The 288,358-nt window shown below is 39.2% G+C and overlaps 6 protein-coding genes across 14 annotated transcripts; 1 reads left to right on the top strand and 5 right to left on the bottom strand.

Moving 5' to 3' along the window:
* Positions 1–26,764: 26,764 nt before the first annotated feature.
* Positions 26,765–68,560, top strand: pitx1 (paired-like homeodomain 1). 2 transcript variants are annotated; one of them, XM_052014041.1, is made up of 5 exons: positions 26,765–26,918; positions 30,277–30,340; positions 64,400–64,549; positions 65,298–65,503; positions 67,277–68,560. In XM_052014041.1, exons 1-5 carry the CDS (start codon positions 26,916–26,918, stop codon positions 67,823–67,825), a joined length of 972 nt encoding a protein of 323 aa, XP_051870001.1. In that variant the 5' UTR covers positions 26,765–26,915; the 3' UTR covers positions 67,826–68,560. The 2 variants fall into 2 exon arrangements, with proteins under 2 accessions (XP_051870001.1, XP_051870000.1); XM_052014040.1 differs by having other exon boundaries at positions 30,274–30,340.
* Positions 68,561–94,245: 25,685 nt separating this feature from the next.
* On the bottom strand, positions 94,246–128,714 carry LOC127569178 (cation channel sperm-associated protein 3-like). Its single transcript, XM_052013568.1, is given in 10 exon segments — positions 94,246–94,363; positions 102,750–102,907; positions 104,413–104,532; positions 104,615–104,755; positions 107,930–107,982; positions 107,985–108,111; positions 108,272–108,502; positions 112,766–112,849; positions 127,031–127,167; positions 128,663–128,714. Coding segments are annotated over 10 exon segments (1,221 nt in total).
* Positions 128,715–130,554: 1,840 nt separating this feature from the next.
* On the bottom strand, positions 130,555–169,661 carry LOC127569902 (pterin-4-alpha-carbinolamine dehydratase 2-like). 3 transcript variants are annotated; one of them, XM_052014945.1, is made up of 5 exons: positions 169,634–169,661; positions 169,261–169,453; positions 153,704–153,835; positions 134,324–134,404; positions 130,555–131,253 (listed from the first exon to the last, which is right to left on the bottom strand). In XM_052014945.1, the coding sequence occupies exons 2-5, from the start codon at positions 169,360–169,362 to the stop codon at positions 131,155–131,157; spliced, it is 414 nt and encodes a 137-aa protein (XP_051870905.1). In that variant the 5' UTR covers positions 169,363–169,453; positions 169,634–169,661; the 3' UTR covers positions 130,555–131,154. The 3 variants fall into 3 exon arrangements, with proteins under 3 accessions (XP_051870905.1, XP_051870906.1, XP_051870907.1); XM_052014946.1 differs by lacking the exon at positions 169,634–169,661 and adding an exon at positions 150,776–150,836 and having other exon boundaries at positions 169,261–169,401; XM_052014947.1 differs by lacking the exon at positions 153,704–153,835.
* Positions 169,662–174,273: 4,612 nt separating this feature from the next.
* Positions 174,274–191,341, bottom strand: txndc15 (thioredoxin domain containing 15). The gene is made up of 5 exons (XM_052014944.1): positions 191,082–191,341; positions 187,281–187,795; positions 178,879–179,042; positions 175,389–175,519; positions 174,274–174,646 (listed from the first exon to the last, which is right to left on the bottom strand). The coding sequence occupies exons 1-5, from the start codon at positions 191,149–191,151 to the stop codon at positions 174,450–174,452; spliced, it is 1,077 nt and encodes a 358-aa protein (XP_051870904.1). The 5' UTR covers positions 191,152–191,341; the 3' UTR covers positions 174,274–174,449.
* An 11,162-nt stretch (positions 191,342–202,503) lies between these two features.
* LOC127569417 (UPF0461 protein C5orf24 homolog) lies at positions 202,504–224,909 on the bottom strand. Of its 2 annotated transcripts, XM_052014037.1 has the most exons (5): positions 224,535–224,909; positions 223,202–223,360; positions 212,246–212,285; positions 207,574–207,999; positions 202,504–205,547 (listed from the first exon to the last, which is right to left on the bottom strand). In XM_052014037.1, the coding sequence occupies exons 3-5, from the start codon at positions 212,256–212,258 to the stop codon at positions 205,495–205,497; spliced, it is 492 nt and encodes a 163-aa protein (XP_051869997.1). In that variant the 5' UTR covers positions 212,259–212,285; positions 223,202–223,360; positions 224,535–224,909; the 3' UTR covers positions 202,504–205,494. The 2 variants fall into 2 exon arrangements, with proteins under 2 accessions (XP_051869997.1, XP_051869996.1); XM_052014036.1 differs by lacking the exon at positions 223,202–223,360 and having other exon boundaries at positions 202,505–205,547.
* Positions 224,910–243,911: 19,002 nt separating this feature from the next.
* Positions 243,912–286,476, bottom strand: ddx46 (DEAD (Asp-Glu-Ala-Asp) box polypeptide 46). Of its 5 annotated transcripts, none has more exons than XM_052014717.1 (24): positions 286,346–286,476; positions 283,613–283,804; positions 281,658–281,696; positions 280,648–280,776; positions 274,098–274,185; positions 272,703–272,868; positions 271,184–271,332; positions 266,722–266,835; positions 266,415–266,580; positions 262,447–262,567; positions 262,146–262,321; positions 260,188–260,309; positions 259,431–259,509; positions 257,126–257,208; positions 255,230–255,394; positions 252,166–252,328; positions 251,153–251,346; positions 250,917–251,054; positions 250,604–250,753; positions 250,231–250,413; positions 249,109–249,327; positions 248,109–248,253; positions 246,074–246,147; positions 243,912–244,294 (listed from the first exon to the last, which is right to left on the bottom strand). In XM_052014717.1, the coding sequence occupies exons 1-24, from the start codon at positions 286,360–286,362 to the stop codon at positions 244,247–244,249; spliced, it is 3,120 nt and encodes a 1,039-aa protein (XP_051870677.1). In that variant the 5' UTR covers positions 286,363–286,476; the 3' UTR covers positions 243,912–244,246. The 5 variants fall into 5 exon arrangements, with proteins under 5 accessions (XP_051870677.1, XP_051870680.1, XP_051870678.1 ...); XM_052014720.1 differs by having other exon boundaries at positions 250,240–250,413; XM_052014718.1 differs by having other exon boundaries at positions 266,722–266,832.
* Between the last annotated feature and the right edge of the window lie 1,882 nt (positions 286,477–288,358).

Below are 288,358 nucleotides of genomic sequence, written 5' to 3'. Positions count from 1 at the left end.
GCACATTGATCTAATGATCTTAATTCAGAAGTGTAATGGTAAAATCTAGTATCAGGGAATGCAATCTACAATAAAGGTACAATCTTACTAATAGGCCAGATATTAGGTACTTCAACAGGGTGGGCTGCCTTTTTTTCCTGAGCTATTGGTTGGCAGCTCATATCAAAATGATACCTGGAAGTTAAAATCATGCAGGCAACATCTGGGGGTTTATTGTTTTGCTAATGGAACCTCCCATTCTGAGTTTAGTTTTTTCAAATAAAATTGCATGAATTAGAAACTCTAAACAATATTATCAGAATAGAAAAATCTCCCTTCAGGATAATTAAGTTCAGTAAAATACTCTTTACTATAGTAAAGGAATGCAAAAGCACCCAATGGACAATCACTCCCTTATGGCAATTAAATCTGCCAACTCTTGGACTCAGTGGACATTTAAGCTGTGAAGTCAGAGGTTCACATTAGCCTGGTATAAACAGCTTTATTTGAATCCCTCACTAGATTTAGCTTAGGAAAACTGTCAGCACATGTGTCAGACAAGTATTTTATTACCTTCTGGTGTATGAGCTGATTTGGGAGCAATGTTAATAAAAACCATCAGAATTCCTGACCCAAAGTGAAGGCTGGAAATATAAACAGGGGGCAGGTAGAGATGTTAATACAGCACAGCAAATAACATGGTTTCTTTAAAACACTCAGACTGCCTGTTCTTGAAACCACCCATTAACATTTGCTTTTCATCTTTTTAAAGTATGCTTGTGCTTTTTATTAATTTTATTTTTCCTGAGCAATGGGATATATTAATAAAGAACCAAAGACCCATAAACCATTACAACACAGTTTGTGCTAGCTGTTTGCTGGAGTAATCCAAAATTAATTGCATTGCCCCATTTCCTCCCCATAGCCCAATATGTTCTTCTGTTTCAAAATGTTAATTCATCCTTAGGTTAAAAAGATTCAAGCATTTCTATTTTAACAAAATATGTTATCAAAAGAATCTGAATCTGGATTACTTGGCTGTTACAGATTATGTAACACGAGTAAAGAGGTCTAACTGCAAATATATAGGGACCCTGTTGATAGTATTGGAGTATTGTGCACAGTTTTTGTTCACTTATCTATAAAAGGATATGCTTGGAACAGAGGGAATGCAAGGAAAATCTGCCAGACTGGTTCCTAGGATAGTGGGTTTGCCCTGTGAATAGAGATTGAAGAGGCTGGGCCTGTATTCTCTGGAGTTCAGGAAAATGAGAGGTGATCTCATTGAAACTCAGAAACTTGTTATATGAGTCGATAGGATGGACACAAGGAAAACGATTTCCCTGGACAAGGAGTCTGAAACCAGTGGTCTCCACCTCAGAATAAGGAGTGGTCCATTTAGGACAGAGATAAGAACAGAGGGCAGAGAACATTAGGACAGAGTCTTCACTCAGTGGGAATCACTTTGGAATTCTCCACCCTGGTGGCATTGGAGGCTCAATCAAAACAAATATTGATAGATTTCTGGATTTTAATGTAATCAAGAGAAGATGGGGATAGTGCTGGAAAATAAAGGTAGAAGTTCTGCTATAACCTTGATAATGGCAGAGCAGATTCAAAGGACCTACTCCAAGAGTCATAGAGGCATACAGCACGGAAACAGGCCCTTCCGCCCAACTGGTCCATGCTGACCTAGATCCCTATCCAAGCTAGTCCTGTTTGCCCCCATTTGGCCAATATCCTTCGGAACCTTTCCTATCCATGTACCTGTCCAACTGTCTTTTAAAAGTTGTTATTGTACCTGCCTCAACCACTTCCTCTGGCAGCTCATTCCATATACTATCACCTTAAACCTATGACCACTAGCTCTTGATTCCCCAACCCCGGGAAAAACACTGAGTGTGTTCACCCTATCTTTGCCCTTCATGAATTTATGCACCTCTGTAAGATCACCCCTCAGTCTCCTACGCTCTAAAGTCTTAGCCTGTCCAATATCTCCCGATAACTCAGTCCCTCGAGTCCTGGCAATATCCTTTTCACTCTTTTCTGCACTCTTTCTGTCTTTCCTATAGCACAGTGATGAAAATTGAACACAATACTCCAAGTGTGGCCTCACCAGCATGTTGTACAACCTTCCAACTTGCATACTCAATGCCCTGACCGATGAAGGCCAGCATGCCAAAAGCCTTCTTCACCACCCCGTCTACCTGTGACTCCACTTTCAGGGGACCATGTATCTGAACTCCAAGGTCGCTCTGTTTTACAGTACTCCCCAGGGCCCTACCGTTTACTGTGAATGCAACACTTCACATTCATCTGAATTAAACTCCATTTGCCATTCCTCGGTCCACTTACCCAGCTGATCAAGATCCCACTGTAATTTTTGATAACCTTCTTCACTGTCTACGATGCCACCTATTTTCACTCCTGCTATTAATTCTTATGTTTTTATATTCTTATGTCTCCACTGTTTATTTACTTCACGACTCTTGATTTAAATTGGGACCTACTATTCAGAGTCATATGTGCTTCAGCAAAAGGCCAAAACTACTTTACCTGATCCCTTAATTTCAGCTCTGGGATGCTGAAATCCACGTGATGCAACAACGAGTGCGGGGAAATAGGGTTTCAAATTGCTGGAGGCCATTTCCAGGAATTGGAGAGAACAAATGTGGTCCCGCTGAGCTATTGGGAAAAGGAGAAGCTGGACCAAAGAGGTGCAAAAGTCAAAGACAACGAAAACAGGCCCTATAGCCCACCAAGTCTGTGCCAACCATCACCCCACCATTTACATTAATCCTACACTAATCCCATTTTACTCTCATCACATTCTTATCAACTCCCCTCAGAGTCTGTACCAATACCTGTACATCTACATGCCAAAGGCAATTTGCAGTGGCCAATTAACCTACCAACCCAAGTGGGAGGGAAGTGGAATACCTGGAGGAAACCAATACAGTCACAGGGAGCACAAGCACAGATGGCACCAGAGGTCAGGAACAAAACCTAGATCTCTGGAGCTGTGAGGCAGACCTCTACTAACTGCACCACTGTGAAGGTGCACTCCTGCATCAGAGTAGATTCTCCCCGCAGTTCTGTGGAAGGACATGGGGTAACTCTATGACCGTCTGATGATCTAACCTTAGATCCTCTTCCTCTTCCACATGCAGCAGCTTGGAGGATTCCAATTTTCATACTCAACACCATCAAGAAAGAGAACTGAGGACAAAGTGGAATAAGAAACAACGGCTCAATAATTTTAAGTATTGACAGGAGGGAAAATAAACAAATAACGAAACAAAAAGGCCTCACTTGGTTTTAAAATGTTTAGGTATTAAATCTTCTGTCCTTGAAATGATCTCCAGTTTTGGACACCATCCCAGGGTGCCTCCAGATAATAAATGAAGTGGTGGTATTACACTTACCTCGTTTAATGTTTAAAAAGAGCTCCTTTCCACTGTAAAGAGAAAATTCACCTCAGATTCAACCAAAAAATCAGTTCTGCCTGATTTTCACACATTTCAAAATCACAGTGATATTTTCTTCTTTTGTTATTTGCTACAAATGAATGGAGTATGAGCAGTACATTTACCCTGAAAATCAGGATGAGGATTCTAAAACTAACACAGGACAAATGTTATTGTATTTAAGCTGAAAGAGGCAAGTGTACTGCTCTTTTATATCAGCCAATATAAAATTCCATCAAGCAGATCTGGGCTGTCAGTGGACCAGCCAGGATCTTCAAACCCAGTCCTGCACTGATGCTTGCTCACTGTTCACAAAATAAACAGCTGAACTGTTGAAAATAACCCTAATTAAAACCTGGAAACACTCTGAATTGTTTTCATGAACATAGATTGGATCTATTACTGTTTTGTCAAACTATCATTCAGTGACACCCTGACAACAGCCTTTTCCTAAGGTGGGTTCTTTTTTTCATAAACTAAAGAAAGAAGCAATTTCCATTTGTATAACACCTTTTATGTGTGTTTTCTCCATGCCATTATGTCCCAAACTACATTACAGCCTTTGAAATATTTTGTGTGTTTTCTCCATGCCATTATGTCCCAAACTACATTACAGCCTTTGAAATATTTTTGACATGTGGTCAGTTATGTAATTAAAGGGCATTTGACAACCAATTTATGCATAGTAAACTCTCAGAAACAGCAAGGTAATAATAACTGTTCTAGTGATGCTGGTTGGAAACATCGACTTGTGCACTGAAGAGAAGTCCAGTGCTCCTTGAAATAATGTTGTAAATTTCTTTTTATATTTAACCAAGACAGAAGACTGGGCCCCATTTTAACATCTTATTTAAAAGGGAGCACCTCTCTCAATACTGGACTTTGATGGTAGAATACATAGTCTCTGGAGTGTGACTTGAAGACACAGCCTTCTGACTCTGAGGCAAGAGTGTTACCATGGCTGACAACATAAAATTACACTCTAAATGGGTACTATTTATGACAAAAACATCACTTTACTATTTAGGTTAGTAACAATGTTGAATCCAATGTCTAGCCATTCCACATCATAATTACACAGTAATTTGATAATGAAGTTGTGCATGCCACTTAAATGCCACCTGATAACTTTAGCACATGCTGAAAATGATCTTCTAGTAAAGAAACAGCATTGGTGGTAAAAGGTTAAGCTCTGTTCTGGGGTGCGAACAGACACACAGAGATGAGGATCTGATTATGCAAGTGTGTTAATACAACTTTTGTATTTTACACTCAAACAGGTTTTTTGCAGCTAATTTTAACAGAAACCCTTTTACTGCAAATGATTAGAAGAGCAAGAACCCAACAAATATAAAAAGCTGATAATGTGAGAAGGAACCATAATATTTTATATTTGCACACATATGTTGATGAAATTGTATCTCTTGCATGTAATGATGCACATAATCAAATTTAATTTCTTAAGGGATGATTATCATCTGTCAATCATTTTATTAATTTACTGATTCATTTGTTCAAAATTCAGACTGGTTAATATAAACTATCATCAGCAGTGTTATAAAACCCAACAATCCTGCATTCAGAATTCCACAGTACAACAGAAAACACAGTTTACTTTAAAAAACAAATTCATGAATGTGTCACTTGGAGTGAAGTTTAAAACAGTGGCATATCCCTATTATTAAATTATATTGATAAAAATTCTTTTACCATCAGAATACCTATCCTAATTTCCAGAATCCATTACCACTTCACAACACACACTAACCTAGAAGCCATTAGTTATATAGCAAAGTGCATGCTAAATATTTTTTTCAAAAAGTCATTAATGAAAAGAATGGAAGAGCTTGCTAGAAAACTCAAATATTTAAATAGATTCTCTTGTTTTGGGTAATGCTCATAATTTTTCCTCCTCTGACTGCTCTAAGAAAATGATCATGGGCTTTCTCCAAGTGTACTTCAGCCAAACCTATACGGGGTTAGAATACTAGAGTTTTCAGCCTGCATCAACAAAGGAACATTGATATTTACACAAGAAGCTGTGTAACATGGAAGAGAACATATAGGTGCTGACATTCAGTTAACCTTATTGTTCTTGGCCCCCTTGGTGGTGCAGGACCATGTGCATTTGACAAAGGAAGGTTTCAACAATGCAACTTGAAGCTTTACTCACTGAAGGCAATGTATGCCAATGGTTGCTGGGCTTAATATCAAGTTTATCCTGGATATAGTTTCTTAAACGTTTCTATTGATGTTCTTAAATGAATATTCCATCAAACTCCTGGCCTGAGGATTGTAACAGTGGACAGGATTTGAGGGAGCATATAGTAAGCCACAGTGCAACCTCTACCACTAATCTGTATGAATTCCAACTGCCCGATTCATTTTAACCCTTCATGAAATTTTATTTCCTGTTCAATATTTGGTTACAAATTTGAGCCATGTATCACCAATGTTCTGTGCCTCTGCAAGAAGTAATTTTCATTGCTGTGCACATTTTTAGCATGACTTGCAGTACTCTGCACATTGGATACCACAATAGGACATGCAACATGTAACATACAAGTTAATCAGAATGCAGGGTATGCAGTGTGGCCTGGAAATATGACTGTATCACAAAACACCATTGCAATAATGAAGATCGCATTAATGCAGAGTGATGCAATTTTTGTGCATGTTTCTGATTTTCCAGGGTCAAATTCACCCAAATGATATCAACAGTAGGGCAACGCCAAATATTCATCACCATGTTGATCTAAGTAGTGACAGTTGCTATTAACGCAGCAAAGAAATAACTAATTACTAATTGTTACTAATGTTGAAGGTAACTCCATCTACAAGTTTGCAGATGATACCACCGTTGTAGGCCGTATCTCAAACAGCCATGAGTCGGAGTACTGGAAGGAGATAGGGAGCTTAGTGGAATGGTGTCATGACAACAACCTTGCCCTCAATGTCAACAAAATTAAAGAGCTGGTCATTGACTTCAGGTGTAATGAATTGACCTGTATGATCAGTTTGTAAGACAAGCTTTTCACTGTACCTCGGTACAAGTGACAATAATAAACCAATACCAATACCAATACCAAAAGTGTTCTTTAGGAGGTCAATCACAAAGACCTGCCTTCGTGCACAACACTCTCCACACTCACTGGCTACTCTGCACACTGCTCACCATGAGAACTGACACTCCCTTGCATCTTCAATCACTTTACTACAACCAAATTGACTTGCAATGCCCATGTGTCTAGCTCTAACACTCCTTTTCATGAATGGCATGGGCGTGCAAGACACCTCCCAGGCTTCACTAGGTGTAGAGAGACAGAGAAACCAAAATGCAGAAATGATTAGAGGATTATGAGATGTGATTTATGTCATTCAAGGCAGCCTTGAGGGTACCAATGCCATATATATTAAGCACTACTGGGAACTTGCCTGACATTGGTACTGAAGTCCTGACTATGTTACATCAGTCTTCATTTCATGCTATCACAGTTCAATAAAATAATTCCAAAAGTAAAATAAAGTGTCCTTGGGTCATATGAAAGTGGAATAATTTCGTGGCACATGAGCACTGCTGGCATTTTATTGTCCATTTCTAATTGTTGTTGAACATAATAGCATGTCATTTTACAGTATGTTTAAGAGTCAACAACATTGCCATGAGTTTAGAGGCACATGTAGCCCAAATGGTAATGATAGTAGATCTCTTTCACTCCAGGATATTAGTGAACAACATGAGTTTTTATGACAATCTAGTCGCCATTACAAACATTTTAATTCAGACTATTTAATTAATAAATAATTAAACGCGTTCATATCCCATTTTACTGGACGATTAGCCTATACCTTTAGTTTACTAGTCTAGTAACAGAATTACAGCATTGCTGAACCACTCTCTGATTGTCCTGGATGGAAATGGTCTCTTGCTAAGAGCCCATCTCACTCTCCTGCTCTTCTTTCTTCCAGCAAGTGTTACTGCTCTGCCTAACCTCATATCCTCCTCCAATCTGACCTGCAAGAAAGGAGAGAATGCTAGAAAGATGCATATTACTAATCATCCTCTTTCTCCTGGTGACTCCTATAAGATGTTGAATAAGGTAGCAAAACACGCACTTTTTTTATGTGAAGCAGTGAGATAATATCTCGGAAAAATATTGATAAGGTGTCGGTGAAAACTTGATAAAATACCAGGAAATCTCAACAGTCTTTTTCAAGTGTATGTAATCTATTGATTACAATCATCAATCGAACATTGAATGTTGACTTTCAAATAACACTTAAAATGCTCAACAACATCTCTACTTTCTTAGGAGGTTAAGGAGGTTCAGCTTGTCACCGAACACTCTAACAAACTTCTACAGCTGTACTGTTGAAAATATCCTGATTGGTTGCATCATGGTCTGATACGGCAATTCGAATGCACAGGAACATAGGAAGCTGCAGAGAATCGTGGACTCTGCCCAATACATCACAGGCACATCCCTCCCCACCATCGGTATTATCTACAGAAGGCACTGCCTCAAGAAGGCAACACCTATAATCAAAGATCCCCACCATCCATGCCATCTTTTCACAGCTACCATCGAGTAGGAGGTACAGAAGCCTGAAGTCCCACACCACCATGATCAAGAACAGCTACTTCCCTTCAACCATTCGGTTCTTGAACCAGCTGTCAAAATCCTAATCACTAGAGTTTAGCAACACTATGACCACTTTGACAACTTTGCATTAAAATGGACTTTTTTTTGTTCTAATAGTGTTCTTTCTTGTAAAAATTGTGATTAATTTATGTTTATGTTATTCTTATGAATGCTGCTTATACGATGCTATGTGCCTGTGATGCCACTGCAAGTGGGTTTTTCATTGCACTTGTGCATAGATATACTTGTGCAGATGACAATAAACTCGACTTTGACTTTAACAACAAACTTGTTTACTGCTGTTCAGCAAGTCTCCATTAGAGAGGTCATTAAATGAACTGTTATCCAGCACTGCTATTCCATGCACTAGAGAAGAACTCATTATTAAGACCTAACCCAAAAACAACACAAGAGACAGATATGACACATGAGAGGTGTAGATGAAAACAAAACAAACATAATATCTACCCCACCAGCACTGCAGGTTTATTGAATATGCTAGTCTCCATGCATTTTGCAATATTCCAATCTGGAAAAAATAATGGGTCAGTTAATAGAAGATGATGTAAAAAAGTGACACCACAAACAGTTCTTAACTGATGCAAATTGGCAATACAGAGAGTTGACTATAATTACAGGTTTTTATAAATCTGCTTCAGTGTCCCAACCCTCACTTGCCTCTGTTCCCTTCCTGACCCTGCTGCTCGGTGGATATTTCTTTCCCCACGTCTTATTCTGAGTTCTTCCAGGGATCACTAAAAAAAACTTGGTATGAGGTGTGGGGTGCCTATGGGATTAGTCCCATGTTCAATAAATTAAAGATTTCCAATAACCTTTTAAATGAAAATGTTACTCTCACCCAAACCCTTCAGTTATTGTGATGACCCTCAAACTTTGAGGCTACGTTAATGTAACTTTCCTTATTAGCTGGCTCCTACATGTGGATAGGCTTCCTACCTGAACTATCCATGAACGCATTATCACCCCAGACACTGAAAGCTAAGCCCCGGTAGGATCAGGAAAACTTAAGCCTTCTCTCCCTACCATTTCAGATCTCATTAGTTTAAACTCACACCTTGAGCTCAATGTAATTTTCATGCCAATTTGATCTAGGAGGAGTGTATGCTCTCACACAGTCATTATTTCCTGTTCATAAATGGATCCCAATACCGCATGAACAAAAGAACCATCCTTCCCACAGAATACATAAAACTATTTGAAAATCAAAAAACTGCAAATGCTGGAACATTTACACTGTGCTATTGAATTTTAACTACACAATCCTTTCTGCAGTTCTACCAGTGTCAGTAGTTTTCACACTGACTGAGCAAAATGACTGTTCATTTCTCTCTCCCATGTCTCTGCCCAGACAGTCTTTAATATTCTTCTTCCTAAAAGCAGAGAAGCACACACAGTTTTAAATTTGCTATGCGATCCAGAGACATTCCTATCTAATCCATTGTATTTTCCACTGAAAAAAAGCACATACATGTTAATGCTCTTCATTACTACAATAGTTGGGAAACAAATCTTACATGCTGTCTTCCAGCCTTGACAGTGTAACATTTCCTTTCTCCATTAATATGCAGACACACTTGCCTGCTTTTGACAAATCTTTTATGCCACATGTTTGGTTAACACTTTGATTACATCTAACACTGGGTGAAAGTATCCTTAGCATTCCAGTCCAGTATAACCATCACACATCAGTATGATATTTAATATGGTAACAGTGAAAATAATCCCATTTTCTACTCTCAAGTAAAATTCCTTACATGCAAGTCATTTGACTTCTACTAAACAGTAATGGAAGTATATCTGAACTCATCATTACAGTAAAATGTGGTGATTATAATGCTTAATACTTACACAATTATATTTATTCTAGATCACCTTTATATCTGTATACTAGAAATCACATTAATTTTCCTTCTTTTTAAGAATCTGACATCAATATTAGCACAATGTATGTATTTTTTGAGTTCCACTAAACTATATTGCACAAGTTAGAAACTGGCATGTCTAATTAACATTCTTATTCATAAAGATTCCACCATCAAGCTGGTCAAGTTATTTGCTATATTTGTTTCTAGCGATTCACAGACTTTTGTAAATCACAAACAGCTGTAACTTCTCTCACCAATCAGAAAAAGAAAATATTCCTTAGTTATAGTTGTCAGTTTAACTGGATCAACTAAAAGGCATTCCTACATTTCTAGATGTTATATACCTTAGATTATGGTGGACTAGAGAATAAAAAGCTTTGCATTTTTACAGAACCTCGAAACAAATTCACAAGGGAACTAAACTTGCTTTCTGTTGCAATGTTATAAAGGCCCCAACAATTGCTGCAACTATATGGGACTCTGGTGAGATCACATCTGGAATATTATATACAGGTCTGATCTTTCTACCTGCAGGAGGATATACTCATGAAAGACGATGTGCAAAGAAAATCCACCAAGTTGTTTCCTAGGATGAGGTGTTTGTCCGATGAGGAGAGGCCAAAGAGCCTGGGCTTATACTCTTTTCGATTGGAAAGAATAGGAGGTGATTTCATCAAAGCACACAAAACTTTTACACAACTTGACAGGATTAATGGTTCTACTTCCTGGAGTGTCCAGAATTAGAGATCACAATCTCAAAATAAACGGTTCGGCCATTCAGAGCAAAGATGAGAAGAAATTTCTTCAGCCAATGTGTTGTGAACTTTTGGAATTCTCTATCCAAGAGAGCTGTGAAAGCAGAAAAATGGTGACATAGTGAAAGATCAATTGTGATTTTATTGAATGGCAGAGCACGCACAAGGGATCAAATGGTTTATTCCTTTCTTATGTAAAATTAACATAAAAAGGCAGGACATCAGATTCAAAAGACATACGGCAGAAAACATTATAAACACTATGCTCAAAATTAGCGTACTGGGGAAATGCTTACATTGATTTTTATAGCTATTTTTCAAGTAATTATTGCAGTTTTCCTCCGTGATAATTAGCTTTACATATTCCAGAAACTTTCATTGTTTTGAAGATATGTGTCTAAACTCTTCAGTGGTTTTGATTATATTTTCTCATTGTGATCAGCTTTGATAATACAAATAACAGGTTCATGCATGGTTATCTAAACGTTTATAGGCTCCTATAACCTTGCTGATTTGTAACAGATTCTTCAGAAGTTTGTTGGTGAACTGTGATTTAAACTATATTTATCATCAATTACTTTTAGTGAACTTTATGTTCATCCTGATGAGAAATGTTAGAGGTGGGAGACGTTACCTTTTTTTATAGTCCCAGTATTGTGCAGTCCCAGGTCAAGTATTGTCCTATAAAGTAAACCTTCCTCAATATGGCCTAGCCCCAACCAAATACCAAACAGGATTTCCATTTTTCATAATACTGTTCACCCGATTTCTTTGAATTTGTGCTAAATATTCAGTACTCTTTTCTTTGAGCATTCAAAATACACTTTCCAGAGGATCTTTATGACCAAGACACCAAAAATAGTTTCAAAAGTCAACCTGGATTTGATTCAAATTAAGGCTCCTAAAGTAAAACAGGATTCCAACTCCCTGCATCCTCCAATCCTTGAGTGATAGAATGTTAAGATATCTTGCTTTGTCCTAATTACATCAAACATAGCTCAATAATTGATCAGCTTTGTTAAAAATTACTCCACTGACTAGTTGACTATCACATTCAAATCTTGTTGATTTTTCAACTTTCATCAGCATTCTGATTTTCTGTTTAATTTCAGATCTCCAGTATCTATAGTTTTTTGATTACCAATGTACTGGGGATGACAGGCTAATTGAGGAAGTCCTCCACTTGTACTATGACTATCAGTTTTCATCATTCCAAGTTCAAATCAATCTTCATCCGATACTGCTGTGACACAGATGATGAGTTAATGCTGCCAATGAGGATCATAAGAGCATAACAACATGAGATAGAGGAGCAGGGGTAAGCCACCTGGCCCTTTGATCACCACTCATCAAGACCATGGCTGAACTTCTACCTCAATCCACTTTCTTGCATTAAAGACATGTCCTTTGATTCCCTTAATTTCCAGAAATCTATCAATCACATTTTAAATGAATTCAACAACTGAGCCTCATGGACCTCCAAAGTGAAGAATTCCAAAGATTCACCACCATCTGACTGAAGAAATCTCCCCCCATCAATGTTCTAAGCAACCTATCCCTTATCCTGAGACGGTGACCTCTGGTCCTAGTATCCTCCTCAGACATCCTTCTTGCATCCAGCCTGACAAGCCCTGTAAGAATTTTGTAAGTTTCAATGAGAGCTCCACTCATTCTTCTAAACTCCAGAGAATGCAGGCCTAGTCAATTCAATATCTCCTCATCCAACAAACCCATCTCTGGATCAGTTTTCACTGCATTTCCTCTATCATAAGTACATCCTTTCATAAAATAGGAGATGAAAACTGCACAAAACTGTACAGTCTCATCAAGGCCCTATATAATTGCATTAAGACTCCCTAACACATTCAAATTATCTCATAATAAAAGCTAACATAGCACTTATATTCCTACTGCTTCAGTAAAAATTGTGGGAGGACTTTAGAAAATCATTCTGCAATGCTTCATGTAACTGATATACCACTAGGCCCAATTTCTTGCCACTCAGTAACTGGTAGAGACACTGCTTGATGCTAATATTAAAGGTCATTTGTTCATTGTTTTAATCTACCTCCAATCCTATTACTCAAATAGGATTTGCCACCAATGCTCTTTAAACATTTAAATTTGATTCAGAAACTCTGCAAATAAGCAATAGAACATAAGAAACAGAACCAAGAGGAGGCCAATCATTCCCTCATGCCTGCTCTGTTAAGCAATAAGATCTTTGCTGATCTTTTATCTCAGCACCACTTTTCTGCATTAACTCCATATTCCTTAATTGCCTTGAAATTCAAAAATCTATCAATCGCTGTCTTGAATACATCAGCAACTGAGTATTCATGGCCCTCTTGGATACATCCCAAAGATTCACCGCCTTCAAGGTAAATCATCTAATCTCAGTTCTGAATGGCCAGACCCATTATTCTGAGACTATGTCATCTGGTTCTAGACACTCAGTCAGGGGAAATGCCATCCCTGCATCTACCCTGTCAAGACCCGTAAAAACTTTGTATTTTGTAATGATATCACCTTTCACTCTTCTCAAGTCAAGGGTGTTTAGGCCCCACGTCTGCTTAATTTCTCCCCGTGCAACAAAGCTGCCATTCCAACAATCAACCTTCCTTTTATCACAAGTATATCCTTACATAGACAGGGATACTAAGTCTATAAGTAATATTCCAGGTCCATTTTCACCAGGCCTTTTTAATTCCAGTAAGAATTTTTTTACACATAATCAAATCCTCTTGTAATAAACATACCATTTAACTTCTTAATTGCTTGGTGTAACTACACAGTCACTTTGAGTGGTGCATGTACAAGCATGCCCAAGTCCCACTGAGCACCAACACCTCTACACCTCTCATATGGGAAAAATGTTCCACTTTTCTGGTTTTTCTACCCACATTTTGCCATATTATATTCCATCTAACAGGTCCCTTCACTGAGCATATGTTCCCCAAAGTGACTCTGCATTCTCCTCAACTACACTATCAATGCACTGGAATTCAAGTAGCATAAACAGTGAACTGTTTTACAATAACCTATGTTAAAATATTAATAACTGAATTAAAGATGTAGTTTCAGCAAAGTTACAGAAGATCTCCATTACGATGCTTGGAAATCTTGTTTTGAAAGAAGTTAATAGTCCAAGTTTAATTATTATTTTAATGTCCTTGACTGAAATGAAAACCTACAGATTACAAGGTGGAAGCATACAGATATTTTTCTGTTGATTCCTTGCTCACTTTGCATTCTTTGATTTTTGTTTTGTCACTTACACATTTTCAGCCAGCTGCTCAGGTTAAGAAATCCAGATGCACTGCATCTGTACGCAGTTCACAGTGTACCGGACTCTCTTGACATAACAGATTGTTCCTTCATAAGAAAGATTCAGTCAAATATTTAGAAGAAAAAGCAAAATTTGGTGGAAAATCTCAAAAGATTCATTAGCACCCCAAAAAATTGACTTAGGTTTTTCATTTTTCTTTCTAAGATTTTTCCTGTGATAGGAGCACTCAGGGTGTTTGGCTTCCTGATAATTAACATTAGCTTCACATACATTTCAAATAAATTTTCATAAATAAATTTGAAGTCTAAATTCCAGAACATAAACAGTGGTTTAACAAGATACTGCAGCTCAACAAATCTAGATGTACAGGGAGTAGAAGATATCGACATAACTCTGAAAAGGTAGAAAACTAGTCTAATGATGTATGATAAAGAAAGAATTGACAGAAACATTTCTTTACAATAATGCAAAGACTTCAGAGGATGGGAAGATGTTGTGTGAATGCATATTCATTCCTAATGTATGTCAACAATAATTCATGTTTAATCAGGGACTAAGCAAGAATTTGGATGATTTACAAGCAGGTACTTGTAAATGGGAATGTTTTACTCACTTTTGGCATATGGGCATTACTGGCAAGGCCACCATTTACTGATCATTCCCATTAGCCCTGAGAAAGTCATCTTAGTCGACTGTTGCAGTCCTTCTGGTGAAGGTATTCCCATAATACTGTTTGTTAGGAAGTTCCAGCATCCTACACCCAGAGACAATGAAGGAACACTGAAATATTCCCAAGTCAAGATGACGTTTGACTTCGTATTTGGATTTTGGAATTTATAGATGATACACTGAAGCTATGGTGCACAAAAAGTGGATGGAGTGAATGTTTAGGGTGGTGAATGGACTGTTATCACTGCTTTGACATGAACATGCTGCTCATTCTCTCAGCTGTAAATTAATAAATTAGTTTAAAGTAGTTTTATGTAGTTGAATGTGCAATGACACATACTGGAGAATTCCTATGGAGTGGGTGTCACAGCAGTCCACACATTCTTCAAAGATTGCTCGAATTATTGTCCCTTTAGAATGCAACAGGAATCTGCTGTCCTTCAAGAAGAAAGCACTTGTCTTCCCCCCCATCCTCCACCATTCCCCTTGTGTTATCTGTTGCCCAGCCAAACAACTAACTGTGCTGTTCTTCATACTGGGATGGTGCAGTCTGAACCCAGGGCTTTTAGCCCATGAGCTGCTCGTCACCCTCTTAAACCATCTGCAGTCTCCTCTACTGAGTCAGAAACCTTCCAGCAGCCTTGTTGCAGCCACCAGAGAGAGCACTCACTAACCCACAAGCAGAGCCACGCAGCCAGGTACAAAGGGAAAGCCTAAGGTTAATTATTTGGCTGTTGCTTGGAATATGGCTGAAATCTATTGATAAATAGATTTCCATTGATATATTGATAAAGGGCAGGCACAGTAGTGTAGCAGTTAGCGTAATGCTATTACAGCGCTGGTGAGCCGGGTTCAATTCTCACCACTGTCTGTAAGGAGTTTGTACGTTCTCCCCGTGACTGCGTGGGTTTCCTCTGGGTGCTCCGGTTTCCTCCCATGTTCCAAAGATGTACGGGTTAGGAGCTTTGGGCATACTATGTTGGCACCGGAAGCATGGCGACACTTGCAGGCTGCCTCCAAAACATTCTATGCAAAGATGCATTTCACTGTGTATTTCGATGTACATGCAACTAATAAAGAAATCTTACATCTTAGTTTGCAATGGTCATATTATGGTGGCTTTGGTTTCTGCATTGTCGAAAGCCCAAACATAAAACATCTGTCAAAGAACCTTCCAGTATTGAATTCCACCTCCAACTTCCCCTCAGCATGCTCCCTCTGCTCATATGTTGGTTGTGTTGATCACAGACAGCGAAATTAAAAAGAGGTTGTATGGGTTTCCTTTCTTCCCTTTCTCTTCCTCCTTCTTGTTTCCTCTTCCTCTCCTCGATCTCTTTTCCTGCACAGCTGCTCACAGTATATCTGCTGGCCAAGGATCTGCTCTCATAGTTCCTTGTTGAGATTCAGGGAGAATTACGTAGCAGACGTCCTGGGTGGATGTGGTATTCTGCTGAGAGTTTTTTTTCACCATCCTCATTCCTCGGGCAGCTTGTGCTCTCTCGGTGCCCTCTGCTCATTCTCCCAGTTACACTGTACTACATATGGGATGCCTACTAAAGCAAGCACACCTGTAAGAAATTGCTTTATGCAGAAACCTTGGTCAGCATTTTCCAACATCACTTCCTGCAAATTTCTGCAACTTGAAACAACCATACAAAACATACTTCTGGGATCATAGCAACAGCCAAGAGAAATAATCAGCTAACAGCTAACATGTAAAGTTGGCCATTGAAACAATTCTGAAAGAGGATTCTTCCTTCTTGTGCAAATAAAATGACTGCAGAAGAAATCAACAAGTAATTGTCCTGTAAGTAGCTGAAGTGCCTTTTCAGTTACACTGGTTACAGCTCTGTCCTGCTTCTGAACATCATTCAATTGTGTGAAGAGACTGTTTTAGTCGAACCATTGAACACTGAAATAGGAGGCTTATGTCAAAAGAGCAATGCATATTCATTGACATCATGATCTCCTGACTCTGCATTCTTCACACCCACACTCACATCAAGGTGGTGTCTGTGTAATCTTCCGCCCATAATCGTGGATGTTTTGCAGGTCCATGTTCACCCACAGTTCAAAAAGGGCACTCCCAATCAGAATTTCGCATGAACAAAATCTTCAGATGCAGTGAAAACATGTGTAAGTGCAAAGTGCTCTCCACTGTGACTAAGCTGCCCTGAAGCATTCATCGTATGGAAGGGGCTATCGACTGGAGCAATACAGAGGTGATTCAACTCTGAGCAACAGGGGAGTGCCCAGTTAAACCTCTGCAAGATTATTTGAAAACAGGTATATCCTTCTTACATCCTGAAGGACAATGGTGCCCTTTCTTGATTGAAATACCTTTCACTTGAATCTGGCATGGTTCCCTCCTTAACCTTTCACAAAGATGTATTTGTACATATTGCATTATTTGAGATTTTCAAAAGTTACAAATATTTTTATCTCTGAACATATCATTCAATTTGGAAAGTTAATGCTTTTCTTCGTCATCACTCGATCAAAATCTTGGAACTCTCTACCAACACGTTGCAGAAGTCCTTAAACACAGAACTGCGGCAATTCAAGTATGTAACTTATTGCCACCTTCGCAAGTGCAATTAGGATTGGGCAATACATGCGACACATCCTGTGAATCAGCAAAAAAATCAAGGATTTAAATAGTGATTACACTTTCCAGTCTCTTTAAGTAAGCACACATTTCAAATGATCCATGAAAACTCCAGGATTTCGAGCCAAATAAATGTTTACTTTCACATTACACGCTTTTGCTTTGTCTTGACAAAATGGTCTACATGAGTAAGGGTGCATGTGATAGCCTGCTTCTTACTCAGAAAATTGCCCAGATAAATCACACTTGTATGTGGATGCATTTTGTGATCTAAATAGTAGATTTCATAAGAAAGGATGATTCTGAGGGCCTGAATAATTCTGCTAAGGTCCTCTGTTTGTAATCAATCAGAGACATCCAATAGTCTGGCAAAGGTAAATGATTTCAGTGAAGTTGGTGGAAGAATCACCATAGTTGCCTCAATATCACTGGATTGTAAAGAATAGTAATGAGGACTACATGTTTGCAGCTTGGATAACATGGAGGGAAATACGTGTGTGTGGACATGTACAAAGGCAAGCAGATTATTGACAGTCACGATCAAATCGAACACCTGAATAATGATGATTTGGTTTAGACGCTCATTATTCTGCAGAATAGGTGCTAATAAGCACATAATTGAGAGGTGATAATGGGAGAAAATAATCATAGGAGTTAAAATACCAGCACAATGAATTTACTTCCATTTGTAGCTTAAAATTATGTTCATTATACCTGGACATTTACATAATTTTATTAATCATTGCCAAAACATTTGTAATCAATCAGAGACATCCAATAGTCTCTGGATGTTTATCTCCATGTGTGCCAGGCATGAGGTTTTCAGAGCTGCCATATTTGTCACCAATCTGCTTCGTTCACAAGAGAGCAACAGAGAATAAAGGTGTCCTGATGTAATGAAGGTATGTCAATATGACTACGTTTGTTTCTTTTCATGGACAAAACACCACAGTTCACAAAATATTAGCAGCCCTTGGGTTTCTTAAAGTAAAAACTTAAGGACATTCTTCCAGAGAGATACTTCACTGAACAATGTGGGAGAAACTTAATGTGTATTGAACCTCGTTACAGTCAGTTTAGTTATGTTTGATCCTGCCAGCATTGGAATCCTCCTGTGTGCATGCAATTTCACATCCTAAAAAAATAATCTTCCGTTCATTAATCCAAATTGCCTTTCGTGAATCATACTTGTTTTTTGATATTATCCAGGTAATAGTTGTTATAACAACCTTTAGTATTCCAAATGCCACTTTTATCTGATTAAGAAACCCATAATATCCATCATCAGAATTTATCTTATTTTTTAACTTGAGATCTATTTAACTAACTTTTACTCATTGCTCGGCCATCCTCACATCAGATGAAGGATAAATTAATTTTTTAAATACATAGTAATTTTATTCCAACCCCATGCCAACCCGCCATATCTATTTTGGAAGTAGACAGTTTGCTAATAATTAATTGTGAATTATTGGTAATGAATTACTTGGTCAGGTCGAGCCAAACTCCTCCTCCCCTCATTCCACATATGGACATTAATAGCCTTTAGTTCCTGTACATGTGCAAACTGATAAGGACAATAGAAAATAAAAGTGTTTAATTGAAGGGGTTTGTTATGTCCTTGTTATTTCAGGGTGACTATAATTAGTTTAAATACTGATCAATAAATTTACTGAAGTTTCCCATTTAGAAAATGGGGGATAGGTTGCAGTGATCCATCCAAAGTAATTAAGAGCTCAAAAAGAATTGGGATGATATCTAAAACCAGATGTTTTTAATATTTCACTCAAAAATGACACAGACATGACCTTGGATATTTTAAGCTACTTAGACAGCCATCAGGAGCAATAAAAAATTACAGATTACTTGAGGTGCATTACCTATATATCTGAGCCAAAGGAAATATGATTCATGAGACATATTATGTATTTATGAGCAGATGATTGCAATTTACCAATTTAGTAGATTCTTCTGTCGATATCAAAATATTAATAGACAAGAGCATTGCAGTAAATGCTACGCAAAGGCACCTGACAAAATAGCTCTGATTGTAGAGAGCTGAGGGATCACAGTACCAGTGAACAGAAGAGTGACCCAACAAAAGGGAAGCAAAATTATACATGGACACCAACGGAGTTGTAGTGAAACAGTAGGATTCCCCAGATACTGCTCAGAATCTGCACAAGTGACCTTGATGAGATCAGAGACAGAATTACAATGTTTGCCTTTGACACAAGTATGCATGGGAGGGGGAAACATGTAGCAGAAGCAGATATTAGTTCAGCAGTATCTGGAGAGCCTCAGCAGTTGTACTAATGAATGGCAACTGGCATTTAAAGAGGGAGTCTAACCATTCAGATCGCTTTTAAAAAAAGGTTACAAAGGAACTGTGATTCATGTTAACATCCTTCAGTTTGTTTCTATCTATTTCTGTTTGTTTCTGAAAAATCTGTTTAAATTGTCTGCATGGAATTATGGTTGAGGGAACTAACTGGAAACAATTATTCAGTCCACCAGTGTAACATGTTGCATTACCACACAGATTAAATGGGACAATAAGTGAAACACTTGGAGTTAATGATTGTATCCCTGCTGATATTACTTCTACTCCCCTAAATACTGATAGTTCCTTCAGGCCAGATCCACCAGTAAAGTCTTTACTATTCTGTGCATGAACAGAAATATTTAACAGAGGCAGGTAGAAAGAAGCAAAAAAAAAGACATAAAGTTAATTAGAATTCTCTGTAAATATTGCTAGTTAAAAGGAGTGCTGACGGTATGTATGCCTCTTTTAAAGGGGTGTCAACTTGATAGAAAAGTGTCTGGCAAGCATTCATTTGTTTACATATGTACAATGCACTGGCATAAATCTTTGGTGAAAATGTGTCACCATGTAACTCATATAATGTCACTATGATGGAAATGATAGAGAGTAGTTCTCCCTTCGAAATAAAAAGTTAACCTAGTCGACAAGTCACAAGCACAACATATTTACTTAAATGTTCAACATCTGCTCAAGCCCTAAAAAATTTGATGTTTTACAAAATACACAATTGTATTTCAATAGACTGGTTATAATTTGAGAAGCTCACTGACCTCAAGCAGGAAGAGAAAGGCATCTTTTTCTTAAACTAATACATGGCACAATGAAGAAACCAAATCAGCAGATGATGGAATTTAAGACACATTTTATGTTTACAAACCTCACTTTAGCAAATCTTTATTGAAATGATGGCTCAACGCAAATGTGATTCTTTACAAGAAATTTTCCTTTAACCATTATTTCCACTTAAATGATGAAAATCGCATCTCAGCAAAATCATTCGATGGAAAAGGAGAAAATCCAGATTTATTCATGAGGTTCTGCCTTGCCAGAAATAGTCTGCCACAGACACAGAAAACCTTCATTGAAAATGAATAGCAGCACAGGTGATTTTAAAACAAATCTATTAATTTATTAATTTAAATGGTACAGGTCGCACATTAACATATTTTAAAAATAATTACAGATATCTTCAAAAGTACGTAAATCCACAAATGTATCATAGTAGCTGTGCAAATTGTTTCAATAATTAACTTTCATATAAGGTTAAGTCAATGAGCCATGTCTAAAACTGCAAAAAAAGACATAACATTAATTAAGCAATCAAACAAAACAAATGCAGATTTGTAACTCAGACCCATGTATATGTTTCCATTAATTTGTTATGATTTTAAAATCAAATTATATTATTATTAATTATCTTAATGCAGGATTTATTGCATTTTCACTTCCTACTTTGCAATTGGAGCTTGTGCTTTGACAAGATGGACATCGATCCCAAGTACAGTCATAGTGTCTGTTGCAGCTCACACAGGAAGACCATTTGCCGCTTAGCATTAAAAGGAGCAGCATTGTCTATATTTCTCAATCATATAATTGTGAATAATTAGTTCACTTTTCTATCACTATTAATGGTGAGCTGCTGCCTCGTAAGAGATAATCTCTCAATGGATTTTCTAATCCATAGGCCAAGATCTCTGGCCAGTCACCTAACCAAAGCAGAAGGAACCACTCACATTTCAAAGTGCAGTGCAGCCTGTTCCCTGAACTGTTACAGCACATGAGGCAAAAATTCAAGAGCAATTAAGTATTCACTGTGCTGATATAGCTAAATATGTCCTTATTTGTATGCAGTAAACTTCTGTGAATATTTTAAATATTATTGATTAATGCATTTTGATGAATGTGAAATTTGAACTAGCCAACAAACCTTGTGTGACACATACATGCACACTGCAGATACTTTATCACACACTATCATTATATTGGACATATGCCAGGCACAAAACTTTTAATTATATAGATAGGATAGTGAAAGTAATTTTATTTAATTTATACATAATTTGTTGATGGATTTTCAGTGCTAATGTATTAATACTTATATTGCTGTAAGATTAAATCTCAAATTTTGCTGATGTGAAATGAGAGAATTGCATTGTTCATGTGATTAGCTTGTCACCGTGATTCATTTGGTACCATTCATATCTCTTCGTCTGAATTTTGCAGTTTCATGTCCTACTTCAGTGAGACAAAAAAATAGAATCACAAAATACTAGGCTGACACTTCAATGCAATACCAAGTTAGCACTACAAAATTGGATGTGATGCTTTTGAGATGAGATACTAAATCATGGTTCTATATGCTTTTTAGTGGAAGGACCCATGGATCCATTTCAAAAAAAATTAGGGGAGTATTCCAAGATCAATGACCAATATTTATCCCTCACTCAACATTACTTAAAAATTAGTTTATCTGGTCATGATCACAGTGCTATTTATGGGGAGGTGGAGGTTTCCTTCATGTACAACAGTAACTACACTTTGAAATAGTATGTCATTGACTATAAACACTTTGACGTATACTGAAAGAGACAATTATATGAAAGGAGATAAATGCAAGTCTTTATTAGAATATTGTTGGACATCATTTGTTAGGCAGTGTGTCATGGCAATAAATTGACATCATGTTGATTACTTTTGTTATATTCTAATCAGTTTAATTAAAAGTTACACAGTTTAAGTTTATATTTTTCAAGATAAGCTATTAAGATTAAAGGGTTTGATTATATTTCTCGTAAATGAATGTGCCAAACATGGATATGTTTGGCATGTTTTATTTATTTATTTTAAAATTATATGATATGGAATAATTTCATCTTTAATTATAATGATGGAATAATAATTGTGCAGAGACAGTTTTATTATGTATTCAACTCACCATGTGTTTGCTCAGGGAGTAGTTTAGAAAATGATTTAAGGAAACTTTGCTCTGCATCATACCTATAGCTTGCCTCACTTGAATCTAAATTGTCTCTCTCTTAACCTGGATCCTGTCACTTGACAAGGAAATGAAAAAAATTTGAATTTTGCAGATTGTGTTAATTTTTTGTACATATAATTCTTGCAAACGTTTTAAATTCAAAATGTGGATTCCCTTATCGCTTTGATTCAGTTCTAATCAGTTACGTCTCTTCCACCCTCACAAGACATTTCGTATGACTGTGTCAGTGGAGCCCTCTACCTCTTTAGTCATCTCAACCTGCCTGTGCAGTTAACCATTTCCTCCAACCCCACTAACCCTATTGTCCATCTGGGTGAGGCTGCCCAAACCTATTCCACTCACATCAGTCTGGATGGAGCACCATCTGTAATTCTTCACTTTCTTGTTTTTGCACAAATGACTGCTAGAGTTGCCCAAAGACTTATTCTGCACATCACCAGTCCCACAGCACCCAATGGAGCCTTCTATTTCTCATCTATAGGGATCCCTAGTAATACCATCCAAAAACTGTATGGGTTCCACGTTTATAGCTCTATCTCTACACCACCTCTTCTGGCCCTACCATGGTCTCTGATTTGTTGTGCTCTTTATATAACTTCTAGCAACAGGTCAGCTGACATTTTCTCCTAAGCACTGGAAAAATAAAAGCCATTGCCTTTGGTTCATGCAATAAATTCCTTTCCCTCCTGATGAATCTATTCCTGTTGAAGATGGCTCCTCCAAAACTGTGATGCCCATATCCCAATGCAGGTCCCGTTCACTGGTTCACATCATATTCAAAATCTAGCCTGTCAATGTGTCAGTTTTAAAATGCTCATCCAAATCCCTCTGTGTTGACAATTTCTGATTCCTCCTCCAATTCAACAATCCTCAGAAACCCACCAATGTTGGCTTCTTGTACATTTTGAGAGACCATGGAGTACAAGTAAATAGTCCCCTGATAGTGGCAAATACAGATAGACAAGATGGTAAAGAATGTGTATGGCATGCTTGCCTTCATTGGATGGGCACTGTGTACAAAAATTGGAACGTCATGTCACAGCTGTACAAGATATTGGTGAGACCACACGTGGAATATTGTGTGCTGTTCTGGTCACAATACTATAGGAAGGATGAGATTAAGCCAGGGAAGGTGCTGAAAAGATTCACAAGGATGTTGCCAGACTGGTGAGCTTGAGTTATAAGAGGAAACTTTACAGGTAGGGACTCTTTTACCTGGAGCAAAGGTGGCTGAGGGGGTGATCTTATGAAGGTTTATAAAATCAGGAGGGACACAGATAAAGTGGATGGTCACAATTTTTTTCCCGGGGTACAATAGTCTAAACAAGAGGGCATTGGTTTAAGGTGAGAGGGGGAAAATTTAAAAGGGATCTTAGGGGCAACTTTTTCGCACAGAGGGTGGTGAGTGTGTGGAATGATCTGCCTAGGGAAGGGGCAGAAGTGGGTAAAATTGCAATATCTGAATGAAATTTGGACAGGTTCATGGATAGGAAAGGTTCAGAGGGATACAGGCCCTATGCAGGCAAATGGGACCAGCTCAGGAAGGCACATTGATCAGCAGGGACGAGTTGGGCTGAAAGGCCTGTTTCTATGCTGTCCAACTCCATAACTCTATTTTAATTCCTTCATCTTGTTAATGGAAAATAGTAAGAAAAGGGTTTTCATTCATGAAGTGCTCTTCATTATTTCAAAGGGTCGTCAATTACTTTAAACCAGTGAAATACTTCTGAGGTAGAGTCATTGTTGTAATGTTGCAATCAAATTCTCATAAACATCAGGGGCAAAAAAAAATTTGCATGGTATTCTTACCTCAATCCTGCTAGCATAAAACAGTAAAGCATTAATCATAAGTTCTTTGGTTCTGTTGTTGTCTGATTCATTATAGAGTGCGGGTCGACTTTTACGGTGGTTTACCAGGATTGTGCCTGGATTAGAGGGTATGAGCTATAAGCAGAGGTTGGACAAACTTGGGTTGTTTTCTCTGGAACGTTGAAGGCTGTGGGGAGACCTGATAGAAGTTTATAAAATTATGAGAGCATAGATGGTGTAGACAGTCAAAATCTTTTTCCCAGTGTAGAAATGTCAAATACAAGAGGACATGCATTTAAGGTGAAAGGGGGAACGTTTAAAGGAGATGTGTGGGGCAAGTTTTTATACACAGAGAGTGATAGGTGCCTGGAACAGGTTGCCAGGGGTGATAGTGGAAGCAGATATGATAGTAGCATTTAAGAGGTGTTAGATGGACATATTCATATGCAATGAATAGAGGGATGTGAATCATGTACAGGCAGAAGAGATTTAGTTTAATTTGGCATCATGTTCAGCGCAGACATTGTGGGCCAAAGGGCCTGTTCCTGTGCTGTACTGTTCTATGTTCTTACTTCAAAGATTGGCCATACAAAGAAATCTATCCTACTCTTCTTTGAACCTTTTTCATTCTCCTAACCAAGCAGACAAGACCAGGCTCTAATGTCTTATTTGAAAGGTCACACCTCTTCTCAATGCAGCACTCCCCGTGTACTATACTTAAATGTTAGCCTGGATTATGGGCTCTTATTTCTTATTCAAAGAGGCAAATGAGCCAAAGATGACAACTTTCTAATTCTAAACATCACATATGTTATCTATTTTCATATATTTACATGTATAATAGAAATTAAATAATGTGCTATAATTAATTGAAACGTCGACAAACCTATGGTTAATTTGCAATTTCCTTTTGAGGATATTTGTACGTATAAAGTTCAGCCGGCAGTATGAGTTACGCAGCGTGTGAAAAATTACCCTCCGACCATCTGGAGAGTGTGAAGAAGCTCTGTGTAATTTTTCAAATGTGTACAGTGCTCCGGTCTCTGCTCATGCGTTTTTGTTAAGGGCCTAAGCAGAAACGTTAACTTCACAAAAAGGAACGTTAAGTTCTGTAAGAATACAGAAGGTTCGGGGAAATAACTGGGGAGATTTAAAACATACTGGACATAGCACTGGAATTTTACTTCATACAGCACTGAGCTCAAACCTTGCTGCTGGAGTCTCCTACTACTTGGCTTCTATACGTTTACAATGGAATTAGTATCTGATGCTGGAGTTATGCAGTCACTGTGGCAAGTGAAAACAGTGTGCCCAGAAGTGGCAGCTGAACACACGCGAAACCTCTTCAATGGTCAATGAGATAAATTTATGAAATAGTGTTTATTATCAACCAAATGTATTCAGCAAATATGTAGAAGATTAAAGCAATGACATCATGGTTGCAGTTTGTGTCTGTTATATAAATATTTCTCAGTTCAGTCTCTATCATATATCAATCACAACAATGTTCTTCAAGAAGACCGACAGTGAATCATTGCAGAACCAAAATAAAAATCCCAGGATTTGGGGGATGGAATTTACATTTACAATTCGTCCCCTTCGCCTGAATCCTCATTCCAATGGCATTGCTTTATCTCGGGTAGAAGAGAAAGGTCATCTCGCTGGCTACCTTTTACCTCTCTACGACTCAATTGAATCCATAAGGGCAAAAAAAAAGTTTCCAGTGTCTTCAGGTTGTGTGCGACAGATCTGGGAGAGGCTCATAGCTGAAATGAGTGAAGGGAGCGTTCCCTTCCTGAAACATTATAAAGTAAAATGTTCTTCAAACTTACCATGCAGTGACTGAGACTGCACCGAAGCGCATCATCTGGACACATATGAACACATGCAATAAAAATAGGTTTGACCTTTTCATGAAGCTGCCTTATCCGTTTGTGTAGCCCCAGTTTTATAAAATGTTATCAAGGTAACATTTCAATTTAGGTTTAAACAAGGCGAACAAAAACAGATGAAAGATGTTCGTGACTTTCACAGGATTAAAATAGTTAAGGATATCACTGCAATAGTTCTCATGAAGGATGTGGGCGGAGTGTGGAAATTTTCATTAAACCTAGTTTGTATCCAACCCACGGACGGTGGTCGGCTCTGAAGAAGTGTTTACCAAACGCTTGAATTGTACTGATACTCTCTCGGTTATAACCGAGCAATCCTGCCCCTTACCAAAAAAAAATGGCATCCAGCTTTCCTTGCAAAACGTGTGCTAACTGGGAACCGAGTCATGTCCCATGGGTGGGGAGGGCTGACGTCATATGTCAGACAGGGAGACAGCTGCCGACCCTGAGCAGCCGAACGAACCTCCGATTGAATCCCGATTCAGCACTAAACCCAACCTGGTGCAATAACAACGGTTATGTTTTTTGATGTTATTTTAACTAATGTGGAACAGTGCTCTTCAAGGATACCAACGCTTCAACAGACTCATATGAATGGTGAGTCCAGAGCTTATTCCTGATCATGTAAACGAGGACATGAACCATGTGCGTTTGTACTGGTGTTGCAAATCTCTTGGATTTAAGGTGAATCAACGCGTGATCACTGCAGGAAAAAAACACATTTCAAAATAGTGTCATACAAAACCTTGTATTTCAATGTCCAGCGTTTGGGGATGTAAGGAGGGCAAGGATTCCGAGCTCAGATCCATTCACTGGTTGTTATTTTCTTCTGTCCCTTTATGGTTTTTTTAAGATGTTGTTCTTCGCAGAAGTATTTTGTTTGCTGTCAATTGAAATAGTTATTAGGAAGAGATTAGTTTCTTGGCCGTGGCTCTGCAGCTAGCCTGGTTATTGCTATATTCTGAGACTCCGGCTCATTTCGCACCGTGCATAAATCACACAGAAACTCGCTGGTTTGTCTGCGCTGCCACAGACAAAAAGTTCGCAAACTCTATTCCAGAGGGGTTAACATCATAGAGAAGCAAACACGACTCTGATAAGCAAATAAGGAGAGTAAATCATTTCTTGCGTCGTTTTATCGATTTTTTTAAAAGAGTTAAACTTGGTTACTTCCTGTTTTGCGTTATTTGTTACAGACCGGGATCAAACCTGACCAAGATTAAATCAGATCTGTAGAGCTGATATCATTCTGTAAGAGATAGCTAGATTTCCCCAAGAATCAACATTCCACATTCTCAGATTATAGATATTCAGTGCATACCTCGGCTCAACCTGTGAAGCTTGGCGTGGTTCGCCATGTGGTCACACTGATAAAGTAAGAAATGCAAACAAGATAAAATAGCATGTTTGAAATAAAATGCAGAATACCAATACAGATGATTAAAACAGATTGGAAGCAATGAGAGATTCGCGCAGAAAAACAAAACAAGAAGTAATTATAACCCGAGACAGATCTAACTAAGAACGAGTTATTTTTAGGCGACTGAAATTAAGGTCAGTCGCGTCCTAGACTGCTCCAGGAGTTGGTTCTATCAAAACAGGAGGCAGGTCCTAATTATTTCTGAAACTAACCAAAACAATTCCTCGGTATTGAGATAAAGGGAACTTCATTTGGTTCTCTATTAATGCAGCCCGGGTGGATGTGCGAATCGGCCGTTCAGAGAAAAGCTTTCTAATTGATTTCTCGTTGACGCATTTATTTTGCACATTTACGCTAAAATGCATGTTCGGTTATTTTCTATTTCGCTGAAATCGAATGCCATAGAATTGACATAGGAAAATCGTTATTTTAATTTCAATATGTTTAATAGAAAGCATAATTTATCCACGTAAGACATGCGTTGCTATGTTATACAGCAACGCTCTTAAAACATTGCGAATCTGTAACTTGCCAGGTCCCAACTCTGAAGTAGAAAAGTTAATGATAATGGACGATATTCCTCATAAAGTAATTCAAATTTTGCCTTCTGAAATACGTAATATACAATTAACGGGTTCTTATTTCTAATTAACGTGTTGCCAGAAGGACTCATTTATTACCTTTGGCTTTAATGAATTGTCATTTATATTTTACACTATTAATCTATTACAGGTAATTTAAATATTTTGTTTAAAGAAGTGAAGGTCTTATTATTCTTCATTTTGTGCCTCCGATTAAAGGGAAGCTGGTTTTAAAATACTCTGATTAATTGTTTAGGAAGAGTATAAAGGATTCCGAGGAGGTATAAATTTAAACCTACAACGAAGTACGTGACAACTTTCATAAAATTGTTTTATTTTTACAGTATTTTGAAATAACAACGTAATTGTATACATTGAAGGTACGCATTCCTAAAATCCAGCAATAAACGACAATGCAATTTAATTAGAGTTTGTGTAAAGTGCACAGCGCTGGTGGAGCACCGAAAGCAAGGCGCACAAGTACAAGATCGCATATTGTGTTCAAAGGACTGCATTTTTACAGCACAAGGCAAAAAACAATACTGCATAAAGTATTATTTTTAAGCCATAAGACAACGGACAGTTACAATAGATGTTTTATTTAAATCTGATTAATAGCATTTAAGAATTGAAATTTTAAAATACTTGGACAGAATTGAGCATATTTCGATTAGGTACAATTTCAGAAACTTCAGTATCATTGTAAATTTTGTTTGCAAATTGCGCTGAACACATAACTTTATTTTTTCAGATTTTGCTAAATGAGAGGAGTCCTTAGTACATTTCTAAACGATCGAACTCGTTACATAGGTTCTTTGATGTCAAATGTTGGACACATGATCATGTAATACAAGTCTTCATGGAACATTTTCTCAAAAATGTGTGTGTACTGCATCGTAATATACAATGCAATGATAGCTGAAAATGATCTGGTGGTGTCTGTCAGCATTCGGATATCGTTTCTCGACACCAATTTTGGAATGAAAAGGGTGTAAAAATGATTGGTTATCAGAAAAGTATTGAAATCTGATGGCCAGGTTTTTGCAGGGAGTTTGGTTGGACCGATTTGTATTTGGAGTTAATGACAGGGTGGATGAATTGTTAACTTCCTCGTGTGGTGTCACCAAAACAGATGAAACATGCTGGTGCTTTTTCTGCCGTTTCTGCTTGGAACATGGGCGACGCAAACTGGGATCTGTGCAACCAATTAATATATGTAATCGGCTGAAGAAAATGGTTTGTTATGCACGTGGGCGGTAAAATTCGTTTGGATTATTGCTGCCATTTCCTTATTGTTCGAACTCTCCTTACATGGGAACTAGGGGGCAACAACATACGAATCTAACGAGTTGACTGCTCCGTTGTTCAACCATCAATCTTAATTTTAGGGAGGGAACAGTTATGATTCTGTTTTAAGTGTTTGTTGCCTAGAACTTTCATCTCGGGAGAGAAAAGAGCTTGTAACCTTTTGAGCGGAGAAAAATCAGGAAACGAAAATACATTTACGAAATCGCGACGAAACGAATAAAAAAAAAGGACCCATGGGCAATATTCAATGATTGAAGCTGAGAATCCGACGAAATACCCGCAGATCCTTTTCCCGATAATGGGCAGTTCTGTTGAAAACTCATTTCACTTCTCTAAACTAAAAGAGATTTACTTCCACCTAAAAACGTTTGCTACACACACACACACATATCGTCCCTGCATATATCTCGTCCTAGTTAAAATATATCATTTGATATAAAAGTGACTGCAGCAACGACATACAAGAGGAATTTACTGAATAAGTGCTAAAAATCGAACCTTTGATTTTTAAAATCGAACAGCAACTTAGTTCATTTCTACCTGCGAAATGAGCTCACTGGAAACACGAGTTGATGCTACAGAATATTTCATGGTATTTCACATTTATGTTTGAACCAAGTGCTGACCATTTTTATTGTTTTAGCAGAGACCCAAATTCCGGTCGAATCCGAAACATCACTGGAAAATTCGGGCCTTTTACGCAGATTCAGGTAAGGCAAACTGTGTCTCTGGGATGCTTATGCGTCGGGAGGAGGTTCTTTATCGGGTTGCTTTAGAGTAGATATTAAATAGAATCTTGACTGACCTTGATTTTAAAGGGAAAACGTGAAATAGTATTCGGGAATAAAGTGAGGTGAATCGATTTCTTTAGTAAAAAAAAGTCCAAAAAGGGGTTTGTTTGCAGCTCGTCTTTCCGATTCACGGCGATAGTTAATTGACTTCAGGTTTACTTGTTAATTTTTGTAATCAGTGTTATTTGTTAATCTTAATTTGTTCAAATTCGCGATGTATTCCTTCGCTGTTTGCGCCGAGTATTTCTTTAGAATATTTTAAATCAGACCCACAAACAGGCAGACAAGTTATCCCAATTTTATTTGGGAGTGGAAAGTTCACACGGGAGATTCGGGAGATCAGTCGTTAGGTCCTCTTCTGCTTGTGCCATTTCTCTTGAAGGTGAACGTAATTTATTTAAGCTTCTTATATGTTTTCGATATGAAATGAAGATTTGGGATATCACATATGAGAGTGGATGATTAACTGCCGTCTTCATTGAATAAAAATTAACATTACATCTGACGAGACACTATTTTATAATCCCTGCCGGTCGAAGTATAAAGACCAAATCAGATATCAAATCGTTTGTATGAATCGAATTGTAACTTATCAATAATCATTCCTGAATAAATCCTGAGATTGGATTCTGGCAATATTATTTTACTGCTACTCAGACCTATCCATGTTATTAATTACTTTAAAAAATCAGATGACTTTCATTCTGATTTGAATAGTACAAATAATTAATGCTTTCTCTGGTTATGGTAGTGTACAGAATGACTGAGGTTACACATATCTGCCTCTGTACAATGAAGGATGTAGACAACCATAAACATCAGCTTGAAAAGAGAAGTAGATGAAAGATTGATACAGCAATTATATTTTAAAAAGAGAGAATCCAGTCTTTATATTTTCAATTATTGCAGCCATACCAAGTAATGTAGTTTACTTCATACATGTGGCCTCTGATGTCTTATGTGTTCTAAAGTTTTCAAACAATAAATTGCATTCTTGGGTTCACTAGTGATCACCCTCACCATGCACTTGTCATAATGGTCACAGCTGTAAAAGTGCTTGAGGATCAAAGAAACCAAGCCAAACTAAATATTTGGAGGAATATAGCTTCCAACTCATAAACAAGGAATTTCAATAAAATTTCAATAAGCAAAATTAAATTTCTCACTACAATTTACATCTCAATTAAAATGCCTGTCACGTTCAATTGACTGAAATTGTCTAACCAGTGTTAAGCTAGAATGATATAAACATTAAAAAATAGTTGGAATTGAATATTTCCCTAGCAGCTGTGAAATACGTTCATAATATTTGCAGATGCACATGTATTTCTCCTGTACATGTCTTTCATACATTAGCCATAAATGACAGACATCTTTTCTATACTGTATCAGAGTTCTGCTTCTTTTCATTCAATTGCACTTTATTTCAAAGGCAAGATTATTTCAGACATTGTAAGAAAACTTTCAATTTGGAACATTAGATTAAGTGTTATAAGTCAAAATGGCATTTGTGCATATTTTAGTTTAGTTTCACTTGCATTCAGCACTTCCAATGAAAATTAAATGAACAAAGAAAGTGATAAAAGTGCTCAGAAAAAAAAGATTACCCAATTCAACAGATGGTGTCTTCGAGCTTTGTGCTCCCTTGGTCTCTTCCTTTACTGTTAAAGATGTTTATGCATTGCAGCTTCTTAGATGCAACTGGCAACAGCTCACTACCAATCTTGTATGGCAAAGTTTATGTGAAACCGGTCAGTCATTAAAGTTTTTGATGAAATTGGGAAAGCGATACTGTCTCCTAATCAGCCTAGTCGTCCGGAGAGCGAGTTATGTCATCAGTTCCTCTTTCAAAAATACAACATCCATTTTGTTTTTCAGGTTGTCAACTTGTTTTAATAACTTTACTTAAGATGGAAGGGAGAAAAGGATGGGAGGAGTTACTGGGCTTAGCAGTGTAAGATAGCTGAATGATTATCAGGAGATACTGTTCACTTGTTAACTCAAGAGTTCTTCAGTTATGACATCATTCTGCATCTGTGCATTAATTTATCTCCTTCACACTGCCAGTTGCAGGATCTCCTCCAATGCAATTGACACATATAATCCCCCTTCTTTATTTTCGGCCAAAGTGAGATATCAGTGTGTTTATTGATATCTTTCAGTCACCCTTGCTAACAAGACTTAAATCTTTGAAACTGATGGTTTTAAGAAGTCTAGAAGCTGGCATCTGCAATAGAACACCATCAATGTGGTCTAACCCTGATATTTTACTCTGATAATGAGTAAAAACTCTGGAGAGATTTTTTATTCAATACTTGAAGAGTAAAAACTTTTAAGCAATTTTAAGTAACCTCTATACAAAATTACCCACAGGTAATAATCAAAAGCATAAAACATGGAAAGGGGGACTAAATCATGTACATTTAGATTGTCACTTTGATAAATATGATCTTGGGTGGGCACCAGTGAAAAATAGTAATATAAAAGCAGCCTTAGTCAGTGTTTAGAAGACTGCCAAATCTCCTGAAGCCCTAAGGTGTGAGATCCCCAACAGGCTATCTTAAACCATTTGGAGTTCCCAAGGAGCGCAATACAAATTCAGTCTGAGAGGCACCACCCTGAGTGTGTACATTTTATAGCATTTACAAGAGTTTTAAAGTTTTGGTTCTTCAACTCAATTTAGTTCATTGTGACATATGACTTTTCTTTCTTTGTCTTCCTTGTGTTTTTATCATATATAAATACTATAGCACTGACAGAATTGAAATAAGGTACCTATTTAAGATTAAACAGAGTTCAGGAAAGACTGTCATAGATTAAAGATGTTGCATTTTCAATCCCCATTCCTACTGCACACTCTAAAATCATGAAACAGGGCAAGTAAATGACTAAGTAGGTCCATTGGCTACCTAATACCAAATATAGTTGTGTCAGTTTAATTAATGTTGTGATTGGCACAGTCTCAATGTGCGCTGAGTTGGAAAATCACCAGATATTACAAGGTATAGTAGTTTCATGGCTACTTGATAAAGCAAGGGTCATATTATCATAACTCAATACAAGATGCAAACAAGATACAACCCAGAAGCTAGAACAAGAGATGTGGAATTAACATGCAGTGTTTTTTGCTCTGACTCCTGATCCATTCTGGACAACAGTTTTATTTCTATCTAAAACTATCTATATATTTTAAGACTCGTAATTAAATGAGTTAGGGCATGATTCGATCCAGTTCCTAGTGAATATATACAACACTGACCGCCCAAAATTTGGCTGAAATTCCATTAAATTGAAAAGTTCAATCACAGAGCTGGTTAATGCAGGAAATAAAAATGTTATACATGTTCAGCAAAGGACTGCTCCCCTAAAATTGGGTTTAAGGCACACCAAAGTTATAATTGCTCTCGTTCTAATGTGTGCAAACCTTGTAAAGGCTTTTTCAATGCATTTGCATAGTCAGTACATGTGGTAACTATTTCCATGGTGATTGTTGGAATTTTGTACATGACTGTACAATACTTAATCTGGGTGCACTTGGACCTCCATGTAAGTGTATATGTTTTTAATTTGGTGGCTTACATACCTTATATAAGTATCTTTACTGTTCTAACTTAAGATCTTCGGTTTATTTTCATCTATCACTATATTGACAAAATATTTTTTTGTTCTCATTCCCTGCACCATATCCTGGTCGAAAGCACAGGTCAGCTGCTGAAGATCCAGTAGTATCCACAGCATTCAATGTGCTGAGTAATAGTTCATTCTCCCATGTGTTGATAGTATCAGGGGAAAGGCCACGGAAGGCCTTCAGAACAAATATTGAACCTTAATACTGAAGCATGTGCAGACTTAAAGCCAATGTAAGTCAGGACGTACAGGGGTGATAGTGACCATTCCAAAACTTCTGTAAATATACTGTGATTAACAAAATCTATCTGCATTAATACAGTTGATGCTTTACATGAAAATCTCCCATGGGGTATCTCTCTTTTAACAAATAATACCTGAAAATATACATATTTTTGCATTCAAAATGTCAACATCTTTCACAATATTATAACTTAATTTCTTGCTAATTTTTACAATATTGGATTAGAATGGAAATGCTTTAATATTATCTTCAAATTTGTTTTGTTGAAAAGTAGTTACTGAAAAATGAATCATTCTTAGATTGTGAAAATGATTTCACCCTGGAGGAAATGCTTACCTTACTCCTGTTTTACATGTGTAACATCTAAGCAGCCTTCGTTATTCAAGTATTTTTTACATTTCTTCATGAGCAACAATGCAGCTTGAGTTTTTCATAATGCTTAATAATTCAGCTGGGTGTGCTTTTCTGTCTAATGTATTACTTGATAATGTTCAATAGAGCTAAGAATAAAGGTAATAGCCCAGAATATCCACCCAAGTAGTAAGCCACATGACCTACTTAGTAAATGCATCCTCATTGTCAACTTGCTAGTAAGCGCCAGTCTGATTATTGGTTAGTAAAATCTTGTATATGAGCAGAGCCTTGTGCACAACAAGCCCTGCTGATAAAACCTTGACAGTTGGCTGAGCTAGTTGACGAATCTTTAAAAAGTTTCCTTACCTCTTCTGTTAGGTTCAAATTTCACCTCTCCCAGCTAATCCTTGTGTTACTCGCTTGCCTTCATCACTGTCTTTCAACCAGCACCACAATCTCTTATGTCATTTGATCTCTCCTGGTCTCTACACCATCACGGACCTTCCCCATTCCTCTCTCTGCAACTTAAAACTTGGTTTATTTTTAACTTTTCCTAGGTCTTATGGAAGGTCATCAATCTGAAATATTAGCTTCATTTTTTTACACCACAGATGCTGCCCGGCCTATTAAACATATTCTGTTCTTATTTCAGCTTTCATTTTTCTGTAGTATTTTGCTATTGGAAAAAGCTATTAGTGTCGTAGAGTCATAGAGACATACAGCACAGAAAACTGGCTTTTCAGCCCACCATATCCATGCTGGACTTCAAGTGCCCATCTATACAGTCCTATTTACCAGCATTTCCTTAGATCCCGTCTAATCATTATACTCCTCACCTTAAAGCAATGCCTCTGGATTTAATTTCACCATCTGGTCACTAACACTGAAAAACTATTAAAGTCACACCATCAAATATATTTCAATGTGTAAAATCAAACATAAACTAACACACTTAAGAAAAGTTAATTACACTTAAAAACATTGGAATAAATTCAACAAACATACATGGATGTAAAAACATATAAATTATCTTACACTCATTCCTCTCTACTGAAAGGAATGATAATATTGTTACGTCAGGTGCAACACAGAGTAGAGTCATAGAGGAGTACAGCACATAAACAGGTCCTTCGGCCCATCTAGTCCACGTTGACCTGATCTTCTGCCTAGTCCCATCTATCTGCACCCAGACCATATCCATCCAAACCCCTCCCATCCATGTACCTATCCAAACTGCTCTTAAATATTACAATTGAACCCACATCTACCACTTCTGCTGGCAGCTCATTCCACACTCACACCACTCTCTGAGTGGAGAAGTTTCCCCTCAGATTCCCCTTACATATTTCACTTTCACCCTACACCCATGTCCTCCAGTTCTAGTCTTACCCTATCTATACCCCTCATAATTTTGTATACCTCAATAAGATCTCCTCTCATTCTCCTGCGCTCCAGGGAATAAAGTCCTAACCTGTTCTGGGACCCCTGCTCTTTGCAATTTTTATGAATGACTTGGATGAGGATGTGTAAGGGTGGGTTAGTAAGTTTGCAGATGACACTAAGGTTGGTGGTGGTGTGGATGGTGTAGAAGGTGGCTCAAGGTTACAACAGACCTTGATAGGATGCAGAGCTGGGCTAAGAAGTGCCAAATGGAGTTCAACCCGGAAAAGTATGAAGTCATACACTTTGGAAGATCAAATTTGAAGGCAGAATACAAGGTTAATGACAGGACTCTTAGCAGTGTGGAGGAACAGAGGGATCTTGGGGTCCATGTCCATAGATCCCTCAAGGTTGCCATGCAGGTTGATAGGGTTGTTAAGAAGGCGTATGGTGTGTTGGCTTTCATTAGTTGGGGTATTGAGCTCAAGAGCTGTGAATTAATGTTGCAGCTCTATAAAACTCTGGTTAGACTCTGTGTTCAGTTCCGGTTGCCTCATTATAGGAAGGATGTGGAAGCTTTAGAGAGGGTGCAGAGGAGATTTACAAGGATGCTGCCTGGATTGGAGAGCATGTCTTATGAGGATAGGTTGAGTGAGCTAGGGCTTTTCTCTTCGGAGAGAAGGAGGATGAGAGGTGACTTGATAGAGGTGTACAAGATGATAAGAGGCATAGATTGAGTAGACAGTCAGAGACTTTTTTCCAGGGCGAAAATGGCTAAAATGAGGGGGCATAATTTTAACGTGATTGGAGAAGGGTATAGGGGGGGATGTCAGAGGAAAGTTTTTTTACACAGAGAGTGGTGGGTGCATGGAACGCACTGGAGGCAGAGGTGGTGGAGGCAGATACATTAGGGACATTTAAGAGACTCTCAGATAGGCACATGAATGATAGAGAAATGGAGGGCTATGTGGGAGGGAAGGGTTAGATAGATCATAGAGCAGGATAAAATGTCAGCACAACATTGTGGGCTGAAGGGCCTGTACTGTGCTGTAATGTTCTATGTTCTATTCAACCTTTCCATATAACTCAGGTCCTCAAGTCCTGGCAAAATCCTTGTAAACTTTCTCTGCACCCCTTCAAGCACATGGTACCTAATTAGTACATAATTTCTGGGCAGGTTCTCCAGTGTACACGCTGGGAAACTGCTACAATTCCACTCTCCAGCACTGTATTCCAGCATTAGTGTCCAGTCGGGAAATAGCTACGAAGAGCAGTGAGCAAGTTTGGATGTCATTTGCAAACACAGTGATGCAACAATGAAGCAGATAGTTAAGCATGTGAGAGAGCATAAGTTAGAGGAAAGTAAGTGGGGGGAATGGGCTGAAGGGCTGGCATGGACTTGATGGGACAAGTAGTCTCTTTCTATGTTGTGAGAAATGTTAGAAATAAGTGGAAGTCCAGAACATGGTGGCAATTACATGGAGAAATGCCAAGAGTTCCATGCAGAACTGCAGCATTTCCCCTCAAATTGTAGTAAAGGTATAAAGAAATAGCATACCAAACAACTGTGCCAGAAGATAATATGGTCATACTTATAACAGTGAGAGCTTACAATGTGTCACCAGTATTAGCCTTGTTGGCAATAAGGCGCCACAGAAATGACATATAAATTACCCCAGATTTCTTCTCTTACATACTTTTGCACACAATGTAGAAACCACTGCCAAATACCTGGAAGCAATTGATCATCAGCCTAACTTCTCAAAGTATAACATTGTGAGGGATTCAAAAACTAGGCTTCAATAGGTACTAATAAATCTAGCAGGCATACAGGGGGAATTGTTCTTCACAGAGAATTGTTAGAATGTCAAACATGGTGCCTGAAGAACTGGTTCTGGTAAATAGCTAAGATGTTTCTTAAATGTAACTAGAGAGCACATGAGAAAAAATAAGAGTATAAAGATACACTGTGTGACAGAAGAAATGGGCACAGAATCATGCAGAGTATAAGCTTCAACATAGACTAGTTGGATAGGATATTAAATGTATAACTTGACAATATGTAAAATATGGGAAATATATTAAGATTAAATATTTCTGTTCAACATTATTTGACTTCTACAATTCCCTATTACTAAATGGGTAAGATCTCATGCTCAATTAAGCATTGCACTTTGCTGAGCAACAGTACAGTCAAGCCAATGCACTAATAATCAATGCATTCATTTTCAGTACATTCTCTTTGCTTTCAATTTGTTCCATATCAACAGTTACAACTGTTTGAAAGCCATATAAGCCATTTGAGGGGATAGTCACTCAACTGTTCAATCCAAACAGCACAGCAGGCAAAGTAAATGGTCACTGGCATTTACTCTAGCGACAGCTGACATCCTAGCGCCCAAGGGACACCAACGTGAAAGCAAGCTTTCAATTTCCTTACAGTATAATATTGCACAAGGACTCCACAGCTCTCAACTGCTGCTGGTGGTGCAGTCATACCAAGCCCTGCCACACATTTTAAAGATCAACTGAATAACAGTTGTGCTAAAGTTAATTAATAATCAAAATTTTCCCAATATATGACTTCATAACAGACAGATAAGTTGTTTTTCCTGATTGCTACTTCAATAAATATGTTCTACTTTGCTGTCAAATATTTGTGTATCTTAAAATTATGCACAAAAGTGAGCCTTGTGTATCTGCTGATCCTTGTACATCTATTATTTAAGTACACCTTATCGTGTTGTGCGCTCAAAGTAAAACTTTTAAAATGCAAAGACTCTAGAAAATTGAAAATTCATCAGTGGAAATATTCATTTGCCAAAAAAGTGCCTCTTAATAAAGTGCGCAAATATGATCCTGTAATGCTAAAGATCGGGTTACTGAATGTACATTATTAAATAGGTTTTCTATTAAATGCATTTAAAGATATTTGCACATACAGAAATGTGTACTCAGTATGATTTAAATATATTTCAAGGTAACTCAGCACACCAGCTGGTTAGATGTGTTTTGGGCCAAGTTTTGTTTTCATATTGCAGCTTGCTTGAATTAGTCAGCATTCAGAAAATGTACCAACTTCGGACAGGTGCATGCTGAGCAAAATTAAGGCCCCTGACTGAGTAATTGGTTGGAAGACTCTTGGCTGAACACCCATTTGGCTTGATTAATCAGAATTGTGGTTTCAGTTCTGCTAGCATTTAGGAGGTAGTTCATCAAGTTCTTGGAGTTAAACGGAATGGGGAAAGTTTCCACTTTGGCCAAATGGAATGGGGAAAGTTTCCACTTCCAATTATCTGGATGGAAACTGACCTACATTGCACTAGTTTTGAGAAGTGTTTAAAAACAATTGAAATGGCTTTAAAAAATATAGAACCTTTTCCTGATTGGATCAGCATATAACAGCCATTGTATTAACAACATAATATTGTTCATTCATAAACTTTGAAAGCCTACCTTTATGTGTTTTCCATCAAAGAATCAGTTTAATTTTTAGAGCCTTCTTAAAGGCCTGTAAATGAGTATCATTAGTGAAGGTTTCCAAGGATGATTAAATCAATCTGGAGACATGGTCAGATTTTTCGACTGTGACTACTTTTTTCCTAATAACTTTTTAAACTAATGCTGTTATGCTGTTTTGATTGAAGAGTTGAGTAAATATCCCCAAATGGCCTAGAAGACCATAGAAACCTAATTTTTGCTGGGCATTATATTTTGTGCTAGCTTCATTGTTTCCAGTTAAATTGCACAGAAAAAGCAGGCCATGACCATATTCTCACTTGAAAGGAATTACACATCTTCACTGCAAAAAATCTTCAAATTTGCCTTTTCTCAATTGCCTTTGTCCTTCTTCTTAAGGGACTGTGGGTGAAGTAGAAATCCCCTGAGGACTTCTTTGCCAATGGCATTTTGTTACCATGACCCTTTTAAAAAATCAATATAATCACCACTACTATTTATAATGTACCATAGGTGCAGACTTGTGGGCAAGCTTAACCTTGAAGAGTATTAGAATTCCACAAGTGTTTGTCCTGGGTGTACAATTTTCATATCATTTAAAGCTTCTTAGAGGATACAATGTTTGATGATTCGAGAAACATGAGAATGTTAAGCACACTATTGATGGGCAACCATATCTGTAAATGAAAGAAATGGGAAAAAGTTAGAAAATATTGCAGATATCTAACCAATGTCCAAACTGCTAGCAAAGGCTAATTGTGTGTTCAGATGTATTTTGATTCTTGTATACCTTTTGACGCATATATATGAAATTCTTATTTACATTTGAGTTTCTACCTTTATAATCAGATTGATGCAGTAGATTAGGTTTTGAGATTTTGATTTTCACTTTTTAGTAATGATTTAAGGGACCAAAAATATTGAAAGGATGCTAACCAAATTAATTTCTTTATATTGAAGAAAAGCACATTAGACCAGCACATCATCTGGGCTTCATGGTGCTGAAAGACATAAATGAAGTAAATGCATGATGGTTACTCAACTTAACATAAATTCATGGATTTAGCAATCACAAGTGTGAAATTAAAACTAAACTGAAACAGGAAACTGAAGGTTTTTTCCTTGTCTGTAGATTTGTAGCAACTTATCAGATGTGGTCTTACAATACCTAATGCTTTCTTTTGAAAAAACACCCTAGTTAAATATTTGATTAAAATGGGCTGATAATAACAAATGCAATGAACAGTTGTCAATTATTCCTTGGAATACCATGATTATTTATTGTTGGGAGTGCAAAAATGTCACATGTGAAGCACAACTGCTCTGGGTCGCAAAATATAGACTCTAAGGTGGGAGTAATATCCTGGAGTTTCCCTGAGAATCTTCATAACTCCTTACTCAGAGGTTTCACATTTTGATTAATAATGTACTTTTGCTTGATTTCTTTTAAGCATCAGAAACTTATTACTGTAAACAGATCCTTCTCATCCTAAAGGTTAATTATGATTGATTGGCTAAGATAGCATATTTTTCTTGTTCCATATTTCTTCAAATGTTATTGGAAGGTGAGGTCAATAGGTCTTCCTTGTCCAATTCTCTTTCATGGTATTGAATGACATAATAGTAGCAAGAAGCATTGTCTAGAAATTGGACCTTGCACATTCTTGATGTCACAAGTTGGTGCTGTATTTAGCTTTAATGCCGAAACATAAGTCACAAAGTACCACAGAAGTCACAAAATACTACAAAATTGGGATATCACACATAAGGAAATGCTCTCCTTTTAAAATTGTTTAAAGCCAGCCTACACATTGCACAGTCAATAAAGGCTGCCATGAAGATTAGAAAGAAAGGGGTGCTCATTCCAGAAGAACGGTCTCAAATAGAAACGTCAAACTGTCCATTTCTCTCCACCAAATGCTATGTGATCTGCTGAGTTCCTCCAACAGTTTTTTGCTTCATAAAGTTTGCAGTGGAATCAGGAACTGGGGGTGTAAAGATTCATTGGTTTCCTGGGGAGATATCCCTTACCATGAAAAGGGGTGGATGGTGCTCTATGATTGCAGGTGGCCTGAAACCCAAGTGATCAGAGCAGCCATCATGTCCACAGCTCAAGGGACCTGTGAACTACACCAACCAGTCCACAGAAGCTTTAATCTTTACAGAAGCCAATCAACACCAATTATTCATAAAAAAAATTCATCGGCGAGGTTCTTGAACATAAAAATAATATCTTCTGAAGGAATATTTTAAATCACAGATAGCTCACTGCTTCCAGAGAAATATATTCCAGGCTTTATTATGAGTTAATTATGAAGATCATGACCTTCTCATCCAATTTCTGTCACTAAATAATGAAAACAAGCTTGCTCACATTGATGACATCATCATGTCCAGGATACAGACAAATGAAACCTGTGTTAGAGTGGGTGTACTCTGAATTGCCCAGTTCAGTATCCAGATAGGTGGGACTTCTGCCAGAAGTGGGCACAAATATTTCAAAACAGTTGAATTTTGCTTTTTATGTGTAATTAATGCACAAAAAAGAATATTTGTGTCAAAGTTTTAGGCACATATTGAGGCACCATGCTGATTAAAGCATCTTTTGTGCCTTCATTAAAAGAAAAACAGCGGAGCCTCACTATTAAGGGCTTGGAATACACTCACTTCCAGCAGAAGTCCCAACCAGCAGGGTACTGGACTGTGTGTTTCGGAGCACATCCACCACCACACTGGCATCATAAGCAAAATAGGTAAAATGAATTTAACCAATACTCTCCTATTAAAGCACAGATATACAATCAAAGGATGTTTTGGCATGTTCAGGATATTAAGTTTTGTTCAGCATGCCAGACAATGATAATCTTGTGCCATGCCATTGAAAGTCTTGCTGATCGGGAAAGATTTACTTACACAGTGGGATATTTTTTCTCTATTTAATCACTTTCAGATCTGGCAATCACTGACAAGGCCAGAATTTATTGCCCATTCCTAATTGCCCTACCACATTGAGAGTCTGGAGTCACATACAGGACCAGACCTGATAAAGATGGAAGATTTCCTCCAGAGAGGTATTAGTGATTTTTTGAGGTAGATTATTAGAGGTATTACGGGTTTTATGTCAACAAGGTAGTACTCTGGTCCTCCTCACTAATGACTTCTGATTGTAAATTCTAGGTTATTAATTGATTCACATTCTATAACTGCCTTGGTGAGATTTAGACTCCAATTTCTAGATTGTTAGTCCAGGCCTCTGGATTATTAGGCCAGCAAGTTATCCACTCACCACCACCACTGCATACCCCATATGTTTACACCTTAATTACCATTTCTCCTCGCTTTGTCTGTGACTGGTTCATATGTACACCTACCATAACAACTGTAGTGTGTGCTGGAGGGTACAACAATGGTGCGTGTCTTCACCCAGTCAGGAATAGTTCTAAGGGAGCCAGAGAAAAGTAAACGATGCTGTGAGATTTTAAAATGATAGAAAAATAACACCTTCAAAAGTAGGGTTATTTTGACAACAGCAATACAGAAGATGTAATGCTGGAAGCCTCACTTTAGGAATAAAATTCTGGACCCACTCTGCTGCCCAGGACACACTGCCTGCAATCCCTGCCCTCCCACACTTGCATTATTGGACATAGGGAGTTGAATGATCTGTGATGCCTCACCTGCTGGGTGTCCAGTGAAGTGGACTGGCTCAAGCAGCTAGTTGATCTCAGGCAGTACATTCACATTCTCTACCAATGGAGCATCCCAATGGCACTCACCAGCTGTCAAGGCTGTAGCAGGATTTGTAATAGTTTTCAAATGGATCTGTTAGTCAGAGACATTTAAGAAAAAAACAAAGTAGATTTAAATAATTAAAACAATAAATACTTCTTCAGAAAAATTTAAAAATAACAGTATGTAAATGCAATCAAAAATACATTAGAATAATAAGTAATTAAACATAGTGACATATCAAAATGAAGCAAAATAAAGTGAAATAAGTAACCCACTTATCTTCCCTTAGCTACCTCCATGGGGTCCCCAACCACTTCAAATGAATGGGTGGCTGTTTGTACAAAAGCCCTCCCTGGTACAAAACTGAGGGCCTGATCTGAACTACATCTGTAGCCCCTCTTCAGTGAGTCACTGACCCAACTTTGGTGGGTCCAGCGATGGAGCAGACAGCCAGATGTGCGATCACCAGTCCTTCAGCACGTCTCAGACCTCTGCTTTCAGTTGTGCATGCACGGAGGTTCAAGATTTCCTGTGGCATGAGTGGCTGATGGTCAGCAGTGTCCTTTGAAATGAAAATAGATATGCTTCTTTTCTGTTTGACTACCAGGAGGCCCATGGTAGAGTTCAGAGCTGACTCCTCCTGTTGGGACTTGCCTAGCCATGTCCTATACCTTCCTACAGATGTGCAGCCAAAGCAGTGACAACAAATCAGGAGCTGAATATTTACCCAACTTCTTTCCAAGACATAGTATATTTTTGCTTCAACATAATACACTATCTCCCATGATCTCTTAAAAAGCTAATATCTACAAAGAAGCAAATAACAAGGTTTGTTCTTTTTTTCAATTGAAAATAGTTATTTTTTCCACAGGTATTTTGTGTAAATATAAATGCAGATAACATAATTAACATAATAAATTGAATAAAATGAACCCAATAGCATAAGGGAACTAATTGCCCAAGTAGTGATATAGTCATAAACCCCGTGACGGTGTTTTAACTGGCCTTAATGTGATCTTAGTAACCTTTACGACCCCATTCACTTGAAAGTATCATTGGTAATTTTATTTAAACAAAAGCATCCAAAGACTTTTAAAATTATTTTTTAATTGGCTATATCTAGTGCAATGTTTTCAAGCTAATTTTCTAATGTTATAAACTGCTTTGGTTTATTACTGAAATTTAATCTTTGCAAGCATTTTTATAATTTAATCCAATAAAAATCATGCCATAAGGTTGACATAAAATTGTTTTAGGTATAAGATAAAAATATGACATCAAAAGTGCATTAAACACTTGCTATCACAGAACATATCAAACAACAGGTAAAAGCACACATTAACTCATAAAATATGAAATAAGAAAAAACCATCAGGCCTCGCCATTTTACAGCTGTGCATGAACACTGCCATTTCTACCACATTAGATTCAGTGAAAGGTTTTGTAATATTTCATTATAGTACCCTAAAATAGCGAAATAAATTCTGCAATAGGTTAGACAGCTAACCTCCATTTGCACAGTGCCAGTAATTACAGTTCTATGCAGAGATCCTGATCACTCTCTGCATATCTCTCTGCACTTCAGTCACAACCATTCACTTCAATCACACTATAACCAAACATTTAGAAAGTGGATATGCATTTTTGGAAAGGTAGTAGGCTTAATCACAACTGGAATATAATTATAAACATTGTGAAGTTTAACCCAGCTGTCTTTTGGAAAAAGAGAAAATTACAGCATTTCCCTTGATTAACCAACATGAGCAGAACTTATGACAATAACATGCTTGTTAGCTTCACCAAAACTTCAGAGACATTGACTTGTGCTTTAAAGATATTCATGGACACTTTCATTAGTTACAGTTTACATTCTAAAATTTTACTTCTCTTGTGTGATTTCTCACATTGCCCTCTTCCCTCATCCCCAAATTTCTACTGGTATCAGGTCTCAACAGATGCTGGCTGACCTGCTGAGTGCTTCCAGCATTACCTTCACCAAAACAGAAAAAGGCAGCTATCTCTTTCAGCAAATACAACTCTCAGATTAAATTATTTTACCTATTTCCTAATTAGTCACATTATTACTTGCATCTAATACTGTGATAACAATACTGTAAGGCTATTTCTTCCTAAACTATTGGCCAGATCTTTCTAACTGATAGCCAGCAATTCCAAAATGAATTGTTGGCCATCAGCCACGTGCATTGCAGGAAGTCTCCAAGTTCTACACAGGCATAGAAAGGTGTGAAGTTCAAGGTGTCCTAAAGGTCAGATTCAGATGCAGCTGACTGTCCACTCCTTCACTGGGCTCACTATTGAGACCGGTGGTGGAGCAGTGGCTCACAAAAATGAGGATTTGGATACACTCTGGATCTGGCCCTTTGCTTTAAATCTGAGAGGACTGGCACATGAATGGTGACCCATGAATGGGGTCATGACCTCCTGGGAAAAGTAAGTGAAAGTAAGCTCATTCATTGTTTTACTTTATTTTACTGTTTTAATTGTTTTGTTTTATTTTGCCATTTTAATTATTTGTTAGTGTTTAAAATTGCTTTAATTATAATTATTTGTTTTTTGGGGTTTTTTTAATGTTTAATTCTATTTAAATGTTTTTTTTTAAAGACTTGGCTTTCTGGTACTATTAGAAATTTGTCAGAAAGACTTATGCAGCCTATGAACTGAGTGGGCATTCCAGAAGCAGGGCCTTAAAGAGTGCTGCCTGTGCCTTGTTCATGCTCAGAGGCTCCTCCACCTTGCCAGGCACAGTCAGGCAGTCAACCACACCTGGAAAAGATGAGAAAGGGCAGAGATGGTAAACAACAAGATAAAGCAGTGGACTAGGTCCAGTACAATCCTGCCCAGATTCCCAGATTTGACCTCTTACAATTAACATTTACATTAACACATTATAAGTAATGTCCTCAGTCAAATTACAATCAACTTATTATCCACTTCCTAGAGTTCTACGTTCTTATTTAAAATTCACCAGTGACTTTCCTTCATGAAAACAATGCAGCTGCAACTCATCTGAAATACATGGAATCTTAAACAGGAGAACAAGTTTTCTTCGTAAATTGATAAATTGGTTTATGTGTACTGAGGTACAATGAAAAACTTTGATTTGCATGCCATCCATACAGATCATTTCATCACATTAGTACAACGAGGTACTATAAGGGAAAAGTAATAACAGAATGCAGAAGATACTCTTACGGTTACAGAGAAAGTATAGTGCAGGCAGACAGTAAGGTGCAAGGCCATGATGGTTGTGAGATCAAGAGTCCTTCTTAATGTACAAGAGGTCCATTTAACAGTCTTATAATAGCAGAATAGAAGCTATCCTTGAGCCTGGTAGCATGTGTTTTCAGGCTTTTGTATCTTCTGCCCAATGGGAGGAGGGAGAAGAGGGAATGTCCAGGGTGTATGGGGTCTTTGATTATGCTAGCTGCTTTACCGAGGCAGCGAGAAGTACAGACCCTGGAGGGGAGGCTGGTTTTCATGATGTACTGAGCTGTGTCCACAACTCTCTTCAGTTTCTTGCTGGCTTGGGCAGAGCAATTGCCATACCAAGCCGTGATTCATCTGGATAGGATGCTTTCTGTGGTGCATCGATAAAAATTGGTGAGGGTGAGCATTTGTCTTTAACCCAGTTAAAAATGAAGGGTCTTAGAATAACTTCTGTGCGGCATTATCAACACATGAGAACAGACCAAGCAGGGCATTACAAATTTACTGAAGTTGGTCATTTATTTCAATCACCCTAGTGTTTGTAGATGCCAATATTGCACTAATACAATGAAACAATATCACAAGATCACAAGACAAGGGAGCAGAAGTAGGCTATTCGGCCCATTGAGTCTGCTCCAAAGAAAAGTGGAAAAAGAAAAAAGAAATGAGAAATGTGTGGGGGGGGGGGGGGGTGGATGTCTGCTCCATGAGAAAAAAAACTATTCTAACCCCAATTTCTGGCCTCATCCCCATATCCCTTGATACCTTGACTAATTAGATATCTATCTATCTCCTCCTTAAACGCATCCAATGATCTGGCCTCCACTGCCGTACGTGGCAAGGAATTCCATAAATTCACAACCCTCTGGCTAAAGAAATTTCTCCTCATCTCTGTTTTAAACCTGCACCCTCTAATTCTGAGATTGTGCCCTCTGGACCTGGACTCACCCACCAAGAGAAACAGCTTGGCCACATCTACTCTGTCCAGTCCTTTCAACATTTTAAATGTTTCAAAGAGGTCCCCTCTCATTCTTCTGTACTCCAGTGAGTACAGTCCAAAAGCCGACAAACGCTCATCATATGTAAGCCCTTTCATTCCAGGAATCATCCTCGTAAATCTCCTCTGAACTGTCTCCAACATCAGCACATCCTTCCTAAGATATGGGGCCCAAAACTGTACACAGTATTCCAAATGAGGCCTCACTAGTGCCCCGTAGAGCCTCATCAACACTTCTTTACTTTTATACACTATACCTCTCGAAATGAATGCCAACATAGCATTCACTTTCCTTACCGCCAATCCGACCTGGTGGTTAACCTTTAGGGTATCCTGCACGAGTACCTCCAAGTCCCTTTGTACTTCTGTACTTTGAATTTTCTCTCCTTCTATATAATAATCTGCCCGTTTATTTCTGTTTCCAAAGTGTACAACTGCACATTTCTCAACTTTGAATCTCATCTGCCATTTCCTTGCCCATTCTCCTAAACTATCTAGGTCTCTCTGCAACCTTCCTGTCTCCTCAATACTCTCTACTCCTTCACCTTACTTGGTGTCATCCGCAAACTTAGCCACAAAACCATTCACTCCATCATCCAAATCGTTAATGTACAAGATAAAAAGAGGCGGCCCCAACACCGACCCCTGTGGAACACCACTAGTAACCGGTAGCCAACCAGAACAGGATCCTTTTATTCCCACCCTTTGCTTTCTGCCTACCAGCCAATGCTCCACCCATTCTGTTATCCTACCTGTAATTCCATGACCTCTCATCTTATTAATCAGTCTCTTGTGCGGTACCTTGTCAAAAGTCTAAATACACAATACCTGCGGCTCTCCCTTATCCACCCTACCTGAGATTTCTTCAAAAAACTCCAATAGGTTGGTCAGGCAGGATCTTCCCTTCACGAAACCATGTTGGCTTGGACCTATCCTGCCTTGCACCTCTAGGTATTCCATAACCTCATCCTTGAGGATCGATTCTAAGAACTTTCCCACCACCGACGTCAGACTAATAGGTCTGTAATTTCCTTTATGCTGCCTCCCACCTTTCTTATACAGCAAAACTACACTTGTGACCCTCCAGTCCTCCGGAACCATGCCGGAGTCTATCGATTCCTGGAAAATTATCACCAATGCCTCCACTATCTCTAAAGCCACCTCCTTCAGAACCCGGGGATGCACCTCATCCAGTCCGCGAGACTTATCAGTCTTTAGTCCATTTAGCTTTCCTAGCACCTTCTTTCTAGTAATCTTAACTGAACTCAGTTCCATTCCTTGAGACCGCTGACTATCCGATATATTGCTGATGTCCTCCACAGTGAAGACCGATGCAAAATAATCATTTAGTTCCTCTGCCATCTCTTTATCATCCATTGTAATCTCTCCCACACTGTTATTGATTGGCCCTATATCAACCTATACCTCTCTTTTACTCCTCATATATTTAAAAAAACTCTTAGTATCCTTTTGAATGTTACCTGCCAACTTCCTTTCATAATTCATCTTTTCTTTCCTCATGACCTTCTTAGTTTCTTTCTGCCGGTTTTTAAAAGTTTCCCAGTCTTCTGTTTTCCCACTAATTTTTGCTTCCTTATATGCCCTCCCTTTTGTTTTTATTTTAGCCTTCACCTCTCTCGTTATCCACATTCGTGCCTTTTTTCCATTCAAAACCTTCTTTTCTCTTGGAATATATCTATCCTGCATTTTCCTTATTTCTTGTAGAAATTCTATCCATTTCTGCTCCGCCGTCCCTCCAGCTAGTTTACTCTTCCAATCAATTTGGGCCAGCTCCTCTCTCGTGCCACTGTAATTTCCTTTGTTCCACTGAAATATCGATACACCAGCTATCAGCTTCTCCTTCTCAAATCTGAAACTGAACTCAATCATATTGTGATCACTAGTTCCTAATGGTTCCTTTACCTTTAGTTCCCTAATCACCTCCAGTTTGTTACACAGCACCCAATCCAAAACAGCTGATCCCCTGGTGGGCTCATCAACAAGTTGCTCCAAAAATCCGTCCCGTAGACATTCCACAAACTCACTCTCCTGAGATCTACTGCCTTGCTGGATTTCCCAGTCCACCTTCATGTTAAAATCCCCCATAATTATCTTAATGTTGTCACTCTGACATGCTTTTTCTATTTCTAACTGCAACTTATAGTCCACTTCCTGACTGCTATTAGGGGACCTATATATAACTATTACTACTATTGTCCTTTTACCCTTGCTATTTCTTAGCTCCACCCATAAGGATTCCACCTCTTCTGACCCAATGTCCTTCCTTTCTATTGCTTTTATATCATTACTAACCATCATGGCCACAACACCCCCTCTGCCTACCCGCCTATCCTTCCTATACACTGTGTACCCCTGGATATTTAGTTCCCAATCACATCCGTCATAAAGCCATGACTCGGTGATTGCCACGATGTTGTATTTATTAATCTGTAGTTGTGCCACTAGGTCATCTACTTTATTCCTAATGCTACGTGCATTTAAATATAGTACAGTTAGTCCAGTATCTGGTATTGATTTTGTTGTACTTCTATTGTTCTGCAAATTATCCTGACTTTTCACCTGCCTGTCCTTCTTACCATCCTCACTGCACACTGTCTTGGATTTGTTTCTATAAACCTCCTCCCTTACCCTAACATCTTGTATCCTAACATCCTGGTTTCCATCCCCCTGCCAGGTTAGTTTAAACCCTCCCCAACAGCTAAATTAAACATTCCCACCAGGATATTGGACCCTTTGGAGTTTAGGTGTAACCCATCCTTAGTGAATAGGTCATGCCTCCCCCAAAAAAGGTCCCAGTGATCCAGAAATCTGAAGCTCTGCCCCCTGCACCAGTCACTCAGCCACACATTCATCTGCCAGATTTCTATTCTTACTACCGTTAGCATGTGGCACAGGTAGTAATCCTGAAATTACCACCTTAGAGGTCCTACTTCTCAACTTCCTTCCTAACTCCTTGTATTCCTCTTTCAGGACCTCTTCTCTTTTTCTACCTATGTCATTGGTACCTACATGTACCAAGACTTCTGGCTGATCACCCTCTCCCCTCAGAAGAATTCTGGACCCGGTCCATGACATTCCATACCCTGGCACCAGGGAGGCAACACACCATCTGGGATTCATTGTTGGTTTCGCAGAATCTGTTATCTGTTCCCCTCACTATAGAATCCCCAATAACCACTGCATTACTCTTTCCCCGCTGGACCACAGTACCAGGCATGGTGCCACGGTCCCAGTTGCCGTGGTCTTCCTCTGTCAGGTTCATCCTCTCCAAACTGAATCTAAAATGATGATACCAGTTTCTGAGGGGGACCACCACAGAGGTACTCTCTACAAACTCTTTATAACTTCTGTCTATCTCCTGCTCGCTCTCCCCTGATCAGCTGAAGGTCACCGAGCAGCTGCTCCAGACCCTCAACACGTTCCTTGAGGAGCCGCATCTCGATGCACTTTGTGCAGATGTAGTTATCGGGGAGGCTGGTAGTCTCCCAGGGTCCCCACATCTGGCACTCCAAACATAAGACCAACCCCAGATGCATACTGCTATAGCAGTAATATGAACCTGCAGATTTATAAAAGAATCTAATCTATAGCTTTCAGGTGACAGAATGATCAATTGCATTTTTTTTATAAAAAGTCCTAGCCAGAAGTGCACTTGCAAGAATTAATCAACAACTTAATGTGTTCTCAGGTACCCTGTCCTAAAATGTTGAAATGGAAACATTGTATTTCTTTTGTTATAATTCATAGGACCACATTTTCTGTAAAGTTGCTGAGGCCTACGTCAATGTTAATAGAGAACACTTAGTGACTCATTTTCTTGTGTTGTTAATGTCCTGTGCTAAGAATGAATGTATCATGTCCAGTTAAGAAATCACATTTTTATTTATATTGACTGTTACCTCAATGTTAAAAATTAACAAGCTGGATTAGTTCCAAGTAGCAATTAGGCCAGTTTCTCCAGTTACTAAATCTCTCTCTCTCTCTCTTTCTCTCATTATATTGTCAATTTACTGTTAAAGTTATATTAAAATAAATTTGCAGTTATAAGAACCCAATAAACCAATTGCTTTTCTAAAATCCCTATAGCATTTTTCAATTGGGACATCAAAAAACAGAGTTCTTCTGAGAAGACGTGCCATTATATACAAAGATAGAGAAAGTGACTAAATATTGATGTCATGTTTTCAGTAGAGTCATTGTAAGTCATGCTGTGCAAAGAATCTTAGCCCTTTGAAAGCAGCCAACATTATCCCTAATCTGAACAGCCGGATCAGAGTGTCGAACTGAAGGAAGATCAATATATACATTTGGCACACTCAATTATATTAACTTTGGGGCAAAAGGAGACAAAGTACTTCTCCTACCCCCCCTCCCACACCATACCAATTTTGAGGAGTGCATCCAAATATGTGAAAAAAACATGCACACCCAGATATATAATATGTTAATTTCCTCAATCCTTTTATCAGCCTGTCTTTTTTGGGGGATATTTTGAATTATTAGGAACAAGCTTTTACCTGGACAGTATTTAAATATTGCATTGTGGCATATATGTGTATCACAGAACAATAGAACAATAGCTCTGTCACCAGGTGTGGCTACTGGGTAACCTGTTCAGACAACATCCAGTGCGGCATATCCATCACCAATAAATTCATCAACAGAGTCTGCCTCATGGTGTAAGATGTAAAGAGTCTGTGGGGACAACACATTTATATATGAATGAGGCTAACAAGTAGGAAAGGATGATGTGTACAGGAATGGCAACTTTCTATCTCACTGTATTTGTTGTCACCCTTCAATAGGATAAAGATAATTAACAACTAGAGATAAATTACAAAGTTTTATTTGTGACATTCTTTCTAGCTGTAATAACATGCAGGAGTAAAGACATAGATGAGCAAAAATGTGAACACAAAGAATTTTTAATCCCTAGATTGGTACCAAAAGTTACATTACAAACTTTTGTTATACTGAAATAATTTAAATCTTTTTAATAGATCCCAAAGCCTCTGGGTCTTTTCTTGCTAAAACTAAGAAAATTAAGCAATTATTCCTAATGATATCTGTGCTTAAGATCATTCTTGATATAAATAATGAGATTAAGAAGTGAAATGGGATTAATATTTGTGAGGGACATATTTGAGACTGGTTGCATACTACTTTGTTAGTGCTACAGGTAAAGGATGTCAAGGATGTTTTGTTTTCTATGAAACTCAGGTATGTCATGCTGAAAATAGTTGAATGCCCTTTCCCTACATCTTTTCTGTTTCTATAACCTTAGAGTCTAACAAATGATAAACTATTCAGCAGATTCTTTTTTCTAAATTTGATAGAAGAAAACATACAGCAAAGTTTCTAACCACAGAGCAATATCTATTTGAAAAACATAGCAAAAATCCTGCATTCACAAAGGACTGGTCTGTTCTGTGCATGTTCATTGTGCCCATACATGGACCATTGTGCTGAGAGCCATGCTAAAAGAATGCAATAATGTTATTACCCCAGGATATTACCTTAAAGTTAATCACCAAATCCCACTTGCTTACCTCTTGTACACAAAGAAAATAAGTGGGATTGTAATATTTACTTAAGTCTTTGTGCAGTTCCTACAGCACTGAGATCATTAGTACTCTCAAGAAAGTGAGAGATAGAATTAAATTCTACAAGTAAGGATGTACTGGAATTGAAAATATGTTTTAAAAGTAAAAGTTCAAAGAAAGCAAATGGCTCAAATTATTGCCATTTCATGAATTCTTCATCTTTTTCTTTATTGAGAAACAGATGGGAACAATTTGTCCTGGTGATATTAAATAAGATTATTTTATTTAACTTACTATACTTGCCATTGCTCTGTATCCCTCAGTACTGTTCATTAATAAAAATCCATTAGTCTCAGAATTAAAGTTAAAAACTGATCCAGTGCCAACCATCATTTGAGGCAAAAGTTTCCAAATATGGTAATCACTCTTAAAAGATCTGATGATAATTTTTAAATTATGCCCCCCTAGTCTGAGAAACCCCATTCGGCTGAAGCAATTCCAGTCTGTTCTGTCAGTTTCCTTTAATAGCTTGTAAACTTCAATCAGTTCTATTTTCTGATTCCCAATGAATATGTCCTTCATTTGTGTAATGTCTTCTTGTAATTAATATCTTGGACTTCAGGGGTCATTTTGATAAACCTACACTCCACAACCCAATGCCATTTTAAGTGTCAGGCCCATTATTCACAGTGTTCTAAGTATGATCTAACCATTGCTTTATATCTGTAGTTACATTACTTTGCACTCTAGTCTTTTTGATAAAAAGGCCAGGAATTCCATCATCTTTGTGATTTTTTTACCTAATTTATCATTGATATTTCAATAGAACCCAAAGTCTCTTTGATATTATTTTTCTAACTTTTCACTATTCAGAAACTACAATTTTCTGTTGTCTTTAGATCACATTTGCCCACACTTAAATCTGCTTGCCACAATTTTGACCGTTTGTTCCATCTGTTAATATCTTCTTGTATTGTTTTGCTTCTATCCCCACTAATAATGCAAACTATTTCTGCATGAAGGGAAAAGTGGAAATGTTATTATTAAATGCAGTGAACCTTAGATCCTCCAAAAATATTCTTGCTGGGAACTTAACAGGTTCTACCAACAAGACTACCTGCCCATTATCCCAAATCACTATATCTGACCATTCAGACAATCTCCTTACTTGCTTTCAATTCCATAAACTAAATGAAATGGACATTAATTTACTTCAATGAAACCTGAAACTGTCACCTATCTAAGGCAAATGTAACTTACAGACTATTTAACATGAAAACAAATTAAAAGTAACCAAAATGTTTGCAAACTAAGCAATTACTAAGTGCCTTGGATTTGATTAGATTCTCCACTGCAGGGTAAAAATATCAGTTACAAATAACTACAGTATATGGATTTCCCATGAGGATCAGAAACAGTTGCCCTGGAATGTAAGGGGATGATGAAATATAAGCTCTTCTTGTTGTCTTGCACTATCCCCATTTTATAGATTTACAGATCTGAATCCAAGAAGATCAATCAGGTTAAGGTTCAAACTGTGTAAGTGATGCACCAAAATGAACGTGTTTAAATGAAATATTGTACACACTATACAATAACAATTTATATTTATATATTGGTTTTAACACCGTGAAGACAAGGCGCACCACAGGAGGGTTGTCGATCAACGGTTAAATCGGGCCACAGACGAGGTTCGAGACAAATAACCAAAATCTTTGACAAAGCGGCAGGTTTAAGAAGCAGCTTAAAGACAGGGGGAGAGAATAGCTCTTGGGAGGAAAATTCCGAGTTTAGAGTCTAACCAGCTGAATGCACAGAGGTGTCAACGGGTTAAGTGGAGACCAATCTCCAGGTTGATCACGATGATCTCAATTGTAGTTTGAACAGAGTAGCATCCGAGTGGTGGTGCTCGAAGCGGAATTAAGCTTTGAAATTCTGCCGGGTTCTTCCAGTCTATCAAGTGTAATATTCCATAGTACGCCGCTTCTTAATAACTGAAGCGAGAATAATTGGTATAGTCCCTAATAATTTTGTACTGATTCCGACACATCAATTGAAACTTCCCCAAAAGTTGACCTGACATGAACTTACCATTTGTACCGTTTGCTTGGCTGGTAATAACGGGCTTCGTGTTTCCCGATATTGCACCATTACATGTGAACCGACTCAACAGCAGCACGAAAATGAAAGTTTTGCTTTTGGCCAGCCCGTACAGATATTGCAAACAAACATAACTTTCACTCGATGACTACATTTGATCCTCATTGTAATGGTAATGCTGCGTCGCTTTACTGAGCCCTAACCACTCTTACACCAGGATACAATGGGGGAAAAAAGATCCTAATCGGGATTTTGGTTTGTAAAATGGGTATCAGATTTCCCAACAGTCAGGCGGCAAGGCCCTCGCTCCCTTCGCTTTATATCCTTGTAATGATAGCAAACAGTTGAGCTGTAATTAAAGTGCAGTAAATGAGAGCCGCGAGCATACGGCCCTGTTTATCGCGATCGCCGCAAGATCGAAGAAAATAGCAGGAAAACAGTCTCTCCACAACTCTGACAAGAAAATTACTACATAATTTACTCATTTGCTTATTTCGCCGTTTGAGACCCAATTTAGGGATTTAGACTAATTTGACTCGCTGCTTTTCCAAGCCGAAGGGTCAAATATCATCGTAAAACTGTGGGTTTGCAAAATGCGTGTTGTGTTCTGCGGATAGCCCAACAAACGTGTGCTGACTATTAATTAAACTGCTTTGATTCTTAAAAAAAATGGATATCTATTCCCCTTTTTCAAACCAGATTATCTATAAAATTCCATTTTTTAAGGTGTGTTGTAGCACCTCCTGGCCCTTTTCTCCGCCAGACCCCCGCCGAGCCGCCTATGTTGGAGGTTGGCCCATAGCTATCAACCGGTCAGCAGTGGAAAAGGCATCAACTTTATGTTTAAAGGGCATGTGTTGTGATTCCATTAGTGAATTCAGGGGGAGGATTCGGGATAATTAGATTTATCTTTCAAAACGCCGCATTAAGGAGAAAAGGGTAAATAAAAGCAAAACAAAAAGGCAGAGTAAAATACCTGTGGGAGCCCTATCTTCTAAATAGATCGGGTAGATAAATTACATGATCACCCCCCTGGGACCCTAACTTCCAATCCAGGTGCATTGCATTCAATTAATTCCCAATAATGTAAATTTTAAATCCCGATCCTTTTAATCTAGGCGGAATTATCAATTACCCGTGTTGAACTTTCATCTCCGCCTTGACTTTATGTTTGGAGACACCAATCAATGTTGGACCTCTCGCTGACAAACTTTTAGGTTTTGTTAAAAATCTCCGATATCGTCTGAACGGCGGATAAAACTAGAGTGGTGCAAGAATAGTGTTACCTTAAATTCCTGTGTACCTTTATCCCAGCGTAATCCCAATTTATGCACAACCTTCGCGACTGAGTAAAAATTTGTTGAGCATTTTGAAATTTTATTAAAGTAAATACAAAATCTGGTACAAGCAATAGTGCCTGTTTCTTTGAAGTTTATTACATAGAAAACTGAAGGGCTAACGTCAACGTATTTTCTTAAAGAGGCAATTTCTTTCATAACAGTGAAGGGCATACATTAGAAAAATACCAAGAGATTACGGAATCTTTTGTTGGCAAAAACGCATCCTTAATAGAGTTCACTGTTTTACATTTAAAATTTCTGCAACTGTTTGAAGCACGGTTTCCAGTTCAATAGGGAAAACATGTCACCATTTTCTGCAGAACCTTACACGATTCAGATTCTAAACATTGTATGCGATTGCCTTTCAGATTTCAAAACACAGATTTTTTAATAACAATTGTGATTTCTTGATTTGCATTGCTTTGTACACCGAGTTTGAGTTCTTCATGCTTTTCAGTAACGCACTGCAGTCCTTCCCCTCCAACCCCCAGCCCCTGTTTTCAACTACAAATTTTCAACTTCTATTTGATTAAAAAAGTACTGCCGTTTCCTTGCAGCGTGGGAGAGTGGAACGTGCACAGTAAGATTTTGAGGGTAGTCACGTGACCACAGGCAGGCACCTGGGATCAACAGTTATAGATTAAAAACCATCTGGGTCTGAAGCTGTTTTATGACAAATACCAAAATATATCTAAAAGTAAGAACCTTGAATTAATCAAAACCAGCACAAAAACGAGAAAGCAACCATTATTTTTCAGCTCTGTTTAGCTCAATATAACAATTTTATTGTTTGTTTTATAACGTTCATTGGTTGATATACTATTGCGTAAATTTAAGTTACTTTGGAACGATTTAATATGTCCAAACAGTAGGGATCAGATTCCCTAAATCATGTACATCGAAATGAATGTATAACGTTACCAGTCCGGAGATTCGTGCAGTAAATGTCTTACATGCTAGGACCCTGAGCCGTGGATACCAAGAAGATCCCAAGTCTCCTGATCTGTCCAAAACGCAATGACCTCAGCTAGAATGATGCTGGGTCACGGCCTTAATGTCATTGAACAGGGGAGATCTGACCAACGTGGCTGGCTTCTCGTGGAAGTTTAGAATAGCTTTGAGTAAAAGGCTAACTCCTTTGGTTTAGGAGTCGGTGATATGTGTCAATTATTTTCTTTTCATTTATTTGTTCCCAATATATAGGTAACAATGGAAAGACTGCATTCAGTACTCACACTTACCAACCTGAATAGATAATTGTGGGCCATCTCCCACAGTTACTCAGAACGAGGAGACATATTAAATGATACTCCTTTACGCAATAGTAGCTTGAACGTGGAATGACTTGCTGCCGAATAGCAGAGACAAAATCATTGTATCTTTAACGGGAAAGTCGGATACATGTTTGAAGCAAAATATAGCAAACAATGAAATGAATGCGATATGTCACATGGGTTTAGATTCTTTCATCAAACAACCTATACAGACAAATAGCTTCACCTATGCACTAAACTGTATGTTTTTTTTAGCATTATTTGTTGATCTCTGCCTAGGGATTAATTAAATCATCGGTTAAATCGTTATTATTGACTAGGCTCACTTTGGTGAGATAGTGGAACAACGTTTTTGCCTTTGAGGCTGTACTCTAGCATGAACTGCCACCATGAAGATATGATGTGGAACATTTGTGGGAAGGTAGTAAATCCGTTTCAAATGTTTCACTCCCTTGGTAATGTAATGAATGTAACGATCATTTTAATGAGAAAGTGTGCAATAATTCCTGCGTTCTGTAAAACTAAATTGAGCTCAGCCATTTAAAGAAAGTAAATGCAACAGTTGCATTATTAATAATCATCCTACAGTACAGTAGTTTGCATTTTGTTAATAAGTATAGATATAGTTAATTATATTTATTAGGGAAAGGAACAAACATAAATTAATGTGACATTATCACAATTGGATTCATTGTGAGTTTTTGAACAATATTGTTTTACTTCCAGAATCTGAGTTTCACTCCAGAGTGGTGAAAGAATCTCTTCGTCATTTATAAGTCTGTGTACATAAAGGATGACTCATTGTCTTTTAATACTGCATAGAATTTGATCTAATTAAATTTAAATAACACAATTCATATCCTTGTGGCCATAAATCTATTGCACAAGACTATGTATAATCTTGTAATTATTGCAAAACCTCTCAGGAAATCCATAAGGACAATCTATTTTAGAAAAAAAAATTGTAGTTTTGAATAGTGTGGGAAAGGATGATAAAAGGAGGTTCGAGCATTATAGTTATTTGCGAGGCTATAAATAGAATTTGACAAGGAACCACATCAAGCAAAATTAGTGCAGTTCACCAAAACGTTGGTCAAAGAGATAGCTTTCAGGAGAATCTTCAAGGAGGAAAGAGAAGTAAAAGTATTTCAGAGTTTAGGGCTTTGGTAGCTGAAGATGTAGCCATTTGTGGTGTAGTGATTAAATTCAGGATTAAACAAGATGTTAGATATTTTCAAGGCCATAAAATGTTTTTCTGGAATAAATGTCCTTATTGTACTGTATGTAGATAAAAGTTTTATTTAAAACATTCATACCATTATGAATATGAAAAGGTCTTTATTCCATTCTGCTGCTTTATTATCTTTCTCCTTGATGAGTGAAGTTCTTTTTAAAACACTCTTAATCTTGTCTCTGCTTAATTTGCCACAGCTTTCATTTAGTTAAATACCCTTTGTATATCAGTTTTGTTTGTATTATTTCCATGGGATGTTGATAGTATAAAATATCATCAGGCAGTATTGGGGTTATTAGTGATGATATTTCTATTCAGTCCCTTAGATATTTCATACCACAGAATATAATTTTACAAAATATAAAAATTATTTGATTTTTTCTTACTAATCAACTTTTCAATTATTTTGCATTCATTGGATAAGTAAACTCGCAGTCACTATGAATATTTGATGCTTGAATTGTTGCATCAAAAAACTAATAGAAAGGAGCAAATTATGAGATTTAATTAAAGTGAACAAATGGATTATTAAAGGCCTTACATGGTTTGTGAATGTAATTTTAATAATGATTAATTACAGGCTGAAAATCACACCTTGCTATCTGTCATTTATTTTTCTAAGGGATTCTACTCAGTTCTTCATGTTGTTATGTTAATAGCCCTTTCTTAAATCAATTTGTCTTAAGGACCATTTATGTAATCCCTTGTGGGTCAAGTGGTGTGACATTGCAAATATCCAGTTAACTAATACATTAACTGATGTTTGTCATGTCCTTAGTGTCAATTTATAGAAGAAAGAATTGCTATAGATTTGTGAAAGAGTTTGCAACTGGTGTACTTGAAATCTTGCAGCTCCAACTGATATGCTAAAGCAAAACAATTTGAATATTTAATCATAACTATCTAATAATTCACATTACAATGTATTTTTATAACATGATATTAACATTATCCATGATAGAAGTAATGGATGGACTCTGTAGTAATATCAGTTAATTTCATGTGTAATTAATGGCTCGCCAGTGCTATCGCTTAATTTGTGTTACATGTGATTTTAAAAATAACGATGTCCAACATACATATTGAATTAATATTGATAAATGGCCAATTATTTTCATTAAATTGTTGTTAATCTTTTCATTACTTTTGATATAAAGTAGAAATCTATGTGTAAAATCACCTTTTCATACAATACATACAATATGCAGTGACTACAATTTGTTCAAGGTCATAATATTACTACTATAGTTTTAGTGTTGTCCATTTCTACTTATTAAAATTAACTTCTGAAAATCATTATTTAATCTGAAAGCCCTGAGCGTTCTGATTCCATGTTACTACTGTGCCTTCACTGTCAATCAATCATTCTCATTCTGTGCAGTGCCAGATGAGAGTGCAATATGATTCATTCAGCTAGATTAATTTTCCCTAAGTGTTTTAATGTTTGTTAGATTTGCTTGTACAATTTACAACACTCTGGTACAATCTTCTTCTCAAGTTATATTTCTAATGCCAATTAAAATCCATTTGAGTATTGTACATGGAATGCTTTCATTGTTGATCCCCAACAGATGGCTCATAGAATTCCAATTTCTTGTGCAGATCTCATCTTCTACAGGGCATGTATCCATTTCCTCACAGAATTTTTTATTTGATACTTGATTTATCCAAAGCATTTTTATTTATAATTATAATAAAAGTATCTCCATCTGTAGTAAATCAACAACCTGCACTTACCTGTAAGTAGAAAAACAAGCTATAGCACTTCACAGGAGCACTACCAAATAGAATTTAAGAATAAACCACACTGAGAGTTAGTGCAGTTGAATTGGTCAAAGAGATGGGTTTTCAGGAGATGCTTAAAGGAGGAAAGAGAAATTTTTTAAAAAAACAGAGTTTGGGGCTTTGGCAGCAGAAGACACAGTGGCTAATGTTATAGAAACTACATTCAGGATTAAACGAGAAATCAGAATTAGAGGAATGCAGATAGTTCAGAATAGGACTAGAGGATGAAGTGTTAGTGAGAGACAAGCCCATGGAGTGATTTTTACAGGTGAAGATGCAGTTTAAAAACAAGGACATGTTTAATTAGGAGTCACTGGAAGTCAGCAAATACTTGGGTGATGGGTAAACAGGATGGTGCAAGTTATGATACAGGAAGAAGAATTTATAATTAGCTGACAACCTTCAATTCTTCTTTACTCAGGCTGCATCAAAGTATAATATAATTACTCAGAAAGAAGGAACTTGTGTATATTTATCAACTTTTATCGTCTGACAACTCTTCAAACTGTTTTAAAACTGATGGAGTAAAAAAAAAGTAAAATATTGGCCAATTTAATATCAGAGGTTGTTTGTCGAGGGATAAAGTTTGCTCAGGAAATCATGGAAAATTCCCTAATCTTTTTCAAAAGGAGTTTTGGGATCTCTTACACCCAAATGAGAAGGCATACAAGACCTTGGTTCAACATCTCATCTGAAAGACATTATCTCCAGCAATCCACAGCCCATTTTGAATTAGTTATTTGAATTCTAGAGTGGGATTTAACACAGAGCTGAGCTCTTTAACTACAACTGAGCCAAACGTGACACAAGCAAATTTGAGTAAGGCACTTATTCCCAAATATATATTTGTTCAAATTTTAATTTTGTATTCAACATTAACAAATGGATAGAAATATTTTTACACTAATGAAGTAATCTGATCTTTCTACACTGATCACGTATTATTTATGATGGCATTATCTTAGTGAAGATGCACTGACAATCTTCACCACTCTTGTGCATATCAATGAAATTGATAATCAATGCTAAAATACAAGTCACTCATGTATGAAGACAATGAAGCATATTATATTCATCCACTGCAAAAGAACCCCATAAAATAATCTATGGATTATGATATATGATCCTTAAAAATTCAATAATGCCACAGAATGTTGTGTAATTTCAGAACTAAATAACAGAAGTTACTTACTGATAAATAAGTAGAATTCATATTCTTGAATTCAATTTAATGAAATCCTAATTGTAGTTATCCAGAGAAGGACCATGGTATATAAAGTTTTGCAAAATTATGTTAACTGCAGTAATATTATTAATCATAACTCCAGAATTAAACATACTGCGAATGGGGTTACGTTTATGAAACTGTTGAAATGGCCCACTCTTTAAAGAAATAAATGCCACCAAGGAAGCAGCCACTGAATCCAAGCTACGATTCCAAATATCCAACACCCAGACAGCTCCTCATTGGTTTGTTCCTGAATTACCCGCTGACTGATATTCTAAGCAATGGCAGCGATAGTGATCATATCTCGTACAGCCAGGTAGCTAAGTAAAATAAATGCATACTCACTCAATCAAACTGTCAGTTCAGAAAATTCCTTAGAAATGCTGAACATATGAAAATTAAATATTCAATTTAAAATTGTGTTGGCACCGTGAGGTTAGGTGATTAGTTGCTCAATCAGATATTACTGTATTGTAACGATGAAATGTTCTGACAGGTCCCGTTTTACATTGCACTTCGGCGATACAACTTATGTGAACGCAATGAAAACAAATGAAAGAATGATTTCAAAGCTGTTGCACCATACTCTTACAGCATGGTTGCAAAACAAAACATGAAATTTAAACAGTCCCAAGACTACAAATGGCTTGCGCGACAGATGTAGAAAAATGTAATGCTTTTGGTTGCAATACAACACTAAGTTCAAATGACTTTACAGTCGGCGCTCCTGCTTTGTTCGTGCGGTTCATGGTGCCATTTGAACCATTTGTGAAATACTTTCAGTATCAGTTGTTAATTGCAGGATTCCAACCACTTTCTGACACTTCTCTCGTCTTCTCCCAAATCCCCGTTCACTGGATCCCTCTCGCAAAGGAACTAACTAGAACTATCCAAAATAAATACATTTAAACCATGAGAAACCATCCTTTCTCGGCTGAATAAATTGTACCCATATCACTATCATTATAGCTGCCTATTTAAATCACGCTGATTCTAGTACAGTGCACTGTGGCTAAACCACTTCTTCATCCCACAAGAGGCAATAATTTAGTAAAATAATTTAGTTTAATAAGTAAAATAAAAGCCTACAATGGAAGCATTTTGAATATATTTGTCTAATAGACGCAGAGGAAAAATATGATAATGAATACGTTATGCCCTGCCTGGAGTCTTTATGTGCCTATATAACACATGTGGTCCCGAAGTTTGTGGGAATGTAAATCATATTTTCACACATATGAAGTCATAAGTATATTCAGCTGCAGAGCAGGGATTACTTTTTGGCTAATCCCTCTGTCTCGGTAACTAGAATTTGGTCCGCACTGCCAACTCCCTTTTGCGGCAGACGCTACCGTGTATCCTGTCCCTGTCCAAACTCACCTTGCAGCACTTTGACTTACTCTGTAGCCACCCAGCGCATTTAGATTTGCTTTAGATGCCTGAGTTCATCAGCGCCCATAAAGGGGAAATTAAACGAATTTAACAATAGAAAGATGATAAGATTGCGTAATTTTATTGAACCACGGTTGATTCATTATATTGAGCCAGGAATCTTGTTCTACTGCCTCTGCAAACGGTTACTGAAATATAAGCCCAGCGAATTTAATGCATTTGGGAGGTTTTGATGTAACCATTGTTTCAGAAGGGCAGCGAGGAAGATGCCATATAACAACGGTGAGCGATGAAGTGAACAAAATGCTGAAGATAATCCCCACTCAATTCCTATCAAATCCATGTTGATTTTGTTCAGTATTTGAAATTTGTTTTGCAAACAGATTAAAAGGTCATCGACTGTCCGAAGGCTGGATATTCCTTGACTGAAATTCTAGAATGATATATTTTATTATATTTCACGGTGCAATAATTTTGAGTGCAGTATATAATTGCAAACAAAATGAGCCGAAAGATTTCATACTCTGAGTATTTATTACATACTCTCTAAATTTTAACTACAATTATTGACAACCCAGCGTTCCACTAAATTTGGAAAACGAATTATTAATCACTGCTTTACAACCGGATTTTAGTTAACGGACCCTATTGAGATGAATCTTGTGATTTGGCGCAGGCTGCGATCTTGTTTCCCCAGATTAGTTCAGTCCTGTTCTGATGTTTTGTGGGTGGTGACTCATAAGCAAAAACTAGGAGGAATCTTCTGGCAGTGGGAGGAGTTCTATAACAGCTCCTCCACTTTATTCAGGCGGGTCATTCCTGCCCTCGGCACAGTTTACAAATCCAGCTGCTGCCTCTCCAACAATCCACCAGGCTTGAAATTTTAGGTTGGAACACCCAGCCTGACTGTTAGAAGGGCATCATGTTTCAGTGAAGGAAACATATATACTTCTTTGAACTGAACTTTCGGGTCTCATCCTGTGGATTTAAATTCTCAATGATTTGAATCAGACTAAAAGAACGGTGAACTATTTTTAAAGGTGCGATGAATGTGGAGCGACTCGCTGAAAGCGGAAGACCACAAGCTCATTGTGACATGGCTGCTTCCACTTTCCCGTTGCTGAGGGCGGCTGAAAGCAGAGAACGACTAGAAAACACGGCGAGCGACTCCTCTGACGCCGAAGCTGCAGGTAATGGGTGAATCAAGTTGTTTCCGCTGATATAACGAGTGCTCCGAAAGGAGAAACTAACCTACCAGCAGTCTCTGCTGTCTAGTTTTCGAAATAATGTCTGGTGATAACTAGTGCAAGAGTAAGTGTAAACGTAAAGACCCGATTGAACTGAAGGTGCTTTCTCTTGCCTCGTTCTGTTCATTGCATTATGAAGCGAGATAAAGGCATCGTTGAAGGATAAAGGCTGTCATTATTAAATCCCAAATTGTTCTGTTAAATGTTAATGTTTAACCCAATTCATTAGCAGACTGACAGAATGAAACAGGTTTCCGTGTTGCACATCTGACTGCCCTTTCCGAGCTATTTGTGAATGGCTTCTTGTTGATCAGGGTGTTTGTCAATAATAATTGTATGACAAAGTGAACTAAAGCAACGTTTTGTGCTGTATGCACTCAGCATACAAATTGACATTAACTATTTATTAACTTTACACGACCTATTTTCCTCCCGACCATAGTTCACGCCTGTTGCAACAATCGCAAGCGTAATATTGACATTTAATCAATGTAAAGATTTTTCTTTTGCCCTTCATTCGTTGTTATTACTCGCCTTGCACATGTGCCGTTCTCGTGTGTTTGGTTCAATTTGATCACCAATAACGCATTGTCCTTAAAAATGCAGTGCGACCGTCTTTTTTTGTAGTAAGATTTTGCTGGCTGGTTTGGTGTACTGTGAAAATGTTAGATATTTTGTTGGTATTTCACAGATAAAGACAGATTGGTGCAAAACAAAACAGAAGATTGTGGCGCCGATGACCCATCCAAGAAGAAAAGACAGCGGCGTCAGAGAACACACTTCACCAGTCAGCAACTGCAAGAGCTGGAAGCGACCTTCCAACGGAACCGTTATCCTGACATGTCAATGAGGGAGGAAATCGCGGTTTGGACGAATCTTACCGAGGCCAGGGTTAGAGTGAGTACTCTTAATTTCTTGATCAGTTCCATTTACATATATATAAAAAGAAACTTACTAGATAAACTGGAAGTAGCACAGACTAATTTCTGTGACTATGACACCAGATTTCACTGTAACCATCTCGCGTGTTATTTGTCACCCTACATTTGTCGTGTAGCTAAACAGTTTAACAGGCGTCGTGATGTGCGAAACTGCGCATAATTGCCTTATTTCTTGAGAACTGGCGTTAGATACTTGATGGAATTGATGTCCCTGAAGTATAATCAAGGCAAACTGAGTTTTCAAACCTTCTCTTGGGAATGCAGTTCGATGGGGACGAATATTATAATCCACATTGGATAATTACATCATGCACCTCGCCTTTAAATGAACCTGTGTGTTTGCCCCTGAGAACTCTGTTGACTGGGAACCAGACGAGTTGTAATACGTCGCAAAAGATTGCCATGTCAGCTGTACAGATGGAAGAACTCGCTGTCAGGGAATGTGTGTGTATTCCTACTATCCACACTGAGCTCATGGTGGTTACAGCGATTGCCAGGGAAGCAAACCATATGTGTTAGTAAGCGAGTAATGAGCACCTCTGCATTTCTCAGTGTTTTCACGTGCAAGACTGACAATAACCCCATTGTCTGGCATTTTTCAGACTGTAAAATTAGACACTAGTGCTTTGTAAATTTTGCTAACCCTGCTATTACAAATATTATAGAATTCCCTAAAGCAAATACTTACTAGTTAATCTGAATGTCGAATTGTATTAATTTTACAACAAGAATAGTATAACTGTCGTAGCTTTAAAAATCGTGCCTGATTATGCAATAATTGGTTTATTTTCTCCATTAATGCAACTTACAAGAAGAGCCATGAGAAACGCTAGTACTGAACATTATTCATGAAAATGATTGCTTTGCCAACCTCACGTGTATACAAAGAAAATACGACTATAGTTGAAGAAATCGGGTGGGTGCTCTTAACAACCATGTTTCCTCCTGCCAAGCAATCATTATTAAGAATTAATTATTTTCACTGGGGAAGATTGATTCTTGTTCAACTTTCATCCAGGAAGTAAAATGTGTTCTATCAGTTTGGCAATGAATTTAAACAATTGTCGCTGGAAGGGAGTTATGAACGATAAACCTTTCAATATCCTTTCAGAGAAATCAAGATATTTTTAAATTGTATTCAAGGCAGATTTCAGATCAGGGCATTGGCTTCTTCCTGAAAGGGGTGAATACATTTCCGCGAAACTCCCCCCTTGCTGTCTTTTTCTGCACGCCCGTAGTTCAATGAAATTCAGAATCAATCATTTTGAAGCTTCTCATATTTAGTGCTCTCTATAAAGAGATATGATCACAGGCAGAAAATCAAACCTCTTTTGAAAGAAAATCTTCTGAAGAAACGGAAACATGATATGAGCGGGTGGCAGTTTAGATTTTTTAGTCGCTTGAAAATTGTTTAAAATTAAACTGCAATTTATCGACTTCTATTTACACCTGAAGGTTTCAGATTGATTAGCTTCTTGTGGATATTTATATTATTTTATGTTCATACATGGGTTGCGGTCTCATCCTGATCCAGAAGCATTAAACGTCAGAGGGACAGTGTGGTCCTTAAGATTTTTTGAACTAACAAGCTCGTTGTTTCTGCCATTTAGATTGTTTAAATAGAAGAAGCAGTTTCCCGTTTCTTGTTACTCCAGGTCTGCGTACAGCATGTATGAATGCAAAATATTCGTACTATTTGTTTCTATCTATTCACTGTCTTCCTTTACAGGTTTGGTTCAAGAACCGCAGAGCAAAGTGGAGGAAAAGGGAACGGAATCAGCAGGTGGATTTGTGTAAAAATGGATTTATGCCGCAGTTCAACGGCCTGATGCAGCCCTACGACGATATGTACACCGGTTACAGCTATAACAACTGGGCGGCGAAGAGCCTGGCCCCAGGCCCGTTGTCCTCCAAAAGCTTCCCATTTCTCAGCTCGATGAACCCACTGTCTTCTCAATCTATGTTCTCTGCTCCAAGCACCATCTCCTCCATGACAATGCAATCCACCATGGTGCATTCGGCTGTACCAGGGATGCCGGGCTCCAGCCTCAGTAACATTAATAATCTCAACAGTTCCTCTCTCAATTCAGCCATGTCCTCGGCTGCCTGTCCTTACGCACCACCTACTCCTCCTTATGTTTACCGGGACACTTGTAACCCTGGCCTTGCTAGTCTCAGACTGAAACCGAAACAGCACAGCGGCTTCGGATACAGCAGTTTGCAAAATCCAGGGTCAAGCCTTAATGCATGCCAATATGCAGTTGATAGGCCCGTGTAACATGCAAAGTAACTGGATATTTGATGTAGACTCACGACAGATGAAAAAAAGATTCAGTAAAATAGGATTTTATTGCAACCTTTAAATGGTGTGCGCGGGTTGCCACTCTCCTGGATTTCAATCACCATTCTGTTCAATTCCCAGTGAAAGAAAAATATTTAATTGCAAGAAATTGATGCGTTTTTAAATCAATTGGGTACTGCAGTCTGGTATCCGTGAAAGTTTTTTTAAGCTTGAGTTTACTATTAATATTGAACATTTGAAAGTGGATTTGTGTATATATAGAAATTGATTCTATTATTGTTACATGTTGCAATACATTGATAAATATAATTTTTAAAAATGTTTAAACAAAAATTTGCATGTTTATTGCTGTAATCCAGATGAAGGAATGTTTTAAATTACGTCCATTCCTAACTCCACAGCAAAGTAAACCTACCTCTAGTCTGGGATTATTTCACCCAAAAAGAAAGTAGCTCCATTTTTTAAGCATGCCATGAAAATGACTGTGCTTTTCATAGACTTGCTTTAAACTGAATAGATTTTTAAACAACAAAACCCAACGGAGAGTATAAATTTTATCTACGTAAGTTTTTAAAGCTGAACTATCTTTGCTATTTCTCCACTTTCGGTCAATTTCAAAGACGACGACCGATTTCTCTTCCAGGCGGCATTTCGGAAGCAGGGTTGTACAGTGTAGATTGCTGTAATAAAATCTGAAAACATTCAACAGAACATTATCTGGATTAATTGATTTCTCTTCACCCCCAGCCTTCAGAAACAAACCCCTCGCAGTGAAATCTATTGCAGTAGCACGTCTAGGTTGAAGGCGCAGTTCATCATAATCGTGGCTGCACTCCTCTTGGCTCTGATTAAGTAAGGCCTACGGTCTTTGATGCCACCACAATATCAGGCTGTTTCCACTCTGTGGTGAACAATGTACACAGTTTGCTTTTGTATAATTATATTCCATTTATGCATTTCATGGCCAGCTGTAACTTTGTACCACATTTTATCAGCAGAAGGCTTTGAAATATTTCTTTCACCTCACGCCTTGGAAAATGATATCATTTTGCAAATGTGTAAAGATATAGCCGTGACCGAGTAACAGCGAATCCAATCACAAAAATATGTAATGCTTCGAAAACTCCACTAGTCCTTTAACCACAGTCAAAACTACCTACCCGCCCAAAAAAGCCCGGAAAAAAGGGAATTAAAACAGCCACTTGCTATATTGTTCTAGTAATTAATACGTAAATTGGAATTGTATCGAGGATGGGAAAAATGCACCCAGGTGCACTGGAGTTCTTTTGTTGAAAAAGGTGTTAAATTATTAAGTAAAGTTTAGAATGGAATATGTAAAGCACAACTCGCTCACAACTTGACGGTGTAAATAATAAAGAAACGCCGTATACAATCTAATTTTAACGGCGATCTCTATTTAAAAAAAGGTATGGCTTATGAGTCGTGTTGGTGCAGAGAAATGATTTGTTCCACCTCATATATCCGTGTCAAATTTTACCGTGTGTAAAGTCTACATTTAAACGGTTCACACCATCCACTCCCCCACCCCTCGGCACCCACCATCCCCATCACCGCCTCCTCCCCCGCCCAGCCCCCACCCACCACCATTTTTCCCCTATTGAATTTTGTTAATTAGTTTTGGAGCATAGAAAGTGCAATAACCACGTTCTTTTTATTACCGTGATTATTAAACCACGCAGAGGTCGGGTGTTGGGTTGCTTGCCATTTTCTAAACCATATGTAAAATCGTATCACCATTATTCAATACCAAAAAAAGTATTGGCAAAACTGTCCCATTCTCTCTCCTTTCTCCTAATCAGAGGCAAAACTGCCCAGAATATTATTAGTTACAAAATTGTGATTATTTATGAAAGGAAATTTGCAGCAAATATGTGTTCAAAACCTCGAGCTTTAAGCAAAACCAATATAGTTTCATGTGTTATTTATAATATTGGCGTTGACTAGTATATGTATTAGACTTTTGTGTTTTTTTTTATATATCCAGGTCCGGATAAAGATTCGCTGGTGCACAGCTCTTAACCTATAGCCTGACTGTAAGAGTGACTCAAGGTTTGTTCAGATTGTTGCTTGGACTAGTTACAGACTGTCGCAGAATCCATTTACAATTAACATGGCTAGGAGGTAAAGTGACATCAGATTATTACCAGTAGCTTCAAGCTTTAAAATGGCCAAACCAAAAGAAAAGTATGGTGAGGGGAAGGAGAGGCGAGATGAGTGACACAAATCCCAAGCTCCCCACGGCCAGACACCTGATTTTTTTTTAGAGATTGGATTTCAGCTTGCATTATTAAAAGGAAAACGTTTAAGAAATTAAGTTTAGGGTTGTAGTGAAGTGGTGGCAGTGGGGAAAGGTTGGGGGTGGGGTAGGGGGCAGCGGGTTAGTCGTGAAGAGAGACTACAAACCAGCTGTGAAGGATTACTGGCTGTCGGCGCCAGTTCGAAATTTTTCTGTTAAAATAGTGTTCGAGCGGTGTCGGCCTTCAGAAGAAGCGAACCAAAGGATCGTTACCTCAACTTGCACACCGGGTGAGTGAACTTCTTTACAGTGCTCTCTATCTCCCCCCACCCTCACATACAAGAGTGTGGCGTAATATTACGTTTTAAAATCGGAGTTTCATTTTCCATTTACTTTACATTTTAATTATTTACGTACAGCTTTACAAAAGCTGACCGAGTTCTCTCCTCGCATCTTTTCCACTTGTTTACATAGCAATGTTATTTCATAGAGCAGCGACATCAATGCGCTTCCATTTCAAAGTCGCTATCACGGCCTTCTTACTCAAATCCCGACTCCCCGTAACGTTAGATCGACACACAGATGTGTTAAATCTCGATTACAGACAGTGAAAGAGGGATATTTTTCAAAGCGTTAAACTGGCTGCAATGAAGTTTGGGAGTGAATCGTTGAGAATCAAACTGCTCAGTTCGGTGTCAAAGTTATTTTCAAAGGAAAAATGTTTCCAGAAAAATGAATACCTAATGTGTGTTCCTGGCAGTTTGCTGGAATTCTTCGAATTGTTCACAATGACAGGTTGCCTGAAGGACAAAACAGCCAGGCTTCCAATATGAGCCGAAGCCTCCTTTGTGTTGACAAGGCCGAGTGGTTTTCCCAAGTACCCTATAAATTATGAATTTATAACAGCATCGTAGTTTGATTCTTTCGATTGAGATTATTGTTGTAAAACTCGGCGGCAATATCTGCTAGAAGTAACTGCGTCGTAACATGAATCAGACCCCACTGTATATATATTAATTGTGCCCCATTTCGACAGCCTCTTGAAAGGGAAGGATTTATAGCACGACTATTTTCAATTGTTTTATAAGCTTTGAATAAAACTCGCATGCAAGAGTTTTTAAAGAGATGGATTCGGAAGCCAATCGTATTTCAATAATTTCGTACTTGTGATTTAATCCTGATTGTTAAATAGCTTGTACCAAATTGCTGTTGATTAAATGCGATACTTGAATGCTGCGCCCTTTTGGAATACCGTATTATGATTGTATTGGCCTTTTAACTTAGAAGATGGCAGAATAGAATTCAAGTTGGGTGTTGTCACTGTGCGTGGCTGCTTTTTCATACTCTACGCTGCAGTATTTTCCTAACATAACAATCAAAATTAAACATTCCGTAACATTTTGGGACTCTGGCGTTAGTTACGAAGAAGGAGAGTTGTTTATAAACATAGATAAACTTCAAGAGATGTGAATTAAAGCAGTGTTGACTATATGAGGCAACCTTTCTCTCGCCCTCCGCCGCCGCCCTCCCCCGCCCCCCCCCCCCCCCCCATTAATTATAAGCACGTTCCATCTACCCTGTGCATTTAAGACTGGGTTAAAAGTGAGGATTTCAGTAAACCAATTACTGTTTTTAAAACGCTATTGGAAGTTACTGGAAATAACTACAGACAGTTGCAGAGTTGCAGTGCAGAGATGTGTCTTCCGCTGTGTTCGCCATTTAAATGTGAGCCAGGGATATAAACGTCAGACGTAGATAATGTTATTAGTAACATTTTGAAATGCGCTGGACACGCTTCCAAATTTGGCCAGTACAAAAGACAAAACAAAACCTGCGTAAACGCGAGGGGGAGGGTAAATTAAAGGATGCAAGTAAATTTAAAAAGACCCAAATCAAAGAGGCCCCTGAGGAATATCTGCTTGTTTTCAAATTAAGGTTATTTATTTTCCTTGTTTTGAAATCCTTTAAGTTGTGTTCAGTTACAATCTCAACCGTACTCGACATTCCAAATACTGGAAATATTTTTGAAACAGCCTCATTCATCAGCTGGTATGTGAAAGATTGAATTATGAAAGGAGTCCACAAATGGATCATGGTGTTTCTGGACTGTATTTATTCCTGGTTAGTCGGGGGGTTTTTTTGCATTATCTGTTATATGGCAGCAGCATTTTTTAAATTATTTGACTTTGTTTAATTAGAAGAACCGAATCACAACCGACTGGGATTGAATTATTAATCTAATGTATCCAAAATTGGCGTATTAAAGGGTGGGGGAAGGAAGTAGTAATACCCACGGACTTCCCGACGGTTATACCTTGCTGCGGGAATAGGAGAAATTCTTTAGAATCCTAAATGTGCAGAGGATGGGTCATTTTGCAGTTTCTCCTCAACTTATATAACTCTTGCCATCATTGATTGGTTCGAGAATGACACTCTGAATTTTTATTTCGTGCAATTGATCTTTGTTGTACTCCAGTCATATAATATTAATCATCGATGTGGTTACCGCTCATAACAGAGTCGATCATGTACCTTCGTATTTTTCGCAAGTAGTCAATATACTGAAATATTTGGTAACATTTAAATATTTGGCTTTTCCTCTTCAGTCCACCAGCAATAGATCACCATACCAAATTAGACGGCTACAACTGTAACTCGCTTTTTATCGAGATAATTGAATTCATATTATTAAGAGCCCAATGTTTTAAAAGTCTTTAAAAGGATCACGATTGTTGAAATTGCAAAAGATGTTCCATGCATTCCGTTTCGTCTTTTGCATTGAATGCAAAAATTGGATGTGCACCTGCCGAAATCATTTTATTTCTTAACATGATTTAATGTATTAAATATCCCGCAAAATATTCAAGAACTATAAATATTCAAGAATTATAATAAATTGCGGACATCAAACAGACCATAATCGATTTGATGATGTAATTAAAGCTTGAACTATTTTATATTTGCACATTTAATTAAATGTCCCTTGCATTCCCTTAAAATTCAGTAGGAAAAATCTGAACTGACGGATCTATCGTAGTTGTTTCAAGTTCGCCAAGTAGTTCCTCAAACACACAAACATTTTCTTGCTTACCTTTGACGCAGCATCTTGAATGTACTGACCACGCCGGCTACATGTGGCTGCTAATACATTTCTCTTTGGCGCGTTATGTGGAGACGTGTTCGGGATGGGAGCTGATGGAGTTTATTATCAGACAGGGTGCAAGGTTTCGACCCGAAACGTCGACAATTCCTTCCCCTACCCCTGCAGGTGCTGCTTGGCCCACTGAGTTCCGCCAGCACCGTTATTATCAGCACCGTTCGTTGTGTCCTCAGTTCTAAATTGTAAGGATATCATTTTAGTATTTCAGGTGTATAAAATGCTATCTAGTTTCAACACCATAATATATGAATCCAAATAATCTAGTTAGAACTGGTGAAATATAACATTTTCTGTTCCCTGGCTTTGCTGTATAATGTAGCAATTCTGTTTCCTTCAAAACCGAAGCATAACAACAACTTGAATTTATATAGTAATGTTAATGAAGCCAAACGCCCCAAGGCATTTCACGGAAATAAAATCTGGCAAAAGTAACTGCAAGTAATCACAAACGGTCGAGCTAGTGAAATAAAGAGCAAGATTACTATTTTCAAACTATTTTCCCTGCTAAAACAATGTCGCGTTTGAATTCCTGAAGTTTGCAGGTGGGTTTTGAAATAAGATTATTTTTCCACCAGTTCCCCTTGAAACAATCGACTAAAAATAATCCTAGCATTACATTCCCTTCTCGGGGATGATGGCAGTTACTCTATGTACATATTTATCTTTGTTGTGGATCTATGATGTAATAATTTGAGAACTGGAGTGCGGTATTTCCCAGATACACCGAAGGAACCGATCACTGCGTTCTGTTTAATATTGAACCTTATTTACTATCATGAAGTACTTAATAGCGTCTGCAAGGAATAATGAAGAACTAATAATGAAGCAGCATGTGGAAATGTAATCACAAGGCCCCGTCACTTCTGCTCAAATGTTATTATTTCTAATTATGGGCCATTTTAAATAATGAATTAAATAATATTTTTAGCACAGCTGTCATATCATTTCAGAAGAATGGAATAATAACTTTCGGAACATAAAAGGAAAATAATTATGGCTGATAAACCTACGCAATTAACTGAGACCAGGAAGAAAGATGGCGTAGCAATAAAGATGAAAGCAAACGATGTTGCAACTGATTGAAGTAAATCAATTACCGGTGTATCTGGAGCTCAAGCTGTAAACACATCAGGGCGCTGTATTATTCAGTCCTGCAATACTCACACACATCTTGCTTGATAGGTGCATCTGAACCTCGGAAGGGCTTGGTAAATAGGTTTTTACTGATGTATTAACTATACGTATAATTAAAGACACAACATAACTTCAAACCAACACACACGCCACAAAATGCAGCAAGCAAATATTAGCAATGCATCTCAGAATAAGTAAACCTCACGTTTTCTATATACCCAATCCATCCCAAAATAATTGATTTCCATTCTGATAAATTTCTGGTCTAAAATAATACATGTCCGAGCATGACTCTTTTTTGCGTATAAAATCCTTCCATTGCAGTTTTGTAAAAACAGCTCTGATTACGGAAACCGGCGAATAATTTGGTAACATTCACTTTAGGGCTCCCGTTATGCTCGCACTTTTGCGATACAAACCAATTCTTCGTATGCAAGGACATGAGAGCGGTTGTGTAACTTGGGATTCCCAAGTGCACTGAAGCCAGATGGCGTGAGATCATGTTCAGTAGGTAGTCTAAAGAGCTTGGGCTTTGTTCAAGATATGGAACAACTTCAGCCATCTTTTAAAATTGTTTCTTTACAGTCGGTTGAATCTTCTGGGAACTTTCTGAATTTAGCACGGACTTTTATTGGCCGTTACACAAGAACACAAGAAGATATGAGCCGGTGTAGACTACTAGATCCCTTCAATATAATCATGGCAAAATATACTAAAGGAACCAATCACTGCCTTCTCGACTCCTCTTCTGTGTTAGTTCCCCAAAGCCCTCAATTCCCCGACCTTTCAAATACTTGTCCATCTCCACCTTAAATATTTCTAACGATCCGGCCTCCACCACCCCAGAGGGGAGAGAATTCCAGAGATTCACTACCCCGAGAGAAGAAGTTTCTAGGCACCTCAGTTTTAAATGACGGGCCCCTTATTTTGTAGCGTTGTCCCCTTGTCCATGACTCTCTCACTAGTGGAAACATCTCATCATTTACCTTGCCAGCCCTCTTTAGAATCTTATATATTTGAATAAGATCGCCTTTCATTCTTGTAAAATCCCAGGAATGCTGAGTCAAACTGCCTAGCCTCTCTTGATAAGACAACCCTTTCATGGAATTAGCCCGACGAATCTCCTTTGCACTGCCTCCAATGTTACTTTATCCTTTTTTTAGGTAAGAAGATCAAAGCCATGCAAAGTACTCCAGGTGTGGACTCACTAACACCCTGTACAACTCTAACAAAACCTCTCTATCTTAAACTCCAATCCCTTCGCAATAAAGGCTGGAGCAACATTTTTTTCCATCGGGGAGCCTAGATTGCTCGGGGGACTCGAAACGATTGTCACTGGATATGTAAACTTAACATGTTACATAGTGTGCGTCTCCTTGTGGCGTTAAAAGCCAGTCGTGCAGGGAAAATATGCATGCATCCATACATGGAACTCCTGATCTCAATGGCAGGTTCATCCAGCAGTACAACTCCGGGTTAGGAACTGAAAATCGCCCAAGAAATGTTGGTGTCAAAAACATCTGTAGTAAAATTAAATAGGAAATTCCATGAATAAGACCATTCCATATCTGCATCCAATACCACTCTGCACATAATAGCATATGCCTAGCAATGGGATACTTTGCGCAACATTTATCCTCCGCCATCATTGTTTGATTAGATACCTAGCAACATCATCGTAATCCTTTAAAAACGCTGTACGTCTTCGGTGCCGCTCCACAAAGTGCGAAGATGCAGCAACCAGGCTCCATGAAGTTGTGTTAACACGACATCCATGGTTGCCAAATGAAAAACACTATGATGTTGGAGGAACTCAGCAGGCCAGGCAGCATCCATGGAGAAAAAAAACAGGCGGTCAACGGGTCAGGACTTTTCTTTAGCCATGGTTGCCAAACCCCACGGTGACAGGATGAGTATGAGAATGCCACTGTATTCGTTCAGAAGATCTCGGCCAATAGTTTTGGGAGCTCAAAGGTCCCCATCCTTAATGTTTCAACCACGGCGAAGGTAGACGAGCGCATGCCACGTGTATCGGCTGGAAGAGGCAAAGACGTCGCATTTTGTGACGAGTGAACTCATTTTCTTGTCTTCTGGGAATTTCAATTCTGGTGATCCGACAGCTGCTGAGATGGGAAAGGAGGTGGTGAAAGTAGATCCGATCACAAGGTTATTCGGTTGCTTATTGAGAATATTGTTTTAAAAAATATACGGAAAGAGATTAAAGAGTGAACGAGTGATATACTATAACACGCAAAATAATATGTTACAGGAAGAGTAAACCGGTGCAAGTCAATCAACGGCTCCTGCTGATGTGTGTGCCCCACGATCTTGTGATTTTATTAGGATTCGCGACTGGATGTCTTCCTTCTAATTCTGAAAAATATTCCATTTTTTTCAAAAGATTTCCTGTGAATGTTTTTCTTTCATTTTGTGACAATTTTGCTTTTGACTTTTACTTCTAATTCACATAAGCAGTTCACAGTACTGCAAATTCATGTTATTGGATTCATTCGCGGGAGATGTGAATGCACTGCTCCATCCCGATTTCCCCTTTAAAAGACTGAAGAGCTGCAGAGCATTGAGGGTGTTTCTAAGATGCCTGAAGCAGGGAGTTGCAGAATTTTGTCACAGCTGTCAGGAAGGAAGGATAATGAGCATGATCTGCGGCTAGGAGGAGAACTTGGTGCCGGTTATGTTCCAGCAACTACAGTCCTTGTCCTTCTATGTGGTAGCATTGCAGTTGGGGGGTTGGTATGGAAGAAACCTCAGTGATTTGAAGCAGGGTATCCCGTGAAAAACGGACACAGCAACCATATTGTGCCGCTGACTGGGCTGGTGGAGGGAGTGCAGATCAAGCGGGCTGCTTTGTCCTGTTTGATTCTGAGCTTTTTAAATGTTGGTGGAACTGCACCAATCCAGGCAAGTGGGGAGAATTCCACTGCACAAACTTTGAGGATGGTGTGAAGGCTTTGAAAACCAGGAAGTGAGTCATTCACTATGGAATACCCAGCTTCTGACATGTCCTTGTCATCATAATCTTTATGTGGTTATTCCAGTTATGTTTCAGGTCAATGGCATCTTTCTCTGTTATATTGATGGTGGGGAATTTGGTGAAGGTTAAACTCTTAAGAGTCAGGAGGATGTAGTTAGACTGTTGTTGGAGATGAGTATTGCCTGATGCTTGTGAAACACAAATGTTACTTGTTCCTTATCAGCACGAGCATGAGTACAGTTCAGATTCTGCTTCATGATCTGAGGAGCTGTAACTGGAGCTTCAGACCTTTTCTAGGAGGGAGGATCATTGACGATGCAGCCAAATAAGACTGAGCCCCATAACTGTTCTGAGGAACTCCTGTTAAAATGCCTTGAAACTGAGATGAATGGCTGCCGCTAACCATGACGATCTTCCTGCAGATTATTGTGGCTTCAACTGCACTAAGCCTCCTTAGTGTAACAAGCAGTTAAATGCTGCCTTGATGTCAAAGCTGATCACTCTTATCTTACCTCTGGAAATAATTTATCTTGTTGATACTTGAGTAAAAGCTCCAATGACATCTGGAGCAGAAACCACATTAAACATCTGTGAATAGGTCATTGGTGAGAATCTACAGCTTGATGGCATTGTGTTCAACCTTTCTATCTGACTCATTTGCTGATGGTTAAGAGTAGGATGCTCAGCAAGACATCGATAGGCAAGACATAGCCATGTAGTTTTCCATTTTGTCAGGTGGAGGTCAGTGTTATAGTTGAACTGTACCAACTTGGCTAAGGCCTGATCAGTTATTTCATGATGATTTCATTGTCGCAGTCAGGATATTGTTAGAATCAAGACAGATCTGTCACTTAGCACTCTGGCTGAAGGTATTTGCAAACACTTCAGTCTTATCATTTGCACTCACATTCTGCATTATGCCATTATTGAGGAGGGTTATCTCAGAGCTTCCTCCCTCTGTCCATTATCTATATGTCTACTATCATTCAGAACTACAAGGACCACAGAGCTTTGATCTGATTGTCTTGTTAAATAATTACTTAGCTCTATCTGAGGCACTCCACTTCTAATAGTTAACACAGATGAGGCAAAATGATATACCTTCAGCAAGTTGGAGCCTCATTGTTAGATACACCAGGTGCTGTTCTGTTATGTTCTTATACACTTCTCATTGAACTAGATTTGATCCCTGACTTGAAAATAATGAGAAACAGATGAATGTATCAGACCATGAGGCTATAGCTTTGGTGGAACCCAACTCTGTTGATGCTAATAGTCCACAGAACTTCAGCTGTTGTACTTGTTCTGAATCTATGCCATGTATCTCCATGCTGGACAGAATTATGTGTCCACAAGGATTCACAGAAAGATACATCACAGAAGCAGGCCCTTCAGACTACCAAGTCTTCACTGACCATCAGATAGGCTGGTGAGATTTATCCCATGTTGATTCTTTCACCAGCCACTACAGCCCAGTCTGGGAGTTACCTCATTCAGAACTAGTCATCTCAAGTCAATGGTAGCACTACCCCAAGCCAGTCTTGTTGATGGAGTTTTGTCTCCAACACAGAGTAAATCCACTGCCCTTGCTAACCTCAGTGCATTTCATGAATGGCATTCAAACACAGGAATATTGATTCTTTAGATGAGAGTGGAGAGTAGTAGCAGATAATCAGAAGGTTCAACCTGATGCCATAAGATTTCATGATGGCTCTTGACAATAATGCCATGAGCATTCACTCCCAACTGAATATAACTGTGTCAGTGCCTCCAATCTATTAAAATTAAGACATGCTGAGATATTTTAGAGAGATGGTAAGCACAGGTTAAATGTGTGTTTTTACAGGTTTTTAATTTTCACAATGATTCATTTATTCTATTTTATGTCTTTTTGGAGTTAGAATTATGACCATAAGTTACATGGTTAAATTTATTTTATTGTTTATAATGATTCTGTTCCATTCTTCCTCAACAGTCTCTGCCTACAACATATTGATTCCATACCAATAATCTGATGGTTCTACTAATTAAACAGTAGAATGTCAGAACCAAGAGAAAAATGTTTGCTTTCAGTTAAGAAATTCAATAAACAGTGGCTGAATCCAAAACCAAGGCATACAGACAGAGAGTATTGCTGAGGCAGTGAAGTTTTCTTGGTTGCTACAAATGACTGACAGCTCCTGCTGCTTTCTGTGAGTTCTGTGTGGTCTGCCTCAAATCTATGCCTTAAAGCATAATTTAATCAAGGGTGTTAACGAAGTAGAATGGAGAAGGTACAAAAAAAATACATGGAGGGCAAATTTCTTGGCTGAGTAAAGCCCCCAGGGATAGTTTCAGATTATTGTATTGATCATGGACCTTAACTACTATACAAGTACTTCATGAAATTCAGAAAGAAGCATTTTCATTAGAAAATATGCAATGTAATCTGATGATATAACAGCTCCAATTAAACTGGTAGTTATGATCTTATTAATACAGACAGGTGAGCTGTCTTTTACTTATAGATCATAACACAAACATTATAGTATAAGCTTGTCAGATCTTTCAAATACCTTTAATTACAGTCTTTTACATCCAAATAAAATGAATACATGCATTCCCCAAGTAATTTCTTTTTCTTTAGTATCTTTCTGTCACTTCATATTCCCTTTTTCTCTCACTGATGAGTTGTTTAAGTGAATAAAAACATTCCACAAGTAATTTCTTTTCCTTCAGTACCTTTCTGCCAGTTAATTCTCTCTCTTTCTCTCACTGACAACTTACCTTGATTGTAGTTCCATGAATGCCAATTTTCCTTTGGTACTTTCCCAAGGTGTTAATCCTAAAAGGAACCAGCATAGGGTAAGTCAGAGGGCTCCAACAATTTAGCTTGGAAACACTTGCAACCATATCCACAGTTATTCTCACCCTTTGTACAAGTAAGTCAATCTCTAGCAACCCTTGCTGTATATAATGCAGAACTAAAAGCCTTAAGAAATTGATTTGCAATTTTTGTATTTACTTACCTTCAATCATGTATGAACAGGTCGGCAGAGCAAACATATATTACCCAGCTTCCCAATTAGCTGATTGTGATACTAATAGGCAAAAAATAAACAGAAAATTTGTAAAACAAAACTCATACATTTCAACTTCAGAACAAGCTTTGAAAAAGTAATTAAGCAAGCTTGCTTGAACAGAATTTGCTTTTTTGTTCACATAGAATGCAGTCCTGATTTTAAAAACAGTAACTACAAAATAGCAAACTTACATTTATTTAATGCCTTTGATATCTAAAATAGCCCAAGGTGCTTCACAGAAGCATTATCAGCTAAAGTTTGGCATCAACCCACATGAGAAGGTATTAGAGAAGATATTAGAGCTTGGTCAGATAGGTAGGTTTCAAAGAAAATCTTAAAGGAGGAAAGAAAGGCGTGGATTTGGAGCAGATTAGGGTGGGAATTTCAGAGCTTGCAGCCTTGGCAATCAAAAACATGGTCATCCATAACAGAACCATTAAATTCCAGGATTCTTTTGCTAATTACCACACATCTAGGCTGGAGGTAGTTTACAGTAGCCATTGAACTTACCAGCACATTTATGGAATGCGAGAGGAAAACAGAGCACTCGGGAGAAGTCAACTTGATCACAGAAAGAATGTGCAAGCTCCTCACAGACAGCACCAGAAGCTTGGGATCTAAGCTAAGCCACTGGAACTTTGAGGCAGCAGCACTAATTGCTGCATCACCATGTTGCCTCTAGGTAAGGGTCCACATTTGTACACAATACTTTAGCTTTGGAAATAATACATTTGTTCTCCTCAACCAAATTGTCAATCTGGATTGTGAAATCTTGGGATGCATGCACCAATCCCTGCCAACCTCACAAGTTACAGCCTGCCAACCTGAAAAGGACTCGTTTATTTCTGAAAAACAAAAGATTGTAGATGCTGGAAATAAATCAATGACAGAGCGGGCTTGAAGAACTACAGTATATGGCTACTTCTGCTTCTATTTCCCATGTTCTTGTGATTTACCAGTTTTCAACTAATTAATTACACCTAGCATTTTTAATAATAATAATTTATTTTATTTCCTCATTTGAACTGGAGCCTTCGTTCTCCATTATTTCTAAGACGTTTTTGTGTCTTCTTCTGCAGAGACAAAGTAACTGTCTAATACATCTGACATTTCCTTATTTCCTATTACAAATTCTTCTATCTCTGTCTACAAAGGATCAAGATTTGCCCTCACTTGCCTTTTCCTTTTCCTTTTTACTTACCTGCAGGCATTTTTACAGTCTGTTTTTGTTTTTCACAGCAGTTTACTCTCACATATCACCATCTTGGTCATCCTTGCTGAAGTCTAAAACATTTTCAACCTTCTATCAACTTTAGAAGCTTCTTCTTTAGATTTAATACTACCCTCAATTCCTCCTGTAATCCATGTTTGGACCATTTTTCCTGTGGTGTTTTGAAGCCTTAAAGGAATGGAATTTAACTCAAGCAAGTGTGAAGTGATGCATTTTGGAAAGTTAAACCAGGCCAGGACATACACAGTGAATGGCAAAGTGCTGGGGAGTGTTGTAGAGCAGAGAGACCTGGGGGCTACAGGTATAAAGTTCCCTGAAAGTGGCCACACAGTTAGACAGGGTGGTGAAGAAGGTGTATGGCATGCTTGCCTTCATCGGTCGGGACAATGAGTACAAGAGCTGGGGCATCATGTTACAACTTGACAAACGCTGGTGAGACCACTCTAGGAGTATTGTGTGCAGTTCTGCTTGCCATTCTATAGGAAGGATTTGATTAAACTAGAGAGGGTGCAGAAAAGATTCACAAGGATGTTGCCAGGACTGGAGGCCTTGAGTTCTAGGGAGAGACTAGCTAGGCTTGGACTGTTTTCCCTTGAGCGAAGGAGGGGTGACCTTATAGATGTATATAAAATCATGAGGGGCATTGATAAGGTTGATGGTCATAGTCATTTTCCCAAGGCAGGGAAGTCTAAAACTAGAGGGTATTGGTTCAAGGTGAGAGGGGGGAAATTTAAAGAGGTCCTGAGGGGCAACTTTTTCACACAGAGGGAGGTAGGTATATGGAATGAGCTACCAGAGGAAGTGGTAGAAGCAGGTACAATTACAACATTTAAAAGACATTTGGACAGGTACATGGATTGGGGAGGTTTAGAGGGATATGGACCAAATGTAGGCAAATGGCTCTAGATCAGAAAGGAGCCTTGCTCTGCATGGATGAGTTGGGCAAAAGGGCCTATTTCCATGTTGAAAAATAAAAAAATATATATTTGTTTTAAACCATATATTATTTCTGCAAATGTTAGCTTTTGCCTGTCCACTGCAAAACTTTTTAATGTAGTTGGGTCTACGACAACCAACCTACCTTTATGCTTTCATAATGTCTTTTGCTCAGGTTGAAACCGCAAGTTTCAGATTTCAAACTTAATTTAAAATTTTATCACATTATGGATACTCTTTCCTAGATGCCACTTTACAACAAGATTATTAATTCACCCTTTCTCATTGCATGGTACCAGATCTAAAATACCTCTTTTCGAGACAGTTTCTTAACTAGAAATCCATCTCATATGTATTTCAGGAGATGATCCTATATTAACATTAATGGTATGTCCAGTCTGTGCATAGATCAAAGTTCCCCATGATTGCTGTTCTGTCCCTGTTATATGGACCCATAATTTCCTCATTAATACTGTGCCCTGCTTCACAGTCATTAGTTGGTGGCTATAAACAACTCCCACCACTATTTTCTGCCCCTGTTGTTTCAAAGCTCCAGCCAAAGCGATTCTAAGTCTATACCACAATCTGATAAGATAAGATCCTTTCTAACCTGTTGCCACATTTCTGCAAAGACAATTAGATTCCCACTTGCTACTTTCTGGCATTAATTCTTCCACACTGTTATGGATGCAGCATGCACCGAGAAATTGTGCCTTTAAACTTGGCTGTTTAACATTTTGCTCTACCTGTCTTTGCTTTTGCTTTTTCCATGGCATTTTCTTTCTTTATCCCTGTAACCACCCTTAAACTTTGAGATACCAACAGTCTTCACACTCTGGTATCTTGATCATTGTCAAACTTAATCATTTCACCATTGGGGTCCATACATTCAACTGCCAAGGCCATGGGCTCTGAAATGCCCTCTCTAAATCTGTCTGCCTCACTTTTACCCTTTAGGATAGATTGACTCCTGAAAACTCAGCTAAGCTCATCTATTTTTCTTAATATCTTGATATTCAATTTTATTTGATGACATCTTTGTGGAGCTCCTTGGGATGTTATGCTATGTCTATGGTACATATAAATGAAAGTACATAAGGTTCAAAAATGCTCCACAAAGATGTTTACTGTAAATAAATAAAAACTTGTTGCTGATATCTTCAGAAAACATAGTGCTAGGTCACACATGTACATTGATGGGACCCAGCTTCACTTCATCTCTCAACACCTCCATTCTCAATTGCTTATACTGGATGAACAGAAATTTACTCCAACTAAATATTGAGAAGGCTAAAGTCACTATCCTTGACCCCTGCCACAAATGCTCTTCCTTGGCCACTGATTCTATCCTTCGTATTGAAGAAGATTGTTTCTCTATACTTGACATACATGAACTGGATTTGGGTTGTCAACACACATATTTGTTCCATCACTAAGGATACCCATTTCCATTTCCAAAGCATTGTCCTGCCTCAGCTCATTTGCTGCAGAAACCCCCACCTGTGAGCTGTAAACCTGTGAGGTCACCTGTAAACTTAAATCTTTAGCACTCCAAAACACTCCTGGAGAATTGTTTTCTGTACTGAAGCAGCATTGGCGCAGTCAATAATGAAACATTGATTCAGATAATCTATTAAGCGTGGTAATGCTTGACCAGGCTTCTGAGCTTGTACTACTAAATTTTAAAAATGATAATATACTCTTTAAAAATTAAAACGAAAGCTTTTCCTGACTTTCAGAACTAATACTATCCAAGTATTGATTTCATAAAGCAAAAGGAACGTATGTCAAAGTCAATACAGTAAATACTTTTGTTTACTATGCCTTGCACAGAACAGTTTCAGCATTACAGAAGTATAAAAGTGCATTATAACTATCACCAAATAATCATTGGCATCCATTTTAGAATGAAAAACAACTTGCGGTGACAATCTTCTGGATGGAATCTAAGACTTCCAAGCGGAGAAGTTCATCTGAAATAAACAATGTTGTGAAAATGAAAATCTCGTTAGTTTGGAGTAAAGGAATTTAGATCACACCTCTGTGTGCTTTAGTGTAGTAAATATCATTACATATTTATTTTTTTGATAAGGATTTAATATTTGCTCGTGCTGTTTTTGCTCTGTCAAACTTGCCCAGCAGTTCATTGCCCCAAAATTGTTATCAACAAGATTTTTTTACCACATTCCCAGGGTAGAAGTGTCAAATATTGGAGTGCATATCTTTCAGCTGAGAGAGGGAAAGTTTGAAGGGGATGTGCAAGGCGAGTTTTTTTACACAAAGAGTGGTAGGTGCCTGGAATAGACTGCCAGGGGAGGTGGTGGAAGCAGATACGACAGAAACATTTAAGAGGTATTTTTACAGACATGTGAGCAGGCAGGGAATGGAGGGATATGGACTACATGCAGGCAGGTAGGATTAGTTTAAATTGGCATCATGGTTGGCACAAACATGTTGGGCCGAAGGTCCTGTTCCTGTGCTGTTCTTTTTAACAGTTACATACAACAAGACTAAACGTAAAATTTAAAATTCCTCAAAAAAATCTTCTACAAGAGTTTTACAGTCTTAATATTTGCACAACTCCTTATCAATGATTTTTTTTTGTCATTCCCAATGTTACGGACTCAGTGAAAGTCCCTTTAAGATAGAGAGTGTGTGTGTTTGTGTGTGTGGGGCGTGCTTACGTCAATAGAAGATAAAGGACGTAATGACGTTGTTGAAGAAGTTAGAAGAAGAAGGAGAGGGAGAGAGAGAAGGGAGAGAGACACCAGCCTGCTTGTTTTCTCTATCAATGGATGAGAAACAATAACTGTGTTTGCTACTGAAATCCATGTATGGAAGTTGGAAGTAATCCGGTGGAGTTCACTTTGTTGCTGACCTGTAGAAGGAAACAGGTATTTGTGTGTGGACGACCACGATTCGGATGCTTTTCGGGGTGAGGAAGTCACTACTCACTAAACACTGAAGTGTCGCTGGGGTTCCATCGTGGAACATTTGGATTTCATATTTACTCTCTCTATGTTCTCTACATCTACGTCTTATCTTCAGACAACGGTGGTGTTTAAAGAAGCCCTTGCTCATGTTTCACCTTATGGCTTGCGGAACTGAACTTTAAGAACCATTCCGGAACTTGGAGTTTTGGACTTTGCCACACACACACACACGAAGAGTTTAGTTTTGGGGTTAACGTTCGAGGTTTAACATTTTTGAATTCTAACATACTAACATTTTTACTTTTATTTTACGTATTATCATAAGTAGTGATTAATAAAATAGTTTTTAACACTGAATCATGCTCAGTGTGTTTCTTTTGTTGCTGGTTCGTGACACCAACATTGTCCAAATTAAATTTATATTGTGCAGGATTCCACACTTAAAACATATTTCATTAATTTGGATATATTTATGTATTTGACCCAATTTGTATTAAGTTTTGTTATCTGCATTGAAACTAAAGTTAAGTCACAGATTTTAGTGCACATGCTGTGACTTACTGATATACTTGTCAATTTACTCTCCCTCAGGACTATACATAAAGCCCAGTTCTGTCTGGATCGCAGCTTAACGTGAGGGAATTGTTATTCAGATCCAGAACTTAATGCAGGATCTGAGGCATCCCCCCTTCCCTTTCTGACTTGACTCACTATGCAACTATTGAATCATTATTGAACAGGAACCTGGTGCCATCATTTGAAAGAGCATAGAAAGCAAGGAATGGGACAACTTGGCTGTTGATATCTATCTGAATTTTGCATTCTACCCTTTTTCTATCTTGCTGCTTTATTTACTTTCCCTTTCCATCTTTGGCCTTTTAACATGTTTAATACATTGAATTACAGGAAATCCATATGAAATTGGAGATTCCAGAATGAGTCGGGTTTAGTTTGCCATGGACCTGACAACCTCCTACAATTTGTTTTGCAAACCAGCGGGAAAATCAGATTTTCTTTCCACAGACATTCAGCAGCTAAGAAACCACCCAACAGCAGATACTGAAGAAAAAGATTGAATGACTGAATCAGCTGCACTTTCATGCCTGCCAAACCCTTTAAACAGGTGTTTCAGTGGGTTCTGTGTTTCTAAAGTGATTGAGTAGCAATGGGACCTTCGACACAATGTGTTCATTGCTCTGTAATTGATGTGATGGGAAATACTGATGTGATGTGTTTGCCCCTTATTTGGCAGAAATTCAATACAAGTGTGTATTTGTTCTTGCCAATTTTCTCCTCTCCCTGCCTGAAGGCTATTACCTAGATTCAAATGCAAGTCCTGACATCAATTGCTGGCAGCCCATTTAATCATTGGAGTGCCATTGCTCAGCCCAAGCTTGTTCTTGTTTAAAACGCAGACACATCCACTCTCAGTTGATAGTATTGGAAAGCAATCAGAAGTAGAAATGCTGCCAACATTCTCCTCCCTAACCCAGGGGTGCTGGAACAGGTTGTACTTCAAAAACCTCCCCAGCTAAGATCAACCAACTCATCACAAACTATCAATTCATCTTGGAACCTTCCTGATCTGCACAGCTCTGTTCCTCACCAGATTAATTTATTGAACAATAAGGAAGATTGTTTTAAATAAAAGCAAGACAAAGGATATCAATTTGAAAAGTGCGGAGGCAGATTGCAATAATGCTTGCGTGTTTGCAATTGAATCTTCATCAAATTCCATTTTTTTTATTTCAAAGAGGCTGCAAGAACGGAGAGATCTTAGGATGTTGATGGACAAACCTTTGATGATGGTAGAACAGGTTAATAAAGCAGTTAATAAGGCAATTAGGATCATCAGCTCTAAAAACTGATGTATAGGCCAGAAAGCAATGCCCAAACTGCTAATAACATCAGATAAAGTGTTTAATTATGGGTGCCACACTTAGGAAAAAAATGAATTTTTGGAGGCAACAGTGAGGCATTGCCATGATATGCATAGGCTGGAGAGGCTCAGGTTTTTCTCAGAGCAGAGACCTCGAGGAGATTTGATGGAGGTGTTCAACACGATGATGGTAGGTGATGATATGTGAAAAAGAAACAGTTCCTGAGTTTGCAATAAATAGAGAATACTGAGTTCAGGACAAGAACCAACAGAAACTGAGAAAGATTGGAAATGAAGTTACCAGCATATGAGAGCAGTGGTATGCTCAAAGACATTTTTAAAGACAAAAGATGTAAATTGCAGAGGAGGGAACAGAGGGCTTCTGAGATTGAAGTACATTATCTGGTCAAGTGATGTTGTAAAGTTCTGCAATGGGTAAGGAACACAATCACTGAGGAGCAGTTGGTGAAGCAGAAATGTTGACCAGCAAGAGAAAACATTCATAGGATGGGGTGAGTCCATGAATATGAATTATGTCTTGAATTATTTTTTTCACAGGAATGAGGTAGAAAAGAGTTGAAAGAAAGCTCTATCAAGAACATTTGGGGATGAACTTGAAGTTAAAGACAAACAGCTGTGTTCTGCAGCAAGGGTATCAGATGAGGATAAGCACATCACACCTGCAACACATGCAATAACAACTTCCTACCTCTCATATGCAAGTCTCCCTTTTATAGATGCTTCTCATCTACAATTAAAAAAAAGATCTACTGTCAAGGAGGACACAATCCAATATTCTAAACATGTATTTACATTTTATTTTTAATTGGTTTATAAGAAAGCTCAACGGGAAATAGGTTAGGGAATGGAACTACATGAAAAAGCTATCAGTGGGAGAGTATTTTAGTGGTAGTTGCCAAAATTCACTAGGATCCAGCAAAGCTGTAAAACGGTCCCAGATAAACCAGAGGTAAAACTTTATAATTATAATAAGATCGATATTCCTTGACAGTAGATCTTTTTTTAATTGTAGATGAGAAGCATCTATAAAAGGGAGACTTGCATATGAGAGGTAGGAAGTTGTTATTGCATGTGTTGCAGGTGTGATGTGCTTATCCTCATCTGATACCCTTGCTGCAGAACACAGCTGTTTGTCTTTAAGTTCAAGTTCATCCCCAAATGTTCTTGATAGAGCTTTCTTTCAACTCTTTTCTACCTCATTCCTGTGAAAAAAATAATTTGGCAAAGATAGACTGAAAGCTATAAGGTAAATGGTGTTAGGGCAAAGGGATTGTGCAAGGAGGAGACTGTAATCAAGTAAGTCCCACTAAGGGTAAAAGATGGGACTCCTAAATCTATACCCCCTTGGATGTCAAGAAACATACAGGGAAACTTGTGCCAGACACCAAGAGCTCAATTCTGCAGAAAACCTAGAGGATTACAGAAAACACAGGAGTGTAATCATACAGTTGGGAAGGTAAAGGGAATGCGTCAAAACTAATGGCAAGTAAAATCAAGAAAAAAACTCTAACGTGGACAAGAGGGTACAAAAAGAAAGCGTAAGACCAATTAGAAACAAAGATATTAACCCGAGTATGGAAAAGGGGTCATGAGAGGCAGTGAAAAGAGAGAACATTAGAAGAACATTAGAACACTAAGGCTCTGAATGAATGGGGCCTTTCTTCATAGAAAGACATAGTGATGGGACATTGTAGATATGGAGGAAGAATGCAAAATATTAATGATCTTTGAAAGCTGATAGGCCCAAATAAAATGTATCCCGGACTGCTGATACAATGGAGGAAATGACAGATATTCTGACTATCATTTTTCAGTCTTCTCTGACAGGAGGGTGAGATTTTGGAGGGTCACATTAAACAGATGCATTTTATACATATGCATGCAAACATGCGTGCCATAATGTACTTTATGATGATCAGAGGGACCTATATCCCTGCTGCTCACCACCATTACTATGTTCCCTGTCTCTAACTGCACGTCCTTAAGATCACTGCTACAGGCATGATTCTGGAGGATTGAAACTTTATAAACGTAACATGATTTTTTTAAAAGAAAGGGAGACTCAGTAATTACTGTCCAGTAAATCTAACATCACTAGAAAGCAAATTACTGGAAATAATTATGAAAATAAGTTTAAATCATAATTCAGAAAGACAGATTAATCAGCATGGAATTGTCAAAGGCAGGTTGTGTCTGACTAATTTGATTGAATACCTTTGAAGAGGTAACATGGAAGTTTGATGAAGGTAATATTCTTGTTGCCACAATTCCCCATTTATAGAAAACATAGATAAAAGAATAATCATGTGTTACTTTGCATGCCAAGATAGTCTACAGGGTAATACTTGTACCTGCACATCAAATGCACATAATGGCTTGCTCACAACACAGAAGTAAAATTCTAGTCTGCCATGTATTACAGTTAGACTGTTCATAGCATTCTTCAGGGGTCATAAAACAAAACATTTACTTTATGTATATAAACATCTACCTTTAATTTTTAACAAGCCAAGTCTTGCATTTATTTAGCATTTCTCACAACCACACCATGACGCAAAATGCTTTATGGCCAACAAAGTTTTTTTTTGGTGTACATGTTATTGTAATGTGCAACCTGCTGACTTCGGACAGCACTGGGTGGGCAGCTGAAGTTTTCATAACGCTTGGATGAATAGCCCAGGGGGTGCTATTGCTTGGCTCCAGGCATTGGGTGGCATGGATGCTGGGCCAGAGGGACGACAACCAGCAGTCTGGAACTTGTGAGCAGTGGTGCTTGGAGGGGTAGGGTTGTAGTGGGCACTGTGGGAGAGACTCACTTTGGGAGAGAGCAAGTATCCGGTGGCTGAAGTCTGGGGTATTGGGTGAAGAGGGATAGGTACAGTACGTAGATAAAACCAGGGGTCTTGGAAGGAGAGGAAGACTGGGAGACAGGGGAAAAGGGAGAACAGAAGAACCAGGAACAGGAGTAGGCCATTCAGCCCCTTGCGTATGATCTGCCATTCAAAAGATCTTTTACCTTAGCACCATTGTTCTGCTCTAATCTCATATCCCTTAATATCTAAAAATCTATCAATCTCTATATTGAATGTACTTGGCAACTGACCGTCTTGGGTAAAAACATTCCTTCTCATCTCTTTCTTCAATGGCTAGCCCCATATATTGATACTGTAAGTAGTTCTAGAGACATCAGTCAGAGGAACATCAACTCCTCCTGCCACTCCCACTCCGACCTCTCTGCCTGTGGCCTCCCGCATTGTTCCAATGATACCCAGTATAAGAACATAGAAGACAGAATGGTACAGCACAGGAACAGGCCCTTCGGCCCATGATGCCTGTGCCGAACATGATGCCAAGTTAAATTAATTGCTTCTGCCTGCACATGATCCATATCCCTCCATTCCCTGCATATTCATGTGCCTATCTAAAAGCCTCTTCAATGCCACTAACATATCTGCTTCCACCACCACCCCTGGCAGTGCATTCCAGGCACCTACCACTGTCTATGTGAAAGAATTGCCCCACACATCCCTTTAAACTTTCTCCCCTCACCTTAAATGCATTTCCTCTAGTATTTGACATTTCTACCCTGGGAAAAAGATTCTGACTGTCTACCCTATCTATGTTTCTCATAACCTTGTAAACTTCTATCAGGTCTCCCCTCAGCCTCTGATGCTCCAGAGAAAACAACTCAAGTTTGTCCAACGTCTCCTTATAGCTCATATCCTCTAATCCAGGCAGCATCCTGGTAACCTCTTTGCTGCCTTTCCAAAGCCTCCACATCTTTCCTGTAATGGGACAACCAGAATTGCACACGATACTCCAAGTGCGGCCTAACCAAAGTTTTATATGGCTGCAACGTTACTTCCTTACTCTTATACTCAATGCCCCGAGCAATGAAGGCAAGCATGCCATATGCCTTCATTATTACTCTATCTACTTGTGTGGCCACTTTCAGGATTATGAGGGAAACAAATTCTATATATGCACTACTTCTTTAGGTCAGAATGGATTGCAATCATGCCTACAGATTTCCTTGAGATGGAAGAGACTGGTAAGATGGTACAGAAGACAATTGTTGATCTTAAACACATAACTGAAATTTTAAAAACAGGGGATCAGCTAAGGGTGTTGCAAGCCTCCCAAACCATGACAAGGTGTCCTGTGTTCAGAGGTGAAGTTCAATGCATGTGCTGAATTGCATAAAACATTTGTGTATCACACTAATAGTCCTCTTCTCAATCAGACAACACTGCTATTTTAAAATGTGACTGTATTACTTCTGCTCAATCAGAAATCAAGCTTAATCACATCGGATCTGCAAGAAACCAGTGTATGAGTTTATTGTATAACTGCTTACCTTCTATATTTTGGTATCCAAGTAATAAAGCTGATTCTGACAACAGCCTTGAGTCAGAACCATGAGGAATTACTTGATTAAGTTTAAAGAGAATTCCTTACACATTGGCATCCCTGGGTGGTCCTGACGTAAAGGATTGAAAGTTACTGTGGTGGTATTACTAGATATGGTTCTTGCAGGAGGATACAATTTGCAACTACAGGCCATCCCTGGATTATGAACACCTAACTGACAGACACCCCTACATATGAAGGAACTCCTATGATATTATTAAATTCAAAAGTCTGACACGTACATATGTTTGTTCCTATGAACGGCAGAACTTTCTCACTCTACTTTTAGTAATTGTTCTTTCTTATCAGTCTTATGTGCTTTTGATGCCATTGAACACAATACAGTGCAGATATGGTCACCATTTTGAGTGATTTTCTGACTAAATTGGCTACATGAGTGCAGTCCATGTGCCACAAAAGCCTTCACTTTGGGGAACACTGCAATGGTAGCAAATCCCATGCCTGCAGCTGAAGGGGATGTCAGAGGAAGTGGTGAGTGAAGGGGGGGAGCTGAGAGGGAGAGCAGAGAGGGAGAGCAGATAGAGAGAGAAGCAAGGAGCAAGATCACAAGACTAGGGAGCAAAAGTAGGCCATTCAGCCCACCTGCTGGAGTGATGTACTTCGCTGCTGCTGCTGCAAAAATCTAATTTTTACAGCATTTCTGCCCGGTGCATGTAAACCTATAACAATAAATTTGAACTTAAACTTGACTGAGGGAGACAGTCAGGGTAGAGGACTGGAGGAGGGAAGAAATTAGGGTGGGAGTTGAGGGATAGGGTAAAGAAGAGGGTCTGTACATTAGTATAAATGTGTGTGCCTGCAAGAGCGAGAGTCAATGTACATGATTATGCTAAGTCTGTGCAGCAGAGCCTGGTCTCCTAGTGGTAGCTGGTTTGCAACAGCCACCCCACATTAAAAGAATGTTTGCACAGACATCCTCCACTTCTCAGAACTGATCCTCAGGGAGTGCCTAAGATATAAAGAGTTTTACTTTCACTAGTTTAGGTCACTCATTGCCTATTGTTCAGTGGGTGAATTAATCACATTTGGGAGTTTGCTAATCGGCTTTGACTAAGGTATGAATACACTTTTAATACCACCGCCCTTTCATTACTACCACTTCTGAGGCATCACACAAGTGAGCTACTGACTGGAAAAAGAACTTCATTATCAAGGTGTTCATTGATATTCACTTTGGAAAAATATTTTATAGCTAGAAGGGGTTTTGTGGCTAGTCATTGTGTAGGTGTGACCCAGAGACCAATTTTAATGTGTGGAGTACAGATAGATGTGGAGCAGGCAGTTGGGCTCAGGCTGGAGGGCCTGCAATAAAGTTTGTAACCTGCTAGCATTTGTGCTCCACCTTGTGCTTTATATGTATGACTCCTTGCCCAAGTCCTCACGGTGATTTGATTTTGTTGCGAACACCAAGGTTTTGGGTGCAGTCCTTAATGAGTTGTTAAGTTCCTTTAGTGTTAAGTTAGTATGACGGACCAGATAGACAGGTTCTTCCATAAAGGCGCAGTCTTTGTGTATCATAGAAATACCTCTGACTTCAGAGATCTGACTGTTATAGACTCTTTATAAAACCTGCCTAAATCTTTACTGCATTGTTGTGTTGTTGTTGTTGTTGTCCCAAGAGCACCCTGTGTTTTCCAGCTGTTGATGTACCACCCTGAAGACAAATGTTAAGGATTTGACTGGATCGTTTTTGACTCATCCTCACATTGAGTTCACCTCCTTGGCAGTTTCTTGGCCAAATTCACCTTTTGTATTAATTACAACTGAGCAAAGACTTTCTGCCTCATTGGCCAGAGAGGTTGACCTTGAAGCAGGCAATATATTTGACCCAAATTCATAATAATTGTAGAAATTATCAATAATTAGAATACATCCCTATTTGATGACAGCATAGGTAAAATTCACTGTAGTAGATAAAAATGTTGAGAATTGTGTAGTTTTAGCATTTGAAATGAACTCACCATATAGAATAGGAAGTTCTATTACTCATATCAGTATAGGTGAGAAAAGAAGTGATATTTGTTGGAATTAGGATGGTGGGCATCTTTCAGTGAACTTGAAAATGGTGGCACTCCGATGTGCCTGCTGCCTTTATACTATGTGAGAGGTTTCCCACTCATGGTCTGCATACCCATGGGAGCATACAGGGCATCTTTATTGGTAGGGGAACCAAAGTGGAAGAGCTTCATTTTGTAGAGGTTAGAAAGAGAGTAAATTACAGGGCTGGAGTGTTACCCAGATAAAGTTAACAAATATCCATTAAGAGACAATTACAGAAAATCTCATCAACTTGACATTTCTGGGCTTTTATCAGTCTACTTGACTTCAGATTGAATACTGCAACAATAAATGATTTGGTTTCAGTTCATTTCCAATGGAGGTATATTTGCTTCTGAGTCCTTCTTTTCAGTTTGTTGACGTTCAGCTTCCAACATGTTGCCCAGAACATATGATATTTCAAAGTAAAGTTGTTGTAATCTAGAGAGTGGAGAGCATAAAGAAAATATTGTAGATCTTTAAAGAAAACGTAATAGCTTAGAAATACAGTTGCATAGCATATCATTGAACTGTTGCCAAAGATTGATTGCACTGCAGCACACATAGAGCACAATGCAACTCTCTATTGCACAATTCCATTGCATAATACATCTATGCGCAAAGCATAGTACGCAGGGCGGACACTGCTTCTTGTGTAATGCTCACTTGTCCCTCACCACCTTCTCTGTGCAATTGATTCATGTATTTGCAATTAATATTCAGTGAAGTCTCTCCCAGACACTGGAATCACAGGGACCAGCTCTGCAAACACATAACTTAAAGGGATCATTAACTTGTGGGATTGTTAAGAAGTAATCTAAACCTCAGCCCTTTGAGCTTGCTCCACCATTCAACACAATCATGACTGACCCTCTATCTCAATACCATAGTTCTGCTCCTTCCTCAATCTATCTTCTAAGTATATTTAGCCATCTGCTTATAATCATCTTTGTCTCATGGGTTTGCTTCACTTTCACTAATACTTCTCTCTAGAACTGCAGCTTCTAAGATATTGAAGAATGCTCTGCTTCATTCACAAAAAGCAGCCTGTTGCATTGGCAATCCCATGAACCTAACCTTTCACTGCACTCCGACATTGCAATCAAGTCTGCAATATGGGTCATTTTCCAACTGGATGGCAGAACCTTCCTTCCCACTGTCATTCACCCAGAGTGGAATCTTTGCCATCTGGCATTGAATAGATTGTTGGATTATTGTGTCACTCTTCAGCACTGTCGGATACTGGTAACTGCAACTGTGATGACAGTAATCTAAGATTGCAGCTGTTTGAACTTTCACCACAACATCCAGTTATCGGACAGCTCCGGGATGTGCAGCAGTGGACCGTCAAACACTTCTTGACAGTTGTGTCTTTAGGTGTGCTATTGAAATTGTGAAGCTGAGGGGGGGGGGGGTGGAGGGGAGGATATCTCCAAGCTCTTCATAACCCTGTGCAAGGTTGGTGTTGGACTCCTCCATGCTCCTTTATATTGTAAATAGGCCTTATGACAGGCTTGCCAATGGACCAAGCATTTTATTTTTGCATACAGTTCACCCTTCTCCACCCTGCTCCATGCGAGCCCTAATTTGAATTCAATGCAGCTGAACTTATATGTAACTCCGACCTCTTTAGCCTCCTACACTGTTACAAAAAGACCCAACTCAAGCTCAAGGAACAACATCTCATCTTCCATCTGGACCTGTTGCCATCCAGACTTAACATCAAATTCTCTAACTTTGGGTAACATGCTCTTTCTTCCTGTTGTGTAAGAACCATTTCCACATGACATTCTGTTTTCTTTCCTCTCTTTGTATAGTCTGGCCTGCTGAATGTGTCTCAGTCTGCCAGAACCACATCAACTACGAATTGCTCAACCACTGTACCTTATCCCATCTGTCACATGTCTTCACTCTCAGAGAAATCCCCTGGATTTTACCCACATTTCACGGCTACTCAGACTAACTCGTTTCACTCTTTCTCAGAGAGGGACTGGGAGGCCTTGCAGGAAAAAAAGCAGATGGCTTTAAAACCTTCCTAATGGGGATGGAGGTGTATAAAGACTGGACATCCATAATGAAGATACAGTGGTGGCAACCAGGGAATTGGAAATTGTCAGAATGGTAAAGGACATATGAGGTGTCCCAGATGTAGGTGGGAAGGGAGTGGACAAAGGGAGACAGGATATGGTCAAGGTATGAGGAGATAAGTTCAGTGGGGCAAGAGCAGGCAGAAACAATGGGCCTACCAGGACAGTCCTGTTTTTTGGATCTTAAGTAAGAGATAAAAGTGGGAAGTGTGGGATTGGGGCACTACTAGGTTGGAGGCAGCGGAGGGGACATCTCCTGGTGTGAAGAGATCTGTGACAGTGCAGGAGGTGATGGCCTGGTGTTTGTTTGTAGGGTCATGTTCCAGGGATTGGTACAAGGAGGTCTCACTCCTTCCCCAAGTCTGATGAAGTGTCCCTCATCTGAATCATTAGCTGTTTCTATTTCGACAGATATAATCTGACCTGCTTAGTTTTTCCAGCATTTCCCATTTTCTGTTTTTTCTCCATTAATAACTCATTACACAGGCCTATCAGCTTAATGCGCTGATAACTGTCTCCAGTAAGCCATTTAAATCTACCTTATCGTACATTCCCTTAGTTCTACACAGCCTTGCCTCATCTCCCCTCCTACTGAAAACCTACTAGTGGTTAGCGTAACACTATTACAGCACCAGCAACCCGGGTTCAATTCTGGCCGCTGTCTGTAAGGAGTTTGTACGTTCTCCCCGTGTCTGGGTGGGTTTCCTCTGGGTGCTCCGGTTTCCTCCCACATTCCAAAGATGTATGGTTTAGGAAATTGTGGGCATGCTATGTTGGCGTCGGAAGCATGGCGGTACTTGCGGGCTGCCCCCAGCACAGTCTACGCAAAGATGCATTTCACTGTGTTTCAAGTTACATGTGACTAATAAAGATATCTTATCTTGCTTGTATTTCTCTCTCTTTCCCAGTTCTGATGAAGACCTGATGCATTGACTGTTTCTCTTTTCACAGATGCTGCCTGACTGGTTGAGTTTTTCCAGCATTTTTTGTTTTCGTTTCGAGTTTCCACATCTGCAGTTGTTTTTTTTTGGCTTTCATTAAATGTAACCCTGTCCTCTGACATGCTGGCACCTATATCATCCTTTCCCCTTATCCTGGCTGTAGGTCACTCACACCCATTACGTTACCATGTGCAAATCCCACTTCAATGCTAACCTCTAAATTACAGAGATTGCAAGTGCCTGAGCTGCTGGCTGTCTTTCTTCTTAGGAAGCCCTTTGAGATTGAGGTTGACTTGTTTCCACTCCAGTTTATGGATCCGAGGGTGACTGTTGAGGGCAACATGGGAACTGCTGACTCTTCCACAGATAGGTCGTTTGTGCGGAGGTGCATTCCTTCTGTCATTTACATTGGGTTTCTGATGCACGGAGTCAAAGCTCTCAGTACTATCCCATGTGAATTGAAGTATGCAATGTGGTATCTGCAAACACGAAATCAAGTGATGATCACAAGATCACAAGATCACAAGATAAGGGAGCAGAAGCAGGCCATTCGGCCCATCGAGTCTGCTCCAAGGAAAAGGGAAAAAGAAATGGGGTGGGAAAAAAAAAAGAAGAGAAAAAAAAACTATTCTAATCCCATTTGCCAGCCTTATCCCCATATCCCTTGATACCCTGACTATTTAGATATCTGTCTATCTCCTCCTTGAATACCCCCACTGATCTGGCCTCCACTGCTGTGCGTGGCAAGGAGTTCCACAATTTCAACCACCCTCTGGTAAAGAAACTTCTCCTCATCTCTGTCTTGAAACTGTACCCTCTAATTCTAAGATTGTGCCCTCTGGTCCTGGACACGCCCACCAAGGGAAACAGCCTAGCCACATCTACTCTATCCTTACCTGTCAACATTTTAAATGTCGCTACGAGGTCCCCTCTCATCCTTCTGTACTCCAGCGAGTACAGTCCAAGAGCCGACAAACGCTCATCATACTTAAGCCCTTTCATTCCTGGAATCATTCTCGTAAATCTCCTCTGAAACCCTCTCCAACGTCAGCACATCCTTCCTAAGATGTGGGGGCCCAAAACTGCGCACAGTATTCCAAATGAGGCCTCACTAGCGCCCCGTAGAGCCTCATCAACACTTCTTTACTTTTATACACTATACCTCTCGAGATGAATGCCAACATAGCATTCGCTTTCTTAACCACCGATCCAACCTGGTGGTTAACTTTTAAGGTATCTTGTATGAGTACCCCCAAGTCCCTTTGTACTACCGCACTATCAATCTTCTCTCCTTCTAGATAATAATCTACCCGCTTATTTCTACTTCCAAAGTGTACAACTGCACATTTCTCAACATTGAATCTCATCTGCCATTTCCTTGCCCATTCTCCTAAACTGTCTAGGTCCCTCTGCATTCTTTCTATTTCCTCTATGCTCCCCTAACTCCTCCACTTATCTTGGTGTCATCCGCAAACTTAGCCACACAACCATTTATTCCATCATCCAATCATTGATGTACAAGGTAAAAAGGAGAGGCCCCAACACCGACCCCTGCGGCACACCACTAGTACCGGTAACCAACCAGAACGAGATCCTTTTATTTCCACCCTTTGCTTCCTGCCAACCAGCCAATTCTCCACCCATTTTGCTACCCTGCCCATAATTCCATGACCTCTCATCTTATTAATCAGTCTCTTGTGAGGCACCTTATCGAAGGCCTTTTGAAAGTCTAAATACACAAAGTCTACCGCCTCTCCCTTATCCACCCTACCTGTGATTTCTTCAAAAAACTCCAATAGGTTGGTCAGACAGGACCTCCCCTTCACAAAACCATGTTGACTAGGTCCTATCTTGCCTTGCGCCTCTAGGTATTCGGTAACCTCCTCCTTGAGGATAGACGCCAATAATTTTCCCACCACTGACGTCAGACTAATAGGTCTGTAATTGCCTTTGTGCTGCCTCCCACCTTTCTTATACAACGGAACTACATTCGCTACCCTCCAGTCCTCCGGAAACCATGCCAGAATCTATCGATTCCTGAAAAATAATCGCCAATGCCTCCGCTATCTCCACAGCCACCTCCTTCAGAACCCGGGGATGCACCTCATCCGGTCCGGGAGACTTATCAGCCTTAAGCCCCTTTAGTTTTCCAAGCACCTTCTCCCTATTAATCTCAATTGAACTCAGCTCCAATTCGTGAGACTCCTGACTAACGGGCACATTGCTTATGTCCTCCACGGTGAAGACCGATGCAAAATATTCATTCAATTCCCTTGCCATCTCACTATCATCCATTATAATACCTCCTGCACCGTTATCAATTGGTCCTATGTCAACCCGTGTCTCTCTTTTATTCCTTATGTATTTAAAAAAACTCTTAGAATCCTTCCGAATGTTGTCCGCCAGCTTCCTTTCGTAACTCATCTTTGCTTTCCTAATGACCTTCTTAGTTTCTCTCTGCAGATTTTTAAAATCGTTCCAATCTTCTGTTTTCCCACTAATTTTTGCTACTTTGTACGCCGCCCCTTTTGCTTTTATTTTATCCTTCACCTCCCTCGTTATCCACATCTGTGCCTTTTTTCCATTCAAAACCTTCTTTTTTCTTGGAATATATCTGTCCTGCATTGTCCTTATTTCCTGTAGAAATTTCTTCCATTTTTCCTCTGCTGTCCCTCCAGCTAACTTACTCCTCCAATCAATTTGGGCCAATTCATCTCTCATCTCTCATGAATAAAGAGACCGCAGATGCTGGAATCTGGAGCAAAAACAGAACACTGGAAGAACTCAGCAGGTCAAGCAGCACCTGAGCATCCTGATGCAGGATCTTGACTCCAAATGTCGACTTACATCCTTTGCCTCCACAGCTGCTGTTTGACCCACTGAGTTCTTTCAGTGTTCTGCTTTTGATCGAGTCAAGTGAAGTTGTGTCTTCACCCACCATCTCTCCTAATTCTTCAGTCATTAACCTGTTACGGACTCAGTGAAAGTCCCTTTAAGATAGAGAGTGTGTGTGTATGTGTGTGTGGGGCGTGCTTACATCAATAGAAGATAAAGGACGTAATGACGTTGTTGAAGAAGTAAGAAGAAGGAGAGAGAGAGAGAGAAGGGAGAGAGACACCAGCCTGCTTGTTTTCTCTATCGATGGATGAGAAACAATAACTGTGTTTGCTACTGAAATCCATGTATAGAAGTTGGAAGTAATCCGGTGGAGTTCACTTTGTTGCTGACCTGTAGAAGGAAACAGGTATTTGTGTGTGGACGACCACGATTCGGATGCTTTTGGGGGTGAGGAAGTCACTACCGAGTAAACGCTGAAGTGTCGTTTGGGGTTCCATCGTGGAACATTTGGATTTCGTATTTACTCTCCCTATGTTCTCTACATCTACGTCTTATCTTCTGACAACGGTGGTTGTTGAAGAAGCCCTTGCTCATGTTTCACCTTATGGCTTGCGGAACTGAACTTTAAGAACCATTCCGGAACTTGGAGTTTGGGACTTTGTCACACACACACACACACACACACACACACACAGAGTTTAGTTTTGGGGTTAACGTTCGAGGTTTAACATTTTTGAATTCTAACATACTAACATTTTTACTTTTATTTTACGTATTATCATAAGTAGTAATTAATAAATAGTTTTTAACACTGAATCATGCTCAGTGTGTTTCTTTTGTTGCTGGTTCGTGACAAACTGGCCAGGTTGAAGTTATTGGCTCAAGGATGAGGTTGTGGTAATACAAGGAAGGGAAGCAAAAGACACCTACTTGCATGTGTAAATCAGAGAAGGTTCTGTGATGATGGGGAAAGTGGGTGTGAGGAGGAGGAATACATCTTCTATAGTTTCTGTCCTGCTGGCTGGGTTTTCTGCAAATGGTTCTTGCTTTAACTGGTTTCAGCCACTGATGAAATTGGGTCCTGCCTGCTGATATCCCACCATCAGTCCCTGACACTGCTCAATTCACCACATTTCCATACTCACTTCCAATAATCTCAGACAGTCAGAAGAGCTCATTGACTCAAAGTTGAATCAATTATGAAAACCAAGCAAGTGGAAATCTGTGTGCTGGCTGCACCAGGTGTAGCGGGCACAGATAAATCTCATGTCCTGATCCCCTTGTCCATTTTCAGGAGCTAACTAATTCATCCCAGTCAGCATCCATTGCATTTCATCCTTACGTAATTGTAAACACCTCTGTCAATATGTTAATTGACCATATGAAGTATAGAGGAAAATCTGACTGTTTTCAAATTGATCTGATTCCCCCCCACCTCCCAAGTCTCATGTTATGTTTTTAGTAAGTTAAAAATTACTAATGTAGGAGAGTATAACTATTTATCCACCTTATGCTCCCAATATCATCATGCTTTCAAGTAAGAGGTAGTAATAGCTGCTGGCAGGATAAATCTTATTTTACTTTGACCCAATATTCCTTGCCACAACCTCATTTGCACATTTTTTTCTTTTTCCTAAACTGTTTAGCCTGTGGCCTAGTAATCAATGCTGAGAAGGAGACCGAAGAGACTGCAGATGCTGGAATCTGGAGCAGCAATCTGCTGGAGGAACTCAACGGGTCGAGGAATATCTGTGGAAGAAAGGAATGCTTTCTTCCTGCATCAGGACTGAGAGCAGGTCCTCCCATTTTTGACCCCTTTCCCTTGAAGCACTCCACCGTTAGCCCCCCACCCTTCTACGCACACAGTTCACACCACCCACCCCTCCCCAATCTGGTTCTGTTTCCATCTGCCATTCACCTCTCCCCTCATGGTTCCCTTTATCACCTTCTTTACTTATCAGCACCCAGCACAGGTAGCTCTTTGTGTTCCTGCTTATCTCCCTCCAGCAGCTGTCTTCAACCTTCACACTCCCCTCCCCCCACCTTTCAATGTGTTTTTTCCCCCCTCTCTCTCTGCCTGCCTCCATCTCTCATTCACCTGCCACCATCTCCCAACTCCACCCCCCCCCCCCCGTCTCCCCCCTACTTGGCACAACCTGCCTGTCATCTTACACCCCTCCTCAGCCCTCAGTGCACCAATCACCTCGGGCTCCTTTCTCACCACTCCCCTTCTCTTTATACTGGTCACCTTGCCTCTCCACTCTCAATACTGATGCAAAGTTTCGACCCAAAGCATCGGCAATTCCTTTCCTGCCTCAAACGTTGAGGAGGAGTTTGGTGCTATACCTTACAGAACTGAATTGAGATCACTCAGAATGGATCAACCCTAGTTCTAATCTGTCATTTCCATTAAAAATGTAAACATTGTATCAAATTGTACTTCAGCCTATGTAAAAACTATTGTTGATAACTTTTCAGTTCTACCTCTTATGGAAAAAAAACAAGATATGGTCCTTGCCAATATTCAGTCAGTATGATCATTTTTTGTTCATTTGCTTCTACCTTGTCTTTTATCTACTTTCTCCCACCATTTCCTCTTTCCCCAAATTAATTTCTGTATATTGTTTCCAGAAAGTAAGCACACCCTTCCCTATACAGTCAGCGCAATGCCAATGGTAGAGGTCGTGAGCAAAGAGCCATACATTACCACAAAGGGAGAGGAACAAGTGAACTATAACTAACTACAGGAGCTTTCTATATCTGTGTGGTATAAGCAAAATCCAAAGACCAAGTCGCTGGGTGGCTTGGCCTGAGAAAGTGAAGAGTAGAAGGACATTAGTCTGAGCCAATTTTTGTATATACCTATCTCTCTGTGAAAATGAAGCACCTGTATATGCAGTTTTATGCACACATGCTGTACCTCAGCTGATACCTTCTTACATGAAGTCTCTTCTTACTCACTTGTACAACGTATTGTCCTGTTCATCAAGGCTTGAGAGGTAAATATCTATGAATGACAGGCTTGAACATATATCATCCAACATAACAAAATCATCATGACGTAGGGTCTGTCTGAACTTCTCAATCATTTCACTGAAGCTTTCAAATTGACTAGTTTTCTGGAATGGAGAAAACAGGCACAAATTCATTTAATCTCACTGCTGTATGTTCTGAGTATATTTCCTCCTTTTCTTCTGGGTCATAATAATCCCAAGTGAAAGAGTCATTGCTCTTCTTAATTTGATCTAAGGTTGCATCCAAGTGACTGTCAGAGTGACTTGACTGACAGCATCCACATCAGTTCTTAACTGGGGAGGATGTCTCCCCTGATTGAGCAGTCTATAATTCAGTCTCAAAGGTTCCAATGTTCAGGATCAGAAATGTCTAAATATTCTGTCTCAACCTTCAATAGTTATCTAAGGTCTCGGGGTCAAGTTGGAAATATTGTAGCTATATACAGTAAAACTTGGTTAGGCTGCACTTGACTATTATGTGCAATTCTGATCATCCCATTACAAGGAGGATGTGGAAGCTTTATAAAGGGTACAGAAGACGTTTACCAGGATGCTGCCTGGATTAGAAGGTATGAGCTGTAAGGAAAGGTTGGACAAACTGGGGCTGTTTTCTCTGGAGTATCAGAAGCTGAGGGGGAGACCTGATAGAAGTTTATAAAATTATGAGAGGCATAGTTAGGGTAGGCAGTCAGAATCTTTTCCCCAGGGTAGAAATAGCAAATATTAGAGAACATGCATTTAAGGTGAGAGGGGGAAAAGTTTAAGGGAGATGTGCGGGGCAAGCTTTTTTTTTTACACAAGGAGTGGTAGGTACCTGGAATGCACTGCCAGGGCTGGTGGTGGAAGCAGATACAATAGTGGCCCTTAGGAGGCTTTTAGACAGATACATGAATATGCAGTGAATGGAGGGATGTGGATCATGTGCAGGCAGAGAGATTTAGTTTAATTTGGCATCATGTTCGGCACAGACATCATGGGCCAAGGAGCCTGCTCCTGTGTTGTACTGTTCTATCTTCTATTATTACATAGCTTAAGAGGAGTTCCTTATGGAAGCCTTATATCAGCTTCTTGGGCTATTTGTTTTTGCTGGTATAGTAAATGTTCTATCCTATTGTCAGCTCTGTAATTTTATAGGATAATATAATGAGGCAGAAATCTGCCAGATGGTTCTCCAGCCATATTCTCTATTTTCTTACATTGATAAGCCTAATTACATTTCAACCTTGTTCTCAATGAGAAAGGTATGAAGAAAAATCTGGTTAATAGCTGCCAGGAGAATGAAGAAAACTTGATGTGAATGTAAACCTTTTCCTTGCGAGTCCACATCAGGAACACAGCAACAGCAGTAGACCCATAAGCGGATTCCGCCATGCAATGCAATTGTGCCTGAACTATGATGCAAATCCATGCAACTGTTTTAAAATTGACTAAGTGTTAACTTCCATTTGCAGAGAAGATTTCCAAAATTTCACCTTTTGTATGTTTTTTAACTTCACACTGAAAGGCCTGGCTCCAATTTTAAGAAAGGAATTTCAAGGCCTGCAGCCTCCCACAAGGGTCAAAATATCTTAAACCTGAAGGCTTCAGTTGAATCAAAATGAACTTGATACCTGTTTCTCCATTATCTCCGTGATATGAGTTTGCTGCCTTTGTAATATAGCTTGTTTCTTTTCCATCAAAGTTGTTTCTCTTTCAGCTTGGATCCCTTTATTAAACTCTCTAGTCGTTTCCTAGGAATAAATATATAATTTATTTTAATACTCTTATCGAACAGCCTTTAATAAGGAATGATGAAAACAAGTGCATACCTACACGAATATTTATAATGATAACTCCAATGAAGAGGTTGAAGAAGAGAAAGCATCCCAGCAAAATGAAACCCATGATGAAAAGTCGACTAGACTGGAAACCAAATTGATCCGTTTCAGCCTGAAGATCAGTCCAGCCATCCAACTGCAAGGTAACAGGAGACAGTTAAACAATTCTTTACATAAAAGCTTTACAAAAATTGCTATTTTTTCCCCACATACCAAATCATTATCTTTTGCAACCAAAATGATTTTGTATTATTTTTCAAACAATATTGAATCTTTTATCTTCTCTGTACGGTGGTACAGAAGGAATCTTTTACTGATCAGTGATAATAGACGCAGGGACCCCTGGAATATGCAGCGGACCTAGTTTTACAAAAAATACTGGAGAAGGTCAAAGGCAACCCCTCTGAAACTTCCAAATTGACGCATGTCACTGGTAAGTTCCTCTGCCACAAGGAGCACATCAGGAGTGCCCGTCATACAAACAACGCTGAAAATTCCAAATGAGGTGATCAGGAGAGTTACTGTGAGGACTTCGGAAATCTTTCCGCTTTGGCCAAATGCTTTTTTTTCCCCCTTCACAGATCCACAACTCAAATTAAATCAGAACCCCTGAAATTGTTCCACAGGTGCCAGTTACTGGGGAAGCATGGCATGTCTGACCAAGTGTCATTCAGTCGTTAGGGCAGTACTGTCAGCCCCCTTGTGTTGATGACTGTATTTGGGAAGAGCAAAACACCTGCCCCCAACAAGCAAACTCAACACTTCATTGGACAGCCGGCATCTGGTATCATTGGTTTTCCAATCTTGTTACATTTTGAATGACACCTCGAATGTTTCCATCAGTAGGATACAGGAGCAGCCAAAGAGCTATGGGCCTAGAAGGGCAATGAAATCCCAAATAATATCACAGGCCTAGCACCTACCATTTGTCTGTCCATCTTACTAAAATGAAGCTGGAAGCTCCACATCATACGCTGTCCTGCCTTCATTCCAGCGGGAAGGAGGTTAAAACACAAAGCTTACACCCAGGACAATGCCAAAAAAAGTTCAATGACCTTAATAGAATGATCAAGATAAGAATGTTACTTCTTGGCACACATATTGCCCTCTCACCAGCAGCCAATTATTCTCTTCTCCCCTTCAGTCTTCTATGATTACTGCATCACACTGCAGTCCACCCTGTTTGCTCACTTTTCACAACCTATAATGTTGTTCTTTAGGAAAGAGATGCAAGTGTTCCTCATAACACAGTTTAGATGTTCTCAGAGGTCATTGAAGTTATTTCACACATCACGATGAACTTACAGCCACAGATATTACAGGCAGCTCTGAATGTGATCTGGTTTGAGACTCCAATTTTAGGAAGTCAGATGATGAGACAGATCAATTACACAAAAGGATTTTGTAGTGAGCACTGGGCTCTTATTTAGAGACTCTAATGGGAGTTTTTATTATCATTGGAACATGCCCCAGGTTGCTGCAGAGATAACAGATCCAATATAACTTGCTTGTATTTCCAAAAACAGAGAGAGCACACACACACAATATCCACCATATTTACATCAGTGAAATAGGCACAGTATGATCCAAATTCTATATTGTTATGTCTAACAATAAAGTGTTTATCTTTGTGGGGGAAAATATATTTCTAATCTATTTTGCATCTAAGTTAACAATAACATCTCTCAGTGGGACTCCAAATGAATTCACCAATTACATAAGGACAGCTAAAATATTTAAGGGATTATCTTTCAACAACAAAAAAACTCTCTGAAGAATTTGTCACATAAAGCTTACAGGTTAAAATAATTATTTCCTTTAATGCTTATTAACAGGCAAAGATTGCTAAGAATTTTGATAATTCAAATTTTGGGCAGTATTTTGTGAACAGCTGCAACAAAAAAGACATGTACCCAACCCACTGCAGGGCCCTCATTCATATTGTTTAATTAATAAGTCAGTTCATGATTTGCAAACAAAATCCTTTGGCTTTCACTGTAGCCTTGTGGGTGATTGATTCTGAGCCAAAAATACCAGGAAAATCACAGGATCAGTTGATGGTCTGTGCTTGGTTACTGGTGTTACAATCAGATTTCCTGTGAACAAATAACCTCTGCTTGGATCACTATTACCTCTTGAAACTGAGAAGGCCAGTTTCCTCAACTACGCATGCTTACTTCATGCTGCAAAGCAGACCAATAAGATTCAGGAGCCCATTAAGTGGTTCCTGCCCCCTTTTTTATTCTCCAGATATTTCTCAATGATTCCCCTATGGAGTCAGGGAATTGGAACAGCTATGCCAAAATCAGGTTTGAGCAAAGTAATTCTATATGAGCAAAGTCAGAGACTTCTAAAGAGCAATGTAGAACCTGACAAATAAGGACCCTTCTTAGTAATAGCTGGAGGCCTTCTGATTGTGATATTTGGGTCACAGCCAAAAAGCTTTAAATTTGGTATCTAGTATCTGTCAGAGAGCCATCGACAGCTAGAATTCCATATTTAGGTTCAAATACAAAGGGATACTTCACGGGAAGAAAGAAAGAAAAAAATAGTCACATAACATCTTTCATAACCTGAGTTCATCTAAGGTAATGTGAAGTATAATCTCTGTTATAATGTAGAGAAAATTAGTGTCTAATTCACATTCAGCAAGGCCCCATGAAAAGCAACTAAGTATTATAAGCTGGTTATCTGTTTTACTGATGGAGAAGTAAAAGGAAGCCAGAAAACCGGGAGAACCTGGAGAAGCTTAGCGAGTCAGGCAGCATCTATGGAGGGAAACGGACAGTCGATGTTTTGGGTCGATGCCCTTCAACTGGACACAAATGAAGGATCTCAACCCAAAGAGTCGACGGTCCATTTCCCTCCATAGATGCTGCCTGACCTGCCAAGTTCCTCTCACATCTTGTGTGTTGCTCCAAATTCCAGCATTTGCAATCTCTTGTATTTCCAACTTGGAGAACCTCTCTGCTCATCTTCAAAGTCTGCAATGGAATCTTTTACATCCATCTAGAAGGTATTCCAGTCTTTGCTCAGACAACCATGCGACCCTCCCTTAGTGCAGTTGGGGAGTATCAGCCTAGGGATTGTGTTCATCTCTGGAGAAGAGCTAGAACCCACAATCTTTCGGCGCAGAAAAAAGTCTGTTACCATGTCCTCAACATATATCGAAAATAATAGATGATACTTAATCCAAGACAATAAATCAGTCTTTTTAGAAAATCAATTATTTAGATTTATGAACGTTGAAAGAACTAATTGTTAATTTGATTGTGCTCTTTCAATTAATCAAAGCTGAATACTCCATTACCGTCACTAAACTGAAGAGTGTGAAGTATGCAGATTTAAGGCTACCCCAGTTTTAAAATCACCATTTTTTGAATCTCCATAGAAATTATATCCAATTAGTGCAAACACAGTCATCAGCAGGAAGAGGAGGAACAGGACAAAAACGACACTTTTAAGCGTCCTCACCAAGGCACCAAACAGAACCTAGAAAACAGGAAGATAAAAGCATAATTTTAGCAAAAAACGGCTGTGAATAGTTTCAAAGAATGAGTGTAATTTTATTTACATCATCAGGACTGACTTCAACTTCTAAATCTGCTCAAACTATAGCATTGTTCTTCATAAAGCACCCAATATAATTTACCTGCAAGCCACGGATAAGCGAGATCGCCCTGAGTATTCTAAGGGGCCGCACTACATGAAACCAGGGCATAAAGTGCATATTTTTAAGAATGAAGATGCGCTGAATATAAGATAACAGCAGCACAATGAAGTCCAATACATTGAAAGCAGTCTTCCAGTATCTGATTGGGTCGACATAAATCTTTGCTATGAACTCCACAGTGTAAATTGCTAAGAACAGTTGTTCAGCCACCTAACCAAAAGAAAATAAATCAACTAAGATTAAAAATTTAATTATAAAGTTCTATCAAAAAAACTTACTCCATCTAATACTTGAGCCACCCAAGACAAATATTTTCTATTGTGGGAGTACCCTATCCCCTTTCATAATTGTGTATTTTTCTTTCTTCATTTAAGTGTATCATCATGAATGCAGTTGCAATAATCCCAGTACAACATGACAACTTTTCATCACTACAGCGGAAGTTAATGTAATTTTTGACATAAACTACTTCTAGACAAGGCCAAGTAAAGTCAACATTGCTGTTCTGATGATATTTAAAATTTAGTCAATGATCACAGGGTTCAAGTTACATTTAAATGAATAAGATGATTAGAAGTAAAAAATAATAAATTAATCAGTCAAAAAATTGGCACTGAGCCAAAGATGGTGAAATGTAAGAATGACACTTAAAAGCAGGTTCTTGAAAACGTGGAGATGTTTAGGATGTGAATTCTGCAACTTAGAGCCTATGTGGCTGAAGGTTCAGATATCTATGGCAAGGTGATGGGTGTGGGAAATGCACAAGAGGTCAGAAGTGAAGAATTGTAGAAGAATGTTTCAGAGATAGGTTATGATGGGGAGGGATGAAGCATCTGAACGTGAGGACAAGAATTCTGAAATCACAGTGCCTCTTTATTGAAGGGTTGTTGCAGTAGATTCTGGAGAAGTAATGGCTTGGTTTATCTAATGCTAATTCAAATGTCACTTGTATTTCATTCCCTCTACATGAGAACACACAAGAAGATAAGAGCAGTAGGAAGCCATCTGGTCCTTCAAACCTGTCCTACAATTCAATATATTCCCTACTGATCTGCCCAGAACACAATTCTTAATCTGTGCCAGGTCCACATAGCCCTCATTCCTTAGTTTCTCATTAATTTCATTGACTTCAGGAAAGGGGGCAGTGTACATGCACCTGTCTACATCAATGACGTTGAGGTCAAGAGGGTTGAGAGCTTCAAGTTCCTGGGAGTGAACATCACCAACAACCTGTCCTGGTCAAATCACGTAGAAGCCATGGCCAAGAAAGCTCACCAGAGCCTCTACTTCCTCAGGAGGCTAAAGAAATTTGGTTTGTCCCCTTTGACTCTCACCAACTTTTACAGATGCACCATTAAAAGCATCCTATCTGGATGCATCATGGCTTGGTACGGCAACTGCTCTGCCCAGGACCGCAAGAAACTGCAGAGAGTTGTGGACACAGCCCAGCGCATTACGGACACCAGCCTCCCCTCCTTGGACTCTGTCTTTACCTCTCGCCGTCTTGGTGAAGCAGCCAGCATAATCAAAGACCCCACCCACCCGGGACATTCTCTCTTCTCTCCTCTTCCATCGGGTAGAAGATACAGGAGCCTGAAGGCACGTACCACCAGACTTAAGGACAGCTTCTACCCCACTGTGATAAGACTATTGAACAGTTCCCTTATACAATGAGATGGACTATGACCTCACGATCTACCTTGTTGTGACCTTGCACCTTATTTCACTGCACTTTCTCTGTAGCTGTGACACTTTACTCTGTACTGTTATTGTTTTTACCTGTACTACATCAATGCACTCTATACTGACTCAATATAACTGCACTTTGTAATGAATTGACCTGTATGATCGGTTTGTAAGACAAGCTTTTCACTGTACCTCAGTACAAGTGACAATAATAAACCAATACCAATACTAAAACCAATTTATCTACCTCCCCTTTGAATACTTCCAGCCATCTATCTCCACAACCCTCTGCGAGAAGAAATTTCTATGGAGCTCAGTTTTAAATGACTGCACCGCCCCCTCATTCAAGTTTTTCCCTCTGGTGAAAACTTCTCAATATCTACCTTATCATGTGCCTTTAGGATCTTAAATATTTCAGTAAGACCACCCTTCATTCTTCTAAACTTCAAAGAATACAGATTTTTTTTTAAAGTCATTCAAGATAGGACAACTGTCTCTTCCCAGGTATTAGCCTAATGAATTTCTTCTGTACTGCCTCTGTTTCTGGTATATCCTTAAATAGAGGACCAAAACTAAACACTGTACTACAGATGAGGCCTCACCGATGTTCTGTACATTGTAACAATACTTATCTATTTCTAAACTCCATCACCTCAACCCCCCTGACCCCTGCAATAAAGGCCAATATGGCATTTGCCTTCCAAACTACTTGTTTCACCTGCATGCTGACTTCATGTATATTTAATGCACAAAGACACCATGATCTCTATTTACTCCAGTCATTTGGAAACTCTCACCATTTGATAATAATCTGTTTTTTGATCCCTCCTACCAAAGTGTATGAACTCACACTTTCCTAATCCAATTCCATTTACCAAGTTTTTGCTCACACACTCAACTATATACAATGTGAAAACTATATGCAATTATCCAGGATATCCCCAAAACATCCTCATTTCTAGCTCACCCCAGAATTATAGGGGCTGAAAGGGGTGTATATGGGCAGCATTTTGAAAGAAATGAGAAGTTCTGAATTTTCTGCTATTAGGCCTCACTTGTGTTGTCCCACAGTTAATGAGAATGGATCAATTTATTACCAGATAGGTTTTTAAATGTGGAATGTAGTTATCTGCAGTCAAGCATTTTTAACTGGTTCAGGGTGATGTTAGCAGCACTATGGAAATCAATAACTAACTCAGGCTTTCAACAGGTGATCACCTACAGAAATCCCTGGCTCAAATCATTAAAACTATAGAATATTCAACTGTGTAAACATGGTTTTCAAAATATTATGTTTTTCTTACATTAAAGAAAACAAAAAACTTGTAGTCCATTTTGTAATCAGTCTCGAATGCCAGGAAAAGGGAATTTGTTACAATTGCGGTGAAGATGCACCATTTGAAAATCCAAGTCTTCAAAAGTCTTTTAACATAATTATGAAACACAAAGTCTCTCCTAGCAAAAGAAAATCAGACAAGATGTAAGAATAGGCTCTTTCCACTATGGAAGTAAAGCTATGAACCTTGCATTTACTTACCGCCTTTTTCTGGAATGACCATGTTCGAATATTTTATTAACAGGGAGACCCATCACTGAGGCATGGATTTGGGTGCCTAAAGCCATTGCTTAGATAATGGTGTGTTTTCTTGCTCAGAAACTTGTAATTATGTTTAACTAATTCTTCCTTTTATTTATTGATGGGTTTCAATCCAAAATTTCTTAAAGTTTATGGTTTGTCTGCAAAATTAAGTTTCGCTTGTAAATAAAAGATCATTCAGTATTACAAAAAAATGCAATTATTTTTAAGACTGTTATAGAATATGACATATATGTCATAGAACATTAGATAGAGAAACCATTAAATCAATTATGATGCACAGGCATTCCAGAATAGATAGACAAAGGGGATTAGGAACATGTTGGAACAATATAGTGCACGCCAAATATCCCCAACAATTAATAATATTCTCAATTTTGATTTCACAGAACAGATGGGACCTATACAAGCCAGACAATATGCATTACATGAATTTCTCAGACATAGCATAGTGGTTATGTTACTGGACAAGAAATTCAGTTAATTACATATTCTAGAATTTTAAGAATTCTAGTGTCCATGAAACTAAAGCTGACCATGAAACTACCAGATTGTAATAAAAACCCATCTGGCTCACTAATGTCCTTCTGGGAGGAAAACCAGTCTGGCCTTGTGCTACCACAAATTGCATGGTAAAGCAGTTAATTTAATTGTTCTCCAAAATAACCCAGTGAGCCATTCAGTTGTACCAAACCACTACCACAAAATGCAAAGGACTTCATTATTCTGACTGTAAACAGCTGTAAACACTAGACTTCTACTGTCAATTTGTCAGTTTGCTCCATGGGGAGTTCAGCAGCCAAAGGGATTTCCCAGCAGTACCCGGTCTGCCCTGGAGAATTCACCACTCAATCCTAACCTGTCAGAATGAATGCCGCATCTAAGACCCCACTGATTTTAACAGGGATTGTAGATCCATGCATGACAAGGCTAACAAGGGATGAACTTTTAAAAACCTTTGCTTTAGTTTATTGTTTTTAATTTTAAGGGTTAAATGTATTTTTAATTATTATACACTTTTGAAAAGTAAAAGTTAATGTTTGTTTGTTTCTTTAAACCTTAATATCATTAAATGTCTCTGTACGTTAAAAACAAAGACAGCTTTCACAGCTGGCAAACGGCCAGCCCAGCTTTGTTGTTGTCAAAGGTTGTCAGAGGTGGTTGGGAAGGGGGTGGTGGTTTCTACTCACTGCGACTCCTGAAGTTCGGTTCACGCCAGTAGGCTCTGGGATGTACAGTTCTGGTGCAGCAGTGGGTGATGGTACATTGTCTGCCTGATGCCAGGATAAAAGATATCACACATCACAGAACATCCCGAAGAGGTAGGGTGAACAGCCTGTAGTTGTGGTCCGAATCAATACCAATGACTTAACAAGAAAGAGATGAGATATCTTTATTAGTCACATGTACATCGAAACACACAGTGAAATGCATCTTCTGTATAGAGTGTTCTGGGGGCAGCCCGCAAGTGTTGCCACACTTCCGGTGCCAACTTAGCATGCCCACAACTTCCTAATCTGTACGTCTTTGGAAAGTGGGAGGAAACCGGAGCACCCGGAGAAAACCCACGCAGACATGGGGAAAACATACAAACTCCTTACAGACAGCAGCCGGAATTGAACCCGGGTCACTGGCGCTGCAAAGCGTTATGTTAATCGCTACACTACCAGACTACAGGGAAAAGGGGGGTGAAATTTAAAAAGAAAGAGGACCATGAAGTTAATAATCTCCAGATTTCAACTCATGCCATGCACCAGTGAGATCTGATATAGGAGGAATGTATAAATGAATACATGTCTGAAGAGCTGTCATGGGAGGGAAGACTTTAGAACCCAGGTATTGAGATTGATCTGAGTGAGATAGGCATTCACCAGGGTCAGGACCACGTCCTGTGAGGAGGTTTGCTGCTACCATTGGAGGGGGTGTAAACGAGGTTGACTATTTCAGAAGGAAGAGAGGGGTAATGTGTTATGAGCCAGGTTGCTACTTGGTGAGTGTCCCTTTAAGGCACCTGGACAGTGGTGTAGGTGTGTGTGTGTGTGTGTGTGTGTGTGTGTGTGTGTGTGTGTGTGTGTGTGTGTGTGTGTGTGTGTGTGTGTGTGTGTGTATATGTGTGTATGTGTGTATGTGTGTATGTGGTGTTATCTGAAAACTGCAAGACTATAACTGGAGCGTACTGGCTGTTGCACAGAGAGATGGGGAGGGAGGGAGAGGGGGAGAGGGAGAGGGAGGAAGGGAGAGGGGGAAAGGGGCGGACTGACTGCTGATCTCTGCATCTTTGGATCAAGAACAATAGCTGTGACTGTCACCATACAATCCATGTATGGCTTTTTGGAGCAATCTGTGGAATCCACTTTGTCGTTAACCTGTACTGGAAAGCAGGTATGTCTGTGGGTGGCCAAGAATTGAGTGCCCTTGGTGTGACAGATACTTAGGAATAAAGCAATGGAGATCATCTGTGATTGAGGTGTCGTATGGGTTTCATCATGGAACTTGTGGATTTCGTAAATTTTCTCTCTACATTCTCTCTACAATTTACTGTGGTTTTCAGAAGCCTTTGCTCATCGTCCTACCTTATGACTTGTTGAACTGAATTTTGAGAACTATTCCTAGTCCTGGGGTTTGGGAATTTGCCACACACACATACTTTGAGGTTTTTTTTTGGGGGGTGGGGGTCAATGTTTAATATCTAACGTTCTTATTTCTCTTATTATTACAGTAGTTATTAATAAATAGATTCTAACACTTATATATGGCTCTCTGTGTTCCTATTGTTGCTGGTACGTAACAAATGAAAGAATTTGAAAGGACTGGGAAACAAAGGCTGGAAAAAATACTTTGTAATACACAAAAGGTGCTGGAGAAATTCAGCAGGCCAGGCAGCATCTATGGAGGGAAATAGTCAACATTTCAGATCGAGATACTTCATCTAGACTGGAAGGAAAGAGTAGAGATAGGTAGTATAAAAAGGTGGAGGGAAAGGATGAAGCAAGGGCTGGCAGATGATGGATCCAGGTGAGGGGGGTGATAGGCAGATAAGGGAGGGAGGAGAGTGGGAATGATGGAAGAAGCTGGGAGGCGATAGAGTGGTAATGTTTATATGTGAATGCAAGGGGACTAGGAAAGAAAGACAAATGAACCGAAATCAGAGAAAGGAATGTGGGAGTTTAATATTGCAGCCATTAATGAAACGTGGCTTAGGAATGTGGGGCAGGAATGGCACCTTTCTGTTCCTGGTACAGGGTTCTCAATGAGATTTGGAGAGGGTTCAAATATAGGGCTATAAAACTACAAGGAAACAAATACAGTCATGAGAACGGATGATGAGATAAAAAGATCAGCAAGTGAGGACAAATGGGGTTGAACTGAGGAACAAGGAAGAAGCAATCACATTGCTGAGAATGTACTATTGCCCCAAGCTGTCTGAATTGAGATAGAAGAGACAATGTCCAGACAAGTTTCTAAGTAGTGCAAAAGTAACAAGGCAGCAACAGTATGAAGTTTTCACTGTCATCACATTAACAAGGACAGTAGCAGGTTAAATAATACAGAATTCTTGAAATGAATTGAATAGATCTTTGTAATCGGCAAGTTCAAAAAGTGAGGACATGGTACAGGATGTTGTTTTAGAGCTAGAACCTGGGTAAATGATAAAGAACATAAGAAACAAAAGAAGGAGCCAATCAGCCTCTCTGACTTGCTCTGCCATTCAGTAAGATTATGCCAATTCTTTTAGCCCTGCACCACTTTCTTGTAGCTATACCAGTTAGCTTAATACTATTACAGCGCCAACGATCTGGGTTCAATTCCGGCCACTGTCTGTAAGGAGTTGTCCCCGTGTCTGCATGGATTTCCTCCAGGTGCTCCAGTTTCCTCCCACATTCCAAAGACGTACAGGTTAGGAAGTTGTGGGCATGCTATGTTGGCGCCGGGAGTGTGGCGACACTTGTGGGCTGCCCCCAGAACACTCTACACAAAAGATATATTTCACTGTGTGTTTCGATGTACATGTGACTAATAAAGATGTCTTATCTTAAATTCCTTGATTCCTTTGATCTAAAAATCTGTTGATCTTTGTCTCGAATATACTCAGAGATTGAGATCAGAGAATTCAAAAGAAATTAATTAACTCCTGGCTAATGATATTTCTTCTCATCTGCATCCTTAATAGCCAACTTCATATTTTGAGACTGTGACCCTAAGTCTAGACAACTCAGCTAGGGGAAACATCGATCCCACATCTATCCTATCAAACCCTATAAGAATTCAATACATTTCAATGAGATCACCTTTCATTCTTCTAAGCTCAGGAAGAAGAACGTCCAGTAGAGTCCAGTCTACTTAACTTTTTATCCCATGACTACTGCTATCCCAGAAATCTATCTGGTGAACATTTGATGCATTCCCCGTTACAATTATATCCAAACTAAGTTGGCAGATCAGACCTCCACATAACATTACAGATGTGATCACACCAGCATGGTATATAATCAGAACAAGAGGTCTTTATTCTTTAACTCAAATCCTCTTGCTATTAAGGGCAACATACAAGTTGCATTTCTAACTGCTGGCTCTACCTGCATGCTGACTTTCAGTGATTTGAATATCAACATCTTCCAAACACTCATTACTTATAAACACCCCATTTAATACTTTTTCTATCAAAGCAATTTCAGAGTTTTCAGTAATATATTCCATCTGCCATGTCCTTGCCCATTCAGAACCCATCTTTATACTCCTGAGACCTTTCTGCATCCTCCTCTCAGATCACACTGCCACCTAACTTTGTATGATCATTAAACCTGATATTTTACACTAAATAACTGATCCCCATGGCATTCCACTAACCACAGCCTCTCAAACCCAAAATGATTTGTTTAACAAACCCTTGCGGAAGACTTTATCAAAGGCCTTCTACGTGGCACTGGAGGAACCTTTTGGAAATAGCAGTTGTAATTCAGTCAGACTTGGCAAAAAATTGGAAAAAGGAAATAATAGACAATAAAGTTTATAAAATGAGAGATGGCCAAATCCTTTAGGCTAAGGCAGAATTTGTCAAAAGTGGACTTGAAATAGCTAATCACAAGTAAATCAGTGATAGAGCTATAAGGGGGATGCAAAGCAGAGATAGTGAGGGTGCAGACCATATATATTCCCATTAAAAGAAATAGGGAAATCAAAAATCTAGATCCCAATGGATGCAAGGAACAAACAAAACAGATATAGATAAATAAGTCTAAAAGTTAAGGTTATGAAAAACACCAAGAGTTTAATAAAACTGGAAGCCTAGGGGAAGGAAAAAGGTGTAGGAGTGAAATTCACAAAAACAGAAAGGTGAAGAGGGGCCATGAAGAAATTTCAGCAGGCAAGGTCAAAAGCCCTAAGTTGTCTTATAACTCAGTGAAGGGAAGGAGGATAACAAAGGAAAGAGCAGGTCTGACAAGACAGTGAAATGGTAACTTGACCATGGATATGGAAAATAATGTATAATTCTAAATAAATACTTTACATTTGTCTGCAAGGGAAAGAGTGATGGTATGAAAAGCACTATTAAGGAGAATGAATATCAAGTAGTAAAAATAATAAACATAGAGAAGGAGAACATATAAATGAGTCAAGTAACTTTAATAAAGGATGTTACTTGCTCTTAAAAGAAGCAAGGAAACAAATAGTATACACTTCGGCTATCAATTCCCAATCTGGTTTCACTACAGGCATGGAGTTGGAGGTCCAAGAGTATGTGAATGTGGTACTGTTGTTTAAAAAAAGAAAGCAAGAGATTTTGTAACTACAGGCCATTCAGCCTAACAACAAAAGATGGGCAAATTCTTGGGAAAATAAATTCTGAAGGACAGCAGCTAGGGAAGTAAGATTTAAGAATGCATTTGTTAAAGGAACATTGTATGTGACTAACAATTGCATCACTAAGGAGGCAGCAAGGAGAGTCAATAAGAGTAATAAATTCAATGTAGTCAACACTGTGCTTGACAAAGTCTCATGTGGCAAATTAATTAGTAAAGTAAAAATCAGAAAATGTAAGCCGGTTAAAGCAGAAAATTACAAGCTGGATTAAACTTGGATCAGTGGGAGAAAATAGAAAATATGGCAAGTAGGAGTTTCATTGAGCAGAGAACAGTATGCATCGGTGGCCCATGGGTCTCAGTACTACGCTCCTCACTTTTTAAAGATATAGGAGCCACAATTTAAGTTTGCCAGTGACACCAAAACTGCAATAATGGGGAAGAAAGTTATAGCTACAAGAATTCAACGAAGCACTGGTTGGGTTGGCACAAACATAGCAAATGGAATTCTATCCAGCAAAGTGCTAGGAAATGCACTTAAGGAAGGAGAACAAAGCAAGGAAAAAAATATGATAAATGAAAAGATTCTAATAAGTGTAGAACAAGAGGGATCTTGGAATCCATGTCAATAAGTCCTTGAAGTTAGTATGACAACTAACATTTTGGTCAAGGCACAGACTAAGAGCAGGTGATGCTAATTAGACTACATAACGTGTGCACTATACAGTTTTGGATGATAAGTTCCTTGAATGTTGCTTCCAGTCAGTAGGAGATTGCAGTATACAGTTCAGGTCACCACACCTTCAGAAGGATGTGTTAGCATGAGAGGAGCTGCAGAGGAGAATTACTATATGGTACCAGACTTGGGTAGAGTAGAAACTGATCAGTCTAAGGTTGCTTTCCTTGGAAGAAAGGAGATAGAGCAGAGATTTAATTAAGGTTCATGAAAGGCCAGGACTAGGTTTGGGGCGGGGTGGGGGGGGGCACGGGTTTGAGCAGAGGGGGACAAGGAGGACTTATTTTCTTGAACAGCAAATGTTAATAAGAAGGGGGACACAGGTTTGATAGTTGGTAGAGGGATTATAGAAGTGTTGAGGGGAAAAAATCATCCAAAGAGATGTGGGGGCCTAAAACTCACACCTTGAAAGGGTGAAGGCAGAAACCCTCAACATGTTTAATAAGAATCTGGATAAATATTTGAAGAGTTGTAACATACGTGATTGCAAACCAAGGTCTAGGAAATGGAAGTAGCATGTACATAATAGAGAATGGTTTCCCTGCTGAAATTTTCTTTGATTTTATTCTGCCAGCAAGACCCACAACACCATGGTATACACTTGATGAGGAGTGATCCTGGGAGCCCCTTATCAGTTCTACTCCTCATCAAGTGTCATGGTATCAGGTCAAACATAGGAAGAAAACCTCCTACTGACTGCAAGGAACAAAAAGCTTAACATCAACCAGGACAAAGCAACCCAACTGAGTGACCTGCAATCCACCACCCTGAAGATTTAGTCCTGGAGCCGGTACCATGCATCTCCAGTTTGTGTGGTCTTCAAGAAATATTTTGGAAACTTATAAAGGCTTCTTTGACAGCACCTCTACTACAATAAGGGCAGCAGGGGCAAAAAATGCCATCGTTTCTGCTCCAAGTCATGTGCCAGCTTGATGCGGAAATGTATCGCCGTCATTATTCCTGGATAAAAACCCTGAAGCTCACTAACAAACATTATCCTTGGGACTACATTAGTTCAAGGCAGCAACTTGTCACCACTGCCTCAAGGACAATTGGGGATTTGCAGTTAATTCTGAGCTTTCTAACAAATCCCATATCCCAAGGAAGAATATATTTTTGTAAAATTACCTAGTGACTGAATCCTAAAGTTATGATTGCATAGACTTAAACTACTTTCTTGCCTTGTCTGAGCGCTGGTGGTGATCTTTGCAGGCTATTTTGTTCCAGGTCACTTGAGCCACAGCAAATTCTGCCTCCTAACCCTGCAAATACTTCATTTCTAGATAATTATTTATTACTGTAGGATGTGTAAATGAATGTAACATTGGCACATGATGTACTTGATCATGTGCATTTGTGCACATGTACACACACAAATGAATTGGACCTCTAGTTCTGTATGTTTCTTGCACATTATTCTGCACATTCTGCATGCTTCTCCACTGGAGACTAAGAAACCTTAGGGGAATCTTCATGAGATGGAAAAAAATTGAAGCTGCCTGAAATAACCAAGTCACCAAATACATTGAGCGACTGTATATTCATGGTGGTAGGATAACTTCAGCATGCAGACAGGAAATAAGGGCACTTGAGATAAGAGTTGAGGACAGGAGAAATAAAGGTTTGTACATACCTATCATTGTTTTAAGCAGGTACAGTGCAGGATAGCAACTCAGATCCAATCTGACCATAATAGGAACCATGGCATTTATGATGAAGTATCCAAGTCCTACAGTTGTTATTGGAATGGCTGGAGATGTTCTTCAAAGCAAACAAGATTGTTGAAATTGTTCGACATGAAGCCATTTGTAACTGAAAGGAAGCAATCTTGATTGACTTAGGCTCATATACGTAGGGTATTTTAGCAGACCTGGTAGTGCCAGTAAGGCAAGAGGTTCTGCATGGAGAAATTGCAGAATCACCTCAATCCAACACCATTGAAGATTGCAGAAAGTCTCAGATTTGGAACCAGAAGATAGGTTCAGCCAATACCATCACTGCTTATATAACTGTGTTGAAGAATCTGCCTTGATACTATAATTTTGACACACTCCTGAATGAGGCGCTGAGGGACAAGTTTGTACTGAGTTTAACAGATGAATAAGTTTCACATTAATTATTAAGTTTACAAGATTTAAACTTTAAATTTGCAAGGATGCTATCCTTTTCTCTCAATTTCTCCACCTCCGCTGCATCTGTTTCCATGATGAGGCTTTCCGCTCCAGGACAGAGATGTCCAACTTCTTCACTAACCATGGCTTCCCTCCTACTGTGGTCAAGAGAGAGCTCGCACCCACATTTCTGCTATGTCCCTCACCTCTGCTCTCACCCTCACCCCTCCCAGACTCGACAGGGATAGGGTCCCCCTTGTCCCTACATTTCATCCCACCAACCTATGTATCCAACACATCATTCACCTCCAACGGGACCCCACCACCAAGCATATCTTTCCCTCCCCACCCCTTTCTGCCTTTCGTACAGACCGCCCTTTCTGCGACTCCCTAGTTCACTCCTCCCTCCCCACCCACTCCGCTCCCACCCCAGGGACTTTCCACTGCCCCCGGCATAAGTGTAATACCTTCCCCTACACTAACTCCATCCAGGGACCTAAACAGTCCTTCCAGGTGAGACAGAGATTTACATGCACCTCCCTTAATATCGTCTACTGCATTCAGTGCTCCAAGTGTGGTCTCCTCTACACTGGCGAGACCAAACGCAGACTAGGTGACCATTTCATAGAATGCCTACACTCTGTCCGTAACTGCGATCTGCATCTCCCCGTTGCCAGTCACTCCAATTCCCCCTCCCACACTATCACTGATATGTTAGTCCTCTGCAGACTGGAGGAACGCCTCATTTTCCATCCTGGGACCTTACAGCCTAATGGGTTGAACATCAAATTCTCCCACTTTGTAAGCCAAACTCCCCCCCCCCCCCCACCACCCTGCCTCTTCTTTTCCTCCCTTTCCTAGCCTCTCTTTTTTTCTCCTTGCCATTTTTTTTCCTATCTCTCCTTTTCCTCTCCTCCCCCATGGGGTACCTGCCTCTATACCTTTTACCCATCCCCAGTGGATCTGCTCTCCCCTCCTCCCCCGCACCTGCCTATCACCATCTCCTACCTGCATCTACCTATCACCATCTTGTGCCCACCCCGCCTCCCCTCTTTTGTTCACCTAGCACTGCTCTGCTTTTCCCTCCCAAATATTGGGCTTCCCCTTTTCCTATCTTCAGTCCTGAAGAAGGGTCCTGACCCGAAACGTTGACTGCCTGCTTTTCTCCACGGATGCTGCCTGGCCTGCTGAGTTCCTCCAGCATCTTGTTGTTTTTTCCATCTAGATTCCAGCATCTGCAGTCCTCTGTTTCTCTTAAACTTTATATATGTAAAATTGCCACATTGATATCAAACAATAGTGTTAGCTGAGTAGTTTCTTAGTAAGGGCAATATATAACAGAAAGTCATAAAAGAGTGGTGTGGGGCTGCAGGAGAAGCTTGAACAGAAGTGGTTATTTTAAATTCATTTTTAGTACAGTAGAGCATTCTAGGATCGAGATGGAGTGACTGCTACTGCATAGATAGACCTAGGAGGGGGAGCAGTTCACCTGAAGTTGGAGAATTTAATGTTCATGCTGTCAGGTTGTTAACTACCCAGGTAGAATACAAGACGCTGTTCCTCTAATTTACATTTAGCCTCACCCTGGCAGTAGAGGAGGCCAAGGATAGACAGCTTGGTGTGGGAACGGGGAGGGGAATTAAAATGGCTAGCAACCAGGAACTCCAGAAGGTAAAGGCAGACAGAGCACAGGTGCTCAGCAAAGCAGTCACCTACTCTGCATTTGGTCTCACCAACATAGAGAGAAAAAAATGTGGGCTGGGCAGTAATTTTACAGAACTAGTTTCTTAACACTCCTGGACCCTCATCTTGAGAATAACATGCAGCATTTAAATCCTAAAATAATGCTTCTTAAAATGAAATCAGACAGTTAGTCAGGCACCAGCAGACTGGAAATGTAAATGGCCACTGTCCTGGATCTAGCTATAAGGAGGGGCAGGAATTACCACAAGAAACAACCAGACCACTTGTGAGAGTAAAATTCCACAAGAAAACCTTATTAGATATCTGCAGAAGATGCAAATTCAAATCATTTGTATATTTATATTGCAGCTGTTATTAATAAGACCCACAACAAAAATGATAGTGACACCTTCTATAATAAAAACAGAAAATGCTCAAAGTACTCAGCAGGTCAAGTGGCAGCAGTAGAGAGAGGTACAGAGTTAATATTTCAGGTTGATGTGACTTTTCTCATCATGGCTTATTGATCCGTTTTCGAAGTGGATTGGAGACAGTGATTCACAAATACCCACACATTCGGGGAGATCTGTTTCAATGGGTCATACTGCCAAACAGAAGTGGCAATAAATATGTTCTGCTGGATCATGATGAGTTCTAAATCAACCAATAGATATGACAACCCTCTAGGACAATGGCTTAATAGAACTGGAGGAGGAATGAAAGCCAGGAAAACTGATGCAAAAGAAAATGAAAAGCAACTAAATCTATGACATACAACTCGTTACAATTCTTAAAACACTTCATCTCCACGTGTATTAAAAGTCATACAGACTCTTACCTGTCTATCAAACCTTCTTTATTCTCAGAAAAGGGATAACTGTTTAATTATAGGTAAGAAGCTAATCTGACAATTACAATTGAATAACTACAAATCGTAGAGTCATAAGAGTTATGCAGCATAGTAGGACAAAGTAAAAAGGTACACTAAATACAAAGCATTATCATAAAAGAAGGAATGACATCAGAAATATCCCATTTACCCGAAACAAGATTAAATTGTCTATTTTTAAAAAGGTAAAGTATCCTGGGGTTAAGTTGAATAGCTCCTGTAATAGTCACGGAGATCACAATGTACAATTAACACGTCGTTTGTTACTTTCAATACAGGCAGCTCAATGGCATGATTGTTGTGATTAGCCAGCACAAATTGCACTGTTCATTGGCTTATTGCCCCAGCAGGGGACCAATTTTGTGAGTTGCTAACATATTTAAAACAACCCTGCATTACTGAAATCCAGCCTGCGCCATTTCAAGGGGAAGTAGATTTTAGCAAGTGTTCTGAAGTTCAGTCTGACCGCTCCTCATGGGAGAGATTGGTCTCTGTTTTTTACTAACACGTTGGAGATTTTTGGGGGTGGGGAGGAAATAAAAAAAAAATGGAAAGATGTGCTATTTCCAGGGGAAGACAGAGACTCTCGAGCCTCACACTGTGAAAGCAGGAAGAATATAGCTGTGGCAATCAACGTCAGGAGTGAGACCACAAGGACCTGCTTGCAATACAACGAGCAGTTCTTTGACTTCATGATTTTCCAATTCATCCATGTTTTTAGGATCTACCATCACCCTGATCTCCTCCTTCTTCTTGATCTGCTGCATCCCCACCTCCCTAAAGACAACTAATTTGTGATATCACCTCTGCTTGCCAATGCTATTGCTCTTGCTTGCCAGTTAGCCTGCCTACATTGCAGCTGTCCATTCAAGAAACAATCCAAAGCCTTTATACAGCCAAAACTGCTTGGAGGTCCCTCTATCTGCTGCCTCCTCCACTGAACTTCACAGCCTTCCACGATGTGTGCTATAGCCATTGGGATAGCACTGCACGGACACTCCATGGCAGGTAGAGGCACATTCAAAACAGCACTAAGGAAATGCAGAAGGGCTACGAATTGTTGTTCACTTTGTGTTGGCTTTCAGTTTTCTATTGTGTCCCAGCACTAGGTCAGCAACAGAAGGACAGCAAGGTTTGGAGCTTATGGACTTCTGGTATTCTGGTCACTGGTGCGGAATCAGGATAAGTTGGTCACACACAGCCCGACCAAAACAAAACTGTCCATATTAACTCCTCCCTGTTGCACCAAAGCTACTTGTAGTATAGGTTGTGACAAGGTGGAGCCCTCATGATGACGAGGTCATGCTGCACATGGCAGACCATCACTAATCTTCAAACCCAGTCTACAACGTATTCCGGAGCTCTCCCAGAATGGTTCCAGTACTGGGATTGTTTCAACACACCACTTGTCTGCTCTGTCACATTTCAGGTGAGAGCACAGCACCAGTGGGATGCATGTTGCCCAAGAGTGCACATGGCAAGAGAAAATTAAATCTCATTAGCTTTCTTTGAAAAGACAATATCGGTGACTTTCCTTATGCAATAATAGACTTCAGACTACTAGATATTGCAAATATCTCAGGCTCCAGCTTAGAAGCCTGACCCATGATAGTTCATTGCCACAGTGAGCTTGAAAGCCACTCACAACGTAGTCCATATCCTAACAGCATGAACATTGAATTCTCCCACTTTAAGTAATCCCCACACCCACCCGTGCCTTTTGTTTTCTTCCTTTTCCTGGCGTCTCTTTTTTCTGGCCTCTCCCTTTTTTCCTTCTTACCTTTGACCCATCCCCCCCGATGGATCTGCTCTGCCCTCCTCCCCCGCACCTGCCTATCACCATCTCTTACCTACATCCACCTATCACCACCCTGTGCCCACCCCACCTCCCCTCTTTTGTCCACCTATCACTGCTCTGCTTTTCCCTCCTATATATTGGGCTTCCCCTTTTCCTATCTTCAGACCTGAAGAAGGGTCCTGACCCGAAACTTCGACCACCTGCTTTTCTCCATGGATGCTGCCTGGCCTGCTAAGTTCCTCCAGCATTATAGTGTTTTTCATCTAGTTTCCAGCATCTGCAGTCCTTTGTTTCTCTAGTAGTCCATATCCTTCTCTATAACTGCAGTTAAGACCACAGCAGATAATATACTTCAATGAGGACAACCTTACTGAGTTTAGAATTTTTCCACAGCTTTCTGCAGTGTGGTTGTGGAAGGAGAGTTACTTCACTGGAAATGGATTCCTGCTGAAATTTCTCCTCTTCTCATGCCTTCTTATTCTCCAACTATGCTGTAGTCCAAAGGAGTGTCTACCCATGCACCAGTCCCTGGGAGCAACTAATTTGTACTTAAACCATGACGTCAATACAAATTGCTCAAGTTATGACCTTGAGTAAGAAACAAGGCCCTAAAGTCTGGACCACATACATCTACAAGATGTGAGCTATGGGAAGAAAATTAGTGCAGGCTAAGTTTATATATTTGGATGCAAATATCAACATCCTATTTTGTTAAAAAAAAACTGTGGTAAAACTGAAAATTATATATGTTTAGTAACTCTAATAGGGATAATATTTGTACTTGCTCTAAAGGACATACTTAAGATGTACCTATACATTGTCATGTGGAGTGAAATAAACAGTAACTGGAAAAAAACTACTTGAAGAAAGCTCACTTCATAATTTTATATTTCACACATTCTGGAGTACTTAAAAAAACTACTTTAATGTGCAGGTAGTTAAATGTCAGGAATGCAGATTCATACAAAATATGATCAAAATAAAAAGACTGAACTACTTCAAGTGCACCAAAGTAGATTGCTACATCTGAAATTACAAAATCCCTTTCATTTGAGTGCAATGAAAATCAGTTACTAACGAGATCTAAAATACAAACAAGTCAATATTACTGGCCTACTGGTGTGCCACATGAATAGAACATAGAACAGTAGAACTCAAGAACAGGCCCACCATGTCTGTACTGACCATGATGCCAAATTAATCTAACCTCATTTGCCTGTACATGATCCATATCCCTCTATGTTCATGTGTCAGTCTATATACCTCTCAAACATCAGTATCACATCAGCTTCCACCACCCCCTGGCAGTATGTTCCAGGCACCTACCACTCTGTGAAAAAGAAAAAAAAATTGATTCACACATTTCCATTAAACTTTACCCCATGTCACCTTACTGCTGTGCCCTCTAGTGACATTTCTGCCCTGGGAAAAAGAGTTTGACTACCTACCCTATCTGTGCCTCTCATAATTCTATCAGGTTGAGCCTCAGCCTCCAATGCTCCAGAGAAAACAATCCCAGATTGTCCAACCTCTCCTCATAGCTCATAGCTGCCAATGCAGGCAACATCCGAGTGAAGCTCTTCTGCACCATCTCCAAAGCTTCCACATCCTTCCTGTAATGCAGTGACCAGAAATTCACACAATACTCCAAATGTGACTTAACCAAAGGTTTATACATCTACAATGTGACTTGCTGACTTTTATACTCGGGACCCTGACCGATGAAGGCAAGCATACCATACAGCTTCTTTAGCACCCCATCTACTTGTGTTGCCACTTTTAGGGAGCCATGGACGTACCCAAAGATCCCTCTGTACATCAATGTTTTGAAGGGTTCTGCCATTTACTGTGTAGTTTCCCCTTACATTTGCCCTCCCAAAGTGCAACACCTCACATTTGTTATAATTACATAATCAAAGAGAACAACACTTAGCAGTTCAAGAGCACGTCTCATTATTTTTATTCACGGAATAACTGAACTTGCTCAAGAAAGTCCACAGGCAAACCGACACAAAAATGCATCAACTTGGATGTATTCCATCTACTTTTTCACGTTCAAAGCACCTTGAAGATGATAATTATGTTGATAATTTCATTAAAGAAATTAGCTACACAACATTGCAGAACAACTGGGTTACAATAGTGGCAAACATGAAAATAAAATCTTAAAACAGGTCAGCAGGTTAACGATTACAGAATGTGGGATAATGATGTAGGATGTTTAGCACCTTGTGCCTGACATTCAAGGGCACAGATGATTTCTAACCTAATTCTACACACTTGGCTTTTCCCCACAGCTTTCAGGTATGACCATTAGTTGCAATCCTTCACCAGAACGATCCACTTCTTATGCAAGGTCAGGAAAAGATTAATCTATACTGCTATTCATAGAGATCGTCCCCAGCTCATCAATGCCCAACGTACAGCCCGTGCATACAGATAAGCCTTTGGGAGACTGATGGAATGGATCTGCTGGCTGCTGTGGGGCTGCAGGCATCTTCTGCCATGTGGGATCGCAGATCGTGGCCGCATTTCTGGATTGTGAACAAAATCCTGCCATAAACTGGGGATGACCTGTATTCAGAATACAATTTCAGTTCAAATTTTCTTTTTACCTCTTCACAAAGAGCTTCAGGAAATGGAATATTTTAAAAAGCTCCAGCAATAAATGTGTAATTACGTGGAGAATTTTATGGAGCTTTAAGTAAACATTAGCACAAAAAATTCACATAGACAGGTTAAAAAAAATTGGGAGTTAAAATTAACTGATCAATTGAGAAATCATACACACTAATGAGAGCTGCATTTCAAATGTTATCACAGTAAACAAGGTCAGCTTATTAAAGCTACACTTCCCTGATATTTGCAAAAACAGTCTTTCAGCATTGACTTACGTTTTTTTTTAAAGGGCACATTCCTTAAACCACTATATAGAAAAGGCAGTATGTGAGGTAGTCTAGTCCCTGACTGTAGCATCGGCATAAATAATCCCTGCATTTTGGTTACCATGTTCACAAGTAAATTCCATTTAAATTTTCAGATGAACCAGTGCCACCCACAGCTCAGCAGGATTAAGTCAATATTACAATACAGCAGAATACACAAAGGCAGCAGAAATTCCTGCTATTCAATAACCAAATGTAAAATGGTTACTGGGCCTTTTAAGGATGTCATTAAATGATGAATACCTCCTTTTGTGTCAACCGTTAACTGAAAAAAAAACACAGCATGCAAACAAAACGCTCTAAAATTAAATGAAACAAAAAGGTTTGGATTATTTGTTTAAAAAGTAATAATGGGAGTAGATTTAGGTCAGGCTTTCAAACCTGCCAGAGATATATAAATAAATATTGAGCTTTGTTCTTCTGGTTCAGGACATCAGCTAAAGCTTTCAACCCCATCAGAATATTTATTTTTGTACTTTTGTACTTTCTATTTAAATCAACAGAACCCGCGGGTAAATTCCATCCTTTTGGTTTACTCAATGGGCCTGAAGGGGCTTGATTCAGCCCAGCGCCTGGACTTAATGCTCTTCGCCCCTGCCTGCCCACACTTAACTGGGCCAGATGCAGAGGGCTGATCGAGCTAACTCACTGCACCTAGGCACCAGGCAGCAAGGTGGTGAGGTCTCAGCGGCAGGAAATCTTCAGGCAATGTAACAGTGAGACCCACCCCGAGAATATCCTGACAGCTATTGACAGGTGTTTCAGCTCAGCAAAGCTGTCAAGCTTTGTAACACTCAGAAGAATTTACAAATTATTAAGATTGCTTTAAATGATTAAGTTACTTAAAAACTTTTAAAAATTAAAAATACATTACAATACCAAATAATTGAAGATACCAAAATAAGTAAAAACTTACTTTGTCCTACTAATCTCCAGCCTCAGAAACCTCAAACAATATAATGGGAACAATATTCCAATCCGAGGAAATATCGGCACAAATGAGCCCCACTTGTTGGACTTCATTGTGAAGACTAGGGGAAGAGCCAAGTGATTTATTTGCCATGCCCATCATTGTGCACGTCTCAGACCTGCAGCCAGTGATTATCATCCTGGGACTTCCTTACCTGGAAGCAGCTGAACACTGAAAGTTCCCTCCAGATCCTTGGCAACAGCCATCACAATTCACCACAGCAAGTCAACACATTATTCCCCTCCTACCAGCTTCTTCCTTTATCTAATTTCTATCTTAACTTCATTGGGTTTTTTTTTGCTTTGCTACATAGACATAGCTCAAAACTTACTAGGAAACTGCTGGCAGATCAGTGGCAAACTGCCAGCATTTACCCACAACAAATACTATTGAGTTTTGAACTCCTCACAAATATGGAAGTCCTGAAGCTGCCAGCCAAGTTCCATCACCAATTTCCTTGCTGGGACATACAAAATATTTTTAAAAACTCAAGAATTTTGACTAACAGCAAAGCTAAGGCCATCTTTCCATAGTTCAATTGTTTTGTTTGTGGGACTTAATCTAGTTATATGAGGAACCAGAACATGTTACTAAAACCCTGCCATTATCCAGGCCTTTACCAAATAGATTTTATCTACTTTCATCCTGCAAGTTCAGCCTTCCAAGTACCATTGGGCAAATGCAAACATCAGCAGCAGGGTGCTTTCAATGGCTCTGCAACTGATGCATGCTAGGAGTTTTCAATTTTGTTTTTTTATTTTAAGAAGAATTTTGGTCATAATGTGGTTTAAGAAGTGAGTCTTCTTATCTGGTTACAAAATAGGAGGATAAAATATCCACCAATATTTTCTTCAATTAAAATATTTTGTAGCATCTGTAAATTGATAATGAGAGGAAATTGGGGGTTCCTTGAAATGGAGGCAGAATCAGTTTGCTGCTCTGTTGTGGCATCTTCCAAGCTCCCCTAACCTACTGGGCAAATTGATTTAATACTTTAATTCATCTTTCACAGTGCTGCACAAAAGGTGTCAAGAACAGATGGTGACAGGAGACAACACTGCAATTCAGTTCCCATTTTACAGTTAGGCAGAACAAGGACCAAATTGTAATTGTTAATAAAAGTGATAATTTGGGAAGTAAAAAAATAGAATTAAAGCATAAAACTGCCTCTGCAGTACAGGTTAAAGACTCTGGAGTTGCAAAATGGATGCAGTAAAATGTGGATACATTGAGTTTTTTCATTTAATATTAAACAGTGATCAGAAGGATTTGTACATGAAACACAGTTAACAGACAAGTACAGCAGGTAATCAGGAAGGCAAATTGCATTTAGGCTTTTATTACAAATGGCTGGCATACAAGGTAGGCTCACTGAAACTATAGAAGGCTTTGTTGAGACCACAGCTGGAGAACAGAGTGCAGTTTTGATCTCTGTATCCAAGGATACACTTGCATTGGAGACATTCCAATGAAAATTTAGTTCTGCACAGAGATTTATAGGAATTAGTATATGCCTATAATCATTGGAGCTTAAAACAATGAGAAGCAATTTTATTAAACATAAGACCGAGGGGGCTTGGAAGGACAGACGCTGAAAGACTGTTTGCCAAAAGTGGAAAATCTAGAACTTGGGCAAAGTCCCATGGGGTCAGCTAGTTAGGACTGAGAAGAGAAGAAATTTCATCACTTGGGAGATCCTCGTTGCTTTCCCCCTCCATGTGGGTATGATGCATTGAGTCTATACTGTATATTTAAGATGATATAGATGGAATCCTGAGAACCCAATGATAACATGTCCAGGCAGCAAAGCAAACACAAGTTCAGGAATTACCCATGATTTAATTGAATGGAGGAGCAGGCTCAGGGACCAAATGATCTTCTCCTGTCCCCTGATGCTATCTAAAGCACTGAGTGAAATCTGAATGATACAAGTTTTAGTTATATAGGGATATGGTACAGCAACATTGTGATAAATGCAAGAAAATGTACAGACTTGCAGTTCTTAACATCTTACTTATATTGAAGGAAATGCACCCAACATCAACAGATATTCTATTTGGTCTTTATTATTCCCAGTATTGTACAAACCAAACCCAATGGATATAACACATGAGTAAACAAAACAAAATCAATAAAAAACAGCAGATTCTGGAAATCTGAAATGAAAACACAAAATGTGGAAAACATGCAGCAGGTCGGACTGCATCTGTGAAAAGAGAAACAAAGTTGGATGAAGCATCCCTGACCTGAAACATTGACTCGGTTTCTCTTTCTTCAGATGCTGCCTAATCTGCTGAGTGTTTCCAGCATTTAATGTTTTTATAACATGCGAGTACTTCCTCAGCAACATTCCAGGTACAAGTCTAATCATTTTACGCTGCTGCATTCAAATTGTAGATTTATTAAAAGTAATGTTCGTGATCTGAGGGGTTCAGAGTTCTAAAATAACTTACTCTTCACTACATTTCTCCTTTTAGCAATCATGACCTTAATTTTTGAAGAAATAGTCGATTTGAAGTAGGGATCACACATTCCATTATTGGCCTCATTCTGAATGTTTAATATCTTCACCATGAGCTTAAACGCATTACATTTTATGCAAACCCATTTTCTCCCCCAAAAGAAAAAAGGCATTTAAAAAAATAACTAATTTAGTGAAGCAGCTGCTTGTTCGATGAACTTTGCCAGTTTGACATCTTTTTTGGAGAGACCACCACAGTCATGTGTTAGAAGAGTGATCTGAACCTGGAGGAGAAAGGGGAAAAAAAAGCAAGATTGAGTCACCATTCCACTTTAATTAAAGAAGCAGGCAAACTAATTTCAGAATCTCCTTTCTGGCCCCGACTCACTTGTTTTTACCGAACTGGAGCAGATGCTTTGTATAATCCCACGCAAGATTTTGCAATTATTAGATCAGAAGATAAAACAGAAGGCTGGTGAAATGTTATTGAGGTTTTTACTACAAGCAGAGACTAGAAGGCTCTCTTCCAAAAAAAAATGACGGGAATTTCTACAGTGGAGAAATGTATTCATTCTTTTCCTAATGAATACATATACAGTTAAGCAAGGGCTGCTGTGAAAATATGACAATTTTCTCCAGAAATAAAGGAACAACCGTAATGTTCAATCAACATTTATAATAAAAAGATTGTTTCTTTATTCTAAATACACCAATTTGTGATTACAGTTTTTTTTTGGCTCCAATATGCATCCACAAATATCTATAGTCCAAATCAAAAGGTTATGCGTTTAAGTCCCAATTCAAAACTTGAACAAATGTTCTGAACTGATTTCAGTGCAGTTTTGATGAAGTGCCATATTGTCAGAGGTACCAATTTCTGGCAGAGCACTTGGCTGCTTGTTCAGGCAAATGTAAAAAAAAACTCAGTGGGACGAGTAAAAGAGCAAGGAATTTCTCCCAGTGTTCTTGACAAGATTTGTTCTTTAGTCAACAAAACAAACCAGCTTTTACTATTGCTTTCCCCCTCTCCCATTCCAACCTTTCCTGACAGTTCAACCCTTGCCCAGTTTTGAGCTTCCCTCGTTTCTGTCCATATCTCCCAAGTTCATTTTACACCCAATTCCTATCTAGCTCACTTTCCTGACTGACATGGAAATGGTTACAAATTGTTGTGCAAGATGCCTCTTTCTAGCAATATTTGTGAACACAGATATAATTTATTTTCTTTTCATTAGACAATATAATTTTATTTGAAAAACTTCCCTTGCATCAGATTACTTAATGTCACACAGCCTTCAAGAAAATTACTCTGAATTCCTCTCAGGACCATGCATGCATCATTGGTTCTCTCTCCATGGTTCCAAAATCCTGATTAAGATTCAAAACTGGGCATAGGGAAACATAATAATTGGTACAAAGTTGCATCCTATCACAGCATTTATGAGCAAAAGCATAGATCCAAATCAAAACTGATGTTTGCTTTTACTGCTAGTTAGATGCAAGGTATTTTCATTTGAGATATACAACAATTTCAAAATGTCAAGAGGGACAGCCACAACACACCTCTCCACTGTTAGTATTTTCAATTTACCGTTTTCTTTAGGTCTAGAGGTATACATTTTGTATTGAATTCTCCCCTCATGTCCTGCTCCACCTGAAGACAGCAGCATTTCTGATTTGTTTCACAGGGCAACACTTCATAATGTCCCAGCCATAAGTTCTTCAAAACCATTCCCCCCAGATTGTAGCAAGGAACAAAAGGATTGCAGAACGAGTATACATAAATATTGTTAGGATAATTCAATTGAACATAATTCTATGACATCACATAAATCTCCCATGGTTGAAGACAGTGGTATGACTCAACCATATTGTCAAGGTGATTCAGTGACAAAAAAACTGAGTCCTCAAAGTTCAAGTACTTCGAACCCCAAGCACAAGATCTAGGTGGACATTTCATGGGAGTAGTGAAGGAGTAGTTGCTTGTTTGATGGATTGCTGCTCTGTTGGATAAGACAATAAACCAATGCTACCTCTGCCTCAGCTAGATGTATAAAATTATGTGCCATCATCTCCAAGAGCAGGGAGTTGATACCAAGTTTCTAGGGTGCTATTTGTCCTTCAACCAGCATAATTCCTCCAGATTATCTGGTCAATATCACATTGTCATTTGTAAATATGCAGAAATTGGTTGATGTGCTCTCTAGGAAAACCACTGCAACCGCAAATGAAAATATAAACAAACATCAGATACTGGAAATCCAAAACAAAGAGCAGAAAATGCTGGCAACACTAAGTATCTGTGGATAAGGGAAACAAAATTAACATTTCACGTTTGAGACCCGCTGTTACTTTGTAACGACAATATACTTCATTGGTTTCAAGATATCTTAGGATGCCCCCAAGCTCATGAATGATGCTAAACAAACGCAAGATCTTCCCTTTCTTCTGCCTTTTACTATTAATTTCTCATATTTTGTTTTACTCCTCTTGCTACTCTCATTTCTCCTTCACAATTTCAAAGCATAACTTTTCTCTGCATTTCTCCCCACTCTATTTTACCTGTTGCTTTTCATTTGCTGTTCATCTGCAATATGTTCCAGCTATGAAGGGCTATGCTCGATGACATAACATTTTTCTTTCTTTCTACATGCTGCCTGACCTTGCACGTTTCAGCTGTTTTGTTTCTGTTGCAGAATTCCTTACATCTTGTACTCAGAATAAGAACAATGCTAGATCTATTGAGTTAACACGCTAGATAACAAAACAAAACACTGGGGAAACTAATTACATGACAACCTGTACCAGCCAGTAAAGGATTGAAGAAGCACAATGTTATCTCTGTGATGGTAGTTGGAGACAGGGGAGGAGAAGAGGAAATTCTGAGGGATGAGTGTTGGTGGGGGAAGGTTACAGTTTGTTGTGGTGTAACAACTACAGCATTTGCTCTGGTCTCAATTTAAATTGACAATGGTCTGGTTGAGCTGAAAACAGCATTAAACTCACAAAATGCTGTTGCTTACAGTGCTACTAATGGTTAAGTCTCTTTGATGTCTGTTACATAGAACGGCACAAGAGGATCAAAGGAAAGATCCAGAGCCAACTAGCTGTAACACATTAACAAAACAACAATGTCTGAGTATACACTAGTAAGGACTTGTAGTACCTTACAAGTTTAATACCCAAATGTACAGATAATGATCACACTTCTTTGGTGTGCTGAGGAAACATGGTGTGCTTGCACAAGCATCACTAGAGATTCGTAATTGGCTTAGAAAATAGTGAGTTATATGTTGCTGCAGGTTGAATGAATGTTCTACATCTTACTGTGAAACTCACCATTATTCACATTACCTTATGGTATACATTGAACCATTCAGGGTGATGATTCATTTTCTCTGCTTGTAAAGCCACACGTGTCATAAACCCAAAGGCCTGGAATGAAATTTAGTTTAGACAAAGTTAACAACTTCAAAACAAAAACCACCATTCTACAAACTATCAAAGGTTAAATATAAAGCTCGTTTTAATAAATCTTAATGGGTAATAGTAAAAAACTGTGTCTGACTTTTACCCTCCTAAATAAATAAAAGGACCATTTTATCATTGAAAATGAATGCTTTGAGTCAAGATTCAAGCACGTCCACCCTTCATGGTTTCTGCAGTAATTCTTGCGTTAAACCCTTGATTAAGCATTTGTGCATCTCGTTTAGTCTCAATAAAAAAGGAATCAATGATTTTTTTCTTACAATATTTATTAATTCCACATAGAAAATACAGAGTACATGAATCAGAAAAAAGACAAAATACATTGTGTAAAATCATACTTGAAATCGCAATACCCCGTATTGATAAACAAAAATGATAGGTAATTAATTATAATAAAATTATTCCAATTTAGTTGTTATGATTTTTGATGCAGTGAATTGTGCAAACTAATACAGTTCTTAATAATGTGAAAACCTAGTGCATTTTGAAAAAAACTACCTCGCATGGTTCTTTTAGAGGTCATATAGAACTGTCACAGAATATGGACTACGCCAAAATACATACATTGAAAGTAAAAAAAAAGCTAAATGCCTTTCATTCTGTGACCCTTAATTTGACTGCAAGGGAAGATTAGTTTAGACAGTAAACCTCGCTGTATAATTTAGCATAACAATCCATTGACTGAAATCAACAATTCCGGCTGCTCTCATCCCTGCAACTAATCTGTCCAACACTACAGCTACAGACTCCCTAGAACAAACCATATAACCAATGTGATGCAAGAACATTTTTAGCTGTTGCAGAATACAGTCATCTCATCAGTGATCTGGGTCTAAGCACATTTTAGACAGATAAGGAAAAAGGCTATTTTCTCCCAGCTGGTGGTTAAACAACTCCAAATTAACAAGAGGTCCGATATTCCTAGCAGATCCAAATGCGTTGACTATGACTGTGTAGGTTTCCCCCAAGTGCTTCAGTTTCCTCTCACGTTCCAAAGATGTACCGATCGTTAGGTTAATTGGTCACTGTAAATCACTCCAAGCATGGATGGCTAGACAGATATTTGGGGATAGGGCAGCAGTAGGCTTGTGTGAGAGAGTAGGTTACACAGAAATATGTGGTGGAATGGGATTGCTCTGAGAGCTGGCATGTATATGATGGACCAAATGGTCACCAGTGTTGAAAGGAAATAATATAAATATCAAACTGAAATCCACTCTATTACTATTGTTTTAAATCAGCAGAATACAGTTGAAATTGATGTAACCAGTACAGCAGATTAAAAACTACTGGTAAAGTCAAATATTTATTGCAAAATACTCCACCATGTAGATTTTGTAGTCAGCGATAATACAAATGATTTTGCAAAGAACTCAAAAAAAAACACTCTAATGGAATTTGCACTCAGATTACTAGTTGCAGTCAAAGCAGGAAATATATGCAAGCTTTCTTTCCCAGCTACAAAGGTGAATTAATTCCGTCTTGGCATTTCAGACTGATTCATCATATTGACTATTTGAATAAATATGTTCACAGCTGCAAAAATGCTGTTTGACAGTTTCAGAGTATTATGGAGCAAAGGAAGAAGCCATTGTGTCTTTGAAAGAGCTGTCCAATAAGCCTACTTGGAGATCAGCCACTAACTTGTCCTTCTGCAGGAATGCACCCCTTGTACTCCACACGGCACCATTCTATGGATATGCTATCACTGCTACTATTGAATTAGTTAATTATGATTCAATGCAAATTTCCTCCCTTTAGAAAAGCAGTTTAAATATGAAACAAGCAATAAAGAAACTCAGAAAGCAAAGAGTAAAAGTTGTAGCTTGAAGGGTAGTTACAGCAGCATTTATTTACTCCATGCCACCTGTGTGACCTCAAAAGGATTACCACAAGGTTCTGCAAACATGTTATACTGAAAATGGGCCTGGAAGGCAGGCATATTTTACACAGAAGTTTTAAGAAAACTGACAAGTGATTTTTGTTTGATGTGCACTTTGTTTGTTTTTAATTATAAAATGGACAACAGCTAAAGTTCCATTTACATATGCGAAACAAAATATATATCATTATCAAAAAGAAATTCATAGTAGTAAAGCACTTTCTGAAGACTGGTTTGAATTGTGCTGGTTGCAATTTCAAAGAGAAACACTGGCATTCTGGTGCTTCCCCATGGATCCCAGATTTATGCAGACCTGGTCCAGCCTCAGGACATACTGCAGAATAAATGTCATTGCATCTCTCACATCGCTCTGTCACAGCCCTGTCAGGCTGGAATTCCCTACGATTATGCTGGGAAATCCAACGCCAGTATAAGATTAAAAGAATAGGATCAATGTCTCTATTCTTCTATCAGTGGGTATGGTAGAGGGCCGTATTGACTGGAGGTCTGTGATCTGTGGTGTTCTGCAAGGGTCAATGCTGGGACCTCCGTTGTTTGTAATATATGTTAATGATTTTGATGAAAATGTAGGTAGTCTGATTCGTAAGTTTGCAGATGACATGAAACTTGGTGGAATTGGGGATAGCGAGGAAGGTTGTCAAAGGATACAACAAGGAGAAATTTGGGCTGAGAAATGGCAAATGGAGATTAACTCTGACAAGTCTGAGGTGTTGCATTTTGGGAGGTCAAATGCAAGAGGAAACTACACAGTAAATGGCGATATCCTTAGGAGCGTTAATGTATAGAGGGATCTTGGCGTGCAAATCTATAGTTCTCTGAAATTGGCGACACAAGTTGATAGGGTAGTAAAGAATGCATACAGCATACCTGTCTTCATCAGTTGGAACATTGAGTATAAATGTTGGGAAGTAATGTTACAGCTGTATAAAACTTTGGTGAGGCCACACTTGGACTACTGTGTGCAGTTCTGGCTACCACACAAGAGGAAGAATGTGGAGGCTTTGGAGAAGGTACAGAAGAGGTTCACCAAGCTATTGCCTGGATTAAAGAGTATTAGCTATAAGAGGTGGTTGGAAAATCTTGGACTGATTACTCTGGAACATCAAAGGCTGGGGGACGGCCTGATAGAAGTATAAAAATATAAAAGGCAGAGACAAGGGTAGATAGGGTCTTTTCCCCAGGGTGGAAATTCCAAAAACTAGTGGGGATAGGTCTAAGGCAAGAGAGGGAAATTTAAAAGGAGATTTACGAGGCACTTTCTTCAAAAACAAAACCGCAGAGGGTAGTATTGCTGTTGGTATTGGTTTATTATTGTCACTTGTACCGAGGTACAGTGAAAAACTTGTCTTTCATACTGTTCATACAGATCAATTCATCACTCAGTGCAATTGAGGTAGTACAGGGTAAAAACAATAACAGTACAGAGTAAAGTGTCACAGCTACAGAGAAAGTGCAGTGCAGGTAGACAATAAGGTGCAAGGTTACAAGGCAGATCGTGAGGTCATAGTCCATCTCATCATATAAGGGAACTGTTCAATAGTCTTATCACTGTGGCATAGAAGCTGTCCTTGAGCCTGGTGGTACGTGCCCTCAGGATCCTGTATCTTCTGCCTGATGGGAGAGGGGAGAAGAAAGAATGACCCGGGTGGGTGGGGTCTTTGACTATGCTGGCTGCTTCACCAGGGCAGTGAGAGGTATAGACAGAATCCATGGAGGGGAGGCTGGTTTCCATGATGTGCCTGGAATGCATTGCTATGCCAGGTGGCAGAAGCAGATTGGAAAGCAACAGTTAAGAGATATTTAGACAGGCACATGAACAGGCAGAGAATCAGAGGATACACGCCACATGCAGGCAGATGGGATTAGTTTAGTTTGGCACCTTGTTCAGTGCAGACATGGTGGGCTGAAGGGCCTGTTGCTGTGCTGTACTGTTCGATGTTTCATTTGGAAGGAGATACCCAGCCAGGAGATTAGGAAAAGAGAATTCTCCCCCCCCCCCCCCCCCCCCCATTTTTTGTTTTAATATTTTATTTTTTTCTTAGTCTTGATGTGTCATAATGTGTGTGTTTCAAAGTATTCAATGTCAGAGCAGCACTGCTCCCAAACACATCACCTGTTAAGGGCTGTCGGTATGCCACTGAGGCCTCACTAGATGTTCCCACATATGGAGGGTCAGTATAATCAATCAGTCACCTGCATCCAGCCTAGGTAAGCTGATACATTCAGGGACCACAGGCAGCAGGTCAGATCCAGCAGGGATTCCACCCTCCAATATAGTCAAGCTCACACAATGTCCAGGCATTCTTTGAGAGATGCTAGTTTCAATTCAGAATTTCTTTAAACTGGTTCCAGTGTACTTAACCTAGCCTTTTTGTTCATGAACGCTTAAGCCAATATTATTAGACTTCAGTATTTAAAAACTGCTGTTATATTTTTATAAAATGCACATGTTGTGATACAAGTGATTAGTAACATATACTGCTATTGTGTCTGTTCAGCCACTTCTGTGTCACTCTAATAATCATTGAAATGATCACAAACAGAAAGAAAAATGTCTTCAAAGAGAGTTCTTTCAGTAACAAAATGACTACATATTAATAGACGCCTTTCTGTCTTTATTCCAACCCCTCAATCTAGCTGCTGACAAACTTTGCAGTGATTGCTCTGCAATTACTGAGCAAGGAAACTTCTAGCAATTATGCACTGATATGCAGGCATACCTCATTCAAATGTTTCATGGAACCAATTTCCATTCTACAGCACAAACTATTCTCTGTTCCCTATGAGAGTTTCCTTTTATAATATTTAGATCAATTTCAAACCATTGGGTAGCCATTGGACAGAAAATCCAGCCCATTAATTGTCTCCATTTGTACTAAATAACCCTTTGAGATGATAGAGGTAGTTAATTCCCAAGCTCTTTTTATAGCAATCCAATTTACTAAAAATTCACTTTCACACACTTCCCTTTTCAAAACCACTTTCCACTCCATGATTATCACAAGTTTAAGCTCTTCCTCAGATAGTCCTCTTGGTTGGTAATTGGTGTCACTTCCCTGAGGAACACAAGCATCTTACTTCCCAAGACCTACCTATAGTATAGCAATATTCAGGAGCCTAGTAATCAGGATTCTAGAGATCAGAATTAAATATTGTATCCCTCACTTCATACATGTCACCTGAGATTGTGTCTATTACATTCCCCCACATGGCACACAAGGGGTTTTCTATCAAAATTAATACACACCGGTTAAAATTGATGTCAATGATTTCTAATGAATCATGCTGCCCTTAAGAATTTCTAACTTCAAGACTACAGAGCCAAAATTTTTTTTAAGTTTCTGGTCCTTGACCAAAAACATGCACGGACCTCAGTTAAAACTCCTAAAATGAACCCTAATCCATCCCTATTTCCCCACCCCCTGCCCCTTACACACCATCCAATCATCCAGCATTTTCTACTCGTTAGTTTCTGCTGCCAGGAACTGGAACAAGCACCTATATCACTTGAAATGGCAGTGATTTGCCAGGCCCCCTCTCCACTGGACCAACAATCCACTCTCACAGAACAGAGCACAGACAGTTCTCTATGCTCATAACAGAAACGTCCTCACAATCAGGTGCTGCTTCCTGCAACAAATTTTAAAAATGGTTTCACAAATTCCTGTCACCTTAAGTATCAAGCAAGGCAAAACCCTTGCCTCATTTCTGCATCAGGCAGAGCCCCAAACTGCCGACATCTGACAGTTCACATTCTTCACTGGCCTGCTTGCCAGTCTCCCCTTTTAAACTGATCATATTCACTTAATTTTAAACAAATATAAAATCTCACCTTGATTACAACAGTAATTATATTTTGCAAATGCAACATCCATATTCAAAAAAAGGATGGAAACAGAAAGCAGATGATTAAAGGCCAATACCTTAATATGTCTCATTGGGGAATGCTGGAATCTTTAGAACATAGAACAGTATAGTACAGGAACAGGAAGTAACAAGGTTTTAAGAGAAATCATAATACAATTAATCAGAGTCAATACTCTTTTACTAAAAGGCAATTGTGGTTTACAATTTATCAAGAGTTCTTTGCAGATGTAAACAGCAGGGTCGATAAAGGGGAACCAGTAGAAGTGGCGTAGTTATATTTCCAAAAGGCATTCAGTAAGATGCTACACAAGTCAAAAACTCGCGACACCAGGTGTGTTAGCATAGATAGAAGATAAGCTAAATAATAGAGAATAGAATCAGGATAAATGGATAATTTTTACTGGTGGGGCCTCAACTATACACAGTGACTTAGATGAAGAGACAGCAGGTATTATAGCCAAATTTGCTGACAGTACAAAGATAGTTGGGAGGAAAACACAGAGTCTGCCAAAGAGATATGGATAGGTTAAGTGAGTGGGCAAAAATTTGGTTGATGGAATACCATATTGGGAAATATTTGTTATTTTTTGGTAGGAGAATGAAAAGCAAGCTACTGTTTAAATGGAGAGATTCTATGGGATTCTGCTATACAGGTGGTATCTAGACATCCTCATTCAGGCACGGTAGTGTAGCGGTTAGCATAACACTATTACAGGGCCAGTGACCTGGGTTCAATTCCTGCCGCTGTCTGTAAGGAGTTTGTACGTTCTCCCCGTGTCTGCGTGGGCTTCCTCCGGGTGCTCCGCTTTCCTCCCACATTCCAAAGACGTACGAGTTAAGAAGTTGTGGGCATGCTATGTTGGCGCCTGAAGCATGGCGACCCTTGCAGACTGCCCCCAGAACACTCTACGCAAAAAAAAATACATTTCATTGTGTTTCAATGTACATGTGACTGATAAAGATGTCTTATCTTATGATGTATGAAACGGAAAGTTGACATGCAATTACAGCAAGTAATTAATGCAGCAAATGGAATCATGGAATTTATTGCAAGGAGGACAGAGTATAAAAGTAGGGAAGTTTTTCTGCACTATATAGAGTGTTGGTGAGACCATACCTAGAGTACTGCATGCAGTTTTGGTGTCCTTATCCAAAGAGATATACTTGCACAAGATGCAGTCCTGAGCAGATTCATTAGATTGATCCCTGAGACAAATGGGTTGTATTAAGAGAAGAAAATTGGCTTGTACGTGTTGCAGTTTAGAAGAATGAGGGGATGATCTTATGGAAACACACGAGATACTGAGGTGGCTTTACAGGGTGGATGTTGAGAGAATGTTTCACCTGGCGTGGGAATCTAGAACAAGGGAATAGAGCCTCAGAAAAAAATGGGTTGCTCATTTTAGGCAAAGGTGGGAAAGAATTTCCTCTCTCAAAGGACTGTGAATCTTGAAATTATCTACCCTAGTGAGCTGTGGAGATCAAGTCAATGCAGAAATGGAGAGATTTTTGGACTATTGGGAACTATAGGGCTATGGGGAATAGGCAGGAAAATGGAGCAAAGCCAAGATCAGATCTTATTAAAATGGCAGAAAAGCCTCAAGGGGCCATATATCCTTCTCCTGCTCCTGTCCCTAATGTCTTAAACACTGGTGCAAAGCAAAATTAGCTTCAGATTCACAATTCAATAATCAAGGCTTGGAAAAAAACAGAAAAGCACGAATCTTTATAAATATCAATTTTATAACACAAAGTCTAAAACCATTAGAATGTCCTTTATGGCAAGTTCTCTAAAGATCAAACCTTTTAATGAAGTGAGAGTTCAGGTAAATATACCCATCCAGACACTCCTTCACCTCCTCTCCATATACGAAGACCTACTGTCTATAGAAATCTGAACTGAATGTACCTCAACATCCAGAAGTGAGAAATTGTACTATGCATCATCCAGGCTCCTCAAATTTGGATTTACTTTATTTTTGTTTACATTTGAATTCATTGGAAGAAGTCTGTCAAAAAAAAACTCCCACCAAGAAAATGAGCACTGGCAATTTAAAGACTAATTTTCCAAATCAATTCTTGTGGCAATCTTAATTAATTCATGTCTAATATGCCTCAAGAAGGGTCTTTTTTGAACCAGTGGGCTCTAGAAAATTCCAACGCTAATCAGGTAAATTAGAACTCTATTATTTAAGTGGTGTCTTATTATCCTTTAAATATTTGCAGTGTACAAGCATACCAACTTCATTGAGCTTAGCTGCCTATAAAAAGGAAAGAAGTTCGGATACAGTCCTGTATTTGGGTTTCATACTTAATGATGTTTGACATTTTTCACATCTCATCATGTGATCTATCATTAAGTGTAATTACTTTGCATGGTATCTGTCTTGAGACCCAATTAAAGTAATTGTAGGATTCCGGCAACAAAACCTTCCTTAATTTGGCTAGAATCTGTACTTCTTCAACTTTGATTAAATGAAAATTTAAGAAGCTGCAAAAAGTTTTATTACATGCTCTGTCATGATGCATCATTACTCATCTGTACTATATCTAAGGATCATATTTCAAATCATGAAGAGCCAAAATTTGGCTACCAGTTGCTTAAAGATTTGTGATCAAAACACCAGACAAGCAAAAAAAAATGCTGATGCAGCCTTTCACATATAATTGAATCTTTCTGGATATAATTGAAGCAATTTGGGTGTTTTAATCAAACACAATAACCCAATGTTATAGAAACAGAACCATAATCAAAAAATTGCAAGGGGGAAATCAGTTCAAGCCAGATGTATTTTACTTTAGCTTTTCTATGACACTGTGAGACTTTTTAAATAATAGAATCGGGTATCCCACAGTGATATTCTAACATAGGACATCCTTAAGTGTTGGGATATGGATTTCAAGTCCATGATTGTTCATAGAAAGTAGGCTGTGCTGTCAGTATTACAATAGACACTACACAGCAGGAGTGGGAGTAGTGGGGAAGAAAGAAAAACAGAAGGATGAAAAGAAATAATGAAGGTACAGACTCTGACAATTTTTTCTTATTTTAAAATGCCTCCTTAAAATCCCATGCGCAACAGCACCAGGAGGAGTAATCAAGAAACAAAAAGCTGCATATTACAGATGCTGGAAATCTGAGGGGGGGGGGGGGTTAAAGAATGCTGGAATTACTCAGCGGATCAGGCAGCATCTGTGGGCAGACGGCAGGGTTAATGTTTCATGTTAATGACTTTTCATTAGAAGGCCATAGGCCTGAAAGTCAACTCTTGGTTCATTCTCCATAGATGCTGCTGGCCTACTAAGTATTTCTCATACTTTGTTTTCATTTCAAAAAAAACTTCTCCCTGGCAAGACTAAATAGAATGAAAAGACCTGAAAAAGGGAAAATAATGTAAAAGATGCAGTGCAATAATATTGCTTGTGCAGTGTACTGTCGGTCTGATGAGATATAATAAGTGTTCTAACACACCATTTTATTTGCTTTCAGACTTCTGCAGGCAGTATTAGAACATACAAAAGCAGATGCAAGAATGAAGGAGAGTGACACTGAATTCCCTTCAAAACATTCCACCTGCCAAACTTCCATATCTATGAACACTCATCTACATTCCAGAGCCTGGGCCATATCTTAGCAAGCATCAGCTCTGATTACACCTGGCATCGATACCCTAATGTTTAGGATGGGATAGCTTGTAAGGATCCCTGAATGCCATCCAGATAATGTTGCTCTTCAAAATCCAATACCTCACCAGCATTTCACAACTGTGCTGAGACAAAGGCAGAATGAGAAACTTGTTGACAGCTATGAATTTATGTTAACCTCTATTCTAATTAGGTCGGTTGTTTAAAATACTATAAGGTTGAAATAAAAATAGAAATACTTTTATTATTCATTCCCTTAAAGACTGGAAACAAATCTTTCTGTATCTAACTTAAGTGGCTAGCATGTATCTTGACAGTAAGTGCCAGCAGGCCAATTGCCCACATAGTGCAGCTGAGCCTATATTGTGCCCAGGCAGATATATTTTTAATAGAAAATTCAGAGAAACAATCAGCAGCAGGTGCAATGCCATTGACGTTAGTTGTGCCGCTGCCACCTGATAGACTATCATTGGCTGCTCAGCATCAACTGGTGATTGAACTGGGGAACCTAGGATTCTCATAGCTCAGTACTACATTGGGCTTAGCTGGTGTCTATTGGACCAATATGAGGATAACGATGCATGTGAAGTTGAATGTAATCTTTCGAGTTCACTCCACTTAAAAGCTCAGGAAAGACCAAAAATCCTTTCTATTCAAACCACTCTTAACACTGTTTATTGAAACAAATGTGCAAAGATTTTTAGTAAAGATCCTTCCCTCTCAGGAAGTATCCTGAAAAGGATATCTCCTTCAATAACAGAAACCTATATATATTTTCACCTCCAGATATTTGTGATGCTTAGGCTCATTGACCTTGAGTGACTCCACTAAAAGGCCAAATTTAACCACTGTGCTACTATACAGTAAATGGAGGTGGGTTGCAGCCAAGGCTCCAGCCCAATTCAGGGTTATTTCCATAAAATGATCCTACTGTTACATTGCTCGCTCTGTATGAACCCCGTGCCTTGAGCAGTAGTTTTGGGTTGCAAGGAGAGTTCTAAATAATTCACAAGCAATACTTTGCCAAGTTACTGCAGGAATATTAGCTAAAGATAAAAAATGAAGAACCACCAAAACTCCAACCCTAGGTTTTCTGCTCTATTGAAAATAAATGGTTTGCTGGGAAAGGTTACATCTCCTCACTTTTTACATGCCTCATCTGAAGGTTTGCCTTTACAAAAGGGATCAGCTCTATGTGGCCACTGTTGATCTACAACTGTTAGAGGCTGGTCCATTGTTAACTCAACTTGGTCCTACTAAAGAACTTCCAATATAGGCATTACAAGGAACTAGTCAGCAATTAAACTTGTAGGCATTCCCATTAAATAGAGAAAAATAAAATCTGGAATAATTTTGCACACAGAAATTACCAGAGCACAGCTTGTTCAAATCTTAATCCAAATGTCTTCCTCCTAGGAGTTATAATAGTTCAGTGGAGATTTACTTTTTAAAGAAAAACATCATTACTATATAGATCGGAGAATAAAATATTAACTTTGCCATTTGTGAAACAATTCACTGGTGATAGAGTGAGATAGTTGGTTTCCAAACTGCTTTAGCAGATAAAACAACATTGGATAAGATTCTACTTTAAAACCAGCTGTAACTTAATTTAATACAGCACTCCATGTGGAAAATGCATTATAATGTGCATATGGCACATAGGGACAAGTAACATCTCAAGTTACCCCTGGAATGCATTTAATAACTTAATACTGTAGCTGGATATTGTTTTACTGGAACCCCATGTTTTAAATCTCAATGTATTGGAAACGCAACAGATTTTACTCTCTGCCCTGAAGATATCTTCAAATTTAATAAATAACTTATATTGCTGATTTAAAAGAAACAAAAATAAAATTCAATTCAATCTCATTCCTTTTCTATCAATAAAGCTTCAAAGCCTGCAGCTGGTCTTCAGCTGGAATCTTATCCAATGTTGCTTTACCTGTTAAAGCAGTTTGGAAAGCTACCTATCTCACTATTACCAGTGAATTGTTTCATAAATGGTGAGACAATACATATAGGAGCTCTGTAAGGTTTAGTTTGCCCAAACATTTGTCTAATGATATATCTGAACCATGAGCTGCATTTACCTTCCAGTTAAACATAGCAATTGCAGCAAACTGACAGGGGGCATGTTGGTGTCAGTACTCCATCTTAAACCAAGTCGCCCATCAACCTACATCTAACTGAGAGGACTAGTCACAGATAACACTTGGATTTTTTTTTTGAAAAAGGACATCTTTGTATCCCAACTTCATTCTTTAAAAAAAATTAGATTTGATCAAAAGCAATTGGACCAATCCAGCATGAACTTTAGCCTGTCTCTGCAGGTTGGATCCACTCTCTGCTTTATTTACAAATATAATGTTCAGTACTGAATATCTTCTTCCTAGCATGGCCCTCTTTCAATCAGAATACTACATTAGCTGGATTTCAATATTTCTATGTTCCTTTCCATCTCTTGGCCTCAAACCCATTAACTCACAGGGTGTGAATCAGTTGCACCAACACAGTAGGCACTAATTTCAGAAAAGGCACTTCAGCTGCAAGAACTGTGGAAACATGACAATTGGTTTCACTATCTCCTGGAGAAACTAAAGGCTAAACAAAGGCAAAAAGGCTGCTCAACTGCTTAGTGATTAACCCCAAAATGAATACTGCAATATAAAATATAGAAGAGCTGCAACACGAGGCATGTACAGATAGGACAGGTTAAGACTAATGCACTCTTTATCAGAACCAAAGTTAAAAGTGAGAGTACTCTCCTAGGGCTGCAAAAACCTGAAGCAATAGAAATGTAAGTGGCAGGGTTGGCAGAGGATAGCCTGTACAGCAATCAGTGGCCTGCGTGTGTCTTTGGGGGTGTGGGCAGTAGATAACCTCCAAAGTACTTATCAGAAAATAAAAAAATTGTTGTAAAAATTTCAAAGGTGATATTGTAATAAGTTTAAACAAATGTGCATGAATAGTGAAGCAATGCTTAGAGATCCACACCAATTAGAGAGAAAAAGAAATAAAGCAGAAGAATACAGGCAATCGATGTAGCAGATATGAAATTAAAACAGAAAATCCTAGTGATGCGCCATGGATCACTAGACACATGATAAACAGATCTCCATTAGCGTTGGAAATTCTTTACCAAAACAAGGCACTAATCGTCAACCTGATCCCCTTCCTGTATAAAATTCAGAAGCATGGAACAATAGGACACAGATTTGTCCCCAGATTTTGTGTGTGCAAGCTCAAGACAATTATCTCCCATATAGTAACATGTACAGCTACTTTCTTTGTTGGTGCAAGCTAAAGAAACAATCATGTAATTATGAATTTCACATAAAAAGGGCTATGAACAGCATTACAGTATAACAGTATGCAAGTGGTTAATACAAATTTTAGATAAGCAGATTACACATTTTCTGAGTATTTTTCTTAATACTGCAAACTGTTCAACTCAGATGAAACTATCTATGGACGTGATAGCTAGCTTCAAACTTAAACTTTGGGAATATAACGTTGCTTTCCTTAATTAACATAAACAAATAAAGTATAAAAAAGCACTTCCATTCTACTTGGCCCATGAGCTTCTACAAGTAAATCGGCCAAGAAACATCGCAACAGTCATTGAAATATCATCGCTCTTATTTACATAATGCACTGAAAATATCTATGCAGGCAAAGTGACTAAGTGAAAAGGTTAAAAGAGGATTACAACTTCAAAAAGAATGCTAACTGTAAACAAGCATATGCTAAGTCCCAGACACATCTTGTAATACTCTGTCAGCAAGGACATTTACAAACAACTTCAAGGTTTCATTTTATTAAAATAGCAAATCTTTTTGAGTAGAACCAAGCACAGATAAAAGACTTTCTGTGCACGATGCCTTGCATATATAGTTTATCAGACTTCTGTTAGTCTGCATAATTTAACCAAACCTAATTAAAACTTCTGAATTTATTTAGTTTACCGCGAGAGGTCAAATACCATTTGTATGGGTTACACCTGCAACCAATCAGCACCCAGCCTTTGATAATTAGCAAAAGATTCACTTGCCAAGACCAAATTTGTCAAAAATGAAAGCCTCATGGCCTGGTTTCCTATTGTAGTCATGCCAGTCCTTTTGAGCTATGAAAGAGATAGGAAACTTTCCAATAAAAAAGGCTTTGGTAATGATGTCTCTCTTTCATCCTTACTACTCTGTAGTTAGTTATTCAACATGCATAAATAGCCTCTGGTATCTCACACAGGCAGCTGTTCAACTGAATGATGGACAGCAGAAAAGTCACTGAAGCATGGGTAGATTAATTTTAAGCACAAATTACTAAGTAGCAATCACAGGAAAGCTCACTAGTATTGCTAGAGGCAATAATGCAGCATCCTTCTTCCAGGTAATTCAACAGAAGCCAAGGACCAAACTTCACACTTCCAATTCTATATGGTTTAGCACCAAACAACATTAGCTGTTGTCCAATGGATGAAGTCAACCTATGGGTGGCTTTGTTGGGGTAAAATTAGTAATGATCACCACTTGATATTCAGGTTGGGGTAGCAGTAGGCAAACTTTTTCCAAATCCATACATTTACTTCTGTACGGGGTGCTTGGCCTTACTAAGCAATCAAGAGTTGTTAGCTTTGAAAAGTTATACACTGTACAATTCTCTCATCACCAACACAGATGCTATTCCTTTTTTGGGAGGGAAGCAAACCTAGACTGCATCTGCCTCAACTTCCTACGTCAGTAAGTATGCTTAAACAGCATGCAGGGAGTGCCATTCTAGAACTAATACTGTGCTGGGGTCCTTACAAATGTTATGCCATGAGTACCAATGTAACTATAACCATGGTTTAAGTATAATTAGTGGGATGTGAAATATCATTGGATTCTTTGCCCGAGGGCCGTGTATGGTCAGTCATCAAGTTCATTTAGATTTTCGGGGCAATGGGACTGGGTGGGATTGGCAGTGATCTTACTGAACACTGGAGCAGGCACAAAAAAGAAAAGCACACCTACTTTTTACATTCTTATAATAAGGCAGTATACAAATGAATGTCTTTTTTCTTGCCACGTGTCCAGCTAGAGATTAAAAAAAAACAAACTAAATCAAGTTTTCACATTGCTAGAAACCAATGAATTCCACAGATGTGCAACTTTGCCTTTTATTCACTGACACCGTCAATTTACTGCAAGCTTTCTACTATGGTGGCTGAAAGTATATTTATGATATTCTGCAAGCTTAAGGTATTTATTTCCCATCACTCAAACCTGAAACAATTTGCCACGGGGAATAAAAATCCAAGAACATTAATCCTTCTGAAAGTTCAGACTTGCAAAATAGCTGACTCTCTCTCCTTCGACGATGGTTCTAGTATAGGGAGCAACAGGTAAAACTTTATCCTATTGCCCGATTGGATAGCTCCCTTGTGCCAGTGCACATTGATCATTGTGACACTGACCTGATAGAGTTTTACCTATTGCTCCCCTTTCCAGAACCATTGACAAAGAAGGAGAGTGAGTCAGCTATTTTGCAAGCATGAACTTCCACAAGGATTAATGTTCTTGCATTTTTATACCCAATGGCAAATTGTTTTAGATTTTAATGATGGGAAATAAATATCATAAGAGAAATTTTTAAACAATAATTGGTATTTTGGAAGCTTGCAACCTTTAGAAATTGACAGAGTAGGCTCTTAGCTTATTTTTTTTTAATTCAGTGCATCTTGAATCTCAAAGACTCATAATAGATTTTAATTAAGATTGAGTAGTAGAATGCAATTATAATCAGGCACATCAATGTACAGATTCTCAACAGCAGACCATCACAGTCACATTATAGTTTGCATAATATGAGCCTGCATAAAGTATTTGTTTCCAGTGCATTGATCCCTGAATAGCAGTATATGCATGAATGTACACCACGTTCCACTCCCAACGACAAGCACCATCTTAAGAATATTGGGATTCCCAGGTGGCTGCAAAAATGTCACACGTTCCAAAGAACAGAGGGGTGACAAATGTACAAATCCCAACCAAAATAAAAACGTTTCACCCCCTTCTGCCTTCTCCTTGTCCTTCAAGTTTTTGAAAGACAAGGAGGAGGCAGAAGGGAATGAAAAGTTGATGGAATTAACTTACTGGAATGTGTACATCTGTGCAATCCAATTCATCTGATCCAGCAATTCAATTCCAACATATTTTCATGGACCATTCATGACTATAAAGTCTTGACTTCATTTTTCAGTTTCGACCACCTTTTGTTTAGTGCTAGGCCATGCCCAAAATCCTGAATTTACACACTATATTAGTATCAATCTTCAAGTGAACACAATTTACAATTTTCATTTTACTTTGCAAAGCTGCAAAATTAAATAATCATAAACACTTAGAAGAAAGTGAAATGATACATTTACATGGACTGTACACTAGCTGATACACCACTTTAGTGCAATGTAATTACAAGTAGAAATTTAAATGAACTTTTGTTAATTTGTACTTAATTTTCATTTCACATAAAAGGGTATATTTACCTGATCAGCTTCTTTTTTCTTCTTTGCATTAAATGTACTTCCACGATCCCCAAAATATAACACCAACGAATGCCATTACTAGTCAACTGTTACATTTGTTTTGTCACCATAGTGAAGTATAAAATACAACGCCCGCTCTATGGTACTGCCAGTGTTCTAATCCCCCACCTTCCTCCACAGTCCCTGTAAATGTTTATGGTTACACACGCAGGAGATACAGAATGTTGAGGTGATACTAGAAAGGGGATTTCTTTCTTGTAATATCCTTGGAAGTTTGTATTAATTGCAAGACTTTTAAAAAAAATAGCGCAGCTCCAGTTGTCCAGAACTGACAGTCACATCATGTCTTTCTGTAATGTTATAAAGTGCATACCTTGTAATGGAGTTGCTTATCTTTAGTCAATTGATTTGTGCTACTTTGCACTGTCTTGAGCCTAGAATCAAAAAAAACAGCTTTCTGCAGAATGGATGTTAGCAAACTTGACCCCACCATTTGAGAAGGATGAGAGAGAGAGAAAAAACAGGGAACGACTGACCTGTTAACATAACATCAGTGGTAAGGATGATTGAAGTCACGGTCAAAACGTCATACAGCACAGAAACAGACCCTTCGGCCCGCCACGCCCATGCCGCCTTTGTACCTGCCGACACTAATCGTAGGGCGAACCAGGAGCAGAGATGGACAGAACGAAGGGACAACCGACCCAGGAATGCGCAACAGGAATCGGCCGCAGGGTGAAGCAGGGAGAGTAGGGCCATTAAAAGCAGACCACGAAATGTAAGGAGGTGCCAGGTGATGAACTGGCGCACCAGGTAGGGTGAAGCATGAACAGTCTGCGAAAGCAGAGCGAACCATATGGAGGGCACGGAGGTGGCGGGCGGCAGAGAGCAGCTCAGAGGCAGCGGGATGGTCTGCAGTGGAAAAGGCAAACTGGGTGCGGACTCGGCAGGGTGAAGCTGAAACGGACGTGGAAGGGTGACGGCAGAGCGGACCTGAGAGGAATACGGCAGGGCGGAGCTCAAGCGGACGTGGAAGGGTGAGGGTAGAGCGGACCTGAAAGGAATACGGTCAGGTGGAGCTCGAGCGGACATGAAAGGGAGAGGGCCGAGCGGACTGTGTAGGGTGAACCAGGAGCGGGGTTGAACAGAGTGGATGGGCTACTAAACAAGAAATACACAACAGTAATCAGCCGATGATGGAATTTATTAAGAAAGATGTAACAAAAGATTATCTCAAAAAGAGTAATGGGATTGAGCAGAGTCAGCATGGATTAATTAAATGGAAAACATGTTGACTAATGCACAGGAGTTCTTCAAGGATGTGATTAGTAAAGTAGACAAGGGGGTGAACCAGTGGATTTGTATTTTCATAAGGTTTTCATTAAGGTTCGACGCAGGAGAATAGTCAATAAGTTTAGAGTACATGGAAGTGGAGGCAATGTACAAAGTGGTATTGATTGCAAACTGAAAGCAAAGAGTAGGAATAAACAGTTCTTTCTCAGGTTGGCAGGCTGTGACCAATGGGGTACCACAGGGATCAGTTCTTGGGCCCCAGCTATTTACAAACTGTATTACTGATTTAGCTGAAAAGTGTCTAAGCGTCATATTCCCAAGTATGCTGATGATACAAATCCAGGTGGGATTATGAGTGAAGAAGAGGATATAAAAGAGGAAAGAAGGAGCTACAGACAAGTCGAGTAAGTAGGCAACAATGTGCACAAAGCAGAAAAGCAGATTATTTTTAAATAGTGAAAGACTGGAAAACATTGATGTTCAAAGGTACCTAGGTGAGCTTGTATACAAGTCACTGAAAGTAAACATGTGGTTGCAGCATCCAGTCACAAAGACAAATCGTATGTTGGCTTTTACTACAAGAGAATTTGACCATAGGAGTAAAACTGTCTTATTCCACTAACATAGAGGCTCGTTAAGACCACCCTTAAAGCATTGTGTACAGTTTCAGTCCCCTAACCTAAAAGAGGATTATAAAATGATTCACCAGATTGGTTCCTAGGATGGCAGGGAAGAGGAAGTGAGTAGAAAAGGCCTGTATTCTCCATCATTGAGAAGCGATCTCATTGAAACTTACAATGTTTGTTTTTGTTTAGAAACAGGGCTTGAAAGGGTGGATGCTGGGAGAATGTTTCCCCTGGCTGAGTCAAGAACAGTCCTCATGGTCTTAGAATAAGGGGTGACCACATAAGACTGAAATGAAGAGGTTAATCTTTGGGATTGTCTCAAATTTTGGGATTGGCTCAATTCACCATGTTCATTCAAAACAGAAATTAGCAGATTTCTTGCTGTTGATGGAATCAAGGGACACGGAGATATTGCAGGAAAATGGAGTTGAGATAGAAGATAAGCCACGATTTTGATGAATGATGTCACAGGCTCAAGGGGCCAAATGGCCTTTGCCCACTCCTAATTCTTCAAGTGATTGATATCAATCTGTAGCACAATGTTAACAGAGATAACTTGGGAACAATTTTATCTCCTATGCCACATAATTGCTAGCTAAGACTTCCTTAAATCAATTTCAAGATTGTTTCCAACTAGAAGAAAGGATTTTATAAAATGAAGCTTCCTATTTCACCTGAAGGGTACTAATAATACATACAGGGTTACAGTCCTACAGGCGAGAACAGCCCTCTAATATTTTGCCCACTTATTATGTGGGAATTTAAAACAATCAAATAAATGCCAATGCCATAGAATTATTATATTCAAGTTTAATCCTCAAATATCCATCTTTACACTGTGAAGCACAAATCAGGTGCAGGAGTCTGCAGTTATTCCTTGTCCAGCATAACAAACATTGTGGATAATAAAACACTAGTTGAGATCAACTAACACAGAAATATCCAAGTATTATACTTGGGCATTATTAGTTTCTATGGCTCAGATCCAAAGAGCCCACAGGAAACACAATGGAGATTTTCATTCCAACAGACTGCTAATTAAATATGGACACAAAAAAAGGTGAATGAACATGGCTCCAACCAACTATGGCACTCCATCCCTCTCCAGTAGAAAATATTTTCTATTTGTTTTCACTCACTTTTTCCATGAAATCAACAGGAGTAATTTCAGCCCCACATCCATGCAACACAAGGCTTTATTTGTTTTAAACCAATTATCATTTAACATCCCACTACCCAAGTTGTGCATATGGCTTTTTTTTTAAAAGCACCTCAACAAGCCCAGTTTATATGTGCTTTACACTAAGGAAAGAACACAAAATGTTTGTTGGAATGATTACTGCAAGTTCTGGTAACTATTATTTGAATACAAAATAATGTACCTGGTTAAAGTTCTTGAATGAAAATTCTTTAAAAAGTGCATCTCTGTCTTCAACATCTTCCCACCCTGCTGCTTTTAATTCTGGGAGAAGTTGTTCCCTTTCTTCTGGAGTTAACCACTGGCTCTGTGAAGCCTAGAAGAATACAAGGCATAAGACTGTCATGGAGTTAGGAAGGGTGCATCAATAAGTTCTGAAATATTTTCCATCCTGGGAAAAAGACCCTGACCATCTACCCTATCTATGCCCCTCATAATTTTATATACTTCTATCAAGTCATCCCCTCAGCCTCCGACACACAAGAGAAAGCAATTCAAGTTTGTGCAACCTCTCCTTGTAGTTTATAGTCAGCCAATCCAGGCAACATCCTGGTGAACCTCTTGTGCACTCTCTCCAAAGCCTCCACATCTCTCCTATTGTGTGGAGACCAGAACTGTGAAATGTGTAACAGTTCCACCGACTTAAGGGAATCACAGAGAATCTTGAGTTCCTTTGGACGGAGCACAGAGGCCCAGCATAAGCGGCGGGAGGAGCGCATCACCCCCCACAAGCCTGCCCTGTCAAGCACCTCCTGCCCCACCCATGGCAGGGTCTATAGGCCCTACCTTGGCCTCATCAACCACTTCAGAACCCACATAAATGGAGCTGAAGCAGGTCATCTTCTACCACATGGCACCACCCAAGAAGAAGGAAATGGGCAATCTTTGTGATAAAGGATATGTCAAATCACACACCCTCATTACAAACTGCCTGAACTGGCCTAACAGTCACCATTCAACATATGTATCTTCTGGAGTTGCTAATGGAAGCCAAGGGCAATAGCTCAATTCTCCCCATGTTTAACTGCAAAAAAATTCTAACAAAAAAAACTGGGACAAGTAATCTAACATATAGAGACAACTGAGAGTCAAATGTCAATGTGGAGCTGTGTTTGTGAAAACTGGTTGTTCTCATTAGACAATGGTACTAAGATACTGTCTGCATCTGTGTTGGTTGGGGGGGGGGTGAGGGGGAGAGAGGATAGTTAAACAAAAAGATCCTTGATTGACGCAAGTGATTAAGCAGGTGCAGGGGTAAAAAGCCTTTGTTAGAGAGGCTCAGTCTATCATTGGATAGGCAAGAACAGAACCACACAGACACTGGAGAAAGATATAATAACGCACCACTATTATACAGTTACAGGAGATAATAATGAGATAAACAATCACACAATTAATGAGAAGAGATAAACAATTACTGAGAATATCAATTAATTTGGGTAATTTCTGTGCTCTGACAGGAATATCTGGGATATTTAAACAAGCTTTAGTAGGAAAGTAGGGAACAAACTTGGGAGACAGCAACATACTCCAGGCTTTTTAAATGTAAAAGTGGAGAAGGGGAATTGGTTTACAACGGTAGCAGATAGTGTTCAAGAAAGAACTACTTACAATAAAATGTTTCAGGTAGTCCACATTCTACCAAGAGAACATGCAAATGCATGCACAGTTTAACAGTAAAAGTTACAAATTTTATTTGCGCTTTACGTCATCAAAGGTTTGATCAATTCTGAAATGCTCCAGCAGCAAAAGCCTTTCTTCTTACAATTTCTTAAATTCACCACAAGATGGCAAATCATTTCAAACCAGAATTCAACCACCTTAAGTTTAGTTAATTTTTTTAAAATTTTACTTACAGCACGGTAACAGGCCCTTCCGGCCTAATGAGTCCGCGCTGCCCATTTTAAACCCAAATTAACCTACCCATACGTCTTTGCAATGTGGGAGGAAACCGGAGCACCCAGAGGAAACCCACGCAGACATGGGAGAACGTACAAACTCCTTACAGACAGCAACGGGAATTGAACCCCAATCGCTGGCGAAAAAGAAAACAATCTTCATATCTATTGCCTTAGCTTTGGAATAACATCTTTGTATTATTGAAACTGTCAAATAGATTCAAAATAAAATTTCTTTTAAGATTACCTGCTAATACCATTATTTTTTCTATAACAGCCGGGCTTTTGAAAAGTTCACTACGTGCACGTTTGTGGAATCGTGAGCCTGCAGTGATAGGCAATCACATCATCCAGAAGAGCATATTAAGTAGATCTTAGAGTAAATGCAGAGAACTAGATTATACTCATGATATGTTATAATGCCACTGTGCTGTGACATCGAATTCTGTAAGAACAAAGGATATATCAACCTCAATGAAATGGTGAAAATAAATTGGAAAAAATATTTAAGCTTGAAGATGGAATTTAATGCATACAAGCATAAAGTGTTTGACTCTCAGAGACCTATTGTAATGCTCAGCCACTCCAAGTACTTTTATTGATACAAGGACATACTGCACATTTGCAGCAATTAAGACCTAGCCAGAATGCCCTTTGAAAAGGTCATTAGCAGGGGTCAGAAGCAAGTAGAAAGGACTGTACTTTAACATTTCTGAGTCAAGGCAAGTTAATCTGGATCATGCATGTGAGAGGATTTACTTCCTTTGCATTCAGCAAAAAAAAATGCATGCATCGTTTAGAAAATAGTTCTTATACATGCTTTTCAGACATACTTTCCCTCTGAAATTGATCACTCAACTGCACTCATGTATAGTACCAATATTTAAACTTTAGATTACCTTCAATGATGGAGTTCCCTCAACCTTTTTCAACTATCAAACTTCCACCGTTTAGAATAACTCTAGCCATTATTACACTAACTCTTGTTGCTCTAATGATAATACTAATGATTTGGATGAGAATGCAGGTAGCATGATTTGTAAGTTTGCAGAACACCAAAATTGGTGGTCTAGTGGATAGTGGGGAAGGCTCTCTAAGGTCACAACAGAATCTAGATCAACTGGGAAAGTGGGCAAAGGAACGGCAGATGGAATTTGTGAAGTGATGCATTTGGGAAGTTAAAACAGGCCAGGACGTGGCAGGGCGCTGAGGAATGTTATTGAACAACAAGCCCCTGGGGGTACAAGTACATAGTTCCCTGAGAGTGGTGACACAGGAATCAGTTGGGATATTGGTTACGTGAGATTGGTTGTCATATTGCAGCAGTACAAGACATTGGTGAGATTGCATTTTGAGTATTGTCTGCAGTTCCAGTCACCTAGCTACAGAAGGATACGATTGAGCTACAGAGGGCGCAGCAAAGATTCACAAGGATGTTGGGCCCAGTTACAAGGAGAGATTGGATAGGTTGGGACTGTTTTCCCTGGAACGGAGAAGGTTGAGGGGCAATCTTATAGAAGTTTGTAAAATCATGAGGAGCATAGATAGGATAGTCAAGTCTTTTCCCCAGGTAAGGGGAGTTTAAAACTAGAGGTGAGAGAGGAAACATTTAAAGGGGATCCGAGGGGCAAGTCTTCACACAGAGCGTGGTGGGTATATGTAACGAGCTGCCAAAGGAAGTGGTAGCGGCAGGTACAATTACAATGTTTAAAAGACATTGGAACAGATACATGGATAGGAAAGGTTTAGAAATGACATGGGCCAAATGCAACTAGTTTAGGCAGGCACCTTGATTGGCATGGACGAGTTGGGCTGAAGGGCTTGTTTCTGTGCTGTATAACTCTACGACCCTCAAGTGAAAGCAAATGAAAATGTTGCATTTTATTCAAATGTTTGCCTTTGTAAATTTATTTAAAAGCACAGATTTCATTTTGATTACTTTTATGCTCATGTAAAGCATTCAATTAATCCTTTCTAATCCCCAATCCAGCCCTTTTGTCAACTGACAATACCTTGAGGGCATTCAACTACAGTGTTGTTAGGAAGTGTCAAATGATCCAACACATACCTCAAGTTAATATGAGCAGCACTACTACAATCTGGTTACAACAGATGATGACATACGAGTTTACAATTTGTTCCAAGGAGTGGAATTCCAGGGTGTAATTAGAGTAGGAATGATTTACTTCGAAACTGACAAACTAGCAGACTTTGCCAGCTTGCAAGTCCTCATTCTGCTTTAGTACATAGAACATTACAACACAGTACAGGCCCTTCAGCCCTCATTTTCAGCCCATGATGTTGTGCCGACATTTTATCCTGCTCTAAGATCTATCTAACCCTTCCCTCCCACATAAGCCCTCCTTTTTTTTTAATCATTCATTTGCCTAAGAGTCCCTTAGAGCATGTCCCTAATGTATCTGCCCCCACTATCTCTGCTGGCAGTGCGTTCCATGCACCCACCAATCTGTGTGTAAAAAAACTTACCTCTGACATCCCCCATATACTTTCCTCCAGTCACCTTTAAATTATGCCCTGTCATGTTAGCCATTTTCACCCTGGGAAAAAGTCTCTGACTGTCCACTCAATCTATGCCCCTTATCATCTTGAACAATCAAGTCACCTCTCATCCTCCTTCGTTCCAAAGAAAAAAGCTCAAGCTCGCTCAACCTATCCTCATAAGACATGCTCTCCAATCCAGGCAGCATCCTGGTAAATCTCCTCTGCATCCTCTCTAAAGCTTCCACATCCTTCCTATAATGAGGCCACCAGAACCGAACTTCAAGTGTGGTCTAACCAAAGTTTCATAGAGCTGCAACATTACCTCGCAACTCCTGAACTCAATACTCCAACTAATGAAGGCCAGCACGTCATAACAAACCTATCAGCCTGCGCAGCAACCTTGTGGGATCTATGGACATGGACCCCAACATCCCTCTGTTCCTCCACACTGCTAAGAGTCCTGCCATTAACCTTGTATTCTGCCTTCAAATTCAATCTCCCGAAGTGTATCACTTCACACTTTCCTGGTTGAACTCCATCTGCCACTTCTCAACACAACTCTGCATCCTATCAATGTCCTGTTGTAACCTGCTGCAAGCAACCTTCTACCCTATTCACAACACCACCAATCTGCAAACTTACTAACCCACCCTTCCACATCCTCATCCAAGTCATTTATAAAAATCACAAAGACCAGGGGTCCCAGAACAGATCCCTGCAGAACACCACTAGTCACTGACCTTCAGGCAGAATACGCTCCATCTACCACCAACCTGTCTTCTACGGGTGAGCCAATTCTGAATCCACACAGCCAAGTTTCCCTGGATCCCATGCCTCCTTGACTTTGTGAATGAGCCTTCCATGAGGAACCTTATCAAATGCCTTACTAAAATCCATGTACACCACAGCCACTGCTCTACCTTTATCAATGTGCCTTGTCATATCCTCAAAGAATTCAAATCAGGCTCGTAAGGCACGACCTGCCCCTCACAAGGCCATGCTGACTGTCCCTAATCAGCCTATGCTTCTCCAAATGCCCATGAATCCTGTCTCCATAATCTTCTCCAGTAATTTGCCCACCACTGAAGTAAGACTCACTGGCCTGTAATTCCCAGGGTTATCCCTATTCCCTTTCTTAAACAAAGGAAGGAACAACATTTGCCACCCTTGAATCATCTGGCACTATCCTGTGGCCAGTGAGGAGGCAAAGATCATCGCCAAAGGTGCAGCAGTCTCTTCCCTCGCTTCTTGTAATACCCTTGGATATATCCCATCTGGCCCCGGTGACTTATCTATCCTAATTTTTTTTCCAAAAGTTCCAGCACATCCTCTTTCCTCATGTCGACATGCCCTAGCCTGTTGTACACCATCCTCACAAACATCAAGACTCTCTCACTGGTGAATACTGAAGCAAAGTATTCATTAAGGACCTCCCCTACCTCTTCCGACTCCCGGCACGCATTTCCTCTTTTATCCCTGATCGGTCTTACCCTCACTCTAGCCATCCTCCTATTCTTCACATACGTGTAGTATGCCTTGAGGTTTTCCTTAATCCTACTTGCGAAGGGCTTCTCATGCCCCCTTCTAGCTCTCCTACGTCCATTTTTAAGCTCCCTCCTGGCTACCTTGCAGCTCTCCAGAGCCCTGTCTGATCCTTGCTTTCTAAACCTTAGGTAAGTTTCTTTCTTCCTCTTGACAAGATATTCTACATCTCTTGTCAGCCATGGTTCCTTCACTCTACCATCCTTACCCTGCCTCAATGGGACAAACCTATGCAAGTACTCCCTAAACAACCTCCATATTTCCATTGTGCACTTCCCCAAGAACATCTGTTCCCAATTTACACTCCCAAGTTCCCGCCTAATAGCATCATAATTCCCCCTCCCCCAATTAAATACTTTCCCATATCGTCTGCTTCTATCCCCCTCCAAGGCTATGGTAAAGGTCAAGGACTTATGGTCACCGTCTCCAAAATGCTCTCCCACCAAGAGATCTGAAATCTGATCAGGGTCATTGCCTAGTATCAGGTCCAGTATGGCCTCTCCTCTAGTCAGCCTGTCCACATATGGTGTCAGGAATCCTGCCTGGACACACCAAACAGACTCTGCCCCATCTATCCCCTTTACACTAAGGAGGTGCCAATCAATATTAGGGAATTTGAAATCACCCATGACAGTCTCAGCAATTATAAAGGGACAGTCAACAGAAATGGTCATAAGATTTCAACATTACAGACATAAAAGTAGTACAGTATCACTGATAAATGGCTAACCATGAAAGGAGCACCTACTTCAAGAACGAGTGTCTGCATATGAATAGCAAGTTTGCTGAGGACAAATGCAATGTAAAATGAATAGAAGTGAACCGGGTTACCTAAAAGTTTATTACATGTGATTCTCTGTCTTTCCAAAGTGTCAAACATTTCCTCCCCCCATCCCGCCCCCCCCACCAAATTAAATGCTCTATAGATTTGTGTGTTGTATAATTAAACACAGAATTACATGGAGCAGAGGTTTATGTCCCACGGAGCTGGTGCCCGTCAGCCCCTCCTTAGGTCCAGCAAAAGATCCAGCAAACTTGTATTCTCTCCTTCCCTCCCCCTCTTTTCTGCATCTTAATACTGGTTTCTTTAAAATCTTTTACTTTATCCACAGACAGTGCCAAAGTTTTCTATTTTTTTTCCTCCTATTCATCTCCTTACTGAAGGATTCACCTTGCTAATGTCACAATAAGGCTGAGAGGAGGTTTGGCCCTAATCAGTAATTATTAGTCTCAGGCATGTTGATTATTATGTTTATCATGATGAATTCCTATCATTTATATACATGATATATATTACGATGCTCACTATTCAGACGTGGATAATTATCAGACTAAGCTGCACAAGCACTGAATCAGCAATGGTTTGTTTCCTTCAGGGTTTACACAAGAAATAAAACATAAGACTGACACTGGCCAATATTTATAAGTTCTTAACTGCTTCACATTGTAGCACCAGACCAAACCCATTTTTGAAAGGAAAAATTAGTTGCCAACTACAAATAATTCCAGCTATTTCAAAGAACAGCTGAATGCGATATGTTTTGGATCAACAGAAAAGGGAAGCCTGGGGCTACAAGCTTCCAAAAAAGTGGTCACACTATTGTAATCAGTCCAGATGAATGGTCTCAATCCAAAATGTCAACTGTCCATTTCTCTCCACAAATGCTGCCTGACCCACAGCCAGATCCAGCAGTTTGTTCTTTACACCACATTCAGTTAAACAGTTAGCATTCACATTAGCCTCAGGAAAATATATTTCTAACACACTGACAAACCAGCACAATGATGTTGTTTTGTATGAATTGTATTAGGTGGATTAACTAAACATCAAACAACTATTTTATTCAATATTGAAATGTTGAAAACCAATAGCGGTCATTGAATTAAACATTAAATCATTAACTCTGTTTCTCTCTCCACTGATGATGCCTGACCCTGCTGAGTATTTCCAGCACTTTCTGTTTTTAATTATTTTGTCCATTTGGTTACACACAATAAACATCAAAAGGCATAAATCCACGACTGACTTGGTTTATTCTGAAATTACTTAAACATTGTCCATAGTTATTTCACTTAAAACATGAAGACTTATGTAATCTGATCCAAGTAACTGCAAAATGCAATAATCGAATAACATGAATATGCTTACAAAAAGATGATGTATTCTCAGTCCAATAGGCAATGCACAAATACACCCTGCTAGTTAGAAACAACAATTCTCCCTGAAAACCCTTTGGTATTAGGCCAAATTTCCGGAGTACTGCAAATGAGACAGATAACAAAATGCAGAAAATGACAAATACTAATCAGTTTAAGCTATATTCATCCTCCTGTAATGTCAATCATCTGCTTTTTCTGCCAATTTTCTCACCATTCTTAATGGCATTAAGATTTAAACAGTTAAAATGAAACTTTCAACCCACTGCAAAGCCCTTTTGCCACGTGCCAGATTTAACAATGACCATCGATGTGCTATTTTACTGAACATCAAGTGCAGACGCTGGAAATCTGAAATAAAAACTGAAAAATGCTGGAGACACCCAGCTGGTCAGGCAGAATCTGTGCTAAAGAGAAACAAAGATTACATTTCAGGTTGAAGAGCCTTCATCAGAACTGGACAAGTAAGATAAATAGTTTTAAGTTACAAAAAGACTGTGGGTGAGGGATGGAAAAAAAATCAAAAAGAAAATCTCAGATAGGGCAAGCCAGGGTTTCCCAGGCTATTTCAATGTCCCTGAAGTCATTTGGTGAATAGTTTAAATGAAAGCAGTGAGAGAGACAGAGAGACAGAGAGACAGAGAGACAGAGAGACAGAGAGACAGAGAGACAGAGAGACAGAGAGACAGAGAGATGTTAAAGCTGTGAAACGCAGGCCAAAGCTGTTGCTGAAACCTGAAACCAAAAGATGAATGAGAGAGATGCCCAAAATACCAGGCAGTGTCTGTAGAGAGAGAAAAACTGAGTTAATATTACAGATAATGACCTTACAGCAGTACTGGCCTGCTCTAATACAAAAATAAAGCCCTTAAATTAATTGATCCAATACAGGTCCTCCCAAGCTTACAAATGCTTGGCTTATGTATAGCTTATATATACAAACAGATGTTTGGGAGACTGGCAGGATGGATTTACCAGCTACTGCTGGCATCTTCTGCCGTGTGGGAACTCGGTTCACAGCTGCACTTCCAACACAACCTGTTCCAGTTACAAATAGTTCACAGGAGCAGAACCCTGCTGTAACCTGGGCAGGACCTGCACAGAATCCCAAAGGCTGCATTGTGCCCAGATGAAAGACAAGGTGCTGTACCTCAGGCTTACTTTGGGCCTTGTTGGAACAGTGCAGCACAGCACAAAGAGGTCAGAGTGGGAGTGGGCAGGAGAATCAAAGTGACAGACAACTGCAAGCTCAGGTTCACCCTGCAGATCATACACTGGTGCTCCGCACAGCAGTGACCCAATTTGGATTTAAGTTCTCCACTGTAGGGGATATCACCAAATGCAATACACTGTGCCATCTTACTTTGGTATATACAAGTCTCACCAAGTTTTATCCAGTCTCGATAGACATCCACTTCCAGCAGAGGATGCTGGATAGCACCTAGTGGTAGGAAAGCCAGTTTTCTGTACAATATCATTCATCATCTGAACCAACAGAGTCATTGAAAGAGTCTTCATTCCTAGTCACCTTAAAACAACAACTAAGATGGTTTGTTATTGTCCTACTGATACTACATGGGACAAAATTAAATATTTGAGTCATTTGTCCTGGTCATACAAAGTTGTGGTTAAATTGGTTACTGCTTCCTATTTCTGCAGGTTGCTGCAAAAATACCTTCAATAGTGGATGATATCTTTGCTATTTTTGTCTCTGGGCAGAGACTGGTTTTATAATTCAAAGCACTTGAACTGATTGACATATCAAACAACTCCATCAGCCACGAACATGCTATGGCTTTCTTACGACAGAATGAGGCCAATCAGTCCAGTGACACTGTGCTGGCTCTCAGAGCATTCCCATCAGTCCTTCCACGCACCCCACCCCCCCGCTCCCACCACTTATTTCTCCAGAACCTTTTCTCTCTCAAAGGCCCATCAACTCCCTGCCACCATCCACCCCCTACCCCTTTCAAATTCTCCTGCTACCCACCTATTAACTACCAACATGTCTGCAATGTGGTAGAAAACTGGAGTACCCAAGGAAAGAACATACAACCACCACACAACTCAAGCCGAGTTTAGGATCAAACCCCGTGGGCCACTGGAACCGTGCATCAGCAGAACTAACTCCTACGCCACAAAGCCACTGTTTTATTTACCATGTATATAATTATATGTGCCAATGTTATTTTGAAATTTACATCTAACAACATGTTTCAATATTCCTTGATCTGGGAGATCCTCAAAGAAGTTTCAAGTTATGGGGTGCGGGGAAGTAGTGTTGCTAGATACTGCACAAGCAAACAAAACCTGCCTGGAACTTTCAGGACTTCACAGCATATGGTGTTTAAGAAGAAAGCCACTGTTTCAAACTGCTCTTTGTTTTGATAAATATCAGGATATACAAGAAACGCATATTTTGCTCTGTTCATTTTGCAAGATATGGAGGAATAGATAGGTAGGGTATAAGGTCTATGTGCTGGAATGGCTAACACTACTGAATTCAAGGAAATATGTGGTGTTAAGCTATGTCAGTCCCAAACATTACACGAGGTGTTTACAGAAGTGCATTTCCAGTGACTACAGTCCACATTATTACTGGAAAAAAAATCTAAAATCGAATCCAAATAAAGGACAATTCCTGTTAACATTTTGATGTACAGTAATTTTTAATATCTCACCAGAATCTTTAATTCCCTTATGAAACCAAACAATTGGGTACACCCAGTGTGACACCAACAAGCTTTGGACTTCCATATTAAAATTCCAACCAAATTTGCTGCAGTGGATAATTTAAGCATTTTGGATCAGATGGGAATACTGGCTTAGGGCATAAATGAAAGCAAGACAAGGGAATCAAACACTCTTTTTGCCTGTCTAATTTCATCTTCCAGCAAGATAACAATATGCATCTCATCCAGAATTATGTACTTGGGCTCCAATTGTTGAATGGCTAATCAAGCAAAAAGGTGTAAAATGCAAAACATAGGAGTTGCTTACAAAATGTATTTTTTTAGATTTTTGTAACAATCACATCTTTAAGAGCTTAAAACTACTTTAAAATTAATCAAAGTATTGCACAAATATAAATGGCTGCAATGCAACTACAAAATTAGTTAACATCTGATTATTGTGTAAATCACACAATAGAATATTTGAAAAGGAATTCAACAATCTGAATTCTGTGGAAAGCTTTGAGATGTATCAATCCAATATCTAAAGCAATAGGCACTGAAAAAGTAAGCCTCTGTAGTATTATGGGTCTCAGTGAGGCTTACTGAAAAGTACATGGTCCACTTCCAACTTCCCTGCCCTCTCCTACGACCTCAAATTGCAAATGAGCAAACTGTTGCTGGAGGAAAGATACAATAGCAGCAATCCCCTACAGTCATTATTAGGACTTATCTTCAAAGGCATCATCAAAAGAAAATCCTGAAATATGGCAGTTTTATGAGTGATTAAAGGTTTGGTTAATGGTGCAGATTTCGATGATATTACGAGAAGGATTTCTTTTGGAGTAATTCCAGAACAAGGAGGTTCAGGCATCCATAACCACAACTATTTGGAGCAAAAAGGACAGCAGGTGATGTACAAGCTATCAGGTTTAGCAAAACTAGTTGGTAAGGCATGAGATTAAAATTCTAAATGCAAGACCTTAGAAGACCAGGAACTGGATCGGGAAGAGCAGTTGATAGGTAAACAAAGGAATATAGAAAAGAATTTTAAATAAAAGGCTATGATGGAAATGAATAGGACCATAGCTTTGAATTGGTCTGAAAGGGACAAAAGCAGGAAGCCATTCAGCAGTTGAATACAATGTGGTTCTGCAGCCCACATTATAGAAATGGGAAGATAGAAATGAAAAATGATTAAAAACTCAACTTTATTTAAAAAGGTTGCAAAAGCTATAAACAGCCTATATAAAAGAATCACCTAGGAGTGAAGTGAAGTTAGTGGAAAGGCTGTTAAATTTGTTGGCATTGATGATGACATCCTTTGATCTTAAAATCCAATTCACCCAACAAGCCTGTGCTTTCAGACCTTCCAAATGTTGGCAATACTTGTATTTAAATATGTTTGCATCCCTGTATGTCCGTTTTTCTCTACATCTTATTAACAGCATAACTGTTCAAGGTTTCAACACTCAACAAACTCTGGTATCTCAATCACCTCCAACTATACTCATTGCACTAGCAGCAGCTGTTCCTTCTGTTGGCATTCCCTGGTGAAGTGCCTTGGCATACAGCTCTATGATAAAGGTTCTATACAAATAATATTGTGAAACTGCACCTCAGCCAAGGCAAGCAGTCCAATAACACAGTAGTGCCCTCATGGTTTAAGCCAGGTACCGGCGGAATAGAGGATTCAACGTACGGGTAAAAGTTAAACCCACAACTTCACATGATGTTGCCAAGAGGCATCATGTAAATAATGAAGGGGACAAAAATATTTTCTTGGGGTATGTGGGAAAGAAATGTTATATGAGTAGGAAGAGCAGCAATTAACGAAGGTGCCCAAGCTGTGATCTGACAGGCAAAGTGGGAAAGTGGAAGAGGTTGGAGAAGACCTGTGTAGTTGACCATGTAGAAGGCTGCACTGAGGGTATGACAATCACATTCACGGTAATTCTTGGCGTAGCAATTTCCATAAATGATATCCACAGTTGACAATTATAAAGAGCAACAGGGTTAATAATGACCTCAAATGTAAACGGGCAAAGTCTCAAAAACTGGGAAAATGGACATACGTTTCTTTTAAAACTCAAAATATTGGGATGAATTGCAGCATTCTCTGCCCCTGTTCTGGATCCATCAGCTGACTGGAATGGGAATCAAACTCGGCACATTCCCTGAACTCTCTCGCTCTGTAACCCAAATGCTTTAAAGGTGCCAGTCAGAACAGTGCCCCTTTTGAGAATGTGTATAATGAAAGGTTAGGAGAGTAAAAGATTGTGAGCCCTGAAACGAGAATTAAAGGGTACATCACTATGGCTGTAGTAGACTGCTTGAAATAGCTGCGCTTCACTTTGTAATGCCTTGCTTCAGAGATTTTGCTTGCTTCAGCTAGTTTTCTTCAGCCTTGAGGTGTGATAATACCAAGTACAATCAGTTCCTGTCTCAGCAAGTCTGCACAATTGACTCTTGCTCCACTAAACTGACCCTGAACCCACGATGAAAAACCTTATGTGTACAAAGATAACCAGAGGAACAAGATGGTCTGAAAGATTAAGGAACTATAGCTTTAGTAACTTTTTTTTAAGTAAATTCCTTTGTCTGTAACCAATCACGATGTAGAAAATAAGTGCCATTCTGCCTGACTAATGCATGATCATTCCTAGTATGGTAATTGTTTGCACCTCTGAAAAAGTATAAGAATGTATGTAGATCAATGTATCTCAGAGACCACCCGGTCCAGGACGTAAGTGCCTGGCTTGGTGCTCTCTTCACGGATCAAGTAATAAAGAGATTGAACGAGAACAGTGGTCTTTTGAGTCTTCTCTCCAATCGAATTCGACAATTTTGGCGAGCCAGCCAGGAGTCCAAACGGCACCCAGCGGTGAATCGGTGTAAGTGGAAGAGGCAGAGACTCGCGATTGGAGACGAGATGGGCCCACAGGGTGATTTGACCCTGGTCTCCTCTCAGCCGCAATTCTGTAGTTCTCCCCCTTCGATCCCCGACTGGAGTGACCTAAGGACTCCTCAAACCGGAGAGGGGAAATCGGTCGGTAAGACCTATTTATTTAAGTATTATTAATCTGGCTAGGCGCAGAGCAGGGTAACCAGGCCCTGCCTCCTGACAAAGGTTTGAACAATCTGCTAGGCGCAGAGTGGGGTAACCAGGCCGCACCGGCTGACGATTAGTGAGACAAGGAGAACGAGAGGGGAAAATCGGGTCCCGATAAGACCTGGTAGAGAGTTGAAGGTAAGAGATTGTGAGCACTCGGGGAAAAGAGAAGAGGGGGAGGAGATAAGAGTCACCAAAACAGCATCCTGCCTTAGACCGGTTGTTAAGAGGGGAAATCCCCCACGCGAAGGTCAGGACCTGAAGTGGATGCCGGAGTAGAGTGACAAAATGGGTCAAACTTTAGACAAGGGGGATGTTAAAACACCTTTGGGAAAATTGTGTAAAGAAAATCCAGATCTAGAAAACAGTTTTCGTCAACTTAGTGCACGATTGAACAAGACATTAGGGGACTATAATTGGCCATTGGGGGGGGGGGGGGGACTTGGGATTTAGAAAAATGTACGCGTGCTGAAACAGAGGTTTGGAAAACAAATTGTTTGCAAAATAAATGGAAAGGGGTGGCAGAGAAATTGAATGAGAAATCTAAACAGACCTCTTGGGAAGTAAACACTAAAAGGAGGGATATCCCTATTACAGATGACCAAGGTATACCCCGTCTATATATAGTCCTTAAAGCCTTGTGTGAATTGTATGATAAAAAAGGAATTAAAGCAAAGGGGGAAACTGGTAAACGAATGGCGCCTTTGGACATGTCTGGACTTCAACTACTTTTTGAGAGTGGGGAAGACAGCGATATGGAAGAGGTAATTGCCTCCGCCCCTCCCTTACCCCAACGGGGCACAGCTGTTCCCCCATTGTATCCCCAATTTCCCTCCCAGCTTCCCACCTACTCAGAATCAGAGGAACAGGGAGCTGAGGAAAACCGACTTAGCAGGGAGGTTTTTTCCGGACCCCATCGCTTGTCGCACTAGGTCTAGTGGTGGTATGGGAAACCTTCAAGCTCCCCGGGAAGTAATCTAGGGGCTAGGAAAGTAATGACTCCCCAGGGTACGAAGCTCAAGACTATGGGAGCCCATCATCAGACCTTGGCACTCAAAATCAGGCAGGCCCACAGCAAACCCACAGGGCAGGGAATGCATTTAAATTGCCCAGGGAGCGGGCGAAATAGCAACACCGAAGATACGGATTCAGATACAGATGAGGATCATTCTAGGAGGGATCGACCGGAACAATTTTATAATAGGTCCTACCCAAAAGATGACAGTCCCGCAAAGACCCCTGGTAGGCTACAACTTCCCATGCATAGGGGACCGAATCACAGGGCAGGACAAGAAGCACAGGGAGAGACTGTTGAAGTGTATTCTCCCTGGAAACCCAAGGAGATGTACATGATTATGAATGGAGCCCCAGACAAGAAAACAGCACCTGTAGAAGTCCTTTTAAGACCCGATATACAGCTTCCCCAAGTCAAACAATATCCTCTGAAGACCGAGGCAGTACAGGGGTTACGTCCCCTTCTTGCATCGCTCCTCCAACAAGGTGTTTTAGTCCCCTGTCAGTCTGCTTGTAATACTCCGATTCTAGCAGTCCCAAAGCCAGGACGCCCTGAGTGGCGCCTTGTCCAGGACCGAATTCGACAATTTAACGCCTGTTATATTCACCCGGCAGCTGAACGCAATATGGCTCTGCAGCCTGAATTAAGAGTTAAAACAAGGCTACAAAGGAAAAGCACAGAGGACGCTGCTGTTGTGACACTTTCACCGATCTATAGGGGGATTTCCTTCCAAAGTCCATCTGCAACAGTCTGTACATCTGAGGCCCATGCTAGCTTTTTCCAGTGCCGGGCCCCACTTCCCGCTTTCAACCTGAGTGCGCTCCAGCTTATTACAGTACCTACCATTTCTGAAGACGGCGTACGAACGACAATATAAGGGTGCAAGGAGAGGAGAGCAGGAAGCGCCCTGGGCCCCGCCGTGCGACTGAACATTAACCAGCTCATCGCTCTCGAAATAAGCTACGGCCTCCGGGTCACTCCTTCCGCTTACTGCCTGCACTGAGCAAAGTCCCGTCGCGGCCGGAACACTCAATCCCTTTTGCAAAAACACAAAACCAGTCAGTAGTTACCATTGCATGTAGTAAAAGTGGGTTAAGTTTAAAAAAAATATTATTTTATAAGTGCGGTCTGCCACATTTTCGTCCCTGTACAGGGAATAAGTTGTACAGCCTGTTTAGTTTAGCGTAAAGCGTTTCAATTACCCTATAAATCTCACCTCTGACTAATCGAGAACCTCTAGCGTCCATCAGCACTCCAAGAGTAACCTGGGTCATCGGGGCAAGCTATTAATATACGGGAAATACACATTTATAACTGCACTCTTCCCAGTAACCAAAAGGGAGATTATTTGACCTAGCAACAATTAAAAATTAGTTTCAAAACCTTGAAGGCCTAATGTTGGGATGATACAAATGCAGATTCAGCAATGAAACAACATTTTAAACCTTCATAGGGATGTAAAAGGCAGGTGCATGCTTTCGTTTAATATTTGCTCATTAGTTTTCCAGTATGTTTCATTGTAGAGTGGGCAAAACAGGGCCATTCAGTTAATTTTCCCTGTTCTTACGTCAAATTGCCAAAGCAGCTTTAGCATATTAACCTTACCTGGTTAAGATCAGTTATTGCGGTACAGATCAGGGCAACCATCTGCAGTAGTATAATTGTGCCTATGAATTTCATTGTTGCTGACAATGTGGCTATTGGAAGTGGAGCTATGAACAGAGCATATTTTATTCCCAGCAATAAAGTAGCAGCATCAAGATCATTATACATAATATGTACAATCATTTCTTACACATATGCAATACATATTTACACTCCACTTTCCCCTTGAAACTAACCCATATAAAACCATTATTTATTTACAAACATGAAATTATACATTAAGTTAAAATATGTACAGTTAAAAATTCAACCAATTCCAAATTCAATCAATTCACCGGTTGGTTTTTCTTGATCTTTGACATCTCCTCAACTGTCAATCATCTCTGAAGTGTCCATTCCAAGTGTCCTAGATTCAGCTGCAATGCCTCCGAAGACTGTGTGCCATCCACTCGGTTTTGGCTCTCCCATCACTTGTCCTACTCAATTATGGCTGCATCATGTATCTACTGTCCACTATAAAGTCCTTTTGAAGATATTCACACTGCATTATCTCCTTTCCTTTGTGTGGCACTTCCACCATGCTAATTGAGATAGATCCAGAACAGTTCTGGTGACATTATATTGCACACCCATGAGACACCATAGGCCATCAGCAGCTGTGAGATTGTATTCCACCACAATCACCAGGCACAGAACCTACCTCATTCCATCATCACCATCAAATCAGGGGACCAACCAAGACTGAATGAACAATATTGTGAGGTGGGCAGTGAAGGCTGTTCTGTTTTGGTTACTTTGTAGTCCCCACATAATAGCCTATCTCCCTTTGGGATTATCACCAAGGGGATTGCCCACTAGTTATGTTGGATCTTCACCGACACCCTATTATCTTCTAATAGGTATCTTCATCAGTCACTTGTACGTCGAAACACACAGTGAAATACATTTTTTGCATAGAGTGTTCTGGGGGCAGCCCGCAAGTGTCGCCACACTTCCAGAGCCAACATAGCATGCCCACATAGCTCTTCTTTCAACTGTGGTTTAAAAGAATTGGGAACTGAGTTCAGTCAATAACAAATGTCTTTGGCTCCCAAGCAAATGCGGATATGAACCTTCTATCCAATCATGCCACTTACGAGTCAGTGAAAAGGTGCTCACACTGCGCTGAAAACACCGGCAGGGCCTCAGGTGGGGCATCAAAACAACAGATTGGTGAAATGTCCAGAGCTGGTCCTTCCCCTCAGTATTAGTCATTTCATACAATTAGCCATGATCATTGGCAGCTGTGGTTCTATTTCCTTGTACTGGACTACGTATAACATTTCCCTGAGAACCTGCAATTCCTCTCCTAAACATACTTTCAGAATGGTACTACAACCCACAAATAGATCTGCACTGCAAAAATGTTCATACAAATCGTGCCCCACTAAGGAGCAATCTACACCTGTATCAATTGCCATCTTCACCGGAAAACCTTTTATTGTAAACACTAAAATGCAGTAAATATACATTGGTGAATATACTGTTAATTCTGCACCTGCCCCATGTTCTTGCAACACCCCATTCTGCAGAGTACCCCACAGCTCTACTGGTCTTTCTCATGTTTCTGGTCCTTGAGACCTAGGAATTTCCCACTGGAGTTGTCTTCTGTGACCAGATGACAAATATTGTGGATAAAGAGGATACTCCCCTGAACATACTCTTGTGTTTACCCAATGCCTGAACTCAGCAATCACACCCTGAACAAAACTAGCTCGATTTCATGAATGTCACTGAACTCACTCATCAGCCAGTCCTCACACTAGGTGATCCCACAACAATGGAAATTGCACCTCTTGGCTAGTTTTTAGCATGACTACATATTCAGCAATAACTCCCCCGGTCTTTGATTGGATGTGGTGAACTTGTAGCTTCAATGATCTCTGATGCATTGGATTCAAACATCCCTTCAAGATTTTCACTTTGTCCCCATGATACTTCATCCATAGTTTGTGGTGCTAGTAGATTTATTGATGTCTCATGTGTCTACCACCCTACCAACAGCAAAATGCTACTCTTCAGGGCATGTGTCTTGTGTGTCCCCTGGGACATAATTTAAGATTCCTTGGACTCAAAAATTATGCTAGTTAGTCCACAATGCCTCTCCTCATTCTGTCACTTCACCATTTTGTGTGTTAAATTCAATGTGTCACAAATCTGCCTCTTTCACCCATATCATCTATCCACACCTTCCCGAACTCTAGTGCTGTCCACATTACTATTTACTACATTTCCTCACTTTATGTCTCTGCAAACTTTAAAATTCTGGAAAATTATTTTTACTTTTATAAAAAAGATATATAAATACAAGGACACTAAAAATAGCAGAAGTAGGCATGTCTGCTCTGCCATTCAATAAAATCATGGCTGATATTTTACCGCAGCAATAATTACCTGCACTATTTTCTTTTCTTGAAGATACTCAGTGACTGAGCCTCCACAGTCATCCAAAGTTTCACTGTCCTCTGGGTCAAGAAATTTCCTCTCATCTATCTCCTAAATATCTAACCACTTATTCTGAGATTGTGACCCCTGACCCCAGTTAAGGAACACATCATCCCTGCATCTAGTCCATCAAGCCCTGTAAGAACTTTGTATGTTTCTGTAAGATTGCTTATCATTCTTCCAAACCCAAAAGAAAATAGACCCAGTCTGCGTAACCTGTACGACAAACCTACCATCCTAGAAATCAATTTGGTGAACCTTTGCCGCACTCCATCATTCGAGAGTATCTCCTTGCTTGAAAAAGAGTCCAGACCTATACACAATATTACCAATGCGATCTTACCAGTGCCGGGGGGTTAATTACCTGCTGTAAGTTATGTCTTGTGTGGGTGGATGGTTGGAGTATCAGTAGGGGGGGGTTTCATGGGCATACAAGAGAGAATAGGTTACAGGGAAATAAGTAGGAACAAAGAGAAATATTGAACTTGATTCCCCACTGATTCCAAATTATTGATATGAATAGCTGGTGTTAAAGTTGTAGACCCCATTAGTCAGACTCCCAACCCAAAAAATGACCCTTTATCCCTTTTCTGTTTTCTGTTAAACAATTCTCAATCAATACCAGAAAATTACCCCCACCCCCCAATATTCTGTGCTCTCATTTTTGTTTAATAATTTGTTGTCTGGCATCTTAAATATGGCTTTCTGAAAGCCACAATGCACCACATCACCTGGTCTGCTTTTATCTATTCCTCCAGTTACCACCGCAAAAAAACTCAACTAATTTGCTGACGTGATTTCCTTTTCACAAGTCCACGTTGACCCTGCCAATTTCTTTTAATATTTTCTAAGATACTAGCTATCATTTTCTTAATAGTAGATTCCACCATTTTCTCCACAGCTGACGTCAGGCTAACTGATCCACAATTTTCTGTTTTTTTTCTTGCCCTTCTTTCTAAAATAGTGGGATTACATTCTCTACTTTCCAACCTATGAGAGTCCTTCTAGAATCTATGCAATTTTGGAAGGTGACAACTAGTGCATCCATTATCTGTATAACCACCTCCATCCAAACCCTCAGATACAGATCACCAGATCCTGGGTAAATATCACTTTTCAGTCCCATTAATTTCTCCAATGCTAATATTTTACAATGCTCATTTGCTCTGTATCTTCTTCTGTGAAGATAAACAAAATATTTGAATAATTTCTCTGCCATTTCCTTACTCCACAATATAATTTCTCCTGTCCCAGTCTGTAAAGGACCCTTTGGCTAACTTTTTCCCTTTTTTACATATTTATAGAAGCTTTCACGATCTGCTTTTATGTTTTTCACTAGATTACTCTCACATTTTGCATTTGCTTTCCCTATCAATGTCTTGGTCGGTACAAGGCATTCTTATCTTTTCTCCCCTCTATCACTCTCCAGGAGGAGACAAATAATGCATTACTGAAGTGTGAGGCTAATCTAAATCTAGCTTGATTCTGAGAATCCAGTGGATTTAATTTTATTCTTAAGTGCAAGGTTAAATGGGTTAATTTCCATTGTTCAGCTTTAAACATGATTCCTCTTTCCCTCCTCAGAATAAGTAATTTCAAACATACTTGTTACTACAAGCTCAAGGTGTAGTTCTAATCTTGCATCACATCTGAAACACTTAATTTTAGAACTAGCATTTGCTATTCACTCCGTATGTGGTACTTAAGTAAATTTGTGACTAGCAATACAAGAAATAACTATATGAATGTACAATTCACAAAACTATTAGTCATTTGGTAAACACCAAATTTATTCATAGTGACAAATATTTACATGAATTCCCACACAAAAACAGCAACATTGTGATAAAAAGCTAACTTCTTTATGAACGTTTTCATAAATACTGCAGATCACCAGTGCAGCTGCTCTTTGCTCTAGGTTGTGACCAACTTGTTGTTAGAGTTTATTCCTGGTGTTCATGCTCTTGTCCTGGGATCAACCATTTGATACTATCTGACTGAACTGCACCATAAATTAGAAACACACAGACAAACAATACAGAGAAGACAAGCAGCCAGTCAATGCCTCTCACTGCAACACTGGGAAGTGGACCAGTTAGATCTTGTTCTGTCACTTCAACTGTGCCATTTGCTTCAATACCTGAAAAGGAGATGATATTATTTAAAAGTCAACTGCAACAGCAAATGTGCAGAACATCCAGTTTTTATTTGTAAACTATACCTAATGTTCTTTCTCCTTCTTGGGAGTACTATGCTATTTTCTGTTACCAGTTACTAGGTAGAATCTAGTAAATGGAATTAAACATTAACACATTAATTAATGGAACAAGTCATTGTATGAACAGGCCGTACCAAGAAAGTACTAAGGAGCAGTTTACCAACCATTTAATTGCTTTGCAATGGGAAAGGTGTTAAGTGGGCATTACTTTCATGACTGGGAAGGATGAGGGGAAGGCAAAAATCAGTTGTCCATAAAGGATCTCTCATTCACTGTACTTTATGACAAAAGTGGGTGAGGCCAATGCTGGAACAGGTCTTGAAGTGTAAGATTCATCCATTGTATCAACTCACTGTTAGGGGTAGGGGGAAGACGACTATGCAGACAGAGAAGAATGGATTGTGTCTCCAAATAAAAATGGGTTAAAAACTCAGTTTCTAAAACTGCCTATAATACCAATATCAATTGTGCAAATGATCTTTAAACAAAGAGACTTCTGAACCTAGAAAGGAAGTGAGAGTCAACTTAAGTTACAATAATACTTTAAGCTATTTGACATAAGCACATCCTAAATTTTTAACTATATCGTGTACAGAATTTTACATTGAAATTATAACCAGTGAAAAGCCATGAATTATTTATCATAATCAGAATTACTACTTACCCGTTTGATTAAAGATAAATGCTCTCAGGGTTGAAAGTGTTCTGTCCGTATGGTTAAACCTCGCCATCGGCTTGACACCTTGAAACAGGAGGATGTTAGGAACCGCAACTGTACCAAACCTGGTAGAAAGACTTAAAAGCAACAAATACAATAATTAATCCAAAGATGTTGATCTGTCTTTGAGTATCAAAGTGTATTAGTGTTGTATTTATATAGTGTACACCTGCTGCAAATGCAAATAAAATATACTCATTGGAAAGTAGTACATCACTTTCACTTGGAAGGACTGCCTGGAACCTTGGAGGTCAGCGTAGTACAAGATAATGTGCGGGAGCATATTGAGGTTAAGAAAGTGGTAGTGTTGGAACTTCTGAAAAACATTAGGATATACAAGTCCCTGGGACTGAACGGGATATACCCCAGGGAGGTGAGGGAAGAGATTGCGGGAGCATTAATGATGATATTTGCATCTTCCCTGGCCACAGGAGTGGTACCAGAGGATTGGAGAATGGCTAATGTTGTTCTCTTGTTCAAGAAAGGTAATAGGGATAATCCTGGGAATTATAGACCAGTGAGTCTTATGTCAGTGGTGGGCAAGCTATTGGAAAGGATTCTTAGGGACAGGTTTTACGAGCATTTGGAGAAGCACAGTCTTATTAAGGATACTGAGCATGGCTTTGTGAGGGGCAGGTCATGCCTAACGAGCCTAATTCAGTTTTTCGAGGAGGTAACAAAACAAATAGATGAAGGTAGAGTGGTGTATGTGAACTTTAGCAAAGCGTTTGACAAGGTTGCCTCATCATGGGCAGCACAATAGTGCAGCGGTTAGTGTAACACTATTACAGCGCCAGCGACCCGGATTCAATTCACCCTGATGCTATCTACTCCAGTTTCCTCCCACATTCCAAAGACATACAGGTTGGGAGTTGTGGGCGTTCTATGTTGGCGTCGGAAGAGTGGCGACACTTGCAGGCTGCCCCTACCACATTCTCAGTAACATAAAAAGATGCATTTCACTGTGCGTTTCGATGTACATGTGACTAATAAATATCCGATATCTATAACAAATATATCAGAAAGTCACGAGGCATGGGATCCATGGAGACTTGGCTGCGTGGATTCGGAATTGGCTTGCCCACAGGAGGGCGGATGAAGATGGAGAATATTCTGGCTAGAGGTTGGTGACTAGTGGTGTTCCGCAGGAATCTGTTCTGGGACCCCTGCTCTGTGATTTTTATAAATGACTTGGATGAGGATGTGGAAGGGTGGTTAGTAAGTTTGCAGATGATACAAAGGTTGGGGGGGGGGGGGGGGGGGGGCGGAGTTGCGGATACTGTAGAAGGTGGTCGTAGGTTACAACAGGATATTGACAGGATGCAGAGTTGGGTAGAGAAATGGCAGATGGAGTTCAATCTGGAAAAGTGTGAAGTGATAAACTTTGGAAGAATGAACATAAAGGTGGAGTTCAAGGTTAATGGCAGGATTCTGAGCAGTGTGCAGGAACAGAGGGATATTGGGGCCCAAGTCCACAGATCCCTCAAAGTTGCTGTGCAAGTTGATAGAGAGGTTATGAAGGCGTATGGTGTGCTGGCATACATTAGTTGGGGGACTGAGTTTAAGAGCCATGAGGTAATGTTGTAGCTCTATAAAACTCTGGTTAGACCACACTTGGAGTATTGTATTGTTCTGCTCACCTCACTATAGGAAGGATGTGGAAGCTTCAGAGAGGGTACAGATGAGATTTACCAGGATGCTGCCTGGATTAGAGAACAGGTCTTATGAGGATAGGTTGAGCGAACCAGGGCTTTTCTCTCTGGAGGACGCAGAATGAGAGGTGACTTGATAGAGATGTATAAGATTAGATGGAGTGGACAGCCAGTACCTTTTCCCCAGGGCGGTAATAGCAAATACCAGAGGACATCCGTTTAAGGTCAGAGGAGGAATGTTCAGAGGAGATGTCAAAGGTAGGTTTTTTTTTTAAACAGAGTGATGGGTGCCTGGAATGCCCTTCTGGGGGTGGTTGTAGAGGCTGATATAATAGGGATATTTAAAAGGCTCTTAAATAGGCACATGGAAGTAAGACAAATGCAAGGATATGGGCTGTGCAGGAGGGAAGGGTTAGATTGATTACGGAGGAGGTGTTCATATAGTTCAGCAGAACATCATAGGCTGAAGGGCGCACTGTGCTTTACTGTTCTATGATCTATAATGAGAAAGGAAATAAAGTAATCATTATATTTCCTTTGTTATCCTACAAGAAGGGACAAGCAGACTGAGGGATAGACCAAAATGTCAGGAAGGAACAATCCTTGCAGAACACTAAAAGGAGGAAATGTTGTGTTTGTTACTGGCAAAAGATGATCTGCTAAATGTGAAGCTAGTAGGTGGAAAGACAAGAGGAATCCTAGTAAGATCTGGGAAGAAAGGAAATAGGATGGGCACACTGAAGGGAAATTCTAGGCTGAGGAAAAAGAAAAACAGATAATAAGCATGGGAAAAGGTGATGGCATCATCAGAACAGATGACAGATGAAAGAACTGAGTGAATTGAATACAATCCTTGTCCGAAGAGGGATGGGATGACGTGTGGTCAAAAAACTGCAGACATAGGAAATCTGGAAACAATCAATGGGCAGGCAGTACCTGTGTGGCCAAGGTAGCTGTGGGCTTGCGGTGGATATTTGTCTGCAATCCCAGAACAGAAGTTAAAAAAGTCAGGGAAGTGAGGAGTCAAAATGAATAATATGATGACAAGGTTGGAAATCAAATTCAAAGTTAATGGAATTTTCCAGTTCTGAGCAAGAGCGAGAAACAGAATTGATACTTTTATTCTCATAGTTTGTTTATTGAATTTCTTGGATATTAATACCCCTGAAACTGTAATAAATTCTCTCCGTTTTCCTTGTCATATGTCAACTGGGCTCAGGAGTTAACCAACTGGTTCCACAGGCTTTTATTAACAGTCTATCTAGACCCATGAGGAAATGGAAGAGAGTGGACCGAGAGCATCTCAAATCTTTAAGTTTCCACCTTTCCTCCACTTTATGCCTCACTAAAATGAGACAGCTTAGACTGATAATCCAGCCCTCAAGTAAAATCTAACTGAACCTATTTTGTCACATTTTGAAGCCTAGCTATGGCCTCGAAACACATTCCCAATTACATGCCACAGAGGACAAAAAGAAAAATTGGCCTCAGTCCAGCTCACATTGAAATAATTATCACAGAGAAAAAAATAAACTTGATTTTACTGAACATTTTTATAGAAAAACAGGCTAAGTATAAATGGCCAAAGAACAAAATTCTAGTGTTTTATTATTTATGTTGAAAGAGTGTGTAGACACATGGAAAATTATCAAAATTTGCACATTGTCATAAACAGTTACAACCTACAGTGTATGAAATACATTGTTGTACAAAAGGATTAAGATTATCTTAATTAATTCTACAAAATCCTGTCCATCTCCAACAATACATGTTGCTGTATATACCTGCTATGCTGAGATGCATCCAGTGCCAAAAATTGTAGAGAGGGAAAAGCACGTGGTAATGCATTGAAATGTGGACCAAGGTCTGCAGAGAATTGACACCAAGGTGTGTAGAACAAGACTACAGAGCAATCACTGCCATTGGCACTCAGAAATTCCATGAGGTCCTGTAATTACATATATACATTACATTGGACATAATGCAATATCAGACTAATAAGAAACAATAGAACATTCTGTTTTAAAAGATAACATTCTGCATTAATATTTGTATATCTTCAGGGACTATTTGAAAAATAAAAATACTTATCGTGCAAAAAAGTAGTACTTCATTTACAACCTAATCTGTGCTCTAGCTAACTCTCTCTTAAAGTGCATACCCAAGTACAAGGAAAGATTATATCTATCATATCTACTTAAGGGATCAACTCATAGCTGATAGAAATAAATCATCAATTACTTAAATTATATAGTTGGTTTTGAAGATTCTTTAAAGCTACCAAGGTCCACAATCAGTTGTGTGACAAATGAAGGACCCTGCCTTGCCTTCAAGCCTTCCATCCAAACCAGCTGACTTCAGACAAAGAAACATCAAGAGGCATTCCACTAATAATCCAGCACGACTGGGAGCTTGTCCCATTCTGCAATATGCACTGCCCAAACTGGTACAAGAGGGAGAAAGAGGAGAAGATTGCAGTCACACTCACAGAGTGTTGCTGGAACTCATGAAGGAACATTATGAGAGAATTCTACACTTCAGTAAGGACACCATTGTTGGAATCTGGCACCTGCCCTGAAGTCACAGTTCTGCCTGAGGCAAGTGTAAATGCTGTAGTATAAGTGGCTGTCAAGAAAATTGTAGCCATTAAACTCATTTCACACAGAAACTGAAAATATTTGCAACGTCTTTCAATTTACCATTCAGACCAAATACAAGCCCTCTGAAGAACATGGGTAACCTCATCCTCAGGAGAGCTGATCCTTGTCTCCTGAAATGCAGGGCACTCATGCCCAATTTCACATCACCTGCATGGTCTCAGTATCTGAACTAGTAAGTGGAAGTGTGAAATTATCTTTCACCATCCTCCACAACCACCTGGCCAGTTTGCAGTTCTTAACTATCTGAAGGGAGAAACATGAAGCATGGTTGTAGTAAGAAGTGCAAGTCAGAAAAATAATATGGGGATGAGAGAAGACTAACTAAGAGCATATCAACATCTTAAAATCCATCCATAGTCTTGTCCTTAGCAACGGTCACTCTGATGATAGCGAGTACTCTCTTCTAGGGTAGTACACTAAAGCAGTTGTACCTGTCACCCACCAATTAACAGCTCCATGCCAATTTGTTCTGCACTGAGAGAAGTGTGTCAGTGTGCGTCACACAGTGTGCGTCATACAGTGTGCTTGGATAACATGCTGGACAGTGGGTGCATACTGTAAAGTGCAGATGTGAGAACTGTAATAGCATTAAATGCACAAAGGAGACGATGATCTATGAACATTTGTTCCATATCTTGATTAGCAGTGACCGCTGGCAGCCGAGTGATCAAGGTGTTGTGGATTGAGTGCTGGTGGGCTAGAGCAGTGGTTTTCAACCTTTTTCATGCTGCGGACCCCCAGAACATGTCCTTGTTGGATGGTGGACCCCCAAAGCCCACAAAATCAAACAATCGATAATTCATGCATACAACACTTAAATTACTGCACATAGGCCCTATTGAAATAGTGACTATTTCAATCACCGATAATTACCAGCAGTGTCTTTCAGTGTTCAGTTCAATGTTAAGGTTGTGCCTGTTTTGCACTGCAGAGTTTGTCCAAACATGGTGGTATGTGCGGCAAACATACACGTATGTCATCCTCAATATTCAGTCTTGATCTGTATTTGGTTTTCAAGGCAGTGACTGCAGAAAATGCTATTTCACACAAGTGGTTGCAAATGGTAACAGAACATTGACGGCTTTGCCGGACAGCAGTGGATACTCCTGGGAACATGCTATCCAGAACAACAACAGTGACATTCAGTTGAACTGTAAGCACAAAGTCCTGTCAGATGACAGTTCAGCCAATTCTTCTTGTTCACGTCCAGTTAAATCAGTAGGCATGCATTCAAATAGATTTCGAATCCAATCAAACATGCTCATGTCATCGTCGCCAAAATACTCATGGAAATAATGTGACAGCTGTTGAATATGGTTCAAAACAGTGCTCGCAATGGCCTCTGTCTTAGTCTTGTTCACTGTCAGAAAGTGAGCCAGCAACGGAAACATATCATAGATGCCTTGCTCGCATCTTCCCTTCCAGATAAGGAGTTTTTTCTGGAAGGCATTGATTTTGTCATGCATTTTCAGAACATTTGAGCCAGGTCCTTGCAATGATAGATTTAAGCTGTTCAAAAATGTTGAAAATATCTGCAAGATAAGCTAATCTGGCAACCCACGTCTCATCTGTCAAGAACTGTGCCAATGATCCGTTATGCTCATTTAGAAAAATGAGCAGTTCATCTCGCAATTCATATACACGCTACACAAAGCAGCCTCGTGACAGCCATCTGACTTCTGTATGTAGCAACAAATGCTTATGCTCGGCTTCCACCACGGCATATGTTTTCAAACAAACGATGATTGAGTGGCCTGGCTTTGATAAGGTTAACGATTTTAATGCACATGGAAAACACATCTGCAAGATTTTCATCCATATTCTTTGCAGCCAAAGCCTCATGGTGAATCATGCAGTGGGTTGCTGCTACGTGGAGCTGCTTCTTTCACTCATGCGACCAGACCCGACTTCCATCCAGTCATTGCGGCAGCACCATCCGTGCATACTCCAATACACTGTGTCCACGCCAATGCTGATTGTACAAAAAAAAGTGTCAAGCACATGGAAAAGTTCTTCACCAGTTGTACGCCCTGGGAGCGCCTTGAAAAACAAGAAGTCTTCCAAAGCCTCTCCTTCCCGGCAATATCGAACATAAACCAACAACTGCGTAGCACTGGCAACATCAGTACTTTCATCAAGCTGAATCGCAAATCTGACTTGCTGAAGACGTGCTATCAGCTGGCTCTGTACATCTTCCGCCATATCGCCAATTCTTCTGCTTACTGTGTTATCAAACAGTGGAATGGCTTTCAGTTTTTGACTGGACTCTTTTCCCAGTACAACTTCACACATATCTACTGCTGCAGGCACTACAAGCTCTTCTCCAATTGTGTGAGGCTTTCTGGAATGTGCTATTCATAATGCTACCAAATGTGATGCATGAAAAGCCTTCTCATTTACAGTGGCACAGGCTGTCATTCTGCCTTTCTGCTTGAGGTACAGCTCCTTTTGCTGCTCAAAATATTCCTTCGGCTTACTGGCAATATCTGGATGCACTGTTGTTAAATGGCGCTTCAATTTCGCTGGTTTCATTGCATTGTTGGACAGTGTTTGCAAACACACAACACAGAGAGGTTGGTCCATATTTGTCCCCACTGCGATGAAGCCATATGAAATGTATTCTGGATCGTACTTGTGTTGTTTTCTCTTTCGGTCACCGTTATCCCCTTCGTCATCAGAATCTTCCGGTTTCTGGTCAGATTTTCTCTTCAGAAATTTCTCCATACTCAGCAATACACGCTGGACAGTTTAAATACTATTACTGATAAACAAAATTATCAAAACTAATCTAAAATTTACACGCTTGCACACTTTTCATTTAACAATGACGTCACTGTGATGTAAATGCACAGTAAGCAAGCAATATTAAGGCACACCAACAACGTCACTCAGTCTCGCTAACACTACAGTGCACAACAGAACAGTAGTGAGTAGTGAACACTACTGACTACTCTGACTACACAAATCGAATATTAAGCGGCAGCTTACCAGAAGGGAACACTGTCTAAGTCTAAGATTGTCGCCTATAACAGATAAAATAGATATGGCGATTTTCTGAATAGTGGAAAACTGGAGCAAGCAAGTAAGCTACGTCTTTGTAACAGGTCGCTTTTCCATTTTTTTCTTGGCTTGCTCGTGGAACCCCAGGGGTCCACGGACCACAGGTTGAAAATCCCTGGCCTAGGGCATTTAAAGGAAAATGCACTCACTGACCTTGACCACACATTTGAGATCACTGACCTTCTTGTAGGATTGCATTCAGGTTTTTACGACTTGAGTCCTAGCAATGGCCATCACAGCTATCTGAAAACACTGGATTCTAAAAAGTAGTCAACGGGGTGTCCTTGCCCCTTATTAATGGAGCACATCTCTCCTCCTCAGCACCAATATCTTCAGTGTATTGCTTGAAAATCTTGGAGCCAGTTGTCTCCAACATTATGCCATCCATCAAAATCTCCCAGTTAATGGAGGGACAGGGTCTGATTCAGGACAGTCAGCATAGCTTTGTGCATGGGAAGTTGCATCTGACAAATCTCTTGGAGTTCTTCAAGGAAGTAACCTAGAGAGTAGATGAGGGTGGGGCAGTGGATGTTGTCTATGTGGACTTTAGCAAGGTCTTTGACAAGGTCCCTCATGGCAGGCTAGTCTGGAAGGTTAGATCACGTGGGATCCAAGGGGAGATAGTTGATTAGATTCATAATTGGCTCAGTGCTAGGAAGCAGAGGGTGATGGTCAAGGGTTGTTTCTTGGACTGGAGGCCTGTGCCTAATGGTGTGCCACAGGGGTCAGTGCTGGGACCTTTGATGTTTGTAATTTATATAAACGATTTGGATGTTAGTAAATATGCAGATGATAGTGTAGAAAGTTATGAAAAATTACAGGGGGATCTTGATCAGCTAGGTATGTGGTCTGAGGATTGGCAAATGGCTTTCAATCCAGATAAATGTGAGGTATTGCATTTTGGGAGATCAAACCTGGGTAGGACTTACAGAGTGACTGGTAGGGTCCTGGGAAGTGTTATGGAACAGAAAGACCTAGGAATGCAAGTGCATAGTTCCCTGAAAGTGGCCTATCAGGTAGATAGGGTGGTAAAAAAGGCATTTGGCACGCTGGCCTTAATGAGTCAAGGCAATGAGTATAGGAGTTGGGAAGTTATGTTGCAGTTATACAAGACATTGTTGAGATCTCACTTGGAGTATTGTGTACAGTTTTGGTCACCATATTATAGGAAAAATGTTATCAAACTAGAAAGAGTGCAGAAAAGATTTACCAGGATATTGCCTGGACTTGGGGGCTTGAGTTACAAGGAGAGGTTGCATAGACTAGCACTTTATTCCCTGGAACGTAGGAGATAGAGGGATGACCTTATAGAGGTATATATAAGATCATGAGGGGAATAGACAGGGTGAAAGCACAGTCTTTTTCCCAGGGAGGAGCTGCTAATAAGACAAGAGGGCACAGGTTTAAGATCAGATCAGATTAAGGTAAGATTTTGACTTGATAGAGGTGTACAAGATGATAAGAAGCATAGATGGAGTGGACAGTCAGAGACATTTTCCCAGGGCGACAATGGCTAACACGAGGGGACATAATTTTAAGGTGATTGAAGGAAGGTATAAAGGGGATGTCAAGTTTTTTTTTTACACAGAGTGGTGGGTGCATGGAATGCACTGCCTGCAGAGGTTGTGGGGGTAGATACATTAGGGACATTTAAGAGACTCTTAGACACATGAATGATAGAGAAATGAGGGGCGATGTGGGAGGGAAGGATTAGATAGATCTTAGAGCAGGATAAAATGTTGACACAACATTGTGGGCCGAAGTGCCTGTACTGTGCTGTAGTGTTCTATGTCCTGTCAGAAGCAAGAGATTTAAAAGGGACATCAGGGGCAGCTCTTCACACAAAAGGTGGTGAGTATTGGGAATGAGCTGCTAGAAATAGTAGTTGAGGCAGGCATATTAGCAATGTTTAAAAGCCACCGAGATAAGTACGTGGATAGGAGAGGTTGAGAGGGCTATGGGCCAAAAGCGGGCAGATGGGACTAGCTCTCCGGGTAACACAGTTGACATGGATGAGTTGAGTCGAGGGGCCTATTTCCATGCTGTAAGACTCTATAAGGTGTTTCAGAACAACTTTCATCACCTGTTGCAGCCTCAATGAACCTTCCTCTAAGAAATAAAGGCTGGTTTTATATATGCATTAAGTGGTCTTAGCATCTTACAATATTGATCTCCCACTAAGTCACACAGCCATTCTACAGTACTACAGATGCAGGAAATCAGAAATTAAAACAGAAAATGCTGGAAAAACTCAGCATGTCAGGCAGCATCTTTGGAAAGAGAAACAGTGGCTGCCTGACATGCTGAGTTCCTCCAGCACTGTTAGTGCAAGTTAATCAAACCAGTCACATAAATTAGCAGGTAGCACAAAGTTGGCAGGTTATTATATCGGAAGCAACAGTCTTGATGAATCATGATCCCTGCACCTATTTGAGGCTTTTCAATTTGTTGTAACCTGGTATCCCTATTGTAGGCATAAAAAATGGCTGTCCTTCATTTGAGCCCAGTGAGCAAATGAAGGATATTGAGTAACAGAGAATATCACAGCTGCTCAAATTCTACCTTCACAAGTGCCCATACAAGTATTTTTTTCAGCATGTCATTGTTCATAATTAGCATTTTGAATGGCTTTCAGTTGTGATAATCAGTTATTAGTGTAAACAGATTGGAATAGTATTCATTTTTATTCTACATAACTCAATACTATTTGATGCCTATATTCATTAGGTTAAAAAGGCAGTGTTTTTCCATTTTCCTTGTCTTCAATGAGTTTTTGCACAATGTGAAACATCACTAGTTCATAAAAGCTGATTTTAAGATTCTGACATGGCAGTAAAACTTCAAATAATCTGAGAAAACTGACACAGTCCATAAATTTCAAATACTAGTATAGCACATCCATAAGAAAATACAAGATCCTGTCACACATGTATTTGTGCTTCACCATCATTCTGTACCTAATATATTTTAATTATCTTTATCAAGAAGGAAACATCATGGAAATTTATTAAGGAGAGTCATAAGTATTTGCAAATATGTTAAAAAAATCATTTTTAGGATCCTTCTGTACAACATAAAACTCTCAAGGAAAAGAATTTGGAAAGCATGAACACTGGATGACTGGCTATTTATCCCTCGAGAGAAAACACGTGCTGTCCAGTCCCTGGCCACACAGATGAGATCAAACTTCAATGGGGAACCTTGAATGTCAAAGAATGTATACACACCCTCCCACTGCAATTCACAACCAATATTTTTCATCTGTTTAACAAACTTGCCCAGTTAATTTAGGAAGTAATTCAACAAAAAGGTAGGGAGATTAGTACAAACATACTGCAGATCAATTCCTCAAGATTAATGAACAGTTTAAGAAGTTTTTTTTATTGCTTAATGCAGCAGCTCCAGTTTCCACTAATTAAACAGTAGGGAGTAGTTCAAATATTCAGGCAAGAACTTGCATAAAAGCAGTGAATCTGGGGCAATCACAAAGCTGGAGGGGCCTTCAGAATCAGAAACACAAAATCTGCTCTTTTATTTCTGTCAGCAGTAAAACTTCAAAGTCAAAGTCAATGAACCAATAAACCAGGCATCTTTAAAATTCTAATTTACTACAAATCAGGTAACCCACCAATTACTATTCTAAATTCCCAACAGGCCAGTCTATCACAAAGAACAACAATTTGGAGTATAATTTCCCAAGAAAGCTAGAAAGTTTTCAATTCTTGAAATTTGGCTAGCTTTGCATAAAATCCCAGTCCAATTTACTGTTAACACCTCAGTTGTTTTGCAACCTTTCTCTGATTCAAGCAGCACTGTGGCATGGTTTCCTTAGCCGAATAGGTTAGTAGGAAATTTTCTTCCAAGCATCTGCCAATAATGTTTTCAAAATACACTGGATGACTTCATCTAAAAGTCCCTAGCTATTGAAAAACAGCTGCACTGTGCTTTGCTGCCTTCTGTGACATTGCCAGAGACATAGATTCATTGGGGAGAAACAAGTACAAATTGTGTAATGTCATCAATACTTCATACAAATGTATGTGGGCAAAAGTTATGCAAATAAATCACAAATTAAAAATTGTCAAGTTTCACAAACTGCACCAAAGTGGTACAGAAGTCTGTGATTTCCAGTCTTACTTATATTGTAGTTAATAGTAGCTAAGCAGAGGCCAGATGCTTGCAAACAGGAATAGGTAAAATAAAAAGTTTAAAAACCAATTTTCCTATCCATTGTTATGCTTGGCAGAGAATGTATAGAAAAAACTGGCAGAGATTTGTTTCTGGATCTGAATAAAGTGTAAGAGTTAACATGAAAAATAACACATCCATAAATAAAATTTATAGCCCAGATGTTATTACATATGATGGCAAAGATAACACACCACTGTGTGTATTACCTTGCTGCCTGTGGTGACTTTGCCTATTAGCAAATTCACCAAATATAATGAAATTTCAAACTGCCTTACTTGTGAGCCATTAAGGATTTGTACAATAAAGCGATCTAATCCAGTGATATTTCTTTCTTCACAGTTTACTTTCGGTGCTTTGGTTGTTCCAGTGGCATTTGATTCTTCCACTGCTGTGCTTTCAGTCTGTGCTGCTTCCATGACATTTGTGGCTTTCTTTTCAAGTGGTTCTCCCTCCTGACTACTGGATGGGATATATGCAAGGGAAGGAAATATTTCCTTTGAAACACTGCATTCTCCCTTCTCTCCACTCGTGTCAGTACAGAGGGCATCTTTGACTTCAAAAACAGAGGATTCACTTTTAATATTCTGCATAAGAGACAATAAAGCTTTTTGATTTGAGGTAATTCCACTTCCCAGGACAGCATCAGCCATTTCTGCTGTTGGAAACTGTACTTTCCCTTTAGTCTGTCCATCTGTTTCTTCAAATTCAGCATCACTGACCAAATTAGAAATTATTTCATTTCTTTCAGTAACCAAAGTTTTTGAGGCATCAACATCTCTTTGGACTTCAGCTGTAAATATAAAAATTCTTTGATTAGAAATTGGGTTCTAAAATAAACATACATCAATATTTTTATGTAGTTTATATTAATCTATGGGAAACAGGCTACGCAACATAGTGGTCAAGTTTTTAAGAACAGCAGCTGGAGTTCCAGATCAATGATGCAGAAACACGTGTTTAAAGCTACCAAAAGCAGCTGAGAAATTTTAGTTCAAGTAATTAAATAAGTACTGAGATTAATTTTATTTAATTCCAAAAAAGATAGCCATTAAACTATCAGATTATCATAAAAAGACATCTGGTTCACTTATATCCTTCAGGGAAGAAAACGTGCCATTCTTAAACTGCTACTACATGACTCCACGCCCATCCAGCAGGTGGACCTTTAACTGCTTTCTCAATTCAGGGATCAACAATAAATGCCAGCATTGCCAGTGATGTCCACTTCCTGTGAAAGAATATTTTTTTTTAAGTTTGAGCATGATGTTGGGTCATGTTTTAGGGTGGAAGACAACAAGCTACATCCTACACACTGGCATCCAACATTACATAGATGAACATTTATGTAATATAAAGATAACCAAAATCCACTACAAAGCTTCCTACCTAAAGCTCTGATAATTCAAAAAAACATTCCAGAAGACAAACCAGTGCATGGGTCACCATATTCAATCTTTGAATCATGCCATTGTTAGAGCACAAAAAGAGGTCTCTAGGCCCACTGAGTCATCGAGACAATAAGTCAGACTCACTACCTTGCATTCACCACATTTCCAAACAGTCCATTCCAGGTAATAGCTAGTCTCCACCTGAGAAAAACTTTTCTTCCTATTGCCCTGGATATTTCACAAATTACTTTAGTAGAAATAATTCAGTACCTTTGATATAATAAAACTCTGTTTGCTATCAATCTTACAACAGTTGTTTACATTTAGATCCAGCTAAAAACAAAAAAAAAGACAACCGAGTGAACGTAGCTGATACATAGCTGAGTCCATCAGCTCCCTGCTCAAAGATCACTATTAGCAAAGAAAAGTAAGCAGTTGAATTCCAAATAAATTGAGAAACAGAAATGCTACAATTGAACTAGGTCTCAATCCACCTATTCTGATTATGTTTTGCCTTCGCCTTTAAATAACACTGCTCTTTAAATAATTACTTCCTTTATTAAAATTTCAGTACCATTTTGTGCAGGATATTCTATAGATCAATCCTGATTTAACTTTATCCTTCAAGACAAAGTTGAGAATTAACATAGAACATAACAGCACAGTACAGGCCCTTCGGCCCACGATGTTGTGCCGACATTTTATCCTACTCTAAGATCTATCCAACCCTTCCCTCCCACATAGCCCTCCATTTCTCTGTCATTCATGTGCCTAAGAGTCTCTTAAATGTCCTTAATGTATCTTCCTCCACAACCTCTGCTGGCAGTGCATTCCATGCACCCACCACTGTGTGTAAAAAAAACTTACCTCTGACATCCCCCCTATACCTTCCTCCAATCACCTTAAAATTATGCCCCCTTGTGTTAGCTATTTTCACCCTGGGAAAAAATCTCTGACTGTCCGCTTGATCTAAGCCTCTTATCATCTTGTACACCTTTATCGAGTCACCTCTCATCCTCCTTCGCTCCAAAGAGAAAAGCCCTAACTCGCTCAACCTATCCTCATAAGAAATGCTCTCCCATCCAGGCAGCACGCTGGTAAATCTCCTCTGCACCCTCCCTAAAGCTTCCACATCCTTCCTATAATGAGGCGACCAGAAATGAACACAATACTCCAAATGTGATCTAACCAGAGTTTTATAGAGGTACAATATTACTTTGTGGCCCTTGAACTCAATACCCCGACGAATGAAGGCCAGCACACCATACACCTTCTTAACAACCCTATCAACCTGCACGGCAACCTTGAGGGATCAATGGACGTGGACCCCAAGATCCCTCTGTTCCTCCACACTGGTGAGAGTCCTGCCATTAACCTTGTAATCTGCCTTCAAATTCAATCTTCCAAAGTGCATCACTTCCTACATTTCCGGGTTGAACTCCATCTGCCACTTCTCAGCCCAGCTCTGCATCCTATCAATATCCTGTTGTAACCTACAGCAACCTTCTACACTATCCACACCACCACCAACCTTCATGTCATCTGAATTGAGGAATTTGAATACATAATCCAGGTTGGTAATTCAGTTTACTATCAAGGAAATAGTAGGTACATTGATTAGTCATTTATTTCTTGCTGTTTACAGTACCTTTGTCTATTAGTTACTATGCTTCGATGGTGACTACACTGCAAAATATTTCTTTGGTTAAAAATAATTTTTCCTGTCATAAAAATTACATTGCATTTCTCTCAATCAATTCAAAACTAAACCCTATAAGCCATGGGAATGGAAGGGATATCCGAATGCCAATTCTGGTCAAAAAATAGGGAACTCAAGAATTTTGACCAATCCTTGACCAACCATGGACCCATATTAAAAAGAAATTGGATACACTTTTATCAATTTGTTTTCTTCACAGCTTCCACCAATGCAGCATGTCCCAAAGTATTTGCAGTTAATTAAGTACTTTTAAGTTGTAGACGCTGCTAAATTGTAAAACCTGCCACTTAAAATTGTACACATAGCAAAGAGATCATAACCAGATCAACAGGAATGATTTGTCTGCAATGACTGAGAGATAAATGTTACTTTCTTTTATTTATTCACAGAATATTATCCATCTCTAAACTAATCTTCGACACATGAGGCTTTTTGGAATTCACTATACTGGCCGCGAAATCAGGGAGCACTACGCTGCCCTGTTTTTCATATAGATGGGGCCCTACTTCAATGTTTGGTCCAAAAGAAAGCAGCTCCAACACACTAAGTAAAAAAAAATCAAAAGTGTAGATTTTGGAAAACTGAAACCGAATCAGAAACCGCTGGGAACACTCAGTTGGTCAGGCAGCATCTGTGGAAAGACAGTTGAAAAAGACGCCTGATCAGAACTTCGACCAGATGCTGCCTGACCTCCTGAGCGCTACCGCCAAAACAACGTATTTCAGGCTAACCTGGATTATGTGCGAACCCACAATCTTCTGACACAGAACCAAGAGGACTACTACGGAACAAAAGAGGAGAACTTGCACAATGCAATGCCTAGGGAACGATCCGCCTGCAGTGCCCAGCCACAGCGGACACAAGACACTGACGGTGCTCGGTGCCACCAAAAACATTGCAGGCTGCCACCGTCGGGGTCACCGGTGCACCGCTCGCTTCCCTCCCTTGATAACCCGCCGGCCACTCACCGTGCGCAGTCACCTTGGTGAGAATCAACATCAGCGCGAATACACCCGCTCCCTGCACACAGCCGCCCATTCTGTCCGCCGACGCCAAATGAGACTAACTTACGAAGCTGCGGGCGGCCATGCTGACTGCGGCACAGAACTGGCATCCGGGGATGGATGACGCTGCTCGCCCGGCCGGCGCGTCCTCTGATTGACGGCGTTATTTACCAATTAGCGACGGACTTTCTCCGCAGGGGGGTGGAATCTCTCAGTTTTAGCCAATCGCCGTACAGAAGATGATAATTAAAATCCGGAGGAGTGACGTTTAACTAAGTTTGTTTGACGTGTAGTCGGTTACTAAGAAACGTCGTGAAGGTAAAAAAAACCCTCAGGTGTTAACACTACCATGTATTGACCAAATGTAAAAAGTCTTTGCACTGCATTTTTATTTTTTTTGTATATGTATTTTATTATGAATAAAGTTTATTTCTGAAAAAGGTAAAGGACCAGGAGCACCATCCAAACGGCACAGAAACAGGCCATTCGGCCCACCACCTCCACGCCGCCCTTCTTGCCTGTCAACACTAATCTCATCCACCTGCACCACGTAGCACTTCGATCTTTATCTACTTTTGTTTTAGACAAGTATTCAGACAATTTGTGACCCCTGAGAAGAAGGTGGTGAGCTGGCATGCTCAACACCCACAGCCCTCTTTGGTGGGCAGCTCCAGGGTTTGGACCCAGTGATAAAAAGAAAGAAGTGATTTATTTCCAAGTCTGAATGCCGCAGGATTTTAAGGGGAAACACACAAGGAATGGTGTTGTTACTCACACACCTGCTGCTCTTTGTGGTGAAGATTGCAATAGTTTGGGCAGTTACCTTACTGAGCAACCACAGCACAGTGCACGTTGCAGATGACACAATCTGTTGTGTCAGTGGTGAGGGAATTAATGTTGGGTGCTAGATTCGGTGCCAGTCAAGTATGCTGCTTTATCGAGGAAGCTGTCAAGCTTTGCAAGTGTTTTTTTGGAGTTGTACTCATTCCAAGCAAGTAGATGATATTCCTTCACACTCCTGATTTGTGAGGCTAGCAAGCAGGCTTCAGAGACTGAGTGGGTTGCTCCAACTCCTGCGTTGCTACGTTTTTGTAAGTGGTGAAAAAACTATGAGGGACACCGGGGTGGCGGAATGGGATGTGATCTGGCAGTGTCCCAGACCATAAGCTGTTGTTGTAGCTGTTATTTTCATATGGCTGCCCAGCTAAGTTTCTCATCAACAGAGACCCCAAGGTTGTCGGTAAGGTATTTAGCTATGGTAATGCAGTTGAGTGTCAAAAGTTAGAAGGTCTTGTGGAGATAGCCATTTTTTGGCCTGTGTGGCTCAAATTTCATTGCACTTACCAGCCTATGTAGACTATTTCCAGATCTTGCTGTATACTGCCAGACTGCTTTGCTGCCTGAGAAGTTACAAATGGAATTGAACATGTGAGACCACCAGTTCTGACTTTTTGGTCAAGAAGTACCTCGGGATAGTCTATGTTATCTCTCTTTGATTCATCCATAAAGAGAAACACGACATGGTGCCATATAATGTTTTGAAGTATTCTGTAAGAATTTTTATCCTATTTACACTTCAAATACTATTTATATCTTTTAAAAAAAAACATACTTGGGATGCCTTGCAAAACTTCCAGTGCAGAAAAGGGCAGCGTGTTATAAATTGGCAGTGTATTATAAATTGACAGTGTTAGCAATATGGTTTAGACTGAGAAAAAGAAAGTACTCCACATAAAGCAAAGAGATGATTTTATGCACAAAGCAGATCAATACATTTCTACTTGGTGCTCCAACAAGCTGTTAAATTCTTTAGCTGTGAACAAGATGAACTCAGCTACATGCAAAACATTTGAAAGGCAAAAGAATGTAGATGCTGGAAATCTGAAATTAAAACAGAAAATGCTGGAAATACTCAGCAGGTCAGGCAACATCTGTGGAGGGAGAGAAACAACATCAACATTTCAGGTAATTACCCTTCTTCAGTATGCAAAATACTTTTTCCCGTGACAAACATTGGGAAAAATACACTTTGGATTTGAACCTTATAACTAAACCATGCTGATTATTATGAACAAGGGCAACTACACTAGCAGAGATGCAAAATAACTTTGCATTGTATGCATTTTACTTTCCATCCACCTTTCTTTGTTTAACCATATACAAAGGTAGCAGCAATTTGAAATATGTACTGTCACTATCTAACTATACCTTAGTAAAATCACCTTAAGCAAAAGGAAGACAAGAGTGGAAAGATTAATTTTGAAAGAAAGAACTTCTCATTCATAAACCTTTAAAGAGGTGTTGAGGTTAAGGCAAGTTAGAGTTGTGTATTTTAGAGTCATACCGTACAGAAGTGGGGCCTATGCTGACCATTTTGCCTATCTACACCAATCCCATTTTCCTGCATTAGGACCATATCCTTCGATGCCTTGCCTATTTAAGTGTCTATCCAAATGCTTCACAAGCAGTAATTATATCTAATTCCCCCTTTTCTGGCAGTACCTTACAGCTATCAACCACTTGCTGTGTAAAACATTTACCCCTCAGGTTCCCTTTAAAACTTCTACCTCTCATCCTAAACCGATACCCTCTTGTTTTTGATACCCTGCCATGGAAAAAAAAGACTAACTATCTATGCCTCTTATAATTTTATATGCTTCTATCAGGTCACCTCCAGTCTCCTTTGCTCCAGGGAAAATGAGCCCAGCCTATCCAATCTGCCCAATAACTAAAATTGTCCATAGAACCATACAGCACAAAACAGGCCCTTCAGCCCACCGTGTCGTGCCGTCCATCAGACCACCCTCACACTACCTAACCCCTTCCTCCCGCATATCCCTCTATCTCACGTTCCTCCATATGCCTATCCAACAAGCTCTTGAACCTGTTCAATGTATCTGCCTCCACCACCACCCCAGGCAGTGCATTCCATGCACCAACCACTCTTTGGGTGAAAAACCTCCCTCTGACATCTTCCCTGAACCTCCCACCCATAACCTTAAAGCCATGACCTCTCGTCTTGAGCATTGGTGCCCTGGGAAGGAGGCGCTGACTGTCTACTCTATCTATTCCTCTCAATATTTTATATACCTCTATCATGTCTCCTCTCATCCTCCTCCTTTCCAGTGAATAAAGCCCTAGCACCTTAAGCCTCTCCTCATACTCAATACCCTCCAATCCAGGCAGCATCCTGGTAAATCTCCTCTGCACCCTCTCCAATGCCTCCACATCCTTCCTATAATGAGGCGACCAGAACTGAACACAGTACTCTAAATGTGGCCTAACTAGAGTTTTGTAAAGCTGCATCATAACCTTGCGGCTCTTAAACTCAATCCCACGACTTATGAAAGCCAACATCCCATTGGCCTTCTTAACTGCTCTTTCCACCTGTGAGGCAACTTTCAACGAACTGTGAATATGAACCCCCAGATCCCTCTGCTCCTCCACACTGCCAAGTACCTTGCCGTTTACCCTGTACTCTGCCCTGGAGTTTGTCCTTCCAAAGTGTACCACCTCACACTTCTCCGGATTGAACTCCATCTGCCACTTGTCAGCCCAGCTCTCCATCTTATCAATATCCCTCTGTAAGCACCGACAGCCCTCCACACTATCCACAACACCGCCTATCTTAGTGTCGTCCGCAAACTTACTAACCCAGCCCTCCACCCCCTCATCTAAGTCATCTATAAATATCACAAAAAGTAGAGGTCCCAGAACCGATCCCTGCGGAACACCACTTGTCACTGCCTTCCAATACAAGGGCACTCCTTCCACCACAACCCTCTGCTTTCTACATGCAAGCTAATTCCTAATCCACACAGCCAAGCTTCCTTGGATCCCTCGGCCTCTGACCTTCTGAAGAAGCCTACCATGAGGAACCTTATCAAATGCCTTACTAAAATCCATGTAAACCACATCCACCGCACTGCCCTCATCAATCTTCCTGGTCACCTCCTCAAAGAACTCTATCAGGCTTGATAGCAAGATCATCCCTTCACAAAGCCATGCTGGCTGTCCCTAATCAGTCCATGATTCTCTAGGTGTTCATAAATCCTATCCCTTAGAATTCTTTCTAACAGCTTACCCACCACAGACGTGAGACTCACCAGTCTATAATTCCCTGGCCTATCCCTATTACCTTTTTTGAACAAGGGGACCACATTCGCAATCCTCCAATCCTCCGGCACCACCCCCGTAGACAACGAGGACTCAAAGATCCTTACCAGCGGTTCAGCAATCTCCTCCCTAGCCTCTCGAAGCAGCCTGGGGAAAATCCTGTCAGGCCCCGGAGATTTATCTGTCTTAATATTATTTAACAACTTCAACACATCCTCTCTCTTGATATCAACAACCTCAAGAACATTACCCCTACCAGCACTTCCTTCCGCATCAAGACCCCTCTCCCTGGTGAATACCGAAGAGAAGTACTCATTGAGAACTTCTCCCACTTCCGCCGCCTCCAGGCAAATTCTCCCACCTTTGTCCTTAATCGGACCTACCTTCACCCTAGCCATCCTCCTACCCTTCACGTACTTGAAAAAGGCCTTGGGATTTTCCTTAACCCTACTAGCCAAAGCCTTTTCATGTCCCCTTCTAGCTCTCCTCAGCCCTTTCTTAAGTTCCTTCCTCGCTACCCTATATTCCTCACGGGCCCTGTCTGAACCTTGCTGCTTATACCTCATGTATGTTACCTTCTTCTCCCTAACAAGTCGTTCCACCTCTCTCGTCACCCATGGTTCCTTCACCCTGCCATTCCTTCTCTGCCTCACCGGGATATATTTATCCCTAACATCCTGCATAAGATCCTTGAATATCGACCACATCCCCATGGTACATTTTCCTTCAAAAAGGACATCCCAATTTACACTCCCAAGTTCTCTCCTTATAGCCTCGTAGTTAGCCCTTCCCCAATTGAAAAACCTCTTGTCCTCTCTGCACCTGTCCCTGTCCATGACAATTTTAAAGGTTACGGAGCAATGGTCACTGTCCCCCAAATGCTCACCCACCAATAGATCCTTCACCTGTCCCGGTTCATTTCCTAAAACTAGATCTAACATGGCATTCCCTCTAGTCGGCCTGTCAACATACTGCGTCAGGAATCCCTCCTGGACACATTTAACAAATTCTGTCCCATCTAAACCTTTGGCACTAAGCAGGTTCCAGTCTATATTTGGGAAGTTGAAGTCTCCCATTATAACAACCCTGTTATTTCTGCTTCTCTCCAAACACTGCCTGCCAATCTGCTCCTCTATATCTCTACTACTACCGGGGGGCCTATAGAATTCCATTCCAAGCAACATTCAATCTCCTCTGTACTCTCTCCAGCACAATCAAATCCTTCCTAATAGTGTAGTGTTTAGAACTGCACACAATATTATAAGTGTGGTTTAACAGTGTTTTGTAAAGTTGAAACAATGTCCCAACTCTTATATTTTATGCCCCGACTTAAGGGAAGCATGCCATACGCCATCTTCACCACATTATCGAATTACATTGCCATTTTCAGGGAACAATAGACTTGGACCCCTAGATCTCTCTATTCATCAACATTCCTTAATGCCCTACCAGTTACTGTACATGTCCTACTCCTATTTTAATTTCCCAAAATGCATCAACTTGCACTTTAAAATTTTGTTGAATAAAAGATGACAGTAGTTCAAAAATGTCAATTGCACAGCTATTATCAACCACTATTAAATTACAGGTAAGATCTGGACAGTCTCAGTAATTACTGGTTGCATTGTGCTGCATGTTGGGTATTATTAATTTAGGCTGTGATGAAGAGGATTTTTTTTTAAATGATTAAAATATACATGATAAACATTTTATATCTCAATCAATGAGAGAATATAAACTCTACAAAATTAGACAAATACCAAAAGTGAAAACTGTTGAAAAGTAAAATCTTCTGTTTAACACTACATAGTTAGAAAATAAACAACCTGGAATGAAACTACGCAAAAGATTGTGTAGGTAATGACCATCCATCAAAAATATCCAGGCCAATTGTTTTGCAGATAATTTAACCTACTTTAATATTATCAAGGCAGTTACTTATACCAGATGATGAGTTTGATTTAAATGTATTTAATAAATCTAAACCCCTTTACTCTTTGATTCACTGTTAAATGGATGAGTAATGTACAATGGAGAGTAAAACAATAATATAGGCAAAAAATCCTCAGATTGTATAAATCATTCACTAAGACGTTGAAATAAAAACATTTCATTTTTTTTGGAACTTCATTTATTATAACTAGTTACAAAGTAGTGAATACAAAGCATCTTGAAGCCAAAAACAGTAGCAAGGACCTGTTTCAGATACAAGTTTTGATGCCTTGCAGGAGCTGAATGTCAAAATATCCCCATTATGTGATAAACAAGCAACAGATACCATACGACTCCATCTGATTACTAAGCTTTATTTTATGCAATCTACCAGATATGTTGTGTATATAACTTGCTTCCCACTTAATGTTTTAAAAAGCCTTGATCATCACGCTCTATGCATAATTGAAGTTCCATCATAAACTCAGTCATATCATCTTCTGTTGCCTTTTCAAAATGGTACAGTCAAAGTTGCATTTTAAAAATCAGGAAATCAAACTGCAAATGTAAAGTATCACAAAATGTTGGAGGAACTCAGCAGGTCAGGCAGCATCTATGGAGGGAAATGGACAGTTGACGTTTCAGGTCAAGACCCATCTAATCCAGATGAAGGGTCTCAACCCAAAATGTTAAGTGTCCATTTCCTTCCATAGATGCTGCCTGACCCACTGAGTTCCTCCAGCATCTTGTGTGTTGCTCCAGATTCCAGCAACTGTAATCTCGTGTCTGCAAATTTAGGCATGGGAATATGTTGTGTAAAGTAGCAATATGATTGGAGAATGTGAAGTGTACTACAACTGGGAAATTGGTGATGATTTATGAAAAATTATTTTTTGTTACACTCTCACTACTTAGGTTCTCATCAGAGTCAATCAGCAGCTGGACTGCCAAAGGGCAAGCCCTGTTTTCTTCCATTTACTGCTTTGAATTACATGTATACCATATGTTAAGCAGCCTTATTTACTTTTAAAATTGAAAATAGCAAAGACTAAGCAACAAAGAGTGGGCTGCAATTGCATATTTACGCTGGAAGTGGAATAAATGGGTATTTAATGCCGTTAAATTGGAATTATTTCCAACTCAGATGTGTCCATTGGGTTCCTGTCTGTTAGTACAAGAACAAAAAAAATCCTAACTTGTATTTATAAAATGCATTTAACACAGTAAAACTTCCCAAGATGCTTTATTAAAATATCAAATAAAATTTGACACTAAGTCAATAAAAGGATGTAATGGGAGATAACAAGCTAGATATTAGGGAGACCTTAAAAAGGACAAACTATTTCATTTACAGTATAATGGCAATACATCAGAAAGATAACAAACATATGAATAAGGGATAATAAGAAGGAAAATTTGAGAAGTGAGAGGAAAATGAGGCAAAAAAGGAATTTCTGATGTGTAGGATATCAGACTTAAAGAAAACGTTTAAAATAAGGGTTCATGGTTGCTAGGCAGCAGTAAGTATCTGGGAGTTCATGGAAAGGACACAGCAGTATAATGCTAAAGTGTTAAATATTCCTTAATTTGCTTTCTTATTCTTTTGTCCTCCTTGTTGGCGTCATTCTTCTTTCTGCTAATTACCTTTTTTTTGCTTGTACCCCAAGTAATGTGGGTATCCTGAAGAGAATTATCCTAAATGAGATGGCTGGGAATAAAGGAAGATCTTTAGAGAGATGCTGGGCAGATTAGATTTCAGAAGTGCACTGTATGTAGCTGGTAGTATCTGTTCAATTGAATCTGCAGACAGGTAAAACATAGCTCATTTTGATAGACAATTACTTCAGGTAGAGGTTCTTCTTTCTGAGGCTGATCCAGGAGACTCAAATGACATCATGAAGATATGTGAAATATGGATTGATAATTGTGCTTGATGCTCTCATAGAAACTCCTGGATTGTAAGCTTTCAGTGACATGGCAGGAAAAAAGGTATATAGGGCTCCTGGGTGAATACACCGAAGTTGCTAATCATTTCTGTTGACTCATCCAGCTGGCATTAATCATGGGAATTAATTTTGTCAGGGGCTTTGTCAACACAGCCAGATGCACACTTGAAGGACTCGTGCTTGCCACCAAATAACACTGAAGTACCATATTTTGTGACATAACAAGTCAGCTCTGAGTGCGATGGAACAATTAAATAGGATTTAAAACTACTGGGGGTTTTGATAGAAGAGTAAGGAAATCTGTTTCCATTGGCAGGAGTGTCGGTGACCAGAAAACTGAGTTTAAAAAAAAATTGGAAAAAGAACCAGAGAAAAGGCAGGGATAGAGCAGAAGAGCAAGATTAATTGAAACTAATTCAAAGAGCCAATACAGGCACGTGGGCTCAGTGGTTTCCTTCTGTGATGGATAATATTATTCTCTGCCCCAAGACTATAAGTAGGAGGAACAAGACTAGGCCATTCAGCCTCTTGAACCTGCAATGCCACTCAAAAGATCAGACATTACTCAAGTCCACTTTCTTGCTTTTACCCACAATGCTGGATTCCTTAGTAGAAATCTATCAAGTCTTAAAATATGCCAGATAATACTGCCCTCGTCTCTGTGACAAGGAGTTCCAATGACTCACAACCTCCTGACAAAAAGAAAAATTAGTCTTCATTACAGTCTTAAATGGATGCCCCCTTATTCTGACACCATGCCTTCTGGTTCTCGAGTCTCCCATGAGAGGAAACATCCTCTCAGAATTTACACTGTCAAGCCCCCTTAGAATCTTATGTCTCAATAAGGTCACCTCTCATTCTCCTAAACTCTAATTAGTTTCAACCTGTTCAACCTTGCTTCATAGGGCAACCTTTAAATATCTGGGATCATCCTGGAACTTCCTCCTGTGAAACCATAATCTTTCTTTAAATAGGGAGACCAAGCCACCTTGAAATAAGGGTCAACATTTTTTGCTCCTGTATTTGCTCTGCATTCTGTATTGTTGTTCCTCGATTTGTAGGTATTCTGTATGGTTAAGCCATTGCCCACCCCTCCACCATCCCCAAAACACTTCATTCAGCACTATCTTATTTCAACATTTATCAGAGAGTTTGAAGCTTGTGCTTCATCATTTCCTGCACTTTGCCTGTCTTTTCCCTTCAGTTTTTCTCTTTAGTCTCTTTTCTTAATCTTGACAAATTTCAATACGTTTTGATCTCTTTTAATGCTCTCCTAAGTACAGGGCCCTTGCTCTTTAAATCTCAATTTCAGGCAATGCACCACTCCTACTATGAATTATAACCATACTTTTATCCAAATCTACACATAATCACACCTATTGTCCAGGAAAACTGAATGTAAACAGTACAGACTGAGGGGGCAGCGCGTGAATTCTATTAAGAGCTATTCCAGCATGAACTGTACAAAACAAGGAAAATCTGAACCACACCACCAATAACTGTTCTTTGTCAATCCATCACGAGTGCTTCTTGACCTGGAAGAAACCCCGACCTTCAGGCAATCCCATCTCATAGGCAGCCCATCTGACACAAAGGGCTAAAAATTAGGTCAAATGGTGCAGTATTTTTGTGCATGCAATGACTGATTTTCAGATTTAAAAACTATTGCCAAATAATTATAAAAATAATACAAGCATGTACCACCAGGCTCAAGGACAGCTTCTATCCCGCTGTTATAAGACTAATGAACAGTTCTCTAATACGATAAGATGGACTCTTGACCTCACAATCTACCTTGTTATGACCTTGCACCTTATTGTCTACCTGCACTGCACTCTCTCTGTAGCTGTGACTTTATTCTACATTCTGTATTGCTTTACCTTGTACTACCTTAATGCACTGTGTAATGAATCGATCTGTATGAACGGTATGCAAGACAAGTTTTTCCACTGTACCTCAGCACAAGTGACAATAATAAACCAATTCCAATCCCATTTAAGCATGGGTTTTGACAGGCAAACATTTCTTGGGTGAACTTTCACCATCTACATCGAAACCCAAGTGCCACAGATGTCAAGCGAGATGGGCAAATGAAATTAGATTTCCATATTGAAACAGGATGCCCCAACTTCCCACCCTCAACATGTTATATTTTGAATAAAATTATTTGACACAATCAGAGCCATGATAACAATTCTAAAACATTTTAACTTCACACCCTAAATGACTGTTACAAATTATTAGAAGACATGGAAAGTAAAATTGATGTTCACTGATCGTGCAAAATGGATATTAGTGAATTATCTGCATAGATGTACATTTCATTTAAGTTTTCCTTTTTTACTGTCCACTCACCAACATCTTTTTTTGTGCTCCTGCTGAAGAACAATCTGACCTCAATTAAGTTAGCTGTGTGCAATCTTGGCAGATTTTGTGTTTTTGGAGGGATATAAAAGCATAGGAGTCCAAAATCATGTTGGAGAAAGATCCAGAAGCAACTTATTTAGATCTCTTTATCATCCAATTAAAAAAAGTACAAAAAGCAAGTTCATTATTCTTAAATAGAAATAAAATGCAAATATGGTGCTCCAAAATAAGCTGTACCTTTATGTCAAAGATTGCTAGTGATGGTAGACTGTACTTTTAGCCTATTTTGCTATTGCCACTGAAATAGGCAGGAAAGTATTCATATAATGGAAAAAGCATATAAAAAGAGAATATGAAGAATGGGGGAAATCCTAAATTCTGACAAAATTACATACAATAAGTACTCAGTGAATCTAGACAGTAAAATATAGTTGACATATATTGAAATTCTAAATATTTTCTGCACATCTTTATATTCAAGAATAAATAAGCCAAATGTGTTGCATTTAGCCACATGGATTCAGCTTCAGAATTCTTGAAGTTGCAAATTCTCAATTTAGTTATAGGAAAAAATACATTCCAGGTCAGTGAAAATCTTGATTATTACTAGTTACGTAAAACAGCAGAATAACCACAGTTTAAACTGCAGAAGAAAGAAAGATAAGGTGGCAAATTTCTATATTTACCTGATACAATCTCACTGAGAGCTTTAGTTGGACATTTGTTCCGAGACATTTGGTTTTTTCACAATCATAACTGTCACAAAATCCAACATGCATGACTACCCCTCCAAGTGTGCCCTCCTCAGCTCTAAAAGCTCCAGATTTAAGTTGACAACTTTCCACAGATGCAAAGTTAACATCACTTGAAGAACCATATATTCCATTTGTTAACAAGCGATCCAGACAATTTTTTTTTAAATGTGATTTTTTTTCTCATCAACATGTGGCATTAGAAATGACTCAAATGCATCTGAAAGATAAGTAAACACGTAGTGATACAAGAACTGAAATAAGATTTTGTACTAAAATTTTATTTGGATGTGGATACAGAAAAAGAAAGCAGTGGATTGCCTACAAAAATAATTAGTTGAATGTGAATTCAAGACAAGAATGCAATTTGAGATTCTTTAAGAAGGCTACATTTTAAATGAAAAACTATAATGTACCACTTATGATTTTAATACAGTCCTTTATTTAAAGATTCAAGCGAGGGGGATAATAAAACACAACTTTCTCTGTTATTCAGAGACCAGTAATGTTTAATTAGAACTAACTTTTAGATCAAAAAGCCTAAAAAAATATACTTTGGCCGTAAAGCACAGAAAACTGATTTCCTAAGTAGATCACTTTAGAACTAACCAAAAACGTGACTACTATAATTGTTGTTTCACCAGTTTCTCATCTCAAGAATTGTTAATAGAAAAGTAATTTCTACTTTATAATCAAAAAATTCTTAATGCCATAACATTTAAATATTATCCATGAAAACAAGGAAGCATGGTGGATTTTTTGTCTGCAGAGACAGGTGATTCTTGCCAAATTGCTGCAATGCCTTGATGCATTTCAACACTTAAGATATCACAAGATATCCATTGTAGATAGTTGTTGGTCTGCAATAGTAACTGCTACTGGAACCCCCTGCACATTAGAAGCAGGGTTCCACTTCTGAAAGGAAAAGAAATTGATACTGAACTCTTGCAATCAGCAGCAAATGTAAGTACTACAAACAGCAAATAGTAACAGCTGCAGCACTAACTAGCTGTCTACTCTCCTGAAGAGAAGGAAAGTAGATTATCGAGGAAAAGTAGAACTTTGGAAGTAATTCAGCAAGTTGTTTCAATTTTATATACACTAAGGCAAACTAATATTTTAAAATAATATTGCATAACAAAATAAATTTTAAAATAAATTGATTTTCTATCAGCATTAGTTCCAGCAGATATGAACTTTTATACTCAGACAGAAAAAATGACTACCCTTGGCAGATCTACATTTCTGTCCACTTCTTTTTCAAATATGTCAGTCAAGGAACATCGTGTATGTGGTCCAGTAAATGATAAGTCCTCCACTTTGACCAAAAATGTATTTGCCAAAACAACTTCCCCCGTAACAAACTAAGTGTTTCTGTGTCATTGAGAAAGCAAGCAGATATATTAATTTCCCTTTACATGTGCAACAAAAGTCCTCTTCCTTGCTACAATCCCTGACAAAATCACAACAGATAGGTTTTCCCACAATTAATTTTGAGGACAGGATATAATCACCTAAAATAAAAATCAGAAACTAAAATTCAAGTACTTCAAGGACAGAAAACAATTTCAGCCAATTATTGAATGGCATGGTGAGAAATTGGGCACAAGTGCCAAGCACATGAGAATATTACTCAACAGTAGCACAGGCTTTGTGGAGGTGAGCAGGGCCAGTGGATGACAGCCTTAGAAGTGTTTCTTCCTCAGTCTCAAAACCAGGCTATTACTGAGACGCAATTTTACTGCATGGAGATGAAGGAGACAGTAACAACACATTGATTAACTAGGGCCTCTCCATGCAGTACATGGTTCAGATTCATTGACAACTGTAGTTTAGTCACTATCAAGATGACCTATGTAAAAATAGGGAACCTTTCAAAATATCATTTTAGGTCATTCAGAATAGAATTTTGATTTGATATTCCATAACAGATTTAAATCTGCATTTGAGAAAGTTAGGAAAAACGAATCAGAAATTTTCCAAATTTAGACTCTTCCAGACATAACAACTTTAGAAAAGAATTTACGTTCCTTAATATGCTCCTTATTTTCACACATAAGGGGCATTTCTATACTTAATAGAATTGCCCATGGTAGAACAGCAATTTTCTCAGTTGAGAGTAAATACTGCATGTGATAGTCAAGGTCAAGATATTAAAAAAAATAATCTTGTGGGATCCAGCAGAGGGATAACAAGCTACTTTCTTTGGTGTAAAATGCTACTACTCTAAGTGACCACACTTTTTTTTCCCCCATCCATTATTCACATTCCACTTCCAAAGCCTGCTTAGACAAATTGTCAACTGGAGAATTAGTGACCGAGAATATCATAGTGAAACACAATCATGTCCGTACCTCTACTGAAATGAGGAAATTTAGCAAAGAGCAAGGACCATTTTGGACATTGTCCTAGTCTATAACTGTGCCATGTGATCCATTTACCCACTAAACCATAAACAAAAGATCCTTGAAAGTAAATTTCCCACCTAAAATAACATGCGCAAAATATAGAACAGCTTTATCATACAACAACAGTACAAACTTTGTCCGTTACATACAAGCATTTTGATGCAGCAATTGTATATACAATACAGCATCACAAGTAACAACAAACCTGAAGCATGCAGTTTTGTTAACATGTAACAGATGTGTTTAAAACAGAGGCACCCCTACAGTTGAGGATTGTTCAAGATTAGTGATCTCCTGGACTTGTAGCAGTATCTGGTGGTAGACATTAGTGTCCATAAAATGCAGCATCTATGAAAGATCATCTGTTTGCCAACTTAAAATATTGAGCAAGGGTATTCTTTCAAACAGCAGTGTAGCTCTAAGCATCAATACATGTACAGTTTTGAAACAATTACTGTATCAGCTTTGGATACAGTTCACTTTTAAGTCCATTTAAAAAATCATCTGCAAAGGTTTCTGGAAAAAAAATGGTTTTATTATGAAACAGACAACTAGCATTCCAGTTCAGGAAATGCGAATGCTGGATATGCAAAACCAGTCCGAGGTATATTCTTGACAGTAGATGATATCTCAAGTGTTGGATTAGTGACAATAGTCAGCTACAACGGATGCTACAATTATGTAATTAAACTTTAAAGACGCATACATGGAATACTTCTGATGAAACCAGTGTTATCATTACAGTAGTACGTTTAATAAATGTGAAAACCTGCCTTTCTATGAACGATTCACGTAGTTGTCAATCAACTCTTTTGTATGTCCAATTGTGATTATGTAGAAGCGTTAAGTACAGTGCTCAACTCTCTGGCTGTTGAGTTTTCCTTCGATCTTGCTTTTGCCTGTTAAATACTAATAGAGAGAAATAGAGAAATATTGTATAGTGTTGCAAAAAATGTTTCATATTACATTTTTAAATGTATTTCAGACAGAATGCCATGCAAGTGAGATTTTTATTTTACAAAACATTAATTATGATGCAGTACCAATAAATGATTAAATAATTGCCATAATTTTGAAATTGGCTCCTTATCTATTCAGTCCAAGTGGTGCAATCCATGTCTGCCACTAGTAATCTGCTATACTCAGAGGAACAAAAAAAGTCCCAGGCTAAACAATACTAGTGTTAGCTCATTGGAGATGGTAATAGATAATGCCAGCACAACTCAAGGAGATGTCGTCCACTGTGGAATGTTAATGAATATTTTGTGGCTTACTGAAATTCGAGTGAAAGTGGCATAACCAATGAACCTTCAGTCTAACCACAACTGTGTTACAATGGTCTCTTCTCAAGCTTGAGTGTCTAAATTAAAATTGGAGCCCGTGTTAAAGACTTAATAAAAGAATACCATTACTAAGTGAAAATTTGTAACTTATTACATGACGTTTACAGCATTTCACAGTTTAGGCATTATTTTTGTTTTGCAGTTCTCCCTTCTGCCTCAGGTGTGGAAGATCATCCAGGAAATGAAATCCACATGTAGGCCACTGACTTAATGTGAGCCCTTCTCAAAAGGTGGTTTTGTTCCTTTGATCAATCACGGAATCAAAATCCTTAGAAATGTATTCAGCTGTAGTGTATCCCAAGAAATAGAGTAAACATCTGGCTTCTATTGACTTCCTATTAACAGTTACTTTAAAAAAAACTTAGAATATTCTAATAGTTCATTCACAGAAGTGAGAATCAGATCATAGGATATCCAACTTCAACCCTGCAGGAGTCACATTAGATTCCCTGAACGTCAAAAAATACATGTAGCAATACTCCTAAAAATGCTTACAGCAGCATTGAAAGATTTACAGTATTTTATAATCATGGGGAAATGAAGATTATGGTTACCAACAAGGCTTTGGTAAAGCACAGGTTGTCATACAAAGTTCTATACCAAGTTGACAACTATACTTTAAGAATATTAACTAAACCTGGTGATAATTATTTTCCACGAAGTACTGCTGTGCACACCTTTCCTAGTGGCTTCATTCAGAAGCTCCTCTTTATATACCAAGTTTGCAACAGCTGACTGCTGCTTTCAGCCGAACTTCTGTAAGGCAAGTCTTTGTGGAGACTAACAGCCTTTCCCTTTCTCAAACTTCCCAATGGCAAAAACAGCGGAATCAAAAGAATTCAAATAAATGAAAATTGCACTTGTCCAGTCAAAGGAACTCCAGCAGCTCAAAGAGTGCCATCATAGTTAGTCCTGCATGCACCAATTACAATTTATCTTCTTGTAATCATTAACATTCATTTTCCCACAACTTATATTTAAGTATGTAACACAGAAGGAAAATTCAGAATGGTTGTCTTGTCAATTATCAGTTGCAACAGGGCCAAGATTAATCGGTTGAAGCTATATATACTTTCAACTACAGCAGATTCTAGGACATTGCCCAACCTCCCCTCCTTATTCTTCCCTCCAGTCAAGTGTGTGCAACCTTCTCGTAAAGTGGAAATTATGTTTGAAACTGGACCCTAGTGAATCGATCATTCAAAATGAGATACTGCAGTTTGTAGCAAAACCACAATCAAAGAAAACTGCATCCTGTAAAATATTGTAACTAACAGGCATAATGTTCCAAAGGCAGGTTTATTTTAGGGCCTAGATTCCACAACCTCTACACTGTTTAACAAGTTGGTTGTAATCATATAGTACTGGTGTGCAGATCAATAGGTTGTATAAAAAGTTAGCCTACTTTGTCAAGGAACAAACCAATTATAGAAAAACAAAGCAGGTGTTTTACTGATTCAGCTCCATGTTTCTATTTGTGGTTACAGTCGGTCCACTTAATGTTTTGTTATGGACCATTGAATAGCTAAAAGCAACACTGCTACATGATGGGAAATCGAGACCCGAAATGTGGGAGAGAGCTTTCATGGTACCTGGCGGCCTTCCTGGGCTGACCCGGTATCCTGCTGCCTTGGTAGTGCCCAAGGGCCTGCCCGGGCTGGTCTTGAACCCAGCTGCCTTTGTTGTTCCCAAAGGTCGGCCTGTACTGGTTCTGTACCCAGCAGCTTTTGTCGTCCCTGATGGTCTTCCTCGTTTCCCCGCTCGGAAAATGTTTTTCCTTCGTTTCATATCATCCTGGGCTTCTGCGTTTCTTCCAACACCCATTTGTGCATTCGGTTCCTCCAGCGACTCTTGCTTTACACAGCTTATTGGCTTGTAGCTGTTTCCATAAAGTTTGTCCGGTTGAGAAGAACACAAGTCAAACTGGTCATCGCTACTCACATCATCAGCACTGAGGGTCACCTCCTTCTCAGACTGACAGCAGCCAGTGTTACTGCAGCCAACTGAATGCATAATTTCTAAGAATAAGATTACAGAAGTATTTTTAAATAATTTAGAATGATATTAAAATCTAGCAAATAACAGCAAATTATTGTAATACTAGAAGAGTAAAATAAACATAACTTTCAAAGAAACATTTTTGGAACCAAGTCAAAATTCTGTGTGTCAGGAATTTTTAAAAATCAGATCTAAACCTCAGCCCTACCATCTTGCTTTTGCTTTAGTGTTTCCATGTACGTTTTTAAACCATTTGTGTTAGGAGTTGAACAATTCAAAGAAGTAATTGCCAAATTAAAAATACTAAATGCAAGCCATTGCCAGTTTAATCGCACTGTTAAGTAATAGCAGAATAGTAATAGAATGCCAAGATTTGTAATGACTCATTGGAAAATGCTTTGCCCATAATTTTGAATGGTCAGAAGAAGTACTTTGCATTTGCTTTTAAAACCCCTATCCATTTATGAGCTTGCCCCTCCCTGTCTCTATAATCTCCTCAGGTCAGGTGTTGCTGTTAAGCAGTTTTGCACATCCATGGCTTCATTGACACCACTGATGACAATAAGGCATATTATCATTAGCTTGGTCACTCTCATTGCTAAGCCTATGCACTATTTTGGGTGCAAGGTGAATCATATCTATGAAACTATTCCATTCCTGAAAGGGTAAGGAAAACTGCTGCAAAATGCACAACCTCATGATTTGTTAGGTGAACCAGGCAGGACCACTTCGTCAGAAGCTTTAAACTCTGAAGCATCATTGTAAAGTACAGGAAGTCCCCGGGTTACGAACGAGTTCCGTTTTTGAGACTGTTCGTAACCCGATTTTGTCTGTAACTCGGAACAGCATCCGCGCATGCGCACTTGGCCTGGGGATCGCGGCTGCACACGCGCACTTGGCCTGGGGTTGGGCCAAAGAAGGTGTACTGCCGCTGTGGTAGGATCGGGGGCCGGGCCCGCTTATGAACTGAAGGTCGTTAAGACCATGAAGGTCAGTTCGTATGTACGGGCGTTCGTAAGTCGGGGACTTCCTGTATTTAACATTATAAGCTCCAGTTCAACAGTGCAGCTACAAAAGTTAATTAGGGCATAGGAGAGATGAGGGATGGTGGCTGCCATGAGAACATACTATAATAGAAGCCAGTGAACAGTTCTGGAAGGAGTCAATGCAAATTTTAATGGCAACAAGAAATAACTGAATGCCTGCCAAGAAAAAGATCCCCCAATCTTTTCACTGGATATCTCCTCCTTCTGGGTGCCAATGTATCAGGGGATGTTGACACATTGTGGCCTTTTCTCGTGTGATACAGGTCCACTTTGGCTCTGTCTAACTAGGAGGACAAGGAAAAGAGCACAGTGCACTTGTATAGCTGCAGTGCAGTCAGCTTCTCCCAGGCTATAAAGTGCATGCTCTGCAAAAAACGCAAAATCAGGACTGCCATGGCCACATGTCGTTTGAGAGCCTTGCACAATTCTGTGACAAGTCAAAGTTCACAACATGAGTAGCCTGCTCCATCCAATATTACTCCTCTTTGTGCCAGACCTTTAGTTACAAATGTGACTAGCACTGAGTTATTTGATAAAATACCCAACATGGCAATGGTTACATGGAGTTTTTTTTTGCATGACTGACATTCAAAAAAGTCTGTATGTGTCAATCATGTGCATTTTGCCAACCCTAATTTTTAATTTTATATATCTGTCAAATCACTTAAAATGACTCTACCTTCAGGACCCATTAACTCAACTTTCTTTAATTTTCAACAATATTATATATAATCTTAACATAGTAAACATGACAAGACAAATAGAAAAAAAGGAAGTCGAACAGTAGTGTGGGTTTTAATATGATGACAGTTGCTTAAATAAAGAGGTTGAGTTTTCTTTTTAAAAAAGTGGGTTTTTAAACAAGAGAGCTCCAGGGAAAAAGGCAAGACAGATTAAATGTTCACAAATATGTTCTTTCTTCAGCATGGGAACCTAGACAGTCAAGAATTTCACACTTCTAATCAAGATATCAGATTCTTAAATTTTTCAGGAACCTTGGAACCAAACATAACTTTGCACTATATAACAATTTTCCTATAAGGACATGTTGGATTCTTAGTTTTTTTTTGTCTAAGAAAGGCATGCTTTACAATCAGCTACAGTTCCAACAATCAGCAGGATTAGAGCAAGGAAATGCCATGGGTGCTTTTCTGCATGGTTGAATATTAAGTTGGGCAGCCCATTTATTTTATCCCACAGTTTACTAATCAAAAAATTGTTAAACTGCTGCCGTTATCTATTCCTCAAAATTTGGAATAAGATTTGATTTAGTGGTGAGCCAAATTTTATAATTTGGTGAATCATGCTGGGTGTAATAATGCTGTGATTATGCTACAAGACTAGTTATCCAGAAGCAGGGACTAATAATTCAGAGAATGGAAATTAAAGTATGGATTCGGTCCCACTGGAAGCACAGTGGACATGATCTTCATCAGATGACAACTACAAGAGATATGCAGGGAGCAGCACCAATCACTATATACATGGCCTTCCTTGACCTTATTAAAGTCTTTGTATGTATCAATTGAGAGGGTGTGGAGCATCCTTTTTAGGAATTAGTCTCCATTTTATAGAATCATATAGCACGGAATCAGGCCACATTAGCCCACTTCGTCCATGCCAATCGTGACGCCTATCTACACTATTCCCATTTACCTGCATTAGACCCATGTTCTCTCTATACCTTTCCTATCCAAGTACCTGTCCAAATGCTTTACAACATGTTGTAATTGTTTCTGACTCTACCACCTCCTCTGGCAGCCCATTCCAGATAACCACCACCCTCTGTGTGGAAAAACTTACCCCTCTGATCTCCTTTAAATTTCTCCTCTCTCACCATAAAGCTGTGCCCTCTAGTTCTAGACTCTCCTGACCACCTACCCTATCCATGCCCCCAATAATTTTATAAACCTCTATAAGGTCACCCCTCAATCTCATACATTTCAGTGAGTATAAAACCAGCCCATCCAATCTCTCCTTATAACTATATCTGCTTCATGATGACATACAAGCTGTGATATTAACTTATGAATCCACAACAGTCCCTATCTCAGAAAATTAGTCATGTAAGGTTATGTCATTGCACCAACACTTCACCCAATCTCTACTTGCTGCATTGCTGTACTTCACCTCCATCAAGCTTCCCTGTGGAGTGCAGCTAATCTGCAGGACACATGGGAAACTATTCAACTTGCATCATTTCATCTCATTGACCAAGGTTCCCAGAAATGAGGTGCTAACTACACTCTGTTGTCTTTGATTGACAGGTCACATCACTCGCATGCACCAGTCCTTCAAAACAGACATACAATTCTGAGTCCATAACAGCAAGAGATTACCAGCTAGTCAGCGGAAAAGATTCAAGTATGTTCTCAAAGTATAACATCCCCACTGACCTTTGGGAATCTCAGACACAAAGATTCAATGTCATCACAAATGCTCCTTCACTTTGAACGGTCATGGGCCAAAGTGTCAGAATCACACAGAAACCTCCTAAAACTGCACACCAACCCATCAAGTACTCCCTTGTCTGACCTGCTGCAGACTCTGCAATACCCACACTGGCCTCGTAAGCCACCTCAGAAACAACAGAATTGGAGAATCAGACTCGACCCTGAAGGGTTGTCGGAGGGGGATTAGGAGGAAAAGGAGAAGAAGAATCATATTACATCAATGGCTGCATTTAAAAAGAATCAAATTTGCTCTGATGTGTGTTATGATATTCTGAGACCATGAATAGCACTAAATAAATGGTGGTTTCTTTTTAATGTTTAATGGTGACATCCTGTAAAAGTCTATGAACTTAAATGGTACAATGATTTATGGTGCTGTAGTTATGATAATAGATGATGCCTCTTCAAGTGCAAATTCCTTCAAAGGCAGCTAGAAACTTCTCTGTTTCAGTTTCATACAGCAGCACCTTCACAACATCCTTCAGCTGAACTAGATAGGTGTCCTTATTAAACACTGTGTGGTTGCAAAAAAACATGGAAGACTAATGTGAGCAGTGAATAGACATGTGCAAAATATTGTATTTGTGCACACTCTTAAGGATGTTATTTGGGTGAAGAGCAAATTAAAACATTCATCAATTTTCCTCCTAAGTTGATCATAAGAACATTTCAAATGACTGGGAGGCTGAATTCAACATTTTCTCCCCCCCACTAGGGGACCAGATTCCAGTAATACTGAATAATAAAATACTGAAATTTATACAGACCTCTGTAATTCATACCGTCCCTCACACGAATAGAAACCACCTGGGGAATGAAAAGAGAATTGTTATAAATGATTAATAATAAATAAACAGAAATATCTATGATGTGAATAAAATTTTCATCTGTCAGGACCACTGAAGAAAGGCTTTTCACCAAATTATATGCGTTACTTGTATAGGATAAAAATATGAGCAAATATAGTTTGTAGATCTTTGAGGAGGGTTTTGCAATACAACATCTTTAAAAAAAAGACCTTAAGAGGAAGAAATTTAATGTCGTCATTAGGTCACAAAAATATTAAATGCTAAAAGATTTAAGTAGTCAATATGCTGCAACAACAAAAGCTTGAATACTTTATGGACGAAGATATAAAGAGCGACTTTAGCAGCAACTCACTCCCCCTTAGTGTTTAAACGCTGCACATTTAATATAGTTATATTTATAGAAACAATTCAAGCATACTATGCCACTTACTGATGGGGAACACCTTCCTATGTCACTACTGATTTTAGTGTGAAAATACTCCTAATGATAGGAAGGCTTCCTGCCTAGTTTCCCCTCAACCTCTGCAGGGATGCAGCCCCTTTTCATTTAGTACACAGCCATTATCAGGATTTTTCACATTCATCTAAACATTATTGCTCAACTATGCAATTTGACATAACATTGTTTTCTCCACTATAACGTCACATTCTGTTTCATAACGTTTTCAGTCACAGAATGAACAGCCACTGCACTTAAAAAAAAAACAAAGCTTTGTAATTCGGAAACTATGCCCACTTGTTTCAGAAGCCCCCACCAGAGGAACTATCATCTCAGCATCTATCCTGTCAGTCCCCCTCGGTATCTTGTGTGTTTCAGTTAGCTTACCTTTCAATCTTCAATATTTTTTCCCCCCTCAGCAAAAAAAACACTCCAATAAATATGGTCCCAACCTTTTCAATCTCTCCTCATTATTAGAGGCAGCATAGCTTGAATAAGGGATCATTCATTTAAGATGTATACAGGGAGAAATCGATTCTCTGAGAACCATGAATCTTTAGCAGTCTCTATCCTATATAGCTGTGGAGGCCAAATCAATGAAATTAGAAGTAAATATGCCTTCCTGAAATTACATGGCAACTTGGTGAATCCACAGTTAGGACACTGTGTACAGGTCTGGTCTCCCTATCCAAGGAAAGATATATTTGAAATAGAGGGAGTGCTATGAAAGTTCACCAGATTGATACCTGGGGATGGGGAAAGGGATTGTTCTTCAATGCACAATTTTCAGAATCAAAATCATAGCAAACAACACTCAGTCCACTACTCAGTAAATGGTCAGTTAAAGAGTTAAACGGCTGATCTAGTTGTCAAGTTTGTTTCTTTTCTGATGATTGGTCAGTTCCACACAATTTGCCACAGTTCTCTGCCTGGGCAAATTAATTGCAAACAAAACAGTAACCTTCAGGTTTTGATTCACAAGTCCTGCATTAACCAGCATGAAAACCATCAAGAAACAACTTATGATGTCTGTTTACGCAAAGGCATTCCACCCTTTTCACATTTTGAAAAGATGCTTAAGCTTAGCCTAGTAGGATTAATCCTAAAAACTTTTATAAGTATAATGTTAATAGCCTTTCTTGCAGAAATTATTTTTTATTTAATATTGTTACATTAGCATGCAACTGAAGATGACTAAAGACAGATGCACCTGAAAGAACAGCAAGGAGACAACAATTTTTTTTTTAGAAATTCAACAAGCAAATCATTAAATACCTGGTTCTAATTCAGTAACTTCAATGAGATATTTCACACATTTGAACTCTAGCATACATAGTACCATTTTCAGACACTGACTCTGTCTAAGAGAGCATTTTCCAGATGGATAAAGCACACAGAATACTGCTGTTACAGCGATACTTCTGTTCTTGATCTGAACATCCATCTTAATCAAATGTGGTTCTGTTGGCATTTTTCCAATTCAGTTGCACTTTTTGGAATTTTGTGTCAAGGTGATTTGCTGAAAAGAGTTTTTAAAGAGCGAGTTTTCAAAGAGCGAGTTTTCAATCAACCGATATCCAGATTTATTAAAAGTAGGTATTTTTAACAGGCACAGTAGTGTAGCAGTTAGCATAACGCTATTACAGTGCCAGCAGCCCCAGTTCAATTCTAGCCGCTGTCTGTAAGGAGTTTGTACGTTCTCCCTGTGTCTGCATGGGTTTCCTCCGGGTGCTCCGGTTTCCTCCCACATTCCAAAGACGTACGGGTTAAGAAGTTGTGGGCATGCTATGTTGGCTCTGGAAGCGTGGCGACACTTGCGGGCTGCCCCCAGAACACTCTATGCAAAAGGTCCATTTCAATGTGTGTTTCAATGTACATGTGACTAATAAAGATATTTTATTTTACAAATAGAAGAGATACTGAGGATCAAATAGCTTTCCATTAGGCACTTTGTAATTTGGCACATTTCTTTTACTTTGCTCCCAGAATACATCCTGTGCTATCCAGTTATGACAGCTATCCATCCAGAACTATTGCAAGATCATTAGACCTTTTGAAGATGAGGAAGGCCATTTGACTCAGTTTAAAACATGCACCCAACAAAAGCCTCTATTTCATAACTCTTCCTGAAAGTCTAGTTTACAAGAATATATCTAGTTTATAACAGGTACAAAATGGAAAGAGGCCCTTTGGCTCATTAGTCCGTGCCTACTTACAACTGCCAATTTACATTGATGCTACATTAATTTTTTCTGTTTTTACTCTCCCACTTTCTCAACAACTTCCCCCAGATTCCACCATTTACCTACACAATAAGGACAATTAACCTACCAACTTGCTTGTCTTTGGGATGTGGGAGGAAACCACAGCACCTGGAGGAAACCCATGCAGGTCACAGGGAGAACATGCAAACTCCAAATGGACAGCACTGAGGACAAGATTGAACCCAGGTCCCTGGCACTTGAGACAGTGACTCTACTAGCTGTGCCACCCATAAATTGATTAACTCTTGGACAACAAAAGAATTTCCTGACCTTAATTCTAATTTTACCCATTATATTATTTGAATCCATGTCAGCTGTTCTGAATTTCACAGTTTAAATTATATTTTGGATTTGCAATTTCCATTTTTTTCCTTTCTATTCACATCCATTTATCTCCATTCTAGGTAGAGTCCCAAGTCTTTCCAGTTTATTCCCAAAGCCCTTTGATACCAGGAATAAAATGTGTTCCATTTTGCAATGATTCCAGTACTGTCATAGATAAAACGGGGGAATGGGACCAATGGGATTGCTCCCCTAGGAGCAGGCATGGCCTTAATGACCTCCCTCTGTGTCGTTATAAGCAGAAGACAAGATTGTCCACTGCCTAGAATTAATATCGAAGTCTACAGTTCTTTTACTGAATCAATTTATTACCTGGTTTAAAGATTCAGAATTAGGCCATTAATTTAAACAAGAAAGCAAATAGTTTGGGAAAACATTATAAACATTTTGCAGAAACATTTGAATTTGGGGGAGGTGGAGGAAACGTGTGCCAGATATAGGAAATTGTCATCAAACGAGTCACTTGAGGTTGAGAGGAGAAAAAAAACTTAGAAATTAGGAGGGCAAAAAGGGGCCATGAAATGACCTTGTAAGAAGGATCAAGGAGAATCCTAAAACATTTGAATAGCTCGCCTCAGGGACCAGAGGGGTAATCTATGCATGAAGCCAAGGGATACGAGCAAGACCCTAAATGAATACTTCTCATTGGTATTCACCAGGGAGAAAAACGTGAAGGCTGGAGCATTAAGGGATACACTGATTTTCTGGAGCACACCTGTATCAAGCAGGAGGAGTGTTAGAAATATTGGAGCATATTAGGGTGCATAAATTCCCAGGATTGGACAAGATCTATCCCAGGATGCTAAGGGAAACAAGGAAGGAGATTTCTGCACCTTTGCAAGGTACCAATAGCTTGGGGGATAGCCAATGTTGTCCCCTTGTTCAAAAAGGGCAGTAGGGATAAGCCTTGCAGTGTTAGAGAAGTTGTCGGAGAAGATTGAAGGATAGGATTTATGTTCACTTGGAAAGGCAGGGACTGATTTGGAAGAGTTAGCATGTTTTTGTGCAGGGGAGATCATGCCCCACCAATCTAATCGAGTATTTTCAAGAAGTAACCACAGAGGTTGAAGAAGACCAGGTATTAGATATTATCTATATGGACTTCAGCAAGGATTTTGACATGCAAGGTAGGCTGGTCCAGAAGGTTAAGGCACAAGGGATCCAAGGCATGTTGGTGAACTGGATTCAAAAACTAGCTTGATGATAGGAGGCAGAGAGTGTTTCTGTAACTGGAAGTCTGTAATGTGTTGTACTGCAGGAATTGGTGTACAATTTGTTCTTTGTTTTATATACATATATACATACACACACACACACATATAATATGGATGAAGACACAAGGGGTGCGATTAGTAACTTTGCAGATGACACAAAAATTGGTGGAGTTGTAGGTAACAAAGAAGGTTGCTTAAGGATACAGCAGGCATAGATCAGTTGGAAAGTTGGGCGGAACAGTGGCAGGTCGAATTTAATCCAGATAAGCGCCAGGTAATGTACTTTGGGACGGCAAATTCTATTAGGGCAGATAAAGTAAATGGCAAGGACCTCAGGAGTGTTGATGTACATACAGGCTTTGGGCTGCAAGTCCTTAGCTCACTGAAAATGGTACACAGGTGGATGGGGTGGTGATAAAGGCATTTGATATGCTTGCCTTCATAGGCCGAGGCATTGAGTAGAAGAGTTGGGACGTCATTTGCATTTGCATAAAACATTGGATAGACTGCACTTGAAGTATTGTTCACAGTTCCGGTTGCCACACTACAGGAAGGATGTGGTAGTGCCAGAGAGAGTGGAGAGATTCAACAGGATGTTACCTGGAATGGAAGGCTGTGGGGCAGGCACGGTAGCGTAGCAGTTAGCATAACACTTTACAGTGCCAGCGAGCTGGGTTCAATTCCGGCCACTGTCTGTAAGGAGTTTGTACGTTCTCCTCATGTCTGCGTGGGTTTCCTCTGGGTGCTCCGGTTTCCTCCCACTTTCCAAAAGAAGTACAGGTTAGGAAGTTGTGGGCATACTATGTTGGTGCCGGAAACGTGGCGACACTTGTGGGCTACCCCCAGAACACTCTACGCGAAAAAAAAGGATGCATTTCACCATGTGTTTCGATGTACACGTGACTAATAAAGATATCTTAGTTATAAGGAGAGATTGGATAGACTGGGCTTATTCTCACTGGAACATAGGAGGTCAAGGGGTGACCTTATAAATGTTTACAAAATTACAAGGGACATAGACAGGGTAGATAGTCACAATCTAGTTCCTCCCAGGGTAGAGGAGTCTAAAATTGGACTGCATAGGTTTAAAATGCAAGGGAAAAGATCAGAAGGGGACATGAGGGGCAAGATTTTCACCCACAAAGGGTGATAAATATAGGAAATGAGGTGCCAGAGGAGATGGTAGAAACAGGTACAAATACAGCATTTAAAAGACATTAGGACAAGTACATAGATAGGAAAGGTTAGAGTGTTATAGGCAATGGGATTGGCTTATACAGGCATCTTGGTCAGCATGGACAAACTGGGCAATTAGGCCCATTTCTGTACTGTATAACTCTATGAAGCTCTACGAATCCAAAATAAAGCTTGTAAAACACATAGGTTTAAGAAAAAAAAACTTTCTTCAACATGAGCATTTTTAAAATCCATTATATTCTAAAATAGCTTTCAATCTGAAAGAGCTAAAATACACATACACAAAGTAAGTTCTTTTAGGTGCAGAAAATCTGCTGAGCATTAATTATGGCTTAGTGGGCCATTTAAAACCTGATTTGGATCTCATGCACAAAAGCGTAACATTTTCAGTATATTTTTCAGTGGGATTAGTTTGTAACCAGCTTACTTTCAAGTCAACTTAAGTAATTTCCTGATTCTCCTGGAGGAGGCTGCAACACTCTGGAGAAGGGCTGAAATACTGACAGCAAACACTACATTAAACTATAAACGCTTGGAAATCCCGAAGTTGCTATTACTTTCATGGAGTGATGGCAGTAAGCGTCACACCCATTACAACCACAAAAAGGAGCTTTTAAAAACTGGACAAATATTTTAAGAAAAACAAAACGAATAGGAAAATATGACTAAGCAACCAGCTCTTCAAAAGCCAGTTCTTCCCAGATAGACCAAGTGACCTCATTCTGAGCTGTGGCATTTTCCACAGTACAGATGTTATGACTATATACTTTGAACAGGAAAAGTTAAAGTTCTTACCCAAAACATTCAGTAGAATTTATTGGAATCTATTGTATATGCAAGATTGAAGACCAAAAAAAGTGTGATATGGTGCATTCCTCCAGTGCTTTAACTCATTCAGCCTTGCATCCATCTATTTTATGAATAGCTCAAAATATTCACTAAAACTGTGCAATTTACCACAAAGTGCAGCACCAGGGCATACACCTCTGCTGGTTTCTCAATACTCATGCCTGGGTTATCAGTTGTGGTTCCAACATGAAGAGCGCCAACAATGATATACTTTCATAATTTCTGATTTAGTTGTGTTAATTCATATTTAAGTTGATTTTTTATTTGAGAAAAAAGGATTTATTTTATAAATCATAATTTAAAAACATAATTGTTTATTTGAATGCTTACAAAGGTTTGTAAGCTTCTGAGACATTAATTCTCTTCTACAGTTTTAATAGCGAGAAAATTGGGAGGTGCAACCTAAATGGCTGTCAAAAGATGTTCATTAGATATTTACAGTCAGAAGACTCTGCACCAACTAGGCAGGAGCCAACATGTAGATGTTCCTGCTCATACATTAACTTAAACCAAGAGTAGGTTTAGTAGGTAGGTAACTGGACAGCGAGAGCAGCAAGCACCTTAGTGGGACTTCTAGACTTGGAAATACATTTCAAATTTACTTCTTAAATTTAAATCCTCTCGGGGTAATTTGCATATACCAGAAAATTATCATGGGGAACTAACTTACCTGTGCCCTTTGCTTCCATTACAAACTTTGTGCTACCTGCTTATTTGCTTAAATGCTGTGTGCAGCCAATAAAATAATGAACTGGGTGGTTATTATCACATCAGCAGGAGGCCCAATTTCATGAGTGGACATTGCTATTTAACGTTAGCTGCACTACTTAAAGTGAGTCTGCAGCTCTCAGAGACAGATTGTGACTGCAGCAGGGGGTGGAACTTGTCATGGAACCAGGTTTCATGCAGAAAAGGGCACAATAAAACAAAGCATGGGGAGAGCTTTACGACAGCACTGGTGGAGGAGAGGTGGAGATCATCTATCCTTGGCAAAAAGGCAGTCCACCAGTCAAAAGCTGTTGAATGGAGATACCAGCAGTCTGAATGCAATGCATCAGAAAGTTCAAATACCCTGCATGTTTTTCCCCTATAGTCAGTGCCAAATAACATGATGTTGGTAGGTTAATTGCCCCCGGGGTATAGGTAAGTGCTAGAATCTGTGCGGGGAGGGGGAAGAGGGAGTTGATGGGAATGTAGGGAGAATGAAGTGGAATTCATGTACAACTAGTGTAAATGGTGCTTGATGGTCAGTGCAGACTTGGTGAGCCAAAGGGCCTGTTTCCGGGCTATATGACCGTGCCTGCATTCCAGCAACTACTCAAAAACATTTGAATGCACACATGCCCGTCATTCACTACCAATCTCAGGACTTGTCCCTGACCTTCACACAATCCACTGCAGCCTCACGAATTTAGCAATGCTACAAGTTTCCCACCTTTATCTCATACCCAGCAGGCATTGCCAGGGATGTTCCCTAAACACACTGTGCAAGAGCTACTACCTGACTCCTTCCTTCTTGCAGGAAGGAGGTGGAACATTATCACAGCAGCAGCTACTAATTAGCGGAGGAGGTAACAACTGTATTATCTTTGCCCCACAGAGGGCAAGATAGCCACAGCCCTACCACCACTGCCTCCATTCAACATAATCCTACTGGATGCTTTTCTCCTCTCAAAAAGCCAAAAACTGCAATCTAATCAAGTGATCAAAGGAGGATGAGAAGCGTGAAAATTATGATGCACTGCAACTTGATTTAACAATCCCAGACACCACCTCAGACACTAACACGCCATGAAATTTAGTGGTTAGCTTAGAGGCAAGGCATACACATCACTAGACTCCAGAAATGTAGGTGACAGCCTAGGCTATGTGGATGAGTAGCCTGGGTATCACCTCACCAGAAGACAATGTCACACTAGGTTCTGCTGCGGAGAAATCAGACCTAGTGTTAAAGGGGGCAGCCAACAGAAGAAGCTGACGTGTACACCTGGCACCTTGGTAGACCTGCCAGAAAACTTATTTGCAATGTCAAGGAGTATGGAACACTCCAGTACCAACCTTGCACAGGGCTTTGCACCCATATGGAATCCATCCTTTCCAGCACAGAAATGTGGCCAACTCCATTCCCACAGTTAAGGACTGAACGCAACATCTGAAGGCCAATGTCTTCTCTTCCAACACAGTACAAGCAGAAACCGCCTGAGAACTGCAGAAGAAGGTCAGCCTTCTGCCACGCCAGCTGAGACTACTACTAACATGTTTCTGTATTTCAGTGTACAAAGAGGCTTGCAAGATGTCACACAAATAAAACATGATGTTTTCCAACCCATTACTAAAATTGCTGCGTCACTGCCCCATGGGAGTGGGAGCGGCTGTAGCTCATTCATGATGTCACCACTGCTCTTCACAAATGACCTTGCTGGAGCCTGTCAGCCACCACACACAGATTGTAGCTGCTCAAGCAGAGCTGCTGCAGGATGAAGCCGAGCCTTCTTAGTCTAGAGCTACTTGAGTCAGATACAGGGCCACCCACACCTCCTCCACTGATAATCGGCACTGCATTGGAACACCAGGTCAAACCAAGGCACTCAGAAGATGAACACAAGGAGGAGGATTAATTAACATTTCTGTCCAATAGGCAAACTTTATTTTATAAAATTTCTATTTATTTTGTCAGGAATATGTGCATGCTCTAGTCTACCACAATTCTTACATTTTTTTTCTCATTCCACTGTTGTGTGCTGCCCTATGTGAACTATACATCAAGGTTCATTTGTTTATTAAAATGTTCATATTCTCTTTACTTGGTTTATTACAACTAAGTTTCTGAGAATTATCAGCAGTCACCCCCACATCCGAGCAATTGGTATTGAATCCTCTACTAATCCCAAGTTATTTGTACATTATTACTGTAATCTGCTTACCACTGACTTCTGGGCAGTCCGCAGCATTTACAGTTTTGCTTTGGAAGCCACTGTAGTGTTCAGCTTTAATAAGCAAAACATTTAAAAGTCAAGTTAAAAGTTGGGAATAATACTCAGTAATAACAAAACAAGAACTGTTCATGAGTTGCAATTTGAATATTGAAGTTGATCAATAGGAATATCAGGCATTAAATATTAGACATTGGCTTCTTAAAGTAAATTGGAAGTAGCGCTTTCCTTAAAGGGGATGGCTGTAAAAGTTATAAAAAGGGATTTTGCACAGTTCCTAACTCATGGTTTGCATTTACAGCTCCACGATATTGTAAAGCAGCTATCTATGCACAATAATGCTTGCAAAATCAGTTAAACAACATTGATTGAAGGTATCAACAGTAGATGAGGCAAGGACAGAGATGGTCAATGTTTAAGTGGCAAAAGGGCAATGACATGGGATCAAAAGTTCACAGTGGGGTGAAATAAGATGTTGAGTCAGGTTCACCCTTGCCCAGTCAGATCTGGATACACTTCCTAAAAAAAAAGTTTTGATTCCGAGCCAACGACAGCATTGGGGAAGGGCGGGGGGGGGGGGGGGGGGGGGGAAGTGAAATCCCTTTGCTTTACACTTAAATCCATGGGTTTGCATTTGAAACCAACAAGCTGCATTGCCAACAATCTAGGTAGGCCACAAATTTCAGCATGCATAAGAACTCTCTTTCTTTCTGTATGCAACCATTTCATCATGTATTTTATAACAGCAGAAAATGAATACAATGGATAAAACATCCTTCTGATTCATTGAGCAACAGTAAAATTATGGACATTTATACAGTCTGACTTGATTTCCCCTAGTACAAATGTATACAATAAACACAGACACTAACCTTTGTTAATACATTGGTTTATTACCCATTATGTGCCTTTGATTTTATTTTAATTCTGGAAGTTTCAAAACAACTCTTGCTTCAGCTATGCAATTAGACCACAAATAGAAATATAGTTGGAAAAACTGCCTAAGGTGTGTCCATTCGAAAGAAGATTCAGTCTTTGTTTCTCTGAGCACCATCTAGTGTTGGAAGACTGTAAATTTATTTGACTGACTCCAAAGATGGAGAGAGCGTGGTAGGCCATCTTTGTTCATTCAGTGGGTATGCACTGTGTCCCATCTATGCAGCTGGAGACATTGCATACTCCCTTAAGGAAGTCAGCCTACTCCACTCCTTCTACCTCAGGAGATGTTGCAAGATTGCCAGCTAACTTTATCAGAGCATACAGCAGCAGCACTCTCAAAGCTAACATTTAAGTTAGATGTTCATGCTTACGCCTTTGACGTGCTGCTTCATTTAGACCAATACTCCAATCCAAAAAGCTTGTGTATATTGCCTGCAAACATACTGTCCCCAGGTACATCTTCCAGCATTTTCCCTGTGGAAATCCTTCAATTTCCTGCTTAAACAGGGATTGTTCTAAACCTTAACAAACAGGCCTCACAGCTGAGCCCAATCATCCGATGTTCAGATGCTTTCCAAAGGGGACCATTGCAAAGCATTCAGGAGAACAAGTCTGCTACATTTTATCCTCCCATGAGCAGAGGCTAACTGTAACAGTCTCAGCACCAAACAGAAACCAAGCCAGAATCTTCTGATATACAAATTTTAATCACATCACTAAACAACATTTCTACTCACCAGGCCTGTATTTGCAGAACTAGAGTTGCTGGAAAATGCATTAACTGTAAGAAATCTGTGAATTATAATTTCCTAAATTCCTTCCATATTCCCATCAATCCAAGATCAAGTTTTTTGAGATGCCAATATCATTTCCTTCCATTTGCATAACTACGACACCTAAAATATAAAAACTAGATAACAAATCTGCCCATTTAATATGCATCTTCTTAGAATTATAAGTTTACTTACACTTAAATTCAATGTGTAGTACATCAAATGCTATACTGTACTATCTGTTGTCCCTACGTGTGGCACAGTTTGGGTACATTGTTCATAGGCCTGAAGACTATGGCTTTAACGCAAGCAACAGTAGTGCAAATGGGCACTCTGTAGTTGAGAGTGAGCTGTACTAGTATGTCAGTAGATATCCAACTGTGAACAATGCCACAACAAATCAATGGGTATTTTTCCACAGTATATTGTGACACTCTGTCAGAATTACTTCAATCTTAAGCAAGTGTGTTTTCAAAAGGAAAAAATCTTCAAGATCATAGGTATTCTATGACACATAATTTTAGCCCTTAGTGTTCACTTAATCAACAAAAACAAATTTAGGTATGTACTTGCCCCTTACACGATATGAACTTCCACAACTGGGTGAGCATACAATGACATATTGAATAACATGGTATTTAAGGCAAATAAGATAACTGTGGATAGAATGTCCTTTGTTCACAAGGGGAAGGGTGCAAACTATTTTTTTTAAATGCAAGAAAAATAGCATCACGGCACTCGAAGATGTATACATATTCAGCCAAACAGTTTTGTAGGTGATGTAACTAAACTGGGATTGAGAACGGGCCTCCAATTTACAAAAAAAAATCGTTATTATTTCTTCTGCAAATGTTCAACAGAGACAAGTTACCTCAGTTTAACTGAAACATTGTACACATTAATAGCAAAAGAGTTCAGTTTAATTAAGATGAAGCTTATATTCTTTCGCCCCTTGATTATTCCAGGTCAATCATTTCCTGCAAAAAAATTTTGAGATGGGAAGACATAAAAATGAGAAGTGCAAAAGAATAACACAAGTGATTACATCCAAATCCTATCTGCAACAACCACCTGAGGGAATTACCTACACGAATCCTTTCTCCTGTCCGTTATATTAAAAAAAGACTTTCTGAAACATCAAAGTCACAAAAGATTATGACAATATTTTCATAACTGGTTCTGAACCTGCTAAAAAAAAGCCAAAATCCTTATTAAAGAACATTATGTAATCTGCACAACCCTGAGGCTTGCGATACCATTCGTGTATGTGTGTGTGTACACAAAATAATGATCTTACCCGACAATAGACCGCAGCGGCGACCCGGCTGCTACATCCAGTTCCTGGTGCTCGCTGGCCAGGAGACGTTTTCCACTGGCAAGCACTGCAAGGGTTAAAAGCTAAAAGCCGAGTAAGAAGAACATGGCACAGCTCATCTTGCCATTCCGGCTCTGGGCTTTTCTTTTAGCCAATTTCCTCAGATCCCCGGCGCCCGAATAATTCAGATCGAGACAGAACACACACATCAAAAAAAACACAAAACAGCCTCAGAAAACTCTTAACAAAAGACAGCGCGGCGGTGCAGAAAGGCAGGTCCCGGTTGACGTTTGCTTCTGCTCCTTTCTGCGGACACAAACGCAGCGATCCCTTTGCAACCTTTATCAAAGCAACGAAAGTCACAACACGGAAATACGTGCGGCGCAAGCGCACTTCCGCCCGGGAATAAAGGACCAGCAGAGCAAACAAACAATTAAATTTTAATGTACCGTATTCAGTGGCTGCACCTCTCCCACTAAAGGCCAGCCCTCCATGCAAATGCATGGAATGCAGTTTTCATTCATTATTCCAACAACCATTTCATTCTCACCAGCATTTTGAATATTTTTTTAAATTGCTAATATTTATGCATCCACGCACAGAGTATTTTTACATACATTTCGCCACTAATACATTACTGAGTTTTTATTTTTCCACTATATTGCGCACGTTTTGCACAAAGGCATAGAAAAAAATGTCCAAATTGGATTTTAAATGTTGCAGCTTTCTGCTTGGTTTGTTCTCAGTGTAAATAGTTCATAAAAATATTTATGATTTACAAGCTAATGCAACTAATCTTGCGGAGAGGGAAGGGGGTTACAAGAATTGTGTCCTAGATACGTCCATCCCCACTTTACACGGAAAAACATTTTTTCACGTAGATTTTTGCATCCTTGGTTACCTTGGTGTGATATTTGGACACTGCCATTTTCCAATCTTTTTCACTGTCGTGGAAGGCACAAATATACTCACTATATTAAAGTGTGCTGTCCGCTTCAGGATGGGTAAATCTTGCTGGTACACTCGCAACTTTCTTCCCGCATTCTCGGTAAAAATGTAGTTTTCACAGACAGGCTTGAACCTCCTAAGAATGAAAAAACAGAGGCCCTGCTGTGTTTGAGATGCTCTTTGGTGCTGCCCAAGATTAACAATTAGTCTTTCATTGTGATATCAATCGCTCAAGATCAAGCTTTCTTTGAAGGGCAGAAAAGAACAAACCATTAGCTGAACACACAACAAAGTAAATGGTTTTATTTACTACTAATTTAACATGTAGAATCTATGAAGTGTGTTATTTAAAGCACAGTGCTTAAAATTGCCAAGGTAGAAGTTAGAAAAAAACCCTTTCATAGATTCTTAGAAGTTTACCATTTGGCCCATTTTACTTCCACAGTTTCTGAAAGAGGCATCCTCTTACTTCAAATTCCCTTGTTCCTTCAGCTTACCACTTGAATTAATTATTTTCCAAATATTTATCCTATTAAAATCTATCATAGATTCTGCTTAAAGTGTTTCTGGTGGGCATCATATGTCCTCTGACCTTTGCATGAAATATTTTCCTAACCACTGCCTGTATTTTTAAAATCTTAAATTTATGCCTGTGAATTACTTACTCGCTGACCAATGCGAACAAACTTCATTTACTTGATAACTTAATAACTTTGAGCATGTATCCAAAACTCTTATGTTCTAAAAATGAATCTCTTCATGAATATCTTCAATAGTCTTCAATGATTGTCACATATTTCTGAAAATGATGAATCTGAGAGTGGATAATATTCCAACCATGTAGAGATATCACAGATAGATGTAGGAATAATGGGGTTGTAATAGCAGGTGATTTTGGCTTCCCTGGTATTGACTAGGATTGCCATAGTGCTAATGGATTAGATGGGGCAGAATTTGTCCAGAAAAGTTTTTTCAAGCAATATTCAGATGGCACCATACTGAAGGGGCTACACTCAACCTCCTCTTAGGAAATGAGGCTGGGAAAGTTGCTGATGTGTCAGTGGGGGAGCACTTTGGAACCAGTGACCAGATAATCCCAAAAGATTATATGGGTATATTAAGAGCAAAGGGGTAACTAGTGAGAGAGTCTTAAGGATCAGTGTGGCCCTGGGAAACATTATTGAACAGCAAGACCTTGGGTTACAAGAACATAATTCCCTGTAAGTGGTGACACAGGTTGACTGGGTGGTGAAGAAGGCACGTGGTATGCTTGCCTTCATCAGCCGAGGCATTGAATATACCAGATGGGATGCCATAATACAGTTGCACAAATCATTGGTTAAGTTGCACTTGGAATATTGTGTGCAGTCCTGGTCACTACACTACAGGAAGGATGCAATTGAACCGGAGAGGGTGCAGAAAAGATTCACAGGAATGTTGCCTCCATTGGAGGGCTTGAGTTATGAGGAGATATTGGATAGACTGGGACTATTTTCCCTGGAGCTGAGGCTGAGGAGTGAGCTTACAGAGGTTTATAAAATGATGACAGGCATAGAAAAGATAGAAAAGGTCACAGTCTTTTATCCGGTGTAGGGTAGTCTAAAACTAGAGGGTTAAGGTTAAAAGTGAGAGGGAAAAGGTTACAAGGGGATCTGAGGGGCAAGTCTATTACACAGAGGGTGGTCGGTATATGGAGCAAGCTGCCAAAGATGGTGATAGAGGTGGGTACAATTACAACTTTTAAAGATAGGAAAGGTTAAAAGGGATATGGACCAAACAGAAGCAAATGGGATTAGTTTACAAAGGCATCTTAGTTGGCATGGACAAGTTGGGCCAAAGGGCCTGTTTCCATGCTGTATTACTCTGTGAATCTAACTTTCATAGGTTTATGATCAGCTTTTTTGTTTATGTATTTGGTGTCCCAATTAATGACAACTAGTGTCCCATGTGTGCTTAGCAACTTTATTGATGTCTCACAACTTTGAAAAAATATATATTTTCTGATCCTTAATTTTTTAATTTAAATTTTATTTACAGCGTGGTAACAGGCACTTCCGGCCCAACGAGTCCGTGCCGCCCATTTTAAACCCAATTTAAACCTACCCGTACGTCTTTGCAATGTGGGAGGAAACCGGAGCACCCGGAGGAAACCCACGCAGACACGGGAGAACGTACAAACTCCTTACAGACAGCGACGGGAATCGAACCCCGATCGCTGGTGCTGTAATAGCATCACGCTAACCGCTACACTACCGTGCTGCCCTAAGTCTTTGTCTTTCCATTGATGTTAAACATTTATTAACTAGTTTATATTTCCTCTCAAAATATATTATTTTGGGTTCACTTGCAACATATTTCAGCTGACCGTTCATCTACCCAATTAACCAACATTATAATCAAATATTTTGCCTCTCATGTACAAATTGTGCTGAGAGAGGGAGAGATAGAGGGACAGGAAGAGGGAGAGATGGGGTTGGACAATGTTGAAGGTAAATTAATGGTTCTAGAGTTGGCTCCAGCTTCTGACACAACCAGCATAATTTAACCAGTATTGTTACCTCTCAGATCATCAACTTGTACAATCTGGTTGCTTCTGGGAATTTATGTGAAGCTGCTCTTCAAATGATGGCTGAATGGGAGCAAAGACCAAGCCATATTTGTTTTAGCAGACGTGTCAGGCTGAGTGATACCCAGCAGGAGATGGCATCGTTGCTTTGGACCCAGTGCATTTGATTGGGAGTTGAACATACCTCAACAGAGATACCCAAACTAATATTCCCAGAGAATACATGGCATCAATGAAACATTTCATTGGGAGTGTGCTATTTTTCAAACACAGTTACTTTGGCTGTGTGTAAACTGCTGCATTAAAGATTTGAAGAGCAGGTCATCTTGCTGAGTGATAAATGGTTTTAATACTGCATATAACCTGTGTACTAACTGAGGAGATAGCAAACCATACAATCACTAATTCTTATCAAATAGAGCAGCGCAGTGTTCCCAGATGCAGTTCTGTGATGAGGCCATTGGGTCCATGCTGGCTTCCAGCAGACCAGACCCAATAATCCCATTCCACTCTGCTTATTTTCCATGTAGCCCTGAAATTTATTCTTTCTCACATACCCATCAACATCTCCTTAAATTCTTTTGCCACCTACTAAGGGATAACTTCCAGTAGCCAGGCAGTTTTTGGAATTTGGGGAGGAATCCGAAACACTCAAGATCAAGATCACAGCCAAGTCCCTGCAGCATGATGCGGCAGCACTAAATGCTGCATCACTGTGCTGCCAACAGCATTCAAAGAACCACACTGCAGAATCAGAAAAATTTTAAACTATTTTTCATGTTTGTTCTAGTTGTAACATTAATGTTCATCATGTCTGTCTCGTTCCACATCTAATCAATTAGTCTTACACTCCCTATTCTTTTCCCACAGCTCCATATATTATTTCTCTTCAAGTACTTATCCAATTCCCTTTCAAAAACTACTGTTAAAAAACAATGTATTCCAGATCACAACCCACAGTGTCAAAAATGTTTTTCAAGTTGCCTCTTGTTTTTTTTTCCAATTACCTTAAGTCTGTCTCCTTTGATTACTTGCCCTTCTGCATAATATTCCAACTGAGATGTAACCAGATTTTAACAATCAATTCTGACGAAGGATCTTTGACCTAAGACATTAACTCTGTTTCTCTTTCCACAGATGCAGCCTGACCTGCTGAGTATTTCCAGCATTTTTATGTTTTTATTTTAGATTTCCAGCATCTGCAGTTTTTTTTAAAATTAATGCTCTTTGCTTGCTTTTGTTAACAATGGTTCCATTTGTAAGGATAGGAATCCAGAATGGCTTTCTAATAAGCTTCTGATTTGCCCCGCCACCTTTAATCATGGGCTTGCATTCTATCCAAGGTGTCTCTATTCCTGCAGCTCTTCAGGATTGTACCATGAAGCTTTTACTGACTCTGCTCATTCTTCTTACCATGTAATGTCACCACAGGTTCACCAAGTGCATTATCTATTCTGATTTCCAAGCCCCTCCCCAGTTGTGGACGAGGTAAGCTGCCATTAGAACTTGGAAATCACTCAAGGAAACTTAGCATAATTAACAGAAGTTTGTAGAATTAACTTGGAGGAAGTGGGAAAAGAATAGATAAAAAGTAATGGAATACTAGTGGCAGAGGAAAATATGAAATTAAACTTTATCACCAATGTACTATGACTCAAAGTTTTATTAATTCTTTCTTAGAATGTGGGCAACAATGGCAAGATAGCACTTATTGTACTGTAATCATACTAAAAGTTGACAACTGTGTGTTGTAGACACATAAAGATATTGACCAGGTACAGATGCTGCTTCTCTTCTTGGAAAGGCATTGTTAAATTAGTTGGATTTTTCATGCAGTTCGGTGGGGACCATCAGCTTCATATTTATTGAGTTCCATTTCCAAAAACATGAAGGAATAGTTTTGGACTCACTTCTTTTGGGTAACTAGTCCCATATGATATATAACCAGGCTACCATCTATTGAAATGTTCCTTACAGGACTGAAGGTATCCCTTGAGTCTACTGCCATATGTGCTTCAGCAAGAAGAAAGTTGTTTATAATTCAACTTGGCATCAAAGCTACAAGACCAAAAGACTAGATAAAAATGTTGTTGATTTTCAGAAAAAGAGGTATGGAATTTCCAAGAAATTTGCCTCTTGGGGGGAATAAATTGCCCACTGTACTGAATAAAGATGAACATGAAATTTAAAAAAATGGTGTATCACCAACAGAAACCACCATGACTGAGACATCAGCGAAGCCATGAAGACTTGGGCGTTGAGAGAGAAGCATGTCCTAACTCAACATCAGCTAATGATCTGGAATACCAATGGCAGGCTACATGACAAAAGTCATGGCTAAATAGCAGTAGCTTTCCTCAGCAGGTTATGATGACAGGGTTACTTCACTGTATTAGTAAAATATAAAGTATGTAAACTCAAATACTGTATTTTGTGTACAATCACCCATTTATAATTTATCTTCATATTCATTACAAATAATAGTTAGTATAAAATCCTTCCAACTTTCTAGCAGAGGTTTATATTTTTACTGGATTAGATGTTTATTCAGTGTGGCAAGGAAGATAATTAATTATTTATGGTGCAATATTTATTTGATTTCCCAGGGAAATTATTTATTTTAGGCAAATCGAATATATTTATTTAACTGTTTCTTATTTTTTTCAAGACTTCTTTATTCTGTGCATGTCCTGGATTCTAACGAACATCCATTCATTTACTTGTTGAAAAGAAGTTGAACTTCAGTACAATCTAGTCAATACTCATTTATTTAATTGCTGTGTATTTATTCCATCTGTTCTGGAATAACATATTGAAATGTAGCTAATTAGGAAAGGCAACTTAGCAAAATTACTTATGAGCTTCGTCTGATTTTTGATGATTCCACTGTATGTTCATGAACCTCCATTCATTGCAATTAGTCATTGAATATACCTTAACCAACGACACTACTTTTGTTGGACGAGTCACAGATAGCGATGAATCAGCTTACCAGAGTGAGATAGGACACCTGGTTGAGTGGTGCCACAGCAACAATCCCTTGCTCAATGTAATAGATAAGTTATCTTTACTAGTTACATGTATATCGAAACACACAGTGAAATGTTATCTTTTGCGTGGAGTGTTCTGGGGGTAGCCCGCAAGTGTCGCCATCCTTCCGGTGCCAACATAGCATGCCCACAACTTTCCTAACCTGTACGTCTTGTGGGAGGAAACCGGTACACCCAGAGGAAACCCACGCAGACATGGGGACAACATACAAACTCCTTACAGACAGTGGACAGAATTGAACCCGGGTCACTGGCACTGTAATAGTGTCACACTAACCGCTGCACCATCAGCAAAACTAAAGAGCTGATTGTTGACTTCAAGAAGGGGAAGGAGGACGAACATGTGCCAGTCTACACTGGGAGAATCAGTATTGGAGAGAGTCAGCAGCTAACATATCGAATGACCTGTTCTGGACCCAGCACATAGATGCAATCATAAGGAAAGCGCGCCAGCATCTTTACTTTCTTAGAAGGTTAAGGAGGTTTGGCTTGTCACCGAACATTCTAACAAACTTCTACAGATGTACTGTTGAAAGTATCCTGATTGCTTGCATCATGGTCTGATATGGCAATTCAAATGTGCAGCAACGTAAGAAGCTACAGGGAGCAGTGGACTCTACCCAATACATCACGGGCACATCCCTCCGCACCATTGGTAGTATCTACAAGAGGCGCTGCCTCAAGAAAGCAACATCCATCATCAAAGATCCCCACCATCCAGGCCATGTCATCTTTTCATAGCTACCATCGGGCAGGAGTACAGAAGACTGAAGACCCATACCACCAGGCTCAAGAACAGCTACTTCCCTTCAACCATATGGTTCTTGAACCAACCGGCAAAACCCTAATCACTACAGTTTAGCAACACTATGACCACTTTGCACTATAAAGGACTTTATTTCGTTCTAATTGTGTTCTTTCTTGTAAAAAAAAATTGTGTATAATTTATATAAATTTATGTTTTTCTTGTGAATGCTGCTTATGTGATGCTATGTGCTGGTGTTGCTGCTGCAAATGAGTTTTTCATTGCACCTGTGCATACATGTACTTGTGCATATGACAAACTCGACTTTGACTTTGAGAACTTCTTAGAATCCAGTCTGTATGATTAACAGTTTGTTGAACCTGCATCTTTTGGTAAGGCACAATTCTTAATTCTTTTAATTCTACCAAGAAAATCTTATTGCTATTCTAAACAATTAAATGAATTAAATTAAATGATTTCATTTAAACAAATTCCCACACATTTTCCATTGCTTCAAGTTCAAAGAAGAAACTTGTTTAAATTCATGAGCTTACTATTATTAGAGGTAAGGCCAATGAGATAGCACCATCCTAAAGGATTCCAATGTACATGCTAACCACTTCTCCCTTTCCTTGGCATTAAGTGACCTCTATAAGAGAGAATAGAATAGCTTAGACACAGAAGGTAGGCATTAGGCCCATCAAATCCCTCTCTAGAGTAATCCAGTCAGTACCATTCCTCCCTTTTATCCCCACAACCCCTGTAAATTATGTTCTCTCAAGTATTCAATTCTCTTTTGAAACTTCTCTTTGCTTTCCAGTCTTATAGAACAAATGTTCGAGGTCATTAACATTCTCTGCATAAAAATGTCCATCCCTTATATCTTTTGCCTTTCACTTTAAATCCATGTCCCCTTGTTCTTGAAGCTCTGCTAATTGGAACAGTGTCTTTCTATTTATCCTCTGATCTTGTACACCTCTATCAAATGTCCTCTCAATCTTCTTTGTCCTAAGTAGTACATCCCTAGCCTCTTCAAAGTAACTTTGTAACTGAAACCCTTTATCTCGGGAACCATTCCTATAAAATCTACATACTTCATAAAATGTAGTAACCAGAATTGGATGCAATACTCCATTGTAACCTAACCAGTATTTTATAAATGTTCAACATAATCTCCCCATATTTGCACGATGAAAGATCTCAATTGTAATTGGTCCAATCTATTTTTGTGGCCCCATGTATTTGCAGGATAGACCAAACTTTATTTTTGCATAAATCCAATCTGTTCCAATTGATGTCCTATCATTCTGATTTTTTTCCAAATTTTGTGTTAACATTTCCATTCTAAATTCCTTTATTAACATCTATTTTTAATTTTACCTAAAGTAAGGTATAGGAATAGGAATCAGTTGTATGAACCATTCAACTATTCAATAAGATGTTGATTCATCTTCTCCATCATTTTCTTGCCCTTTCTCCATATTTGATGACTTCCCCTTGTGCATGAAAATCTCTTGATCTCAGGCTCATTACATCTGCATTCTACCAGAGAATTCCAAGGATTCAATACCCCCATTAAGAAAATTCCCTTCAAATAACTGATCACATGACTTTCATCTGGTTCTAGGATCAGCCTCTCACCAGCTAGCCCATGAATCTCTAAGGATTTTATTCCTTCCAATGAGATTACCTGTCATTCTTATGAATTCCAGATAAAATGGGCTCATTCCATTCACTCTCCCCTTTTTGGACAGTCTTGCACAAATGGGGCAGTAAGTGGCCAGTCATGTAGGTGGAAAGGTAGTTAGTGAGGTGGTCCACTTCTTCTGCCACTTATGCAGGCCCTGATGCAAGGCCTTGAAGTTCTTGATATCACTCCAATATTCCTTCTCCACTTTGAATGGTTACGGCACAGAGATTCCCAGGAGTCAACAGGGATGCTGCATTTCTTCAAGGAGACTTTAAGGTCTGGTAATCTCTGTCATTTCAGGAGTCTAGTATGGGTCATGTAAACAACCTACCCAACATAGATAACTGAGTGTAATGAGGGCCTCAGTACTGGAGGAGTTGGGCTGGGAGAGGACAATGATGTCACCATACTTAGCCTTCAAGTGAATTAGGAAGGTTTTGCTGAGGTAGCATTGACCGTATTTTTCCAGTGTCTTGAAATGCCCGTTGCTGGTAATTCAGGTCTTATAGATGGGCAGGGATCATTGCTGGAATCGAATTTCTGTGGGCAACCATACTGGAAGAAGATTTTCCACAGTCCCTCATAACTGATGCAGTCAAAGGCTTTGGTGACTTTGAAAAAGGTAACATAGCTACAAGTCTATGGATCAAGAGGCGAGAAGTTTTATTAACCCATAAGTTACTTTTGGGCCAGTGTGGACATAACAGGCTGAATGGCCTCCTCTGGGCAGCTAACTGCCGTATTCTTTCCCTCTCACTTAAGATCCCCATGTCCTTTTGCAGTCTCTTTGCATCATCCTCACAGCTTACTACCAGATTTGTATCATCAACTAACTTGGATATACTCTCAAAAAAAGGTCATGGAGTTGTTAATCCCTCACTTTTCATCTGACCATTGGCAGCAGTGCTCTAAAATTCCCTCCCACTCCTGCTTAAGACCCTCCTTAAAACTTTTTGAACAAGCATTTAGTCACCTGTCTTGACCCTGTCCTCTTGATTCTAGTGCCAATTTTGACTGATAGCTCTCTTGCGAAGCAACTAGAAAATTGTTTTGAAGACTCTATATAAGTGCAAATTGTGGTTGTTGAAATTAAATGAGCCAATAAGCCTTTTTTATTTGAAGAGAAAATGTAATCTGTTGAACCAGTGGCCTTCTGGCTATTGAATTCCCGCAGCTGTTGCTCAAAATATTATCTCAAGAGAAATTGTTTGCTGAATTTTACTGGTTATATTCATAAAAGATGCAGGACATTTGAAGGGCCTTCTCAAACACAACAACAGGCAAAGGAATTACAACAGTAATCTGGAAAATAATAATTATTAAATTAAATCTCCAAAAGATTGATCAGGAACAGAAGTACAGTGTTTTTATTATTAGCACCAAAGCCCTGCTCTCCCAAATCTCATAAATTCCTTTGAAGGTTAATGTGAATGTTGAGAAGTCATTCAAGGCCACAAGGATTTTTACTTGTTTTCACCAGCTAGTGGTGATCTATTTCCTTGAATCATCCACTCTGAATAAATATTTATTCAGTTCTTCTGAGTCAGGATCAATTGCTTTTCTAACACAGTGAACAAGTACTTGTTGGTTTACTGAGTCAGATAGTATATTACTTATTTAGTAAGACTACTGATTATTTGTTAAATGGATTTATTAATTTTATCTATTATTTGTTTTAGAAACTAGGCAATGTTGTTTGAGCTTTACATATTTTTCATTTTGTGAAGAGATCTGTCTCTGGAGCTTAGTAATGCACAAGGCCCATGGTGTTAAAGATGGGTTATAGTAGGTATCCACAATGAAATTTGAAATCTCAGTGGGAATTCCAACCCTGAAGCAAACTGCAAATTCATATCAATGTTTCAACAAGGATCTCAATAGGGGAAAACAATTAGAAAACAGGGAAAGATTTGTGACTCTGGTCAAAATTGTGAGCACTAATAGAAGGATGTTCAGGTGAAAAGTATGAATGCTGTAAACTACAATATTCAGCTGTTGTAGAGAAAGCAATGTCCAACATCGGAGCAAAAAGCAATGACCCACAAGGGGACTATTATTCATTTAAAATGTACAGTTAACCTACCCTTAATATTTACCAGTTTCTAACTTACTAATTTGTTAACTTTGCCAGAGTTAAGAAAACAATATATAACTATTGCATTACTTAAGATAACATTATTTCAAACAAACAGTTGTATGTTTGAAATAATGTTATCTTAAATAAAGATAAAGTGGAACAATTCATAGAGTCTTAGAGAGAAACAGCACAAAAAGTGGCCCTTTAGCCTACTGAGTCCACGCCGACCATTAACCACCCATTTACACTGATCTATATTCATCCCATTGTTTATTCTACAGGTGCTACAGGCGTGACAGAGGTGCAGGTAAGAGAGGAAGGAGAGTTGCCTTCATGATGAAAGAGGACATTACAATGGTCCTTTGAGAGGATATTCTTGGGGGATCATCCAGTGAGGCCATATGGGTAGAATTTAGAAGTAGAAAGGGGATAGTACCTCTGATGGGATTGCATTATAGGCCCCCCAATAGTCTGCAGGAATTGGAGGAGCAGGTATGTAGAGATATTGCAGCTAGTTGTAAATAAAATAGGGTAGTATAAATGAGAGATTTTAAACTTGCCTAATATTGACTGGGTCAACCATAGTATGAAAGGCTTGGACTGAATGGAATTTGTGAAATTTGTCCAAGAAAGCTTGCTTGATCAATATACAGAGGGACCTACTAGAGACGGTGCAACACTGGACCTCCTCCTGGGGAATGAGGTAGGGCAAGTGGCGGAAGTGTGTGTTGAAGAGTGACCATAATTCTATTAGCTTTAAAATAGTTATAGAGAAGGAATTAGTCAGTTCACATGTTAAGGTCCTGAACTGGGCAGAGAAAATTTTGGAGCCATTAGGCAGGATCTTGCAGTGATTGACTGGGCGAGATCGTTTGCAGGGAAAGGAGCGTCTGCCAAATGGGAGGCCTTTAAGAACGTGATGTCAAGAATTCGGGGCCTCCATGTTCCTGTCAGGGTGAAGGACAAGGCTAGCAGGCTTAAGGAACCCTGATTGACTTTAAGATATTGAGGCTCTGGTTAAGAAAAAGAGGGAGGCATACACTGAGCATAAGCAATTGGGAACCAGTGAATCTCTTGATGACAAAAAGTGTAGGAGTGCACTTAAGAGAACAGTTAGGATGGCAAAAAGAGGATATGGGAAGGATCTGGCAGGCAAAGTGAAGTAAAATCCCAAGAGATTCTGTAGGTATATTAAGAGTGAAAGAGTAGCTAGGCAAAGAATAGGTCCCCTTAAAGATCAGCATAGCTGTCTAAGTGTGGAACCAAAGGAAATGGGTGAGATTTTTAATGACTATTTCTCTTCAGTTTTTACTGTGGAGAAAACAATGGAAGTTAAGGAAATGGGGGAAAATGAGTGATGTCTTGGACTACATACGAATTAGTAGGGAGGAGATATTGGAGGCCTTAGAGTGCATTAAGGTGGATAAATCCCCAGGGCCTGACCTGGTGCATCCTTGGACCTTGTGGGGAAGCTAGAGAAGAAATTGCGGAGGCCCTTGCAGAGATTTTTGTTTTTTCTCTGGCCACACATGAGGTTCCAGAGGACTAGAGTGACTAATGTGGTACCATTGTTTAAAAAGGATAGCAAAAACAAGCCAGGAAACTACAGGCCAGTGAGTCTGACATCGGTGGTGGGTAAATTGCTGGAGGGGATTCTGAGGGACAGAATCTACCAACATCTGGAGAGACAGGGTCTGATTTGGAACAGTCAGCACGGCCTTGTGCGTGGGAAGTGGCGTCACAGGCAGATATGGTGGTGAAGAAGGCATTTGGCATGCTAGCCTTCATCAGTCAGGGCACAGAGTATAGGAGCTGGGAAGTTATGATGCAGTTATATAAGATGGTGGTGAAGCCTCACTTGGAATATTGTGTACAGTTTAGGTCACCATATTATAAGATGTCATTAAACTAGAAACAGTGCAGAAAAGATTTACCATGATGTTGCCTGCATTTGGGGGCCTGAGTTACAAGGAGAGGTTGCGTAGACAAGGACATTCTTCCCTGAAATGTAGGGGATTGAGGGGTGAGCTAATAGAGGTATATAAGATAATGAGGGGCATAGACAGGATGAAAGCACATAGTCTTTTTCCCAGGGAGGGAGTGCTAAAGACAAGCAGGCATACTGTAGGTTTAAATCAGAGGCCAGAGATTTAAAAGGGACATCAGGGGCAGCTCTTCACACAAAGGGTGGTGCGTATTTGGAATGAGCTGCCAGAAATAGCGGTTGAGGCGGGCACATTAGCAACATTTAAAAGCCATCGAGTTAAGTAAACGGATAGGCGGGGTTTAGAGGGCTATGGGCCAAAAGCAGGAAGATGGGACTAGCTCACTGGGCAACAGTCAGCATGGATGAGTTGGGCTGAAGGGCCTTTTTCCATGCTATATGACTCCATGACACCCCAGATTCTCATCGACGACTCCTACACACGGGGTAATTTACAGTGGCCAACTAATCCACCAATCTGCGCATCAATGGCTTGTGCGAGGAAACTGCTACAACTGAAGAAAACTCATGCAGTCAGTGGGAGAACACGTAAATTCCACAGAGACAATACCAGGGGTGGGAATTGAACCTGGGTCGCTGGGATGGTAAGGCAGTGGCTCTACTAGCTGTGCAACAGTACTCCCCCCAAATGTTTGCTGGTTTCCATTTGGGTTCTAATGGTATTAGTTGGAAGTAAAGAGGAAGCTAATGAGTGCAAGTCATTGTAAACAGTCCAGTGCAGGTTCATGGAATCAATGGAATTTACAGCCTATTAGACCATAATGTCTTTGCTGGCCAAAAATCACTAGATTAATTGTACTCCTAATCTCTTGGTCCTCAGTCTTCTTCCAGGTCCTCTGTACCCTCCTTAAATCCATGCCCCCTCTCCCCCAATTATTTTTCTCCAAGGGAAATAGCTCATTCCTATTCAATATATTATTATATCAAGATTGTATTAGATCCAATTCAAACTATTTATGTCACTTGTAATTTTATACACCTTGTTTAAATTTCACCTCACTTCGTGTTCCAAAGACAGTCCCTCCTCATACCTATAATTCTCCAGCCCTAGCAACATCCTTGTACATCATCTCTTTGCCTCTTTAATACTATCACTTCCCTTCTATACTGTTTTCTACAGTTCCAGTATGACTTCCCTACTCTTGCATTCTATGCGTTGGCCAACAATGGCAAGATGCCTTCTTAACTTCCTGACCAACATAGCTCAGATCTCATTGCATATTTTGACCAATCTAATTGGAATCAAATTTCAGATTATCAATTTTTATTTTGTTTGCTCTTGATTCTGCTGACTAAGCCATTATATTGTTATATTTCAGTATTTTTTACTGCCTGGCTGTTAAGCTTAATTGAACTTTTCATTAACGTTATTCCAATAACCTTGTGATGTTACAAGAGAACCACATTATGCTTCAACAAGGTGAAATGTTTGTATTCCATCTTGTAATCTTAACCAGATAAAATACTGCAAGATTGCCTTCAGTTTTATGCCTCCTTTATGACAGAGATTGGGTGCATCCAGACTAGCTGATTTAACAACTTTTGAAATTTTAAAATAGTGTTACCACCCAGGAGTACAAAGCTTGTCTTGCTATAACCAAACATGTATAGCAAAAACTAAAATTCCAGAACATTTTGTTTTAGGTTTTCAGTATCACAGAAGAACAACAAATACAATTTGTTTAGAGTGTATTTACTTAACCAGTTAAATTAATAAGATTGTCTGCCTGTTGTGAAGGAATACCACTGATCTGGTGTGACAAAGCTAAGTGGCAGAGCACTGCTAGCACTCCTGTAACTTCAGTTCCCCATTAGCCCTCTTGTATTATTTGTATGTAAACATCCTTCTGAAAATTAGATCATTAGTTTTGACCTGAATGCGCCAGATGATTGAGTGATTTCTTGCAATATTTATTAGAATGGTAATCCTCATGGGTTTCCAGTACTGAACACTTTTCAACACGCCATTGTTGGTCTCTTGCCATGATAAACTATTCAGTACAATCAAAAATTTACATCATAATAGGCAAGATTGCTTCTGAAATTACCTTTTGCAGTAATGTGTGAAGAGTGTTGGCAGAACATCCATAATATAACACAAGATTTTGCTCCTGGGACACAGGGTATGGTTAAGAGAAATGCCGAGAAATTTATCTCAGGCAGCAGTGCTAAATCAACATAATGAATTTGCCAACAAAGTATTGCCTCTACTATTCAGTATTTCAGTGCTACTGATTGTGGATGAACTTTTAGGAGATAGTACAGGAATCCTTGAAAGCAGGAGTTCCAAATTATCAAACTGTAAAAAGGAAGGCACAGATGATTCCAAGATTTAGAAATGAGTATTTAACAAGAGACCAAACCCTCATCAATCACTGACTATGCTACAGTTAGAATAGGCTACGTTAAAAAAGAGCCAAATTGGCTAGGATTCTGCCTGCCACTTGGGGCCCATGCTTGCCTGCACTTACCTGGCAAACTGGCTCTCCAGCTGTGGGAACTGGTAACAAGACCTCAACACTGAGTATACCTTAGGGGTATATTGAGACCTTGCTCTCAAAATGCACTGACAGGTATTGACATCAGGTAAGACTGGAGGTGGAGCCTTGATTCCTGTCAAAGCTGGCTGGCTTCATTAACTCTTTCTGAATGCTCTATTAAAATTTGTGCAAATAATAAAAGATAATTAAAATTAGTTAGCATTAAAACACTTAGAAATAATTAAAAAGAAAGCAAAATAAAATTTACCTTTTCCTCCTGATTTCTGGGCTGGGACTCCAATCCTATGCCACCTCACATCTCAGAAACAGATTCCTCATCCCAGCACAACAGAACTCTGCCATTGGATGGAAATGACAAAAGCACCAGTGGTTGTGAATGGCCTAGACTTTAGGATCAGTGGCAAAGGCAACAGAGGTTTAGGCACTTCCTTAGGTATGGGTTTTCCTTTCCTGATGATAATTTTAATTCTGGCAGAAACTTTAGTGGACCTCTGGCATCAAGCAGGATGAGTACCCAGTCATTTTTGAGGAATTCCAGCAGGCATCAAACTAGGAAATTAAAAAGCCCTTTTTTTTTAATCAGTTGCACATATTACTCTTAGCAAAGATTTTCCTGTACGACAAAACAATCTATTTATTCTAAAAATAGAATCTATTTAAAGAGCTGAGGAAACAAACTACAGCAACTTCTCCTGATAAGAACAGAGTAGTTCCTTCTGAAAAATGTAATACGAGGATAATTACATATAATTTCTGTGCATAAAAAATCTCAGCCACCAAATGTGTCTGACAGGGAAATTACTCGATTATCACTGGTCTCATTAAAGTATTGTCATAAGCTTTATTAAAAACATTTTTTAAAACACTTTACAGAGTGAAAAATTGGATCATAGGTCTGAGATTAAAGTAGCAGCTGAAATGTCAATATTTGAAAATTTAAAACAAAAATAATTATTTTGGTAAACCTGGAATTATGAAATAATAATTGAGGGAATTTGAATCCACACATTAAATTAGAGTTTAGGTCAGCAAGGTGCTCAACAATAACTATTTCTTGGTGTGGTGTTAAAAGCTCAGTTATACATGTTTGCCATGAAATTGAAGGAATTAAAAATTTGTAAAACATCTAACTGGAATGAGTCAAGGACAGTTGAAGGAGACAAAACGAATGCCTTTGTTGTTGCCATGTGGTGGAAGAAACGGAGGCCACTATTTCGTGAACTGTTTCTTGAAACTAGTTCTTGCTCAGCAATGGCTGGATTAGAGCAATTGAAAGTGGACATAACAAAGCCCCTACCAATATCCTGCTGCAGACTTATGGAAGAGCAGGCCGTGTCTGTGAACCGAAGTAACCTGAGCCCAGTGTCTGACTTGAGCTGGCTGTAACTGGTTTAAAATGGCCTGACTCAGGAAAAGTAAGGGAATGACATCAGGGGCAAGTCCTTATTTGGGAGAAAAGCATTGAGGAATAATGCTACCTGTAGCCTTGGGCCACAGCCAGTGAAAAGTGGACACAGGCTAGCCAGATAAACCAGAACCAACGAAATCTAAGTAAGACAATACAGAACTGATAAGAGAATAATAATGAAGGATTTTGGATGTAGACCAGTGAGAACTCCAGAGACTAACTATTGCCAGGAAGACCCCCATGCCCGAGGCAGGGAGAATAAAGATCAATTGTTTAGCTAACAGGAGATCCCCTATTTCGGTTTTATAAGTTGGAACAGGGGTCTGGGTGAGTACTGGTACAAAATGAACAATTGCATTCATGAACCTCAGTCATTGACCTGTGTTCAACTATAACAAGTTTTACAGCAGAGAACATAAAATGTTAAAATGTCGACTAGTATGGCAGCTGCAGAAAGATTTAAGTTAATTTTTGGAAGACATCTACAGAGTCTTCCATGGAGGTTAGGTTAACATTGCCAGGAACTTCTGGATTTCTGCACTGAAAGATAGACACAGTTGGTTAAATGACCTCCTTCTATATTGAAAATATCTAACAGTTTGCTTGTGCAGATTCCTGAAGCTAATGTCAGTTGGAATAGTGTAATAACAGCAAAAGCTACAGCTTTCATTATCATTACAACCACAAATCCAGCCCAAGAGTCTTATTTTTAATGGCCTACTTCGAGAATATCAAGGCCACTGAATTAATCTGTGTTATAAGATGCCTTAGCTTTGAGTGAAACTCTTTGCAGAAGTGCAGAAAAGTGGAAGATCCTTCAGCATTCAAAATTGTAAAGCATTTTGATGTAAATTAGCAAATTTCCAGTGGAAATTAACATATTTAAGAACACTAACAGGAGAACAAAAAGTAGACACAGTATCCATAATAAATATCCATATAAATAAATCAAACCTCATAGCACTTATCAACTGGCTCTTTCAGAGAGCTGAAGCAAACACATTGGACCAAATGGCTCCCTTTCATACATGAAAATGTGATTGATTTTTTTGTCCAGGACTCCTCACAATCTGATAATCAGAGTTTGGAACGGCTCTGTATTGTGGAATTTACAAGCTTAGTTCAAGAGTATTGGATACTGTGGCTTTTTATAAGCATTGACTTATTTCTGTTAATTAAAATAACCTTTCTGCCTTTTGGCTAAAGCTAAATATACTTTCAATGAACTGCTGAGTATTCTGGACAGAGATGAGAAGAAATTCCTTCATTACCCAAAGGGCTACGGAGCCTCAGTCTCCAAAGATATTCAAGATAAATGGATAGACTTTTAGATATTAAGATAATCAAATAATATGGGGTTAGTTTAGGGAAATGGCAGGGAGGCAAAAGATCAGCCATGATATTAAATAGTGGAGTTGGCATGACAAGCTGAATGGCTTACTCCTTTTATTTGTTATATTCTTATAAATTTCTATACATGAACATAGGCCAAGTTGATGCCAATATAAGGTTTCAGGAGATAATATCCCATGTTCTTGTCCTCTCTATGTTTGAACAAAACTCTATACATGCTCTATAAGCCCACACTGAGCTTCAAACCCTACAATAAACACATTATTGTTGCACATGCTCTGTTTTCACTCCAATTACTGTTGAAATCATAATCCTCACAAGTTACTTTAATAGATGATATTTACAATATTTTCCTCATCTCCCACTTAAACCTTGTTCACCAAGCATTCTAGCTCAGATTATATTGTGCACCATTTTCTCCAAAGCTTAGAGATCTGTTTTCGGCAATGCCTCCATTACATCCTGAGCAAAGTGTCGTGAAAATACCTCATTCTGATTTTCAAGTCCAAGATCTTGCTTCATTTGCAGATGGAAGGCCCTATACTGTGCTTCACTGATCAGTTGAGCCCATTTCCTTTGGGAAGCTGCTGTTATAATAGGTATTCCAAGTTAACAGGTAAGATGGGCAGCTCACTGCTACCGCTAAATCCCAGGTCAAACAATTAGAGTCATAGACAAAGACTATGGGTTACCAAAGAATGTGCAAAATTATTTGAGCATTTTTTCATCACCAAAACAAAGTGGATTTACTCCTCGAAAAATTGATTCTCCACACAGAAATGAAAATACAAAAGCTTTTCACTGTCACTTTTTCCTTTCTTTTTAAAAAAGATTAAAACAAACTCCAATCCTCATAAGAAAGCCCAAAAATTCCTAGTTTGTGGGTGTCAAAATTCTGCATTATCCCATTGGCAATGAGATGACAGGTGTGACTTCATTAGATGACACACAATGATTATCACTGGTATGACTTCAAACAAATTTAACAAGTTTGGTGATTAAAGAAATCCATGAAATTAAACATAATATTCATTTTATTTGACTTTCTTGACATTTCTGTAATCCAAGGATACAAAATGCAACTTTTTTTACACTTCAAAAGCATAAGTACTTTTTGTTCACTTACAATAAGTTGGATTTAGGAAAAATCTAACATCAACAGAAACCTATTACTGTAGAACACAGTTTCCAGAAATTCACAAAGTAAATTCTACAGATTCTGTAGAATAGCTAAAAAAAAATTCAAATGCATTGTAATTTTAACATTATGGAGAGAATAAATCAATGAAAGCACAATAAAGAACTACCATTAAAATCAATTTGTAGACATGTAACACATTTTGCAGGATTCCTACAAAACCTTGTATCGTCCACGGTTGGTTGGCTGGTATGAATTTTGCTGCAATAAAAACAAACATTTTAAAATTTTAACTCACTACACAAATACATAACTATGTGGATTTACGTGCATTTATTTGAATATTAAATATCATTTTAACATTATCAACAAAATCAAATCCCCATCAAAAGAAACTTAAAGCCCCTTGTTTGTGGGCGTTTTGAAATTGGCTATTTATCCTTACGGGGAAAAGATGAGAGCTGTAACTTTCATTAAGAAGCTGAGCAAAGCCCCCAGAGTATAACAGAACAATGTCAATTGTTCCACAATCAACCGTTCCAGATTATATCAAAACTGACAAATCCTGATGGCAACCTGGAATGTTAAACGTTTTTTTTACACTCCACATGCTGCTCATTTCTACTACTCTCTTTTATTTCTTGTTTCCAGCAAATGCAGTATCCTGTTTTCCACAGTTCTAGCGTGGTTTCTTTTTCTTTCTCCTATCCCTCATTCATCTCCTTCCATTTATACCTTGTCCAGACAGATTAGCTTGAATTAACCTTTCACCACTTTTTCCTCAGATAGCCTTGGCAAACTGTCTGTGTCATTTGGTCTTTTTGTCTCTAGTTTACTACAGTCAATCTCATTGTTCTCCACCCCCTGCTCCTCTCTGCAACTTCACACATCTCTGATTTCTAACTTTTCCTGTCTCTGATAGGAAACAATAATTGTCCCTCACTCTGCATATGCAGTCTAACCTGTTGAGCATTTCCAGCATTTTCTGTTTTCTGAGTTCCAGCAACAGTAGTTTTTGTTGCTTTTTGGTACTTGGTCCATGAAGGGTAGATTGCATTATGACTACATATCCTCCAGGAAAAATACTCCCCCAGCCAAAAACATATTGCATCATGAATACCCAGACATAGATCCACTGGCTGTTCAAATCCTGCCCACCACAGCTACAGTAGCTGTGGAGGAACTTCAGGCCCAGGAGACAGAAAATCTCTTTCATTAATTTACCCCTCCTTATCTTCCCCTCCTTCAAGAGCAAGACTTAAAATAAAATGGGCAGAAAGAATATATTATGTTTAAACAAAAGCCACTGATAAATAGATCAGAAAACAATTAAGATTGTAGAGGGTTTATTGGGACATTGAGAAAATGGAATATCAATTACACGTCCACATCCCATGAACAAAATTGATCCTAATTTAAGTATTGGGTGCAGATTCACTGTGATGCTACCCAGCAAGAAGAATGTAAATCAGAGAGAAGACTTGAAAAGTTGACTAACTTTATTTGAAGATTATAGGGAACTACTACAGCAAAGTGTTAATAGGAATGTTTAATAACATTAGGGCAAACAGAAGTGGACTATTATTATTGGTCAAAAATAAGACACTACTTTCACAAGATTTAGAAAAGGGCAGAAGAAACTTCTTTACTAGAAGTTGTGATGTCATGAAATTCACTTCCAGGATTAGTAGTGAAGACAATAATTTAGGCCAGCATTTAAGATTAGGTCGGATAGCTTGGTGAAGGAAATGGAGTTCAAAGGACATGAGTCCAGGGTGTAGAGAAGTGATAAAAAGTATTTGCTTTTGTGGAGAATAAACATGTCACTTTCTCTATCTTTGTGTCCTTTTGATCACAAAATGGTAATATTTTCCCTGTTAATAAAACTGAAACATTAATTCACTTAAAGCTTATATAGTCAAAGATACGCCACAGAAAACAGGACTTTTAACTAATCAAAAGATTATTTTATCATGTGATTTTTGTTAAAGGTAATTGGAGAAGATGGGATACATAAAAAAATTCCATTAAGGATCTTACCAGTCTGATGAGTTCTTCTTTAATAAGTCTTGTAATCTCAGCTTTAGCTTTCTGAACAGCCAATTCACTAGCACCTGATAAATACAGGTTTAAAAGAATGAATGCATAGTAATTGGTAAGAGAGTGATCAGCATGAAAAATCAAATAATACATTAAGAACAGAAGAAAAAGCAAGAAAAGCCTAAACCACCATTGAAAAGGGATTGCCATTTGGATCAGGCCAGCTTTGGGCAACAAGTTGATGCCAGAAGATCATGAAAAGACACGTCCTAACTCAGCATATTGATCAATACGAGTTCTGAAAGCATTGTTGTGAGTCTGGGATTTCCATGGTCACTGTTACTGATGCTGAAAGGTTATGGGTATTGGGGGAGTTGGGTAGTAAATTGGGATGCATGAGATGAGGCAGCCAAGGTTACATTAGATCAGCAGAGTGGTACAGGCTCAGTCCTGCCCCAGTTCATATTTTTGTATCATGGGCCATCCTATATTTGTCTACTTCTCTATCCATTCCATTATTTCTCTTAATTTCCTTGGTTACAAAAAAATTCTACCAATCTCAACCTCACATAACCATACATAATGCCTGCACATCCACAGCATTCTGAAGTAGAAAAATACAATAAGTTAGAACGCTCTGAATAAATTTCTCCTCATACCAATCTTAAATGGCTAACTACTTGCCCCTAGTCTGTCCGGGAAAAAATTCTCAGTATCTCTAAATCCTTTTCAGAATCCAGTGGAACACGCATTGCAGACCAAAATGCCAAGTTTAAACTTTCCTTTTTTGGATCTGCCTGTATTGATTGCTGCTCTAAGATGCCCTGATCCGAAGGGAAATGGAGCAGAATCCTAAGCAATATTTTGCTGACTATTGGGCCCCTCCACCAAACAAATCAAAGAAAAGGACATCTGGGAAAGCCATGCTCCAAGGAGCCTGAATACTGTTGACCTAAACTGACATTCAAAATTGATTTTAAAAAAATCAATTGAACAATTTTAAAATTTAAAAGTACAAAAACAATCAAATCTTAGTTACTTCAAATTTGTAAATTACCCTATACTTACTTTGGTCCCTTTCAGTCATTCCTCTCCATTCTAAAAAGCTGTTCCTTTCTATATTTTTAGTGGGTATATTTCCCACTGTAACTATTGGAGAACTGTAGCAAGTTTGCATTCTGCTGTTGGATTATTGTAGGGGAATCATCAGCAAAGAGTGTCCAACAAGTTCTGGCCCTGGGTTTCAATGAGATTTATATCTAGTCCTCTAAAATGCAGTGAATATGGGTCAATTTTAGACAACAACCATTCTTAGGATAAACTCCTCATCTCTAGGAATTACCGTAGAGACTCACATTGTCGTACCTCCAAGGCAAGGAAAGAAAAATTGCAAAGAATTCTGGGTGTAGTTTCACTAAAGTCCTACACAATTGCAGCAAGTTTTCCTTTAGTCTTGTACTCTACCTTCAATGTATTTACTTTCTGAATTGCTGCATTTCATGAATGAGCACAACAAGATCATGCTGTACACCAGCATCTACTAGTTTTGTTTTTTTTTTAAAGATTCTGTTTTTCTATTCTTTCCACCAAATTTAGTAACCACCTAATTTTTTTTCTCTTGATAATCCATCTGACACCTTCTCATATACAACTGGTCCACACACCTTAACAGGTTCCTTGAATTTGCTTCACTGCCCAATTTCCTACCCAGCATTCTATTATCAGAAAACTGATGTCTTTTTACCAAAGTAATTAAACAGATTAGAAATGGCAATGGACCTACTGCAAAACTGAAAAAAAATCCCTAACACGAAATTCCCTGCTGAGTACTTCCTACAATTTCTGATTTATTTCAGATTTCCAGTATTTGCAGTATTTGCTTTTATAAAACATGCCAGTGAGGTTCCGCCTAAAGTTCAGGAGGATGATGTGCATTTTTAATCAAATTCCACATTTTGAAGGAATAGAAACTCTTGCAGTCATTAAGTTTGATGCCTAAAGCAATAATTTCTCAAATATATTCATTTTTGCTTACTTTCAATAGCAAGGTATATTTTTCTTTCGCCTTCTTTGGGCTCTTTTCCTGGAGGGAAGTAAGTGCCTCTAATAGTGATCGCAGCTTCTGAATATTCACTAATTCTCTGCAGAGCTTCTTTGGAGGTGACCTTCCATCTGGCCGTCTGAAAGAGATTCAATGCAAAATGAGAAGCTACTTAAACAATCTGTTTATATTGTTTTTATTATGCAACCAGCTGCTTTAACCCGCATTGCTCAGGTTATTATGCTGGCAATCATAATGTATGCACTTACTTCCATGCAGTTGTTTTTTTTTAAACTCCTTGTAAATGAAATAAAATTTAACTTAAGTAGATAATTGTTCCATTAATAGTAATGATTAAAGGGGTTAAATTTTGTGGTTTAAATAACAATAAAAACCTGCATACTGAAATCTGTATTCAAAAATTACACTTAATTTACTTGTCTTTAAAGTAAATATGTACCTATGCACATGTGCACATTTATTTGATTTTAACTTTGAAGCCCTTCAGAATTCACAACATTTCTTTCTTTTAAATCTGATGTAAAAATGCAGAGATTATTTTTTATCTCCAACCCTAGACCAACGAACATACAGCTGACCATGGGAAAACCATCAAGTTTCGAGATTAAGGCAAACAGCTATTAGTGATTGATCTGACACCTTGTTAATGATTGTTATCAATGAATACTGAAAACAGTGAGACTGAATGAGAGTGGAAGGTGAAAAGTACAAGCAAGTGGTCAGAGATGGCTGTGTTGGTGGCCATTGGAGCAGAGGGCACATGACAGCTCTTGATAATGGGCATTGGTGCAACAAACTAATGGGCATTTACTTAATCACATCAAAGTAATAATTTTTATGCATTAATTGAAGATGTGAATAACTTCAAATAAATTACATTGATGGGTGTTACTAAGACATCAAACTGGCGTTGGTAAGAAGTCCAGTCAAATTGCAATTTTAAACTCCACCCACCCAAAAAAAAATCACTCACCTGTGGAAAATCATTTATCTCAAGCTCTTCCTCATATCTTTTGAATGATTCAGTTTGTGCATTTTCTGGTTTCTCATCTTCTTGCTTTTCTGCTGGCACATAGTTGAGTTTGGCATTGATCTTTTCTGCTTTCTGCTCTGCAATTGTTTTTGCAGACACTGTTGGAGCGTGGAGGGTTCGTCCCCTCATTATAGCATTTGTAGCCTGCTGCATTACATCCTGAATGTAAAGGGGGAGAAAAAGAGAAATGTATTAAACTGTAACTTAAAAAATACAGCATATCACTAGGAATGCTGCAAGTTCACATGTAGAATGGCATGTATCAGAACCCACTATACAAGTTCACACCTTTGATTTGTCAAATTCTCAAACTCAGCTGTGCCACTATTATGCACGACCTTATGGAATTTAAGAGAAATGAAACACTTTTCTCCCCTTCTCTACACTCCATTTAAGGTGAACAGGTATCTTGCAATAAAGGACTTTATGTTGTCTGGAGAATCCGATGTTAAAATCTAATAGAACACTGCTTCTATTTTCTTCCTGTCTTTCCTATAAAGGTAGGTCTGATTTCCATAGTTCCAAAACAGTAGAAAATTATCCTATGGATAAATCATGTAAATCTGTAAAAACATAGATACACTGCACAAACAGGCAATCATATTATACAATCCACTGTGATGGTTGACCTAAAATTAAAAATTTACCTGAAATCCTGGGCTGAAGTCTATATACCATGTGCACTCCTGAAGATCTTAAAACATTTGTTACAATAGACAGTAAGCACAATTCAAAGATGGCATTAGGCAGCTAAACAATGTCTTAAACTAAGGGTCCTAAAATCTTAAACTAGGAATTATGGTAGTTACGTGCTTTCTTTCAAACGAACGCAAAAGATTCTATTGGATTAAGCAAAGAATTAAGCAGAATTAATTCTTGATTAAGCAGAGTTCTCACTGCTCCATCAACATCACTAAAACATTACTTAGTTATTATGTGGTTTTTCTTTCATTATTTCATATTTCCCTATCTCAACTTATTTCAAATTATCTTGCATAATTAAAATATGGTTATGTTAAAATAGTTTCTAACTAGTTAATATTCCACTGATTTACATTAGACATCTATTACCTGTGCTTCTGCACCAAGATTCTTCTGGGCATTGATCTTCAATGCCAGCCTCTTGGCAATCTCCAGTTTCTCTGCATTGCCAGCAGATGGCACTGGAGTGTTAGAAGCTCCTGGCATTGCCATATCTTTTACACGCTTCTTGGAATTGAACATGCTCTCAATTTGTTCATCAATCTGCAAAATACAACCAAAACATTACAGCACATCATTATGCACTAAAATCTCAAATTAACAAGCAATTCAAATGCACTTGCTACCATAAGTGATCTGAAAAAAACAAAAATTCAAAGCTGATTATAAGGTAACTTAGCAATGTACATAACATCCTTTGCCAGAACTCCCAAAGTTAGCCTTAAGCACTTACATCAACGGCAGTGTCCTCATCATCAGAATCCTGCAGACCTAGAGCTGCTTTCTGTAGTTTCTTTCTTTCATTGGCCAGGACTTGTTCAGTCTCATCAAATTTAAAGCCTTTCCCAGAAAATCCACTAGACTTCTTTATGGTCTTTCCTTCCTTAAGAACACATTAAAATAAGATTAAGAAAATCAAAGTTGTTGTTTCTTATTTCAGTTCTAAAAACAACCCTTCCATGTAATTATTTGAATATTAATACTTTACAACATTTTCATAAAAAGACAAAATGACAATTCTTGAATTTATCGCAATTACTACTTACTGCCTTTTGCTGTTCTTTGAAGTCATTCCATAATTTTTCCAACTCGGGTGGAACACAATTTCCTGATAATTCTAATGCTTTAATTATATCACCTGCATAACGGGCTTGCTCCTCAGTGATGAAAGTATATGCATACCCCTACAAAAGAAAAAAAAACAAGTTAACAAAATTCCATTTAATTAAAGGTAATACACAGCAATTCAATGAACTAAGATCATTCTTCTTTGTATACTCACTTTGTGACCAGCTCTTCCAGTACGCCCCACTCGATGTACATAATCTTCATAGTGATTAGGACAACTGTAGTTGATAACAAGAATAAGCTGTTTCACATCCAGTCCTCGTGCTGCTACTGAAGTGGCCACAAGCAATCGGCACACTCCGGTCTTAAAATCGTTGATTATGCTATCACGATCATATTGATCAATACCTGCAAAACAACATAAACCGAAGGATTTTTGTCTGTTTAAACAACTTGGGAATGTGTTAAAATGTTTCAGAACCTTCAATTCTGAAAACTGACAATGTGTTAACTCTCTATTTTCCCCACAGGGTGACACAGAAGGATTTCATAATTACAGCTGAGAGCTGGGAAACCTGTGGAAATGAGTGCTGCCTCATTGGACGGTGAAGTGCAGGGGCAGTCAAGAGCACAAGTGGCAGGGTGGAAGGTGTGCCTGCTGACTGGACACCAGGACTTCTGGTACCAGAAGTGCTGGTAAGTCACTGCATCTGGACTGACTTTGCATCAGAAGAGTTGGCCCAATAGCTCTGTTCTTTTCAGTAAATAGATTCAGGAACAGATGTCCAGTATTGCACGTTAGGCAAGCTGTCAGACAATTTACCTTTAGTGGAGTCATCGAGCTGTGATAATCAGTTCATTTGATGATTAATGTTCAATTATGTCACATCACCTACCCCTCTTATTTAATATGCCTCCAATGGACACAGGAGAATAATTTCATCATCTAGACAACATACATGAGTGATGATTAACAGGTCAGCCATCACTCATTTTGCTGCTTTTCCTTCCAATTAACTTGCTCTAGCATCAAAATATAATGTTAAGCTATTGTCACCCACTGCATCTGAAGAATGGTAACTTTAATGAGGTTCAAAGTTACCCATTAATACTCTTAGAACCAAACATTACACTGTAAAACCATCTACATAAGGAAAGGGGAAAGGAAAGAAAATCATATGAAAAATAAGTAACAGATATTATCTGGTAACTGAAATATATACATACCTCCATGTAATGACATACAAGAGTAGGCTGCTCTCAATAAATCCTTCAATAATCCATCTGCATGCTCTTGCTTGTCCACAAACACTATTACAGAACCATTTTCTTGATAATGGCCCAAAAGTTCCAACAACTTCAAAAACTTATTGTCTTCCTCTATGACAATCTGCAATAAAAATGGAATTATAACTTTGGTTAAAGGATATTTTCATTATTTATGGTCTTGAATTACAAATTGCAATAATTGACTACACTACCCTTTTCCATCATCCCACTCAGTGGTAATACACCAATGGGAAATATCTCAGCTGCCTCTTCATCTCTTCTATGTGGCAGTCCTTGGTAATATCATCTAAAGACGGGGATTTGATAATGACACCCAGCTCTACCTTCCCACTACTTGTCTCAATAGGTCCATCTTCCATGGTAATGTGCTGTCAGACTCTTCAGTAACAACTATTTCTCTCTTTAACAAAACTATTTCTAATTCTGAAACATTCTTCATTATTTTAGATCTGTTAAATCTCTCAAGCACTGAGGGATAGGTACTTCAAAATTCAAATTGGCATTGTTAGATCTACCCCACCATCATTTGCCTTCGGTACTCTCATATCCTTCGATTCCCCAATGTGTCCAGAAATCTAATGATCTTGTTTCTGAATGAATGTAATTACCAGGTCTCCACAGCCTTCTGGGGTAGGGAATTCCAAAGATTCAACCCTTTGAGTGAATACATTTTTCCTCATCTCAGCCATGAATGGCCTCCCCCTTATTCTGAAACTGGGCCTCTGATTTAACACTCCTCAGCCAGGGTAAACATCCTCCCTGCTTCCAGCGAATCAAGTCCTTTAAGAATTTTGTAGATTTCAATGCTATCTCCTTTCATTCTTTAAAATTCTAGAGAATATTGACCTAGACTACTCAAACTCTCCTCAAGTGAGGAATCTGTTATCAGTGGAGAAACCAAAATTGTACGTAATACTCCAGGTGTGGTCTCACCAGGGTCCTAGGAGGTGCCATAAAACTCCCTTACTCATGTATTCAATTCCTTTCATATCATGTGCCTTCCTAATCACTTGCTGCACCTTCATCTAGGTCTTCAATGATGTATACAACTAGGTCCCTCTGAATATCAATACTACCCAATCTCTCACCATTTAACAAACACTCTGTTTTGTGCAAGGACTTGTGCAAGGCTTTCCCTTCAGCCAAAGTGATACAAATTATGAATAGCTGGAGCCCCAAGTACTGATCCTTACTAGTCACAACCTGCTAACCAGGGAACAATTATTTATTCCCATTCTTTGATTTCTTTCTGATAACCAATCCACATCAGTATATTACCTTCAACTCCACGTGCGCTAACCTTGTCGTTCAATCTCCCGTGTGGAACATAAGCCTTCAAACAAAAAACCAAATATACCGCTGGTTCTCCCCTTATGTATTCTTTGAGTAACATCCTCAAATAATTCCAGCATTAAACATGATTTTCCTTTCACAGACCTATGTTGACTTTGCTTAATGCTATTATTCTTCTGAAGGTGTTCTATATTATATCTTTCATTACAGATTCCAGCACTTCTCCAACCACTGACAATAGGCTAACAGACTGATACTTTCCTGTTTCCACACTCCCCCCTTTGTCAACCAGCAGGGTCATATTTGTAGCCCCCAATCCACAATTCCAGAATCTGTAAAATTTTTTAAATCAAAAACCAAAGCATCCACCATTTCTGAAACCACTATTTCACTACTTTGTGACCGTCCCCTAATTGCTTCTCCCCTTCCCGACTTCAAGGTTCCCATCTCCGATTTGTACAGGTTCAACCTCAACCAGAGATGGTAGAAGTCTGAGGCCCTCTTCCTGCACTCTCTCCCCAACCATTCATCTGCTCTATCCTCCTATCTCTGTACTTATCAGGAAGTGATACCTGGACTAATCATGAACACAGCATAGGAACAGGCCCTTCAGCCCACCATGATGCCAATCTAAACTATTCCCATCTTCCTGAACGTGGTCTATATCCCTCAATTCCTTGCCTTTTCTTGTGTCTGTCTAAATGCCTCTTAAACACTGCTATTGAATCTGCTTCCACCACCTCCCCTGGTAGTGCGTTCCAGGCACCAACCACTCTCCGTGTAAAAAAAAGACTTGCCTCGCAACTCTCCTTTAAACTTTTCCCTGTCATCTTAAACCTATGCTCTCTAGTATTTGACATTTCCAGCCTGGAGAAAAGACTGTGACTTTCTACCCCTTCTATGCTTCTCATAATTTTATATACCTTTATCAGGTCATCCTTCAGCCTCTCACACTCCAGAGAAAACAATCCAAGTTTGTCCAACCTCTCCTTACAGCTGATACACTCCAATCAAGGCAACATCCTGGTGAACCTTTTCTGCACCCTCTCCAAAACCTCCACATCCTTCCTATACTGTGATGACCAGAACCGCACACAATACTCCAAATTTGATCTAACCAAAGTTTTATACAGCTGTATACAGCTGCACTTTCCAACTTTTATACTTAATGCCCAGACCAATGAAGGCAAATATGCTGTATGCCTTCTTTACCACCCTATCCACTTGCTTTGCCACTTTCAGGGAGCTATGGAGTTGTACCCCAAGATCCCTCCGAACATCAATGCTCCTAAGGGTCCTGTCATTTACTGTAAACTTTCCTCTTGAATTTGACCTCCCAAAACTCATCAGCTCACACTTGTCCAGATTAAACTCCATCTGCCATTTCTCAGCCCAAATTTCCAACTGATCCAACTCCTGCTGTATCCTTTGACAACCTTGCTTGTTATCCACATCTCCACCAATTTTCATGTCATCTGCAAACTTAAGATTACTATCTTTGAGTTCCTACTTTTTAACCTCAGAAAAAAGTTTTAGCTGAGCTAAAGAGCAACATTCAGAATAATCAAAAATAAACTCTGGCCACAATGACACCAAATAAAAATTCCGATCACAGGTTGTGAGGTTCTACTTGCTAGACAAAAACAAAAATCAGTGAAAATAAATTGCCGAACATAATGAGCAGCCTGCGCCATTATTAAGCACTTACCACATGTTGCTCAACATCAGAACAAACCACACTTCTACTACCCACTTGCACTTCAATAGGTTTTGTTAGTATTCGTCGTGCCAAGGCCTCCATAGCCCTGGGGAATGTAGCAGAAAACATAACTGTTTGTCGGTCTGGTCGAATGTTTTCCACTATTCGCATTACCTATTAACATACAAATGGAAATCATTACCAAAGCAGCTTTTTTTTTACCCTTGGTAACAAATATCAGAGTTAACCTGTGGTTCAGAGTTAGGAACCTGTACAAACCAGCTAATGAGATCTGCAATACGAGTCAAGATTAATTGGTTCTTTGGCACAAAAGGAAATTACAAAATTACAGATGAACTGTGGATGCATAATCACCCCAGGGCAGATTGATGTTCTCAGGAAAAAGGCCCTCATGCAAGGTGTGGGAGGGATAAGGCAGGTGGGGGAAGTAGCTTCAATCAGTATATGTACAAATAGCAGCCAGCAACAGAATCTAGTTCTATTAAACACTTCTGCACCTCCTGGCTCTGCAACGGGAAAAGGTAATATAAACATCAAAGATACCTTTCAGGTAGCAGGCTCCGACAGTCTCAACATACTGCTAGTTTCACTATCAAGTATCTGAAGTAAATGACCAGAGCATGCATGACACAAATTGCTTTAATTCTCAGTGCAATTTAGAAAAGACACCTAATACAGGTGTTTGGGCCCTGATTGTTAAATGTAAAGTAAGATATCTTTATTAGTCACGTGTAATTCAAAGCACACAGTGAAGTGCATCTTTTGCGTAGAGTGTTCTGGGGGCAGCCCACAAGTGCCACCATGTTTCCAGCGCCAACTAAGGGACCTAACTCCAGTTTCAGTTCAAGAATGGAGGTTGCAAGTAGGACAGTTATTAATAAATACAAATAAGGAGTTCAGGAGAAAATCTCTTTTAGCCAAATTAAAGATAGGTTTAAAATTTTCTACCAAATGGATTAATTTAGGTGAAAATAAATGATGATTTAAAGGAAAGCTAAGCACGTAGATGAATGAGAAACAGAAAAAAATTGGGAGTTAATTGAAATAGGGAGGATGCTTACATGGAGCATAAATACTTGTACAAATCAGCTGGTATTAATGATCTGTTTCTATAGAATAATAAAATTTGAAATGAAAACACTAAATAATAAATATAACCAGCAACTAAAACAAAATCTCTGCTAGCATAATTTTCCAATGACTTACTTATCTCAACCAACCAAGGCAGGGAGGAGCAAGCAGGCAACATAAAACATAGCTAACTATGCTAAAACAATATATTTATAAGACACACTTTTACAAATTTTGCATCATCCAGTGTAGAATTCTGCCACGAGATACAAATGAAAGTCAAATTCTGGGAAAATAATGAAAATTAAACAATTTGCTCTGTTTGGAGATGGGAGGTTCATAATTAAGTTGTATCTAAAGATGCAAGGTATGCACTCCTCTAGATACGAATGGTAGGGATGGCAATACATATTAGGACAATATATTATGCTACGAATTTCAAAATTTTATACAAGGAGGATGGTTTGGAATCAAAATGTAGTTTCTGAGCACAACTTGTTCATTAACGTATCTGCCCAAACAAGCCACTTTTCATGTAAATTAAGTGCTCTGTAAGCTTTATAAACTTGTATCAAATCACAATCTGTCAAACAATATGTACATTGGTTTGTTAATTGATCCAAATGACCCTTCAGTGCAACCTGCTGCAGAATTACTTCAAGGCACTATTATGTAACTTTGCCCACTGCAGAGGTTCAAAATTAATTCCTGATCAGTTATTCACACACACATCCAAATAAGACACACATAATTATACAACAGTCAAAGCTATTGTACAATATTCTCAGGTAAAAAAAACTTCAAAACACCTACCTGAGGCTCAAAGCCCATATCAAACATTCTATCTGCTTCATCAAGTACAACATAAGTAACTCTGCGAAAGTTTGTCACACGACCTAAGAACAGCAAGAATAATTTTAATGAGTGCTATATGCAAATGTGAGCAATCCTTAAATCAATGCCAGTAAACCATTTTATATGCTAAAACTAAAAAAAATCCAAAATTAAGCACCAAATTGGTCCATATTTTCGTGACTATAATTCTGTTTTATATTTTGTCTTGCTTCATTAAGAAATTACATTCTTAGGTACAGATTTTACATTGGGTATAAACTATGTGAAAATAGTTGCCCATGTTTGCTAACTCTTGCATACCATCAGGGCAAGCAGAACCTGCAAAATTCACAAAACAGCCCTCTCCAAAACAAACACCCTTCAACAATTTTAGACTGAGATGAAGCAAGGAGCCCAAAGGCCATTATTTGACAAGTCTCAGCATTCACCTAGAAAAAAGAACATATTAGAGGTTACGCCGCATGTGTGGAAGACAGGGTCCTTGCTACTTGCCTTTAATTGCGATTATCGGTGCATCTTATATTAAGTATCTGCCTACTTTCTCTAGAGAATTAACCAGTGAAGTAGTGTTGAACAGCTGTATATGCTGGATTTTACTCAACTTTCTAAGATTCTGAATACAAGAAAATTAAACCTACATAAACGGAGTGGAAAAAAAACAACTGAAAATGTTCCAACGGTAGAGCTTATATTCTGAAATGAATATGACATATTCACAAGGAGCCACGAGTTTAGTAACTGGATACTGCACAACTTGATTAAGGACCTACCTCTGACAGGTTATGTCTTGCATGCCCAAATCAAATCTCTTGAGGAAACTTTCTCCATATGGGTCAAATAATGTTGACAGTTTAGTAAAATGATATTCAATATCATACAGTGTCTAATATTAAAATGAATACTTTTTCATGCATTCAAATCAGCAATTATGTATGATATAAAACACACTTAAGTGCCAAGTGAAGCCATAATGAACTATTATTAAATCTACAAATACCACCAGCAATATTTTTGATACCATTGTGAGATTTAATTGATTTGCATTTTAACTGTTATCAATTGGCATATAGCTCCTGTGTCGCAGAAAAGCTATAATTGCTATGCTAAAGGCGTTCAGTCCTACTACATAGCAAGATGTAGAGGAAAATGGATTGATGGAGATTTATTGACCATTTATTGATAGTTTTTTGCCAATACAAAACTAGCAATTAAGCTAATCTAATACTAGATGCACCTCAAAAGGTATACTCAGTGTCAAAAGTTCTTTCCCATCTATAATTCATAGATGATATCCTATACAAAATGATCTGGAATTCTGAGTTGCTTTTATCTTCAATTCATTGCTCAGGACTCAAAAATATCAAGGATGATAATGGCCCTTGCATTTCAAGGCAAGCAGCAAACTCGATTAAGTTTAAGGATATATTTTTACTCCTTAGTGTAAAGGTAAAGATGGAAGTTTAAGCAGAATATAGGAGTTAACATCGGAAAAACAGGCAGATTTTCTACTGCGAAAGGGAGTTCTGCAGGACTGAATAGTGGAGATGCAGGAATGGATAAAGGTAGTGCAGTTGGGTAAATTATTTTTGAGGATCATGAACGATTAGTCAGAGTTTCCATTAAATTTCATTTTGTCAGCTGGATACATGAAAGTGACTCTTCTTTCTTTCATATTATTAATCAATACCATGGCCTGGTAATTTTGAAATTTGTATCTCAACTAAATTTGACACACTGATTGTGTCTAAGCAGTAAGCCTACTGAAGCTCATAGAAAATTGTCAAGTGGAGAATTACTAAATGTGCAGAAAGACTATTATTTTAAAGTTGACCAAATTACAATAAAATCAGGGTCATACAGCTCAGAAAAAGGCCCTTCTGCCCACCATGTCCATGCTGATCATCAAGCACTTATCTAAGATTGTATCTTGAAAATGTGTTTGCTGTTCAATCTAATATCATTGTGATCATGCATGCATTATATTAGAGCAGCTGCCCATTTTGAGAGAAACACTCATAGCTGTGCATTCCATAGTGTGAAACAATAATAATCAGGATTAAAATTCGTTCTACGAATTCCTGAAGCAATTGTTTGAATAAAACTGTTGCAAAAATTTGTTGCTGATCTCAAAATGTGGTGAACATGTACATTCATGTTTTGAAATACTTTCCCCTGCATTCTGCTTTAAGTGGCTCTTATATAAACTTAACATCAAACAAAAAGTAAAGCAAGTGCTCAATTGTTCACAGCTCCTTTTACTTACCATTATTGGCTGCAAGCATATCTATCATGCGGCCTGGTGTGCAAACTATAATTTCTGCTCCTCGCTTTAATTCTGCAATCTGGATTGTGAAATAAAATATTTGTTATAATACAAAAGGATAAACAAATAATTATAAATTAATCACAAAGAATTAGGACTTAATCATTCAAGATGATGTCTTTTGGGGTAAACTTTTAAAATATTACTATTAAAGACAAATAAAGTTAATGAGAGACTTCTCACCCCCTCCCTCCCCCCACTCACCTGCCATGAGGGATAAAGAATTTCATGAAGCCATATCCAGAATAAGAAAAATATTGTCCACTAAATTGTTATACAATTCAACATTTTATAAAGCAGTTATCCGTACTTACAAGACACAACAGGTAGTAGCTAAGTCAATGTAAATGGACAATTTAAAAACCTCAGCAAAGCATTTAGCATTACTATGCTGGTACCGTAAGCAGTTGATAAAAATGAACTTACTGCCAAGCAATGCAATGATGTCACTATACTTCCTAGCCACACGTAACAATTAGTGTTTTCCTGCACAGAATTTCATTTGTACTTTATTTGACCATTCTGCATGTTTATTAATAGCCTCCTGTAATTGATGGTGTCCTGAGTATTCGCTATCCTACTCCCATTTTAGCATCATTTGGAATTGTAAATATTGTATTTTTGATAGGTCAGTTGCTGCAACAGTACTCAAATGATTTATTGTTTTCAAGAGAAAAGACTGATGTAGAAGAATTACCTGTTCACTTATTCCGGTCCCACCATAAACGCACACTACCCTTAGTCCGAGTGCTTTTGAGAACTTCTTGCATTCTTTGGTAATCTGAAGGGCTAACTCACGGGTTGGAGTTGAGATAAGCGCTGAAGAAAAAAAAGTAAAATATTGCATGGTTTCAAAAATGCATTGGAACCTTGCTGTTTCTTGAAATGAATGATTGAAAATTAAGGATAATCAATTCTAATGCATATCTTTCAAAGTGTTAACATGTTTTTTCCCCCATTTATGGTTCCTGTTATTTTGCAATCACCACTGTGAGGCTAAATGGTTTATAACCAAGCGGATTTTCCTGTTGTATTTTAAAAACATCCTTATCCAATTTTTTGGCACAACTACTCCTCCCAAATGTTAAAAAATTAGTTCCGCAGGTGCTTCAAACATGTTCAGAGTTCTTTGAAACCTGGAATCATTTAATTTTTTTTTTAAAAACTAATTTCTTTTTGACTCAACATTTCCCACATACTTGCTCAGCTTCAGATAACCAGGAACAAAAGAGTGACTAATTTAACTGGAACCAGAATAAGTTTTTAAATTGATGAAGATTAAGAAGATTAATGGCCAAGGACCTTAAATTTGGGCTAATAGTGTTTTCTGAGCAAGAGAAAAGTCAATAATTAGGCCATAGCTATACGATCACTCACAGATATTTTCATTACTAAATTACAGATTTTTGTTATTTTGCAAGTTACATCTATTTTTAAAATCACAGAACAACAAACTGATTATTAGCAATTGATGAAATCTGCTTGCACATTGAATTTCAAGGCAGCTACTGCTTTAATATAGAGTAAATTCAAATTATTGAACAATAAGTGGCATAGTGAAAGCCATGATATAGGCATTCTCTAATGCATTACTGCTATTAGATTAGTTTATAATTACATTACATTCTGTTCAACTGGTGTGCTTCTTAATTAAAAGAGTAACTGGACACTGATGGTTTACATTAAACACATTACTTAATGGAGCTAGCATTACACGGTTGTTTATTTCCTGTAAAGCACTTGCTTTTTAACATGCTCATTCATTCATTTCTTTTACATTGTGCTTACACTTGCAATTTATGTTTGGGTATACATAATAATACATGTACACTTTATTGTTTTAATCATTTAGAAGCTGCATGCATTCCTACCTAAATGTTCTTGTAGCTTCAAATTATGACCAAGCAACATGAATTGAATCTCGAGTTGAATCAGTTTATCATGAGTTTTATAGTTTGTGATATTTGATTACAGTGCTACTTGCTGTGGAGCATGTGTAGTATGAAAGGCCAGGGGTCAGATGACAGTGACAACACTACTGACCCCCATGGTCGGATGATAGCATTGCCTATCAGGTCGGAGGCTACACCACTGTCAATCAAGTGCCCAGCTCCGCCCCACCCATTAAAAAGCACACCTGAGGATTGGCTCATAACCCACCTTTGTCCTTGACCCTGAATCATTGGCTTGTTTCACCTGAGCGGGCTCCACCCCGCTACAACCCTATAAAAGATGGTACACGTGGGCTCTCGCTCTCTTTTCCAATTGCTGCTGGGGTCGAGACCACAGGTGAGAGGGTGCACTTCCACGGGGGTCTAGGACCGTCCTGAGTAGATTCCCAGTAGCGTAGAGCCGTTGTTTGTCCCGATTCAGGGGGCCCCAGACAACGTATTTGTTTGTTCCCTGATCATTTGTATTAGTTCGTTGTGTGTGAGCGTGTGTGCACTTCACCCCTGTTGCGACTCCCCCCATGTTTCGCAATCACCCTAGTGCGAGTGTGCGAGGGTGCATTTGTTCCTTCACATTCTGTTCCCGCGTCGGTCTTTGTGAATAAAATCCTCCTTTTAAAGTACAAAGACTGTGTGTCCAGATACCTTTATCTTTAAGATACCAAAAGAACCTTTCTCATAACAGCATGGAAAACTAAATATTTACCAACAGGACCTTCTCCTTCTTCAAGTGGTCTCTGATCCATGATGTGTCGGAACATAGGTAGAAGAAAAGCAATAGTCTTTCCACTTCCAGTTTTAGCAATTCCAATTAAATCACGTCCACACATAATGGCAGGGATTGCTTGTGCTTGGATTGGTGTTGGCTTTTCATATGCTTGTCTAATACGCAAAAAGTATTGTTAGAAATTGGGAAGAAGAGCAAGTACATAAGTAAGAGCAAGAACTGTTGCATGTTTTATGCTTATAAAAATCACTTTAACACTTATATTTTAGGAAGTACTCACTTTTTCAATGAACCTAATATCTTCATGGAGATCCCACACTGCACCCAGGATTTAATTGGTTTCGGACAACCTTTCCCACGTACTGCAATTCCCTCCAACTCCAATCTGTAGGCATTTACTTCTGTAAAGCAACACAAAAGCTTGAAACAATAAGCGTTCAACCAATGCATGATAAAAAAAATCACTTTTATTCAGGTTGGCTGGTTGGTAATCAGGATGCTCTAACCTTTATGTAATCAGTAAGGTTCAGCAACTAACAGCTCATTAGGCCAACATGGTTGTAGTACATTAAACAAAACAGCACAAAACAGATGAAGCAGGATAGACAACAGGAGTAGTAGGTGCTCATCACAGCTCAGAGCACAATTAAATATTACAGAATTAAAAGAATTGAAAGAATGATCATTCCTGAAAATGCCTTTCTCTATATCTTCACTGCTTTGAAGTGGTTTAGGGATGTTCTTTATAACTATATGTTGTTTGCACTACAATATAACCAAATCCTAAAATAGTGGCAGTTACTTTCTTAAGAATAAAATTAAGAATATGATAAACAACAACTGGACTAACTACAACGAGGTGAAGATCAACCTGTGATATAATTTCATAATGTCAGGCTATCAACTAAACAAGGAAAACATATGATGCTCACAGGCTGAAGAGACATTATTTACTCAAGTACTATTCAAAGTGTGGTGTCATGAACTAGCTCAATTAATCAGTTTGTTCATACAATTGGAATTTTTCTTTAATATACCACAATGCTTATGTGTCACTTTTACTTAAATTCTGGATCAGTGGTGATTCTCAGGATGATCTAGTGGGGATTCAGTGATGGCAATATCACTAAGTGTCAGGGGAGAGGATTAGATTCTGTATAACTGAATATGGTCACTGCTTGGGCCTTCCATCAGTGAGTATAGCCTGAGAAATGGGAAATTTTCAGATTTCAGCAAAGGAAGGTCAAAGCATCAATAAGAAAGTGAAAGTAGATAACAGTAAAACAGACTGTATAAACTTCAGTAGTTATGTAAAAAAAAAACTAGCAAAAGTTAATGTGACTGCTTTACAGACTGAGACAGGAGAAGTTATATGTAATAAGGAAATAGTAGAAAAACTAAATAAACATTTTGTGCCTATCTTAATGTAAGACACAGAGAACCTCCCCAAAATAATGGGTAACAACAGATGGTGTGAATGAGTACTGAAAGAAATTAGCATTCATGGAAAAAAAAGTACTGGAGAAATTAATGGGACTGAAAGCCAATACAGTAAATCATCAGGACTGGATGACCTGCGTTCAGCCTTTTGAAGGAAGTGGCACTAGAGGTAGTTGACACACAACTTCCAAATTCCACAGATTCCAGAACTGCTCCCACAGATTGGAAGATTGTAAATGTAACTCCACTATTTACTAAATGGAAGGGGAAAGAAAACCAAGAACTCTACATTGATAGTAGTGCTGGAATATCATCAAAGAACTGGTAGCAGGACTCTTATAAAATAATAAACAGATTGGTCAGAGTAAACATGGATTTATGAAATAGCAATAATGTTTGATGAATTATTTTTGACTCCAAGAGTGAAATACCTCATTATGATAACTTAACTTGCAACGAGTATCAAAATCCCCAACATTTTTACAGTGACAGTAAATTGAATGATCAGGAGCAAGATGAACTCCTTGAAAATGGATAATAATTGAGGACATACTGAATATGTATGATATCCCAAGGAAAACAACAGAATGAGGAATGTTAACTTTGTTGAATTTTCACAAGTAACAGTATTGAGGAAAAGTATGACAAGAAAAACTGGTAAATTTCCAGAACCATCTTTTTCTATCAATGGTTTTAAAGAACCCCTGACCAATTTTGCAAAGATCTCTGTTTTCAGAAATGTTCCTTAGACTGGATAGCTGCATTAAAAGTTGAGATAGGAAAATAGGACTATATAAACCAGTTAACCCAAAATTACCTGTCTAGAGTTACAGTCTTATGGCAGGATTCCATTAAAATGATCAGGGAGAGCTATTGTGGACTTGTAAAGGTAAATGAAAAAAAAATGTGGTTGGCAGAAATCTGAAACAATAACAGAAAATGCTGGAAACAATCACCAGGTTAAGCACCATCTGTGGAAAAAGCAACAGGGTTAATGTCTCTGACCTGAAATCTGAGCTCTGTTTCTCTTTCCACAGACTCTCCCCAGCCTGCTGAGTTTCCAGCATTTACTTCCTATATTACGGATTTGTAAAGGATGGATCATGCCCGATAAACCTGATTAAGTTGCTTTAAGAAGTGACTAGTGGACAGGAAAGTAAATTTCTGTATTTGTTATTTATATAGATTTTCAAAAGTACATGATAAAATCTCTCATGAGAGATTGCAGGCAAATGGGATTAGTGCAGATGGGCAAAAAGGGTGGCATGATGCGGTGGGTCGATGCTGTATGACACTACGACTTCTATGAATCTATTGCCGCTAAGTGAAATCTGGTGGAACTGAAAGCAGATTATTGACCTGGTTATGAAATTGGCTGAGTGGCCAAAGACTGCAGGATTGATAAGCAGATACTCTAATTGGCAGGATATAATTTGTGTAGGAAGTAGAAAATCACATACCTAAGTTAAACAATGGTTGCTGATGGAAGCATAACATTACATAGATTTTCATCTATTAAGCAAAACTACAGCACATGGATTCCCATGTATAAAAATGTGAATTAAATCAATTTTAATCTAAAATGAATAGAACATATCATTTCTAAATAGTGAAAAGTTGGAAACATTGGAGCTTCTGAGAATTTGATGTCATAAATTTAGATCAAGAAAATGTACAGAAAAGGATCACAAAGGCTGATTGACTATCGACAGTAATATCCACACGGCAAGAATTCAAGGAAGTATACAAGGCCATGGTGAAATGGAAACCAGAGTATTGAGAACAGTTCTTCGTGCCACACTTTAGAAAGAATATAATGACTTGGGAGGGCATCCAGCTTTGATTTACCACAATGGAACTTGGACTCCAAAGTTTAACCTGCAAGTCGTTGTTACCCAAACCAGGGAAATGCTTCCAGAAAGAAAGCTTGTGGGTAATCTGATCAAAGCTTTCAGGATACAAGGGGAACTAAGGGTAGATAGAGAGGGGAGTCCAGGCACAGGAAGCAAAATCTAAACATTTGGAGCAGATCTAATCCAAGTTTGAAGATATATCCACAGGCAAAGAGTGGGAAAAAGTTTGGAGCTTTTCTCTGCAAATGGTAACTAATACTAGGCCAACTGTTAATTTTAAAGTCATGAATTTTGCCGTCCATCAGTCTCAAGGGGGCAAAGACTCCATATGGAATTGGGTCAGAAATCAGATACAATCTTTTGGAACCACCAGCAAAGCAGATCACACAGCTGTTTAGGAACCTTACATGTTCCCCCACATGAACAACCACGATCATTAGGAGAAATTACATTTAAGGAAATAACTGGTCCAGGATCAGTAGATAATCATTTTGAAGTTGCAAATCAGAACAGTTTGATTCCTTATTCCACATTCTGGATGGAAACAGATTACGTAACCTTGTGATGCAAGTACAGGTAACCCTTGCATTACAGCCATTGGGGTTACAGATATTTGATCTTACAGAACTCACAAATCGCTACCCAAAAATTTGAGACACAGAATAAAATTCTCTCTCACAGAATTTATGTGGAAAAAATAGCACCAACAAATCAATACAAAACTTTTTTGAACTTGTGTTTCTTGACAAGTGCACAGTTGACACAACTTAGCATTACAAACAAAAAGTCGCAACACGCAAATCCCACCCCTCCCTCCCCCGTAATGTGGGGGTCACCAATGTATGTCCTGTTGCAGCTAAGCTTCCTCCCAAAGAAACTGACAAAGCACAATGAAAAATATGGCATAGTACTCATCTCAGTTTAAAATCCACCCATCATGATTGCAAGTACCAACCTTCTGCAGACATTTTCGCAAGTTCAGGAACTTCAACATAGAAATTCTTTCGAAAGGGCTCATATTCTATTTTTCCATGATCTACAGGTTCCAGTAGTTTCCTCTGTTTCGTCTGATATCCTGTAAGTGCAGTCTGAAGGTCGACTTCCTCCTCTTCTGAAGAATACTGCTCAATTCAAAAAAGAAAAACAAATTTGTACACAACTAGAAGAGTTTGAGTTTATCTTTAAAAGAGCACAGTTATAAAAAGATCATTTCAAGTTGCTAATAGGAAGCTTTACGTGTTTCCAGCATTTTTCCTTATTACCTCCATTGCATCCTGGTCATTCTCCATTAGCTCTCCTTTCTTTTTCTCCATTTCAGAATGTGGCTTTTTGGTGGTTACTACAGTCATGACTTTCATTACAGTTGCACCTGACTTCTGGCACCAAAACAAAAATTCATAATTACAAGTCCAGCACACAAATACAGCTCAGAAAAACTGTGAGTTTGCTTACCACAACCACAACATTGTGCATTCAACTCAAGCTGAAACATCAACACACAAAACACAAGGAAAAAATATATTATCAAAACTTTAGAATAAATAATTATATTACATTTTTCATTTTTTTTTGAAAGATGGCATCATCCAAGATTTTCTCTTTCACAAAGGAATTTCTGTTGCCCATATCAAGCTGAAAGTGGAAATGTACCCACAAGAATAAGAAAGCCAACATGGTAACCATGAAATTTAAGTTCAATTAAAATTAATCTGGAATTTAACAGAAAAATTGTTCTTGGAAAAAATGACCACAAAAATACACAAAAACCCATCTGGTTCTCTGATATCCTTAAGGAGATAAAGCTGCTATCCTTATCCAATGTGGCCTATATGGAATGGTGATGCAGCTGGTAGTGCTGCTGCCTCACAGTTCCAGCAACCCAGGTTCAACCCTGAACTTTGTGACCACATGGATTTCCTCCAGATGCTCCAGTTTCTTCACACATGCCAAAGGTTGGTACGTTAATTGGCCGCTGAGAAATGCCCCAAGTATAGGTGGGATGGAAACATGGGGAGAATAGATTACAGAGAAAATTATGGGAGAATGGACTTCCTGTGTAGTAAGTATGAATGGAAACTCCAGTTCAATAGCAATGTCGTTGACTCTCATCTGCCCTCTAAAATTTCCTAACAAGTTACTCAGTTGCATCAAGACAATCAAGTCAAAATAGAAAAAGGATAAGACAAGATGGACCACCTAGCACCAACCTAGGCACTAAGCTCATACAGTGGCATGCAAAAGCTTGAGCACCCCTGGTCAAAATTTCTGTTACTGTGAATAGCTAAGCGAGTAAAAGATGACCTGATTTCCAAAAGGCATAAAGTTAAAGATGACACATTTCTTTAATATTTTAAGCAAGATTACTTTTTTATTTCCATCTTTTACAGTTTCAAAATAACAAAAAAGGAAAAGGGTCCGAAGCAAAAGTTTCAGCATCTTGCATGGTCAGTACTTAGTAACACCCCCTTTGGCAAGTATCACAGCTTGTAAATGCTTTCTGTAGCCAGCTAAGAGTCTTTCAATTCTTGTTTGGAGGATTTTCGCTCATTCTTCCTTGCAAGAGGCTTCTAGTTCTGTGAGATTCTTGGGCCGTCTTGCATGCACTGCTCTTCTGAGGTTTATCCACAGATTTTCGATGATGTTTAGGTCGGGGGACTGTGAGGGCCATGGCAAAAGCTTCAGTTTGTGCCTCTTGAGGTAGTCCATTGTGGACTTTGAGGTGTGTTTAGGATCATTATCCTATTGTAGAAGCCATCCTCTTTTCATCTTCAGCTTTTTTTTTACAGATGGTGTGATGTTTGCTTCCAGAATTTGCTGGTATTTAATTGAATTCATTCTTCCCTCTACCAGTGAAATGTTCCCCGTGCCACTGGCTGCAACAGAAGCCCAAAGCATGATCGATCCACCCCCATGCTTAACAGTTGGAGAGGTGTTCTTTTCATGAAATTCTGCACCCTTTTTTCTCCAAACATATCTTTGCTCATTGCGGCCAAAAAATTCTATTTTAACTTCATCAGTCCACAGGACTTGTTTCCAAAATGCATTAGGCTTGCTTAGATGTTCCTTTGCAAACTTCTGACGCTGAATTTTGTGGTGAAGATGCAGAAAAGTTTGGAGAATGAGCTAACCAGCATGAGGAATACACGTACTTAACTTTGCTCTGTCTAATCTAATCGTAGATTGCCCTAGCATGACAGCATTAATAGGAATGACCACCACACAAGCTTTATGAAGACAAAGTCCTGATCTCACACTGAGAACACTCTCCACCATGGTAAACGGGACAGACTCAAAAGATCTGGCAACTCAAAACTGGACATCCTTGAGGCACTAAGGACAATTAGCTGCAACAAATGAATGTAGGTGTGTGTTGCAGATCCACCAGAATGGGTAAACATAGCCTTACATATCCCTCACTTTACCACCACTATGAAGTTAGGGGATCATGCCAGAAGCAGCACTGTGCAGCAAGGTGCCAATCCTTTGTAGCATGTGATAGACAAGAGTAGTGATTCCACAGCCAACAGATCACAAAGTTCAGCAGTCCTACCACATCTAGTCATGAATGGTGCTGGACAATTAAAAGTAGTTAATGGGAAGAGGCTGCAAGAAAATCCATATCTTCAACAATGGCACAGCTGAGCATACCAGTGTGAAAAACAAGGCCGAAGCATTTGCAACCATGGTCAGCCATAAATTCAAGTAGATGATCCAACTCAGCTTCCTTTTGAGGTCCCCAGCATTGCAGGAGCCAACCTGACTCATTCCATGTGATATCAAGAAACTGTTGAGAACACTGGATGTAGCAAACATTATGGGACTAGGCAACATCCCAGCTGCAGTGTTGCAGACTCTTGCTTCAAAACTAGTACACCACTAGTCAAGTTGCTCCATTACAGTTACAGCACCCAGCAAAATGGAAAATTGCTCAGGAATGACCTGTTCGCAAAGCGAGACAAATCTAATCCAGTTTATTGCCACCTAATCAATCTGCCCATCTAAGTCAAAGCAGCCTGCTTGATTAGTACCCAAACCACCACTCTAACCATTCATTCCCATCAACACGGCTGCAAGGTATAGGGTCTACAAAATTCACTAATTACTTGCAAAGATTTATTTTACAATTTATTTTCAGCCAGTAATTTATTACCCATCTCAAATTGCCCTTCAGGAGGTGATGCTAAGCCGCTTTCTTGAATCACCACAGTCCTTCCAGTGAAGACAGTTCTGGGATTTAGACCCAGTGACGATGAAGAACTGGTGATAATATTTCCAAGTCAGGATGATGTACAACTTGGAGCAGAATCTGCACTGTTAGTCCAATGCAGGAGCGTTGATATCAAGGCAGCCTTTAACTGAGTACAGCATAGGACCCCTGCAATGAGTGACTCACCTCCTCACATCCCAAAGTCTTTCCACAACCCACAAGGCACAAATCAGGAGCGATGGAATATTTTCCACTTGCAGATGAGTAATTTCAATAAAACTCAAGAAGCTTGAACCATCCAAGACAAAGCAGCCCACTTGATTGGCAGCCAGTCCACTACTCGATGCATTCATTCCCTTCAACAGGGCTGCAAGGTATACGGTCTGAAAATTCACCAGTTGCAAAGATTTCCTTTTGAATTCATTTTCAGCCAGCATTTATTAACCATCTCAAATTGCCCTTTAGAAAGTGATGGTGAGGCATTTTCTTGAATCACCAGTCCTTCTGGTGACGGTACTCCCAGAGTCCTGCTGGGTAGTTCTAGGATGTAGACCCAATGATGATGTAGAACTTAAGACCTATTTCCTAGTCAGATGGTGTGCAACTTGGAGCAGAATCTGCACTGACTGTAGTTCCATGCAGGAACTTCCCAAATCTTACAACTCTCCCACCAAAATGCCCAAGGGCATAACTCTACCACTTGCAGGTCCCTTCCCAAGTTATGTGTCATACCTTTTAGAAAATATGGCTGTTCCTTTATTATCACTGGGTCTAAATCCTGGAACTCCCTAACCAGTATTGAGAGAAGACCTTAATCAGAAGGATGGCCACATTTCACATAAGTGGTTCATCACCACCTTCTCAAGAGCAGTTAGAGTTGGGCAATAAATGCTGGCCTTGCCTGAGACACTTGCATCCTGAATAATGAATGAAGAAAAATGCTGTTTTAGACTTTCTGCACAAAGGTTGGAACCAGCTTTCATGTATTGGTATTTGTTTATTATTGTCACTTGTACCAAAGTACAGTGAAAAGCTTGTCTTACAAACCAATCGTACAGGTCAATTCATTACACAGTGCAGTTACACTGAGTCAGTACAGAGTGCATTCATGTAGTACAGGTAAAAACAATAATAGTACAGAGTAAAGTGTCACAGCTACAGAGAAAGTGCAGTGCAATAAGGTGCGAGATCACAACAAGGTAGATCGTGAGGTCACAGTCCATCTCATTGTATAAGGGAACTGCTCAATAGTCTTATCACAGTGGGGTAGAAGCTGTCCTTAAGTCTGGTGGTACGTGCCTTCAGGAAGAGGAGAGAAGAGAGAATGTCCCGGGTGGGTGAGGTCTTTGATTATGCCAACAAGATCCAACTATACAAACACAAGCTCCTAAATGCATTACTTATCTAAAAAACAAGTGACAATCTAAGAAAATATCTACAAGTTGCTAAAGAATAAAAAAACAGCATTATTAGTATTAAGTACTTTGTAGAGAGGAAAAATATTTTTTAAAAATTACCTTCTCACTTCCTCCTTTTACACTTCCCATGTTAAATTTTTTCACTTCCTCCTTTATATCTTCCATGTAAGCATCTAATGGGTCCAATTCTTCGTTGTCGTCATCTCCTTCTTCTTTCCTTTCACCTTCAATGATTTCATCTTCATCATCTGTTCAAATAAACAATGGAATTTGACATTCAAGACCAATAAAAAGACAATGGCGAAATGAATTTTTCCAAGTGTTATGAAGCATTAAACCACCAAGAATAAACTTCAATAAGAAAAGAGTTAAGTTAAAGCCATGGAAAATAGACACAGGGTTAGGTTCTTTCACTCTGGTATCTGGATTCAAATCAAGCCCATACCAAATTAAAATTGTTTTTCAGCTTACAGCATGAAATTTGATCCAGGCATCCACAATTATATTCATATATTCCAATTAAGCAAACAGTTCATATTATAGTTTTTTTTAAACTTTATTCAAGGGTTGTAGCATGGGCGGGCTTACCTATCGCCAAGTGCCCTTATGTGATGGCAGCGAGCCACCGTCTTAACCCACCACATTCTATGTTGTCCAATGTGCTACAAGATCAATTGTTCCAGGATTTTTGACCCAGACAGTGAAGAAGAGACAGCAAAATGTTCCCAAGTTAGGATGGTGTGTGACTAGGAGAGGACACTAAAGATGATGGTATTCCCATATACATCTTGCCCTTTGGGGTGACAGAAGTTGCAAGTTTTGGCAATGTATTTGTAATTGTTAGAGTACAGCTATTGTGTGCCAATAACGGAGAGTGTGATTGTTCCACCTGGTGGAGGGGATGTCAAATTTTGTCTTGGATAGAATTGAGTTTCCTGAGTCTGTTGGTGGTGTTTGATGGACTAAGTCATAACTTGGCTTTGGTCCAAGTACTTTTCAATCTATTATTTACCACTCTTTAATAAGTCTTTTACATTACTGGCACAAGTTTAATCTTGATTTTTAACTGCTAACATGAATACCAGAATTGAGTTTCCTGAGTGTTATTGGAGCAACAAGTGGAGTCAAACTCCATCATACTCTTAGCCAGCACCTTGTGGATAGTGAAAAGCTTCAGGAGGGTATGAGTGACTCACTACAGAATAACTAGACATTAACCTGATCTTGAATCCGCAACATTCTTGCAATTGGACTACTTCCAATATGTTCTATTTTATCCACATGCATAATGTAATCTTGAATGTTGATCAAGTTTCTGCCTCAATCAACAACAAAGAACCAAATTCAAGATGGGATATCAATGTCTATCCTCTTGGGCAGACGCAAGATTCTCAGGCACTAGTTGATTATCATGAAGATGATAAAGGGTCTTCTCCCAGTGTCTGAGTCAATATGTGCCCCTAAACCAACATTGCCAAAATGGTAAATATATCCTTCCACAACCATCTTGCTCAACCAGACTGACTCAGTAATCAACCAATTAATGACTGTGGGATCATCTTATGCATAAAATCACATGAAGCACTTATGATCATAAACAACCTATTAAGAATTTTACCATCATCATCCTCAAGGCTCCATTTTTTGCCCTGTTTCATCTCTTCAAGTTCTCGCTTTATTTCACCAATATTTTCCACAACCTTTTTACGTTGTTCTTCCCTCCATTTTTCAACACGTTCTTTCCGTTTTCTCATTTCTTCTTCTAATTTGCTCTGTTCAAAATTCTGAGAAATTAAGATATTTTATAAATGTCATTACTTGGAAATTTCTCTGCTGTAGTAAATGCAGTCATCAGGCCTTTCTTTATTTAATACATTGCTACACAATAAATTATACATGGCCACATTGATACTTGGGAATTCAGATACAAGTTGTTACATTTTTAAATATAAATTACAATGAGTTATAGGCATTATCAGTAGGTAAATAATCACAATATTCACAAAGCATGGAATCTATGAGAGAGAGAGAGATTTTAGGACTATTTGGGAAATCAGTGATTATGGGAATTGGGTATGAAAGTGGAGCTGAGGTCAAAGAACAAATCAGCAAGAATCTTATTTCCTGACAGGGCATTAATAACCTGCTCCTGCCCATATTTCCCAAGTTATGCAAGAGCAAGGTTCTAGCAGCAGAACAACACTAAAGACATTGCTGTGCAAAGCTATTATCTGGCCAGATGCAGCAAACTGAATAAATGATGCAGAAAAATGAACATGCTATCCCCAAATGCCCTTATGTGATGGCAATGAGCCATCATCTTAACCCACCACATTTTATGTGGTTAAGGTTGTCCAATGTGCCATAAGATCATCTTGCCCTTTGAGGTTACAAGTTTTGGCAATACATTTGTAATTGGTAGACAAGCTATTCCAACAGCATGGGTCGTGACACTCTCCACAGATGCTGTCTGACTTGCACTCATTCCACATTTCTATTACCTGGAATATTCTGCTTTTATATTGAAAATTTCTGGTGGTTTGACTATAGTAAACCCTCAACAAACAGCATAAACTGACATATAAAGGGAAAATGCTGGAAGTCTTCAGCAGTTAGGCAGTATCCATCGAGAGAGAAAAATGGTTAACATTTCAGGTCGATGACCTTTCATCAGAAATATCTCTACTGAAAGTCATTGACCTGAACTTTTAAGTCTGTTCGTAATCCTATAGATGCTGCCTGATCTGTCATTTCTAGCATTCTCTATTTTATTTCAGATTTTCAGCATCTGCAAATTTTTGCTTTTCAATTATTGTAAACTGATGATTCAGTCCTTTATTACGTTGCTACTTTTGGTGGATTGCTTTGTGCAAACTGGTAACTACATTTCTCAACATTACAACTGTGACTAGACTCCACAGGTACTTGAATTGGGTGTAAGGCCTTTGAGATGCTCCAAGGTCACGAAAGGTTACTTCTAAATGATAGGTTCTTTACTTCTACCTTTACTTACACTGACATCCTTGTCATCATCTTTCTCTTCCTTTTTCTTTTCTTTTGCAGCATCATTGGTAACTTCTACACGGTCTTTGGATTTTGATCTGGAAAATATACAAAACATAGTAACCTCAAGACACATTGGGGTTACTGATGAAAGGTCATCATCCTGAAACGCTAACCCCCTTCTCTCTCCATGGATGCTGCCTGAACGAGTGAGTCTTTTATTCTGTTTACAGTTCAGATTTCCAAAGTACGCTTTTGTTTTTAAATGTTTTCACCAACCCACCTTCAGGCACGTTTACAAAAACAAGAATCCTGGCTGGTTAGCACACCCAACAACCTCCACCATCAATCAGAGATGTTCAGGTCAACTATAACATCCCAAATGTAACTGGTTACAAAGGACAGTTTTACATCATCTGAACAACTTGTTGTATATTAAGTAATTGTGCAAGGAACAAAAGATCAATCAGCAATGTAAAATACAGCTGGAGGAGTGTGACTGATTTTTAATCATTTTACAATAGACGGGCAGGACCATATATAACATGATGGCCTGCAAAGCTGCTTCAGAAGGCAATTAAACACGCTGGCCTGAAAATAGTGTTACATGCAGGCCAAGCCAGAGAAAGATGCCTTTCTCTAACCTGGAACATCATGATGGACCAAACATTTGCTGATGTCCATCATTCCACAATAAAGGACATCAGTGAAGCAATTGGATTACTTAATTCCGAACGGGTCAAAATTCTGGAATTTCTTCTCTAACAGGATTGCTTATCAGTTGCAGTGGTGAGGCACTCTCTTAAGAGGAGGAAAGCAATGAAATTATTATTTTGTGATTTTGTAACTGCTGAAAGAGGGTGAGAGTTGCACAAGTTGAAAAAGGAAAAGAGAAGAAATGCTGGGAGTCTTTAGCATATTTAACATTCTAAGTTTAGTCTTTAAGTCCAGTCAAAGAATAGAAAATAATTGGACATATATTGCTTGACTTAGCACATGTCAAAGGAAGAGATGTATCTCCCCATCCTATGCCTACATCTGGGAAAGTAGTATTTACTTACCATCTCCATTTCTAGGAGAGATATAAATTACTGCTGAGTGTCTCGAAACCTTGTATTTGAAGTGCTAGGTTAAGTAGAAGATGTCTATCCTGAGACAAGTAGGAAATTAGTCATAGAGTTATACAGCCATACTGCACAGAAACAGGCCTCTTGGCCTCCAGGTCCATGCTGATCATTAAGCGCCCAACCATACTAATACTAATCTAACCTAGCCATACTAACCTAATACTAACCTAACCACACTAATCCCTTTTGGCAGCACTAGGTCCGTAGCTTTCTATATGCTGACAAATCAAATATTCATCTAGGTTCTTAAATATAACAAGAGTATCTGCCTCCATCGCCCATTCAGGTAGTGCATTCCAGATTCCAAAAACCCTTTGGGTGAACAAATTCTTCAAATCTGTCTAAACTTCTTACTCCTTGCTCAAACCTATGCCCTCCAGTTTTACATACTTCTGCCATGGAGAAAAGTTTTTTCCTCCAATATCCTATCTATGCCCTTCGTAATTCTGTATACCACTATCACATGATTCCCCCTCTGCCTTCTCCACTGCAAAGAAAACAAACCCAGCCTGCCCAGTCTCTCCTCATAAGTTGCTCCTCCTGACAAATCTTCTCTACACTCTAGTGCAATCATGCCTTTCCTTTGGAGTAGCGAACAGAACTGTACATGGTACTTCAGCTGTGGCCTAAGTAATGTGTTATAAAATTGTACTATAACTTCCCTGTTCTTATATTCTATGCCCTGGCTAATAAAGAATAGTGCTTTCTTTACTACATTATCTATCTCCTGTCATCTTCAGGAATTCTTGGACTTTTACATCGAGGTCCGTCTAAATGATAGGCTCAGTACTTCCCAAGGCCCTACCATTCATTGTGTTAGTCCTAACCACATAAGCACTCCCAAAGTGCATCACTTCACGCTTATCAAGATAAAATTCTCTGTCTTTACTCTGCCCATCTTACTGATTGATCAATATCAACCTGGAGTTAAGACTATCCTCTTCACTTTTAAAAACATTACTGATTTTTGCATCACCTGCAAACTTACTAATCATATGTCCTACCATCATATACAAATTGTTAATGTGCATGACAAACAATAAAGGTCTTTGATCTGATCCCTGAGACGCATATTGTTTACAGGCCTCCAATCGCTAAGCAACCTTCTACCATCACTCTATCTCCTATTACCAAGCTAATTTTGAATCCAATCTACCAATTGCCCTGGATCCCATGAGTGCTAATCCTTTGGATCAGTCTCTCATGTGGGTCCTTGCCAGAAGCCTTACTGAAGACCATGATACACTGCCCTCATTAATACATTTTATTACCTCTATGAAAAATTCAATCAAAAATTGGACAGACAGGATTTACCTCTAACAAAACCATCCTGACTATCTTTGATTAATCTCTGCCGTTCCAAGTGCAGATTAATCTTGCCCCTCAGAGTTTTATCCAATAACTTCCCTACCACTGACATTAGTTTCACAGGCCTGTAATTATCCATTTTATCCCTGCTGCACTTCTTGAACAAGGGGCAGGACATTTGCTGTCCTCCAGTCTCTAGTACCTCAACTGTAGCGAGCAAAGATTTATAAATCTCTTCAGCTCCACTCCTCCAGATCATGGACACAGGCTATGCCTGTCTTTTTGAGGGATATGTGGAATAGCCTTTGTTTCAGTCCTAATCAGTCCCACTTCCCAACTCTTTTTCAGTTACATTGATGACTGCTTCCCACACTTGTGCAGTGTATGAAAACTTCTTCATTTTTGCAGCCAATTTCCAACCTGCTCTCGGCTTCAGCCATCTCTGACTTTTCCCCTCCCTTCCTGCATCTGTCTCCATCTCAGCGGGTAGGCTAGCCATCAACATTCACTTCTAACCACAGAAGTCATGACTATACAGTATATCCTTCCAACCTGCTCCTGTAAGCACTCCATTCCATTCTTTCAGTTCCCATCTCCATTGCATTTGCTCTGATGATGAGACATTCCACTTGGGTGCCCCTGAAGCAACTTCCTTAACCATGGCTTTCAGCTACCATTGTTGAAAGAGCCCTTGATCACATCTCATTTGCTGCCCACTCCTCTGCTCTCACCCTTTCTCCTCCTGGACAAAGCTGGAAAAGTTCTCTAGGTCCATACTTTTCACCCTACTACCTCTGCAATCAATGGATCATCTTTCACTATTTCTGCAAGCTGCTACTAGATTACTTCACTATGTATTCCACTCCCCTCCCTCTCAGTATTTTGAAGGGATTGCTGCCCTCATGACTCTCTGGTTTGTTCTTCCATTCCTGCCTGATACTCCCAACTACATGGAGGTGCAGTGTCTGTCCTTTCACCTCTTCCCTTCCACCATCCAGAGTGCCCTCGATCAGTCCGCAGGAGTGATTCTGAGCTTCCAGTTGCCTGCCAGTTTAATTCACCACCTCATGCCAACCTCTGTCAGCAGCCTCTGTACAGTTGCAATAAAGCTCAATGCAAGCCTGAGAAACAAACTTCATCTTTTGTCTCGGTACATCTCACTCAGATATCAAATTCTCCAATTTCAGATGACTCTTATCTTTCTTTCTGTTTGTATCAGACTGACCATTTTGCCTGTGATCCCTCTCTTCCTTTTTCTTTCATTTGTATATTCTGGCCTGCTGGGCATGTCCTTGATGCAACGCAGGCATTAGCAACACATTATACAAACAAAGGAGCTTAACTGCCACTTAATTGCCACATTATTTCACCCAATCAGAGAAATTCCCTTTGTTCCACCCATTGCCCTTCTATGCTACCTGGACAAGCTTCTTTCTCAGTTCTGCTGAAGGGACTCACACCTGAAATCTTTACTGTTTCTGTTTCCACAATTAAGAGATATCTTTATTAGTCACATGTACATCGAAACACACAGTGAAATGCATCTTTTGCGTAGAGTGTTCTGGGGGCAGCCCACAAGTGTCACCACACTTCCGTCGCCACTATAGCATGCCCACAACTTCCTAACCTGTATGTCTTTGGAATGTGGGAGAAAACCGGAGCACCCGGAGGAAACCCACACAGACACGGGGAGAACATACAAACTCCTTACAGACAGCAGCCGGAATTGAACCCGGGTCGCGGGCGCTAACCAATACCAATACCATTACGCTAACCGTTACACTACTGTGCCTGCCCTGACCTGTTGATTTTTCCAGTATTTCCTGTTTTTAATATCTCTTTTTTGGTGATAACATGTTCTAGAATTTCACCTTGCCTTCCCTGAAATCTCCAACTACAATATTCTTCTCATAAATTAATACTTCATAACTATATTCACTAAGACCTTACCTACGCACTCTGGCTCCATGCAGAAGTTGCCATTTTGGTCCCTAATGGGTCCCACTCTTTCCCCGGTTACCCACGTGCACTTATTTTGCTTATAAAATGCTTTGGGGTTTTCCTTAATCTTGTCCACCTGTAATATTTCATGTCCCCTTCCTATATTTTTTTTTAAATTACCTACACTTCCTATAGACCTGAAAGGCCTCCCTCATTTTCAGTTCCCTATACCTGCCACATGCTTCCTTACTTTTCTTAACCCAGCACCTGATATCTTTTAACATCCAGTTTCCTTGGACTTCTTATCCACATCATTCACCCTTATGTTGGCCCTGAACTTTCATTATTTTACTTTTCAATGACTCCTACATATACGATGTAGACCTACCTATGCTGTCATTTCAAACACTTGCCAGGCTACATTCCCTAAGGGGAGGCTTAATACAGCTGCGTTCTGGTAGTGCTATCTATGTACTGGTTCAAAAATCTTTCCTGGGTACATTTTAAAAATTCCACCCAATCCACACCTTTTCTCACAGTTTATATTGGAGAAGTTGAAATCCTCTCCAACTATAATCCTTGTTAGTCTCACATTCATCTGTGATTTGCCTACATAGCTGCTCCTCTATCTCTTAACAGTTAAGAAGCCTGGCACATACAGCCAGCAAAGTGATCAACCCCCCTGCCATCCATTTGTTCATAAGCTTTACCCATAAGGCCTCATTTGAAGAGCCTTTTAGAATATCCTCCCTCATTGTCACAGTAATAAGATAGCTTTATTAGTCACATGTACATTGAAACACAGTGAAATGCATCTTTTGTGTAGAGTGTTCTGGGGGCAGCCTGCAAGTGTCGCCACGCTTCTGGTATCAACACAGCATGTCCACAATGTCCTAACTCATACATCTTTGGAATGTGGGAAGAAACCAGTGCACCCGGAGGAAACCCATGCAGACAAGGAGAGAACGTACAAACTCCTTACAGACAGTGGCCGGAATTGAACCCAGGTTGCTGGAGCTGTAATACCATTACGCTAACTGCTACACTACCATGCCCTATTCTGTAATGCAATCCTCTGTTTTGCACCTCTTCCCCAACATGTATGAAGATTCTACACCCTGGAATATTGGGCTGCTAGTCCTGCCCTTTTATCAATTATGTTTCTGTAATACAAAAAATATCATATTCTCATGTGCCTATCATTGCTCCAGGTTTATCTGCCTTATTAATCAGACTCATTGTATTAAAATAGATCCAATGTCGTCTTGTATTCTGTGTCTGCTTGCTCGTTGTATTGACTTAGTTTACTTTCAATATTTAACTGCACCGCCCCTACAACTATACATCTGCTGTGTTCCACTACCCTGCCAAATTAATTTGAACCCTTCCCAACATTAAGGGTACAAAATAATAGTTAAAATAGGCTGATGGAATAGTGGGGGAACATATTACCAATTGTGGACAACAAAATGTAATGCTGGTTTTAAAAATGGACATTAAATATTTGTTAATTAAATTAAAGAGATACAGGTCTACTAGTTTCTACATTGGCAGTAAGGAACACAATGAAAGGGAATTCAAGCACACTATACTCCAAAACCAAAACTCCAGTTGTCAGTGGAGAATGTTGATGGAATGATCAACCACACTATTGGTAATGCAACATACACTGTCCCTGTACTATCACATATAGCAGTTAATTCTAGACTAGCACCAGCAATGTGGTCATCTGCAAAACTGGAAGAACAATAAATGATGTTCAAAGTCAACCAGTTGCAAAAAATAATGTTGCTAAACTATCGGTAAGGTTATTAAATTTACAATGTAGTTTTTTGATTCAGGCTAATGATATTTGATGTTTATTTATTAAGGCACATGTACATCGAAACACACAGTGAAATGCGTCTTTTTGCACTACTGAGAATGTGCTGGGGGCAGCCTGCAAGTATCGCCATTCTTCCAGCACCAAAATAGCCTGCCCACAACTCCTAACCCACACGTCTTTGGAATGTGGGAGGAAACCGGAGCACCCGGAGGAAACCCAGGAGTTAATCTCAGCTCAAGGAAAATAACCTCCCTTTATTCAACTGTACTAATTATTTCTACTAAAGAACACATTTGATCTTTAATTTCTTTTTTAATTGATATTCTGAACTAATGAATAATACCCATCATCTTTAATACCTTCTTTCCTTGCTCTTACTGCGACTCCGAGAGCGTGGTTGAGAGTGTGACCTACGGCTTCTGCCTCTGCTTAACGATCGCCGTTTTTCTCGACTGCGAGATCTCCTCCTCTCTCGACTGCGAGAACGCCTACAATGGAAGAGTTATATTTAATAATGGTGAAAACAAGTGATATACAATCTTCATACAGATCTTCATTCAATTAGTTTAGTGTCAGATAGTTACACCTTAGAGTAGGAATCTGAAAATCTGAAAATATTTAAACTCATCTTGTACAGTCAAATCCAAAGGTAAAGAAACAAATATCTTCCCCAAACCTCAAATGACTTCAAATTCAGCAGTACATTAACTATTCCTATCTCATGCAAATCTGTTGAGTAACCTTTTCTGACTTTCTCAACCAACTAATTATAAAAGGAAGACATTAGTGTAGAAATATATTAAATCAACATATATTTTCAGTTTTATATGGCACTGAAAAAAAGACACGAGCAACAAAAACCTAAATTTAACACAGAAATTCAACACTGAAATCCATAAAGGTGAAAGAACTTGCATTTATATGTCATTTGCATTCTTAGTATCTCCTAACACACTTCACAGGCAACAAATTACAGTTCCAGTGTATTCAATGCTATAATTAGGCAATTTCCTCTCAGCAAAATTTTGCAACAGCCATGAAATAAATTGCCAAATTATCTGTTTTTGGTATAGGTCAAATGATAAATGCTGACCTAAACACTATGACAAATTCCCCTAATATGCTTTGAAAATACCCTTGGGACCCCTTGCATTTATCTGAGGGGACAGACAGGACTTTGGTTTAACACCTTATCTGAAAGACAGCACTTCCAACAAAAGACTGTGGTAATATTGAAATTTCAGTATTCTTTAAACATTCAAGACCCTGGGGTGGGAACGGAATCTATAGTTTTCTGACTCAGCAAGAGTGCTATTGAGCCAAGACCAAAAGTTTGCTTAAGGTTAAGTTTAAATTACTATCTACTCACTTTGATATGACCACTGACATTCTGCATCTCTGTGGTGTTCTGTGTAAGATAAAATTAAACAATTGGAAAGAAAGCGGAAAATAAAACACAGTCAAAACTAAATTATATTCAGCTTTACATTTTTGCAGTGGATATAAAATGGTTAAAATTTCTGGCTTCCACAGTGCTGCTACTATTTGTACTACAGATTAGGGACAATAACCGTATTTTTCTCACACAACAGCTGTAAGAGGTTCTGCAATATTATCCGGATTCTTTACGCAGTGAAATTTTCCTATTTGTACAAAACATATTCCACGGCAAATGGAAAAGAACACAAGAGGGTCAATCACCAGGCACTGCTCCAGTAGCAGCCAACGTCACAGGAACATTGGCGTTATTCTGGCTGCCCAATCAAAGCTTAGTCAGAGATGGAAAAATGAGATATGTTGACGCAAAAAAAAATAAAAACTAGTGCAAGAAAGAAATCATGCACAAATACCCCAACTACAAACTCACATGCATTAAATCCAGTCATAATCATCATTAACGTTAATCTGTCCTATTGCACAATGAATAGATTTATAGATGGGGAGCGTAGATTTGGTGCATTTTATACAACTAGATTAATTGGAGGGCACCATGTAATCCTGCAGAAAAAAAGATGCTATTTAGAGATAATGAAAAATCTAAATCCATGCAAATTATTATAGTAAATATCAAAATAAATATAGTGAACATTTCAGGGCATGCTGATATAGAGAAAGAATGCTGATCAAAGCTCTCCGCAAATGTTCGAACTAATCTATAATCTATGTCACAATTTACCAGAATGTACATTGGAATATTCATTATCTTCTGAATGAAGACCGCCATTCTCACAGAAGTTTCTATAAATGTTAGTCATCATTCTTGCGCAAAGAGAATTAATCTAACAATTCTAGTATTAACAGCACTGTCATAATGATTATACGAGTCATTAGTTGGGTAAAACCATCATATTCTTCTTACCCACAAGAAAACCAGCAACTTCATTACCCCTATGCAATATTTTTCTTGTATATTTTAAAAGATGTAAATGCTTCAAATCATAATTATAATTTTTCTTAATTTATACCAATGAATTATAATTACAGCAAATTAAGGAAATAAAGGATATTTTCACCTGAACAAAATTCCTACCATAGTATTTAAATAGTTAACTTTCAACATCATAAAAGATGTCAAGATAAAACAACAGCTAATTGAACCAACAAAAACATGTGCAGACTTCCAATCTTATCATTACTATTATCTCTGATTTAATAACAGTGAATTAAAGTCAGTATGACAGCTCAACACAACACAGAAAAAAATTCAAATATTACCTAAAGCAAGTCATCACTTGCTGAAAAAACAGTCAATGTTAATTATCTATGGATTTAGCAAAAAGAAATTTGGTTAAGGATATATGATTAAAAAATTGTTTCACAAAATCTGAATGGCTTCATTATAAATAATATTAACACTAGTACCCTATGAGTGCACACAACTAACTGAAAAACTGTCACTGCTCAAAATGTCACTTAATAACCACTCAACTCAACTTCTGGGACTGAGTTAAAATTGTATAATCTGGAGATTAAAATAAAAGGTAGATGCGATAACATATTTATATTTAAAACTGATAAAAATCTAAAAGAGCAACTGATAAAGGCATGGTTATTTCATAAAACCAAATCACAGTAAGGTTCTTATTGAATTCACCTTCCATAAACAGATTACTTACTTTTATTAAATATTATATTGTCATCATATTAATCTCACTCTTCTAGTTTCAAAGCCTAGTCCTCCTCATCTAATCACCACTGGTTCCTTGACTTTAAAGGGTACTTGTGACAAGTTACAATACTTTCAAACAAAATCGGCTATGACACTCCATTGCCTATTACAATAAACTGAGACACTGTTACTTCACAAAGGCTCAACATCCTCACCTGAGCCGTTTTCTTTCCCGTGACCTTGATCTTCTCCTATCGCGACTCCGAGAACGATCCCTTCTCCGATCACGGTCCCTGCTGCGTGAACGACCTCTGATGTCCCCGAGCTTAGACCGCTTCTCAGCAGGTGAACGGCTCCTGGAGCGACTTCCAGAACGGCCTCTGGATGCAGATCGCTTCCGGTAATGCCTAGGAAACAATATGTTTCAATTTCAGAAAGACGTCTTGATTTATTTTGGATCATGCATCAGCAAGAACAGCATCAGCAGATACATTTCTCATCTGAAACTCACAACCTTTTGCTCCTTTGTCACCTTATTTATTTTTAAAAGAGTGATCTCTAGTTCTACATTCTCTTAGAGGAGGAAACGTCCTCTCCACATTCACCCTGTCAAGACCCCCTCAGCATTTTATATTTTTTCAATCAAGTCACCTCTCACTCTTGTATCCAGTCTAGCCAGTCCAATTTTTCCTATGAGAACCTGCCCATTCCAGGTATTAGTCTCCATCCAAACTGATTCTACTTCTTGATTTTCTGAGCTAAGATTTTCCTCTGTATTGTCCTTATCCCATTCTTTAAAATCGTGTCACCCAATCCCTTTTCCATTTCACTATCTCTTTTAAAAGTTACATATTCTGATCTACTTAACTGCAAACCTTGATCACTTTATAGCCACGTCTTGGTAAAGTCTGTTTGATTTATCAATTTAATTGATCCCATTTACTTCTACTTGGGCAATAATTGTTAAAACATATTAATTTCAAATCAGATCCAATCTGATTCAGATGTTGCAGTTCTGATGACACGTCATCGACATGTAACATTAATTATTTTTCTTTCTCCAAAGAAGCTGCCTAAACCTACATGTACAAAATAAGTATTTCCAGCATGTTGTTTTATTTCAGGTATCCACCAACTGCAGTGTTTTGTACTTCACTGTTCCAGCATTTCATTTCTCTGTTCTTGTTTTCATTCATCTCCTATTCACACTTCCTCTGAACAGATCAACTGCATATAACAAGCCGTCATTGCTCTTTCTCAGCCAAAACCACCACCACTTGTGTCATTCAATTTCAAATAGCGAAATGGAAAAGGGATTGGGTGACACTGATTTTAAAGAATGGAATAAAGACAACATAGAGGAAAACCTTAGCTCAGAAAGTCTGCACTTTCTCACAGTCCATTTTGTTATCTCCACCCCTTCTTGTTTTATCAAACTTAAAATCCACAGGGTGGTGAAATTATGGAATTCTCTTAAATAGAAGATATTGCAGACCAAATCACTTCAAGGAGGTGGGTATATTTCTTCATGCCAAAGGGATCAGAGGATATGAGGAAACGGCAGGAACAGGGGACTGAAGTGGATGATCAGCCATGATTGTGTCGCAGACCTGAAGAGCCTACTCCTGTGCTTATATTCCAGCATCTGCAGAATCTCCTGTGTCCCTGTGCCCATATTTCTAAGTAAAATGTGTTTCCTTTTCAACATTTCCATTCTTACTACAGGCTCCTGACCCAAAACATTCTCTTCCCACTGATCTGCTCAGCATTTAAGCCATTTGTTTTGCGCTCACATGCCCAGCATCTACACCACCAAATGCTGCGTGATTTTTCTCAAGGAGACGTGAGACTGCAGATGCTGGAATCTGGAGCAACAATCTGCTGGAGGAACTCAGCAGGTCAAGCAGCATCTATTAGGGGAAAGGAACAATTGATGTTGAGGTTGAGACCTTGCATCAGGACTGCAAATGGAGAGTGAAGAAAGCCAGTATAAACATGAGAGGGGGAATGGTGAGATCGAGGGGGTTGAAGGACGTTAGGCAGATCGAGCCAGGTAGGGGAGAGGGAGACGTGGAGACAAGAGGTAGATGGAACTGATAGGAGGACGCAGACAAGAAAAGGGCAGGTGGAGCCAGATAGGGGGAGGAGAGGGTAAAAAGACAGCTGCTAGAGGGTGATAAGCAGAAACACAAAGACTATAAGTGCTAGAATCTGATAAGTAATAATGGTGATAATGGGAACCATCAAGGGAGAGGAAGGCAGATGGAACCATATTTTGGAGAGGGCATTGTCAGTGTCAAGTGAAGGTAGGCAGATTTTCCTCAAGTTTGGCAAACCATACACAGTCGGTCAAAATCCTTCAAAGTAGTTTAATATATGAACTAGATAATAAATTAAAGCTACCAAAACAAAATAATGTTGATTCCGAAATTAGACTGATTATTCGTAAATCTCATCTGACACCAATGCGTGCTCATTTAATCGGAGACAACAGCTACGTCCGAATTTCAACGGCAACCAAGTCAAGGGACCCAATTTCAAATGACATTTCCCATTGTTTGATTAGATTTCTCCACGCATCTCAGAAGGGATAACTCCTGGTCCACACAGGCCAGTCAGACACCAGATGGTGGGTTGGCCCGCACACGTCCCTCCCGGACACCAACAGGTCAGACCGGACCAAAGCTGCCAGCTCCCCGGCACAATGTGCTGCCGAACGGAGGGAGGCAGCCGGGGGAGGGTTCCCCCCGGTACAAGGAGCCACGTACCGCCAGCTCCTGGCACAATGTGCTGCCGAACGGAGGGAGGCGGCCGGGGAAGGTTCCCTCCGGTACAGCCAGAGTCAGTGGCGCGGCCTAAGCCGCCTGCACCTCTTTTAAACGCCATCGTCGACGTGGAAGCCCCTCCGACGGCAGCTGCCTGCGCGATTGCGCCGCATCTGTTTGTACCTGGATTCCCTGCCCATGTTGGACAGTTGTCGCCACGATCCCGCGGCAAAACAACGAGCAACTCTCCACCTCCACCGCCACTTCCACCATCCAGGACGCACGGCGGCAGGAAGGGAATGGCGGGCGCTCGACTCCGGGCCCGGCCGCCCTCTGTTGGCCGGAGGACGAAACGACCGCCCGCTTTCGCTGGGGTGGGGGACGGCGGTACCTGGTGAAGCTGATGGGTTGTGGGGGGGGGGGGGGGGGGGGGGGGGGGGGGGTGTTGTGGGGCCTAGATGGTGAAGCTGATGGGTCGGGGACGGCGGTACCTGGTGAAGCTGATGGGTCGGGGACGGGGGTAGATGGTGAAGCTGATGGGTCGGGGGGGGTAGATGGTGAAGCTGATGGGTCGGGGGGGTAGATGGTGAAGCTGATGAGCAGGGGGTAGATACCTGGTGAAGCCGATGGGGCAGGGGGGGTGGGTACCTGGTGAAGCCAATGGGGCAGGGGGGTGGGTACCCAGTGAAGCCAATGGGGCAGGGAGGTGGGTACCCGGTGAAGCCAATGGGTCAGCGAAGACAACCTAGAAGGGATGACAATAGGGGGAAGCACACCAGGAGGTGGACAGTGAGAAACCGTGGGAGAGATTGAAGGGAAAGGTGGAAAAGGCACAAGCAGATAGGGAAGCCAATCGAGAAAAAGTCAAGAAAGACAAACATAGGGAGATTTGGGGAGGAGGAACGAAGGAGAGGAAAGAATGGGGATAGAGGTGAAGAGCAAGTTGTTGGGAGCAGAAGAAAGTATGTGAAGATGGATGTGAAAGAGTAGATTGGGGTTGAGGAGAGAAAAGGTACAGAGCTGGAGAGAGAGATGGAGCGGGGAGAAGTGTTGGCAATGGAGGGATGAGAACTACATTTACTGAACAAGAGGTGATGAAGAATGTCATAGTCATAAGAGTTGTTTGACACGGCGAAGGTTCAGCCAACACAGAAGGTGACCCTGTGCCAACCTTTTTGCCATCTTCGCACATCCCATTTTCCCACATTAGGTCTATATCCTTCTATGTGTGTTTTTTTTATTCATGTCTATCGTATTTCTCTAATTGCAGAGAGAATTGGTATTGCAGTACTGATACAGGTTCAATGAACTTACTCAAAGTACCTGGAAGTGTGAATTTGAAACAAATTGTGATCTCCCCCAGTCTTCTCCATTTAAATACCAAATCAAGATCACAATTAACTGTGCAAGCCATTGGCAACAACACAACGGTATTCAAAATTTTCCCTCTTGATGTTTTCCTGACCAGCCTTTTTCAGTTGGATATCTCAAGTAGTAAACTCAATGAATTTCTAAATTGTTATTTGGAACAGGTTCCTGAAAAAATGGACCCAATATTTGTAGGTAGGAACTGAGTTAAAATTTGTGTATGGAAGGGGATATCTCAGAAATAGGGTGAATCTAATGAACTTAATTGCAGAACTTCATGATCTTTCATTTTCACATGTTTCCTCATATTCATTATAACTGAAATTTTGCCATGTCCCCCAATATCCTTTGATGTGTCTATCCAAGAGATTGTGGTGGCTCAGTTGCTCACAGAGATCTTCACTGTGATAATTTCTTTGAATATTGAGAGGGTTCAAGTGATGTGGATCAAGTGCAAGAAAGTAATGCTGAGGTACAACATCAGCCATGAACTTATTAGATGGTGGAACGAGGGCAATAAGCCAAATGGCCTGCTCCTGCTAGTATTTATGTTTTTATGTAACCTGACAAGGAATAGCTCCATATTAGAACCAATATTAGTTCATCTCGCAGATAGTGACCTTAACACGATTGAATATGATACAAGGTTTGAGAGATAGTAGTGAGAGATTTTGAAATTAAGTGTGGTAAACTTTGAAAGGACTGAAAAATAAATTAATCGCAAAATATTAGACTAAACTGATAATGAGTAATCCTATAAACAGTGGGAACGAAAGTTTAACTACAATACAAAACTAATGCTTTCCTTAAAAGTCAAATGCTCCAATT

This window comes from Pristis pectinata, chromosome 4 (genome assembly GCF_009764475.1).
Source record: "Pristis pectinata isolate sPriPec2 chromosome 4, sPriPec2.1.pri, whole genome shotgun sequence".
Classification (NCBI taxonomy): Eukaryota; Metazoa; Chordata; class Chondrichthyes; order Rhinopristiformes; family Pristidae; genus Pristis; species Pristis pectinata.
The sequence above is the reverse complement of the archived record's forward strand: the minus strand, read 5'-3'. Positions and strand labels throughout refer to the sequence as shown.

Excerpts from the sequence above, each read along its gene's own strand:
- LOC127569902 (XM_052014945.1), bottom strand. The coding sequence starts at position 169,362 with ATGAGCTGGTTAATGTTCAGTCGCACGGCGGGGCCCAGGGCGCTTCCT. Across the intron at positions 153,836-169,260 it reads GTACGCCGTCTTCAGAAATG|GCTTCACAGAGCCAGTGGTT; the intron begins GTAGGTACTGTA and ends GTATTCTTCTAG. Across the intron at positions 134,405-153,703 it reads CATTCAAGAACTTTAACCAG|GCCTTTGGGTTTATGACACG; the intron begins GTACATTATTTT and ends ATTTCATTCCAG.
- pitx1 (XM_052014040.1), top strand. Across the intron at positions 30,341-64,399 it reads GGCCTTTTACGCAGATTCAG|GTGCGATGAATGTGGAGCGA; the intron begins GTAAGGCAAACT and ends CTATTTTTAAAG. Across the intron at positions 65,504-67,276 it reads TTACCGAGGCCAGGGTTAGA|GTTTGGTTCAAGAACCGCAG; the intron begins GTGAGTACTCTT and ends CTTCCTTTACAG.
- ddx46 (XM_052014717.1), bottom strand. Across the intron at positions 281,697-283,612 it reads CGGGAAAGAAAACGGCTCAG|AACACCACAGAGATGCAGAA; the intron begins GTGAGGATGTTG and ends TATCTTACACAG. Across the intron at positions 255,395-257,125 it reads ATATGGGCTTTGAGCCTCAG|GTAATGCGAATAGTGGAAAA; the intron begins GTAGGTGTTTTG and ends GTATGTTAATAG.
- txndc15 (XM_052014944.1), bottom strand. The coding sequence starts at position 191,151 with ATGGGCGGCTGTGTGCAGGGAGCGGGTGTATTCGCGCTGATGTTGATT. Across the intron at positions 187,796-191,081 it reads CACCAAGGTGACTGCGCACG|CTGAAGTCCAAAGAGATGTT; the intron begins GTGAGTGGCCGG and ends TTATATTTACAG. Across the intron at positions 174,647-175,388 it reads ATTTATCTTTAATCAAACGG|GTATTGAAGCAAATGGCACA; the intron begins GTAAGTAGTAAT and ends TCTCCTTTTCAG.
- LOC127569417 (XM_052014037.1), bottom strand. Across the intron at positions 205,548-207,573 it reads CAGCCCAGGAAGGCCGCCAG|TATTTAACAGGCAAAAGCAA; the intron begins GTACCATGAAAG and ends TCTCTCTATTAG.